General features: G+C 40.4%; 2 protein-coding genes and 1 long non-coding RNA gene across 15 annotated transcripts; 1 reads left to right on the top strand and 2 right to left on the bottom strand.

Annotated features, from left to right (window-relative positions):
• The first annotated feature begins 9,197 nt into the window (after positions 1 to 9,197).
• On the top strand, positions 9,198 to 23,798 carry GDF7 (growth differentiation factor 7). Of its 9 annotated transcripts, none has more exons than XR_002735245.2 (4): positions 10,178 to 10,679; positions 13,491 to 14,448; positions 19,573 to 21,027; positions 22,757 to 23,081. XR_002735245.2 is itself a non-coding variant. In XM_023229967.2 (4 exons), exons 1-4 carry the CDS (start codon positions 10,232 to 10,234, stop codon positions 23,082 to 23,084), a joined length of 1,332 nt encoding a protein of 443 aa, XP_023085735.1. In that variant the 5' UTR covers positions 10,178 to 10,231; the 3' UTR covers positions 23,085 to 23,798. The 9 variants fall into 9 exon arrangements, 4 of the variants coding, with proteins under 4 accessions (XP_023085734.1, XP_023085735.1, XP_023085732.1 ...); XR_002735246.2 differs by having other exon boundaries at positions 22,943 to 23,072; XR_002735247.2 differs by lacking the exon at positions 22,757 to 23,081 and having other exon boundaries at positions 19,573 to 20,649; positions 20,815 to 22,261.
• A 4,329-nt stretch (positions 23,799 to 28,127) lies between these two features.
• On the bottom strand, positions 28,128 to 181,816 carry LDAH (lipid droplet associated hydrolase). Of its 5 annotated transcripts, none has more exons than XM_023230016.1 (7): positions 181,723 to 181,816; positions 162,447 to 162,602; positions 151,466 to 151,609; positions 138,019 to 138,188; positions 99,010 to 99,244; positions 44,957 to 45,039; positions 28,128 to 30,163 (listed from the first exon to the last, which is right to left on the bottom strand). In XM_023230016.1, exons 2-7 carry the CDS (start codon positions 162,598 to 162,600, stop codon positions 29,972 to 29,974), a joined length of 978 nt encoding a protein of 325 aa, XP_023085784.1. In that variant the 5' UTR covers positions 162,601 to 162,602; positions 181,723 to 181,816; the 3' UTR covers positions 28,128 to 29,971. The 5 variants fall into 5 exon arrangements, 4 of the variants coding, with proteins under 4 accessions (XP_023085784.1, XP_023085785.1, XP_023085787.1 ...); XM_023230017.1 differs by having other exon boundaries at positions 181,718 to 181,789; XM_023230018.1 differs by lacking the exon at positions 28,128 to 30,163 and adding an exon at positions 43,876 to 44,020.
• A 27,376-nt stretch (positions 181,817 to 209,192) lies between these two features.
• LOC111554468 lies at positions 209,193 to 211,085 on the bottom strand. The gene is made up of 2 exons (XR_002735257.1): positions 210,899 to 211,085; positions 209,193 to 210,503 (listed from the first exon to the last, which is right to left on the bottom strand). It is a non-coding gene; the product is annotated as an uncharacterized LOC111554468 (long non-coding RNA).
• Positions 211,086 to 249,436: the final 38,351 nt, after the last annotated feature.

Here is a 249,436-nt window from a genome sequence, read left to right as displayed (position 1 = left end):
CGCAGGTGCCACCAGGCAAATCTTGGTCTCCTCGGATTGACATCACCTGGTGCATGCCTGATCAATCTGCACCTTCCCGGGCGTCAGCTGCATTCTCGCACACACGGGAAGAGTTGGTGGTGAAGAACCCGGAAGTGCACCATCCTGCCTCCGTTCGTCCAAACACCCACCTCAAACCTTCAGGGCCTGATCTCGGGGAAATGGTATCTAGTACTCAGTGCACCACAGTCCTGGAAGTGCCTAGTCCACAGGAGTCAGGAAGCTTGGACTGACTATGCAAGCGAGGCTCCGGGATCCTCAGGAATCTCTGCCTGAGGCACAGCAAATGCTTGGACTGACTATGCAAGCGAGGCTCCGGGATCCTCAGGAATCTTTGCCTGAGGCACAGCAAATCCAGCTATTTTGTTTAGATACTGTAGAAAGCCCCAGAACTTGGAAGCACAGAGACTTGATGCATTAGATGGGTTTACATCTGCACTCTACTAAACTGTGCTCAGGAAAGCTGAATCAGGCACATCTTCCCCCACCCGCGCCAGCCCCGATTCATTTTCTTACATCCTCTCATGTGTGAGAAGTGAAAATGCTCTTTCTTGTTTAAGTACATTCATATGATTATGGGTGAGGTTGAGCATCTTTCACCTATTTATTAGTCTCCTGTTTCTTTGTGACTGTCCTGTGTGTTTCCTTTGCACATGAGAAAAAACTCACTCCATTTGTCTTTTTCTTGTAGATTTGTAAGAATGCTTTACATATTAAAGATACTAACCCTTTGTGATAAATGGTGTCCCATTTGTCTTTTAACTAATTTTCCCCTAAGTTATTATTTTGAGAATGTTTCAAAGGCGCAGAAATGTTGAAGGGTTAATAACCACATCTGCGACCCCTTTCCCTAGTCTCACAGGTGGGATTCTGGCTCAGATGGAGACTGGTGATGGGCAGGAAATTTTTTAGGCATTACTTGGGCAGAGAGTGCTGACTTGGGATGCAATCTGCAATCATGACAGAGGCCCCAGCCCTTTGCAGGGGGAGCTCTGGAGCTGGCATGGCCCTGCCAAGTCGTCCTGAATTGGCAGGAGGTGGGGGCGGGCCTTTTACACTCCACATTGACCAGTCACTGGATGTAGGCTACCTGACCTTGGGTGCTACACCTCCCTATCTTCAGAGAGCGTAAGCAGGGCTGCAGGCTGCCAGCTTTCTCAGCAGCTGCAGAGTAAGTAAGCACTTAGTCCCTGAGCACCCCACCCTCAACCCCAGAGGGCAGCTGGGCTGTACACCACAGATACCCTGCACAGCTGTGAACATTCTGCCACCTTTGTTTTACCCTCTCTCTCTTTCTGTTTCTGTGTTTTTTCCTTGAAACATTTAAGAGTTAGTTGTAGATATCATGATCCTTCATTCTGAATACTTCAGCATGTACCTCCTTCAAATGAGAGCATTCTCCTACTGTATTAGTCCGTTTCACACTGCTATAAAGACGTACCCAAGACTGAGTAATTTATAAAGGAAACAGGTTTAATTGACTCACAGTTCAGCATGGCTGGGGAGGCCTCAGGGAACTTACAATCATGGCAGAAGGTGAAAGGGAAGCAAGGAACCTTTTTCACAAGGCAGCAGGAAGAAGTGCCAAGAGAAGGGGGAAAAGTCCCTTACAAAAACATCAGATCTCATGAGAACTCACTCATTATCACGAGAGCAGCATGGGAAAAACTGTCTCATGATTCAGTTACCTCCACCTGGTGTCTCCCTTGACATGTGGGAATGATGAGAATTACAATTCAAGATGAGATTTGGGTGGGGACACAAAGCCTAACCATATCACCTCCATAACCGCGATGCAATGATCATGCTCAGGAAAGTTGACATTGATACAACAGTCTAATATACCATCTGTGTTCCAATTTCTCCATTCGTCCAAACAATGTCTTTACTAACAACTGCTACCCACACCTTCCCATCCCTACATCCCACCCCCAATGAAGACTCTAACTGAAAATCCTGCATTGCATTTAATTATCACATTCTTTTAGACTTCTTTATTCTAAAATGGGCTTTTTCACCTTTCCTGACATTGACATCTTTGAAGAGTTTAGGTCAGTGGTTCAGAATATGCCTCTGTTTGGATTTGTCTAATTGTTTCTCACGGTTACATGCAGATGAACCTTTGGCGCCACACTGAGGAATCAATCACTTTCAAGAGCACGTGATGCCAATTTCCCCCATGATTAATGACGTTAAGTTTCATTATTTGGTTAAGGTCAATTCTGTTTTTAGAATTTTCTTACAAGCATGTTTTAAGATTTTTATGAAGTTCCAACCATCGACATAATTTTTGCTGGTTTCTACAATGAACTCATACTTTGAAAAGCATCCCTTACACAGACCGTATAAATATTTACATATTTTCTCCAAATATGCTTATAATAGTTTCATTTTCTACAATAAAATCTTTGATTCACTAGGAATTCATTTTGGTTTATGTCACAAGAGTCCATCCCCCCTTCTAAATACTTAATCGAACATCTAGCGTCATTCGCTGGTAACTTTTATTAAACAATTCATCCTTTTCCCTCACTGGAATTGTCACTATTTTTCTACATATTTTCAAACATTGTTATTTGTTTCTGGATTCTGTTCTGTTCCCATGATCTGTCAATCCTCCTTCCAGTGCTATATGAAAATTGGTTTATTTTGATATCTGATAATGAAGATCTCCAAGGAGGATTTATTGTTTTACGATGTGAAATGTGAGTAAAAGCAGAAAGAAGAAAGAGAGAGTCCCAAGGAGGTTTGAGGGCTGGGGTGGCAGGGCAGTGACAGGTAGACAGAAACACATCCATCTGTCCATCCGATTGCCTTTGGCTTGGGTGTGAACAATTGAGAATCAGCCCTTTGCCCCACCTCTCTACTCTGCCCACCCCGTATTTCAGTGTATTTCAGTGTAATATACCATGGCGTCTTTCCAAGTCACGCATGTGGATCTAACTCAGTCTCACACTGGGGGAATCATAATTCACTGTAAGGGTGTATTATAATTTTGTCCTTACTAGATTAAATATCATCTATTCCACTTTTCATTATTACCTCAGTTTTAAACCTTGTATGTTTATCTTCACGTGTGCAAGTATAGCTATAAATGAAACCAAATTTCTCCAAGTGAAAAGTGAAAGTGCTGAATCAAAACATTTCCTTCTTTAAAATGTTGATGCTAACAGTTCTTGAAAAATCTTTTTTTTTTTTTTTAAATTTATATAGCCTGTACTTCATGATCCATGTTCTTGAAAAATCTCTACGAACTTACATTCCTGCAAAGGTATATGTAGGTGTGCCCACTTGCCCATTCTTTTGCCAATAATGGGTTTTATATTTTTCAGTTTTGCTAGCTTTAGAGAGGAAAAAAGTGCTATCTCATTATTCTTTTAATTTTGCAGTGATTTGCTAACGACTTTTTGGATGTTGATTCTGTAACCCAATGTTTTTGCTAACTTCCAGATTTGTGTCCCCAGCAATGAGGAGAAGCATTTTGATTAGCATCCTCTAGCTCCTCATTCAAGCCAGGAATGAAGTCTTGGAGGACAGAACCTAGCTGGGCTCTGTTTTAGTTGCCCTAAATTAACACATTATTAAGGATGGATCTGCTACCTAGTGAGGGTGAGAGGGCACATGGGGGAGTCATAGCCTAGGGCCAGGTCCCCAGTTTTGTAGGTGCCCCCTTCTTTGCAGGGCAGCCTCAGAGACTGCCTCCTGCAGACAAATCTCACAGACACCTTTGCTATGTGGACCAGAAGAGCTGAGATAGCCAATCCCGAGACACCAGGATCCGGTCAGCCCTGTGATCCTCCTGGCCAACACTCTGTTTCAGGAACCAGGGGATCACTTGTTCCCAATATTCTCATCCTCAGGGTGAGCTCTCACGTCCTAGACCGTGGACACATCTTCTGGTTCCTCCAACTGTGTTCCTGTCAGCTCCTCTCTTCCCAGGCTGCAGATAATTTGGTTCCCCTAATCATTGTGGGCCTAGAACAGAAACCCTGGGCTCTATCTAAGCAAGACTGGAGGGCTGGGAATTCCAAATTACGGCACAAAGAGTCAGCAGCTTTTTATTCCAAAAGTAGTTTTCTGTTTGTTTGTTTTGTTTTTGTTTTTGTTTTTTTAATCTCATGTGTCCACAAAGGTCTCCAAGAAAACCTACTGGACACACAACTGCAGAACATTCAGAATACTGAAATCCACGGTGAGCAAGTCACAGAGGGGAAATGCTGCTAAGACAGTGACCACACCCACTGAATGGACAAGCTGGATGAACCGGCCTTCCAACTGGTTAAACCGGGACTTACCCAGATAGCACAAAATGCCATTTTTTTTTTTTTTTTTTTTACTGAGGCAGCACTGGGGTAAGGACTTTCCCTACTTGATTTAATCTACTCTTTGGCACACCCGTTATAAGTAGGCAACTCTGTCCCTGTTTAAAGACAAGGAGACAGAAGATGACAGAGATTAATTTAATTAGGGTCACAAAGCTCGAACACAGCAAAAGTGGATTGGAAGCCAGGTCTTTACCATGACCCTATACTGTAGTCTTTTTCCTGAGTCAATGCAAACGTATGGTCCTTGCCACTCGTCCCCCAGGACACCTTACAGCCCCAGGCGAGCTTGCTCACCTGCAGAGGCCCAGAGCACTGGTTCCTGAGCCTCCTCACAGTAGGCAGGAAGTTCAACACTGCACTGCTGTTACAACAAATGACCAGCAGATGGCAGTGTCCACCAGCCCTCCCTGATTTGTCCCAAACCCAAAGGGCTCTGAGATGTCCCTTTTGGAAGGCTTCTGGGAAAGAAGCTACCTTTCTCCCTTCTTCTCTGTTGCCTCTCCTCCCCCTCCCGGTGGCCTGGGGCACAGGGGCAGGCCACGCCCAGCGGCCTGGGGCCAGAGTTGTGGTTGACCCCAGGATGGATGCCAGAGCTGTTGCTCTGAGTAACCTGGGGCCGGGTAGCACCAGTTGAGCCTGGGAAATTCCTCTAGCTTCAGGAAGCCCAGCCCTGGGCATCCTACGGGGCTGAGCCAGAGCCTGTTGGAATCTTCCCACCTCGCTGCCCCAGGTCTTTCTATGGGAGACATTTGCAGCAGATCTCTGGACTGAGAGGAGTCCAGCATCACCAGACCCAGAGAGGGTAGATGGCTCTGCAGGCTGTTGTCATCAACTTCTGTCCTTTGCCTTCCCTGGGAGACCTAACCCAGGGCCCTATCTCCTCACCTCCAAGCTTTTCTCCAGCTGTGAGTCAAAAGGCCCAGAGGCTATGGTGGGTACAGACAGAGGACAGGCCCCTGGCTGGGTCCCAGGCAGTGGACCCATCTCACACTCTCCCTGTCTTTCACTGCAAATCCAGTGGACGTCTGATTGTCAGCCTCACTGCACATCTGGGGTCTAAAGCCAGGAAGGGCAAGGAACTTGCAGTCCAAGGTTATAGGCACGATTTGAATTGAGATCTCTTGACTCTCAGGATGATCAGTTTTATGTTCCAAATTAGTGCGCCCAGCATCCCCAACAGAGGAGAGGGCAGGGGAAAGGCTGACCCTCATTATGTTGCACCCACAGGGTGCCCTAAGCAGAGGTGAGGCAAGATCCTCTGGGCTGCAATGGGGAACAAAGGCCCCTGATCACAGGATAGCAGATGGCTGTGATGCCAAATGACAGGCTACTGATCACGCCCCCTTGTTGGGGACTTGGCTTCTGCATGTGGACAATGTAGAGTAGGTCACCTCTAAGGGATCTTTCAGTTGTCTTGTCATCAGACATCGGGCCAGGTGTCTGGGTGTGGCAGGAGACCCTGGGCAAGGCTGAGTAGGTGACAGCTGGGGCTTGCCCAAGTTCCCATACCTGACAGTCGCCTCAATGTGGCTGTAGCTGGGGGATCCAAGACTAACTCCCTAAGTGGTGTCAGTGTTCCCAGATGACAGGCAAACTCCCCCACAGCAAAGGTACCTTAAGAGATGTGGCTCTCCTAGGAGTAGCAGAGAGGACTTCCTCACAACCAGGTGCAGGAAAGCACAAATAGAATCCCAGAACTTTGGGAGACTGAGCCTGGGCTCAAGAGGATCCTTTGAGGTCACCCTTGCCAACACAGCAAGACCCCGTCTCTACAAAATATGTTTAAAAATTCGCTGGATGTGGTGGCATGTGCTTGTAGTCCCAGCTACTAGGGAGGCTGAGGTAGGAAGATCACTTGAGCCCAGGAATTTGAGTTACCGTGAGCCATGATTCTGCCACTGCACTTCAGCCTGGGCCACAGAGGGAGACCCCATCTCTTAAAAACAAAACAAAACAAACAAAACTTCCTCCCATTCAGAGCTATCAGAGGCTGCCTTGGATAGGGGGTTCCCCACTCTGCAGGCATGCAAGTGCAGCCCAGGAAGCAGTTTGTTATGATTCAGGCATGCATGGCAAGTTGGCTTAAATAATAACCCAAAAGTTGTTTTCAGATCCTTGGGTTCTACGACTGAGTCAGGGATGTGGTGCTGAGAGAAAGTGAAAACAGCTGCTGCAAGGGGTGGAAGAGCAGCAAAGTGCTCTGGGGTGGGGATGTGGGAACTGGGGTGCAGATGTGGGAACTGCCCCTCCTTACCCCCAAGTTGTGAAACATCGCCCCAAGCAGGCTGCTTTTTCCCTCCTTCCTCTGTTGGAGTCAATCTCACCTTCTCTCTCTGAGGAGGACTCAGCTGGAGCCTGGAGGTCTGGGGTTTGGGGGTGATCAGATGGATGAAGAACTAAAGTTAGGGCTTTCAGACCCCAGTTTTCTCCCAACCTCCTCTGACCTTTGCTCCTGATATCTGCCTCTGGGTCTCATCTGCTCTCCAGCGATGGCTGGGGCAACACAGAGGAAGGAGGTTTTCAATCTTAAGGCTCTTAGCGCAGTTAGCATGTGGCACGCAGCTTCAAGGGCTCCAGGCTGTGTGCACTAGCTCTCTCCTGCCCAGCCCATCGACCTAAGATCCCCGCATCCCCCAAGAGGAAGTCCCAACTGGGCGGGCACCTGGAGACCTGGGTCATGGGCAGGTCCTGCTGCTGGTATGACAGACTGTTTTCCATGGCAAGTGTTTTCCGTTTCCAGTTGCAAGCAGTGGCAGGCAAGAGGCCCCTGGGTAACACTTTCATAGTCTTCACCTGGACTGGAGAGGTCCTTTCTTTGCCAAGATTTTTCTAGAAAGCCTGAGAGGAAAGGCAGGCATACTCTGCCTCTCCACGGGGTCTGGGGAGCAAGGCGGCAGAATAAAGCCCCTCACATTCCCATCCCCCACCCCCAAGCCAAGGGTTGAGCAAGGACAGTTGATGACTCCAGGCTCTGCCACTCCCCAGGTGCCATTACGCAAGGTGTTGAATTCTTTAGTTCAACTTTCCTTTTCTATAGAATGGGAAGAATACCCATCTCACAGCACAGAGTAGTTGTGAGAATGAAATGGCATGAGGTGTGTGGAGCAGCAGGCAAGGTGCCTGGCATTCAAGGGATAACAAATGGGCACTATCATTATTTACTGGGAGCAAGGGAGGCAGGCATGGCCCACGCATCCTCTCTGCCTCCTCCTTCTGGGCTCTGCTCCAATGTGTCCTCCGCTGATCACAGAGCCCCCCAGCCCATCACTTTACTCGGAACCACTGGATAGCACACTGGGCATTTATGCGCTTCCTGTTGGCTGTCTCCTGCGTCCATCCTAAAGTTCCATGTGCTTGCCCTGTGCATTGCTCAATCCACAATGCACGAAAGGCTACCTGGCAATGAGTATTTACATCAAAGAAGAAATGAATGGAGGGACGGATAAATAAATGAATGACTATGCCTTCACTATACAGACCAAGAAGCACAGGTGGGAGAAGTGAAGTCCGGGTTGGAGCACACGCAGCGGGAGGACAGTGGCTCCAGCAGCATCAGCCCATCCCGGTTGTGTCCTCCAAAGCCCTCCAGGTGCACAGAAGCTGCTTCTCTCTCTGCCATGATCACCCCTGGCACTGGGAACACACTAGTGGTTGGGGGGCAAGACTATGTCACCTCCTCTGTGCCGGCCTGTTATGCCAGCCACACACAGGATGAGTTGAGAATCCGCTCATTTTGTAGATGAGGAAATTCGGTCTCCAAGAAGCTAAGTGGCCTACTGCCACAAGGATAGCAAGGTGCGGGGATTCCAACCCATCCCTCATTCCTAAGCCCCAACGTGGCAGGGGTACCATGTAATCAACAAATGTTTATTTGTAACTGGCTGTGCCAAGAATGTGCTAGGACCCCTCCGCTCTCTGCTCTACACAGCCGGGTAAACTGAAGCCAAGGCAAGGCGAGCGACTTGCTGTCACCCAGGACTCCCCGCGCGTTTGCACAAATCTTAGCGGCGAGCGCATGGCTGCAGGGGGAAAGGAGCACAAGTAACATAGCAGGACCCAGCATCGCGTCAGGGAGAGACGGGGGGCTGGCAGGGTGGGGGCAGCGGTGTTTGTCACCGAATCTCCAACCCCAGTCCCAAAGGCAGGGTGGACTATCCAAGTTCGGTCATCCCAGATCCCCCAGGTTCCTGCTACGAGAAGTCCCTCAGCGCCGGCAGCGCTGACCCTGGCCTGGGGGTCTGCCCTTCCCGGCAATGTCAGGCCTTTCTCTTTGGCATCCATTGACCTTGGGGTCTGCGAGGACTGAATCTCACTAGGCCTCTCTCTCCCACCCGCAAACGTTCTCGAGTGTTATGCGGCTCAAAGCCCCAAGCTGAGCAGGCGCCGCGTCTCCGCGGTGGCCGAGAGGGCGACGGCTGAGGAGTTCGTTTGGGACGAAGCAGCGGAGTGGGGGAACTGGGGAGCCTGGGCCGCAGTCGGCCCAGGAGCTCCCTAGGCCGGGCCTCTCTGTGGGTCCCAGCGCAGCGCAGCCAGGCGGGCGTCGGGACCCAGGCGGTTTTGGATTCGGCGGGCGACCACGCTTTGAAGCTGATCACCCGCTCAAGGTGATCACGACATGCCCACCCGGTCTAGATTTTGAGTTCTGCAGCAAATGCAATTTTAAAGGAAAAGGACCCGCCTGTCCTCCGGCAGTTCGTTTGGCCCAGGCCTTCGATCTGCTGAAAGTTTCCGATCTAGGGGGGTGTCCAGGCTGCCTCCCTTCTGGCGCGTTCCCCTGAGACTTGGCCTCCGAAACCTGTCCTGCCAGCCGCGGAGCAAAGTGCTCTGCCGCCCGCGCGAGTGCGCCCCGGGGCTTCGCAGCTGCCGGGCGTCCCCCCCTTCTACCCCGGGCCCCGCGCCATCACCGCCGCGAGGGAAGAAGCTTGGAGGCACCATCCCGGGGCTCTGCGCCGTCCGCTCTCCAGGATCCTGGCCTCTCACGGACAAAGCCGGTAGCTGTTTTCCGTTAGCCGCTGCCCTCACCCCGAAGGCGGGCGGAAGGTCGCCAGTTGGACGCACAAACTCTCAGCGCAGTCCCGCGCGAGATCCCCCATCACCTGGGGCTGCCGTCCTCATTCCCAGCTCCTTCTAGAGCTTGGCTCCCGCTGAAGCGCAACGTCCGCGCCCAAACCTTGCTTTTCCGACGGGCCGTCCGCGTCCAGCCGTCTCTTTCCGGCCCGCCCTTTCAGCCCGTCGCCCCCCTTCCTCCCCTACCGGCCTCCTCCCCTGCTTTGACCGCCCGCTGCGATCCTTTGGGGGCTGTGGCTGAGTGGGGAACCGCCGACCCGCGATCCGAAACGCGCCTTTGCGGCCGCCGGGCGCATCCTGTGGCCTCTCTCTGCGCGGCCACCGGGACGCGGCGTGAAGCGGTCTGGAGGGCGAGCCCTTCCGCGGTCCCACCTCTGCCGCCCCGTCCCCGGCACTGGGAACTAGAGCGGGGAGGGGCGGGTGTTTCCCTGTCGGGGAGTAGGTTGGAAGCTAGGCGGGTGCGCGCGGTGCCCCAAGCCTGGAACCAAGGAGTGCGCGTTCGTCTTGGGCGCCGCGCGGGTGGAGGGGGGTCGCCCTGCCGCGGGGAGGGGAGGCGGGGCACCCGGGCGTGTCGGGAGGCTGGGGCCGGTGACACTCGCTTGGTGAGGGTGGGGGCGAAGCGCTGCGGTGGTGGGGGGAGGCTCCGGCCCTGGTCTCCACTCTAGGCCCTGGTGGGGGGCGCAATCGCGGTCGCCGGAGCTTTCAGCAGGGGGCGCTGCTCCGGGCGTTGGGCGGGGGTGGGGTGGGCCAGGAGGGGGGGCCGCGGCTGGCCGCGCACACTTCCCCCACTATTAAACACTATGTTCAAAAGGCGCCGGGGGACTTCCCGGAGCCACGGAGCCCGCGCCGCCCGGCCCACGGAGCCCATGGACCTGAGTGCCGCCGCCGCGCTGTGCCTCTGGCTGCTGAGCGCCTGCCGCCCCCGCGACGGGCTGGAAGCGGCCGCCGTGCTACGAGCGGCGGGGGCTGGGCCGGTCCGGAGCCCGGGGGGCGGCGGCGGCGGCGGTCGGACTCTTGCCCAGGCTGTGGGCGCCGCGGCTGTCCCGGCCGCCGCGGTTTCCCGGGCCCGCGCCCCGCGCCGCGCCGCGGGCTCCGGTTTCAGGAACGGCTCGGTGGTGCCGCACCACTTCATGATGTCGCTTTACCGGAGCCTGGCCGGGAGGGCTCCGGCCGGGGCAGCCGTTCTCTCCGCCTCGGGCCACGGTCGCGCCGACACGATCACCGGCTTCACAGACCAGGCGACCCAAGGTACTTACACCTCTTATGTGCCCGCCCATCCAGTCAGGTCCTGGGCTGAGACCAGCCCCGCAGCCGTGCCGCAGCTCCGTTACATTTGGGGCCGCGGCCCACCCTCAGGTGATAGAAACTTCGCCGAGGCCAACACTCTCCAGCCCGCTGCACCTGGACTGTGGCGAGAGTCGCGGCAGCTCCCGGGGCCCGGTCCCGGAGGGCTGACTGGTCCCTCTCCCAGGTCGCCCTGGCCTTGCATGCCGGCGGGTCACCCTCGAGGAGGCAGGCGGAGGCTAAGATTCGCTTGTTGGGGAAGGGTCTGGAGTGGCCTCCGGCTTGGAGCCCTCGGAGAAGAAAGGAGGGCAAGAGTTGGGTTCCGGGAGTCACACCGAGAGGGGACTGCACAGTGGTGAGGGTGATGGCTGCTTCCTTGCAGCAATTTCTGCAGCTTCCAGCCTCCTGGAGGCCACACAAATTGGGGGAAGCCCAGGGAAAACTAGGGCAGAGGCAGGTATCACACTAAAGTAAATCGTCCTGGAGAGGCTGGTGGCATCACCAGGTATGAGTGCCCTGCTCAGCAGGTTGGTTTGGGTGGTCGTGGCTTGTATGTGTGTGACGTGTGTAGCTATGGGTGCCTGTGTCTGGTGCTGGACCCCTGGGAGAGCCAGAGGTCAAGGATTCTGGTGGTGTGGGGAGGAGAGGCCTGCTGGGGACCCTGCAGGAATGCAGGCCTCTCTTAGACAAGCACCCCACCTTGTTCTGCCCTGGGCCTTCCAAAGGTAGGATGTAGGTGAGGCTGTGGTGTGGCTGCCTCATCTGGATTTTATTAAGCTCCATTGAAATCACTAAAGCAGACAGATAGAGAAAATTTAACTAATTTCAGGCGGAAATGCAAGTAATTTCGGCTTTAATTCTATCCAGCCAGAGACCCAGCATGGAGGGCAGGAGGGAAAGAAAGGTGAATAGGGTTGGGAAGTGAGCGGGTGGGGCTGAGGCAGCCCTGCTTGGGAGCCACTGAGTCAGTATACCTCAGATCCTAGCCTGGGAAGGCAGGCAGAGGCCTTGAAGTGACCAGGTCATCCATCCCCGCCAGCACATACCCAGTGCCTAGCACAGGCTGCTTTATTTTGGGTACCTGGAAATCCTGGTACTCAATCTCCAAATGGCCCTATGGTTCGGTTAGAACTATCAAGGCTTCTCTGAGGGCCTGATGTGGTCCCTGGGCTGGATGCTGGGATACTTATAGGAAGCCCTAGTTCTGGTGCACAGGGACAGGGAATGCTCTAGACTGAAGGGTGCCCTGTAGGCTCCCAGGCTGCAGAAGGGGGTGTGCTAGGCTCTAAGTGGGCACAGGCACTTAAGGTTGAGCTAGTTCTACCATGGTCTCAGACAGGAGATAAATCCTTTCTGGGGAGCTCAGCTTGGCTGGCTGAGCCTGAAAGGCCTCCTCTCCCTCCTCCCTCTTGGGGGAAATGGAGTGGCAGGGCTGGTGAGCAGGGAGAGGCTGAGGATCTGCAGGGAATCTCAGAGAACGTGCTCCTCCTGTGGCCCCAAGTGTGCTTCTCCAGCCTCTCTCTCCACTCTGAGTCTCAACTTGGAGCAGGGATGCTTGAGGTCCCCAGAAGCCATTGACAGGGACAGAACCAGGACCTCAGGGCCTGACGTTCGTGGCTGGTGAGCAAATCCCCAGTGGTGGGGGGAGTCTGCACAGTCTCTCCAAATTTAGGGGCAAAACGAAACCATATGACCTCCTTCAAAGGGAGCTCCTTATCTGCTGCATGGTGGAATTTTGAATTTTTTTTTTTTCTGAGCCCAAAAAGAAAAAAAAAAAAAGAGTGTCCACACTGGAAATAAAACCCCTAAGGCCGAGATAAGTCACTACGGAGGGAAGAATGAGCTCGCGAAGGGACAGACAGGCGGCTCCTGGAAGCGAGACCTCATTCGGGACGCTGCCCTCACTGCAGCAAGGTCATTCGGGGATGCCCCGCACCCCTCCGGGAGGTTCCTTTGCCGCCTTTCCCCCTCTTTCCGAGGCCGCGGGAGCACCGAGAGGAGGTGCGTTTGGGATTGCGGTCGCGAGCAGCAGTGCCCATTGCTGTAAGACCTAAGACCTTGGGCGAGCCTGGCCCCTACCTAGGCCTCAGTTCCCCTTCGGCAGAGCGAGGTTGGACTAAAGGGTTTTTGTGGCCATGCAGACGAATTCTCCTGGACGAATCGCCGATCTCCAGCCTGCATGGGAGACCATGGCCAGCGGGGATGTCCAGGCTGGGTTGGGGGAACAGAGGTACAGGAAGAGTTTTCAGGAGGCAAGAATTTTCCGTTTTCGCACAGCCGGGACTTTCGGCTCTCCTGGGGGATCAGCAGGGCAATAACGATAAGTCTCCTTAAGGCCCAGGACCTCAGGAGTGGGTGCACGACTTCTTTTCACCACCGGAACTCTGATCTCGGATTCTGGCCCCGCAAATCCATGGCTCTGGGTCAGGCCGCGGAACTGTAGCGACCTTCAGTCCTGGTCTTGGGTGTAGGGGTGCGCTCCTGGTCCCGCGGCTCAGGAATATGCAGCGATGTGGGTTGTTGGGGTGATGGAACTTTTGGCTTCCTAAACCAAAGCCCGGTTCCGATAGGCCGGGCGAAGGCGTCCGCTGCTCTGGGCCAGGCTGGCAGCGTTCAGGCTGGGGCAGAGACGCGGGGTTGGGCGCTGGCTCCAACAGGCCTCGCTCCCATATCGAGGGCAGCTGGGCCATTTGCTGTTAGGAGGCCCCGCTCTGACAGTGTGCAGCATTCGCTCTTACTCAGCTCTTTCTCTCTGTCCCTGCCGGTCCCTCGCAGACGAATCTGCAGCCGAAACAGGCCAGAGCTTCCTGTTCGATGTGTCCAGCCTTAACGACGCAGACGAGGTGGTGGGTGCAGAGCTGCGCGTGCTGCGCCGGGGATCTCCAGAGCCGGGCCCAGGCAGCTCGACTTCCCCGCCGCTGCTGCTGCTGTCCACGTGCCCAGGCGCCGCCCGCGCGCCACGCCTGCTGTACTCGCGGGCAGCTGAACCCCAGGTCGGTCAGCGCTGGGAGGTGTTCGACGTGGCGGACGCCATGAGGCGCCACCGTCGTGAACCGCGTCCCCCCCACGCGTTCTGCCTCTTGCTGCGCGCAGTGGCAGGTCCGGTGCGGAGCCCTTTGGCACTGCGGCGTCTGGGCTTCGGCTGGCCGGGCGGAGGGGGCTTTGCGGCAGAGGAGCGCGCGCTGCTAATCGTCTCCTCCCGCACGCAGAGGAAGGAGAGCTTGTTCCGGGAGATGCGCGCCCAGGCCCGCGCGCTCGGGGCCGCTCTGGCGGCACAGCCGCCGCCAGACCCAGGAACCGGCACCGGGTCGCCAAGGACAGTCACTGCCGGCCGCAGACGGAGGAGGACGGCCTTGGCCGGGACGCGGACAGCGCAAGGCAGCGGCGGGGGCGCGGGCCGGGGCCACGGGCGCAGGGGCCGGAGCCGTTGCAGCCGCAAGCCGCTGCACGTGGACTTTAAGGAGCTCGGCTGGGACGACTGGATCATTGCGCCGCTAGACTACGAGGCGTACCACTGCGAGGGCGTTTGCGACTTCCCTCTGCGCTCGCACCTCGAGCCCACCAACCACGCAATCATTCAGACGCTGCTCAACTCCATGGCGCCAGACGCGGCGCCGGCCTCCTGCTGTGTGCCCGCGCGCCTCAGCCCCATCAGCATCCTCTACATCGACGCCGCCAACAATGTCGTCTACAAGCAATACGAGGACATGGTGGTGGAGGCCTGCGGCTGCAGGTAGCGCGCGGGCCGGGGACTGGGCAGCCGCGCGGCCGAGGACCCCCAGCTGATGAGCAGCAGAGGGCCAGCCTGGCACCGAGCGTGGGTGCAAGTCCGATGTGACCCAGCGCCCTCTCGGAGGAGGGAGAGCACACGTTCACACTGACACACACTCGTGCAGTCACACACACATTTACTGGGGACAGCATGTGAAAGCCTTGGGAAGAGATGCCCTGCCGGTACCGAATGTCAGAGCCTTGTGTATTTTGCAAACAGATAACCATGGCGCCTACTGCCCCCATTTGGGGAGAGGAAGGTGTTTGTGCTTATGTTGCAGTAACAGGCACGAACATCAGGTAGAAACGGGTTAGGAAATTGGAAGCTCAGAATGGGAGAACCAAAGGGGTACTCGAGCATGGTTTATTTCACCCCTTTTTGTCTCTGGCCCGATGTGGGGGCATCGCTTCCCTGGGTGGCTGAGCGCTGTGTGGTGCACTCCGTGGTGCACTCCGTGATCCACTGCACGGCTGTAATGCCCTTTCCGAGGGTTTGTGTTGCACGGGGTGGTTTACTCTGGAACTGCTGCAAAAAGCATCTTTTTTTTTTTTTCTTTTTTAACTTTTAAAATTTAACGTGCCCCTGCTTCCTTTTTGAAAGGGAAGTTTTGTCTGAAAGAAGGTGTTGTGGAGCTTCCCAGATTTGTGCAAAGGTCGGTACCGCTCCCCCGCCCGCCTTTTTTTTCAAATCAATTCCAATTGGAAATGTTCTGGAAAGTGGAAAGGGTATTTTTCTTTTTGTGGGGAAGTGAAATGGGGGAGGGGTTTAAACGGCTGAGTCTGATCTAACAGGATATTGGGGTGGGATAGGATCTGCCAAGTTCGGAAGCTCCCCAGCTGGTCAGGGGGAGATGGTACCCATGCTTTGGGTGGCTTAGGAGGAAGTTAGTGCAATGGCCGGGAATGGGGGAGGGGAGCTACTGCTTTTCCTAGAGACCTGCCAGGAGGTTTTCCTAAGAAGCCGGGGAAGAGGCTCTCAGGGCTTGAGAGGCAGGGAGGTGTCCTGGGTCCCACTCCAGCCGAGGACTCCGCCATGCCACGTAGGCGCAAGCTCCCAGGGGCCGACCCGGGCTTGTGCTAGTTATCAAGTAAGTCGGCCTCTGCTTTTTACCTGCATTCGCTGTGTTGTTGCTGTAGTTTTTGGCAGTGTGATAGTAACGGGAAGTGAAGCCACACAAAAGTGCTTTTGTCAGACTTCAACTCACAACCGAGACCTTTAGAGCAGAGGGAAGGTCTGCCGCTTCCCCTCATCAGCTCCTTGGCTTGGCTGCTGTGCCCTTGGAAGGGCAGGGCCTTGGTGTAGGGGAGCAGAGGTGGAAGCCTATCCCCCAGTTCCCATATTTTGCCCGGAAGAGTCTTATCGATGGGAGGATTTTCTAGGCATGTAAAAGTGAGTTCGAACATTCAGCCTTCACTGTTTGGTTTGATTTGTTTATGCCTGGGAATCCTTTGTGGCTTTTTGTCAATAGGCTGGGAGAGGGAAACTAGTTGGACTCCACTTGTCTGGGGTGAGGGCTTCTTAGAATAGCCCCGCAGCCCTCCCAGTGCATCTGTGTGATGTGCAGGACTTTCCCCTTCAGAGTCCTGGGGAGCATTAATTCCACCCTGTGTTGGATGCAGGACAATTCATACACATTTTGATTCTCAGTGATTACACTCTTGAGAGAGAGAAGACAGACTTACGATTTAGATACAGCTAATTTACTTACGGGCCCCACCTGAAGCAATCGGTTTTCATCCTGTAAAATTCTCCCAAAAGAAAAAAAAAAAAGCACGTGTTACTCTTAAAATTAAGATGTCCCCCCTCCTACTATGTGAATTTATATTCCGTGGCTGTATGAGTAGCTGTAAATAACCAGAAAATGAACAGTCTCTTCAGGTTAAAAATTTTAAAAATATCCCAAAGTGGCTGCGCTGGTACAATTCCACCTTATTTTAGTGACTGGGCAAAGATTGTCCCTAAATTTGTGGATTTTGCCAGAGACGCCTCACTCTCGTTTTCTAAACCAAGCTTGTCATAATGAAGAATTATATAAAAAAATAGCACTAAAGTGTTAAAAGTTGTAGTATTAGAAGGTTTAGAAAGGAAGTTAATAACAAAGTGCAGTTAAATGTTATTTTGAAGAAAGTCTAGGGTATTTAATATCTTTGGATAAAAGCAAACATTTTGATAGTTTTTTAGTGACTAGGAAAAACAGTTGGGCAGAATGTCTTTAGCCTGGCCTTTTCATGGTAGGGAAAAGAACTGTCAATTTCCCCTCTTTCTTTCTGATGACCTCCTTCTAATGAGATGTGTTGTGAGTGGTGTGGGAAGTAGGTACCTTCCTGCATCTTGAGTTCAGGTGGCACTGGGGGGAAGGGGTGTTGTCCTTGGACAGTGACCGTTCCTTCCATGGCCCCATACCCTCAGTGTGCTCTTTGTTTACTGGAATAAAAGGAATGCTTCCCAGATTTCTCTGGAGCAGGTGAAGCCCCCAGGGGCCACTCTGCCCAACCCTGTGGCATCTCAGTCCATTCACTAGGTGAATGCAGAGGATCCATTTCACTTTGTAAAAATGACAACAAAGGGCCAACACACGTGGGGCAGACGGCTTTTTGCTGCTAAGATGTGGTTTAACTAGCATTGCCAAGATGTGGAGAAAAGCGTTCTGCCAACACAGTTGGTAGTAGCACCCTGAGCTCTCTGTCTTCTAGGTAGTGGGGGACAGGCCTGGGTGACTGGCATGAACTCAGCTTCTCTGTTGCAACCCCCAGCTGGAATCTCCAGTCACCATGGATGGGAGAACTGACAGGCAGAGAGAAAGCATGTCAAGACTGTGAGTAAAGGCTGTCCCCTCAACCCCAATCTGAGGTCACCAAAGTCTCCCTCCTAAAGTAAACAGAATTTTCCATTTCGTTGGGAGAATTGTGTACTACTAGTTGACATCATTTAAACCATGATTTCCAGGTAGTGAGTAGGATTTGGTATCCCTTAGGGAGCTCAGGGCAGGCCAGCTGGGGCCCAAGGGGGGCTGGTGCTGGGTCTGTCAAACACGAAGATAGTCTGGTCAACTGCTGCTTGAAACCAAGGCTTTCATATTAAGGAGGATCACCCACACTGGCAGGCGGGCATTTCCACTGATGCCCAAACATACTTGCCTTGTTGAATCCTGACTTTCCAAGCAGCTGCGCTGGGTCTTCCAGAGAAGGTGGCAGGCTTTGCCGTCTTAGCTTGGGGAAGTCAGGTTTGAGCTGTGCTAAGTCATTGTATCCATGCTTCCCTTCACTGTACCCTCCTGGCAACAATATGAGGTGTGGATTTTGTGATAGGAGAATCCAGACTCCACGAAGCCCAGGGCAGTCTTTTCTCCCTGGCAGCTCTCATGATGTCGGCAGGAGTGGGCGCCTCACCTTGGGTACTGAAGAGAGTACCGATAATCCCGTGGATGGAACAGGACGGAGCGTAATTCAATCCCTACACATTGTATGTGCTGTCGGCAATTTCATTGAAACTCACAGCAGAAAACAGCTAGGATTTGTAGACTGATTTTCTTCTTAGAGCAGGGAGAAAAATGACGTTCTTTCCAAAAGCAGCTAGTGCAAAGATAAGGTCAGGCTCTTACTGTGCTTGAATCTGGTCTCCAGGAAATCCAGTGGCAGGAAGAGAGTGTCCTGCGGCTGCCTCTGGGTGCACAGAATCACTGGGCCTCGCTGATTCTCGTGAGAACCTGTCATCTCAGGGAGACAGACCTCCCTCTGGCCCTCAGTGGGCCATAGGCCAAGAGGCCTGAGTCAGATCGCGCAGTGAGCTGGAGGGAGCCAGGCTCTGAAAGCGGCAGTCTAGCAGGGGGAGCTTGGGCCTGCGCTTGCCCCTCAGAAAGTGTCTGGATTGGGAAGGGAAGAGAGGAAGCTGCCGAGCGAACCCAACAGCCAAACTTTGGGCGAGTGGAAAGTAACGAGATCCCTCTGGGGGATGGTATATCTGAGCTGCACCAGAGTCAGAGCCCACTGTGGGCTTCCAAGTGCCCAGAGGCAGCTGCTCCCACAGCATGGCCTGTGCCCGCCTCAGGGGAGGCCACCTGGGCCAGGGCACCACAGGGCGTCTCCTGAGAGAGGTCTGAGGCTAGTTACGGGCAGTCACCTCCCTGCTGGAGCTTCGTCTTCTGTCCTGTAAAATGATGCCCTCTCCAGTTCCAAGGTTCTAGGATTTTTACCTTGCCCTAAAACCCACTCAGACAGCTTGAAGGCAGAGCAAATGTGACGGCTCCTGGAGAAGGTCCTTTCCCAATCCCAGTCCCGGAGCCATGTCTTACAGGGTTCGCAGCTCTTGCCTGTGCGTGTGCATGTGTGTGTGTGTGTCCATTTTACTTCTATCCTCAGTAGGTGCCTCATGGATGTGCTCTGAATTCCCCTGGGCTGAGGCAGGTGCGGGGAAGGCCCGCACCTTGAGGGTGGGGTTCAGCTACCCAGAGCCAGGAGCTGGCTGAGGGCACTGCCCACCCAGCTGCAGTTCCTCCTGTGCTCAGTGGGGTGGGTACAGCCACACTCAAGCTGAGACTGTCTGAGAGACCTAGTGCTGGGAAGGGTTCTACCTGCTGCTGGGGCCTCTGCAGGCAGAAGAGGAAAGGCAAGGCTCTGCCTGGTTGGTCACCCAGACAGGGACCTGGGACTGTCCCAGAAGCCCTGGACGAGGCAGGCAGGACTGTCCTAGAATGGACTCCTTGGGTCCCCACCCTCTCCTCACCACCATGCCCATGTCTGGCTCTGACATGGGCTCTGAGGTCCCCTTGCAGCTTCCCAGGAGAGTGACCCTGGGGTAGCATCAGACGAGCTTATCTCTCTCTTCATTTTTATGATCTGGAAAATGGTGGGAGAGGTTAACATAAAGAAGAACCAGAAGGGAGGACCCAAAAAGATGTTTATTTCTAAGTTTTCAGACAGCTTGGCATCTTGTACCTGGAACCTCCTGACCATATAGACTGGAGCAGAGCTGTTTTCTTCCCTCTGTGCTTTTCTGGGCTTTAATCTGTGTGCACAGGTTAGGACATCACAAATAGTAACTCAGAGTGAGGCTGTAGTGAAAAAAGCCTGTTTTTTTTTTTTTCAGGAGGGCCACCGTCCTAGCCTGAGGAGACACCTGGTGGACACAGACTGCAGGGAGAGGGTTGAGAGTTGGCCTAGTGAATCAGAGGGGTGACTGAGGGCCCAGAAGTTGCCACCTGAGCTCTGATCATCATTCATAGGTGCTGTCTGCCCATCACCTGCAGGTACCCACCTTAACCAGAGCTTGACTTGTGGCCTGCAACTTGGCGACAGGCCTTTGGCTGGGCAAAGTTTGGGCTGGTGCTTCATGGTGGCAGGAGCAATTGCAGCAGAGCAACCCAGGATGGGTGGTCAGTGAAAAATGAGTGTGAAGTCACTGAAAAATCAGACTGAGTTTCAAGTTATGCTCACAGTTGCTGAAAAAGCAAAAATATGCCCTTAGAGCAGCAGAGCAGTGTGCGGTGGTCCACTTCCTCCTCCTGTGCAGAGCTCGCAGCCTCTTCTACCATCTGTGCGTGGTGCGCATGTGTCTGCAACAACAGAAAGGGCTGGCTTCTCTCACACATTTCCCTGACAATGGCAGGGGGGCCGCAGCGGTCACAGAAACTTCCGGAGAGACGTGTTTCTGTACAGTCAGGTGAATTTGTTGGCAGGACAGCTTAGTGACGATATAAGAAGTACCGTTTCACTTTTTTTGTCAGATGAACTTCCATTAGTTTAGAAATGCTTCACTCCAGAGAGGGCCACCTGGTAGAAGCTGTATTACAGAAACTTTTAATCCCTTTTCTATGTCAGGGGATGCTGAGGTAAACTGTCTAGAAAAACAAGGAGAAGTTTCTGACTGTCACACCCAGGCCACTTCCGGCAGAGTGGTACAGAGCTGTCAGGGCGTGGCCAGCTGCTTTGCATCTGCATTCCTGTTTTGTTACCTTTTGTGTTGTGGGCCAACAGGAGTGCCACGTAGTGGGGGCTCCCACTGGCCCGGCAGGAGGTGGGCACATAGCTGTCTTCTCTGCAGAATACCTGCCCTGCTCCATCTGACCAGCAGTGGCAACAGCCACACCCACATCTAGCTCCTGCCCAGACCTTTGGCTGCCAGAATCTAGAACCGTGGCTGACCAAAGCGAGACTTCCGAGTAAGGTTAGTTCACAGGTATCCTGCTGAATTAGAAGGAGACAGGAACTAATCCGAAGTACACGGGGCTAAACTTCCCTCAAGGACATTTCCTGAGCTGCAAGATGGGAAGGGACAGCACCGAAGCTGGAGAGCTGGTGCAACTGCGCATACCTCTTCTCTGTTTTTCAGTACTCACAGGTCATCCTGGGGAGATCTCTCATGAGCTCCACGCCCACGCCTGGATTTTTTGGTGAATGAGTCCAAAAAGCAGTGACCTGGTGTGTTGACGGCCTTCCCTTGCCTGCGCCTTTTTAATCTCTGAGTGACTGAGGGGTGCCAAGGCCAGACAATGCACATGTGTCCTGGATCTGCCCCTGGCCTGGGGCAGCAGCTGGGCTTGGGGTGAGTAGGCTGGCTTGAGGAAGGGGATGCCCACGAGCAGGGCTCATTTCCTGGGTCAGGGCCTGTCAGACTCAAAGTCAGCCCTTTAGCATTCTGTTTAAAAAATGATGATGCAGTTCAGTGAGAAAGAAAGCTCAGGATAAAATGTGTTTTCTGGCGGGGAAACACTCAAGTGTTCTAAGCCAGGAACAGAGACTCTCAGGAGAGGAATTCTCTGGCATTCTCTGCCTTGGATAAATCATGGATTAAACATGAGCATCCTTAGAATAATTTTATTTTTGTATTTCACTTTACACTGTAATGCAAACAGCTTTTATGTTTTCTTTGACAAAGAATCATAATTGAGTCACTTTAGGTCTTTTAGCTAGAAGCATTTCACCCTAAATGAAAAGTTAATGCATTTTTTACAAGGATTAACATGCTAACTACAACTTGCCCTTTCAGCAGATGACAATAGGGGTCCTGAAAAGTTTGGATGAAGTCTTTTTCTTTTTGCATACAAATAAAGCAGCAGATCATTTCTCTGAAGGTTGTTGCAGAGCTCCTGTACCAGCTTACAAAATGATGCTGTTTAAGTAGGCCTTGGGTGGGCAGCAGAATTCTGCACATGACGAGTGGCCTGCAGCTTAAAAAGCAAATTTCATCTGATTCCAGTACTGTGATTTTAAGGAAATGGTAAAACTCAAAGTGCTGGTAATGCCATCAAGGCTCAACACGCCATTTCCTCAGCAGCTAAAGACAAAAATAATTATTTTGGTGAGGGGATAGAAGTCCTTTCGCTTTGCAGTGACACCCACTTTTTCTTAGCTTGGCTTGGGAGTAATGAGATTGGGGTGTGGGGGGACATTAAAAACTCCTTTAAGGCAAACTGAAATCTCCTTCGTCAGCATTCTTCCTGCTGGTGTAGCCAGAGCAGAACTCCGAGGCTTGCAGGCTGGGCTGTCTCCTTGCTGCCTGGCCTGGGTGTTTATTTGGGCAACACAAGCTGACATCGTGAGGTGTTGCTGATGCCCAGGCCAGCTAGCAGGGAGCCCTCCCAGGGCTGGTAGAAACCTATGTGTATATATATTCTCAAATTTAAATAGATTGTACATAGTGAAATGTAAATGACATGTAAAACAGCAATCTCTATTTTTCTTATTATATAGCAGTATATATTTGTTAAACATGCTTGTATACTCTTCATTAACCATTTTAATATTTTGTACAGATAAGTTGATTAAATATTTGATTCGTAAAACCGCTCATGACTGGTCTCTAAAGGAAAACATTTTCAGCTTTTGTTACTCAGCCTTTCTGTGTTACTGTAGTCCTCAACTCATTAATAGAATAGCGGCCACCTATTGAGGCATTAGGACTGACTGCATTTTAACAGTGGGAGTGACATAGCAGGCCTGGCTCCACTTGCCTTTGTGCCGATCATTCCCTGCGATCATTCTCCTGTGTTGTCAGATCAGGTGTGAGGCTGGGGCCCTCTGGCATGGGGGGGCCGCACCCTGGGACTTGGTGACTGGTATGAAACTGCATAGGATGCTGCTGCACACAGCCTCACATGGCATGAAGTCACTGCACAGCAAGGTAAAAAACATCAAGCCTGGGTTCAGGAAAGGAGGCCAATGCAGTGGAAAACATTTTCTCTTTGGGAGATGAGCACGATAATGTGTAGAGTGAGCGCTGTCATTCCAAATGCAGTTTGGGTGGACAGGTTTTCTGTGTTTATACATCTCAGGCTGCTGCAGGACCTGTCTCACTCCAGAAAGCATGAGCCCTCCCCTCCTGGAGGCTGCACAGTTAAGTCTCTGAAATCCCAAGGCATAAAGTCCCATGGAAGCCGCTTCCTCTGCAAGACCAATTACATACTTCACAGAACCCAATAAGGTCCTACAGCAAATCTGACAGGGCTTTTTTTGCCTAGTACTCTTCGAGACAAGTACAAAAGCCTGTGCGCGGTGACACCACGAAGGATGCAGCAGGACAGGATCAACTACACAGCGTCTGTTGCTATCCCAGCTCTTGCACCTGACTTTTGCCTACAGATGAAGGAGAAATCTATTTAATGTGTTCCTTAAATATTTCTGGGAGAAGACTAATGACAGAGCAGCAATTGCAGGAAGTTGACAGGGACTTGGTCTTATTAGTGACTTGTTACCAGGATTACCTCTTGTGGGATATGGAGCCTGCTGGAGTGACCCACCTTTTCGTCAGTGATGGCAGCCCATGTCCATAGTGAATCCAATAGCCCACAGTTTGTTAATGCAGGTCCCTATGGTCATGTGACTTTCTGGTGAAAGATCAAGAAAGCGTGCTTTCTTTTCACTACTCCATTTCATATTACTAAATAAAGGAGTCTCTTTCTTTGGAAGAAAAATTGTGTTCCCCTTTCAACTAACTCATTTGGCAGGTAAAATAAATGTGTAAGTTCTACGACCGTGTCATTGAAAACTGGAAGGTCTTGTCATGCTTTGCTTATAAGCATCTTTGGTCCATTTTTCATTTTCTTATTTTTCAGTCTCCATTTGACCTACCACAGCATTCTGTGGTTAGAGTACACATTCAGTAGAGGAGTAGTTACAGAGAGAAAGGAAAGTCGGGGGTGGCATTTAAACTTTTATCTAATTTCCCAGACACTTATAAGAGCATATCTAAAAGGCCTGTCCATGACTAATGGTAAAGGCAGCTAAGACTGACTTCTCCATTCCTTCCCTGGTCCTGTCAGGTCCTGGATCTGCCTCTGATGCCTGCTCATTTCCAAGCAGGCCAAGGCAAAGATGCCTCCAACTGCTGTTCCATTGATGGTGGTGCCCAACGTGGTCATGGATGCATGTGTTCTTGTGCCCTAGGAACCCTGTGACCCATCTGCTCAGAAGGGACAATGATCTGGGGAGAAACTTGTCCACTGCCATGTGCCACCAGCATGCAGCCCTATAGGCTGTGGGTGTCTGCCGAGTCCTAATCACATGCAGGTGCGCAGCCCTTTGCAGTGGCCAGTAGGAGGAAGCCCAGATGTTCTGCAGAGCCTGAGCTGGGTGGATTTGCAGAGGCAGGATTCTAGTCCCTCTGTGAGGGAGGGAGACCCTGCAGGTGCACCGCGCCCCCTGGCTGTAATGGGCGCCCAGTCACAGGGTCACATTCTCATCCCAGGGAAGAGGAATTTTCCCATAGACTTACGCAGCAAGGAAATCTGTCCCTGTGTGGGGAGGTCAGCACAGGCCCCTTTGCCAGAATGTTTGAGGAATGCAACACAAAATGAAAATGCTCGATTATCCCAGAGCACAGTCATGTGTATTGTTGCTGTAATTCCCACTTGGAGTGCTGTGCGGAGTTAGTGCTCAACAAATAATAAACTACATATTTGGTGGTTGCTAATACCCAAACTCCAGAGGTTTTCTAATTGTAGAAGAATGGAAGTAACAGTTACAGCCATATCAGACAAGATGAATGGGACACAAGGGATAGTGGCCTTGCTTCCTTGCAGTCCCCCAGTGCCAGACACAAACAGTCTGCAAGGATTCAGACATCCTTGAATCTATCTGACCCAGTTGTGCACAGCTCTGCTGGGGAAACACTTAAGGGATAAAAGAGCAAGTGTGCGTGTCTGCATCCCACTGATGTGTCAGTTTTAAGATGAAGAGGCCCTGAGATGTGACTTCCTGGTAGTCTGATCCAATGTGAGAATTGCACTTTTTCATAGCTTGCCTATTAGGCATGGTAGAAACTTTTTATTAATTTAGATAACAAAATTTATAGACTACCTTGAATAGCAGGATATGCCATTCAGGAGGGAAGGGCCCTCATGACTCAGACACTTCCCATTAGGACCCATATTCGATATGCCCTGACAGTACAGAGGTGACTAGGACAGAAGGCCATCTTCTAGGACTCTCCTGAGGGAAGGGGTGTTGGTGGAGGCGGGGAGGAGCAGACTTCAGAGACACAATTCCTGCAGCAGTGATAAGTCATTCAGTAGACACAGGCCAGGCCAGGGGTCATGAAGGCTGGCAGGGCGTGGGAGGGTGGGAAGGACTGCTCTGGGAGGCAGGAACAGTTGGTATTTTGGGCCATGTCTCATGGGGTGGGGTAGAGGATGGGTGTTATCAAAGCTGGAGCAGTGATTCCTGCACAGAGGAGCCCACAGGAAGCTCCCGTGCCTGGCATGAGACCAGGTGGCTATGGAAGAGTTGCAGAGGTGCCAGCCATGTGACTGCAGCCACAGCACTGACTCCCAGGATGTGGGCTTGCTTTTTCTCAATCCACTGCCTTATGCATTTTTTTGCCCTCTGAAAACTGGTCTCTGTTTCAGCTTTCATTCTTTTAAAGCTACTCATTTATTACCAACTATCTACTCTTCACTTCCTCTGTCAATCGGGTCCTCATTTGCCCTTTGCGTGGCTCTCCTTCCCGGCTCTCCACTTTTGCTAGGCTTGCCCACTGTGGCCTCCAGGAGGCAGCATGATGCAGTGGAAAGAGGGGATGAAGTGGTGGCTCTGGAGTAGAGGCCTGAATTGGAATATGGCTTAGTTCATTTTCTGTTGCTATAATGGAATATCAGAGCCTGGGTAATTTATAAAGAAGAGATTTATTTCTTATAGTTCTGGAGGCTGGAAAGTCCAAGATTGAGGGGCTGGCATCTGGTGAGGACCTTTGTGCTGCATCCTCCCTGGCAGAAGGTGGAAGGGCAAGAGAGCATGAGAGAACAAGAGATCAAACTCGCAGCCTAATATCGTGCCTTTTTATCACTGGCATTAAACCATTCAGGAGGGAAGGGCCCTCATGACTCAGACACTTCCCATTAGAACCCACCTCCCAGCAGTTGCCCTGGGGATTACGTTTCTAACACATGAACTTTGGAGGACACATGCAACTATAGCAGAATCCCAGCTCTCATCTACTAGCTGTGAGGTCCCTAGCAAGGCACCTTAGTGGTAATCTGTATAATGGGCATAGTCAGAACATCACAGGATTGGGAGGCCTAAGTGAGACACTGTAAAGGTGTAGGGGTGAGCAGCGGACTCCTTATCTCGATTAGCTCTCATCCATTCCAAACCACCTATCCAAGTTCTACCTGTCCTTCTAGGACTAGGGGCAACCTTGTCCTCTTCTCTTTTCCAAGAGCTTTCTCTTTATAGAACCGTAGAACCACCCAGAGCTTTCTCTGTCCCTCACTCATGCTCTGAGGATGCTCACCTAGCATCACACTCAGTGACACCAGTCTTACTATAGAGATGCTTTCAGCCTGGTGGGAGGGACCAGACCCATGTCCTACAGATGCTCCTCACCTGGGCCAATGTGATCACTTACCCATGTCTGTATGGGGCACAGGCAGGAATTTCAATCCTCTTAAAAAAAGTGATTAGAAGAACACTCATATGAGCTTTGCTGTCCTCAGCATTCTTGCAGAAGAGTTTCATTCAAGGTCCTACAGATGTATTTGTTCACAGAGCACACTCAGCCCCAGCTTCCAACCTCTCCTTAAGGCCCCATCCCCAAGGGAAGGAGCAGCCCAAATATATCCTTGCCTCTCCTCTTCTGCAAGAGAAGGCCAGGGACAGAGAGATGTCTCATGCCATCTAAGAAATGCTTTGCTTCCCACATCTTTTCTAAATCAACTGTTAGAACATCCTGGGCTGTGTGCAGGGAGGCCTACATGGGCTGAGGCCAGAAAGCTGAGCCAGGTGAGCAAGAGTTATCCCTGCGTAAGAGCCAAAATGCTGACTGCTGGAATCATGTTACAAGCCTGGTGAAACAGTGCAGGGACTGAGATACCACAGGGTCCTCTGCTATACTAAAGAGAAGAGAAACGAAAGGAAAAAGGGAAAAACACATTTGCTCTCCTCCTTTCGGTACCATTTTATAGAGCATCTACCATATGCCAGGCAACGTACTAAATGCTATATGCATGACCTCATTTTATCTCCCTTAAAAATAAATGAGGAGGAGGGAAGTGAAGTCTTATGTCACAAACCTAACAAATGACAGATCTGGGATTTGAACCCAGGTCTTCATTTACTGCATACAAGAGGAAATAGCCTTTCTGGAAAAGAAGCAATGAGACACCGATGCAGGAGATAGCATGATGGGATTTTAAAAATAATTATTTTTACAAATTCTAAAACATCTCAAACTTCCAAAAAATGTGCAAACACAAAGAACATTATTTTCCCCTCAACCATCTAACAGTAAACAGACATGATGCCCCTCACCCCCAGATACTAGCGTGTCTCCAGTACAAACAAGGACACTCTCTTACTTCTCCCCAGTAAAACCACTGAAATCAGAAAATTAACAGTGGCATCTTATTCCCAGCTAATCTTCAGACCTCATTCAAGTTGCGCAAATTGTCCCAACAATGTCTTTTATAACAAAAACATCCAATTCAGAATCAGATGTTGTGTCCAATTGTCACGTCTCTTTAGTCTCCTTTAATCTGAAATTGGGTTTTTTTTTGCTCTTTTTAAAAAATTATTTTAGACACAGAGGTCTTATTTCTTACACAGGCTGGTCTCAAACTCCTAGCCTCAAGCGATCTTCCCAGCTTGTCCTCCCATAGTGCTGGGATCACAGGTGTGAGCTACGGCACCCAGCCTGGTTTTGTTTTAAATATAATGTAGGATGAAGAAAAATCAAGTCTTTGGTGGTCCCTGTCTCTCCAAAGGTTGAGTGGAGAAGCGTATGGTGAGAGGCTCTTTGTGGCCATGGATATCAGGCCACACAAGCCACAGAGGGCTTGTGGAGATTCTGATGGCTCAGAACAGACTAGGAACAAACATGGGCATGGTCAAGGCTCAATCGCTGAGCACTAGGTAACTCTGCAGGAAGTTAAAACTTTCACAAAGACCATCCATGTGGTTGACTGGGACATACAGCCAGAGCTGCTTCTGGAAAATGGATTTTATCTACTGTTTGTCCATGTTAGTCTAATCCCTAATGAAATAGAATGAACTTCAGTCTCTTGAAATCTGATTCTTCCACCTATGAAAAAAGCAATGAGAAAGGTGGCTTTTCATTTTAAAAGAGAGACTTTGAGCTGAGTCTAACTCAGGAGAACTGCTCAAATTGTACCCTCTCTTCCCCAACCCAGAGATCAGGCCAGATGAGATCAGAAATGCTGGTAAAACATTTATTTCAAAAATTAATTTGGTGTTCAGATGACAAATACAAATTAAGAACCAGTATCTTTCTTAGGCTCTAAAAACCAGAAATAAGACATAATTTCATACATGCAAACTTTTGAAATATGGAGTAATGTTTAAAATAACAGCTAAAAGAAAAGCTCTGGATGTTACTCTTTATTCTGGTAGGTATGATTTACCCAGTATTGTTTATGTGCCTTGATTTAGTATTAGTGAGTATCGCCTGTATGCAAGGCACTCAGAGCCACGATTCCTAGTTTCTAATATCCAATTTCTAGGCCTCTCATGCAGATGCCAATAAAGGCTTTGTGTACAGCCCTGTGCTTATGGCCTGTGTATCTATTAGCTCTTCCCCTTGGGCTAATAGCACTCCTTGTCTACAGCTTGGCTTTTACCCTCTGAGAAGTTACTTGCTGTGATGTAGAAGCTATGCCAAAGCACAGTAACTCATTCAGCACTTAGCAGTAAGTTGGCAGCAAATCAGAGCTGAATCTTTCATTAGGGGGCTTTAGGTTTTGAGGGGAGGGACATCTCATTGTCCTTAGGGAATGATAATGCCATGAGGGATTTCCTCTAGGAGAAAAAGGAATATTTCTGATACATCATCAACTGTCACTGCAGTATGTGTTTCTCCAGATTGAGTCAATTTAGGGGAGGCAGCAATATTGTCAGCCCACTCTAGGCCAGGGAACATGTGTCTTCTCTGCCAGACCTCAATGTGTCTAGAGAAGGTGAATTCACATAACTTAATGGCTGGGTTTGGTTCATTAACAAAATTTCTTTCCAACAAGTGAAGTTAATGCAGAAATGGAGAACTAATGTATGGTAATGCTTTACTCAGCAGTTTAAAAGATGCTTTTAAAAATTATTCACTAGAAGATTTCCAGAAGAAAAGAATCATTAAGTAGCTAAGAACTCTATCCTTGATGGCTAGCACACTATTTGGCTCATTGATGGTCTTTAATAGAGTTTTAGTACAAGAATTACAGAAGGAGCAACTGTATGTTGGCACATCCAGACCTGCTTCGGGACAGCCCAGTGCCTCACCATCCTGGCTCTGGAGAGGAGCCTGCAGGGAGCTTATAACCTGGCAGGCTAAGGCTCACCATAGAACTTGCTGGTTGTCTTGTGGCAGGAGGCACAGTTGGGGTCCTTCAACAACTCTTTATCTGGTTAGCTGACCACAGTAATGTCTGGTGAACTTTATTCTCTGTCTAGTGCAGGTACATTAGACGTCACACTGATGATCTCAGCCAAGATCTATGCTAAGTTAGTCTGGGCTCATCTTCATCTTCTGTCTTAAAGGAGACCCAGGTTCACTTCCTGCTCCTGGAACGTGAGTGTATCCTTGTCATAATCACATACAATTCACATGTCTAACTATACTCTTAACATTCACTGGTTTCTTTTACAATTTCTAGTAGGTATTTCATAATTTCCTCCAGAAGGGCCTATTCTACAATGTAATTCAATTAAAATCAAGTACATGTAGGTTTTTTTTTTTCATCTGCAAAGATCTCGCCTACCAAAATAAACCATATGGTGCCACTGGGCATCTCGTGCAAACATGAGACTCTGTGTAGATCACTGTGTTCCCTGAGTCTTGGAAAATGTATGGTTAAACCTATGGAATGATTCATCAACTGTGTTTACTTCAGCCTGTAACGTGGCAAGCTGAGAGATGGTTTGTAAGACAAGGGTTCTCACTTTCTTCATTTCTAGTATCAGTCTTCAAAATTAAACATTTACCTACTAAGTCTAGTACACCGACTGCCTCCATGTACTGGCAGTGGGGGCTTGTTCCTCAGGCCAGTTTACATTTTGGACAGGTCATCCTTTAGGGAGTCAGCAATCATGTTTGCCACTTCCTGGTTAAAACGGATGATGAAAGCATGAGGTATGTTTTTCTCACAGAGTCGAATGTCACCTTTTGGAAAATCCCTCTTAATGTCTTCATAGTATTCTTTTGGACACCAAGGATCTATAGTACCATAATAAAATGTAAGCTGAAAGACAAGACAAAAACATTTTATTAGAAAACACATTCCCTTCCCGACACAGATATGACACCAGCAGCCAGCAGTGCTCTGAGGACAGCACCTGTGCCTGGCCCTGGGAGCTAGTCCCTAAGCTCTCTCCAGAGTGTGGCTCTCTCAAGGTAGCAAGGCTTCACAATGTACAGGAGTGCACTTAGAGACTTTGGTGGGAAGATACCCATGCTGGGACACTCTTGTGTGATAGATCCCTCATAATTCACTGAAAGGACTTACCACGGAAGTTTTGTGTACTGAGGTTGGGATGGACACTGGAATGAAGGCTGGTGAGGATGACGAAGAGAGTTATTGAGACACAGTCACCGAATGACTAATGACCAGTTAATAAACTTAGTTGTTTCCAAATAGCCACATGGTAGTCATATGGGATATATTTGTTGAATGAATACAAACATGGATCAGATAGACTCAGGCTTTCCAATGTAGCTGATGAAATGTGATCAGAATCCTAAGAAAAGGTTCTATACAGCCTGTATGTTGATTCAGTGGGGAAGTGCAATAATCATACTTTAGTTGACAGCAAGCAGCTGAATGGAGACAGAGCCTCCTCTGTGGCATTACTAAGACCCTGAATGGATATGTACCTAAACCTGCTTGTGGTATGTGTGTATACATTGCTCTAGGCTGCTTGTTTCACTGAAAAACTGCTATGTTCTAGTTCTGTTAGTTCTAAAAATAAAGGCAAAAAAGCAACATCTTATATTCAGAAGGATAGATAGTGGCAATTTCTACAAAAACCAAGAACTAAATCTTAAAGATCCTTTGACCTCTGTTATCACTGAAAGAAAGAGTTGTGCCCAGCTCCAGCTCCTAATTGGCCAGCTGTAGTCACTTGCAGCTTCCCTAACATACCAAATGTGCTCCCTCACTCACTGAATTGCTTACTCATTCCTTGGATCAGCAAATACACATGGAACACCTACTTTGTATTAGGAACCTGGAAAATAGAGATAAGACAGTCTTGGGGGAGGGGAGAAGGGGACCCCATGTACACAAAACAATTTGAGAGCTCAGGTGAGGCGCAGCTGGTCAGAAGTAGCGGGCAGGAAAGATTCCCCAGAGTTGATGCCAGAGTTGAGTCTTCAAGCTGGGGAAGCACACTGTGGGGAGAAGATCAAGCAAACCAAAGCTTTGAAGAGCATGGCATGTGTGGGGAACTGGAATTCCACATGGCTGGAATACAGGGTGGTGGGAGATAAGACTGGAGAGGCGGAGAGGGATGAGGTCATGGACAGCATCTTCTACGCACGCCAAGGAGGTTGCACTTTATCCTGAAGTCCACAAGCAAAAAGACTGCACAATGAGGTGACATGCTCGGGTCCCTGTGTCAGGAAAACCACTCTGGCCACAATAGGAAGAGGGATTGGAGGGGATCAAGTGGTGGGGGAGGAGGGTGCGGGGAAACAGGCGTTATTGCTTACTGGATAGTTTTAGTGTATCAATTATTAAATCCATGACCTGAATATGGGACAGATGAGACTGATCTTACAAAAACAATGGCCTTTATTACAGTAACATGATGCCTTAACCAATATTTATTTATTTATTTATTTATTTTTGAGGCGGAGTCTTGCTCTGTCACCCGGGCTGGAGTGCAGTGGCCGGATCTCAGCTCACTGCAAGCTCCGCCTCCCGGCTTTACGCCATTCTCCTGCCTCAGCCTCCAGAGTAGCTGGGACTACAGGCGCCCGCCACCTCGCCCAGCTAGTTTTTTTGTATTTTTAGTAGAGACAGGGTTTCACCATGTTAGCCAGGATGGTCTCGATCTCCTGACCTCGTGATCCGCCCGTCTCGGCCTCCCAAAGTGCTGGGATTACAGGCTTGAGCCACCGCGCCCGGCCTTTAACCAATATTTAAAGAGAAAGTTAGTTAAAAACACTTTATAGAGGAAAAAATTTACTCCAGAGAGTAAATTATGAACAAGTAAACCTCAAGTAGCAGACTTACTGTGAATTGCTTCATGGAGGTTTCTTTTTTTTTTAAATTATATTTCAAATTCTGGGATACATGTGCAAAGCGTGCAGGTTTGTTGCATAGGTATACACGTGCCATGGTGGTTTGCTGTACCCATCAACCTGTCATCTACATTAGGTATTTCTCCTAATGGTATCCCTCCCCTAGCCCCCTAACCCCCGACAGGCCCTGGTATGTGATGTTCCCCTCCCTGTGTTCATGTGTTCTCATTGTTCAACTCCCACTTATGAGTGAGAACATGCCATGTTTGGTTTTCTGTTCCTGTGTTAGTTTGCTGAAAATGATGCCTTCCAGCTTCATCCATGTCCCTGCAAAGGCCATGAACTCATCCTTTTTTATGACTGCACAGTATCACAGTATTCCAGCTTCATGGAGGTTTTCTTGGTTGTTACCTGGGGTTCCAGTTTTGCACGCTGCAGAGAGCCTGCAACTTAAGAGATTTATCACTTAGTTCACTCTTCACACTCTCCTACTTTCCCTTACTCCAACCATTTCCGGGCATTCCAAAGCCCCTAAAGCCAAAATTCATTTTGCTATGGTTCTTAGCAGAGTAAGAACTTCTTTTGTTTCCTGGAGAATGTGAGAGCCTAGCAGTTGCCTGGTTCTTCCTCCTGGTCTCAGCTCTTTCTACAGCTCTAAAATGCTGCAACCTCACAAACAGTGGGAGACTATTCTGTCCAGTACTAGAAAAACAAGTTTCCCAGGATCTCTCAGCAACTACCCTACTATAGCTTTGCCTTGAAATACTGTCAAGAGTACAAACTATTTGCAGGTATTAATTATCTACCAATAGTGCTGATAACATTAGGCTCTCTCTAAGCTACTCCCTACACTTACCACCAGCAATCTTTTCTATTGTATTCAGGAAATAGGATAAGGAACAGTCGCTATGCAGTTACTCAGCACTTCCTCAGAACAGGGAACACTGCTAAGAAATATGGAAAGTCAGACTTGGGTTCACGCCCATCAGGTCTGTTCCTCTGCTCCAGGGCATGCTCTCGCCTCAAAATCTCTGGACCTTGAGACAGCTACTCTAGGACCCTCACTCCAGTACAAGCTACAGTGTGAAGTCCTATGATAATGGCAGTCAGCTTAAAGGAAAGCCAGATAGAAAAGACCTCATCTAATACAGTCTCCTCGACAAGAAGAGCGTCAATGTACGCACCACTGTTGCTTTCTGCCTGACATTTCAGACTGTTTCCATGAAGAACGTACCATTTACTTTTCTGTGATGCAATTACAACTTGAAATGCTTCCAATGAGAAGTCCAGCTTGATGAGCCCTCAGCACTGAGCAAACACCATCCCCGTGCATGTAGTTAAAGCAGTGATTTGAGCAGGGGTGATCAACATGGATTAAGGGACCTGACACCTACCTTGGGGTATCAAGAGACAAATATGTCCAAGTAATTATGGGGCACATGTCCAAGGCATGTGCTGGGAACCTCAACAAAGAGTGGTGTCAGCGTTCAAGACAGCAGAACAGTGAGGAGTCTAGACCTCCCGTATGTTTATCTGATTTTATTTCTCAATTCTCTACAATTGTTAACCATTTGAAGTGGGCCCCATTTGGTTAAATGCCCAACTGATGATGGTGGGCTCACATTTTTTAAAATTTTGTTTTCTTTTACTAGTTCTTTTTCGGGCTATATTCTCTAAAGGGCTTCCTATGAAAGTCTTGGCTTACAAGTAAAACACGTGGTTATCTAATGCCTTTACGTACACTGGCTTGAGATACTTCCTTTTCCCTATAAATTATAAATCACAGGCAATAGATCTGACCAGAGGACTCTGCACCTGTAGCCCTGAACAGGAAAATGAGAAAGTATGGAGTGTGTGGTGGCACTGGCGGGGGATGGGGAAGGAGGGGTGAAGTAGTAAGAAAGAGAAACAACTGGACACCAAAAACATAGTGGTTAACAGTGCATACTCTTATTTAATGGTATGTAAAAATGAATCGCAATGCAACATGATGAACCGATGGGCTGAGAGCAATGGCCAGGCTCTGTGCTAAGTAAGCACTTTATATGTATTATCTTGTTGTATCCTCACAACAATACTCTAAGGAAAGTATTGTATCCATATTTTACAGAAAAGGAAACTGAGGCTTAGCAAGATTAACCAGCTTATTTCAAGCAATTCTGCATTGAAGAGCTGGGCTACAAATCCATAGACAACATTCCTAACCTGTACCTTTTGCTACTATTTACAATTCCAATAAATAGACCCACGTTATAAAAACACAAAACCTGACAACTGACAGGTCTTAAACTGGATATGAAAACTAACAGAGTGTGAGAGTTGTCAACAGGAGCTAACCCAGCCATCTTTATTTTTATTTACTTATTTATTTTGAGGCAGTCTTACTCTGGGCCCAGCCTAGAGTGCAGTGGTGTGATCTCAGCTCACTGGAGCCTTGATCTCCTGAGCTCAAGTGACCCTCACACCTCAGCTTCCAGGGTAGCTGGAACCACAAGTGCATGCCACCATGCTCAGCTAATTTTTAAATTTTTTTTTGTAAAGACGAGATCTCCCTGTGCTTCCCAGGCTGGTCTCCAACTCCTGGGCTCAAGTGATCCACCCACCTCAGCCTCACAAAGTACTTACATTACAGGCATGAGCCACAGCACCCAGCCTTCCCAACTAGCTACCTTTATTGAAAGCCTTCTCACAGTCTATGTAGCTCTTCTGAGGCACTGTGTGTCATGGGGGTGATAACCGCTGTGAAAGTACTGGAATTGTTAACAAAGAATCACAGGCAATCAGCAGGATGTTTACATTCAAAGGTTTAGAAGAAAATAAATTATTTCCTGTAGTGTATTTCTCCTTAGCACTTGTTTTGGTACTCATGAGAGTTGATAAAAAGTATACATCATTGTGATAGAAACTTTTCTGTTTCCAAATTGTCATGTTAAGTAACCCCTTGTATTCTATTAAGCACAAAATGTAACTTTTTCAGTTCTAAATTTTGATTCCCCAGAACCACGCTTTAGCTTTTCCTCCTGTGTTTTCTGCAGGAAAGTGGATTTATGGTTACTATGGTCTCTTTGCTCATAGATGAACTTCCCTTTAACTCTTTAGTGTGTGCCTAAGGAGACATGTCCCTCCTAAAATATCCCTGCAGATTGCTGCAGCTTGTCCCCACATTTGTCCTTTCTCCTCTGTGTTTTCTCTTCCACTTTTTGTGGGGTCTACAAACGGGTACTTCTGGACAGTGAATTGCTGAAGCTGATAGATTAAAATGAGTTCCACCAAAAATGACTCTGAATCCAACCCATATCTGGTACTGGGCTAAGTGGCTGACATTCAGAAGTGTGTAAGATGGTCTCTGCCCTGGAGCAGCTCACAGACTAGGTGAGAGAACAGGCCTGTATAAACTGGCTCTCAAACACAACAGGCAGACAGAGGTATGGACAAAGCCCTACGGGACCCCAAAGCATGAAAACCCAAATTCTGCCCTGAGGGAGTGAACGTGAACAAAGCTTTGTTTTAGTATACATTTGGAGTTGTGAGCTTTTATGCATTACTAATAGAGGACTTATAGTACGAACAAAGAAATATTAGAAAGCATCTTATGATTTAGCTAATAACTAACAAAACTCACTTTCAGTGACATAGCAACACCTTAAAATAATAAAAATTTTAAAAGCTACAAATAAAAATATCTATCTGAATTATTTCTGTCTATTCAATAGGACAGTAGGACTACAGGCATTACAGGAATAAAAGTGCTAAATGAAAGTTTTGCATATATATATTTGCATATATATTTGTTTTGCATATATATTTATATATAGAAATATATATATATATATATTTGTTGTTGTTAACCCTATGGATAAACTGAATTTTAGAAGCTCTTTAAATCATAATTCATCACAAAGTCTAGTTTGGTACAAACGAGATCTCATCAATACAACTTGAAATGCTTCCAATGAGAAATTCAGTTTGATGAGCCCTTGGCACAGACTACTTTGGGTAGTCAATTTGTGGGCTGCCTGTTTTGTAATACAGTGCAGGCCTGAGCAGGGTGGTAAATGGCATTTCTGGGGGTGTCACATTGAGAGTGAAAGGGCTTCTCATAATGTCTTTATATCACAGTGTGGTAAAGTAATTTTATTTATATTATTCTAAAGTAATTTATGAAACTACTCAAGCTCCTTATGCAGCCAGAAGAGCGTAGTGCAGTGAGTGCAGTGTTAAGACTGTACGGGTCCCTGAGCCGTATCCACCTGGACTGGAATCTTGGTTCTGCCATTTACTGGTGCTGTGATCCTGGAGCAGTTACTTAGCCTCCCTGTGCCTGTTTACTCATCTGTAAAGTAAGACAGAACTAGTTACCAGTGGGCTAGTTCTGAGGACCGGAAAACAAAGTATATCAAGTGCTTTACACATAGTGGGAACTCTTAAAGGCTGCTGCTTTACAGGTGAGGACAAAGGGAGCTCCTTGACACAGACTGGGCAATAGTGGGGTGGGGTGGCGTGGGAGCTGTGCCCTGATCAAGGAAAAAGAATCCACATGACCTTAAATTAGCCTTTGAGAAAAGATATTCCATTCTGATAAGTTGTTTTGGACATAGTCAGGCTCAGAAAATATATAAGTATTTTATTTTTTACAATCTAAAGCAAAGTTGTTTTACCATATACTTACTCATTTTCTAAAAAATGTATATGTCGTATTCCCCAGACACGATTGCAGAGAAAGACAGATGGGGTAGAAGGTAAGTCACCAACCAAATAAACTGAAGCACATCCCTATCGGCAAGCCACTACTAACAGTCAGCTCTTGGAGTGGATTCTCTGCTTCTACTTACTTTTATAATAAAACCTGCTTTTCCTCATAAAGGAGACCTAGAGCCTAAGCTATAGTGCCCTTTGGCTATCCTTGGTTGAGCATCTTCTAAATGAAGGAAGACACTGACATTCTGGGAGTTACTTTTCTTCCTGGTGGGCTCACAGGGTGAGCCTGTGGGTTCCTGCAGCAGTGAAGGCAATGCCCACCACTTTTCTGAGCAATGCAAGGCTTTCTGTTAGCACTTCATAAACAGCTGTATCTCCCTGGCAGCTTACACTGCACAGCAGGGCAACCAGGAAGCCAGCACCAGAGACAGTGACCAAAGAGGAGTGACGCAGATGCTCAGAGAGATCTATCTTCTCGGCCTTTCTTCCAGAGGTCTAAGAAAAAGATGTCATTCCTGCTTTCTCCAGGTTTTCTTTCCTTCTTTGAAATAATTTCCACTAGAACAGGTTTTTTGCTTGTTTCATTGTTTGTGAAAAAAGCAAAAGGTCAGATATAAAGCAGTTGGTTGCATACCAAGGGATCAAATTAGTACCTACACATAGAGGCCCCCTACTTCTCAGCCAGGGCCCCCTACCCGCCTTTATCTTCTGTTTTCATCCCCTTGCAGCTTTCCCGGGCTCAGGATATAAACTGTTAGGTCCTCCAATGCATGCCCATTTCTGGGGAGAGTCCAGACAGTCTGGATGACAGCAGCAGGTGTCTACCTCTCCCCTCCCTTCAGAGTCAAAGACATGTAAGCCCCAATCTTGCAATGTTAAAGGAAACCAGTTCTGTGATATAAGCATCTCCTTTCAGTTACTTAAAAATCTTATCCCTGTTGGGAACACAGGCAGTTGCAAAGTGTCAACATTTCACTGCAGTCTTTCTGAGCCCCTGTTTTTAGGAACTTGCAGAACTGCTAAAGAAAGGGAGATGGTTTAGGGACTTCATTTTTTCCAGTTACCTTGTTTCCTCTCTTCCGTTTATTCCTAACTGGCTCAATTACCATTTGTGAGAAAATGAGAACGGAAATCTCCAAAGATTTTTAAAAAGCGGCTGAGGATGGAGCTGAAAACACAAATGCTTCCGGCCCACGAACCCTGCTTCTCTCTGAGGGGAGCAGCAGGAATGGGAGCGCCAAAGGAGGAGGAGTAGGTCCCATGGGGCACTGTGTGGCTCACTCTCCAATAGCTGGAACAACCATCTGTGTATACAGTGGTGTGCAGAGCAGCATTCTCCTTTCTGTGTGGCTAACATGTAAAGGGCCAGGATCCTCTCCCTCCCACATAGAAACCACGAGGCCATTGAGTGACTGGCTTGTCTCTTTCTCATGTGAGACTGCAGTGAGACGCTAATCCAGGACCTCTGCTTTCCTCTGGCGAGGCCCTCTGGCAAAGTAAGAGGCCCTGGGCGCCAGTCTCCTCCTGTGTTTCTGTCTTTCCCTGGATCTGTGCCCCAAGAATGGGGCAGATATACTGGAATGGTTTTACTCAACTAACTGAGAGAAAGGCCAAGTCCAGTTCATCAGACTTCTCTGGACTAGAATAATGGGCCCAAGTCTTGGTAAAAATCAAGTACTATTGTGTTTTCCCTCATTATGGTTCCTATACAACAGCTCCTTGAGGCATCTTATGCGGAGTGGTGGCTGTTAGTTAGAATGGCATTGGGCATTCTGGGGTCTCTTGGCCACATACTCAGCATCACTAACACCTTTCCTTAACACAATGAAAATATCTGAAAAGGAGATGTGAGAGGAGGAACAGTTAGGCAAATAATATTTTTAAAGTACTCAGAAGCATAACTAGGCTATACCTAACTTTGTAATAGTAATAAAAACATTTATTGAATGCTTAGTACATTCCAGATACTCTTTTTTTTTTTTTTTTTGAGACGGAGTCTCACTCTGTCGCCCACACAGTGGCATGATCTCGGCTCACTGCAACCTCCGCCTCCCAGGTTCAAGCAATTCTTCTGCCTCAGCCTCCCGAGTAGCTGGGACTATAAGCATGCACCACCATGCTTGGCTAATATTTGTATTTTTAGCAGAGATGGGGTTTCACCATGTTGGCCAGGCTGGTCTCGAACTCCTGACCTCATGATCCACCCACCTCGGCCTCCCAAAGTGCTGGGATTATAGGTGTGAGCCACTGTGCCCAGCATGGATACTCTTATAAGGTCTGAATTACAAGGTATGAATTATAGCATATTTTTGGAATAACTGTATGAGGCTAGATACTATTATTAAAGCATTTTATTGATGAACAAAGGAGGCACAGTGAGGTCCAGTAACTTACGCAGGGTCATGAGCAAGGGTGGATTTGGTGTTTGAAGCTCGGCTGAGACTCTGGGAGCCTGGCTCTCCAGCACGTTTGCCTCCCCTCAGTCACCAGGCTCCACTGGAGAACCCCAGGGTGTGTTAACAGAATTGCCCAAATAAAGCTTTCAAGGTCAAAATACTGAGATAAAAACAAACCTATCTCTTTTCAGGATGATTAGGACATTCTGCACAGGCTTCAAATTAAACAGGCAGAACTAACACAATCCATTTCAGAACACCGAGGCTTGGCGGAAAGGCAGTCCTGGTGAGCCGGTCCAGGGAGCACTTCCTATGCTGCACCCGGCAGGACGTGTGCATGTCAGAAGGATTTGCATGCCCCAATCTGCAAACAACTGCACAAGGTTTGCTCCCAAAGGCAACACACACCTCTGGGCTAAGGCAGTCTAAGAAGAATGGGGAGAGAGCAATAGCAGAGGAGTTCCTGTTCTTGAGGACATTTGCCCCTTTCCCAAGCCACACTGTAGGCCTGGCCTGGCCCTCTGGGGACAGGGGCAGCACCACCTTGCAGGCAGCCCCTCCACCACTGCCTAACTTCATCTGAAAGCTGCACTCCATGTGTTCTCTTTGGAACAATTTCAGATTCCTACTTACTGATAGTGATGCTCAGATTCAGTCTGGCAGTAGCACACACCAGCTGTTTCCATAAGCCTGGGCCAAACGTGGTCATGGCAGTTTAGAATTTCCCCCCTAAGTGAGTTTGAAATGAAAACTTCAAGTTTATAAACCAAACATGAGTTCAGTTTTCAATGAATGAGACATGCATCCCTTATGGCTTAGAACAGTGACAGAACAAGGGAGTGCTGACCTCTTATTTGCCTCCAACACACCAGGTGCCTCATAAAACAGAGAATACTCCAGAGGCTTCCAGACAAACTGGGACTGGGGTGGCGAAAATGCACAGTTGATTCTCTTCCTTTGGTTTATTTCATCCTGGTTCTCATTCCCACCCTTGTTACCTCCCCTCCCATCCTATGCATTCATTGGCTCCTTGTCTTCCTCCCAACCCTTAAGCTGGGTTCCCCAACGATCAATCATTAGAAGTCCTCTCTCCTTATTCTGTATAATTTCTTTAGGCTGCTATTACCCATGTTCTTGGCTCTAACTACAGCCTCATCACTCCCCAATCGAAAGTTAGCCCCAAATACCTTCTAAGCTTTATACCCATACATCCAGGGCCTGCCAGACACGGATCCACTTGCACGTCCCACTGGCATCTCAAACACAAGTACTAAAATGAACCACTTGTTCAGCCATCTCCCATAACTTGCTGCTGCTTCTCCTCCCATATTCCCTATCTTATTACCAAGTCCGATACAGAGAAATAATCTTAGATTCCTCCTCTTCATTCCCCGATATCCTGTGAGTACTCAGTACCTTTGATTCTATCTCCTAAATCTTTCCATCCTCAATCTCAATGCCTTAGTTCTTATAAAAGCCTTGTAAACAGGCTCCCCAACTCATATTTCATCCTTTTCCAGTATTATACCACACATTTCCCCTCAAAATAATCCCTCTCATTTGTTAGTCTCACTAGGGCTAACTGATATGAACTGGTGCCCCTGAACTGGCTGTTCATAGTTGGCATACATTCTGATTGGTCAATGCCTATATCACATGGTTGTCAAATGTTTTGACTGTCGCCCTGTTACCCCCATGCTTAGATCCTTCTATAGCTCCCCAAAACAGTCTCTTTAGTGTGGCATATCATGACTTCTTGTTCTCAGGCCAGTGCCTAAGCCACAACATCGTGCTACCTAACCCTTTCTAGCTTCTCTAATGCAGGGCTTCTTTGCTTGTGGTGTACAGGTGCAGGGGTTTGCAGGAGGGGTTATGTGAACCTGGGAAACATTTACATGTTTAGTTTTGTTAATCTCTAACCAAAATTTAGTATTTCTTTCAATTATGAATACAGACAACAAGCCATAATATTAGTAATGCCTATATTTTGTCATGTATAAAAATGATAAGTATTTTCAAATCACACTAACTTGCTCAAGGTAACTAAAAACTTATTTATACTCATCATTACAAATTTTAAAAAGTAATTCTGACTGCTATTATATCTCATTATCCAACAACTTCTTTCTTTTGTAATCTTGTATATTTTATGCACTTAAGAACATCATTGTGAGTAGAATCCAAAAACTTTATGAGAGAGCGAAAGAGATGCATGGCACAAAAAAGATTTAGAATCCACACTCTAATTAATGGCTTCCCCAACCATCCATCTCTCTAGCACATATTTATTAACTGTTTACCAGGTATGAATTATGCTAGGCCCTAGGGGATGTAAAGATGAAGAAGACACAGTTCCTTACCTCAAAGTGGGGAAAGGTGAAGGTTGATTGTTTAAAAACTGTGTGATAAATGCAATACAACTTTACATAGGGAGTGACATCTAACCAAAACCAAGGACTGGGAAGGCCTCTTGGGGATGACACTGGACAAACAGGATTTAGTTAAATGACAAAATAACCTATAGGCTGGGCTCAGTGGCTCATGTCCGTAATCCCAGCACCTTGGAAGCCCGAGGTGGGTGAATCACAAGGTCAGGAGTTTGAGACCAGCCTGACCAACATGGTGAAACCCTGTCTCTAGTAAAAATACAAAAAATTAGCTGGGTGTGGTGGCAGGCACCTGTAATCCCAGCTACCTGGGAGGCTGAGGCAAGAGAATTGCTTGAACCTGGTAAGTGGAGGTTGCAGTGAGCCGAGATCATGCCACTGCACTCTAGTCTGGGTGACAGTGTGAGACTCTGTCTCAAAAAAACAAAAAAAGGAAAAAGAAATAACCTATGATGCCATAAACCATGGTATACTCCTTTGGAAACAACTATGAGTCTGTTATATTTGCTCCAGGAAAGAAAAATTATTTTAATAAAATAAATTACTTTATGACCAATACTGTGTATAAAGTCACTGGACCTCAGAAGGAGGATAATCAGCCCAACAGATCTTTTAGAGCTAAAAATGCCCATTTTCCTCAAGCATATAAAAAGCTCTCTTCTTGTGTCAAATGGAGATCCAGTGGTAGAAAATTTGGATTTAGAACCAAAGCCTGCAGATTATGGTATGATAGTTCTCTTGGGGAGGAGAAAGAAGTAGAAAACTGTCTGCATGATACAGTAGAAAGCTTATTCTTAGACTAACTTTCCTATGACATTCTGGCTGGATGGCACAAAGATGTATTTTTCAGAACTATTTTTAGTTGAATACTGAGATATAGGAAATGATTTTTCAACAAATGTGTGGCTCGACGACTATTCACACTGGACAGTCCTGGATAGTTCTGCAGTTTCTGAACGCCTTTGTTTGGGTGGAAATGGGAAAGAATATCCTTGATTAAGACACCTAAATATTTCTAATCCTGGACATTGGTTTTAGTTTGACTAGTTATTGGGGATGTTTGGAAGGCAGGAGGCAATGCCCATTATCGTCCTAGAACTATGTGCACTTTTAAGTTTCCTTATTTTCTCAAGCAGATTGGGACATATGTTGATTCAACTTCTACCAATATTAAATTACAGCATGTTTCCTCTTTTTATTACAGAAACAAAATTTGCAATAAACTTCCTGTCTCTCTGTACCTAGTTTCACTTAGGAGCTGTAATTGTATTATTCTAGTGGAGAGCTTGAATTTTGCTGGTAGAAAGGATAATGAATTAACTGCAAGGTAGTTTTGCATGATTAAATGAAACAATGCTTTGTTTCCCCATATTCTACAAGTACATTTAACGCTTTCTCAAAAACAAAACTATTGCCTGGAGTTGAAAAAGTTTATTCCTATGACTGTGTGTTAATACTAACCTTGAAATGTCTACCATCTACCATTATACCCCCATATTTCCCCATACAATTTCAGTAAACTTACAGTCCTGACATAATTACCATGAACAGTCCTCTATCTGGGAATGATTACACTTGCATATGGATTTCACTTAGGACAGGAATAAGTTAGCACCTTTCTTTGACCTTTTTCTGAGCACAACACACAAGCTGAATCCAGAAATGATGAGTATTTTATAGCAGCTGGCTTCCACAGGTGGTAAGGCAGGCTCTGATACATGATGGGTCTAGTCGTTCAGCAAGTGTGAATTTTGGAAGTGAGCATCTGCCAGTCTTATTATTAACTGAGAGTTGAGCTGTTTTTATGAACTCCCAACCTGGAAGAACTTAAATGCATTTTTGAAACAGATTCACTTATAGTTTAAATGAAAAATAAAATACTGTTTTTCTTGTATTTTCACATCGCTCAATGACTGGAAGTAGCTGAAAGCTCTGGAGAGAGGGCCCCCCTGAAGCCGCAGCACACTCTCTTCGGCTAGTGAGGGCTTCCTTCTGGTTTCCAAATTTCAATCTCTAGCCAATTGCTATTTTAGAAATATGATGACTACTACGGCCATGAGACAAAAACACATTGGCATGTTCAAAAGTCCTCTACAGGTGAATATTTTAAATATTCTAAAAAAAAATTTTAAGAACATACACATTTCTTGTTTTAAGATAACTGTATTGGGAGGTTATGGAATTAAGAATTAACAAGGTAGAAAATTTAAGTCAAATGTATCAAGGTTTATAAAAGACATTCTAAGTCCAGTGGGTTATCTCGTATTTCACTTGTAGATTGCTCCTGAGTCCTGTGAGAGTTTGCCACTCAGCAGGGATCATTTCAGCAGGTATCATAGTTTTTAGCACCAATTGTAAAGTTCAAGGTTAGTGCTGTCCAACAGAAGTATAAAGAAAGGTACATATGCAATTTTAGAATTTCCTAGTTACAATGTTTAAAAAAGTATAAAGGAATGGGTGAAATTATTTTTAATAATATGTTTTACTTAATCCACTATATCTAAGGTAGTATCATTTCAACAGGTAATCAATATAAAATTAATGAAATATTTTGCTTTTGGGGGAACTAAACTTTTGAAATCCAATGTGTGTTTTACACTTATGGCACATCTCAATTAAGGCTAGCCACAAATAACCACACGTGGCTAGTGGCTATGGTATTACTACAGCTCTGTCCTACTCAGAATGGACAGCCAGACAAATGATGCCACAGGAGCACCACAGTCATTCAAATTCTAGGGTGACCTTAGACATATACTAAACCCTAGTCTTATAGTTTCAGAGACTGGTGCTTCCAAATGTGTGTGTGCAAGATTCTAGTATTTGCAGAATAACTCCCAAATGCTGAATATTTCACAAAACTGGTCTTAGGATCAGAGCAGGACATTCCTACTCTAATACATTAGAGAATAAGAAAGGCTCACTAGTCATGAGGTCATACAACATACAACGTATTTTCTACTGTTTCATTTATATTCCAACATAATTCATTTATTCTATAAATATTATGGAGTTTTCTCAGTAGAAGGCCTAGAGAGGCTAAAATGCATTGACAAAACAGAAAAGTATTGATTCTAAAATTAATTCAACAAAAACAGGTGATAAAAAATATTTAAGTTACTATGTAATCAGCTTTACTAGTCTCTACGCAACCTTCAAGGATAATTTCAATTTTAACTGGAAGTAGAACTCTATGTCATTCTACAAACCCTTAAAGTCTTACAGATTCTAGTTCTAGTCCTTTGCCCTCAGTAAATATATCTGCCCATCTACTTCTTATCTATCCCCTTACAGCACTAAAGTGATTACCTTACTTAAGTGCTCCTTTATGGTTTCGTCATCTCTCTTCACCACCTCCATCATTTCTTGGCCCCCAAGGTAGGCGGCATTAGCTACATTTAAAAAATAAAAAGTCAAACGTTTAGAATATATAGAACAAACACAAATTTCAAGTTAATTTTAGTAAATACATGTTCCTCCTTTCTTTTGTCACGTGCTATCTGATGAGAGATACAGGTGAGGCCAACAGAGGAATGTGAGTCAGGCAACACGCACACAGTCTCTGGAAACAAGAGCATTTCATTTAAAAGAACCTTCTTCCAACCTCATCTGGCTTCTCCATAGCAAAAGTTTAACAGTTCCGCAGCCCAGTGTCAGATACCACAGCAGATGATGTGTGCAATTGTACCAGATCAATATGTGCTATTTCGATTTAAGGCTTAGAAGCACAAATTGTTACCAATAAATCATGTATGCCAAGAAAATGCAAACAGTTACTAACATGAAAATATCCTGGCTTTTTTTTTTTTTTTAAAGGCAACAAAAGGATTATTTATTTTTAAAAATACGTTTAAAGATCTCTAGGAGTTTTCAATAAGGGTTAGTCCCATTATACTGGCTGCAAAATAAGCAAAGTGATGCTCACTTTCAAGATGTCAAATACCTAGGAAAGAGGAAGAAAGTCAGAGATAACATGAATGTATGTGGCTTTCTTGTACTGGTAAGAATATTTGCATTCAATGCTTTGTACCTTCAATTCCATTTTGACTGGGATTATTATTGTTATCTTGCTTTCTTTTTTTGTCAGCATCTCTCCTTCCCTTCATTTTCAATCTTTTGTCATTTTGTTTCAAGTATGTCTCTTGAAATCATGTAAGCGAACTTCTTTAAAAATGTAATTTGAAAGTCTCTGTTTCTTAAATAGAGGGACTAAACATATTCACATATATTGAGATCAAAGCTATTTGGTCTGACTCCAGTCATCTTGCTTTATATATCCTGTGCTTTCTTGTTATTTCTGACTCTTATCTTTAGTGTGAATGATGAATTTTCCTCCCCACCCAGGATTTAACAAATTTCTTTTAACAATCTGAAAGTATAAATTTCATTTTTATTTATCTAGTGGTAAGCCTTACCTAAGAACTGCAAACTTACCTTTTATTTTCTCTTGCTGTCTGGAATTACTCATCTAAACAAGGCATGACCTTAGCATACCTGCACTTTCCCCATGCCTTCCTCCCATCCTGCCTCCATCCCTGTGGCTTCAACCATCTGTAATTTTAGTTCCAGATTATTATTATTATTTTTTGAGACAGAGTTTCGCTCTTTATTGCCCGGGCTGGAGTGCAATGGCACGATCTTGGCTCACTGCAACCTCTGCCTCCCGGGTTCAAGCAATTCTCCTGCCTCAGCCTCCAGAGTAGCTGGGATTACAGGCATATGCCACCATGCTCAGCTAATTTTGTATTTTTAGTAGAGACAGGGTTTCGCCATGTTGGTCAGGCTGGTCTTGAACTCCTGACCTCAGATGATCTGCCCGCCTTGGCCTCTCAAAGTGCTGGGATTACAGATGTGAGCCACCATGCCCAATCCCCAGATTATCAATTTTTACATTTTGCCTCTACTTTCCTTGTTTAAAGTTTTATCAAGGTAACACACACACATATATAGTTTCATATCAAATATCACAGAAATGGTTCTAGTGCAAAACCATAGTTCCCTTTTCCATCATTTCCCATTTCTAGACCCGTTTCCTAGAGGAAGCCTCTCTTAACTCTTTTAGCTGTCCTTCCACCAGTTATCTTCAAACATCTAAACACTTATGATCATCTTGCCATTTCTTGATAACTTATTCATTACCCTTGCTGAGTTGCTGTGAGAGATGAGGATTTAGCTCACTTTTACAGCCCTACCATTCCTTCCTGCCATCTTCTCAACATGTTTATATCTTATTTTGAATTATTCTATTCTTACTTAAATAATATACTTACACTTTGACTTCTAAATATTGTTCACTGCTGAGCCAAGTGGTATCTAGAACGACGCTTCCATTTTTACAAGTCTCTGTCCTCCAATATTTGTTTTTGTTACAGTTACCTTTTTTTCCCCCTAACTCTACTCAATATTTTTCTGAGTCAATTCTTCCTGGAGACCTCCTTTCCAGGACCCTTAGACCTTCTGCTCTAACCTGCACCACTATCGACTTAGAATTTCCCTTCCCTGCCTTCTTGGGTTGTTCCCATTGTTTTCTAAGTCCCCGTTAATTAACTCATTCATTTGTTTGTTCATTCAAAGATGACTGAACACCTACTTACTTTATGCCAGGCATTATTTTAGGTGCCAGAGATGGAGCAACAAACAAGGCAGAAAAGCTATTCTTGAGATACAGCTTTTGGGATAATAGGTGATAGATGGTGAGAAAGTGCTATGGAGAAAAATAAAATCAGCTTAGGAGATAAGTCTGTGCAGTGACAGAGGTGGCCTATTTTATGTAAAGTTCACTGAAAAGACCTTCCTGATAAGGGCGTGCGTGAACAGAGAAGAACTTGAATGAAATGAGAAAATGGACCATGCAGATACTTGGGTTAGCAGCACTCTAGATAGAGAATAGGGTAGGAGATGCTCCCTTAAATACAGCCATGATGTAATCCTAAAAAGTAGCACTTTAATCATTCTTGTCTGTCTGTGATATTAGCATGAATACATATAGGAGTAAATATTCTGCATTTTCTTGGCCTAATCTCCTAAATCAGGACAGGATATTTAGTCGCAGTTATACACTAAGAAGCTGGACTTTAAGACTCTAAGTCCTGGTTCCAAAACCAGAGCTGTCTTTGTTTTACTGTATTTCGGGGAATTTATAAGGACCAAGTAAATTAAAAAAACAGAGATTTGATTAATATATTATGGCCTATTCACTAAATTAATTATTCTATAACCTATTATCCTACAGAATAATGTCAAATACATATTTAAAAATAATAGTAACTGACAAAAAGCAAACCAAGAAATAGCACAGTATGATCCCACTATTGTAAAGATACATGTGTATGGTACAGATTTATTTGAAAAGATAAATAATAAAATAATAACACACTATCTCTGGTTCATGGAATCCCAGGTGATCTGCTTGTTCTTTCTTCCCTCTCACTTCCCTGCCTCCCTTTCAATAGGTTATAGTTTCTTTCTTTGTACATCATTTTGTCTCTCCTAGAATTATTTATTGCTTTTGACTTTCTTTTTTCATGGGTAGACAATGAAAATTCTCTACTTTCTTCAAAAATGCATCACATTTTATTCCCAAATGTGCAAACACATCCAATAATTCATTTATTCTGTCCCTCCCCCTACAGAGCCTTCCATTGTTTTGATCCAATCTTGGACGGGTCGCTCTCCAGGCCTGCTGCATAGCTGTCATCCTTGGACTTCTCTTTGCCACTTCTCTGGACTGAATTCCCTGTTTTATGGATTCTGTTCATGACTTTCTCATTCTTGGTTTACTCCCTTACTTTACTGAAGCACATTTTCCAGTAACTAATAAAAAGATACACAGGAATTTTTATAAATGTTTACATGTCTAATTTTTGTTTCTTTTCCCACATGAATAGCATAGTTTGGCTGTATATAGAATTTTAAGCTGAAAGGGGCTTACCCTCCAATTTATTATCTTCCAGCATCCAAGGTTAATGATTTTAATTTTAGTTTCTTGGAATGTGACTACTTCCCTTTGCCCTGCCCCTATCCCATCTCCTTATCCTCAAACTCAGCTCTCTTAGCTCTGGAATCCTGAAGTTTCACAGGAATATGCCCTAATACAAGTCTTCTGTTCGGTAATTAGACTGGAAATCCAGTGGGCCCACTCACTGTTTGGACTTAGCAACTTTCTTTCTGGAAATTTTTCTTTTATTATTTCTTTGATAATGTCTTCCCCTGTTTTCTCCATCCCCTCTTTCTGGAACTCCTACTAGTAGGATATTGGATCTCTTAGATTAATCCTCTAAGTCATTTTTCTTCTATAGCCCTTCTCTTTTTCAATATTACTTTCTAAGAGATTTCAATTTTCTCTTCTGTGTTGAATTCTCTATTGAGTTTTTATTTTGGCTGTCAAAATTTCAATTTCCAAGAACATTTTTCTTGTTCTCTTTCCTTTTTTACAGCATTCTGTTTTTTGTTTTACAGATGTTATATCATCTTTCTGAGATTACATGGCTGTTTTATAATAGAGGTTTTTTTTTTTTTCTTTTTCTTGTCATTTTATTATTCATTTCCTGACCTCCCCTTCCCACAGCCTGTTTTTCTGGTTTGATCTCTTATGTTGAGGAAATGTCTGATACACTTGCATTGTATAAAGCCATGTGCTCTAAAAGTTATGTCTGATGACCTCATCTGTATTTGTTAGCTGTGAACTCATGAAGAAAGGCTGTCATGCCAATTTGAAAAGTTTTCAATTAAGATACTTGTCAGAGGAAGGGCCATGTTTTCCTATTAGGATATTTGTTTTCTATTTTATTTTTGATAAACTGGGCTTCTATATCCCATTATTTCCCCTACAAATATAAGAGCTATTAAGTTCAGGAAAATAATTTCTTCATGCTTCCTCCTTTAGCCTTGACTTTTCAGGATCCTTTGTCCCTGGACATGAGATACCCTGTTTGCTTATGGGTAGAAGAATGTTTTTCCTTTTAGATGCAGTCAGAATGACCTGCTTCTTTCCGGTTACAGCAGCCCCTGATAAATAGCCACACACTTACCAGCTTTCCTGTGTAATGTAGCTATTACTGAGTGTAATATGAACAGGCTAGCCCCAGCTAGGATTCTAATTTCTTGACACAGTGTTTCAAAGACACTTTATTTGCAGTGTAGCCAAGATTGGTGGACAAGACTTATTTCCCCACACTCCCTGCAGACAGAGCAGGTTTGAGTTCTCTCTTATTGCCATGAGGCTGAGTACTATGCCCCAAGGAGTGAAAGCACAAGTGCCTTCTTGTACATGACAGAAGAACCCCAAGCGGCAGGCCTCATTATGTGCAAGAATGACTCATGTGGTCCATGTTGCCTTAGTTGGATGTTTCTCATTGTAATTCAGAGCACCTGAAATTCAACACAGAACATTCTGATCATCAATAAAGCATTATTCTGTAATTGTAAAGAGTAGATTTACCTTTCCAGATTCCTTTACAGAGATTTCAGTTGTAAATTATGTTCATAATCAAGGTATCTCAATTTCTGTTTCTTTTGTATATATATTAATTATAACAGAAACACAAAATGTCCATAGAACAACACAATCCTACTTAGTCCTTCTATAAAAATGCCATTATATGGCCATACTGCCCAAGGTACTTTATAGATTAAATGCCATCCCCATTAAGCTACCAATGACTTTCTTCACAGAATTGGAAAAGACTACTTTAAAGTTCATATGGAACCAAAAAACAGGCCGCATTGCCAAGACAATCCTAAGCAAAAAGAACAAAGCTGGAGGCATCACACTGACTTCAAACTATACTACAAGGCTACAGTAACCAAAATAGCATGGTACTGGTACCAAAACAGATATATAGACCAATGGAACGGAACAGAGCCCTCAGAAATAATACCACACATCTACAACCATCTGATCTTTGACAAACCTGACAAAAATAAGAAACGGGGAAAGGATTCCCTATTTAATTAATGGTGCTGGGAAAACTGGCTAGCCATAAGTAGAAAGTTAAAACTGGATCCTTTCCTTACACCTTATACAAAAATTAATTCAAGATGGAGTAGAGACTTAAATGTTAGACCTAAAACCATAAAAACCCTAGAAGAAAACCTAGGCAATACCATTCAGGACATAGGCATGGGCAAGGACTTCATGTCTAAAACAATAAAAGCAATGGCAACAAAAGTCAAAATTGACAAATGGGATCTAATTAAACTAAAGAGCTTCTGCACAGCAAAAGAAACTACGATCAGAGTGAACAGGCAACCTACAGAAGGGGAGAAAATTTTTGCAATCTACTCATCTGACAAAGGGCTCATATCCAGAACCTACAAAGAACTCAAACAAATTTACAAGAAAAAAACAAACAACCCCATCAAAAAGTGGGCAAAGGATATGAACAGACACGTCTCAAAAGAAGACATTTATGCAGCCAACAGACACATGAAAAAATGCTCATCATCACTGTCCATCAGAGAAATGCAAATCAAAACCACAATGAGATACCGTTTCACACCAGTTAGAATGGCGATCATTAAAAAGTCAGGAAACAATAGGTGCTGGAGAGGATGTGGAGAAATAGGAATACTTTTACACTGTTGGTGGGACTGTAAACTAGTTTAACCACTGTGGAAGACAGTGTGGATATTCCTCAAGGATCTAGAACTAGAAATACCATTTGAGCCAGCCATCCCATTACTGGGTATATACCCAAAGGATTACAAATCATGCTGCTATAAAGACACATGCACACGTATGTTTATTGTGGCACTATTCACAATAGCAAAGATAGCAAAGACTTGGAACAAACCCAAATGTCCATCAATGATAGACTGGATTAAGAAAATGTGGCACATACACACCATGGAATACTATGCAACCATGAAAAAGGATGAGTTCATGTCCTTTGTAGGGACATGAATGCAGCTGGAAACCATCATTCTCAGCAAACTATCGCAAAAGCAGAAAACCAATCAACTCATGTTCTCACTCATAGGTGGGAATTGAACAATGAGAACACTTGGACACAGGAAGGGGAACATCACACACTGGGGCCTGTTGTGGGGTCGGGGGAGGGAGGAGGGATAGCATTAGGAGATATACCTAATGTAAATGACGAGTTAATGGCTGCAGCACACCAACATGCCACATGTATAAATATGTAACAAACCTGCACGTTGTGCACATGTACCCTAGAACATAAAGTATAATTTTAAAAAATGCCATTATAGACAGTCTAGAACTACAAAGGTTGCAGAAGTTCAACTCTAGGCCACTTGTGTTGAATTTGTTACTTGTTTCACCATGGAAACAATACTGATGAGATGACAATCTTGCCTGGGTTCTTTAAAGGGACCTAGCTAAATGAATTTGGTTTGTAGGAGTGTAAGATGCACAGGAATGATGTGGTGATGCCTGAGAATGAAATGCTAGGTTAGGGCCAGATCATGAAGGACTGTGAATGTCAGAATTATGAGTCTGCTGCAAATTTTTCCTCGGGCACTGGTGACCTACTGAGAGTTTTTGAGTAGGAAAATGAAAACTAATCTGTGATTCAGGAATATCATTTTAGTAACAGATACCAAGATAACTACCAGCAGAGCAAGGCTAGAGGCAGATGGCTAGTTAAAATACTATTATATTGTCTAGTGGGGAGAGAATGAGGCTTAAAGTGCTTATAGTACGAACAAGAATAAATTACCGAAGACATAATTTTTCCTAGTACAAACATGTGCTCTGTATATAAAACACAGAAATTATATGAATAGAAGAAATGATTAGCAAGAGCTTAGTGAAAAATAATCAATATTGCTATTTTGATCACTTCCTTTAAATCTTTAAAATTTTATTGTTAAGTCTTAGTTTTCACATAGTTATACTGCATACAAAATTTAAAATTTTGCCTCTGAGCACATTCTAGAGTAGTGCTATGCAACATAATTTTCTGTGATGGTGGAAATGTTCCTTGTGCTGTCCAACCAAAACAATGGCCCATGGAGAGATGTACCTCTTGAACACCTGAAATGTGGCCAGGACGATAAGGAACTGAAATTTCAATTTTATTTAATTCATTTACATTTAAATAGCCACATATGGCTAATGTCTACCTTATTGAACAGTGAAGTTCTACAGCTAAAAATAAGGCAGACCTTACAGAGCTAATGGATTAGATACTAGGAGAAAGTGAAGGAATGAAAAATGAATATTAGTGAGGGCTTAGGAGAAAAAAAAGTTTGGGGAACACCATGAGGAAAATACAGATTTTATGGAAAGAGAAATTCTCGTTTTCTTTATACCTCCCATTAGCCTTCTCTACAAAATCTGATCCCAACCTATGCTGAAGCTTGGCTCCATTTAAAGACTGCATGCTTTCCAGTGAATGTGAGCTACTTATCCTCTAAACACACATAAAATTTGCATCCTCAACCATTTTGTTCATGGCATTCTGTCTACTTGAAGTCTTCCCACCCATCCTTTGTCTTAGCTTAGATGCTCTGTCTTCTCTCTACCTTGCTCTAACACTCCAATCTGTTAATAAAGACTGCTGAATTATCAATATAGAAGCCAAACCTGTTTACTGTTATTGGCTCCCAAAAATCTCAACTGAATTTTAATTTCAAATGTAAATGATCTTCCATAGTTCTACTTCTGAACAAGATGGAGTAAGAGGGACTGGATTTATCCTCCTACCTAAAATCCCGCAACAACTGAAAAAAAAAAAAAAAGACAAAATACATGAAGAAAAAAGTTTTCAAGACACTGGGTATTGGGCAACAAAAAGACAGCAATCCCTGATAAACGAATGAGAGGAATCTTATGACTGTCTCAGTTTATAATCTGAAAAGTTGTCAGTCTACAGTGCAAGAAGGAGAAGTACAAGCAGAGCTTGGTAATCTCCCTGAGTTGATAAGTGCATTAATCGTATTTTATTTTCTTCATTTTATGATGCTTTGACATCTTGGAGGCCTTGCTTGTCAGGGAGAGGCTGCCCCTCCCATGACTAGCTAATTCTTAGAGATAGCAAATGATTCCCTGGTGAACATTTCTTTCATATGCAAACAACCAATCCAAAGGCCATATCCACCAACCAACTCCTTTAGAAAACTCCCACACAAGCCAAATACTCTAAATCACTCTAAATCCTGCTGGAAATCATTTCGGAACCAGACACAAGACATCCAGGAACTACCCCTATAGCTCAAAGCCCACCAAAATTTTTCATACCAGCCAATCCTAACTAAACCTGCTCAGCTGCCTAACCTGCCTCATCCCTTCCTTTCCATGGTGACCACAATGAAGGCTCTGGGCCATGCTCTCCTCTGCTCCTTCTGCCTCCTTCCCCAACCGGGTGCTTTCCATGAGGCCCTGCCTAGTGTGGAATGCCCTCTCCTCTCAAGAATTGTTAAGTAACTCTTCTTTCAAAGGCAGTTGTCTCCATGCTTGTCATGTTAACATACCTGATAAAAAGAATGCATTTGTAATTAAGGAGATAGAGGTGATAGTTTGGGGAGGCTACTGCAGTGGTTTTTGGCAGGGCAGAGTTGTAGAAGGAGAAATCTGTAGTGAGTGAGAGAAAGCTCCAGAGATCTGCAGAGGGGACTCCCTGAATTTCAGCTAGGTACTGATCAGCTCAATTGTATGAGAAACTTTGAGAAGCTGGGGGAAGGAATCATCTGAAAGAATTAGAGGGAATAATCCCTGAATGACAATAGTTACTGTTTCTACCAGTCCAACACAGAACCTCATAACTAACCATGCGTCAACTAGAACAGCACCAGTACTGGGCCACACAGCAGGAGGTGAGCAGCAAGCAAGCAAGTGAGGCTTTATCTGTATATACAGGCATTCCCCTTTGCTTACATTACTGCCTAAGCTCCGCCTCCTGTCAGATCACTGGCAGCATTAGATTCTCAGAGGAACGCGAACCATATTGTGAACTGCGCATGCAAGGGATCTAGGTTGTGTGCTCCTGATAATAATCTAATGCCTGACCATCTGTCACTGTCTCCCATCACCCTCAGATGGGATTGTCCAGCAGGAGGAAAAGAAGCTCTGGGCTCCCTCCCGCTTTTCTACATTATGGTGAGTTGTATAATTATTTCATTATATATTAAAATTTAATAACAATGGAAATAAAGTACACAATAAATATAATGTGTTTGAATCATCCCCAAACCATTCCCCCAGCCTGGTCCAGGAAAAAAGTGTCTTCCACAAATCTGGTCCCTGGTTCCAAAAAGGTTGGGGACTGCTAACTAGAGAACTCAGAGAAGTTTTTGCCTTGGTGGTGGAGTAAAATTAGCCCTAAACCAAATGCCACTCTGGTACCATCTAACAGCTTAGAAGCAAGACCAGAAAGTATCAAACCGTCTCCAAATAACAAAACTGTGTCCCATAACACAGCTCAATAATATTCATAGAAATACAAAAATATCCAGCATCCGACAAGGTAAAATTCAGAATGTAAGCTATCCAATAAAAAATTATCACGCATGCGATGCAAGAAAATACAACCCAAATGAGGAGAAAAACTGATCAGTCAAAACTGATGCAGAAATGACAAAGATAATAAAATTAATAAACATTCAACAACTGGAACTTGGACAAGTGGATATACATATGCAAAAGAAGGAAGCTGGATCACTACCTCACATGACATAGAAAATAAATTCAGAATGGATCATAGCCCTAAATGTAACAACTAAATCTATAAAACTCTCAGTAGGAAAGAGAAATAAATCTTCGTGACCTTAGATTACAGAATGGTTTGTAACTATGACACCAAAAGCACAAGTGACAAAAAAATAAGTAAAATAAATTGGACTTCATCAAAACTAACACCTTTTGCGCTTTAAAGGACACCATCAAGAAAGTAAAAAAGACAATCTACAGAATGGGAAAAGATCATATGTCAGATAAAGATCTCTAGCCATAATATATAAAGAACTCTTACAAATCAATAATAAAGACCATCTGATTGAAAATGGGCAAAGGATTGCAATGGACATTTCTAAATATATTCTAAAGAAGATATATAGATTGAGTATACCTAATGTAAAAACACAAAATCTGAAATCTTCCAAAATTCAACTTTTTGAGTGCCAACATGACGCTACAAGGGAAAATTTCACACGTGACTTTATGTAATGGGTTGCAGTCAAAACTTTTTTCATGCACAAAATTAAAAATATTGTGCAAAGTTACCTTCAGGCTATGTCTATGAGGTGTATATAAAATATAAGGAAATTCTGTGTTTAGACTTGGGTCCCATTCCCAAAATATCTCAGTATGTGTATGCAAATATTTCCAAATCCAAAAAAAATCCCAAATCCTAAACACTTCTGTTCCCAAGCATTTCAGATAAGGGATATTCAATCTGTACAAATAGCCAATAAGCTTGTGAAAAGATGTTCAACATCATTAGTCATCAAGGAAATATAATCAAAACCACAACGAGATACTACTTCACTAGGATGGCTATAATAAAAAAGACAAACAATAACCAGTGTTAAGATGTGGAGAAACTGTAACTCTCATATCTTGTTGGTAGAATTATAAATTGGTACAGGAACTTTGGAAAACTGTTTGGCAGTTCCCTAAAATGTTAAATATAGAGTTACCATATACCCAGCAATTCCACCTGTAGACAAGAGAATTAGAAACATAAGCCAACAAAAAACTTGTACATGAATGTTTACAGCAATATTATTCATAATAGCCAAAAAGTGCAAACCATCTGAATGTCCATCAATTGATGAATGGAAAGACAAAACATGGTAAAGTCATGCAATGAAATATTATTCATCTATAAAAAGTAATGAAGCACTGACACATGCTAAAACATGAATAAACCCTGAAAATGTGCTAAGTGAAAGAAGCGTCACAACCCAACATATCAAACTTTGTGGGACAGGGCCAAAGCAGTAGTTAAAGAGAAATTTATAACACTAAAAACTTATATTACAAAATCAATTATTTCAGTTTCCATTGCAAGAAACTAGAAAAAGAAGAGCAATTAACTCTGAAGTAGGCAGGAAGTAAAGTTCACACCAGAAATTAATGAAATTGAAGCCAATAAAATAATCAAGAAAATAAATGGAACTAAAAGCTGGTTCTTCAATAAGACAATAAAATTGATAAGTCTTTAGCCAGACTGATCAGAGAAAAAAATGTGAGAAGACAAAAGATATTAAGATATCACCAGAGTGGGAGGAGGAAGGGAAGCAGAAGAACTATTGGGTACTAGGCTTTGCACTTGGGTGACTAAATAAGACATACAACAAACCCCTGTGGCACAAGTTTACCTGTATAACAAACTTGCACATGTACCCCCAAACCTAAAATAAAAGTTAAACAAAAGTAAAATTATATGTTTTTTTCTCCTAAAAAAAAAAAAAGATATTACCAATATCAGGAAAGAGAGAGGTGACATCTCTACAGATTCCAGATATCAAAAGGATAATCACATAATTTTGTGAACAACTTTATGTCATGAATGTAGACACCTTGGACAAAATGGACAAAGTCTGCACAAAGACAAAAATGTTAAACTTACTCAAAAAGAAATAGATACCCTGAATAGTCTTACATATATTAAAGAAACGGAATTTGTAATTTAAAATCTCTTCACAAAGAAAACCCCAGGCCAAGATGATTTCATTGGTCAATTCAATGAACAATTAAGGAAGAAATATTGATTCTACATAAACTCTTCCCAGAAATGACTATATATATGACTATTTACATATAGTCATATATATATATATATATGACTATTTGGTTTTTGGTACAGGTAGCACTTCAAAACAGTGGTAAAAAGATGGTTTGTAGGAAGCAGAATTCTAAGATGTCTCTCAAATATCTGACCCTGTGAATATGAAGTATTACTCCTATGATTAGTTCATGTTATCTGGCAGAGTTGACTTTAAGAAGGGAGGATTATCCTGGTGGGCCCAGCCTAACCTATTCACACGTGTGCTTTAAAATCTGAGTTTTCTCTGGCTGGTTGCAGAAAGGAAGTCAGAGATTTGGAGCACTAGACGGATTAAATGCACCATAGTAGGCATGAAGACGGAGCTCACATGGAAAGGACCTGAGCGGCCTTTAAAGAGGGGAGAAGTGGTTAGTTCCAAGATGGCGGAATAGGAACAGCATCGGTCTGCAGCTCCCAGTGTGACTGACGCAGAAGACGGGTGATTTCTGCATTTCCAACTAAGGTACCTGGTTCATCTCATTGGGACTGGTTGGACAGTGGATGCAGCCCATGGAGGGTGAGCCAAAGCAGGGCAGGGCATTGCCTTACCCAGGAAGTGCAAGGGGTTGGGAGATTTCCCTTTCCTAGCCAAGAGAAGCTGTGACAGACTGTACCTAGAAAAATGGGACACTCTCACTCAAATACTGCACTTTTCCAATGGTCTCAGCAAACTGCACACCAGGAGATTATATCCTGTGCCTGGCTCAGCAGGACCGACACCCACAGAGCCTTTCTCACTGCTAGTGCAGCAGTTTGAGATTAACCTGCAAGGCAGCAGCCCAGCAGGGGGAGGGGCATGGGCCATTGCAGAGGCTTGAGTAGGTAAACAAAGCAGCTGGGAAGCTCGAACTGGGAGGAGCCCACCACAGCACCTCAAGGCTTGCTGCCTCTATAGACTCCACCTTTGGGGGCAGGGCATAGCTGAACAAAAGGCAGCAGAAACTTCTGCAGACTTAAACGTCCTTGTCTGACAGCTCCAAAGAGAGCAGTGGTTCTCCCAGCATGGTGTTTGAGCTCTGAGAATGGACAAACTGCCTCCTCAAGTGGGTGCCTGACCCCTGTGTAGCCTAACTGGGAGACACCTCCCAGTAGGGGTTGACAGACATCTCATAAAGGCATGTGCCCCTCTGGAACAAAGCTTCCAGAGGAAGGATCAGACAGCAATATTTGCTGTTCTGCAGCCTCCACTGGTGATACCCAAGCAAACAGGGTCTGGAGTGGACCTCCAACAAACTCCAACAGACCTGCAGCTGAGGGACATGATTGTCAGAAGGAAAACTAATAAATAGAAAGGAATAGTATCAACATCAACCAAAAGGACATCCACACCAAAACACCATCTGTAGGTCACCAACATCAAAGACCAAAGGTAGATAAAACCACAAAGATGGGGAGAAACCAGAGCAGAAAAGCTGAAAATTCTAAAAACCAGAGCACCTCTTCTACTCCAAAGGATCGTAGCTTCTCGCCAGCAATGGAACAAAGCTGGACAGAGAATGACTTTGATGAGTTGGCAGAAGTAGGCTTCAGAAGGTCAGTGATAACAAACTTCTCTGAGCTAAAGAAGGATGTTTGAACCCATCGCAAGGAAGCTAAAAACCTTGAAAAAATATTAGATGAATGGCTAACTAGAATAAACAGTGTAGAGAAGACCTTAAATGACCTGATGGAGCTGAAAACCATGGCACAAGAACTATATGACGCATGCACAAGCTTCAACAGCCAATTCGATCAAGTGGAAGAAAGGGTATCGGTGACTGAAGATCAAATTAATGAAATAAAGTGAGAAGAGAAGTTTAGAGAAAAAGAGTAAAAAGAAATGAACAAAGCCTCCAAGAAATATGGGACTATGTGAAAAGACCAAATCTATGTTTGATTGGTATACCTGAAAGAGACGGGGAGAATGAAAACAAGTTGGTAAACACTCTTCAGGATATTACCCAGGAGAACTTTCCCAACCTAGCAAGGCAGGCCAACATTCAAATTCAGGAAATACAGAGAACACCACAAAGATACTCCTTGAGAAGAGCAACCCCAACACACATAATTGTCAGATTCACCAAGGTTGAAATGAAGGGAAAAATGTTAAGGGCAGCCAGAGAGAAAGGTCGGGTTACCCACAAAGGGAAGCCCATCAGACTAATGGTGGATCTCTCGGCAGAAACTCTACAAGCAGAAGAGAGTAGGGGCCAATATTCAACATTCTTAAAGAAAAGAATTTTTAACCCAGAATTTCATATCCAGCCAAACTAAGCTTCATAAGTGAAGGAGAAATAAAATCCTTTACAGACAAGCAAATGCTGAGAGATGTTGTCCACCAGGCCTGCCTTACAAGAGATACTGAAGGAAGCAATAAACATGGAAAAGAACAACCAGTAACAGTCACTGCAAAAACATGCCAAATTGTAAAGACCATCAATGCTAGGAAGAAAGTGCATTAAGTAATGGGCAAAATAACCAGCTAACATCATAATGACAGGATCAAATTCCAACATAACAATATTAACCTTAAATGTAAATGGACTAAATGCCCCAATTAAAAGACAAAGACAGGCAAATTGGATACAGTCAAGACCCACAAGTGTGCTGTATTCAGGAGACGCATCTCACGTGCAGAAACACACATAGGCTCAAAATAAAGGGATGGAGGAAGATCTACCAAGCAAATGGAAAGCAAAAAACAGCAGGGGTTGCAATCCTAGTCTCTGATAAAACAGACTTTAAACCAACAAAGATCAAAAGAGACAAAGAAGGCCATTACAAAATGGTAAAGGAATCAATTCAACAAGAAGAGCTAACTATCCTACATACATATGCACCCAATACAGGAGCACCCAGATTCATACAGTAAGTCCCTAGAGACCTGCAAAGAGACTTAGACTCCCACACAATAAAAATGGGAGACTTTAACACCCCACTGTCAATATTAGACAAATCAATGAGCCAGAAAGTTAACAAGGATATCCAGTACTTGAACTCAGTTCTGCACCACACTGACCTAACAGACATCTACAGAACTCTCCACCCCAAATCAACAGAATATACAATCTTCTCAGCACCACATGGCACTTATTCCAAAACTGACCACACAGTTGGAAGTAAAGCACTCCTCAGCAAATGTAAAAGAACAGAAATCACAACAAACTGTCTCTCAGACCACAGTGCAATCAAATTAGAACTCAGGATTAAGAAACTCACTCAAAATCACACAACTGCATGGAAACTGAACAACCTGCTCCTGAATGACTACTCGGTAAATAACAAAATGAAGAGAGAAATAAAGATGTTCTTTGAAACCAACGAGAACAAAGATAGAATGTACCAGGATCTCTGGGATACATTTAAAGCAGTGCGTAGAGGGAAATTTATAACATTAAATGTCCACAACAGAAAGTAGGAAAGATCTAAAATTGACACCCTAACATCACAATTAAAAGAACTAGAGAAGCAAGAGCAAACACATTCAAAAGCTAGCAGAAGGCAAGAAATAACTACGATCAGAGCAGAACTGAAGAAGGCAGAGACACAAAAACCCTTCAAAAAATCAATGAATCTAGGAGTTGGATTTTAGAAAAGATAAACAAAATTGATAGACCGCTAGCAAGACTAGTAAAGAAGAAAAGAGAGAAGAATCAAATAGACGCAATAAAAAATGATAAAGGGGATATCACCACCTATCGAACAGAAATACAAACTACCATCAGAGAATACTATAAACACCTCTACACAAATAAACTAGAAAATCTAGAAGAAATGGATAAATTCCTGGACACATATACCCTCCCAAGACTAAATCAGGAAGAAGAAGAATCTCTGAATAAACCAATAACAGGCTCTGAAATTGAGGCAATAATTAGTAGCCTACCAACCAAAAAAAGTCCAGGACCAGATGGATTCACTGCCGAATTCTGCCAGAGGTAAAAAGAGGAGCTGCTACCATTCCTTCTGAAACTATTCCAATAAATAGAGAAAGAGGGAATCCTCCCTAACTCATTTTATAAGGCCAGCATCATCCTGATACCACAGCCTGGCAGAGACACAACAAAAAAAAATTTTAGAGCAATATCCCTGATGAATATCGATGCGAAAATCCTCAATAAAATACTGGCAAACCAAACCCAGCAGCACATCAAAGAGCTTATCCACCACAATCAAGTTGGCTTCATCCCTGGGATGCAAGGCTGGTTCAGCATATCCAAATCAATAAACATAATCCATTGCATAAACAGAAACAATGACAAAACCACATGATTATCTGAATAGATGTAGAAAAGGCCTTTGACAAAATTCAACAGTCTTTCATGCTAAAAACTCTCAATAAAGTAGGTATTGATGGAACGTATCTCAAAATAATAAGAGCTACTTATGACAAACCCATAGTCAATATCACACTGAATGGGCAAAAACTGGAAGCATTCCCTTTGCAAACCAGCACAAGACAGGGATGCCCTCTCTCACCACTCCTATTCAACATAGTGTTGGAAGTTCTGGCCAGGGCAATAAGGCAGGAGAAAGAAATAAAGTGTATTCAGTTAGGAAAAGAGGAAGTCAAATTGTCCCTGTTTGCAGATGACATGATTGTATATTTAGAAAACCCCATTTTCTCAGCCCAAAATCTCCTTAAGTTGAGAAGCAACTTGAGCAAGGTTTCAGGATACAAAATCAATGTGCAAAACTCACATGCATTCCTATACACCAATAACAGACAGAGAGTCAAATCATGAGTGAACTCCCATTTGCAATTGCTACAAAGAGAATAAAATACCTAGGAACCCAACTTAAAAGGGATGTGAAGGACCTCTTCAATGAGAACTACAAACCACTGCTCAATGAAATAAAAGGACACAAACAAATGGAAGAACGAATTCCATGCTCATGGATAGGAAGAATCAGTATCATGAAAATGCCCATAATGCCCAAGGTAATTTATAGATTCAATGCCATCCCCATCAAGCTACCAATGACTTTCTTCACAGAATTGGAAAAGACTACTTTAAAGTTCATATGGAACCAAAAAAGAGCCCACATTGCCAAAACAATCCTAAGCAAGAAGAACAAAGCTGGAAGCATCACACTACCTGACCTCAAACAATACTATAAGGCTACAGGAACCAAAACAGCATGGTACTGGTACCAAAACAGATATATAGACCAATGGAACAGAACAGAGTCCTCAGAAATAATACCACACATCTACAATCATCTGATCTTTGACAAACCTGACAAAAACAAGAAATGGGGAAAGGATTCCCTATTTAATGAGTGGTGCTGGGAAAACTGGCTAGCCATAAGTAGAAAGCTGAAACTGGATCCCTTCCTTATACCTTATACAAAAATTAATTCAAGATGGATTAAAGACTTAAATGTTAGACCTGAAACCATAAAAACCCTAGAAGAAAACTTAGGCAATACCATTCAGGACACAGACATGGGCAAGGACTTCATGACTAAAACACCAAAAGCAATGGCAACAAAAGCCAAAATTGACAAATGGGATCTAATTAAACTAAAGAGTTTCCACACAGCAAGAGAGTGAACAGGCAACCTACAGAATGAGAGAAAATCTTTGCAATCTACCCATCTGACAAAGGGCTAATATCCAGAATCTACAAAGAACTTAAACAAATTAAAAAAAAAAAAAATGCCATCAAAAAGTGGGCAAAGGATATGGACAGACACTTCTCAAAAGAAGACATTTATGCAGCCAAAAGACACATAAAAAGATGTTCATCATCACTGGTCATCAGAGAAAAGGAAATAAAAACCACAATGAGATACCATCTCACACTAGTTAGAATGATGATCATTAAAAAGTCAGGAAACAACAGATGCTGGAGAGTATGTGGAGAAACAGGAACACTTTTACACTGTTGGTGGGAGTGTAAATTAATTCAACCATTGTGGAAGACAGTGTGGCGATTCCTCAAGGATCTAGAACTAGAAATACCATTTGACCCAGCAATGCCATTACTAGGTATATAGCCAAATGATTATACATCATGCTGCTATAAAGACACATGCACACGTATGTTTATTGTGGCACTATTCACAGTAGCAAAGACTTGGAGCGAATCCAAATGTCCATCAATGATAGACTGGATTAAGAAAATGTGGCACATATACACCATAGAATACTATGCAGTCATAAAAAAGGATGAATTAATGTCCTTTGTAGGGACATGGATGAAGCTGGAAACCATCATTCTGAGTAAACTATTACAAGGAAAGAAAACCAAACACCACATGTTCTCACTCACAAGTGGGAAACGAACAATGAGAACACCTGCAGCCAGGCAGGGAGGGGAACATCACACACTGGGGCCTGTCGTGGGTTGGGGGCTGGAGGAGGGGTAGCATTAGGAGAAATTCCCAATGTAAATGACAAGTTATTGGGTGCAGCAAACCAACATGACACATGTATACCTGTGTAACAAACCTGCATGTTGTGTACATGTACCCTAGAACTTAAAATATATATATAGTAGAGAAGCACCCTTGCTGACAGCCAGCAAGAAAACAGGGATCTCAGTCTAAAGCCACACCAAATGGATGTCCTGCCAATAATCTGAGCAAGTTCAGAAGTGGATTTTTTTTCCCAGAGCCTCCAGATAAGAAGAGCCTGGCTGACAACTTGATTTCAGCATGAACTTCTTACCTACATACTGTGAGTTAATAAAAGGGTGTTGTTTTTAGATACTAAGCTTGTGTTGATTTTTTACACAGCAATAAAAAATTAATAAATGGTCTTTTCACTAAATGATGATGCATCAACTGGATATTCCTATGGAGAAGGAAACACAAACTTGATTTCTACCTTCATCTTTCCATAAAAATCAATTTTAGGTGGGCTGTAGATCACAATGTAAAAGGTGAAAGAATTAAATTTCTAGAAGATAATACAGGAGAATATTTCACGATTCTGTGGTAGGAAAAGATTCCTCTAGTGGGACACTACAACACTATCCACAAAAGATTGTTAAATTACATTAAAATTAGAATTTTTTTTCCAGCAAAAAGACCATATTAAGAGAGTAAAGAGACAATCTACAGAGTGGAAGAAGATATGTGCCATATGTCAAAGGTACTGGCATCTGGAATTTATCTTAAAACTTCTACAAACCAGTAAGAAAAAGGCTGGCAACCAAACATTAAGATGGGCAATAGACAAGACAGAAATATCAGAAGTTAGTCAAATTATGAAAGGGTACTCACCCTCATGGAAATGTAAATTTAAAAATCTGAAACTCTTCCAATATGATATATGCTGGAGTGCCAAATGGACTCATAGACAAATTGACTACCATGAGAACAGACTAATCTTTGATTTATATGCTTTTCTGCCTCTATAAAATAAAACATTATCTAATTTAAAAGTAAATTCTTTTATTATTTTTTGTGACATCAGAAATTCAAACTGTAGGGGGAGAAGGGAGTTAATGTGTACATTTTTCTAAATTTGTTTCTTTTCTCTTGTTTTTGTGACCAAAGTTAGGTTGCTATCAGTGTGTGTGTGTGTGTGTGTGTGTGTGTGTTTGAGACAAGGTCTCACTCTCTCACCCAAGCTGGAGTGCAGTGGTACAATCACAGATCACTGCAGCCTTGACCTGCTGGGCTCCAGCGATCTTCCCACCTTTGCCTTCAATTAGCTGGGACTACAGGAGTATTTACAAAAACATTAGATTAGCTGGCTAATCTCAGTTATAAATAACTTCTTATAACCATAAAATCTTTTTGTAAGCATCATAGTAACCCAAAGCAAAAACCTGAAATATAATAAAAATCAAAAGCAATGAATTAAATCACACTACCAGTGAAAATCACAACCATAAATGAAGAGAGTAAGAAAGGAAGAGAGGCTTACAAAACCACAAGAAAACAAGTAAAATGATAGTACTAAGTCCTTAACTATCAATAATAACATTGAATGTAAATCAACTGAATTCTCCAATTAAGACATAGAATGGCTGAATGGATTTAAAAACAAGACCCAACTATATGCTGCCTACAAGAAACTTATCTCACCTATAAAGATACCCATAGAATAAAAGTGAAGAGATGGAAAAAGATACCAAATGGAACTTTAAAAAGAGTAGGAGTAGCTACATTTATAGCACATAAAATAGACTTTAAGTCAAAAACTATAAAAAGAGATGAAGAAGGCCATTATATAATGATAAAGGCATCAATTCAGCAAGAGGATATTACATTAATAAATATGTATGTACCTAACACAAGAACACTCAAATATACAAAACAAATATTAATAGACATAAAGGGAGAGGTAGACTGCAATACAGTAATAGTAAGGGACTTCAACACCTCACTTTTGGCAATAGATAGATTATCCAGGCAGAAAATTAACAAAGAAACATTGCAGTTAAACTACACTCTAGACCAAATGGACCTAACAGACATTTACTAGCATTTCATCCAACTACTGCAGAACACACATTTTTCTCATCAGTGCATGGAACATTCTCCAGCATAGGGCATATGTTAGGTCACCAAAAAGTCTCAACAAATTTAAAAGAATAGAAATCATATTAAGTATCTTTTCTGACCACAATGGAATAAAACTAGAATATTTGCAGAGGAACTTTGAAAACTGTACAAATACACGGAAATTAAACAACATGCTCCCAAATGACCAATGGGTCAATGAAGAAATTATGAGAGAAAAATTTTAAAAACTCTTAAAACAAATGAAAATGGAAACACAATATACCAGAACTTATGGGATACAGCAAAAGTAGTACTAAGACGGGAGTTTATAGCAATTAATGCCTATGTCGAAAAAATACGAAGACTTCAAATAAATAACCTAATGATACACTTCAAGGAACTAGAAAAGCAAGAACAAACCAAACCTAAAATTTGTAGAATAAAAGAAATAATAAAGATCAGAACGGAAATAAATAAAATGGAGACTAAAAAACCACAAAAGATCAATAAAATGAAAAGGCTTTTTTTTTTTTTTTTTTTAAAGATAGACAATACCAACACACTGGAAAACCCAAATAAATAAAATCAAAGACAAAAAAGAAAACATTACAACTGGTACCACAAAAATAGAAAGGATCACTAGAGACTACTATGAACAGCTACATGCCAACGAATTGGAAAACCTACAAGTAATGGATAAATTCCTGGAAAAATACAATCTACTAAAATTGAAACATAAAGAAACAGAAAAACAGACAAATAATGAGTAAGAAGATCTAAGTAACAATAAGAAGTCTCCCATGAAAGAAAAGCACAGGACCTGATGGAAACACTGCTGAATTCTGCCAAACATCTGAGGAAGAACTAATACCAATTCTACTCAAACTACTTTAAGAAAATTGAAGAGGAGGGAATATTTCCAAACTCATTCTATGAGGTCAGCATAACCATGATACCAAGACCAGACAAGAACATAACAGAAAAATACAGGCCAATATACCTGATGAATATAAATGCAAAAACCCTCAACAAAATACTAGCAAACTGAATTCAATAACACATTAAAAAGATCACCATGATCATGTAGAATTCATACTAGGGAGGCAAGGATGGTTCAGCATACACAAATCAATAAACATGATACATCACATCAATAGAATCAAGAACAGAAACCATATGATTGTTTCAATACATGCTGGAAAAATGTTTGATAAAATTCAACATCCCTCCATAATAAAAACTCTCAACAAACTGAGTATAGAAAGAACATACCTCAATACCATAAGGGCAATATATGACAGACTCACAGCTAATATCACACTGAACAGTGAACAAAGTATTTCCACTAACATCTAACAAGACAAGAATGCCCATTTTCACCACTTCAACTCAACATAGTATTAGAAATCCTAGATAGAGCAATTAGGCAAGAGAAAGAAACAAAGAGTATCCAACTTGGAAAGGAAGAAGTCAAATTAACCTTGTTTGCAGATGACATGATCTTATATTTAGCAAAACCTAAAGACTCCATCAAAAAACTCTCAGAACTGATAAAGTCAGTAAAGTTGCAGGATACAAAATCAACATACAAAAATCAGCAGTGTTTATATATGTTTACAGTGATCAATCTAAAAAAGTAATCAAGAAGGCAATCCTATTTACAATAGCTACTAAAAAATACCTAGGAATAAACTTAACAAAATAAGTGAATTTAATAAAAGAAGTTTTTCTTTATAAGGAAAACTATAAAACACCGATGAAAGAAATTGAAAGGACACACACAAAAATGAAAAGATATCCCATGCTCATGGATTGGAAGGGTTAATATTGTTGAAATGTCTATGTCACCCAAAGCAATCTACAGATTCAGTGAAATCGCTATCAAAATACTAATGACATGCTTCACAGAAATGGAAAAAACAATCCTAAAATTTGTATGGAATCCCAAAAGATGCCGAATTGCTAAGGAATCCCAAGGAGAAAAACAAAAACAAACAAACAAACAAAAACAAAGCTGGAAGCATCATACTACCTGACTTTAAATCATGCTACAAAGCTACAGTAATTAAATCAACATGATACTGGCATAAAAGTAGACAAAAGACGAATGGAATGGAATAGAGAACTCAGAAATAAATCCATATACTTACAGCCAACTTGTTTTCAACAAAGGCACTAAGAACACACATTGGGGAAAGGATAGTCTCTCTAATAAACATTATTGAAACTACATATCCATATGCAGAAAAATGAAGCTACATCAATCCTATCTTTTACCATTATACAAAAATCAACTCAAATGGACTAAAGACTTAAATAAGACATGAAACTACTACAAGAAAACATTAGGGGGAATGCTACAGGACATTGGTCTGGGAAAAGATTTTTTTTCAGGTAAGACCTCAAAAACACAGGCAACAAAAGCAAAACATAGACAAATGGGATTACACCAAGCTAAAAAGCTGCACATAGAAAAGGAAACAATCAACAAAGTGAAGAAACAGTCTGCAGCATGGGAGAAAATATTTGCAAAGTATCCATCTGACAAGGGATTAATAACCAGAATATTTCAGGAACTCAAACAACTCAATAGCATGATGACAAATAATCTGAATAAAACATGGACCAAAGACCTGAATAGACATTTCTCAAAGGAAGACATACAAATGGTCAATAAGTACATAACAAATGCCCAGCATCACTATCAGGAAAATGCAAATCAAAACCAAGACTACAAATTAAGTTCACGGGATACTCCTCAGGTGATGGGTGGACCAAAATCTCACAAATCACCACTAAAGAACTTACTCATGTAACCAAATACCACCTGTTCCCCAAAACCTATGGAAATAAAACATTAAAAACAAACAAACAAAAAACCCACAATTAGGTATCATCTCAGCCCGGTTAGAGTGGCTATTAAGAAAACGACAGGCTGGGCGCGGTGGCTCAAGCCTGTAATCCCAGCACTTTGGGAGGCCGAGACGGGTGGATCACGAGGTCAGGAGATTGAGACCATCCTGGCTAACACGGTGAAACCCCGTCTCTACTAAAAATACATAAATTAGCCGGGTGAGGTGGCGGGTGCCTGTAGTCGCACCTACTCGGGAGGCTGAGGCAGGAGAATGGCGTAAACCCGGGAGGCGGAGCTTGCAGTGAGCTGAGATCAGGCCACTGCACTCCAGCCGGGACGACAGAGCGAGACTCCACCTCAAACAAAAAAAAAAAAAAAAAAAGAAAACGACAAAAAAATATCAAACGTTGGTGAGGATACAGAGAAAGGGGCATACGTGTAAACTGCTGGGAATGAAAAGTAGTACAGCCATCATGGAAAACAGTAGAGTTTCCTCAAAAAACTAAAACTAGAACTACCACATAGTTCAGCAGTCCCACTGGTGGGTATATATCGAAAAGAAAGGAAATCAGTGTATCAAAGAGATATCTGCATTTCCACATTTATTTCAGTGCTGTTCACAGTACCCAAGATACTAATGAATCTAAGTGCCCATCAAACAGGTGAATGGATAAAGAAAATGTGGTATATACACATAATGGAATATTATTCAGCCATAAAAAGAATGAAATCCTGTCACATGCAGCAAAATGGATCAGATTGGAGGTTACTATGTTAAGTGAAAACCAGGCACAGAAAGACAAATATTGCATGTTTTCATTCCTATGTGGGAGCTAAAAAGTGAATCTTATGGCTGGTCGCGGTGGCTCACGCCTGTAATTCCAGCACTTTGGGAGGCCAAGGTGGGTGGATCCCCTGAGGTCAGGAGTTCGAGACCAGCCTGGCCAACATGGTGAAACCCCGTCTCTACTAAAAATGCAAAAATTAGCTGAGCATGGTGGTGTGCACCTGCAGTCCTGGCTACTGGTGGGGGAGGAGGCCAGAGAGGAGAATTGCTTAAACTTGGGAGGCAAGGTTTGCAGTGAGACAAGACTGCACTACTACACTCCTGCCTGGGCAACAGAATGAGACTCAGTCTCAAAAAAAAAAAAAAAAAAAAAAAAAAGAAGTGAATCTCACAGAGGTAGACAGTAGAATGGTCACTACCAGAGGCTTGGAAAAGAAGCGGGGTGGAACAGATGAAGAGAAATTGGTTAAGGGGTACAAAAATAGAATCAGATATAAGAAATAAGTTCCTGTATTTGATAATGCAGTGGGAAAATTATAGTTAACAATAATTTATTGTATATTTTAAAATAGCCAGAAGAGAAGAATTGTAATGTTCTGAAAACAAAGATAAATATTTGAAGTGATGGATACCCCATTTACCCTGATCTGATCATAACACAGTGTATACAGGTATTCAAATGTCACATGTACTCTAAAATATGTACAACTATTATGTAATCAATGAAAAAGAACCATCTCAAAATGTTTTTTAAAAAACCTTCATACAATCAGATGGCACTATATACCTATTAGATTGACCAAAATTATAAAACATAGCAAAAATGAAAAATACAGACAATACCAACTATTGGTGAGCAAATGAAGCAACATAAACTCATATATTGCTGGTGGGAGTACACACTGGTACAACCACTTTGGAAACCATTTGGTCTTCTGAAGCTAAACATATGCATACCATATGAACTCTGCATTTCCTCTCTGGATGGACCCAAGAGAAATAGGTGCATAAGTTCACTGAAAGGCAAGCATAAAAATGCTCTTGACAGTATGATTTTTAGTAGTACCACATTGGAAACAACCCAAGTAATCATCAATCATGATAACTGATTAAATAAATACACTGTAGTGCATTCATCCAGTGGAAAAGTATTTAGTAATACAAATGAAATAATTAAAGCTGCATGCAACATCACATATACAATATTGACTGAGAGAAGTCAGACACAAACAAGTATACATTACATAATTTCAGTTATGTAAAGTCCAAAACCAGGTACATCTAGATGTTAGTAGTAGTTACATTTGGGAAAATGGAGTAAGTGAGATGGGCAGAAGCATAAGGGAGTCTTCGGAGACTCGGGCAATGGTGAATCTTTTTTTTTTTTTTTTTTGAGACAGAGTCTTGCTCTGTCGCCCAGGCTGGAGTGCAGTGGTGTGATCTCGGCTCAGTGCAAGCTCCGCCTCCCAGGTTCATGCCATTCTCCTGCCTCAGTCTCCCGAGTAGCTGGCACTACAGGAGCCCGCCACCACGCCCAGCTAATTTTTTGTATTTTTAGTAGAGACGGGGTTTCACCGTGTTAGCCAAGATGGTCTCGATCTCCTGACCTCATGATCCACCCGCCTCGGCCTCCCAAAGTGTTGGGATTACAGGCATGAGCCACCGCACTTGGCCGGGCAATGGTGATTCTTGAGTGGATGGCAGTTAATAGAAGTTTGTTTTGTGATAATTCATGAAGGGATACATTTATGTTTTAAGTACTTTTTTGTCATTCTTAAATTTAAAAAAACTTAAAAACTCAAATAATTTGTAAGGAGTCCTATTTTCTGAAAGTAAATTTTTCATCAGGGAATATACTCCATCCCACCTTTATTCCTACCCTTATTTATTTCTTGGTAATTTCCTATCTAAGTATACTTTTTTCTTTTCTTTTTAATAGAACACCAGCTTCTTTTCCAGTAATTGCTCCAAGGAAGCCATCTTTGTCATTCCTCAGAAATGCTCATAATACAACATAGTGGTCAGAAATAATAATACCAAATAGAAGTGTAATTTCCTAAGTGGAAAACACATTTCTCTTGGCAATGACTGTCAACAGCATTCCTGGAAATCCAGCAGAACTCAGAGTTTCAAGCACTACAGTGAAGGAAATGTCTAGTAGCACTAGTAATGGAAACAAAAACATGAAGGGAAGAGAATGATTTGGAAGAATGTTAATTCTTTACTTTTGCTCCATTATAAATCTAAATACAGGTATAAAAAAGACTCATTGAAGAGTCTAATGTTATTTACTAACATTATTTTCTAAGATTTGCTTAGTGTCCAAATATTATTACAGAACTTTAACTCAGGCTGGCTAAAAGGTTTGAAATAGCCGAGTGAGAGCTCAAGCTGGAAGACCAAGAGGGCATTCATCTCACATGTCAAATGTTATCACCCAATTCTCCAAGTACACATAATCCATAACAGAAGGCTGCCTTCTAATTGCCTATCCTGGTGCCATTTTGTCTGTCTGGAAAAATCCCAACTCATCTTCAAGTCCAAATTCATTCATCTCCTCTATTACTTACCTAGGTATTAATAGAATTGATCTCTCCTTTCTCATTACCATCCATACCTTGTATCTGATTTATGATAGCCCTTACTATGACATACTAAAATTCTTCGTATTTTTTCTCTCCTACCCCACTGTAAGTAACTTAAGGGCAGGAACTATATTTCATTCATTATTCTCTCCAGTGCTTATCTGAACAGTTAGCTCATGGCAGGTATCAGTAAGGAAGGGTTGTTAAATGAAATAAATGGGAAGAGACTGAGAGAGAAGGTTACTTAGTAGTGTTTTGGAAAGTGGGGTGGGGAGGAAGTGGTCCAAGAGCTGACATCATGATGGAGGCCAGAACTAGAGGCTGAAGCACACTGACACTGGTAAGCCAAGTTGGCAGGTCCTGGTATAAAAGTGAGATGAATAATTGAAGGCCAGAGTACAAGTCTAACAGCTCCTGTTGGGACTAGCCAGAAAGTAGGCTACGTGCACACTAGTCATAACAGCCAGAGACAAGGTAGAGGCAATTTAAACCACAACTAATGATAAAATGAAAGGTGATGCATAAATAGTTTTCTAAGGTAGAACTGCAAGGTGGCAAGCCAAGTTGTCCTGCTGTTTGGGTGGTACGTGGCCTAGTATATGATTCACATTAGAATGCCCCAGTTTGTTTGGCTTTGCCATTATTGAGGAGAGAGACTTGCTGGTACTGAAGCAAGGGGAATTACAGGAGGCGGGCATGGTTTGATTAGGACAGGTGAATATGGGAGGTAGGAAATCAACCATTGTGGGTGTATATACTGCAATATATATGTGAGTTTTACTCTTGGTCTATGGTGACTGAGATACTACTTCTAGTCACTTTGATCTTATTTAAAAGGTCTACAGATTCTACATGTCCAAAATATACCACCATATTTACAAGGAAAAATCAGTTTCTTAAGAGTACTCACGAAAAGGTTTGACAGATTAGGAAAAGGCTTTGATAGATTCACCTCTATGATGGGGGATGGCTGAGAAGAATAGTCTTTAGTAAGCCCATTAACACTGGTGAAATGCCAAACATTTAAAAACTTCCTTTAAAATAAAAAATACAATAATCTTGAGAGCTGAGATGAGCTCTACTGTGGATAGGTACTTATTTAGACAAGATTTGAAGAAGACCTGTCACAATTAAGAAATAAACGGTAGACCTCATTGTGAGCTTATCATGCCAAGGGTTACAACGCCTGAAGGCATTCTGCAGGAGCATGGCAACGATGGATTTTAGTTATGGTGAACTGACTGTCTTACCTCAATGTTTGGTAGGTGGCCTATTCTGTGATTAAGTCGATGGATGTTGAATCTCAAGACCATCTTGCAGTTGGGATGTAGTAGATACAATGTAACTACCTAAAAGCCAACAAAAATTTTCATTTCCCTTGATTGCCTCTACTGAGACATGGGGAAATCAAAACATATGGCTTTTCTCTATTTCTTATAGTAAGGGATATTTTGACTACTAATCTAAAAATTCCTGGGGGGGCACATTCTCTTTTTAAATAAGCCAAAGCCTAATCAGGAGTAGGCCTTTTGCCTTTCTTTCCTTTCCCTTTCTTTCTCGCTGAATGTTAGACATGAGTCCTAGAGATGCAGGAGCCATGATGTGACCATGAAATGATGACCACAAGGATAAAGATTTATGTGATATGCAAAGGACAACAAGAGTAGAAACATAGGATCCATGTCCCTGATGGAACTGTTGAGATGTTATTTACCTCTGGACTGCCTATGCCTGGATTTCTTGGCACATGAGAAAAATAGATGCCTATCTAGTTTAGGCCACTGTAATTTGGTTTTCTGTTATCTATAGTCAAACTGAATCCCAGATGATAAAAGTGAATAGAAATAGGGCCTTTGAATATTCTGGATGTTTTTGGTCACAGCACATGGGTTGATGTGCTTAACTGTCTATCAGGTTCTGGTATTTGAGTGGGGGAGAAAGTGGCATCTGCACATACCCAGGGCTTGCCTGAGAGGAGGCAGGGTAGGAGCTGACTGAAAAAGAGCCTTTCTCAGGAAAGCCCCTCCTAGCACATCTTCTGACTATTCCTGAGGCTGGCAAGATGTGCTGAGTGTAGGGAAGTTAGGAAGGTTCAAGCCAAGCAGGGCTGTGTGGGAGCAAAATTTAGGGTTGAGGACAGGCTGCGAGACTAGAAGATTCTGGAGACATGAGCAACCCACATGCCAACAGAGCTGTAGGCAGAGTAAGGCTGGACACTCAGAAAGGCTACACCAGCAGGTTTGTCAAAAGGTTAAGTAGGACCTGATAGTCTCAGAAACCCAGATGAAGCCTTCTTACAAGGGAAAATTCTTCAGCAGTTATTTATTTATTTCCAGGTTGTTTTCCACCTTTCCAATGGTGCCAAGTTGTAACAAAGTGAAAATAAGACCTAAAAAAATAATTCTCCCATCCTAAACTTTCTGCATAATTTGGAGAAATGTTTACTAGTCAACATAGTTAATTATTATGTGTTTCTCTGTAAGCCAGGACTTTGGTCATTACGATAGTCAATTTAGTCTACAAACAGATAATCTTTCCTAAGTAGCACTGAGTTCACCAAAATGAAAAACAACTGGAGGTGTTGTATGATTTAAAAAAATAATGCAACTTTTTAGACTGGCATTAATTTTTAAATACAAAATTTCTTTAGAAAAAATAATAAGATATTCATTGGGCTATTTACTTCTAAACCAGAGATTGTATCCTAATATCACACTAATCACCTCTTGTTCTAAATCCTAATACTGACCGAAAAACAAAACAAAACAAAAAAACAAAAACAAAAACAAACAAAAAAAACTTTTCTGTCATTCCTGAATTTTAGGTTATACTTGCATGAATCACCAAAAGCTACAATTGGGGCCAGGCATGACAGCTCACCCTGTAATCTCAGCACTGTGGGAAGCCAAGGCAGGAGAAATGCTTGAGGCCTGGAGTTTGAGACTAGCTTGGCCAACATAGCAAGACCCTGTCTCTAACATAAATAAATAAATAAAAGCCCCAGTTGGGTTTTATAAATGGATTTTAATAAGCTGTTCAGAGAGAACAGGTAACATGAGAGTCTGGTTTTGTCTTATTCAAAAATTATTCTGGGATTGAGTTAAAAATATTCTAGAAGAAATTTGTGATTCTTTAGTGATGCATATGCTTATGTTGTCATCTTATTTAATAGTTGATTTTATATCTTAAAAGTTAATTCCATATTAAGGAAAGAAAAAATTATGAAAATTTATTTTACAAGAATATATTCAACAAAGTAATGTAATCTACAAGAAATTCCCTATGTCTCTGTGCTATGTTTTTCTAGTTAGGTAACTGAAAGGAATTAAAATATCAATTTGGCCTAACTAATGAAAAGACCCTAGAATATTTTTCAAAGTTAATTATTTTGACCTGTTACTCTGCTGAACTAAGACATATTTTCTTTTAGCTTTGATCAGAAAATCAATTTAGGTGTCTCAGTGAAAAGCCTATTTTTCATGAAGTGGAAGAACATCTAAAGAAAATACAGAGTAGCAAACATTCCAGAATTAAAACTGAAGAAAAAAATCCACATATGTTCTTTAAAAACAACATTTAATACAACCTAGTTAACAAAATGACATTGATGAACACGGTGGTAAAGTTTATAATGTATGCTAACTGATGTATGGCTACTCTTCTCTGAATGCTGGATAGGAAATGACATTTCACTCACTCATGCTGGAGAAGAACGCTAATGCCACAGAACTCAAGCCTACAGGAAAGGATGTGCCATCTTTGCCAAAAGGGCAGCAGGATTTGAAATATTTCAATATTTTGGTTCCTAGAATTTTTCAGAGCTTACAACAACAACAACAAAAATGTGTGTATAAACTAAAGGATACAGAAAACCAGTTTCTATCTAGATAGGGCAGGATTTATTATCCACTGCTTGGACTAGCAAACTTCCTCCATTTGTTTCCGTAAGATTTCTACTGAAGCACAGACATTACATAATGTGCAAACACTGCAAAGCCTCCTAAAAGGCATGCTGGCAGGTTAAAAGGTCGTCGTCTGGATGACAGTCAAGCCACAGAGAAACAGGTCTGTGGGGGCCAGGGGGAAATATCCAGCTGGACCAGATTCTCAGCTGGGAATGATCTCTGACCTGATCTTCTTTTCCCTTGATAACCCCTCTTTTCATGTAACCACGAAAATTATGCCGATTCAAGTAGCTGGTATGAACATTAGTTATGTCCACTATTTATGCAGCGTAAACTCTAGCAGAGCCCACTAATTATCTCCCAAAGTTAGGGTCTTCTGTTGAGTGTTGCTCTCTCTCTGTTCAAACCTTCTATTTGTGGGAAGCAAGGTACTAGGAATCACCAAAGTGATGGTGAGGGCAAGCCTGGGCGAAGGCAGTTTCTGTGAGGGTTATTGCAAGAGGAGGCAGGGGTGGCACTGCAGATCTAGAGGGAAGAGGCTGGCTAGGATATCTGAGATGCTTCGTTAATGATCAGCCTAGTCACTACTAGGAAGTGAACTATGAATTCAAGTAGGGAATGAACCAATAACCCAAAGAAGAAAGAAGACACATAAACTATTGCCTCATTTTCCTTTACCTGAAGTTACACAGACGGGGTAGGTTATGGGGGGGAAAAAAAATCAGAGACTATTGAAGTAGTGGTTATTTGGCTATTAGAAGGCCAGATTAGAGCTAAGGGATTAAAAGATCAGAAAAGGAAAGGATGTGAGAAATAGGAGGGCTGTGCTCCAGAAGTTTGTTTGCTAGTTTGTTATTTAGAACAGAGATGAAGAAATGTAGCTGAATGTTCAGTCTGATTTACAAAATGTATTTCATATATCAGGGTTGTGTGAGAAAGGAAGCTCAGGGTTCCTCAAGCAACAATGTAGTATAAAGCTCTGGTTGCCTTGGATTGAGGAGGGAAATATGGCTTATGCCTAAACTGTCCTGCTCCCTGCTGCCTAAACTTGGGTCTCCTGGAAGATGCAGCAGGAGGTCAATTACTGCAACTAAAAGGAAGAGTCCTTTCTTTCAAGTGCAGCTTTTGGAGCCTACTTTTCCTGAAGTGTATATAACTCTGATGCAGAAAAAGTGGAAAAATACCTTTACATAATGTCCTGTTTTAATTAAAAACATTAAACATTTGATTATAATGTTTATATTATGTATTCACTAAATATACCGTTGAGAATAATTTGTCATAGCTACTTTTCATATATAAATTTAAAAAATATATAAAATTTATATCCCATGTCCTGATTTGGATTTAGAAAATATTTCTAAAGAGGCATAAGTACAGCTGCATATCTAATGGTGTCCTCAGCCCTGGGGCTCTGGGTCCTCAACCTTCTCAATGTCTCAAGGACAAAAGGCTCCTAATTCACGCAGTCAGGATGAGGGCAATACCTATCCCAGGAAGGAAAGTGGTATCCCTAGCTGGAAAATGCTTTTGGTTTTTAATTCAGCTTTTATTTTACGATAGTTGTAGATTTACATGCAGGTGTAAGAAATAATATAGAGAAATCCATGTATTTTTTACCCAGTTTCTCCCATGGTAATATCTTACAAAACCACAGCATAATATTACAGCCAGGATATGTATATATATATATTTTTAAAGAGACAGGGTCTTCCTCTGTTGCCCAGGCTGAAGTGTAGTGGTGCAATCACAGCTCACTGTAACCTTGAACTCCTAGGCTCAAGTGATTCTCCTACCTCAACCTTCCAAGTAGCCAGGACTACAGGTGTGTGCCCACCATGCCTAGCTAATTTTTTTTTTTTTTTTGAGATGGAGTCTCGCTCTGTCGCCCAGGCTGGAGTGCAGTGGCGTGATCTCGGCTCACTGCAACCTCTGCCTTCCAGGCTCGCGCCATTCTCCTGCCTCAGCCTCCCGAGCAGCTGGGACTACAGGCGCCCGCCACCATGCCCGGCTAATTTTTTTGTATTTTTAGTAGAGACGGGGTTTCACTGTGTTCGCCAGGAATGGTCTTGATCTCCTGACCTCGTGATCCGCCTGCCTTGGCCTCCCAAAGTGCTGGGATTACAGGCGTGAGCCACCGCACCCGGCTGAAATTTTTATCTTTAATTTTTAACCCCTGGCAACCACTAATCTGTTCTTCATTTCTATAATGTTATCATTTCAAGAATGCTATATAAATGGAATCATACAGTACGTAATCCTTAAGGGTTGCTTTTTTTTTTTCACTGAGCATAGTTCTCTGGAGATGGACACAGGTTGCCGTGTATATTAAAAGTCTGTTCCTTTTTATTATCAAGTAGAATTCCATGGTATAGGTTTATCACAGTTTGTTTAATAATTTACCTATGGAAAATACCTCTGGGTTGTTTCCAGTTTTTGGCGATTATGAATAAAACTACAATAAACATTCATATATTTAGGTTTTTCTGTGACACCAGTTTTCATATATCAGGGATGAATGCTGAGGAGTGTAACTGCTGGGTCATAGGGTAGTTGCATGTTTAGGTTTTTAACTGTCAAACTGCTTTCCAGAGTGGGTGTACCATTTTACATTGTCAGCAGTAATGTATGAGTGATCCAGTTTCTCTGCATCCTTACCAGCATTTGAGGTTGCTATTTTTTTTTATTTTAGCCATTCTGATAGGTGTGTAATGATATCTCACTGTGATCACACTCAGCTAGTCTTTGCCTAGTCCCAGATCCTGATCCTGAATATTTTCTCCCTTTTTTCTAAAAGGATTGTAGTTTTACAATTTATATTTAAATTCATGACTCATTTAGAGTTAACTTTTTTATAAGGTGTAAGGTTTAGAGTTTAGGTCAAGGTTCATTTCCTTTCCTTCCTTTCTTTCTTCTTCTTTTTCCTTTTCTTTTGGCCTAAGGAGAGCCAAGTGCTCCAGCAAAATTGTTGAAATGGCAATTCCTCTTTTATCAAATTGCTTTTGCCCCTTGTTAAAAATCAGTTGGGCACATCTGTGTGGGTCTATTTCTAGGTTCTCTTCTCTGTCCTATTGATCTATGTATTAATCCCTTTAGCAATATCACAAAGTTTTGATTACTATAGCTACATAATAAATCTTGCAACCAGACAGACTCACTCCTTCCACTTTATTCTTTTACAAAACTGTTTTAGTAATTCTTATTCCTTTGCCTTTCCAAATATATTTCAGAATAATCATGTCAAGAGCTACAAAAAAATCTTACTTGGATTTTGACAGCAACTATGTTTAATACGTGTATCAATTTAGGAAGAATTGACATCTGATATGGTTTGGATTTGTGTCCTCACCCAAATCTCATGTCCTCAATGTAATCCCCAATGTTGGAGGTGGGACCTGGTGAGAGGTAACTGAATCATGGGGATGGTTTCTCATGATTTAACACCATCCCCCTTGGTGCTGTTATAGCAATAATGACTGAGTTATCTCAAGATCTGGTTGTTTAAAGTGTGTAGAACCTCCCCCACCACTGTCTCTCAGTCCTGCTCCTGCCATGTTAGACACCTGCTCCTGGTTTGCCTTCTGCCATGAGTAAAAGCTACTTGAGGCCTCTGCAGAAGTGGATGCTGACATGCTTCCTGTACAGCCTGTGGAACTGTGAGCCAATTAAGCCTCTTTATAAATTACCCAGTGTGAGAGTGCATTAATACATGTTTACTACGTTGAGTCTTCCAATCCATGAACATGGTATGTCTCTCCATTTACTTAGGTCTTCTTTTGTTTCTTTATTAATAGGCATCATTTTCAGCATATAATTCTGTATATGTTTTTCTAAATTTATGCTTAACCATTTAGTTTTTTTGACTGGCTATAAATGGTATTATATTTTAAATTTTGGTTTCTATTGCTAGTGTATGCAAATAATATTGACTTTTGTGCTTATCTTGTATCCTGTGACATTGTTGAACTTGTAGTAATTCTCAAAGTTTGTTTTTGGTAGATTCCTTGGGATTGTCATTTTTTTTCTTTTCTTTTCTTTTTTTTTAAAAATCATTTGATAAATTTTTATTCCCTGGCAGAGCCACAGAACCATCCTTGGGATTTTCTCTACAGACAATCATGCCATCTACAAACAAGAGATTAATTTCTTCTCTTCTGATCTGTATATCTTTTATTTCCTTGCCTTGCCTTACTGGACTGACTAGAACTTCCAGCACTATGTTGAATAAGAGTGCTGAGAGCAGACATCTTTGTCTTGTTTCTAGTCTTAGAAGAAGAGCATTCAAAATATTTTTTTTTCTGCATCAGTTGATAGAATCATATGGTTTATCTTCTTTAGCCTGTTAATATGCTAGATTATATTAATGGATTTTTGAATACAATACTAGCCTTGCATCCCTGGAATAAATCACATTTGGTAATAGAATAGTATATAATTCTTTTTATATATTGCTGAATTCTATTTGCTAAGCTTTTATTAGAGATGTTTGTCTCTATACTCATAGGGGATACTGGCCTGTAGTTTCTTCTTTTTTTGTATTATTTTTCTCTGGTTTTGATATTAGAGAATACTAGCTTCAAAAAGTGAATTGGGATGTGTTCCCTCCTATTTTCTATTTAAAAAATAGGTAGAATTGTGTGAATATTTCTTTAAACATTTGGCATAATTCTCCAGTGAAATCATCTGGGCCTCTAAATGTCTTTTTTGGAAGTTTTAAAATTACAAATTGAATTTCCTTCCAAGTTATAGGGTTCTTGAAATGATCGATTTCATCTAGGATGAGTTGTGGTAGTGTATTGACATTTGAAGAATTGGTTTATTTCATCCCAGTTGTCAAATTTATATGTGTAGAGTTGTTCACAGTAGCCTTTACTACCCTTTTGATGTGTGCAGGCTCTATAGTGGATATTTTCTATTTCATTTCTGATATTGGCAATTTGTGTCTTCACCTGTTTTTTCTTTGTCAGTCTTGCTAGGGGTTTGTCAATTTTATTACTCTTTCAAAGTAGCCACGTTCTTATTTCATTGACTTTCTCTATTGTTTTTGTTTTCAACTTTTTTGGTAGAGACAGGGTCTCACTATATTGCCTAGGCTGGTCTCGAACTCCTGGCCTTAAGCAAACCTCCTGCCTCAGCCTACCAAAGTGCTGGCATTCGAGATGTGAGCAACTGCTCCTAACCCTAATTTCTATTCTTGTTATTTCTTTCCTTTTCATCCTTTTGGGATTATTTTGCTCTTCTTTTTCTAGGTTCTTGAGGTTGAAGCTTAGGTTACTAGGACTTTTCTCCTTTTCTAATGTAATCATTTCTCACAACAGCATACATTTTTGTCTCATCACTGTTTTAGCTGTGTCCCACAAATTTTAATATGCTGTATTTTCATTTTAATTCAGTTTTATTACTTTTTTTTTTTTTTTTTTGAGCTGCTTTCACTCTGTCACCCAGGCTGGAGTTCAGTGGCATGATCATAGCTTACTGCAGCCGTGGTCTCCTGGGCTCAAGTGATCCTTCCATCTTAGCTTGCCCAAGAAACTGAGATTACAGGCCTATACCTCCATCCCTGGCTAATTTTTCTTCTTTCTTTTTTTTTTTTTTGAGACAGGATCTCACTTGGTCACCCAAGTTGGAGTGCAGTGGCACGATCTCGGCTCACTTCAGCCTTGACTTCCCAGGTTCGAGGGATCCTCCTACCTCAGCCCCCAAGTAGCTAGGACCTGTTACAAGTGTGCGCCACCATGCCCAGCTAATTTTTGTATTTTTAGTAGAGATGGGGTTTCATCATGTTGCCCCGGCTGGTCTTGAACTCCTGGACTCCAGTGATCTGCCCACTTTGGCCTCTCAAAGTGTTGGGATTACATGCATGAGCCACAGTGACTGGACAATTTTTAAATTTTTTATAGAGACAGGGTCTCACTGTGTTGCCCTGGCGGGTCTAGAACTCCTGGGCTCAAGCGATCCTCCCACCTCAGACTCCCAAAGTGCTAGGATTACAATAGTAAGCCATAGTTTTATTATTTACATGTAGTATTATTTGAATTTCTTTGTAATTTCCATTTTTTAACTCATGAGTTGTTTAGAAGTATGTGGTTTACTTTCCAAGTATTTAAAGATCTAACTTTTGTTATTCTGTTGTTGATTTCTAGTTTGATTCCATTGTGGTCACTGAACATGCTCTGTATGGTTTCAATGATATTAACACGTTGATATCAATTCTGTTTTGGGTGGAGTGTTCTACAAATGCCTATTAGGTAATTTTCTTTGCACTGAAATCTACTTTATCTGATATTAATAAAGCTATTCCTGGTTTCCTTTGCTTATAAATGTTTGCATAATATATCTTTTCCCATCCTTTTGCTTTCAACCTACTTATATTGTTATATTTAAACTAAGATTTTTGAGGACAGCATATAATTGAGTCATGTTCTCTCATCTACCCTGCTAATTTCTTTTAATTGTATATTTAGATCATTTACATTCAATATAATCATGGACGATCATTTTATTATTTGTTTTCTGTTTGTTCTCTGCCATGTCTATGAGTTCTTTTTCTGGCCTTCCAATCAATGTGTTTCTAAATATAGAATTCCATCTTGATCTATCCATGGTGACTTTGAGTATCTGCTTTGAATAGCATTTGAAATGGCTGTTCTAGGTACTACATTACATATATACATGACTTATTACCATCTACCTGTGGTTACATCTTACAGTTCAAGTAAAGTGTAGAAACCTTACTTGCCATTATGTCCTTGTGCCCTCCCCCATTTATAAAATCGTTGCCCTAAATATTTCCTCTGTGTACATTTAGAACCATAAGATATGGTGCTATAATTTTTGCTTTAACTGTTAAACATAATTTAGAAATCTCAAGAGAAGAAAGTTGCATTTGTCCACATTTTAACTTATTCACTGTTCTTTCTTTTTGATGTTCCCAGATTCCCTCTTTTATCATTTCCTCTCTGTTGAGAGAACTTCCTGCAGTTATTCTTTCAGGATAGATCTAATGGTGACAAGTTCTTTTAGTTTTTCAACATTTGAGAATGCTAAATTTCCCCTTCTTTCCTGAAAGATACTTTTGCTAGATATAGAATTTTGGATTGATAGTTATTTTTGTTTTGCATTTTGTCATTTTCCTTTGGGTCTCCATGGATTCTGATGAAAAACTAGCTGTCCTTCAAACAGACTTTCTTCCATGAATAATGCATCGCTTTGCTCTTCTGGCTGCTTTCAAGAGATTTTCTTTGTTTTAGTTTTCAAAAGCTTGGTTATGATGTGTTTTAGTGTAGATTTCTTTGGGTTTATTCTGTTTTAAGTTCATTCAGCTTCTTGAATCTGTAAATTCATATCTTTTGCAAAATTTGGGGGTTTTTAACCACTATTTGTTTGAATACTTTTTCAGAACTACTCTCTATTTCTAGGACTGGTGTTATCACAAATGTTAGATCTTCTTCTTTTTTTTTGAAACAGAGCCTTGCTCTGTCGCCCAGGCTGGAGTGCAGTGGCGTGCGATCTCAGCTCACTGCAAGCTCCTCCTCCCAGGTTCATGCCATTCTCCTGCCTCAGCCTCCCAAGTAGCTGGGATTACAGGCACCCGCCACCATGCCCGGTTAATTTTTTTTTTTTTTGATTTTAAGTAGAGACGGGGTTTCATCATGTTAGCCAGGATGGTCTTGATCTCCTGACCTTGTGATCCACCTGCCTCAACCTCCCAAAGTGCTGGGATTACAGGCATTAAAATGTTGGATCTTTCGTTGTAATCCAACAGGTCCCTGAGGTTCTGTTCCTTTTTTTCCCCTTTTCAGTCTATTTTCTCTCTGTTGGGTAATTCCTATTGATCTAATCTCACATTCACTGATTCTTTCCTCTGTCCCCTCATTTTATTGTTGGGTCTATCCATTGAGATTTTAAATTTGTTCTAAAATTTCCATTCAGTTTTTTTTTTCAATCTTCTCTTTCCTAAGATTGTCTATCTTCTCATGAGTTTCAAACATGTTTATTAATTGATCATTAAATAATTTTTATAATGGCTGCTTTAAAGTCAGTGTCAGATAATTCCAGTATCTCTGTCATTTTGGTGTTGGCATTGATTTTTTTTTTTTCCAGTCAAGTTGAGATTTTGTTAGACAAGTGATTTTCAACTACAACATGGACAGTTTGAGTAGTATGTTATGAGATTCTATATTTTATTTAAACGTTATGTTTTAGATGGTTTTTTCATTATGGCCAGGTACGGTAGACTCTAAGTTACCCATCTGACTTCTGTTGATAAGGGAGGAGACCACCCCTTATATTGTCTTAGGCCCAATTTCTGCCTCCAAAGAAAGAAAAAGTAAAAACTAAAAGGCAGAAATGAAATCCACAAGCAGACAGCCTAGTCCCACACCATGGGCCTGGTAGTTAAAGATCGACCCCTAACCTAATTGGTTATGTTATCTATGGATTACAGACATTGTATAGAAAAGCACTGTGAAAATCCCTATCCTGTTTTGTTCTGATCTAATTACTGGTGCATGCAGCCCCCAGTCACGTACCCACCCCCTGCTTGCTCAATCGATCACAACCCTCTCACGCACACCCGCTTAGAGTTGTGAGCCCTTAAAAGGGACAGGAATTGCTCAATCGGGGAGCTCAGCTCGTGAGACAGGAGTCTTGCAGATGCACCCGGCCGAATAAACCCCTTCCTTCTTTAACTCAGTGTCTGAGGAGTTTTGTCTGCAGCTTGTCCTGTCACATTTCTTGATTCCCTGATTGGGAAGCGAGGTGAATGGCAGATGGTTGAGACAGCTCCCTAGGTGGCTTAAGCCTGCCCTGTGGAACATCCCTGCAGGGGACTCTGACCAGCCCGAGCGACGTGGATCCTGAGAGCACTCCCGGGTAGGCATTTGCCCTGGTGGGACGCCTCGCCAGAGCAGTGTGTGGCAGGCCCCCGTGGAGGATCAACGCAGTGGCTGCACACCGGGAAGGAACGGGCACTTGGAGTCTGGACATCTAAAACTTGGTAAGACTAGTCTTTGAAACTTGCCCACTCTATTTGAGTGGAAGCGTGGCCTGATCACCCACGGCGTGCCTTTATCGGCACTTTGGTTTTGGTTTTGACTTGGTTTGAATTGCTTGACAGGACCAGTCTTGGGAACTTGCCCACTCCATTTGAGTGGAAGCGTGGCCTGATCACCTATGGTGTGCCTGTACTGGCACTTTGGTTTTTGTTTTTGACTTGACTTGGATTGCTTGATACTTTGGTTTTGTTTTTGACCTGGCTTAGATTTCTGGATATTTTGATTTTGGTTTGGTGCTAACGGCAAAAGTGTGTGTGTGCCCTTTTTACCCGTTCTTTGTTCTGTGGTGTGCGTGTGTTGTCAGCGTGGTGCTTTGTCTCGAAGAAGCAGAGGTCAGGCACAAATAAGCCCACCCTACTGGGAACTATGTTGAAAAAATTTCAAAAAAGAATTTAAAGGAGACTATGGAGTACTGTGACACTAGGAAAACTTAAAACTTTGTGTAAGATAGACTGGCCAGCATTAGAGGTAGGTTGGCCATTGGAAGGAAGCCTGGACAGGTCCCTTGTTTCAAAGGTATGGCACAAGGTAACCTGTAAGTCAGGGAACCCAGACCAGTTCCCATATATAGAAACTTGGTTACAGCTGGTTTTAGACCCCCATCCCCAACACACGGTGGTTGAGATAACAGCAGCATAAGTGGCTGGCAGAGGTAAGGAAAGACAAGCAGAGAGAGAGAAAGGAAAGAGACAGAGAGGAAAAGAGGCAAAGAGAGAGAGGAAGAGACAGACAAAGAGGGAGTCAAGGAGAGAGAGAGAGAAAGAAAGAAAGAAAGAGAGAGGCAGAGAGAGAGAGAGAAGAGACAGAGGTAAAAGGAAAGTTAAAGAGAGAGACAAAGTCAAAGAGAGAAAGAAAGAGATATACAAGTAGTTAAGAAAAAAAAGTGCACCCTATTCCTTTAAAAGCCAAGGTAAATTTAAAACCTATAATTGATAATTGAAGGTATTCTCTGTAACCCTGTAACACCCCAATACCACTTTGTTGTCAGTGTAAACAAGGGTGTATCCCGAAAGCACTGAGGCCTTCCAATCAAACATTCTTAACCCAGTAACCCACGGATCGCCCAAATGCATTCAATCCATAGTGGCAACTGCTTTGCTAACAACAACAACAACAACAAAGTAAAAAAAAAAAAAAAACTTTCAGAGGAAACCTCATTGTGAGCACACCTCATCAGTTCAGAAGTATCCTAAGGAAAAAAAAAAAAAAAAAAAAAGGAAAAAAAAGCCGGGCGGTAGAATTTAAATAAAAAGAGTATTATATGGTAAATTCTTGTCCTGAAATAAATTAACTGGTTGTTTAAAGAAAGAAATATTTGTAGTAAGTCAGAAAGTTGAGGCATGTTGAAGAACTGTCTGCAAAAGTCATGAAACAGAAAAATGTTACAAAAAAGAATTTATGCAAAAAATATTGTATAATTTAAAAGTAACTAGGCCTCCTGAATGTAAAACTACTGAAAAAAAAAAAGTTTATGTGCAAGGTGTATAAGAAAACTAAAATATACCTTTGGTGAAAGGATTATAAGGAGGCATAAGAATGTACATTTTTACCTACATTGAAAAGTTAAAAAAAATATTGTTTTGAAAGTTTAAGCAAGTTTTAAAATGTTAATTGTAAAGAAAATTTTGTGTGTAAACATATTAGCTAAAGTTAAAGAAGTATCATCCAGTTTTTCTATGAACTGGACATTAAAGTAAAAGCATAACAGGTTTTTCTTAAAGCACCAACCTGCTCTTTAACAAAAATCATAAAAGTTTAAAAAGAGTCTATAAAATCTTACCTTATGGTCAAACATTAAAAATTAGATAAATATCTCTACAAGGTTTTATTAAAATTAGGTTTAACATTAATAACACACGAATATAAAGATAAAATTTAGTTTATCTGGTATAAAAATCATACGAGAAGCATTGTTAAATATAAAATAGTATTTGGCTTTCTTTAGTTTAAAAACCAATAAAAATAGGTGCTAAAGGAAAATTCTCAGTAAAAAGGCGCTAAGGACTATAAAGTCCACTGCCAAGGTCCCCACATTTAAAACAAAAGGTCAGTTTCTTAAAAATTATATACTTGGTTTATCTTCCACATTCCTTTCTCTCAAAAACTAAAAGTCTTTTAGCACATGTACCACCCCTAGAATTTCTGGTAAACCAGCACCAGCCTGAAGATCATGTTCTCATCAAAGGGTGGAAATAAGAAAAACTTGAGCCAACCTGGGAAGGACCCTACCTTGTGCTGCTAACCACCAAGACTGCTGTTCTTACAGAAAAAAAAAAAAAAAGAAAAAAGAATGGACTCATCACACCCAAGTCAAGAAAGTGCCACCCCCTCCAGAGTCGTGGGCCATAGTCCCGGGGGAAACCCTACCAAATTAAAGCTAAGAAAAATTTAACTCTTTTCATCTATTCTATTACTCTTTTTTCTTTCCTCGTTCTATTGCTGACCATCTAGTTATTAACATAACCAAGTCAATTTTGCCTCAAACTATTGCATTTAATGCTTGCCTTGTTAGTATCTATGAGGACTTGCCAAGTCAAAGACAGCTTTCTACTTCAGAAAAGTACTTCTGTCCCTTCTGACTCCCCTCAGACTGGGCATTAGTAAACTAGGACCATTTAATCCAGGGAGATTTCAATAAAGACCCCAGTGCCAACCAGGAGTCTTGCCCCCCAATATAGAGCTTACATGCCATAGTTGGTCCAATGTTCTGTGGACCACTAAAGAGCAAGGATGGACTGCCCCAACCAGTTTCTGTAATTTCCTAAAACCATACATTCATTTTACTAGAAGATCATAGAAGTTAAAGACTTAAAACAAACTTTAGCAATTAAGACAGGATACCAAGATGCAAATGCATGGTTAAAATAAATCAAATATTCCATCTGCATGTTAAACAAAAGCAATTGTTATGCTTGTGCACATGGCAGGCCAGAGGCCCAGACTGTCCCCTTTCCACTAAGGTGGTCCTCCAGTCAACCAGGTGTGGGCTGCATGGTAGCTGTTTTCTAGGATTCTACAGGCTGGAGTAATAAGTCGTGCCAAGCTCTCTCTGCCATATCCCAAAGTCTGGCACCCTGCAGGTCAGCCCCCAAGGGCCATCCAGCTTCTGTCCCCCAACACTAAGTTCACTTCGTGTCTCTCACGACAGGGAGGAAACTTAGTATCCCTTGGAGACCTGAAAAGATGCAGTGAGCTTAAGAATTTTCAAGAGCTTATCAATCAGTCAGCCCTTGTTCACCCCTGAGCGGATGTGTGGTGGTATTGTGGTGGACCTTTACTGGGCACTCTGCCGAATAAGTGGAGTGGCACTTGTACTTTAGTCCAATTGGCTATCCCTTTCACCCTGGCATTTCATCAACCAGAAGGAAAAAAAATAAGACATCGTAAAGCGAGAGAAGCCCCTTATAAGTCTTTCGACTCTCACGTCTATTTAGACGCAACTGGAGTCCCACGAGGAATACCAGATCAATCTAAAGCTTGAAATCAAATAGCTGCAGGATTTGAGTCAATATTTGAGTAGGTGACAGTTAATAAAAATGTAGATTAGATACACTACATCTATTACAACCAACAGAAATAAGCTTTTCATGAGTTAAAAGAAAAACTCATGTCGGTCCCAGCCCTGAGGCTACCTGACCTGACAAAACTCTTTACACTCTACGTGTCAGAAAGAGAAAAAATGGCAGTTGGAGTTTTAACCCAGACTGTGGGGCCCTGGCCAAGGCCAGTGGCCTATCTCTCAAAACAACTAGATAGGATTTCCAAAGGCTGGCCCCCAGGTCTAACGGCCCTAGCAGCAACGGCCCTGTTAGCACAAGCAGCAAATAAACTAACACTTAGACAAAACCTGAATATAAAGGCCCCCCATGCTGTGGTAACTTTAATGACTATCAAAGGACATCATCAGTTAACAAATGCTAGATTAACCAAGTACCAAAGCTTGCTATGTGAAAATCCCCACATAACCACTGAAGTTTGCAACACCCTAAACCCCACCACCTTGCTCCCGGTATCAGAAAGCCCAGTTAAACATAACTGTGTAGAGGTGTTGGACTCAGTTTATTCTAGCAGGCCCAACCTCCGAAACCATCCTGAAATATCAGTAGACTGTGAGCATTACATGGACAGGAGCAGCTTCGCCAACCCCTGCAAAGCGACTCTGAAGACGAAGACAAACCCTGCTCCAGTCACACCCAGAAGCTGACTGGTTCATGCACAGCCGAAGCATGAGAAAACTCATTGCGGGACTCATTTTCCTTAAAATTGGGACTTTTATAGTAAGGACTTCAACTGACCTTCCTCAGACTGAGGACTGTTCCCAGTGTATACATCAAGTCACTGAGGTAGGACAAAAGTTTGCTATGGTCCTATTATTTTACGGTTATTTTAAGTGTACTGGAACTCTAAAAAGAACTTGTTTGTACAATGTTATTCTATACAGGGTATGTAGCCCATGAAATGATCAACCTGATTTGTGTTATGCCCCATCTGAGCCTCCTATGACCAGAGTTTTTTAAAAATAAGATTAAGGACTGAGGACTGGTGGAGGCTCATAAATGATACGAGTAAAGTGTTAGCCAAAACAGAAGAAAAAGAGGTGCCCAAACAAGTTACCTTAAAATTTGATGCCTGTGCTATCATTAATAGTAATAAGTTAGGAATAAGGTGTAGTTCTCTTAATTAGAAAAGAGGCTATATGGCAGAAAATAAGTACATCTGTCATAAATTAGGACTGTGTGGAAACAAATGTAAATACTGGTCTTGTGTCATTTAGGCCACTTAGATTTAAAAAAAAAAATGAAAAGGATCCAGTCCACCTTCAGAAAGGAAAAAATGACCCTTCCTGTACTAAAGGACAATGTAACCCCTTAGAGCTAGTAATAACCAATCCCCTTGATCCTCGCTGGAAAAAAGAGGAGCGTGTGACCTTAGGAATCGATGGGGCTGGACTGAATCCTCAAGTAAATATCTTGGTTCGAGGAGAAGTTTATAAACGTTTTCCTGAGCCAGTGTTTCAAACTTTCTATGATGAACTAAATGTGCCAGTACCAGAAATTCCAGGAAAAACAAGAAATTTGTTTTTGCAATTAGCTGAGCATGGAGCCCAGTCTCTCAATGTCACTTCATGTTATGTATGTGGAGGAACTGTAATAGGAGATCAGTGGCCATGGGAAGCCCGATAATGAGTACTTACAGATCCAGTTCCTGATGAATTCCCAGCTCAAAAGAATCACCCTGATAATTTCTGGGTCCTAAAAGCCTCAATTATTGGACAATATTGCATAGCTAGAGAAGGAAAAGAATTCACTCACCCCGTAGGACGACTTAGTTGTCTGGGACAGAAACTGTATAATGGTACCACAGAAACAGTCACTTGGTGGAGTTCAGATCACACAGAGAGAAATCCATTTAGCAAATTCCCAAAGTTGCAAACTGTGTGGACCCACCCGGAGTCCCACCAGGACTGGACAGCCCCCACTAGATTATACTAGATATGTAGGCATAGAGCTTATGCCAAATTACCTGACCAGTAGGCAGGTAGTTGTGTTATTGACACTATTAAACCATCTTTCTTCCTACTGCCCATAAAAACAGGCAAACTCCTAGGCTTCCCTGTCTATGCTTCCCACGAAAAGAGAAGCATAGCTATAGGAAATTGAAAAAATGATAAATGGCCCTCTGAGAGAAGCATACAATATTATAGGCCTGCTACTTAGGCACAAGACGGCTCGTGAGGATACCAGACCCCCATTTACATGATCAACCAAATCATATGGTTACAAGCTGTCTTAAAAATAATCACTAATAAAACTGGCAGAGCCTTGACTATTCTGGCCTGGCAAGAAGATCACATGAGAAATGCTATCTATCAAAATAGATTAGCTCTTGACTACTTGCTAGCAGCTGAAGGAGAGGTCTGTAGAAATTTAACCTTACTCATTGCTGCCTACACATAGATAATCAAGGGCAAGTAGTTGAAGACATAGTTAGAGATATGACAAAATTGGCACATGTGCCCATGCAAGTGTGGCATGGATTTGATCCTGGGGTCATGTTTAGAAAATGGTTCCCAGTGCTAGGAGGATTTAAAACTTTTATAATAAGAGTTATAATAGTAATAGGAACCTGCTTACTGCTCCCTTGTTTGCTATCTGTACTTCTTCAAACGATAAAAAGCTTCATTGCTACCTTAGTTCACCAAAATGCTTCAGCACAAGTGTACTATATGAATCACTATCGATGTCTTACAGGAAGACATACGTAGTAAAAATGAAAGTGAGAACTCCCACTATTGAGTGAGAGTCTCAAAGGCGGGGAGTAAAGGAGGAGACCATCCCTCATATTGTCTTAGGCCCAATTTCTGCCTCCAAAGAAAGAAAAAGTAAAAACTAAAAGGCAGAAATGAAATCCACAAGCAGACAGCCCAGTCCCACACCCTAGGCCTGGTAGTTAAAGATCGACCCCTGACCTAATCGGTTGTTATCTATAGATTACAGACATTGTATAGAAAAGCACTGTGAAAATCCCTATCCTGTTTTGTTCCGATCTAATTACCGGTACATGCAGCCCCCAGTCACGTACCCCCTGCTTGCTCAATCGATCACGACCCTCTCATGCTCACCCCCTTAGAGCTGTGAGCTCTTAAAATGGACAGGAATTGCTCACTCGGGGAGCTCGGCTCTTGAAACAGGAGTCTTGCCGATGCCGCTGGCGGAATAAACACCCTCCTTCTTTAACTCAGTGTCTGAGGAGTTTTGTCTGAGGCTCGTCCTGCTACGTTGACACCCAAGGGGTGAAGGGGCTCCTTATAGCTGCTGGGTAGGGAAAGCAATTCTGACTCTGTACTAGGCTTCCACTGTTACCATCTTGGCTGGGACAAGTGGGAGTCCCTTGCTACTTCTCCCACATGACCCTTACTGATAACATGGGGGTAGTGGCGATGGTAGACCCATTACTGCAGGGCAGTGATTAAAGTCTTCGCTCTCTACTCAGCCTCTTCTGGGACAGTACCTGAGAGCAGGGAAAGAGAGGGGGTGCTTCATTACTGCTGGGGAGAGGGTAAAGTCCACTCAATCTCTGCAAGCATGGCTGGAGATGGCTGGAGTAGAGTAGAGCAGTTACTGTCTAAAGGTTTCTTTTAGAAAGTATTAAAGACCAGAGGCCAGTTGCAGTGACTCGTGCCTATAATCCCAGCATTTTGGAAGGGCAAGGTGGGTGGATCACCTGAGGTTAGGAGTTTGAGACCAGCCTGGCCAATATGGTGAAACCCCCTCTCTACTAAAAATACAAAAATTTGCTGGGAGTTGTGGCGGGCACCTGTAGTTCCAGCTACTTGGGAGGCTGAGGCAGGAGAACTGCTTGAACCCAGGAGGCGGAGGTTGCAGTGAGCCGAGATTGAGCCACTGCACCCCAGCCTGGGTGGCAGAGTGAGACTCTGTCTCAAAAAATATATAATAATAATAAAGAAAGAAAGTACTGAAGACCAGAATATACTGCCGCAAAATGACTGTAGGGGACCCAAAATATACCATCCCTAAAGATGCCTCTTGGGCAAAAAGATTATTTTAAACTGAGTATTTTGAGAAACTGGAGACACAGGAGAAGCTCTAAAAATGGAGAAGTTCCCTTCTTAAAGGGAAATTCACATCTATAAAGGACATTTCCATTTGAATGGGTGTTTTCCTCTCTGTACCATGAAGGATGACTCTAAATCACCAGGGATTCTATTATCAATGCAAAGGGCACCAACCTAAATCTGCATAAGAAACTTTTGTCTTGTATATAGTGCTTTTCTTGGTTACCTCCCATTACTGACTTCTTTTCTTTGTTTTAGTTGGAAGTATTTAGTATTTAAGTCTGAACTCAGAAGCCACCTCTTTGAGATTTATTCATTTCTCTGGGTATCTCCCATGTACATATGAAATATAATGTTAATAAATTTATATATATTTTTTGTTAATCTGTCTTTTGTATACAAGGTAGGGAGAAGACTATTTTTTCATACTCTATGAAACACTGCTCCTTTCCTGGTCTTTGGGCTAGAGACAATAGGCTTTTGTTGGGGCCTTTAAAAGTCTCTACCTTTGGTGTTTCTGGGTTGCTGGCTCCACACCTAGGATATATGTGATAAAAAGAAAACCTAGGGAACTCACCACTGTGTTTATTGCTTGGGTCCCGAAGTCCCTACATAGCCTGCTTTCTATTCTCTACCTTGTATAGTCTTCTTAATGTTGTTTTATAGATAATATCCAGGGTTTTTTGTACTTAGCAGGAGAAATAGTGGAAAGTCCATTTACTCTATCTTCCTGGAAGCAGAAATCCCAGGAGGAAAATGGAATCTGTAACTAAAGAATGCTTTATAAAATCCATTCTACAACACAAAAAGAAAATGGCAAAGAGCAACAAGGGGCTAGGAGGGACAAACAAACCTGTAAAGAGAAGTAAAATGATCTTATCAAAGTATATGTGGAGAATTTTACATATATTTGCCAGAATTTCAAATGTTGATTCCATTGGGTCTCAAGTAATTTCCAAAGGTAGACTGGCTCTAACTCTTGATGTAATCAACATCTGAAAATCAATGAGGGGAAGTAATTAAAAGGAAGCCACAGAGTGACTCTAGGACAGAACCAAAATGAGAGTTGAGGGTTTCTGACTTCTTGTCAGTATCATTTTCACCAGTAGGCATCTGTTCCATAATATTGTCAGAGGCCTTTGAACCAGAGAGACTTCATTTTGAGTGTGGGGTAGGAAAATGAGGCTGAAACTTGCTGGACTGTATTCTCAGAAAGTAAGGCATTCCGAGCCTCTAGATGTTTAAAGTTAAGGGAACAAATTAATAATGTTTACTAAAACAGACTCAGACTTGGGAATGTCCAGATATCCTGATATCTGGAGAACAAAGGCATTCCTAATTTTGCTTCAAAGATAGTAATATCGATTCTTGGGCTGGGTGCGGTGGCTCACGCCTGTAATCCCAGCACTTTGGGAGGCTGAGATGGGTGGATCACGAGGTCAGTGTTTGGACGAACGGAGGCAAGATGGTGCACTTCCGGGTTCTTCTTAACCACCAACTCTTCCCGCGCGCGCGAAAATGCAGCCGGCGCCCAGGGAGGGTGCAGACCAACTGGGCATGTGTCAGGTGACGTCAATCTGAAGAGACCAAGATTTACCTGGTCGCACCTGTGGAACGCCCCTGACACGCCCATGCCCCACCTATTGCCCTCCCACTCCTAGAAAAGCCGCTCTCCGCCATTGAGCCACGCAGCCTTCTCACAGCCCGGCGGACTTCCCAGTTTCTCATTGCTGTCGGAACTGTCGGAACTCCGTCCGAGAGCTTGGGGGAGGGGAACTCTGCCGGCCTTCTTTGCCGGAGGCCGACAGACTTCTTCTCCACACCTTGGGTTACTAAAATAAACTTGCAGTTTTGCGCCTGACCTTTGCCTACTTGCTGGTTCTTTTGCTCGCTCTGGTGGTCTTAGAAAAACAAGACAGGTGGTGCCAAACCCGGGAGGAGACCCCTCCTCAGGGCCCCCAGGGTCCGGGGAGCCTCCTCCTCCTCGTTCCACGCCGCGGACGGACCAGGACCTGAGACCCGCTTCGCTCACTCTCACGGCCTCTCTGGGGTAAGTGCCCTTGTCTCCTCTTTACCACCCTCGGCCAAAATCCTGCGCAGGTCCGAGGTCCATTTTGAGCCACCAAGTGGCTTGGGAGAGCCTTGCAGGACGGAGACGTCCGCCTGAAGGTACTCTCCACTTTGGCTCCATGAGCCTCCAGTCTGTCTCTGCTGGTTCCAAAGGACGCTTTGAAGCCAGGCAGAGATCCACTTCCATTTCCATTGTGTCCATTGTGTGTCGGTAAAGAGGAAACAAATGGGAAACCCCCCCAGTCCAAATTTCCAAAGAGCACCCCCTTAGGGTGCCTCCTAGCCAATTTAAAAACCTTACAGCTTGAACAAGAACTTAGGAGGAAGCGGTTAATTTTCCTTTCCACTGTGGCGTGATCGATCTCAGCAATTTCTGCCAGCGGCTAGGCAAGTGGTCCGAAATTAATTTACATACAAGGCTTTTGGGCCTTGGGCTCTCATCCCTATACTCCTTCTCTCCACCCCCTCCCTTCTTGCCCAGACTCCTCCATCCTCCTCCTCATCTACTAGTAATCCACTCGGTCCCGTGCCTCCTTCGGGGCCCCCAACTGGCTGTCTTGAGTCCCCTATCTCTGCCCCACACCCTCCTACAGTGTTAGCGCCTTTGCGAGAGGTGGCTGGGGCGGAGGGGGTAGTCAGAGTACATGTCCCTTTTTCATTGGCCGATCTTTCCAAAATTGAGAAGCGTTTAGGTGATTTCTCAGCTAATCCTACCATATACATAAAGGAATTTAGACACCTTTGTCAGGCCTATGACTTAACTTGGCATGACCTCCAGGTTATCCTAACCTCTACCCTAAACTGACTGAGGTTCTAACCCAGTATACCCGGTTAGATCCGGCCTCCCCCACAGGGGCCACCATTTTGGCGTCTTATTTCATTTCTCAATCAGCTCCTGGCATTCGTAAAACCTTCAAAAGGTAGAGGATGGTCCTCAGACACCAATACAAGACCTAGTTAAATTAGCCCTTAAGGTCTATAACTCCAGAGAGGAGATGGCAGGCTTGCCTTGAATAGGAGTTACAGCTCCTAGCAGCGGCTTTCGGCTTTACAGCCCAGTCATAACCCCAGGCCAGAGAGCACATACCCCACAGACTCCAAAGCTACAAAAGGAGCCTGCCTGCTATAAGTGCGGCAAGGCAGGACACTATGCCAACAGGTGTCCGCAAGGTCCCCGAGCCCCAACGCAGCCTTGCTATAAGTGCAAGGCATCGGGACATTAGGCCAGTGAATGTCCTAACCCTCATCCACCAGCAACCCCCTGCCCTGCTTGCCAGCAGGGAAGAAACTGGAAGTCTGATTGCCCCACCCTGAGAACAGGTGCCGCGCCTCTACGTGACCCCCTTTCCCAGGATCCTGGGAGCTCCTTCCAGCTCCTACATCTGGACGATGACAACTGAAGGTGCCGAGACTCGGGGACCCCCATCACCCTCGCTGAGCCGCGGGTAACTCTCCTGGTAGCTGGTAAGACAATTTTTTAATCAACAGCGAGGCTACCTATTCTGTTTTGCCGTCCTTCTCTGGACCTAGCCTTCCATCCAATATCTCTGTAGTAGGAGTAAGTGGAAAGCCATCCACTCCACGAAAAACTCCAATCCTTAATTGCTGCCTGGCCAACAAGTACTTTGCGCACTCATTCCTCATTCCCAACTAAAAAGGGCCCCTACTGAAAGCAATCAGTGGAAATCAGTTTGGCTTTCCCCCACTCGCCTCAAACTTACTAAATTTTCTTAACTATCTCATACTCCCCAACCTTGCCAGGACTATCCTTCTGGGTTTTGCCCATATTCCAACAAATGCTTCCATTCCTCATTCCTATACTAATACTGTGCCTTATTTTATTTTTCATCCGTGCGTCCAAATACCAACCATGGGCCCTGACCTTAACGACTCCCCTTAACAGCAGGAAGTAGCCAGACAGACCACGGCGCCCCTTTATCACTATTATCAATAAAAGGTTGGACTGTTTGGACGAACGGAGGCAAGATGGTGCACTTCCGGGTTCTTCTTAACCACCAACTCTTCCCGCGCGCGCGAAAATGCAGCCGGCGCCCAGGGAGGGTGCAGACCAACTGGGCATGCGCCAGGTGACGTCAATCTGAAGAGACCAAGATTTACCTGGTCGCACCTGCAGAACGCCCCTGACACGCCCATGCCCCACCTATTGCCCTCCCACTCCTAGAAAAGCCGCTCTCCGCCATTGAGCCACGCGGCCTTCTTGCAGCCCGACTCCTGTCGGGATGTCGGGACTGTGGGAAGTCCGTCCGAGAGCCCCACGGGGGGACTCTGCCGGCCTCCTTCCCCGGAGGCCGACAGACTTCTCCCGCACACCTTAGGTTACCAAAATAAACGTGCAGTTTTGCTGTTACACTTGCCTACCCGCTGGTTCTTTTGCGCCCGCTCGGCTGGTCTTAGAAAAACAAGACAGTCAGGAGTTTGAGACCGGCCTGGCCAGCATGGTGAAACTCTGTCTCTAAAAAAAATACAAAAATTAGCTGGGCACAGTGGTGCTTGCCTGTAGTCCTAGCTACTCGGGAGGCTGAGGCAGGAGAATCACTTGAACCTGGCAAGTGGAGGTTGCAGTAAGCCGAGATCATGCCACTGCACTCCAGCCTGGGTGACAGAGTGAGACTCCATCTCGAAATAATAATAATAATAATAATATCGATTCTTGCAAAATATAGTAATTAAGAAAATTAATCCTTTATCACAAACTTGTAGCAGAACACATCTCCCTATATATACAAGCATTGTACCTGAGGTGGGTACATCCCTCCTCTTATTTTCAGGAGTATCCTACTCTGTCTATGGAGGAGCTATTCTTTCACCACTTTACTCACTTAATAAACTTGCTTTTGCTTTGCACTGCAGACTCACCCTGAATTCTTTCTTGCATGAGATCCAAGAACCCTCTCTTAGGGTGTGGATCGGGACCCCTTTCCTGTAACAATATGGTGGAGAGATGAGGAGATGGACCAAAAGGTCTTTAAGGGATATTTCCAACTTCAACCTCTGGCAATTTCCATGACTGTCCTTAGCCCTTGCTTCCCCTCTTCCTATCTCATCTTTTTTAACCACTATGCTAAGGCTATATTAAGGAGTGGAAATTGGGGGGAAAATGGAAGGGGGAAAAAATCTATCAATAGGATAAATATACTGAATTTTGTATTTGTGAGGACTGCTTCTTGTTACATATTTAGAAAAATACCTCCCATATGAACTGCAGCTGTACAACTGAACAGGCAGGGCTGTTACCTTGTTTCTAGTTCATTAGGCATGTGACCTTATGGCATTCTTAATACAGCTGAGCATGGAAAACTTTATTCAGGAGGCCTGCTGTTATCATTAACTAGGGCAACAGCAGCAGCTATGGTGAAAGGAAATGCAATACAGCGGCAGAATGCCTGGGCTTCAACACTACATACTAGTTGTATAACTTTGGGCAATCATGTAACCACTTTGTACCTCAGTTGCTTCATTTAAAAGGGGGACAATAGCAATACTAAACCTTATTAGTTCTTTTGAGGATCACAGGTAAAAGCTTAGAAAGTGCCATTAGCTACTGCTGCAACTAATTGTTACATCATTCATTGGAGGTCTGTTATAAATAAAATACCAGATAGAAGCTTTGCATATTTTATCACATTTAACACTAGAATAACATTTGAAGTATGGGGTATTGTTATCCCCACCTTATAGATTAAGAAACTAGGACTACTTTATTATGAAAGTCATTTATAAATATAGTATAAAATAGTATGATCTAAAACGATAAATTATATTTTAAAACAACTTTTGAAGCCAAAAAGTAGTCACAAAAACATTTCCTAGCATATTCATAAAATACAATCAGCAAAGCACCCAGTATTAAAATACATTACCATGACAACTATTTATTACTTCTATGATTTAAATTCTCCCAAAACATTTAAACAAGGAAAATAAAAACAACCTGTTAACTCTATAAGAGAATTAGGCTTTGTGTCCTTCTGCTGTTTTTTGTAAAGTACTCCCACTGAGCTAACAGGCATACCCAGGATTCCTGTAGGGACTCCGTATATACTATGTACTATGTGCAGAAGAAGTGTTTCTCACCATCCTGCAGCTAGAGTGAAGAATCAGAAACGTATGATAAAATTAAAACGATGAGGCTTTTCTGTCTAATTTCTCATGTAAAAATTCCCTCATTCTATTTCTAATTTTATTTATTTCTAGTTTTAAACTTTCGGAAGAGAAAAATAAAAAACTAGTAAATAATTCCTTGCTTGATATTTGTCCACTGTCAGAGAGTATTGTGTAAACACTTTGCAATACAAGAATAAACATATACATTTTAAAATCTGTGCTTACCAAGGCAGAATGGTTCTAATACATTCAATGGCGAAAATTCATTCTCCAGGTTCATTAATTGAAGGCACCTTCTGATTAGCAAGGACTTGATTTTCTCAGGACACAGTTTCAATAATAAGTAGCCAGTAACATAGAGAACATATCGAAACTGGCACAAAAGTGGAGTGGCAATTCTGCCATTGGGTGACTCAGACATTCGTTCAATTGTTGGAAACAGCAGAAAGGCGCGAATTACCTACAATAAAGAAGCATGCTTTGATGAGAGTTTTTCTTAAGGGATAGGTCCATTACTTATTGTTTCTTCTGTACAGTATTGACAAATGACTGGGTTTTAGAATGACTAGAGATCTGTTCAGACTGAGAAGAACCACCACTCACCACCTTCTCACCCCATAACTAGGCAAAATCACAGCTCACTGCAACCTTGACGTCCTGAGTGCAAGTGATCCTCCCACCTCGGCCTCCCAAGTAACTGGGACTACAGGTGTGCCCACGCCTGGTTCATTTTTTGTATTTTTATAGAGACAGGGTCTCCCTATGTTGCCCAGGCTGGTCTTGAACTCCTGGGATCAAATAATCCCCCTGCCTTGGCCTCCCAAAGTGCTGGGATTACACACATGACCCACCAAATCCAGGCCCCCTCATTTCTAAAAAGAAATGCTAAAAAATATTCTATCATCTGAATGTACCATAGTGTATTTATTCATTCACCTACTGAAGGAAATACTGGTTGCTTGTAAGTCTTGGCAATTATGAATAAAGCTGCTAAAAATGTCCGTGTGCACTAAGTTTTCAACTTCTTTGGGTAGATATCTAAGAGCACAATTGCTGGAACACATGGTAAGAATATGTTTAGTTTTGTGTGAAATCACCAAATTGTCTTCCAGGTGGTTGGACTATTTTGATTCCCACCAGTAATGAATGAGAGGTGCTCCATATCCTGCTGTTTCTATATCCTTTTCAGTATTTATTGTCAGTGTTCTGAATTTTGGCCATTCTAACAGGTATGGCGTTATCTCATTGTCTTTTTAATTTACATTTCCTTGATGCCATATGATGTGGAACATCTTCTCATGTTTATTTGTCATCTGTATATCTTCTTTGGTGAGGTGTCTGTTAAGGTTTTTGACCCATTTTTAAATAGGTTTTATATTTTTCTTATTTTGAGTTTTCTGAGTTCCTTGTATATTTTGGATTTGTCTTTTATCAGATGTGTCTTTTCAAATATTTTCTCTCAGTCTATGACTTATCTTTTTATTCTCTTGACCCTGCTTTCTGTAGAAGCTTTTAATTTTAATGAAGTTCAGCTTATCTGTTATTTCTTTCATTGATTGTACCTTTGGTTTGTATCTAAAAAGTCATCATATCCAAGGTCATCTAGGTTTTCTCCTATGTTATCTTCTAGTCACTTTATAGTTGTGTTTCATATTTAGATCTATAATCCATTTTGAGTTAGTTTTTGTGATAAGTATAAGGTCTCTGTCTAGATTCATTTTCTTGCACGTGGATGTTCAGTTGTTCCAGTATCATTTTAAAGACTGTTTTTGCTATACTTACTATGCTGTGCAATATGTCCCAAAGGAAAAAACTGTATTCCTCCTAATTGAGGCTTTGTACCCTCTGACCATCCCCTCCTCCTTCTCCCACTGCCCACCACCCCAGACTCTAGTAAGCACCATTCTACTCCCTGCTCTGTAAGTTCTATTGTTTCAGATTCCACATATAAGTGAGGACATGTGGTATTTGTCTTCCTGTGTCTGGTTTATTTCACTTAACATAATATTCTCCAGCTCCATCTACACTGTTGCACATGACAAAACTTCTTTTTAAGGCTGAGCAGTATTCCATTGTGCACACACACATTTTCTTTATCCATTCATCTGCTGATGGACACTTAGGTTGATCCTGTTAACTTTGCTATTGTGAAGGGTGTTCCAATGGACATGGAGTACATGCATCTCTGATATATTAATTTTATTTTATGGCATGATCCTGGCTCATTGCAGCATCTCATAAATTTTGATAAGTTCTGTTTTCATTTTCATTTAGTTCAAAATTATTTCTTAATTTATCTTGAAATTTCTTTTCTAATCCATGTTTAATCTCCATGTATTTTGGGACTTTCCAGTTATCTTTCCTTTATTGGTTTCTAAATTCCACTGTGGTCTGAGAGCAGGCATTATATAATTTCTATTCTAAATTTGTTCATGTGTGCTTGACGGACCATAATGTGGTCTATCTTGGTGAATGTTCCATGTGATCTTGAGAAGAATGTGTATTCTGCTCTCGTTGGATGAAGTAGTCTATAGATGTCAATTATACAAGTTGATTGATGGTGTTGTTGGATTCAACTATGTCTTTACCCATTTACTGCCTGCTGGATCTGTCCATTTCTGATAAAGGGGTGTTAAAATCTCCAACTATGATAGTGGATGCATGTATTTATGCTCATAGTTCTATCAGTTTTTGCCTCACATAGTTTTATGCTTTGCTGCTAGGCACATGCATGTAAAGGACTGTTATGTCTTCTTGGAGGACTGACCTCTTTATCATTATGTAATGACCTTTTTTATCCTGGATAACTTTCTTTGCTTTGAAAGTCTGCCTTGTCTGAAATGTAGCTACTCCTGTTTTCTTTTGATTAGTGTTAGCTTGGTATATTTTTCTCCATCCATTTACTTTTCATCTACATGTATCTTTATATTTAAAGTGGGCTTCTTCTAAACAACATATAGTTGAATCTTGTTTTTTTGATCCACTCTAACAATCTTTTAATTAGTGCTTTTCTTTTCTTTTTCTTTTCTTTTTTTTTTTTTTGAGACAGGATCTCACTCTGTCACTGCAGCCTTGACCTCCCAGGCTCGAGGAGATCCTCCCACCTCAGCCTTCTGAGTAGCTGGGACTACAGGCACACACCACCATGCCTGGCTAATTTTTCAAATTTTTTGTAGAGATGGTCTCTCTCCCTATGTTGCGCAGGCTGGTCTTGAACTCCTGGGCCCAAGTGATCTTCCTTCCTCAGCCTCCCAAAGTGCTGGGATTATAGGTGGGAGCCACCACGCCAGGTCTATTTGGTGCATTTAGACCACTGATGTTTAAAGTGATTATTGGTAGTTAAATTAATATCAACTATATTTGTCATTATTTTCTCTGTTGTTCTTGTTCCTATTTTCACCTTCCACATATTTTCTGCCTTTTGTGGTTTTAACTGAGCATTTTATATGATTCAATTTTCTCTCCTTTCTTGGCATGTCAGTTATACTTAAAAAACAAAAACAAAAACAAAAACAAACTTCCAGTGATTGCCCTAGGGTTTGCAATATCCATTTACAACTAGTCCAAGTTCACTTTTAAATAACACTACACCACTTTACAAGTAGTGTATCTTACAAAAACAATATAATCCTAAGTCTTCCCTCCTGCTCTTTGTGTTGTTGCATTCATTTCACTTATATGTAGGCATATATATAACATATAAACATACATAATCGAAAGCACTGTTGCTATTATTATTTTGAACAAACTTATCAGTTAGATAAATTAAGAATAAGAAAAATAAACATTTTTATCTTTGTTTATTTCCTCTTTGATGCTCTTCTTTTCTTTATGAAGATCTGAGTTTCAAGCCCCTATTATTTTCTTTCTGAGTCTCCTGGATCTGAAATTTGATATTTGACATTAATTTAAGAAATATCTCTGTCATTAATGTTTGAAATATTTCTTGTTTCTTTCTCTCTTTCTTTTCCATCTAGTATTCCCCTTACGCATATGTTTCACCTTTTGTAGTTGTCCCGCAGTCCATATTCTTTTTTTTTTTTTTTTCTTTTCCCAGCCTTTTTCTTTGCTTTTCAGTTTTGGGGGTTTATGTTGAGATATTCTTAGGCTCAGAGACTCTTTCTGCAGCCACTTTCAATCTACTGATAAGCCTATCAAAGGCATTCTTTATTTTACAGTGTTTTTACTCTCTAGTATTTCTCTTTGCTTTCTCCTTAGGATTTCCATCTCTCTTCTTACATTGTCTACCTATTCTTGAATGATGCCTTCTTTATCTGTTATAGCCATTAGTATATTAATCATAGTGGACTTAAATTCCTCATCTGATAATTCCAGAATCCCTACCTGTCTGGGTCTGAAGCTTGCTCTATTCTCCTCAGATTGTTTTTCTTTTCTTTCTTTCATTTTTTTTTTTTTTTTTTTGCCTTTTGGTATGCCTAGTAATTTTTTCTTGGTAGTTGGACATGATGTACCAGGTAAAAGGAACTTCTGTAAATCAGGTTTTAGTAATGCAGTAGTTAGGTGGGGGAAAGGGGAGGAGAGACATTCCATCATCCTATGATTAAGTCTCAGTCTTTTAGTAAGCATATGCCTCTGGTCTACAAACTTCTAAGTGTTTCCTCAGTATTCTTCTCCCCTCTTTGGCAGGACAGGATGGCTAGAGTTGTCTGGAGTTTAGTATTTCCCTTCTCTGATGCAGAAGGTTAGAGCTGACAAGAGTTAGGTATTTCCCTTCCCTTGGGTCAGGCTCTAATAATACCCCAGCAGGTCAGGATTTAGCTAACTAATTTCTCCTGGGGGCAGACCTTGTTAAGAAGAGCACAGTGCTCTGGCATATTTCAAAATGGTTCATTTCATCCCCCCCCCTGCCAGAAGCACATAGGGATTTTTCTGCAATATTTACTTGAAGAATCTAATTTAGCTCATGTAGGTAAGTCTAACAAAATAGTAGGGTTTCCCCATGAGTGGGTCCCCCTGGAGTTTTAAACTTTCAGAGTTGTTCATACTGAACCTCCTATAATTCATCAATTACAGCTCAGGTTTTTCTACCAAGGCACTGCTTCCTGTGGGGGTTTCTATTTGTGACTGCATGCTCTAGTAACTTGTGGCTCTCGGTATTTGCCAGTCTGTCTCTCTAGTCTTTTGGGGACAGTGGGTTTCCCTGTGTCCTCCCCTATCCTGGGTCCAATAAGGTTGATTTATCAGTATGCTCAGCTTTTTACTTATTAGAGTTGGAAGAGCAACTTCTAAGCTCCCTACATGTGGAACTGGAAACCAGAAGTCCTATTAACATTTTTGTATATGTCTTTTGGTGCATGTATGCATGTTTTCTGTTGGCTACATCACTTCAAAGTAGAAATACTGGGTCATATAGTAGGCATATATTCATCTTTAGTAGATAATTACAGAGAGTTTTCCAAAGTAGTTCTACCAATGCTCTTGCAACAGTATACAAGGTGTACAAAGATTTCTATTTCTCCATATCCTTGTCAACACTTGTTATATTTTGTTTTTCTAATAGACATCCTTACAGGTGTTAGGTGATACATCATTGTGGTTCTGATTTGCATTTCTCTGATAATTAGTGATGTTGAGCACCTTTTCATATACCTGTTGGTCATTTGTATTTTTTTTTGAAGAAATGTCTATTCAAGTCCTTTGCCCATTTTTAAATTGCTAAGATAGTAGAATAGATTTTAAGTGTTCTTACCACAAAAAAAGATAAGCATGTAAGGTACTGCATAAGTCACTTAGCTTGATTTAGTCATTCCACAATATATGCTTATTTCCGAACACCATATTGTACCAATCTATACACTTTCTATTTGTCAATTAAAAATACATATTAAAAATAAAATATAATTGAGGCTAACAACTAATCAAGTAAATGACTGAGCATAATATGTATATTAATTAGCCATAAGTGATTTATAATGATTATAACAATTTAAGCAATAAATAATAATTGAATCAGATATGTATAATGGTAGTAAGTCACAAGTCCTATGAGGGGGCAGATAAAATAATAAAAGAGGACTAGAAACTGCGAGGGGTGGTGGGATAGCTTTAAATAGGGTGTTTAGGAAAGGCTTTGATGAAAGGTGACATTTGTGCAAAGGCAGTTAGGGAGTAAGCTAAGAGATGATCAGAAAAATAAATTTTGTAGCGAGGGAAGAGCATGTGTAGAGGCCATAGAAAGCTAATGTGGTGTGTTTGAGTAAGAGCCAGGTGAACCATATTGCTGGAGCAGGGTACATGAAGAACAGAGCAGTTCAAGTGTTTATTAAAATGTCCTCAATGATTTAAAGGATATAAATGGCTAATTCAGTTAACACTCAACTAAAATGAGAATGTACCACACAGATTCCATACTGGTTATGTAACTCATAGTACATAAGCAACTTTAGATTGATCAAATCAGCTGGCAGAAACAGGAAACAATCCATTACTTTTATAAATGATCCTTTACTGTGACCCATGTTAAGCAAAACTGCATGTAAGGGAAACTCTAAAAATATATAAGCAACCACAGGGTAATATTTGGTTGATCTATATCAATAACAAATTGAGAATTAAAATGCACTCCGAAATAATGGGAATGGACCAAAACAATAAGGAAGTTCTAATATGTACACTGAATGCATCATTGCCTTATAAAAATATAAGAAGACCAAAGACTTTATCACAACTAATACTTAGTTGATGAGACTGGTTTTCCTCTCTTCCCTTTGGAGAACAATTATTACCTGCTAGGTGAAACTTTTCCTAGATATTATAATGATAATTTCAATGAAATTTATAGTCAAAATTTGATAGGATAAGTCACAGTAATAAAAATTTTTCATTCTTCATATTAGTAAAAAAAAAAAAAATACCGCCTAGGTCAAGGAAGTATGCCTAATTTGATAACACAGCTGTGCGGTGAAGGTTTCCAAATCTGTGTACATGACCAAACATTTTCTTATGTTACTATCTCATTAAAAAAAGAACTCCCATGTTAGCCAATTCATTCTATCCTAAGAAAACATTTTCGCATATTTCACATTCTCTTCTGCTATCTACCAGAATCAACTTTTGATAATGAAGCACAACTGTGTTTTCTTTAACAGTACAGGAAGGTAAATATGCACACTGGGAGTTTTTATACTGGCTACATTTGCGGGGGTTAGAGGAAAGTATTTTGATGCTTATTTTTCTGGAATTTATTATTATTGTTGGTAATCATTTTTCAGAAAAGAAGCTAAGAAACAATTTGAGGTATGGCCACAAGGTAAGCAGTATGGTGCTCAGGTGTGGATTGTGTGCAATCTGTTTCATTAAATAGGCTTAAAAAAAACAGTAAATCTTAAAAATCTTTAAAAGACTTCATCCGTTTATATAGCTTATTACAGATGCATCCATTTTTCTGGGAGACCAGCAGTGATGCCTATGTGTTATGACTAAGTGAAGCTGCAACAAATAGTACTTCAACATCTTCAAAAGAACATTATCACTGCCACTCTGCCTATTTGTTTATTAGTTTAACCCACCTGATGTAGTTATGGCAGGGTGCTTCCCCACTGTACAAGCAGGAAACAAACAAACAAAAAAAATAGCACACAGTTTCTCTTTTTATATGACTGCAACATTTGTAAGGAATGTCTTAGCCAACATGCAACGTCAACCAGACAGCCTTCAAAGATAAACTTTCTAGCTGTCAAAACATAGGTCTAGAAGTAATCCTAGTTTTGTTTATCTCCTCTTAAGGCCATGTGTTCCTCTCCTTAGGATCACACTGGAAACACAAGCCTAGTCAGCTTATTTAATAAGTATGCAGTTTATAAACTGCAAATGCCATTATATTTTAATCAACAGCTTGCTTTTTGAGATTTTCTACTCTGTCTTAAAAACTTTGTATGTCAGAAAGATAAGAATATGCCTTGCAGGGAAGTAGCTGGATTAACAGTAGTAGACACAGCTTACTATTTTCCAGGTGCTATGCTTATGCACTTTATATATATTATTTCATTTAATATACATAAAAACCTTATGAAGTTCCCTCATTCCACTGAAGAGATAACTGGGGTTCATCCAGAAAGTGAAAGAGATATGAATTCAAGCAGGATGACTTCTGAATCCATGCCATTAACGTTTATATATACTATATATTTACATACGAAATAAGTTATTTGTAATTGTTATTGTTTGGAGGCAATTTTCTTAGGGTTGAACCAATTACTACTATTATTGTCAGATATGGGCCAATCTTTACAAGTGTCTCAAATCATTTAGCTCCAGAAATAATTAAACCCATATCCTAAGAAGTAAAGCACGAGATCTTTCAACTACTGATTACTGAAGCAAAATTATGCCATTTTAGTATGTTTCAGTTAAGATGCTACTCAAGAAACTAACCACTTTTGCCATTTTCCATTCATGTGAATTATATTCAGACCTTCTGGGGCAGAGATTTTTCTACACTTTAATTACCTGAATGTGGGGGGAAAAAAAAAAAAAGCAGCCGTTTCATACGTTTGATCTTCATGTCAGGGTTGTTAATTATAAGGAATGTATACATGTATACATATGTAACAAACCTGCACTTTTTAATTTTTTAATTTTTGTATTTTTCTTTTATTATTATACATTAAGTTCTAGGGTACATGTGCACAACAAGCAGGTTTGTTACATAGGTATACATGTGCCATGTTGGTGTGCTGCACCCGTTAACTTGTCATTTACATTAGGTATATCTCCTAATGCTATCCCTCCCCTGGCACCACAACCCACGACAGGTCCCAGTGTGTGATGTTGCCCACCCTGTGTGCAAGTGTTCTCATTGTTCAACTCTCACCTATGAGTGAGAACATGCAGTGTTTAGTTTTCTGTCCTTGTGATAGTTTGCTCATAATGATGGTTTCCAGCTGCATCCATGTCCCAACAAAGGACATGAATTCATCCTATTTTATGGCTGCATAGTATTCCATGGTGTATATGTGCCACATTTTCTTAATCCAGTCTATCATTGATGGATATTTGGGTTGGTTCCAAGTCTTTGCTATTGTGAATAGTGCCGCAATAAACATACGTGTGCATGTGTCTTTATGGCGGCATGATTTATATTCCTTTGGGTATATGGGTAAATATACATTACCTTGGGCAATATAGCCATGTTCACAATATTGATTCTTCCTATCCATGAGCATGGAATGTTCTTCCATTTGTTTGTGTCCTCTTTTATTTCACTGAGCAGTGGTTTGTAGTTCTTGAACAGGTCCTTCACATCCTTTTAAGTTGGATTCCTAGGTCTTTTATTCTCTTTGTAGCAACTGTGAATGGGAGTTCACTCATGATTTGGGTCTCTGTTTGTCTGTTATTGGTGTATAGGAATGTTTGTGATTTTTGCACACTGATTTTGTATCCTGAGACTGCTGAAGTTGCTTATCAGCTTAAGGAGATTTTGGGCTGAGACGATGGGGTTTTCTAAATATACAATCATGTCATCTGCAAACAGGGACAATTTGACTTCCTCTTTTCCTAATTGAATACCTTTTATTTCTTTCTCTTGCCTGATTGCCCTAGCCAGAACTTCCAACACTATGTTGAATAGGAGTGGTGAGAGAGGGCATCCTGTCTTGTGCCAGTTTTCAAAGGGAGGGCTTCCAGTTTTTGCCCATTCAGTATGATATTGGCTGTGGGTTTGTCATAAATAGCTCTTATTATTTTGAGATACATCCCATCAATACCTAGTTTATTGAGAGTTTTTAGCATGAAGGGCTGATGAATCTTGTTGAAGGCCTTTTCTGCATCTATTGAGATAATCATGTGGTTTTTGTACTTCATTCTGTTTATAGGATGGATTATGTTTATTGATTTGCATATGTTGAACCAGCCTTGCATCCTAGGGATGAAGCCAACTTGATTGTGGTGGATAAGCTTTATGATGTGTTGCCAGATTCGGTTTGCCAGTATTTTATTGAGGATTTTTGCATCGATGTTCATCAGGGATATTGGTCTAAAATTCTCTTTTTTTGTTGTGTGTCTGCCAGGCTTTGGTATCAGGATGATGTTGGTCTCATAAAATGAGTTAGGGAAGATTCCCTCTTTTTCTGTTGATTGGAATAGTTTCAGAAGGAATGGTACCAGCTCCTCTTTGTACCTGTGGTAGAATTCAGGTGTGAATCCATCTGGTCTTGGACTTTTTTTGGTTGGTAGGCTATTAATTATTGCCTCAATTTCAGAACCTGTTATTGCTGTATTCAGGGATTCAGCTTCTTCCTGGTTTAGTCTGGGGAGGGTGTATTTCTTCTAGATTTTCTAGTTTATTTGTGTAGAGGGGTTTATAGTATTCTCTGACGGTAGTTTGTATTTCTGTGGGATCGGTGGTGATCCCCTTTATCATTTTTTATTGTGTCTATTTGATTCTTCTCTCTTTTCTTCTTTAGTAGTCTTGCTAGCGGTCTATCAATTTTATTGATCTTTTCAAAAATCAGCTCCTGGATTCACTGATTTTTTGAAGGTTTATTTTTGTGTCTCTATCTCCTTCATTTCTGCTGTGATCTTAGTTATTTCTTGCCTTCTGCTAGATTTTGAATGTGTTTACTCTTGCTTCTCTAGTTCTTTTACTTTTATTTTTATTTTTTTATTATACTTTAAGTTGTAGGGTACATGTGCACAACGTGCAGGTTTGTTACATATGTATACATGTGCCATGTTGGTGTGCTGCACCCATTAACTCGTCATTTACATTAGGTATATCTCCTAATGCTATCCCTCCCCCCTCCCCCCTCCCCACAAAAGGACCCGGTGTGTGATGCTCCCCTTCCTGTGTCCAAGTGATCTCATTGTTCAATTCCCACCTATGAGCGAGAACATGCGATATTTGGTTTTCTGTTCTTGCGATAGTTTGCTGAGAATGATGGTTTCCAGCTGCATCCATGTCCCTACAAAGGACACGAACTCATTCTTTTTTATGGCTGCATAGTATTCCATGGTGTGTATGTGCCACATTTTCTTAATCCAGTCTGTCATTGATGGACATTTGGGTTGATTCCAAGTCTTTGCTATTGTGAATAGTGCCGCAATAAACGTATGTGTGCATGTGTCTTTATACCAGCATGACTTACAATCCTTTGGGTATATCCCCAGTAATGGGATAGCTGGCTCAAATGGTATTTCTAGTTCTAGATCCTTGAGGAATTGCCACACTGTTTTCCACAATGGTTGAACTAGTTTACAGTCCCACCAACAGTGTAAAAGTGTTCCTATTTCTCCACATCCTCTCCAACACCTGTTGTTTCCTGATTTTTTAATGATTGCCATTCTAACTGGTGTGAGATGGTATCTCATTGTGGTTTTGATTTGCATTTCTCTGATGGCGAGTGATGATGAGCATTTTTTCATGTGTCTGTTGGCTGTATGAATGTCTTCTTTTGAGAAATGTCTGTTCATATCCTTTGCCCACTTTTTGATGGGGTTGTTTGTTTTTTTCTTGTATATTTGTTTGAGTTCTTTGTAGATTCTGGAAATTAGCCCTTTGTCAGATGAGTAGATTGCAAAAATTTTCTCCCATTCTGTAGGTTGCCTGTTCACTCTGATGGTAGTTTCTTTTGCTGTGCAGAAGCTCTTTAGTTTAATTAGATCCCATTTGTCAATTTTGGCTTTTGTTGCCATTGCTTTTGGTGTTTTAGACATGAAGTCCTTGCCCATGCCTATGTCCTGAATGGTATTGCCTAGGTTTTCTTCTAGGGTTTTTTATGGTTTTAGGTCTAACATTTAAGTCTTTAATCCATCTTGAATTAATTTTCGTATAAGGAGTAAGGAAGGGATGCAGTTTCAGCTTTCTACTTATGGCTAGCCAATTTTCCCAGCACCATTTATTACATAGGGAATCCTTTCCCCATTTCTTGTTTTTGTCAGGTTTGTCAAAGATTAGATGGCTGTAGATGTGTGGTATTATTTCTGAGGGCTCTGTTCTGTTCCATTGGTCTATATCACTGTTTTGGTACCAGTATCATGCTGTTTTGGTTACTGTAGCCTTGTAGTATAGTTTGAAGTCAGGTAGCGTGATGCCTCCAGCTTTGTTCTTTTTGCTTAGGATTGTCTTGGCAATGCGGGGTCTTTTTTGGTTCCATATGAACTTTAAAGCAGTTTTTTCCAATTCTGTGAAGAAAGTCATTGGTAGCTTGATGGGGATGGCATTTAATCTATAAATTACCTTGGGCAGTATGGCCATTTTCACAATATTGATTCTTCCTATCCATGAGCATGGTATGTTCTTCCGTTGGTTTGTGTCCTCTTCTATTTCACTGAGCAGTGCTTTGTAGTTCTTCTTGAAGAGGTCCTTTACATCCCTTGTAAGTTGGATTCCTAGGTGTTTTATTCTCTTTGAAGCTATTGTGAATGGGAGTTCATTCAAGATTTGGCTCTCTGTTTGTCTGTTACTGATGTATAAGAAAGCTTGTGATTTTTTGCACATTGATTTTGTATCCTGAGACTTTGCTGAAGTTGCTTATCAGCTTAAGGAGATTATGGGCTGAGACAATGGGGTTTTCTAAATATACAATCATGTCATCTGCAAACAGGGACAATTTGACTTCTTCTTTTCCTAACTGAATACCCTTTATTTCTTTCTCTTGCCTGATTGCCCTAGCCAGAACTTCCAACACTATGTTGAATAGGAGTGGTGAGAGAGGGCATCCCCATGCCAGTTTTCAAAGGGAATGATTGTCATGTTCGGGTGTCAATTTTAGATCTTTCCTGTCTTCTCTTGTGGGCATTTAGTGCTATAAATTTCCCTCTACACACTGCTTTAAATGTGTCCCAGAGATTCTGGTATGTTGTTTCTTTGTTCTCATTGGTTTCAAAGAACATTTTTATTGCTCCTGCCTTCATTTTGTTATGTACCCAGTAGTTATTCAGGAGAAGGTTGTTCCGTTTCCATGCAGTTGAGCAGTTTTGAGTGAGTTTCTTAATCCTGAGTTCTAGTTTGATTGTACTGTGGTCTGAGAGACAGCTTGTTATAATAATTTCTGTTTTTTACATTTGCTAAGAAGTGCTTTACTTCCAACTACGTGGTCAATTATGGAATAAGTGTGATGTGCTGAGAAGAATGTATATTCTTTTGATTTGGGGTGGAGAGTTCTGTAGATGTCTATTAGGTCAGCTTGGTGCTGAGCTGAGTTCAATTCCTGGATATCTTTGTTAACTTTCTGTCTCGTTGATCTGTCTAATGTTGACAGTGGGGTGTTAAAGTCTCCCATTATTATTGTGTGGGAGTCTAAGTCTCTTTGTAGGTCTCTAAGGACTTGCTTCATGAATCTGGTTGCTCCTGTACTGGGTGCACATGTATGCAGGATAGTTAGCTCTTCTTGTTGAATTGATCCCTTTACCATTATGTAATGGCCTTGTCTCTTTTGATCTTTGTTGGTTTAAAGTCTGTTTTATCAGAGACTAGGATTGCAACCCCTGCTTTTTTTGGTTTTCCATTTGTTTTGTAGATCTTCCTCCATCTCTTTATTTTGAGCCTATGTGTGTCTCTGTGTGTGAGATGGGTCTCCTGAATACAGCACACTGATGGGTCTTGACTCTTTATCCAATTTGCCTGTCTGTGTCTTTTAATTGGAGCATTTAGCCCATTTACTTTTAAGGTTAATATGGTTATGTGTGAATCTGATCCTGTCATTATGATGTTAGCTGGTTATTTTGCTCTTTAGTTGATGTAGTTTCTTCCTAGCATCTATGGTCTTTATGATTTGGCATGTTTTTGCAGTGGCTGTTACTGGTTGTTCCTTTCCATGTTTAGTGCTTCCTTCAGGATCTCTTGTAAGGCAGGCCTGGTGTTGACAAATTCTCTCAGCATTTGCTTGTCTGTGAAGGATTTTATTTCTCCTTCACTTATGAAGCTTAGTTTGGCTGGATATGAAATTCTGGGTTAAAAATTCTTTTCTTTAAGAATGTTGAATATTGGCCCCCAGTCTCTTCTGGCTTGTAGAGTTGCTGCTGAGAGATCTGCTGTTAGTCTAATGGGCTTCCTGTTGTGGGTATGCTGAACTTTCTCTCTGGCTGCCCTTAATGTTTTTTACTTCATTTCAACTTTGGTGAATCTGACAATTATGTGTCTTGGGGTTGCTCTTCTCGAGGAATATCTTTGTGGTGTTCTCTGTATTTCCTGAATTTGAATGTTGGCCTGCCTCACTATGTTGGGGAAGTTCTCCTGGATAATATCCTGAAGAGTGTTTTCCAACTTGCTTCCATTCTCCCTGTGACTTTCAGGTACACCAATCAGATATAGATTTGGTCTTTTCACATAGTCCTGTATTTCTTGGAGGCTTTGTTCATTTCTTTTACTCTTTTTTCTCTAAACTTCTCTTCTCACTTCATTTCATTCATTTGCTCTTCAATCACTGATACCCTTTCTTTCACTTGATCAAATCGGCTACGGAAGCTTGTGCATGCGTCCTGTAGTTCTCTTGCCATGGTTTTCAGCTCCATCAGGTCATTTAAGGTCTTCTCCACACTGTTTATTCTAGTTAGCCATTCGTCTAATTTTTTTTAAGGTTTTAGTTTCTTTGCAATTGGTTCAAATATCCTCCTCTAGCTCGGACAAGTTTGTTATTACTGATCGTCTGAAGCCTTATTCTCTCAACTCGTCAAAGTCATTCTCTGTCCAGCTTTGTTCCATTGCTGGTGAGGACCTGTGATCCTCTGGCGTTGAAGAGGCACTCTGATATTTAGAATTTTCAGCTTTTCTTCTCTGGTTTCTCCCCATCTTTGTGGTTTCATCTACCTTTGGTCTTTGCTGATGGTGATGTACAGATGGGGTTTTGGTGTGGATGTCCTTTCTGTTAGTTAGTTTTCCTTCTAACAGTCAGGACCCTCAGATGCAGGTCTGTTGGAGTTTGCTGGAGGTCCACTCCAGACACCATTTGCCTGGGTATCACCAGCAGAAGCTGCAGAACAGCAAATATTGTAGAACGGCAAATGTTGCTGCCTGATCCTTCCTCTGGAAGCTTCATCTTAGAGAGGCAACCAGCTGTATGAGGTGTCAGTTGGCCCCCACTGGGATGTGTCTCCCAGTTAGGCTACTCAGGGGTTAGGGACCCACTTGAGGAGGCAGTCTGTCCATTCTCAGATCTCAAACTCTATGGTGGGAGAACTACTACTCTCTTCAGAGCTGTCAGACAGGGACGTTTAAGTCTGCAGAAGTTTCTGCTGCCTTTTGTTCAGCTATGCCCTGCCCCTAGAGGTGGAGTCTACAGAGGTAGGCCAACCTTCTTCAGTTGTGGTGGGCTCCACTCAGTTTGAGCTTCCAGGCTGCTTTGTTTACCTACTCAAGCCTCAGCAATGGCGGACACCCCTCCCACCGCCTTGCTGCCACCTTGCAGTTCGATCTCAGACTGCTGTGCTAGCAGTAAGTGAGGCTCTGTGGGCATGGGACCCTCTGAGGCAGGCATGGGATATAATCTCCTGGTGTGCCGTTTGCTAAGGCCATTGAAAAAGCACAGTATTAGGGTGGGAGTGTCCCTATTTTCCAGGTACCCTCTGTCATGGCTTCTCTTGCTAGGAAAGGGAATTCCCCGACCCCTTGTGCTTCCCGGGTGAGGCGATGCCTTACCCTGCTCCGTGGGCTTCACCCACTGTCTGACAAGCCCTAGTGAGATGAGCCCGGTACCTCAGTTGGAAATGCAGAAATCACCCATCTTCTGCATTGCTCATGATGGGAACTGCAGACTGCAGCTGTTCCTATTTGGCCATCTTCCTCCTTTTTTTTTTTTTTTTAATGTATTTAATTCTATAAGATAAGGTCTTGCTCTGTTGCCCAGGCTGGAGTGCAGTGGCATGATCATAGCTCATAGCATCTTCAACCTCCTGGGCTCAAGTGATCCTCCTGTCTCAGCCTCCTAAGTAGCTAGAACTACAGGCATGTGCCACCACACCAGGCTAATTTTTGTATTTTTTGTAGAGACAGGGTCTCATTATGTTGCCAAGGCTGGTCTTGAACTCCTGACTTCAAGAAATTTTCCACTTTGGCTTCCCAAAGTGCTGGGATTACAGGCTTGAGCCACTGTGCCTGGTAAAGAAGGAAGTATTGAAAAAAAAATTTATACTTCAATTAAAAAAAAAATCAATGAAAATGTCAGAAGATTGAGTGGAAAGAAATTCTGCTGAAAGCAGAGAGATAAGCAGGTGGAAAGAATATCAGACACCCAATCCAGGAAAACTAATGTCCTATTAAATGAATTATAGAAAGAAAAGACAGGAAAGGAGGGAAGGGAACATGATAGAAATAATGCATGAAAGTTTCCGCCAAACTGAACAAGACAGATACACGTCTTCATACTGACGTAGCTATCAAGTGTCAATGGCAATGTGTTAGTTTCCAGCAGCTGCTGTAACAAATTGCTACAAATGGGTGGCTTCAAATAACAAAAATTTACTCTCTGGCAGTTTTGGAGGCCAAATCAGTATCACTGGGCTGAAACAAAGATGCCCTGGCTGCACTGTGTCAAGAAGCTCCAGGGGAGAATCCACTCCTAGATTCTTGCAGCTTCTCATGGCTGCTGATACTCCTTGACTTATGGCCTCATCATGCCCAAAGAGTCTCACTTTCTGATAACTCAGAAATTCACCAAGTTGATAGTTACAGCTACATGATTTGAGCTTGGCCTCACTCATTCTAAGCTGTATTCTTTGTAGAGAAAACAACAACAACAACAACAACAACCACCAGGCACCTTCAATGTGAAACTCATAAACACTCACATGCATCAGGTCAATCTGGTTCTCCACCTTAAACTCTAGTTTCACTGTACAGTAATAGCCCATGTTTCCAGCATAATAATGTGAGAAGCTAATAAGGGCATGCCACTGTCTGCTACTTCTCTGTGTCTATCATTTCTCTGACACATGTATAAATTAATAAAAGCTCCAATTTTATATTTTCTTATCTTTTTTTTAACAAAAGAAACATTTTCATCTTCACTTTATTTTTTTTAACCAATTATTTAAAATGTGAAATCCAAACTTGTAGTAGGTTGACTTGGCTCCTGTCTCCCTTTTCTAATTATAGTCAGATCCGGTATAATTGTTCAAATACAGGTGACTGGAATAATCTCCATGGAAATATAACTATCACTGGCTGATGGGATACATTTTCAAAAAGTACACATCTATATGTAGCTCTCTGGATTTTACAATATACAAAATAAATTCAAGAAGTTGACTTAATGGCAGGTTTTACTTCTTTATTTGTTGGTGGGTATAAGGGTGTATTTAATGTTTCCTCTGGACCACAGGATACAGAAGAAGAGTGTGGGGAGGGCAAATGCAATGAAAGTTTCCCTGTCTTATTACTTCACACCTTAGTCACTTTGCTTCAGTCACACTGGCCTTGCTGTTTCTCAAACAGGCATACTCGTGGCCTCAAAGCCTTTGTAATAACTATCCTGCTGTTTAGAACCCTTGTACCCTAGATAGCCATGTGGCTAACTCTACCTCCAGCAGGTCACTTCTATGATGCCTAATAAACATCTTGCTTAAAATTGCAGTTACAATAGGAGCCAGACTTAAGTGGCTCCCAGTGGCCAAATATGGAACAATTTTATCACCAAAATCAATACAGTAATGAATCATATACCTTTAATACATCCAAAATTCATAAGTCCATGCTGATAAATACATACATACATACAAATTATACATACATAAAAAGGAAGGTTCTTGCTTATAATAGAATATTGAGTTCTAATGGGTTTATGTGGAGAAAGTACTACAGTTAGAAAATCTCCATAAAGATTGAATCAGGCAAGGATAAACAATCGATGTTGAATCTAGGAGAAAATTTTGTTGAAGAGCAGGACATTGACATGAAAAAAAAAGTGCCTCCCCACAGACTGTTTATTCTTGGCTAAGAAAAAGTAAAGTATGCAGGCCAGGCGCAGTGGCTCACACCTGTAATCCTAGCACTTTGGGAGGCTGAGGCAGGCAGATGGCCTGAGCTCAGGGGTTTGAAACCAGCCTGGGCAACACGGTGAAACCCCGCTTCTACTAAAAAAATACAAAAAAATTAGCCAGGCATGGCAGTGGCACCTGTAGTTCCAGATACTTGGCAGGCTGAGGCAGGAGAATTGCTTAAACCCGGGAGGCAGAGTTTGCAGTGAGCCAAGATCGCACTACTGCACTCTAGCCTGGGCGACAGAGCAAGATTCCATCTCCAAAAATAAAAGGAAAAGAAAAAGTAAAGTATGCAGTGGAGAAATTTTGGATAACATCTTGATTAGGTGATTGGAATTAGTATCACCAATGAAGAACAGCTGGATGTCATGTGCCTACAGGTGACCTACTCTGAGAAGGACATAGCATCACCTATGAGGTATTATTTTATAGTTAAGAATGCAAAACCTCAATCTAGTCAAAAGAAAACATAAGACAAACACAAATTAAGGATACTATCTTTTTAAAAAGGAATTATATTCTTCAAAATGTCAGTTTTATGAAAAAACAAAGGAATACTCTTGAGATGTTTCATACTAAAGGAGAATAAAGAAACATGAGAATTCAAGGTAATATCTAATTCTCCAGACCATAGTGGAGAGGGGAAAATGCTATCAAGGACATTAGTGGGCCAAATGACAAAATGGGAATATGCAAGGTAGATTAAAGTATTACATCAATATTACATTTACTGACATTGATAACCGTTCTGTGGTTAAGAGAATATTCTTATTCTTAAGAATATCTTAAGGAGGTCTTTAGGGATAAGGGGCAATAATATGTTCAATTTACCCTCAAATGGTTCAAGAAGAAATATTGTGTGTTTGTGTGTGTGTGTGTGGGGGGGAGCAAATAAAGCAAATGAGGTAAAATATTAACAACAGGTAAATCTGGTAAAAGTGTATCTTGTGTTGTTGCACTATTCTTAGTCTCACAACTCTTCTGTAAGTTTGAAATTATTTCCAAATAAAAAGTTTTAAAAATCACTTGTAGTCCACCACTGCCCTCTATCCCCCAGCCATGGTGCTTCCAATCCCCTTTATCTTGCTCCACTCTTTTTATCAAGGCAGTAGCACCATATAACATATTAATTTACTCATTTTTATGCTCATTACTATCTCTCCTTAGTAAACTGTAAATTCAGCATAAGCAGAATTTGTTTTTTGTTTCTTTTCCTAATTTGTTCCCAGATGGATTCAAGACCATGACAGGTGCCAGTAAAACAGTGCAGGGCACAGAGCAGACTCGATGAATGAAAGGCTGGCTGAGAGGCAGCCAGTCCCCAGGGACACCTGCCTCATCCAATATCCTCAAGCAACTCCTCCACAACCCCATCATGGCCTGGAGGTTTATTCTGTGTAGAAATAGAGGAAACAGGCTCCTGACTTGGAGACACAGGACATAGAAAAAGGCAGGGGAAAAGGAATATCATAAAAATGATATAAGTGAAAGCCAAAACACTAAATGCTAAGACATTCTCACATGCAAACTCCAGCTCCTTGGGCTGTTTGCTTCACAATGCTGTGTGTTAGATAAGTGGTTTGAAAATGTTTTTCTGAAGAGACTTAATGGCTCCAGAAAAAATATGTACACTGGAGAATACCACACCAAAAAACTTGGATACCTGTCCAATTACCCTGTAGTATAGCTGACCAGCTGACCAAACCCACACCCATACAAAACCTCCTGATAGTTTTGGTGCCTCGTTCTTTTTTTCTTTTTTTTTTTTTTTGAGACAGAGTCTCACTCTGTCACCCAGGCTACAGTGCAATGGTGCAATCTTGGCTCCCTGCACCCTCCTCTGCCTCCCGGGTTTGAGCAGTTCTCCTGTCTCAGCCTCCCGAGCAGCTGGGACTACAGGTGCGTGCCACCATGCTTGGCTAATTTTTGTATTTTTAGTAGAGACAGGGTTTCACCATATTGGTCAGGCTGGTCTCGAACTCCTGACCTCAGGTGATCCACCCACCTCAGCCTTCCAAAGTGCTGGGATTACAGAAGTGAGCTACCGTGCCCAGCCTGGTGCCTCATTCTTAAATATGAATGGATAATGAATAAGTAGCAGACATTTGAGGAAAGCTTCACTTACAAGAGACAGATCAATATGTTTTAAAAAGCATGAAGAAAGGAACTCAGAATAAATACAGACAATGCAAGAGCCCAAAAACTCTAAAAAATGTGTTTTCCTGAGAGAGACCCATGAAACAAAAATAAAAATAAAAAAAAATTTTTTTATAGGAAGAAAAGAACAAGAAATTCCTTAGAAACTATTTGCATAGACACCAAAATCAAAAGTTTAATTAGATGAATTGGAAGATAAAGTTGGGAAAATAGCCCATATTTGCCATTGTAAAAAACTAAAAATCCAAAAAAATGGATAATGGAAAAGAAAATAAATCAAGAAAATCTTTTCTGAAAGTATAACACATCAATAATGAGAAAACAAGAAGACAAAAAAAATACAAGAGTTTTCATTGTGTAAGTATGCCAGTTTCTGGATTAAAAAGGATAAATACTCCAAGGAATATCATCATAAAATATAATACCGAGAATAAAGTGAATATTCTAAAACTTTCCAGAAGAAGAAAACAGTTCACAAAAATAATTAAAAACTTGAAATGACATATTTCTCAATAGCAGAGCTGGAAGATCTTAAAGCTCAGCACCAGCTGCTAATGGTGTTGATGGGAGGTGAAGATGGCAGGCTATCTTGCTGGAGAGCAATCTTCTTGCCAAGAACAATTAGAAATGTTGGGAAAAATTTTTTAAGTCCCCTTGAAGGCATCAGAGGCAGAGGAGATTTGAAGGTTAAAATGTTAGGGAAAAAGGAACTTCAGAGAGGAGTGCTGAAGTAGCTTTTCTTTATTATTTGCTGATTTGCAAGCAGTAGCTAAGAAGCCAAGAAGCTGAAGAGAGTTTCTGAAAAATCTTGTGGGCTTGAGGGAAAAACTTGGGAGTTCTTTTTTTTTTTTTTTTTTATACTTTAAGTTCTAGGGTACATGTGCATAACGTGCAGGTTTGTTACATATGTATACATGTGCCATGTTGGTGTGCTGCACCCATCAACTCGTCAGCACCCATCAATTCATCATTTATATCAGGTATAACTCCCCAATGCAATCCCTCCCCCCTCCCCCCTCCCCATGATAGGCCCCAGTGTGTGATGTTCCCCTTCCCGAGTCCAAGTGAGCTCATTGTTCAGTTCCCACCTATGAGTGAGAACATGCGGTGTTTGGTTTTCTCTTCTTGTGATAGTTTGCTAAGAATGATGGTTTCCAGCTGCATCCATGTCCCTACAAAGGATGCAAACTCATCCTTTTTTATGGCTGCATAGTATTCCATGGTGTATATGTGCCACATTTTCTTAATCCAGTCTGTCACTGATGGACATTTGGGTTGATTCCAAGTCTTTGCTATTGTGAATAGTGCCGCAATAAACATACGTGTGCATGTGTCTTTGTAGTAGCATAATTTATAATCCTTTGGGTATATACCCAGTAGTGGGATGGCTGGGTCATATGGTACATCTAGTTCTAGATCCTTGAGGAATTGCCATACTGTTTTCCATAATGGTTGAACTAGCTTACAATCCCACCAACAGTGTAAAAGTGTTCCTATTCTCCACATTCTCTCCAACACCTGTTGTTTCCTGATTTTTTAATGATTGCCATTCTAACTGGTGTGAGATGGTATCTCATGCCCATTAAAGAGAAGGCACTCTAGGCTTTCAGTGGAAACTATTAAAGGACTATACCCTAGAAGTAACAATGAACTGGAAATAGGCCAGCCCCTCCAAAGATAACTTTGATTCAGCCCAATTCCCAATGGCATCAAAGTGACCTACCCTAAGTATAACTGCAGAAACAAAGGTAAATCCTCCCTGGAGGAAGAAAAGATTCTAATATTGTTTTAATAATTTTTCACATATAATGTCAGGCATTCAGTTTAAAAAATACTTACCAAGTTGTGATGGTCAATTTTACATGTCAGCTTGACTGGGCCACAGGGTGCCCAGATATTTGGTCAAACAATTTGGATGTGTGAGGGTGTTTCTGGCTGATTAACATTTGAACGGTACACTGAGTAAAGCATATTGCCCTCCCTACTGTGAGTGAGCCTCATCCAATCAGTTGAAGGTCTGAATAGAACCAAAAGGTTTAATAAAAGAGAATTCTGTCTGCCTGACCACCTTCAAGCTGGGACTTTTTTTTTTTTTTCCTGTCTTCAGACTCAAACTGAAACATCAGCTCTTCCCGGGTCTTAAGCCTGCCAGCCTTTGGACTGGAATTAAACCATCAGAAATTCTGGCTCTCAAACCTTTGGGCTGAAACTAGAATTACATCATTGGCTTTCCTAGGTCTGCAGTTTGCTGACTACAGATCTTGGGATTTGTCAACCTCCATAAACATGTGAGCCAATTCCTTATAATAAACCTCTTTCCATGTACATACATCCCATTGGTTCTGTTTCTCTGGCAAACCTGGACTAATACACAAGCATATGGATAGACAAGATAATATAACCAAAGCAAAGAAGGAAAAAGCAGAAGTAGGAATGCAACCACATGAGACTTAGATGTTGGAATTATCAGACACAATCTTTATTTTCATGTCAAATATATGATCTCTGAACTTCTATAAAAGTAATGATACTTTTAAAAATTGTTGATGGTAGAAAGGAGAATAAAGTCAGACAGGGAGTTTAAAATAACTGTATGATCAAGATATTAAATGACAAGATGGAGATTTGCAGGAATTAGTAATTATAACAATAAAACGGAAATTTTATAGGCAAAAAATAGAATAACTAAAATTAAAGATGTAACAGATGAGTTTAAAGGTGCTTATACATAGCTCAAGTGAGGATTAGTGAAGTAGAATGTTAAGTCAGAAGAAATATCTAGAATGAGGCAGGGAGACAAACGAAAGAATTACCGTATGTAGATTATGCTCTAGTTAAAAGGAAAGCTGAAAAAACTAACAGGAAAAATCAAAGACATATGCAATGCCTGTAATACAGGGTGGAATATAGAAGAATTATGAGAAAAAGTGTTACCAAGGGAAGGACAGAGTAAAAATGACTGGGATCAGGAAAGAGTTCACACAGGAGCTCATGTTTGAGATGATTTTCCAGAAGAACAGAGGGCATCAATTAGATGGTGTAGGACAAAGCAGAAAGGAAGTAGCTCAACAAAGGCACACAGATAGGAAAATATATATCTAGACAATGAGAAATTATAAAGTCAGGATGGAGCCCTAAGTGCAGGGACTGTAAGGCAAACACAGAAACTATTAATAGAAGTAAACAAGGGCCTTAAGAAGAACCCTCCTGGTACCCAGATAACCAGAATATGTCCCTAAGTTTTTATGAAATCTCTTCGGAAAAAATGTCAATTGACATTAATATAATATTACTGAAGCTCTCAGAGACTTTCTCCTTTGTAAGAGGGTGTAAGAAGCTCCTAAGCGTCTTCCTGAGGGTAGTAGATTATGAAAGCGGAAAGGCTGAATCTCTAACACTCAATTTGGCTTTTTGCAGAAGCTCCCATAACAACACTACTGAGGGGAGAAATTATTTGTTGAAATGGAGTTTCTAGACTGTGTCTTCATTCATGCATGCTCCCTCTGGTCTCTATATAACTGATCCGGGAAAATGATTTACTGTCTGGTTTCCTAGGGAGAGGTTCGCAGTATGACGCTGGCTTCTGTCTTTTATGTATCAATACACCTTCCTGATACCTGACAATCTTACTTCTTCCCAAACAAACACAATTAGTCTGAAATGGCCTGGAATGTGAGATCTCAAAGCAAGCACATTTTATTCTTGTGAAGCATCTTTCATTTAGTGCCTAGCTTTCATTTCATTTAGTGCCTGCTAGGCTTTTTCCATTTCAGGAAATTTTTTGTGGCCTACATTGCATATTGTTCACAGATTTTCCATACAAGCAAGAAGTGAGCGTAAAACAACCTCATACATTCTGGTTAACTGTATTAGAGAGCTTTTTCCTTTCTTAAAGATCACAATCATACTTCTCATGTCCACAAACAGACCTAGAAAGAAGCTTCTATCTGAACTAAACAAAAGCCAAAAAGAGGCATTTCACAGAATGTTGTTCATCTGTTTCCACTCCCCTCCCTGTTATGTCTTCTCTGATAGTTACAGTCTGTCTACTGAGGCTCTATGAATGTGCTCTTCTATGAACAAGGCTTCAGTGTGGCCAGGTACAAGCGATATTTTTCAGACCTATATCCACCCAAATGCAACGAAATTCACAAAAGTGTCACCTCTGCCTTAGCATGGGCCACTCTCTTATACCGCAGGGCCTGGGCCTCTCAATATCCTACCACTATTAACCTCTTGGTCAGATGAGATTTGAATATGGCCATACTTTCAAATAAGATCTGCTTCAACCTAGAATAGGATGAATGATGCTAATCCCAACCTGTGATTTTGTTAATACATCAAATAATAATCACCAGGCAAGCTATCAAAAGGCACACTTATCAACAACCCAAATTATTTTTTTTGAGGTGGGAAGAGAAGTAATGTTAATAAAAAAATTGCAAGGAAGGCCAAAAATCTAGGTAATTGAATGGAGTAGGAAGAGTGGGTAAGATAGCATAAAAGCAGGGAAAAGTGGCAGAGGAAAAAGCTAGGCTAGCTGCTACTGCTACAAGGCTGATACTAACTTTGGGCCACTACTGGTCTTAGAGGTGGGTTTCCCTGCAAAGAAAACAAGGAGTTGATATTACCCTTTTACTTTCCTCTTGATTTGTTTTCTATTGCTATGTAATAAATTACTAAAACTTTGTAGCTTAAAACAATACAAACTTAATATTGCACAGTTTCTGCACACCAGGAGTCCAGGCCTAGCTTAGCTGGGTTCTCTGCTTAGCATCTTATCAGGCTGCAATCAAGGTGTCAGCTAGGGCTGCAGTCTCATCTGAAGCTTGACTGGGGAAGGATACAAATCACTAAGGTTGTGGACAGGATTCAGTTCTTTGTAGTATAGGATCAAGGATTTCAGTTTTTTTGTTGGATGTTGGCTGAAGGCTGCTTTCAGCTTCTAGTGGCCCCTTGCAACTCCTTGCCATAGAGGCCGCTCAACATAGACGACCCACAACATGGCAGTTTGCTTTTAAAGCCAGCATGGGAGAGAGACTTCTGCAAGACAGGCCCCACAATCTTAGGTATGTAAATCACATACACATAATCATGTGCTTCCTGTCTGTCACCTTTATCATATTTTGTTGGTTAGATGCAAGTCATCAGTCATATCCACTTATGAAGGGGATTACGTGTAGGAACGAACATTAGGAGGTAAGGATCATGGGGTGCCACCCACCCTAAAGTCTGTCCACCACACCCCTAAGCTATTTCCTTTCACATACAGCAGTATTTCGCACAAACATTTATACTGTCCAATTTAAGAAATCTTCAACTATTCTGAGATAATAATATTCTTCAATTCTATCTTATAGAAGCTGATTTAGTATTGCTCCTTTGGATGCATATAGCTGCTACCTCTTGCTGCTGATCTGTACTCTGTCACTGTCAAACAAGACAATTGTTTCCTTAAGGTCAATGCAGTGGTTAATCTATATGAACAGAAGAAGTCAGTGGCACTTATGAACCAAGTGAGGATTTTACCAGTAGAAGCTGCTGATGTAACTTTCATATAGTTTAATTTAATTAAATGAAAAAAAATGGATGTCTTCCTTTTGGGATGTGTAAAACCCTATGGTAGAACTTATAAGGATACAAAGAAGAGAACGAGCCAGCTCTTGCTCTTGTGGCTATAAAAAAAAAATTACACTTAAGCTACAAGCCACAACAGAAAAGCTAATAGGAGACAATATGATTGGCCCAAAAGTAGCAGAAGTTATACTCTATCAGAGCAATCAGCAAAGTTTTCATGCAGGCAGTGACATTTGGCTAACGACTTATTTGTTCTTTCGTCTATTTATAAACCATCTTGTACTCAGAAGGACTTAAGAAGGTTGGTATTTAATATGGGCCTTGTAGGATAATTTGACTGAGCCCTAAGAAGGACTGCACTGAACTTGACAATATACAAAGTGAACATAATTAATACCTATTGGGTACAATGTTCACTATTTGGGTAACTGGTACACTAGAAGCCCAACCCCCCAACCTGCACCATTACATAATATACTCATGTAATAAACATACACATGTACCCTATGAATCTGAAATTAAATTAAATTTAAAAAGAAAGATCTCCCCTGGAACAACTTTCTGCTATAAAGTAACATGAACAATTCACCTTGAAAGAGAAAAAAGAGAAAAATGCATGACCATTAAATGACTATCATAGTGAATAAATATGTGCTATTACAGAAAATTCAAAAAGAAAAAAATAGAAAAAAAAAAAACACCCAAACTCACCACTTAAATACAACCACTAAATTAATTTTATAATTTTATTATCAAGCTTTTCCATGTGTGATTTTTATATAGTTGTATTCACATATTCTCTATGTATTCTGACATCCTTAATATTCTATAATTAACTTTTATGTATTATAATGTCTTTTGCAAATATAATTTTAATGGCTGTACATTCCATACTCTACCTAACCTTGCCTTTAAGGTTAGACATTAGGATGTTTCCAATTTTTTGTTATAATAGATAATATTTTTGCACATGATTTTTTTCTATCTTTGTCTGTTTTCTTAATATACATTCCAAAGAAAAGAATTAGTAGGTTCAAAGGGTATGAATACTTTTTTTTAATGGAAATTATTTTTTTCTGATAATACATGGTCATTACAAAGAAAAGCAGAAACAATGTAGAGTTTTCACTCCAATACAACCTTTACCCCTAACCAACACAGAGAACTACTATAAGCCACCTGGTATTTACCTGTTCAAACTTTCCAAAAATGTATATCGAAGTACACACATACACAACACAACTTTTCTTTTAGACTATGTAATAGTAATAGTTAATTTTGATAACTGTTGAGGTTCATTCATCAAATCAACATAAGTAAATACTACCATACTCAATATAAACAGACATCATTAAGTATACTACTATATACTAATTCATAAAACACTGTATCACACATTGTGGTAGGCACACGCTTTTTGATATATTAGCTAGTTCTTCAGTGAATTATCTGTTCACATACTTTGCATCTTTATTTGAGAACTTGCTGTCCTTTTTATGAATTTCTACAAATAATTTATAGTAAGAAATTAACCTAGGCTAAAAGGATTAGCTAAAGGCCCACATACTACAGACTAGAGACTTCCATCACCAGGGTCATATTTTCAAAACTTGTTACAATGGCACATAAACAACTACTTCAGTGCCCGAAGACACAAAAATATAGACCGTGGATTTGCTGACATGCAGAGGGCTACTGCAAAGCGTCAGATTGAGAACTTACACACCAAAGAGCAGAGCTTCAGTCAACTTCCACTGACAGATCTGATACCATCTTATAACTTAAAATATTTCACAGAAATAAGAAAGAAATTTATAGTCCCATTCCAGTTTTGACCCTAATAATTCAAGGAAATGAGAAAATACATCTTGGTAGTGCTGTTACCCTGAACAAGCTGATATCAGCACATTTACTCAAGGGAGTCTCTGTGCTTACGGACAACATCATAGGTGGAAAGAGCTAGAGCACATTAATACAGAAGATCTTTCCTTCAGAGAATTTGATTCGTATTCCTCCTGCTTCCAAAGGATATGAGAAGACAGAGCTGACATCACAGAAAGACCAAGGACAGATTGAATTGTCCACAGCATTTCAATGCGTTCTGTTCCAAGCTTTTGGAAAGCTTAGGTAGGTGGTTCTCAAACTTAAGCATGTGTCAGAATTACCTGCAGTGCTAGTTAAAGGCTGGTTGGTGAGCCCCACCCCTTGAGAGTGAAGAGGGGCAAGAATTTGCTTTTCTAACAAGATCACAGGTGCTGTTGATACTACTTTGAGACATATTGGCTTATTCAAAATAGTGCCACGTCATCTATTGTATTTTACTTACAACTACAGTACTCCTGGGCCAAGAAGAGGTAGTGATAAAATGTGTTGGGCAGTAAATACATGGCTTTCGCTGGCTAGCAGCCACTTAACTTCATTTGCCCTACCTGTCATTTTAAACACATCTCACTAATTCCCAAGCTATTGACATCTGAGAGGATGGGGGAACTTTTTGATATCTGACAATATATCATGGGTACACAAATATTAAAATGACTCAATATTTAAATCTGAAAAGTGTTCAGAAATTCTCAGATGAAATGCATTAGATAAAGTACTAAGTATTAACATGCATGAAGAATGTTCTATTATAAACCCCTGTTTTCACTTTCTTGCAGCTTTCCAAAAAATTAGCCCTTTGTGGTGAAATTTTCCATGCTTGGTTTCAGCCCAAAGGTGATTTTTTTTTTTTTTTGCAAAGTTTGAGAAAAACATATTAAGTCGTTTTTGAGTTATGAAAAGATGAAAAAAGCCCACACAATTTTTCCACTTTGAAAGCAATTTCAGGATTTAAAAAAATACGCAGATAACTAAAAATGGCTGAAGTTGAAAAGTTGAAACTGTCCATGTGTCTAGTTTTTAGAAAAGTATTCTGGGTAATTCAGAAAAGATAACGTGTGTGTGCGCACAAATATGCAGATACATATATATTTAAATGAATGCATAAGTGATTGGAAAAATAGCATTTCGTCATCTACAATACAAACTTAGAGTAAGAGACTTACTGTTTTCTGAAGTGGAAAATCTTTCACAAATCAGAGTAGTTAGGTGCTGATTGTCTAAGCCTCTGTTTTTCACACAGCAGGATTTATTAATGGGTCACACAGAGGTAATTGTCAAACTACTATGCACTATGTTTGCAGAATCCTCCATTTCCTTCATACGCCTTCTGTTCCCAGCTCAATTTCTAGGACTTTGATTTACTATCTTTTCAGTTTAATTTCTGCCCTTGGCCCAGGCCTCAACAGTCTCTTTATCTCCTATGCTCCAGAGCACTCACACATGCTGTCATTTCTCTCAGTTCTCTCCGAACTCCTCCCAATGCATTCACCTGCTTCCTACTCAAACACTCACTGTGTATTTGAAGAACTCAAATATTAAAAAAGCAAAAATAGAAATCTTAAGTTTAGGCCAAATAGTTTGGTCATCTGTGAAAGCAACTTAGTCTAACCATCTGTAATCATCACCTTTCTAATTAACTCACCTAGAAAACAGATAATGGGAAAGTTAGAAAACAGAATACAGAGTCCCAGCTCTGCTACTTTCTACTAATTGACATATGGGTTGGATACATGACTCCTTGGCACTTCAGTCTCATCTTTAAGATGGGAAAAATCAGACTGTTAAAATACCTTGTTACATGTGAACATGTTTTATAAATTTCAAATGAATGTTAGGTATAATCACTGTTAGTAATGACAATAACATCTATTTTAAAAATTGAGCTAGACTTTTTCTAGATAGAAAAGGAGAACCAAATATGTAATATATGTTCCCCCTACACCCCAGGGAAGGGGGAAACCACTTTTGCAAAGACATAAATATTAAGAAAAATTCCATTTTCCAAGTTTTCAAGTATGTAGACTAAAAGACAAATGGAAGGAAACCTGTTCCAACAAAAGTTCCTATTTGTCTTTCACTTTCGACATCTCTCTGTGCTTGGGCTGTTCCCTTCAGCATATGTTAAATTCTCCCCCACTTACAGGAAAAAAAGTTCACTTGACCGGCTTCTTCCTTAAATTATCATGTGTTCTCTTTCACTGGCCAGTGGAATCACTATCCATTTCTCACCTAACTTCCTGCAACCACCTTGTCCATTATTTCACTAAAAAGTCTGTCTTTAAGGACATCAAGAACCTTTTACTCTAGAAGCCTGAAGCCTTCAACATTTGTTACATTCAACCCTGTTACCTTGTTTAAATTATCTACTGCTATATAACACAGTATCTCTAGACTTATGGTTTAAAATCACAATGATTTTGCTGTCTCACAATTCTGTGGGTCAGGAATTCAAATAGGGCTCAGTTGGATGGTTCTTTTGCTCCATGTGGTGTGGGCTGGGGTCACTCATTTGGCTGCACTCAGTGGTGGATGGGCTGGGCTGGGCTGAGATGGGCTGGAAGACCCTAGAAGGTTTCACTCAGGCCTGGTGCCTCATGATCCTCCTACGTAGTTAGCTTGGGCTTTCTCTCAGCCTCATGGTCTCAGGGCAGTTGACCTTCTTATACAGCAGCTGGCTTCTGAGAGGGAGAAAATAGAAGCTCCCAGTCCTCTTAAGGCCTGGACTTGAAGGTACCAGAAGTACGTTACTTCCACCGTATCTTATTGGTGAAAGTAAGTCACATGCTTGGCCTAAATTTAAAGGGGAAGGGAAACAGGTTTCATTTCTTGAGAGGAATGACAAAAAAAATCTGTGGCCATCCATAATCCTCCATGTATCTACCCCTTTTTTTTGACATTCTTGCTGTGTTCTTAGCTGCTATGGTGTACTCTAGTCCAGAAGAATGGTTTTCAAACTTTTTTTTTTTTTTACCTTAACTCACAGTAAGATATACGTTTGACATTGTAATCTATGTTATCAACACACATACAAAGTGAAACAAAAGTTTCATAATACATGCCTTTACTGCAATATATTTTTATTCTATTCTATTTTACTCAATTTTATTATACATTGTTTAAAAACACTGTTTTATCAGTCACAAACATATGCTTCCATTCTCTGGGGAAGACTGTACTTCACAGCCTCATTGATGGCTGACTTGGTCATATGATTTGCTCTGTCCAATAAAATCTGAGGAGTGAAAATTTTCACTTCCAGGCAGAGGTTTTAAAATGTAGGTGTGGTTCACTATTCACTTTATATCCTCTGCCATGGGACTTGAATATTCCAGATAGAGGCTACTCTATCAATCTGGATTCTGCAGAAAACTTGCATAGACAGATCTTCATAGGGGCAGCCTACCCTCAAAGGATTTGTATCATGAACAAGAAACAAACCTTTGTGTTAAAAGCCACTGACATTGTGTTATTGTAGCACAGTCTACTCTGTCTTGACTGATCCACTGGTTGCAACCCACTGAAGTGATTTTGGGATCCATTAATGGATTGCAGCCAATAGTTTGGAAAATTATTATATCTTCTGCCTCTTTCTGTGACTTCCACCTCTTCCTCCTCCTCATGGCAGCAGTGGGCTGTCCACAGTGGGGAGGCATGGGCGGTGGCAGCAGGAGTGGCTACAGGAGCAGCAATGGCGGTGGTGGGTCCCCTGTGCTCCATGTCCCTGAGGCAGCTGACTGTGACGCCTGCTTTGGGGACTGGCCAGCAGCTCAGGGTTCCTGCGCCTCAGGAGGGGGCTCCGCACAGGGCCGCCCAGAGTTCTGTCACCGGGGTCTGCCCTGCATCAGGGTGACCATCAGGCCTGACACTCCTGGTGGCCAGGCCAGGGCCTGCAATCCACGCCTGGAGGTGCGCACTGGGCAGGGCCACAATCTGGGCAAAGGGGAGCTCCTGACTGCCCCTGAATGCCAGGGTCACTGGGGGAGCTCATGGAGATGTTGCCCTTACCCTGACACCGGCCTAGGCCCAGCAAGTACCTAGAGCCCCTGCCCCAAGCTGTGAGGGGGTGCAGCTGGGCTTCATGCGTCACAGAGTCACGAGAGCCAGAAGCAGGCAGCAGCCCAAGTAAGAGCTGTGGACCCATGCTTCTCTGTGCCCTTGGGGGCCTGGGAAGGCCCCCTTCCTGGCCCTTGAAGGCTTGGAGAGGCCTGCTCCCACTCCCTGGCCTCTCCCTGCTCCTGGCACCCTCTCTGATCTTGGAGTAGGGTTGGGGCCAAGCCTGGGCACTGGCACAGCCCAGCTGGGTGTGCGCACACTTGAGGCAGCACTGACATGCCAGCTCCCTGCCACCTCAGCCCCCTCTGGATTTTGGGTGCTGACAAGCATGAGGGGAAATTGAGGGGGGGTGTTGAGGGTGGCTCGGCACTGGCCTGCAGGTGCCCCTTGGCACAAGCAACCTGGGTGCCATAGATGCTGGCAGGAGGCAGATGGGCCACTGGACAGAATGGGGAGGGTCTCCGATGAGGCCCCACCTGCAGGTCAGGGAGGGTCTGAAGGCTAGAGGCCAGGCTGCCAGTCCCATGGACCAGAGTAGGGGACTTGTGGTGCCCTTTCTGGGCCTACCCATGGCTGCCCATGGACCAATCAGTGCGCACTTCCTCCTCTCTGAGGCCTGTAAAAGCCCTGGGCTCAGCCAGAGCAGAGGACAGAGAGACAATGGGACGACCTGCTGCAGAATGGAGCTACTATCTCTACCAAGAGATTCAGACAAAGGGATGACCTGCCTGCACAGAGGAGCCACCTACTATAGGGCCTCTTCTCTGCTCAGAGCTGCAGGATGGGATGACCAGCTGCAGAGAGGAGCTACCCTTTCTGCTGATAGCTAAACACTTGTCAGGACGACCAGCTGCAGAGAGGAGCTACCCTCTCTGCTAGGAGCTGAACACTCATTGGGCTACATAGAGGAGCTGTCCACTGTGGGTCTTCTCTGAGCTGTTTTATTGCTCAATAAAGCTCCTCTCTGTCTTGCTCACCCTCCACTTGTCTGCAAACCTCATTCTTCCTTGTCGTAGGACAAGAACTTGGGACCCGAAGAGTGGCGAGGCTAAAAGAGCTGCTGTAACACAAACAGAGCCGAAACATGCCCCCTGCTCTCCATGTTGCGAGCAAAGAGAAGGAGAGAAAATCTGCAGCACTTCAGGGAGCCCAGACCTGCGAGCTCCCTGAGTCAGAGCTGTGACTCCCTCTTTGGGGCCCTGTGGTTCCTGGCGTCTCTAAGCTTCTGGGTGCCACTGCATTCCCTGGTGCCACTGGGGAAGCTGCTTACAGTGTGCCTGGTCCAGCTGTGGCCTCACAGAGAGCTGGCACCCATGCTGGCACCTGAAGCTGCCTGCCCCATGGCAGCAGCCAGCATAACTGACTGTGCAGTGGCCGGACCCCACACTCGCTCACACACCCCCCTCATCACTCCATGCCTGACTCTATTCTCCCTTGGAGGCATAGGATCCAGGCCGGCAGCATGAGCTGAGCACAGCCTGTCAGGCAGAGTGGGTGGAACTAGCCCAGTGGGCCCCAGCAAAACTCAGGCAAAGGTGCCACCAACCACATGTTTCTGGCCAGAACAGCAACACCCCAAAAATCCTGTAACACTCCTTTATGGCAAATGAAGTCATTCTGCCGATATACATCTATGACCTCTCTCTTTTCTCAGCAATCTCCCTGGGCAATTTTATCCCTTACACTCTCTTTATTATTTCTTACTTGGACTAGTAAACTTTCCTGTCACCTGGATGTTCACTTTTTATACTGCACTTTTTCTCTCTCCATCTCATTTTCCTTTTCCCTGAGAGATTAATTTACCTGATGCATGACTGCTATCATCAGAGATCCTTCAGTGGCTTTCTGCTGTCCAGAAAATGAGTCCACACTCCCTAGCCCAGCTTTTTGTCCATCTCTATCAATCTCATGTCTGACTGATCCCTCCAGGCACACTCTACTGCAACCCAGTCACACCACCCACTGCCCTCTCCCTGTGCCCAGTGATGAAAACCATTTCTCTTCATGCTGTCCCCCTTGCCTAGAATGCACAGAACCCCCTAGTCACCATATCAAATCCTCTACTTCCAGATATAACTCATCCTTCAGTGGCCCTGAAGCTCGTCTAGGAAGTTTTTTCTGAGCTTCCCAGGTAGAAGACACCTCTCTCCACAAAACATTCAGAGCCTTACAGTACTGCCTCATTTTGCCTTCCATGTCTTGTCACTTGAATCTAGGGACAGGATTCTGACAAAATTTACTATGACAAATGAGTTATTTCCTATTCTTCTCCCTCCCTCCCGATTATCTCAACTGTTAAACACAGCTGACTGACATATGAATGCATCTTACAAGCATGTCTTCCTTTGATAGCAGACATGAAGGCTCAGCAGAATAGTGTAAGTAAACTACAGTTTCAATAATCTCATTGTTGGAGAACACTGAAGCTATTTTTTCCTTAGTATGGATGAGGTATATTCCTGAATCAAAACATACATGATCTAACATGCTATTCTAATTCTCCTAGTATACTTTTGCAAGCTTCTCAGCTGTAGTTATATGTTGAGTCTCTAAAAGTTTGAGTATTTAAAATGCCCCAAAACATTCTTTTTGAGGATCTCAAAAGAAGAGAAAAAACAGCTGAGTGATAACAATGCCCACACATTTAATGCTGTCAGTTTTACTCCTTTATCTATTTAGGACCTGTTCATTCCTACTGAAAAAAAATTATAATGTAGTTATTGGTTTTCTCTGCCTATAGCAAATTAGTAGCAATAAATTAGAAGTAGGGAAGAGAAGAGGTACTTAACACTGAGCGAGGAGATAGAAAAACTAACATAGACATACATGAAACTTTTTTTTTTTAATGAAAAAGCATTATCACCTAAGAAATTTCAGGACACAGGCGCACATTCCTTTTGATTACATTTTATTCTAGTATAACACTATCAAAATAATAGTGTTATTACCGCTGCCCTTAAATCACTAAGAAAAAAATTCCTCTATACTCAATATGCATTGCTGAAGAAGGCAGATAAGTAAGTAATATACTTTAGACAAATTTTTATCCTGTTGGATAAAATAGTCTGGTACTTAAGATAGTGAGTTTAAGTAATCTGGAAATTTCATTCAGAGAGAAAACAGTTTTGCCAACCAGACAAAGGAAACTCTATGTTATTGTACACAGGAAGGCCAAATAATATAAAAAATTAAGTTTGTGAAGGATCTGATATCCCTGGAAGAGGAGAACATGTTATAATTAAAGGTTATATAAATTCTTAGAGGAAAATTAAAGTTATATTAATTGATATTCACCCCAAGACTCAGTGAAGAATCAAGGGCTTTCAACTCAACTCCCAAACTTGAACTTTATGAAAAATATTTACTGGCAAAATCAGGTGACACATTTTTAACATATAGATGGTTGATAAGAGAAAGAAGATTCTAGACAGTGGAGATAAGATTACTACTTTTTTGCTTCTGATTATTCTCCCCCTACGGCAACACACAATCCTGAAATTGCTAGAGCATTCATGGGGTTTCCTACTCCTGGAGCACCAACACAATGAGTCACACGAACCTAGCAGTTGTGTACAGTGCAGGGCACACTGTAATAGCTATAGTCTCTGCTATCATCCACAGGTTGGAGGAGCCATCAATACCTTCTTGGATTCTTTTTATAGTCACAGCTAATATCAGTATGCTCCACCCCAGATTCAGGCAGAGCCAAGGCTGAATCCTGGCAAGGGACCTTTCTCTCACTTCCCATTGATAAAATGAAAGATGGGGCCAGATTGTCTCTAAAGCCTATCTCAGTTCTAAGATCCCATGAACCTAAAAACAATTATGTTTATTATTTTAAGTCATGATAGCTACGATTTAACAGTCTTCCAATTACCTATTTGCTCAAGTTTCTCTTTAAATTCCCTATACTGAGCATTACTTTAAAAATATATGAAGAATATCTCTAATTCTATGTGTGGAATTTGTTTAGATAAATAATTTTAAATACCAGATTTTTTTAAAGCGGCAACTTTTTTTTAGTATATTAAAATACAGGTCAGACAATGTATCTGACATATACAGTAAGTCTCTTAAAATGATTTAAGACCAAGGTGTCTATAATTAGTTATGAAAATATTGCAAAGAGCTGAACCAAAATAAAACTAAATAAGCCAGCTAGCTACTAAACTACACATATGTCCTCAAAATCTTACGAGAGTCAAATATTCCAGTAAAAAATAACAGAAGAGATGGAAACACAAGTTTCTTATTATCACACTTCATATGTTATAAAACATAATAGCTAACTTATTTTTGGCAAAATGATTAAGGATTGTAACATTCTGGCTTACACAAACATATTTGTCAAATGCATCTCAAATGGAGCATGTCATGCTAACTTCAGGCATGCAGGCACTGCAGTGTCTTAGAGTAGCCCAGAGACACTGAAATTTCAACACTTTGGCAGGGATCACACCACCAATATTCACTGACCCAGGTGGTTAATGGGGGCTGGGGATGGGGTAGGGAATTTCAACAATGTAGTTAATTGAAACCAGATAAAGCTTCTGAATAATAATTTAAAAATCATACAGATGTTCACTGCCCCTCCCACCCCCCAAAAGAGGTGACCTTTTGGACAATTTATTGCACACATTATTTTCTAGCCTACGCCCTTTTTAAGAAGATAAAACACTGCTTCACATGTCTTTCTGGAAACTCTATGATCAGTTTGAGTTATGTCTCCACAAATAAAGTAGGTTAAGCTCACGTTTCATCTTTGTTTTCCCTTTTCACCACTATTCCTGCAAAAGCAAGGACACCTGAAGGCAGGACAATAATTAGAAAGTTATGACGCTGAACAAGCTATAAGAAAGCACACTAAACTTGAGATGCATTCTACTTCTTTCCCAACAAACATTGTGAATACGAGCCCAAAAAGAGAGAAGGGTTCAAGACAATGTGTTGAAAAATCGTTTTTAAATACACAAAAGAGAAACCACACATCACATGCAGAATAGATCTGGAGAAAACACAAAAACCATAACAGATCTGTGATTAAGTTAATAATAGCCTGTGATGAGCTCCGAAATGAATATTTTCTTGCCTATGTTTACAGAACAGTAATGCTATTATTTCAAATATGCAAGTATCCTTTTTAATGTTTTTAAAGCATTTAAGACACCGGGAACAACTAACAACAAATAATTATGTCATGTCAGTTTGCTACATTTTATTTGACAGGTACAAGTCACTGCCTATACCAGTAAATAAATGCAGTAATTTGTGTACATCCTATGTCCATGTGCTTGACTGCACAACACACAAGTGAAATCCTAATTTTAGAGTGGTGGGGTACGCAGCTCTGACACAGCTCCCAGTGACCTTCACTTCCTAGTATTCATGCCCTTGTGTAATTATCTCCCCTTGAGTGTGGGCTAGATGTAGTGACTTGATTCTAACAAGAATACAGGAAACGTGATGGGATGTCACTTTGTAACTGGGTTACAGCCTGTGACTTTCATCTGCTAGCAGCCTGTCTCCCTGGCTCTTCTTCCAGGCATGCTCTAATGAAGTAAGCTAGACAGGCTGACATGTTAGAGAAGGTGGCCTCTACCCAACTGCCACCACTGAATGAAGGCCCTCTGTCTAACAACACTCAAGGAATGGGATCCTGTCAAAAACCACATGAGTGAGCCTGGATGCAGATCCATCTCAACTAAAGCCTTCAGATAAGACTGCAGCCCTGGAAGACATTTTGGTTAAAATCTTGGCAGAGACCTTGAAGCAGAGAACCCAGCTAAGCTGTGGCCAGACTTCTGACCAGAAACTATGAGTGAAGAAATGTATATTGTTTTACACTGCTAAGTTTTGGGGCAATTTGATACACAGCAGTAGATACCTAATACAACAGTTAACCTAATGACTGAGACAATGACTCTAGAGTTACTTCCTAATAATAATAATAGCTAATATTTATTTGGAACTTTAAAGTTCCAGATATCATTCTTGATGCTTTATATAATTCCTCACAAAAATCCTTTGAAGAACATATTATTATCCCCATTTTATAAATGAGGAAACTGAGGTTGAGACTCAAAACTGAAGTAGAGACTTAATAACTTGTCTAAGATCAGACAGACTAAAAAAAAAAAAAAAAAGACAATAAATATTGGAACGTAGGTGTCCTGGTTCTAGAGCCAGAACTCACAGCAACTGTACAAGTAGAACCACTAAGAGGCAGGGCTGGACACCATAAAGATGGCAACCACATGACACAGTACGAGAGGAGACTTCAAAGGCACAAAAGACATTAGAAGCTGTGCAAAATGCTAAAAGCAAGAAAAAAGCCTGCATTCTGATTAAGACACCTTATTTAGGGGAAAAAGAAACCAACACAGTAGACAGTAATACAGAGAACAGAGTATAATCTTGAATTTATTGAATTCACACTTAGAAATGAAAAACACATTTTCTTCTACCCAATAATAATTTAAAACCTCCATTTATTATTAAAAACTATAGCAAGGGAGGCTATAGTTGTACATTTCCCAAGGGCAATTATGAGTAAGAAGTAAGCAGGTGAAGCTGGTGAGAAAAGGAGCGAGCGCTTAGTGAGCTCTGAGACCCCACTGAAGATATTTTATCCCATGGAGTGAGAAGCAATCAAAATCCTAGCACAAAGCCGCCATGAAGCGATCATGTCCTATCTTGGCTTCAGATTACTAGGTCTACCAGCACTCCATGCTCCCACACCCCCTGAACTTAAACAAGACAGCAGGTATCACATCTATTGGTTAGACTGTCTCCTCAAGCAGACTCCAGGCTCTCCTACTTCAAAGACTGTCTTAGTCACTGGGATGTCCTCAAAACATAGCACAGGATCTGACATATGGAAAGGGCTTAATATATGTTTGTTGAATAAAGAAGAAATGAATTATCTTGTGAATTGCATCCATTCAGTGAGTTATTTCAATGGTATATGTCAGTGGAAGTACAATGTTTTGTTTGGTTTTATATCTCTTATAGTTCACTTGCTTTCCTGGGCACTTTAAATAGATCTTTGTGTCTCTAGCACCTCACTTAATATCTGGCACATAGTAGTACCCAATAAATATTTGCGAGTATTTGTGAGTATGTGTCTCAAAAAGGCTGCCAAGATACAGAACAGGTAAGGATCTGGACTTTTGACTTAATAAAGATGTAGTGCTCCATAAAGACAGCTGTCTGCCTATCAGTGATGATGATGACACATTTCTTCCTTCTGAAAAAGGCAAGAATATTTACAAAATACCTTCCCACAAAAGACAGATTCTTGTCTAGGTCTTACCTAGTGACTGCTCTTAAATATTTCTTTATAAAAAACAGCAAGTAATGTGTAACATAAGAACTCCAGATAACCCTAGATTCAAAGGCATTCTTTCAGAAACTTCCTATCTCCCTCAGCATTATTCTTTGAAACATTATGAACATACATTCACATAAGTCCATCATAATATGGAGATAAGGATAAAGGCAGCAAGCAAATATCCCTCTCTCTGTTCTATTTATCAACCGAACAAGAGACGAAAGAACATAGGAAAGGTGAGGAGGATTTGTGCAGGCACACAGTCCTGCACCCACAGTCACCTCTGGAGATGTACTTACCGGGAGCTCAGGGACTCGCTTCAGCATCTGAAGAGTGAAATAGCTGCCTATCGAATGGCCAATGAGCACAAGTTTCATGTCCTTTGGCACATGAGTTCTCAGGAAAGCTAGTTTGTGCTCTATTTGTCCATGAAGTCCATAGATGTCCTTAATTTCTTGAGCGTTTGAATCTAAAAGCAAATTATGAGCATGTTTTCATTCAGTAAGTAAAAGTAATCACTGAAAAACCATCAAGAAAAAGATAATAATCATGATAAAAAGCAGTTTCCATTTATCAAAGCCTACAATGTGCCAGTGAAAATATTAGGCATTCATTATATTAACCAATTTTCACAACCATTTTGGGAAGGAAACATTATAACCTTCACCTGATAGGTGAAAATCCCAATGCTCATAGATATTAGGTGACAGATTAACAGTCACAAACTTACTAAGTGGGAGAGGTGAGATTCAAATTCAGGTCTCCAAATCCTCAAAGCCCATGAACTTTCAATAATTCCGTGTATTACTGTTAGCTTAGGCCAGTGGTTCTCAAACTTGAGCATACATCAGAATCCCCTTGAAGTCTTGTTAAAACATATGGCTGGGCTCCACACCCCAGGGTTTGTTTCAGTAGGTCTAGGCTGGGGCCTGAGAAGCTGCATTTCCAAGTTTCCAGGAGATGTTGATGCACTAGGTTCCAGCACCACACACTGAGAACCAGCTGCTTAGGCTAATTTATATTACTAACAGACAACTAAGAAAGTCCATGATATGACTTAATTATTCTAGATAATCTTTATTTATTTAAGGAATCCAGATGGAAAAACTTAAGTCGAAATGTTAAAAACTGTCCCCCTTTTTTTTTCTTTTATGCTTTAAGTTCTAGGGTACATGTGCACAACGTGCAGATTTGTTACATATGTACACATGTGCCATGTTGGTGTGCTGCACCCATTAACTCGTCATTTACATTAGGTATATCTCCTAATGCTATCCCTCCCCTCTACCCCCTCCCCACAATAGGACCCGGTGTGTGATGATCCCCTTCCTGTGTCCAAGTGATCTCATTGTTCAATTCCCACCTATGAGTGAGAACATGCGGTATTTGGTTTTCTGTTCTGGCAATAGTTTGCTGAGAATGATGGTTTCCAGCTGCACCCATGTCCCTACAAAGGACACAAACCCATCCTTTTTTATGGCTGCGTAGTATTCCATGGTGTATATGTGCCACATTTTCTTAATCCAGTCTGTCACTGATGGACATTTGGGTTGATTCCAAGTCTTTGCTACTGTGAATAGTGCTGCAATAAACATACGTGTGCATGTGTCTTTATAGCAGCATGACTTATAATCCTTTGGGTATATCCCCAGTAATGGGATGGCTGGGTCAAATGGAAAACTGTCCCTTTTAAATAACCAGCACAGTCCTGACCTGAAATATCCTCCCTCCCTGTCACACATGAACTACTTTTCTAGGTTCTTCAAGACCTAATTAAAACTTTACCTAGCTAATCCTCAAGAAAAATTAATGAGCTCTCTTCTGTGCTTAATCAGTACCTCTTTTATTATAGCACTTTATCAAACTTGCATATTGTCTGTTTGTATGTTTATTTCCTCTCTTAGGGTGTGAGTTCCTTGAAGGCAAGGTTCATCTTTTCATCTGTGTCCTGTGATTAGTACACAGCAAATGTTATTGTTGAATGCAAATTGGAACTGACTAGATGATCTCTGAGGATGCTGGCCACTCTAATATTCTATGAGTAGAATAGGTTTTCCCTATGAACATATATATAACCCAATGACAGGGTGTAATATTTCAAAATAGCGTAAGATAGTCAACTGCTTCCTAAAATTTGAATGACTGAACACTGACTTTCTTGCTCTTATGACTTGCAAGGCATTGAGGGGAATTATAATCGGTATGGTTCATTCAAAAGGCACCCCAAACTCAGAAAAACTACTCTTCTGTTTTGTTTGTACAGGCTTTTGTTTGTTTGTTTTTAGTGCTTATCTCCCCTTTTAGTCGGAGTCCTGTTTATCCTACAAACTTGAAACAAGCATTATCTCCTCTGAGAGACCTTTTTATGATTCATTATGTGAGGAGTAAAGTGGCTGTCTTTTCAGTTTCCACAACATCCCTGTTTATTTATCTCATGATACTACTCCTAATTCACTCTTAGTTTACAATTCAGGTCTTGCTTACCACTGCTCCCCAAAGTCCAGCATACAGTTATTGAAAAGCTTTTTCTTGACTCAATGAGGCTTACTTCCCTATTTCCATAGTACTATTAATCTCCCAGGTAAAACATGTTATGCTCTCACTCTTTTTCCCAGGTCAGCTTACAATTCATTCTCTACTTAACAAGAAAGTTAAGCAAGAAACAGAACTGGGAAGAGACAGAATCTGGAACCTGACTTTGGTAGGACTTCTAATGGCTCCAAATCCACCTTTTTATGCATGAAATATTATATTTAGGTTTGAATAGTTCATACCCTGCTTCTCTAATCACTCTACCCAAAAGTGATCATATCATTCTTTCATATGAAAACACCACAATAATATTAATATTTGCATCCCAAGTTCTTTTTCAAAATATGCAGCATTTGGAAATATCCAAGTTTTCCTTTTGTTGGGACAGTAGGTGCAGTACAAAGATAAACAGGCTCCGGAGATGAGATAAATCTGGGTTTAAATCTCAGCTCAGCATCTCCCTAACTGTGTGACTTGAGCAAATCCTTTAACCTAGGCTTCAGTTTCCTCATACACAAAATAGAGATAATAATGCTAGCTTCCAATGGCTGTTGTTTAAGTGTCTGGCATAAACAGACAAATAAAAGCTATGACTGCCATCATTTCAATTCCCGTTATTTAAGTCCTCCTTCAAATAATACCAAGAACATTTACATGGTTAGAGCAAAGAGAAAGAAAATGAGCTAAATATTCTAAAATTTCATTGACATCATAAATAAGGTCCTAAAACATTGCATTTCAGATAAACTTTAAAGGACATTATAAATCAGAATATTTCAGAGGTAGATCTGGCTTTACCTCTGGGAACTACTCAGTAGATTTTCAAGAAGAACATACTATGAGTTAGTGTTTGCTGAAGTGGTAAGATTAACGGGGAAAGTACTTTCTAAAAATGAACAATGATTGAAAATTTAAATGTGCTATCTTTTAAAATTTATTTTTATTTTATTTATTTATTTTTGAGATGGAGTCTCACTCTGTTGCCCAGGCTGGAATGCAGTGGCACAATCTCAGCTCACTGCAACCTCTGCCTCCTGGGTTCAAGCAATTCTCATGACTCCCAAGTAGCTAGGATTACAGACGCGCACCAGCAGGCCCAGTGAATTTTTGTAGAGATGAGGTTTCACCATGTTGGCCAGGCTGGTCTCAAATTCTTGACCTTAGGTGATCCACCCCCCTTGGCCTCCCAAAGTGCTGAGATTACAGGTGTAAGCCACCACTCCCAGCCTATCTTTTTTCATGTTACTAATAAATAAAATTCTAGATATTATTTTACTAGCAGAAAATGAAAGGTTAAAAGACTATATACTTGATTACATATTTTCATTCCTATTATTTTAATAGTAATATATTCTGAGAAAATGCTAGTAATTATTAACTTACTCTCCAAAAAATGCAGAAAAAATTACATTCAGTTGTATCAAAGCCAGAAGAATGCTAATATGGAAATCATTTATACCATTCTTTCTATGAGGAAACTGTACTCCAAGTTATAATCAACGAAGCACATTTGGAACATAATCTGTTTCTAAATTGAGAACTGCCTGAGTTGGTGGATGACAATACAATCCACCATATTGTTACCAATAAATGGACCTAAGTATCATATTGATAATTTTCTCTTAGAACCTAAGCCTATTTCTTAGACCCATCTCTATTAGATATCACTTCACAGCTCACCTATCGGTTCTACAGTTTATTTCAAAAGGTATACACAACTTGTTCTGAAATAGTTAGTAGAGAAATTAAATAAAATCAGTACTTCACATTAACTTTTTGTCTAATCGCTCAAATTTGCTGGTCCAGTCATTAAAGTTATTAAGCAGTCATTAAAAGTGCTTTCAATTTTAAATTCTCTTACAGCCTGAGAACACAGATAAATCTCATGATTATTATTTTCTTCATTTTACATGAACTGAATTGACTACTCTGACAGAAAACAGTGACTAATTGGCCCTTAGAATTATTGAAAGTACAGACATAAATAAAATATACTACCTTTGCCTTTCAGGAGATCATAATCTACTAAGAGGAAACAGACATAGATAAAAATGCAATTATTAAATGCCAAAGTTAAGTATCTCAAGCATTTGCTTGAGAAAAGAACAGGGTTTATTGGATCACAATAGAAGGGTAATGGCACTTTGATTCATAAAAAGTACTGTACCTTTTCCCACTCTACCCAAGATAAATAACTAGAAGATATTCTTTATTACATGTATGTTACTATAAATGTATACATTTAACTATGTATCTGAATCCAAGCAAAACAGTTTAAATTTAACTGCCATTCATATATATGGCTATATATTGAATATAAATGTATAAGTTCAACTATTTATTTTCATGCAAACAGCATTTATAGGTCATCTCTGACCACAGAACAGACAAGACTGGAGATTAGCACTACACATGCCTTTGATAGGACTGAGTCTGCACACTGTAACTACATCTCACACCAGAATTTGCTCAGCTACTAAACTCTTCCATCCTGCCCCTAATCATTACTCCAAAGCTGTATCTTAATAACTTTAATTAAACAACTTACATGTAAAAATTCAAAGGCTAAAAATAATATTTCATATTTTAAAGAATTCTTTGATCAAGATGAAAATACAGTTTCCTTGTGATGCATGTTCTTACCCATAAGTGGAAGTTGAACATTGAGAACACATGGTCACAGAGAGGGGAACAACACATACCAGGGCCGTTGTGGGGTACGGGGTGAGGGAAACTTAGAGAACAGGTCAATAGGTAGAGCAAACCACCATGGCACATGTATAACTATGTAGTTAGAAGAAATTAAAAAAAAAACCAGTTTCCTCCTTAGGTAATTTTTTCAAATACATAAAAAATCGTATGTTGTTCACCATGCTACACAAACATATATATATATAAACTAAAAATATAAAAAGATACATGAAGTATTTACTCTAAATTCGTGATAGAACTGGAGATGGGATACAAAGAACAAAACTTTTTCTGTATTGTTTTATTTCACTTATTTTGTTAACAAAAATATTTATGTAATTATGGCAATGTTAACTGTCAACTGTAATAGAATCTTTGATTGTTATATAACTGTGTTTTTCTATGTTTTAAAAAATTTCTCAAAATAAATTAAAAAAAAAAAAGAATGCATTGACGTGCTGTTGTTCCTAGGTATCTTTCTCCCATTTTGTAGGGAAAATCACCATTCATTTCTTTCTCACACGGAATACAGAAGCCCCCAAGGATTTTATGGGTTCGTACTGATTATCAGTGAACTGGCTCAATGAAAACTGTGGTCCCTAATTCTGTATGCTTACGGAGTTCATCGATCCATAAGGCCTTCCTTTCAAAACTGTCCTGAGGTTACTAGGCTGAAGTGAGAGTACACTCTCATCAATCCCCAGCTCCCTCCCGAAGTATTCTGTAAGATCCTTGTATCTAAACACTGATACAACTCTGTTGGCTCTTAAAGTATGCATCACAGTGAGGGGACAGGAGATGATTATTCTATTTAACACTGTTTTCTTATTTAGAAAACAAATTTTAAGATTTGTAAACCCCAAGCATATGTTTTATAAAATAATTTTTAATTATTATTCTCCAAACAGAAGGTGAAAAACACAGTCATCAAATTATGCTTTCCACTTGACTAAAACCAATTATCTGCTAAGGACTTCAACGGTCCTTAGCAGGAAACAGAAGAGAGATTCAGCAAGGAGAGCATAATGTTATAGACTTAGCAAACAATAAAAGCAAAACGCATAAAAAGTGTGTTACTTTCTATTGTAAAGTGCTATTTTGGAAACAGCCACGTTTCCACGGCTGTTACTTGGAAAAAGCTATGAGTTCTGTGGCTACATGTGGTTATAGGGAAAGGTGAAGCATAAGGTTAAAAAGGAAAGTTGGGTCTAGATAAAGTAGGAAACTGAACTTCACACCAAGGAGTTTGGACTCAGTTCTGTGATAATGAGAAGATACCTATAGATTGCCAAGAGAGGAGCGCACAATCTGGTCTGTTACGGATATTAACTGCAATGCTCACTCTCCCTTCTTCTTCTGTCTGTCCTGGCACTCTAACAATTTGCTTGATTCCTAACTTCTTTCTCTTGCTCTGCACTTTGGCTTTTTGCTCTTCTGACCCACAGATTTACCTGCTTTCATTTCTAGGGACTGTGAGCCCTGAGAGTTGATTGACTGGTTGTTCCTGCCTTGGGCTCATCTATCTCACCTCCTTGCTGCCCTGCCACTCCCAGTCCTGGCAAGAGAGAAAGCTCCACTGGGTTTTCTCTCTTTCTTCCTAGTTGGGGGACTGCAGTGAGAGTAGTTTATTGTTTCTTTGGATAAGCATGACTCAAATTCATCGTTAGTTGCAAGATTGTGTAACTATTTTAGGTAATGTTTTTATCTGCTAAAACGAAACCAGCATGATTTCTAGCTTTCTTTTTGTACTTTCTAAACAATGACTTGAAATAGTTGATAATGAATTTCCCATCATGTATGCTGACTCTATAGCAAATCAAATCCAGAAAACAGTTTATACTCCTAACTCCTCAAATTTTCTTTTCACACTTTTTTTCCCCCTCAAATCATCCCCTTCTGACATTGGTGAACATCTGTTCTTCCAATTGTATTCAACTTATGATTGTGCTAATGTGGTCCACTAGAATATTATTTCCAACTGTTCATAATTTTAACATTTGCTAATATGAAGCAAGACATAACTTTCAACATTTGATGTGTGGTTATAGCTTATGCCCTTTTTCTCAATGATTACATATTTTTCACACTATATTTTGCATGCCAGAAAACCAGTACCTTAGGACAATCTTGGACAGCAAATAATGTACCTGTGCTGCCTATCCAAAGCAACTATAGCATACATTTGCAAACGTAATCTCCAATATGTACAACAGATGAGAGCAGACCTGTTCTAGCTGAATGAGGGGCTGGTAAGGCCCAGAGCCCTACTTAGCCTTCACAGAACTTTTGAGTTACTCAGAATATAGAAAGTTACGAACCTAAAAGGTGGAGACTGGCAAGCAATTCTAACCCTTTGTATACCCCTGTAGCATGACAGTTAATAACCCAGTAGGCTGTCAGTAAGTCCTTAATGATAGTGAGTTGCCCCTTCACCCTCTCCAGAAACCACAGCTTCCTTTGGCCCTACGGTGGCCCTTTGGGCTAATGCCTCTAGATGGCACTGTTCTCATTAGGTAGCAAAGAACCCAGGCTCTAATTACTAAGTTATTAACTCAATAGTACACAAGCAGGCCAAACAGAGATAAACATATTCAAAGTAAAGTTATAAATAATAAGATGTCAATTTACAATAACAATTAAAGCTGTTTCCTAAAAATTCAGACACATGACAGATATTTTCTACTGGTTTTCCTCATCAGTGTTTATTGGTGAACATCTAGGGCAGTGGTTCTGAAAATGTGGTCCCAGGACCAGCAGCATCAATATTACCTGGGAACTTGTTAGAAATGCAAATTCTCAGGTCCCACCCCCAGATCTACTGAATCAACAACTCAGAGGGTAGCACCTGTGTTTTAATAAACCCTCCAGGTGATTTTGATGCATGCCAAAGTTTGAGAACACCTGATCAAGGGTGATCCTTCGAATCTGTTTTCAACTTTCAAAGTTGCCATTCATGTTCTCTTCAAATGTTTGCTTCTGTCTTTAGTATGACTTAAGATAGCACACTTGATCATGACCATATCCTTTTAATGTGATGCTGAATTCAGTTTGCTGGTATTCTGTTGAGATTTTTTGCATCTATGTCCCTCAAGGATATTGATCTATACTTTTCCTGTTTTGTCCTTATTCAGCTTTGGTGGTTTAATTTCTTTAACAGATAAGGTCCATTCAGATTATCTATTTTTCCTTGTGTGAGTTTTGGGAGCTTACATCTTTCAATAAATTCGTCCATTTTATCTAAGTTAAGTTTATTATCCTTTTATTATCTAAGGGATCAGCAGCAATGAATCTTTTCTTTCTGAATACTCGTAATTTGTGTCTTCTCTTTTCCCCCCCTTGCTTAGCCTGGCTACAGGTTTATTAATTTTATTAGTCTTTTAAATAACTAGCTTTTGGTTTGTTGATTTTTTCTAATAATTTCTTGTTTTCAACTTCATTGATTTGTGTTCCCATTTTTATCATCTTTTCTTCTCTTTGCTTTAGGTTTAAATTGTTCTTTCTCTAGTGTCCTAAGGCAGAAACTTAGGTAATTGACTTTAGATCTTCCTTCTTTTCTAAAATATGAGTCAATGCTATAAATTTCCTTCTAAGCACTCCAACAATCTGTGTATTTTAATTGGTATATTTAGACCATTCACATTTAAAGTGATTACTGAGGCTGGGCATGGTGGCTCATGCCTGTAATCCCAGCACTTTAGGAGGCCAGGGCAGGTAGATCACTTGAGCCCAGGAGTTCAAGACCAGCCCAGGCAACGTGGCAAAACCCTGTCCCTATAAAAAGATACAAAAGTTAGCCAGGCATGCTGGCACATACTTGTGGTCTCAGTTACTCAGGAGGCTGAGGTGGGATGATCACTTGAGCCTGGGAGTTTCAGGCTACAGTTAGTCTCTATGGCACCACTGTACTCCAGCCCGCATGACAGAGTAAGACTGTGTCGCTAAATAAATAAAGTGATTACTGATACAGCTGAATTAGTATCTATCATATTTATAAATGTTTCTTGTTATACTTGTTCTTTCTTTTTAAAATCTTACTCTCTTCTACATTCCTAGCTTTAATTGAGCATTTAAAATGATCTAACACTCTCTCTTCTTCTCATAATAATGATTCTTATTAAAAAAATTCTTTTTGGCTGGGCACAGTGGCTTATGCCTGTAATCCCAGCACTCTGGGAGGCTGAGGCGGGCAGATCGCTTGAGCCGAGGAGTTCCAAGACCAGCCTGGGCAATATGGTGAAACCCTGTGTTTACTAAAAATCCAAAAATTAGCCAGGTGTGGTGGCGGGCGTCTGTAGTCCCAGCTACTTGGGAGACTGAGGTGGGAGGATCACCTGAGCCTGGCAGGTTGAGGCTGCAGTGGGCCACGATTGCACCAATGTACTCCAGCCTGGGTGACAGAGTGAGACCCTGTCTCCAGTGGTTGGCCTAGAATTTGCCATATATACTAAATCTAAGTTCATCTGAAGTAACACTATACCACTATACTACTTCACCTTTAGTCCAGGTATGTTACAACTGAGTATTCCCAATTCCTCTCTTCCATCCCTTATAACATTACTGACATTCATTTCATTTATCAATGTTGTAATCACTCAACGTACTGTTACTTTTATTACTTTGAATTAACAGCTATCTACCAGATCAATTTAGAATAAGAAAAATAAACTTTTTAAAAACTTTTATTCCTTCTCCCATGCTCTTCTTTATACAGATTTGAATTTCTGATCTCTATCACCTTCCTCTCCCCCAAAGAACTTCTTTTAATATTTCTTGCATAGCATGTCTCCAGCAACTAATTTCCTCAGCTGCTATTGGTCTGAAAAAGGCTTTATTTCTCCTTTACTTTTGAAGGATGATTTCACTAGATAGATAAATCCAGGTAAGTGCTATTTTTCATTCGACACTAAATATTTCACTCCATTCTCCTCTTTGTTGAATGGTTTCTGACAAGAGGTTCCCTGTAATTCTCATCTTTGTTCTTCTATAGGTAAGGCGCTTTTTCCTCTGCCTATTTTCAAGATTTTGTCTTTGGTTTTCTGCAACTTAAGTATGACATATGTAGGTGTAGATCCTAAGTGTTGACCCTGCTTAGTGTGCTCTGAGATTCCTAGACCTGTGTTTTGTCATCTGGCATTAAGTATTTCAACTCTTACCTTCTCCATTTTCTCTTCCTTCTTGATCTGGTATTCCAATTATGCATACGTTACACCTTTTGAAATTGTCCCACAACTCTTGGATGCATTGTACTTTTATAAGTTATTCTTTTTCCTCTTTGCATTTCAGTTAGGAAAGTTTCTATTAACCTATTTTTCCAGTCCACTGATTCTTTCCTCAGCTGCATCCAGCCTGCTGGCGAGTCCCTCAAAGGCATTTTTCATTTTTGTTACAGTGTTTTCTAGTATTTCCTTTTGGTTCTTTCTTAAGAGTTCCCTACTGTCTGCTTGCATTACCCATCTGTTCTTGCATGCTACTTCTTCCATTAGAGTCCTCAACGTAGTAATCATGGTTACTTTAAATTCCTGATCTGATATTTCTAAAACTGGAAAAAGTATATATCTGACTCTGGTTCTGATGCTTGCTTTGTCTCTTTGGATGGTTTTTTTCTTGCCTTTTACAATGCCTTCTAATTTTATTTTTTGCTTAAAGCTGGACATGATATATTGAGTAACAGGAATGAGGTAAATAGATCTTTTATGTGAGGGTATATGTTAATGTGGCTAGAAGCTGGGCTATGCTTTTTTTGTTTTTTAAGACAGGGTCTCACTCTGTTGTCCTGGCTGGAGTGCAGTGGCACTATCTTGGCTCACTGCAACCTCTGCCTCCTGGGTTCAAGCAATTCTCCTGCCTCAACCTCCCGAGTAGCTAGGACTATAGGCTTGTAGCACCATGCCTAGCTAATTTTTGTATTTTTAGTAGAGACAGAGTTTCATCATGTTGGCCAGGTTGGTCAAGCACTCCTCACCTCAAGTGATGTGCCTGCCTTAGCCTCCCAAAGTGCTGGGATTACAGGCATGAGCCACTGCGCCTGGGCAGGGCTATGCTTACTGTTTCCTGTAGCTACAGGTATCAGAAACTTCAGTTTCCTTTAATGTTCTTGCTTTTTTTTCTCTGTTGTCTTTGGTTTTCCCTAAGAACTCCTTCTTAAATAGAGCTTGTGTCTTGTAGCTCCTATAGTTATAATGTACTATTATTAAGGTAGAGGCCTATAGACATGGTGGTAAAATGAGGAGGGAAGCATCCTATAATGTAAAGATTAAACCTCAGTCTTTCAGTGGGCCTGAATGCCTGTGCTGTGATCTTCAAGTGTTTGTCATCTTTTTTTCTTCTCCTGCATGTGAGACAGGAAGGCTAGGGGAAGATGGAGTTGGCTAACTGCCCTTCCCCCAGGTTGGATAAAGTTCTGGAACCCTTTTTCCCTTGGAAAGTAAGTCATGTTATTGAGAATATTCTGGACATACTGCAAAATCTTACTTCTCTTCTACCCTTAACAAAAACCATAGGGGACATTTCTCAAATTTTTCACAAAAGAACCTGATAAGGTTCCTAGAGGTAATACCCATGAAAGTGAGGAAGTCCCCTAAGAATAGGCTTGCAGAAGTTTGTTACTCTTAAAATAGTCTGTACTTTACCCCCAGTAATTCATCAAAATCACCATTTATATATTCTACATCAATGGCACTAGTGTCTTCTGCTTCACATAAGCTGATCTTCATTGTATTTCCTTGTCTCTCTAGATTTCAGGTGACAATTTGTCCTGTGACCTCAATTCTCTGAAAGGTCTAAGAAAAATGAGTTTTAGTTTTGTTCAGCTTTTTTCTTTTCTTTTTTTCTTTCTTTTTTGAGACAGAGTCTCATTCTGTCACCTAGGCTGGAGCGTAGTGGCACAATCTTGGCTCACTGCAACCTCTGCCTCCTAGGTTCAAGCAATTCTCATGTCTCAGTCTCCCGAATAGCTGGGATTACAGGCGAGCACCACCATGCCTGGCTAATTTTTGTACTTTTAGTAGAGGTGCAGTTTTGCCATGTTGGCCAAGCTGGTCTCAAATTCCTGGCCTCACTTGATCCACCTGCCTTGGCCTCCCAAAGTGTTGGGATTACAGGCATGAGCCACCACACTCAGCCTCAGCTTTTTTCTTACTGCAATGAGAGAAGTGACAAATTCCAAGTTCTACATGTCAGAGCTGAAACTGGAAGTCCACTATTTATTTAAAAAACATTCTATGCTAAATATTTTCTTAATGTAAAACATATGCCACCTACAAGTTTTAAACAAGTAATAAGTAAATAAATGTTGAAAAAAATACCCTAAAAATCTAAATGTAACTATTTCACTAACATTTAAGATACACACTTCATCATGATATTGTCATAGGTGGGAAAGCACTAAAAATATGGTCCCTGGTGCTGCTATTCCTAGATGCTTACTTCAGCCTAGAAAATATCTGAGCTATTACACAAAGTATTATTCATTGAAAAATCTCATCTCTTAGTGCCAAGGTGCTAATGTCTGTTAGGCTTTAGGTTGAAAATGTTTAAGCATAATTAAAACAAAACATTATGAAGTTTTAGTATTTCTTTTCAACCTTTAACTTATAGGATGCTGATTTTTTATTTTCTTATTCAGTTTTCCATACTAAATTTTTTAATAAGCACACATAACTTTTTAATCTAAAAATACAATAAAGGAAGGTAATCCGTTTTGAAAATGAATAGAAAATTATACAACATGCTCCCTGCAGCTAAATGGTCAGCTGCAAAATACAAGGTTTTTTGCAGACTCCACAGAGTCTCTCCTAACCCACACTGTGGTTTCTCCTTTGTTTACTCCTTAGGTGTCTACATGATTAGCAGGCCATGGTTTATCACTTAATTATTCTCTAAATATGAGAGAAAAAGCTTCTTTAAAGTAAAGAACATGGTTTATAAAAGGGGTTCCCAACCCGTCTGTGGCCTGTTAGGAACCCGGCCACACAGATGAAGGTGTGCAATGGGCGAGTGAAGCATTATCGCCTGAGCTCTGCCTCCTGTCAGATCAGCGGCAGCATTAGATTCTCATAGGAGTACCCTACTGTGAACTGTGCATGTGAGATCCAGGTTGCACACCTGATAATCTGAGGTGGAACAGTTTCATTCCAAAACCACTCACCCCTCCCCAGTCTGTGGAAAAATTGTCTTCCCCAAAACTGGTTCCCAGGTGCCAAAAAGGTTGGGGACTGCTTTTTTCCCACCATTCCTCCTAGTACAACCCTAGGAAAATAATACATGATCAAAAACCACACAATTGATTACTAATTGGTAAATAAAGAAGACAAGTCATAGATTGTTTTATCTACCCATATTCTTACAGAAAACTACCTAAAGAGTTAAAATGTCTCTAAAAATCCTAAGTTTACCAAAATATGGAACCACAGGCCAAATGCCACAAGCAGGTTTCCACTGGTGTAACTCTTAACCTTAGCAGGCTTGCTAGAAACATGACCCTCCACTCACTGTAAAGGAAAGTAGATATTAAGAAGGACATACCCTCTGATGTTGTAAGAATCTTCTTGTCTTTGGGAGCCAACGCATGCCCAGCATGACTGATAGTCCAAACTGGAAAGCGTCTGTTTGTCAAAGAGTATAAAGCCTTTGCAAATGGCACATAAAAGGCAGAAAAACCTGGATTACCTAAGAAAAGAAACACAGACCTTAGATTAATCAAAGTAATAAATATGTATAAGATGACACGCAGACTAGAAAAGATGGGTCTGTTTCTTTTCACACTTTCCTCTGAATTCTTCAGAGTACTCAAGAGAGATTATCTTCAAACTTCCATTAAAATCACAGCAGTACCCTATTTAAACACCCTTCAGGGTCTTCCAGATAAAGTCATCTGGAAAAAGTCTAAAATTAGTAATACTGCATATAAGGCACTTCAAGATTTGGTCATGCTCAGTTAACAAGGTGCATGAAAACCAGAGAAACAAGCCAGCCAAAATAGTGTAAGAAGCACGCACAGGGAGAGCTTTAAGGAGTCTACTGTTTCCTTGTCACTTATCCCTAATAATACAATTATAAACAGGTGCACAGCTTCATCTTTTGGGGAAACAAACGTCCACAAGTACATGTAGATTTTTCTTATATGTGTACAGAAGGTATTTTTGACATGAGTTTGCTATAAAGAAAGAGAATAAATAAATGATCTTTTTAAAAACATTCAATCTGATATATCTGTAGGGGGAAATTACAACAAAATGGGATTTTCATCTTGTAATCATCATCTATATAAAGTCTTCACAGCTACTAGTCCATTTCCATCAATATCTACTTCTCTGATCAGTTTATCTATTTCTTCATGTTGTTAGGCTTTCTGGTTTCTGCAATTACATGACATGGTTCTGGAGCACTGATGTAAATAACCACTGTCATCCTTGTCAAATTTCACTGATTTCTACTTAATTGTTTACGTCTTTCAGTTTGCTACATAAGCAGTGTAATAAAGTGATTAAGAGCATAGACTCTGGAGCCAGACTACCTGGGTTGGAATCCTGGCTTTGCCACTTAGCAACTGTGTGAGCTTTGACCAAGCTATTTAACCTCTCTGTGCCTTGGTTTCCTCATCCACAAAATGTGTAATAATGGTACTATCTCATTTGAAGAGTAAGTGAATCGATATATGTAAAGCATTGTAACACTGCCTGAAACATAGTATTATATAAATGTTAGGTATTCAAACTTGTACAACAATGTCTAGCTATAATGGTAGTATACAATGGCCTTAGCATCCACATTATTTTGCTTCTGTTGCATTCTGACCTAGTGACCCAAGTTCCAAATTAGCATCCACATTATTTTGCTTCTGTTGCATTCTGACCTAGTGACCCAAGTTCCAAATTCTTTTTTGTGATGGTGCTTTTGGCTTCTTTGTCAAATAGGATGAAAACTTCCTCAAATGCAGAAATATGTTCTTTGGTCAGTTTATTGGCCACTGCATAGCTAAGGAAGAAAGAAGGGAGGAAGGGCATACCAGCACAGGGGCTGTAACATCTATGGAAGTTGTGGGTGGCACTGTTTCATGTTTTATGCATTTAAGTCTTCAGTAAGTTTAGAATATTTTTTGGTATAAAATACTAAGTAGCAATCCAACTTTTTTCCAAGTGACTGGCCAATTGTTCCAAGACCATTTATTATATAATCCATTCTTTCTGCACTGATTTGAAATATCTTCTGACCCAATACTACCTTTTTACATTCGCTTGCTAATTCCTATACCAAATAATTCAGTTTATTTTTCCTTTTCTCCTCTGCAGGCCATACTGTCTTAATTACATTTTTTTTTTTTTGATATGTTAATCGGTAGGGCAAATTCCTTCCCTTTATTTTTCTTTTTCTAAATTTTCTGAGCTGGTCTCATAAACTTTAGGGTTATTTTCAGTAGTTTCAATTTTTAAAAATCTCTTTGGGATTGTGACTAAAATTTCATCTCATTAATATATTAATTTATAAAAATTGTATATTTTTATATTACTGAGTATAACCTTCTAGGAATGTGTTATACCTCATATTCACATGTTTTATGTTGCTCATAGATTTCTTCATATGGCTAGAAAATAATAATAGCTAATATTTTTAGGTGCTATAATTTACTACATGCCAGGCAGTGTTTAGGTGCTTTACATGTATTGTTTAATTATCATATGAGGTAGCACTATCATTACTTCCATTTTATGGATGAGGAAACTGAGTACAGTGAGGTTAAATAACCTAGCCAATATCACATATATGGCAAGTTATAAAAAAAATTTGATGACTGGAAGTATATACAAAAGAAAATCATAATACTGAATGTTTTAAAAACATCAGTAATCTGGTGTAGGATCTTCTGCATTCCTTGTTTTAGTCAGTCTTACAATATCTCTATATAGTAGTTAGCATTTTTCATTAGAAATAATGAATGGATAGCCACTAGAACAAAACTTGGTACATGGTAGGGGCTGCATAAATGGCAGCTATTAATACTACAGCTATTATAACAATTAAAAACTGGTGTAACATTAAGGAGACATCAAAGATAACCCCATGATTTAGATGTAAGTTACAATGACAGGATATATAAAAAACAGTGAGTACTAGACAATGGATACTTAATGCATGAGGGCATTAAAACCTAGATGATGGGTTGATTGGTGCAGCAAACCACCATGGCACATGTATACCTATGTAACAAACCTGCACATTCTGCACATGTATCCCAAAACTTAACGTATTTTTTTTTAATGAGGAAGAATAAATAAATGAATAAAACAAAGTTTTCTCCCTATCTCTGGGTTTAAGTCTGAGTTCTTAAGCTTTCTGATCCACAGTTTTATCATCATCAAGTAAATGATGATGCCAATTACTTATGTTCATTCATTCTATTCAGAATTGCAGCTACTTTTAGCCCTCAATTATTTATTGAGCACTTACTGCATGAAAGTCACTATGTCAGGCAAAAGACAGATGAGGGCCTTTTTGGAATTTATGTACTAATGGGAGAATATACAGCACATAACTAAATAGGTGAGATAATTAAAGAGTGTGAGAACTCCTATAAAAGGAATAAATAGGGTCACATGATAGAGAAGGGAAGAGAACAGAGTGAAAAAAAGGTCTGAGGAGATGACATTTACCCAAGACCCCAAAATGGCAAGAAATAAGCCTTGTGAAAATTTGAGGGAAGAGAATAAATACTAAGGAGGGAGAAGGTCCTCAAGAAATAAAGATCTTAGCTCTTGAAGAAATGGGAGACAGTCCATAATCCTTGGTTCCTCCCTTTGCATCTGATCTATCAGTGTGGCTAAAGCATAACGAGAGATATCAAATCTTGTATGAGATCAGGTTGAAGAGGAAGAAAAATACAACCATGTGATACCTTTTGGGCCATGATAAGTAATTTGGCTTTTAATCTAAGTAACATTAAAAGAGATTGAGCAGGGTTAAGGCATAATTAGATTTAAATTTAAAAAAATTTTTCTATCGTAAAAGAGTAATTAGGAAAAATATGAAAATTTTCATAGCAATACATTTAGCAACTTAGATAAAATAGACAAATTTCTAGAAAGACAGAAACTATCAAAGTTTACTCAAGAGAAACAGATAACCTAAGTAGCCCTAAATTGATTAGATTAATTGGAATTTAAGTTAAAAATCTTCTCACAAAGGAAATCCAGGCCCACACAGCTTCACTGGTGAATTCTATCAAACATTTAAGGAAGAAAAAGGCCTAATCTATACAAACTCTTTCAGAAAATAGAAGAGAAATGTATTAGTCTGTTTTCATGCTGCTGATAAAGACATACCTGAAACTGGGCAATTCACACACAAAAGAGGTTTAATGGACTCACAGTTCCACATGGCTGACGACCCCTCCCAATCATGGTGGAAGGCAAGGAGTAAGTAGCAAGTCACGTCTTACATGGATGGCAGCAGGCAAAAAGAAAGAGTGTGTGCAGGGGAACTCCTCTTTATAAAACCATCAGATTTCATAAGACTTATTCACTATCACAAGAACAGCATGAGAAGGACCTACCCCCATGATTCAATCACCTCCCACTGAGCCCCTCCCACAACACATGGAAATTGTGGGAGTTACAATTCAAGATGAGATTTGGGTGGGGACACAGCTAAACCATATCAAGAAAGAAATATATTCTAACTCATTCTACGAGGCCAGCATCACCCTCATACCAAAACCATATAAAGACACTGCAAAAAGAAAAACAAAAAAGAAAACTACAGACCACTATCCCTTGTGAACAAAGATGGAAAAATTCTAAACAAAATTTTAGCAAACTGAGTCCATCAAAATGTTGAAAGCATAATACATCATGACCAAGTGGGATTTATCACAGGAAGGCTGGATTGGTTTAACATTCAAAAATTAACATTATCCACCACATTAAACAACCATAAAAGAAAAATCATATGATCCTCAACAGATGCAGAAAAAATGGAAGTTTTGTCCTGTCAGAAATATACTTAATATTGTAGCATGTATAACGTACCAAACTTGTAAGTTTAACTTCTTTAAAAGTAACCATCACTTGCTATAGTTCCCTGTATCCAGTGGCACCAAGCAGCACTAGATTGGGCACATGTCACTTACATACAATAAATCCTTTCAAACTGAATGCATAGCAAGTAACATAAAGGTCTAACTCATAACAGACACAGAAGTGGAAAATGCAATGCAAAATGCTTAAATACCATTGCACACAGTACTTCATACTTCACCACTTAAACCTCCTTGTTAAAAAACCACAAAGAAAATTAAAAGGTCCATGTTTATGCAACTAAACAAGATACACACATGGAGGGGTACAGGGGAGATCCAAGTGTAACGATGTTGGAAAACATTCCAATGCAGACATGTAAGTAAAATATTTTATCAAAAGTTTACATCAAAATGTGTTATAAACACACACTTGAACATGCTGAACAGTCAAATCAGTCAAATACCCATGCAATGTATAACAGAAGTTGTAGGGATCATCTCTAGGCCCTGACTGCTAATAAACTCCAACTGTGCAACACTGCAAGTACAGACTTATGCCTTCCAGTTAATTTTGTAGGGAAGGGAATGAAAACTGCCACATATCAAGTTAATATGGCACAGTATCTATATAATAGATTGCCATGTAGACAGACCTATTGGACTCATTCATGGAGACTTATCTGCTGGATCTCCAACCACTGTACTCACAGCAGTCAATACTTCATATGATTCTTTTATCTCCACATGACCTCCTAAGAATTATGATTCCATGTACTCTATGGTGAGTTCTCAATTTGATTCCCTTTGTTCATTTCACTACTTAAAGAAAGTCCTAGGACAATGTTACTTTACAGAAATCCAAGATCTAAAATTCATTGGAAAAAATGAAACTAAATTAAAAGTTCTTCAATCTGATCACTCACTCACCATTATCATTACTAACTTAGAAGTGAAGAATTAATTTTGCTAGCTGCAAAAGCAATGTGATTTAAAATGAAATGTTATGTCAATCTATCATAGATGGACATAACATGGTGTGATAATGGCTTCACAATCCTTGAAATACTGTTATCCTGATTATTCCCACAGTGTAAATAGATTAGCTCCCCAAAAACCTGCCAAAAAAGAAAATACAATTCTAAATCCCACAAATTAATGAGCAAGGCAAACATAAAAGAACACTAGGAAATGAAATGTGATCTGAAAATGTCAAAGCACTATAAACAATGAGACTGTCAAACTACAAATGTTTTATGCTTCCCTCCATCCTCAGTGTCTTCACTGAATGCTCCCTTTATCTCCTGACCTATCTGAAATCTGGCTCTCCCCTGTAATGGGCTGTCTTCCTTCCAATCCTCTTCAGCAGAGACCTCAGTCACTCTTCTCTAACACCACATATAACTCAATCAGAGCAAAGACTTAATGCAACACAGCATTCCTAGCACCTGGGATAAAAGAGTGAGTGAATAAATACTATCCCCAGGTGGGGAAGTGGGTGGGTTGTCTGTCCCACTTACTATTTCACCTCACTATTAGAACAACTTCTTCTCCTTTAAGACTCAAGCCATCCATTTCCATCTATCAACTTTTTAGTCACTCACACATTGCCTGAAAGCCTTGACCCTTAAATGACAGTTTCACTTGTCATGTCATGTCAGGACATTTCAAAATCCAGTTAGACTGACTGAGTCAAAAACTTTGTCCCATCATCATTATTATGATCAAATCCAAAGAACTTCACCTACATTAAACTTAAGCAACTCATTCCCATGACTCCACCCTGGATCAGGTATGCATATCACAGTCCCCTGGAGGGCTTGTTAAAACACTGATTGCCCAACCCCCAGACTTTCTGGTCAGGGATAAGGCCCAGGAACTGCATTTTTAAAGTTCTCAAGCAATACTTCTGATCCTAGAAGAACAACAGGCCTAGATCTTTTAGAACAACAGGCCTAGATCTTTTCATGAGCTAGAAATGATTAGCATTCAAAACATGATCTTAACTGTCAACAGAGAAAACAACGGTCAGGAAGCAGGAGACTTCATTTCCCTCTAATATGCCTTTACACTTCTTCATTTTAGTAACCAATTTCACCTCCTTCTTTCTAACCTTAGAAGGATATCCCCTGTCAAGTTGAAGATAATGTTTCTACTTATTTTCTCTATCCTATGCTATATGCTATTCCAATCTCTGCTCCATCAAACCAGCACTTGCCATGCCTATAATTTCAAACTCTCCTTCACTACTGGAAAAGTACGTGTATTTTTATCTAATAGATGCTGCTGGACTGACTTTCAGAAAGACTGTTACATCCTGGCAGAAGAATAGTTTATTCCCAGAAGTGGTTAAAACAAAGAGAAATTCTGGATCAGGAATCTTAGTCCAGCTGAGAATGGAAGTACCATACTGAGAAGAGGTTGGACTAGGCATAATCAAACACCGAAACTCCCAACACCTCCTTTCCCCTGTTCCTTTCTGAACATTAACAGACAGGTTTCCATTCCTCAAACAGGAGCCTGAAAGACTCCTCCCCAGGAAAACTGAACAATAAAAGAAAGAGCTTTCAGACACTCAAAGTTGGAAATCCCTCAATGAAATGCTGGGTCCTTACTCGATCACCTTAGAATGAAGCCCACCTAGGGTGACCAACCCCTCTGTTTTGCCTGAGACTGTCATGGTTTTAGTACTGAAAGTCTTATGTCCTAGAAAACCTCTTGGTCCTACTAAGCAAGCTAGGATGGCTAATTACCCTAGACACACCTTTGGATAAGCCCCAGCTCTGAGTGCAAAGCTTCCATTTTGTTTTTTATCTTCCTCTTAAACATGAACGGATAGTCAAAGATTGCCAGGCATTTGAGGAAAACTAAAGACTAATGCAAACAAAAAAAAGGAACACAGTGAAAATTCTTACAAATGCAATAAAAAAAAAAAGAAAAGAAAATGATATTGCATCCATTAAACATGAGACTACAAAAAAGAAAAGAAAAACAAAGAGCTATTAGAATGATATGAGTTTCTGGCTTAAAAGGGCCCACCAAAACCCAAGTACATTGTATGAAAAAACACTCACACCAATGTGCTTCACTGATAAATTTCAGAATCTCAGAACAAAGAAAAGGTCTCCAAAATGTGGGTAGAGAAGCTTTACATACAAAAGGCGAAAATCAGAAATGATACCAATACTTCTTATAAGCAGCTCTGAGTGTTGGAAAACAATGATTAATGCCCTCTATTTAACGCCCTCCATTTTCCTCCTATAGAAAAATTATTTCCAACCTAGAGTCTAAGACACTATCCAGCATGCTGTGTTACTTCTCTTGTACCTCTTCTAAGGAAGCTACTAGAAGATGCGCGCTCTACCAAAAACAAGAGAATAAACTAAGAAAGATAAAAATGTGGGATTTGAGAAATGGGGGATCCAAGCCGGGAGATGGTGACAGAAGTCCCCAGGATGGCAACTGTACAGCAGGCCTGGGGAGCAATCAGTCCAGACAGGAGCCAAAGGACAGAGCATTCCGAAAACTGACTGATTACTCAAATGCATTGAAAGGAATTTTTTTTCACTTCTAGAGAATAGTTCTAGGATAAATGAGTGAATAAAGCACAAAAAACTAAGCAAAAAATACAGAACATCATTAACCCAAGGAAAACAAACAAAAATATATAAGAAAGGAAAAGCATGCATAATTCCCTATAGGCTTAGCTATGTATAATATAATACAATATCATATACATAATATAATACATAGTCATAATAATAAAAACACTGAATATTGACCTAACAAAAAACTGCAATGTTCCCATACTAGGAAGATAGAGAAGGAGGGGTATATGACTGTGTATGGAGAAGGGAAAGTATAAGAAAGCTAACCTTTTTCTTTCATGGAAGAAGACAACAGACAATATCTAATATTAAAAACTCAGGGGAATAGCTTGAACCCAGGAGGCGGAGGTTGAAGTGAGCTGAGATCACACCACTGCACTCCAACCTAAAAGAGAGAGACTCCATCTCAAAACAAAACAAAAAACAACTCAAGAAGAAGAAATACAAGTATTTCATTTAGAAATGAGTAAAGGCCAGGCACGGTGGCTCATGCCTATCATCCCAGCACTTTGGGAGGCTGGGGTAGACAGATCACTTGAGGCCAGGAGTTCGAGACATGGCTGGCCAACATGGTGAAGCCTTGTCTCTACTAAAACTACAAAAATTAGCCAGGCACGGTGGCAGGCACCTGTAATCCCAGCTACTCATGAAGCTGATAGAGGAGAATTGCTTGAACCCAGGAGGTGGAGGGTTGCAGTGAGCTGAGATCGTACCACTGCACTCTAGTCTGGGCAAAAGAGTGAGACTCTGTCTCAAAAAATAAATAAATAAATAAAACATAAAACATAAAGGAATGTGGAGTAAGTATCACAGGAATATACCAGTGTTAAAAGTGGTTGCCTCTGAGAACATCTGTTGGAACTAGAAAAGCTGATTTTTTTGGTTATTATTTATTTTTTAAATATATTGATATTTATGTTATATATTCATGGGGTACATGTGATATTTTGTTACCTGTATAGAACATGTAACAATCATGTCTGGGTGTTTTAGTACATTCACTTTGAGTATTTATCATTTCTACGTGTTGAGAAAAGTCCAAGGCTTCTCTTCTAGCTACTTTATACCAATACAATACACTACTGTTAAGTATAGTCAGTCTACTCTCCTGACTATGCCAATTCTGTTGGTATAAATAAGTTCCAACAATAGAACTTATACCTTTCATCTAACTTGTATATTTGTACCTGTTTACCTACCTCTTCATCCCTCCTCCCAGCCCTGCACCCTTCCCAGTCTCTAGTGTCTATCATTCTACTCTTTGTCTTTATGAGATCAATTTTAGGAAAGTTGACTTTAAAGATCATTTAAGCTTTTTTTTTCCTCCTAATGAAGCCAAAAAATATATTCTGCAGCCAAAAGAAAAGAAGCTAAAGAATATTCTGGAAAAGAATAAAAATGAACAAGTTCCAAAAAATATGTAAAAGTATCATAAAACTGCAGCTACTAAAAAACATGAAGAACACATGAAGAAGCAAAAAACATGGAAAGAGACTCCCAGCCACAGGATAATCTACTTTACGATACAGTTAGCATTGCAAGCCAGTAGGAGAAAGGCAGATTATATAATAAATGGTTGTGGACCATGCAATAAGCCATCAAAGGAGAGGGAGAAGAAAACTAGATCCCTTCCTCAGTCCCTGCCCTTAAAATCTAGATGCATCAATTTCAAGATTACAAATGAAACTAAAAACACTAGAAGACATGGCAGAATTGTTTTATAATCTTGGAGTAGGAAAGCCAACTTTCCTTCTTAGAGAGGAAAGTTCCTCTCTAAGAAACTTGTAAAACCCTGAAATCTTAAAGGAAGAGGCTCAGCATTTTGGCCACATAACAATGATACTTTATATACAACCAAATAAACATTGTAAATGATGTCAAAAGACAAACCAGGAAAGATTCTTGTCACGTATGACAGATATAACACAATTTTACAGTTGTGTAAGAATCAACTGAAAAGCAATAAGGAAAACATTGAAAACACAATTGAAAATTGGGCAAGGGTTTCAAACTGGCAATTCACAGAATAAGAATAAACATGTATGTTCAAACTCACAATTTAAAATGCATTTCGAATACCTGCCATTGCTCAAGCATTTGTCCCTAACATTCTATTGACAGTGATCTAGCAAAAGTTACAAGTGACTCAGCTGCCAAACATCAGAATAAATATTCTAATTTTTAATTTTTACTTTTTAAAAATTTTTATGTTTTTAAATATTTTTTTGAGATGGAGTCTCACTCTGTTGCCCAGGCTGGAGTATGGTGGCGTGATCTCGGCTCACTGCAACCTCTGCCCCCCAGATTCAATCAATTCTCCTGCCTCAGCCTCCCAAGTAGCTGGGACTACAGGCATGTGTCACCAGGCCCAGCTAATTTTTTGTTTTTTAGTAGAGACAGGGTTTCACCACGTTAGCCAGGATGGTCTCTCCTGACCTCGTGATCTGCCCATCTTGGCCTCCCAAAGTGCTGGGATTACAGGCATGAGCCACCGCACCCAGCCAAATATTCTATAATAAACATATAATCATGTTGAAATGAGGCAGAAAAAGTTTAGAAAACTGGCAAAAATATTGATAAAGTTTTAAATACTAAGAAATGCTTTAAAAACCACATTGCAAAACTGCATATATAGTATATACTTCCAACTGTGACACAAACCCACACACAAATACACACACACATAACAGACAACATAATGTAAATACATAGAAGAAAAACACAAAGTCCAGCCATCAAAATATTAAGGGTAGTTGTTAACAATGGGTCTAGCGATTTTAATTCCTTCTCCAAGGTTTTCTATATTTACCAAATTCTCTATACTTTAAAATCAGACATAGTTAGGAGTATCTACAAAAAGTCTTCTCATCCAGACTTTTATACTCACCAGGAATAATGAAAATAAGCAGCTTAGGCCTTTTGACACTTTGATCATTAAAGAGGTCAGTCCAAGGCCCACATTTCAGAACCTGGGTTTCGACTCCACCACACAAAATGAATTCCTCATGCACAGGAATTTCTTCCTTGAGTTCTGAGTCCATTTCTAAATAAGGGGAGAAAAGTAGTATAAGAGTCAGTAAAATGTAAAGCCTTGAGCCAAGGACAAAATTCAAGAATAAAAAAGGGCAAATTTCAATATACCTAGAAGGAAATGCCACAAGGACATCTGGGAAACTTTAAGACCATTCAGTGATGCTGGATTATAAGATTGCAAGACAAGCAAAACAAACCACAAGAGTATTTAGAAAGGAGGAGACATATCCTTGGCAAAAGGAAAGACTATAGAGGCGTTTGAGTCAAAACTGTAACTTCCACTTTCCCTCTGCTGGAATTCTCTTTTAGCTCTGTGCATTACCATGAGACATATTCCCCTACCTTCACCTGGTGAGAAAGTGCAGAGGTTCTGGCTTGCCCTTGCATTCTCCCCATAGAAGAGTAAGAGGGACAATGAACTCCCTATGGTCTCTTATTTCCTTGTATTACTCTTCTCTTGTCCCAAATTCTGTGTGTGTGTGGCTGTGTGTGTGTGTGTGTATGTATATATACATATCCATATGTGTGTGTGTGTGTGTGTGTATACATATATATATATATATATATATATATTTTTTTTTTGAGATAGAGTCTCCCTCTGTCGCCCAGGCTGGAGTTCAGTGGCATGATCTTGGCTCACTGCAAACTCTGCCTCCCAGGTTCAAGCAATTCTCCTGTCTCAGCCTCCTGGGTAGCTGGGACTACAGGCATGTTACCACCACACCTGGCTAATTTTTGTATTTTTAGTAGAGATGGGGTTTTGCCGCGTTGGCCAGGCCAGTCTCGAATTCCTGATCTCAGGTAATCCACCCGCCTTGGCCTCCCAAAGTGCTGGGATTACAGGCATGAGCCATCACATCCGGCCCCAATAAGCATATTTTATGTATTAAAGCACTACATTAAATTATGAAATGGATAGGTGGAAAAAAAAACCAGGATATACTATCATGAACCATTTCCTGAGTAATCTGTTATGTGCAAAAATATAGGCCCCAATTATTTCTATCACTCCTCCACCTCTGCCTCTGCCTTCCTCATCTATTGACAGCACCAAATCCCAAACCTTCATTGGTCTTGGTCTTTCTCTTCCCCTCTCCTCCACTCACTCAAAGCACTCCAGAGTTAAGATTCAAAGGGCCCTTCTAGCTTATTCTCCTCTTACCACTTTACATCAACCTTGTACTTTAGTCTTCTCGTCCTTGAATTTCCCTAGTGCCCCTATGCTTTTCTGCTTCTATAACTTTGCTCATATTTAATTCTCCAACCATATTTAATTCTACAACTGCACTTTGTACAGTTGTCAGTTTATTGACGCTCTACTCCAAATTCATCGTTCATTGTCTTATCTGGAAAAGTGGATCTGGGCCTTTAAAATATTTTTCCTTTGCCAGTTGACATGATGCTAAGCTTTGTCAATAGAGTGCACTGGAGAGGCTTTGCAGAAGGAAGAAGTTTTCTCAGCAGGCTTCTGGAGAGCTTATATTTTACCCCTCCACTGTTCCACTGCTGTGAGATTTCTCTATTGCAGTGGTTCACAACTAAAGACAATTTGCCCTCAGAGGACATATGGCAATATTTGGAGCTATTTTCCATTGTCACAACTTGGGGAACTACTGGGATACAGTGAATAGAGGCCAAGGATACTGCTAAATATCCTACAATACACAGGACAGCTCCCCACAACAAATAATTATCCAGCCCTGAAGGTCAATAATGCCAAGGCTGAAAAACAACACTGCTCTAGTACTAGGTGCCTACAGGGGAAAGCTTTCTCCAGCATCTGGCTAGCTGCTATGTGCTTGCTTTCTCCAGCTCTCTACTCAGGCAGCAGCAGCACCATATCCAGGAGCCCCATACCAGGTGGCTACTCCCTATCCCCCCTCCTCAGCCCACATGCACCGGCTTGGCCAGTCAGCCACCTGACCTTTGTTCCATACAGCAACTTGGTATATTGCCTTGCCCCAAGCTGTACACAGCAGTGCTCTAGATTGCTACACAGGGAGGCCTCTCCAACTTACAATTCCTGTGGTATCTAAAGTGGTGCTCCAACTCCTTCTACTCACTAGCCAACCTCAACTCACTTGCACCCCAAGGGTTGTTACTGTGGCCCTGCTGCACTGCCCTGATTCCCTCTGCATGCTCTCCTAACAGTCTTAACTCACCTGCTGACACTGTGTGCTCCAGCTTTGGCTCAGACAACCCAGCAAATTTCTCTACCATCCAGTGGGCTATAGCCACACTTTCAATGAGGTCTGAACCTCATTTCAATTCCGTCCTTCATTGGGTACTTTTCCTCAGCCCTAGGGTACCTTTTAGAGTTCTCTTTATAGAGTGACTTCATAGTTTTTCTCCTATCATACCCTAATAATTCTTTAAGTTAAACTAACAATTTTAGTTACTATGTGGCTTCTGTCTTCTGGTTTGATCCAGACTGATATACCTCTCATGTGTCTGTGCAAATTTTTCTTTATAAATCTTTCCCTCATCATACACAGCTCAAATTCTACTTGTTACATGAAGCCTTCCTTGAGCACCCCAGGTAAATAAGGGAAATCACCTCTTCCTTTAAACTCACAGCATCTGTCTTTATTACAAGGTGGCAGTGGTAAAGGCACACAGCTAAGCTCCACTTGGTAAAATTTGTCATGTCATGTCATGCCACACTTTCCCACAGCACCACAGACAAGCAATTGATGCAAGGGCTATGTGTCCCTTCCCAGATTGAACATCCTAAGGCAAATGCAATGCTGGCTAGGAAGTAGTGAAATGGGAAATTCCATACATTGATGGTAACAATAAAAATGGCTTTGCAAAGCAATCTGGCAGCATGGATCAATACTCATAAAAGGTATAAACTTTGATTCAGTCATTCCATTCTGAAAAAAACCTAAAATATTTTAAGACTGATACATGGAATGCTAATTTTAACAGTGAAAAGCTGAAAAAACTAAATGGTAATTGATAGACGAATGGTTAATTATGATAACTCATTATCAGACACTAAAAAATTACATATATGACTCAATATTAAGGAATAATTAAATAAATTGTAACTCAATATAATGATCAAATATTAAGTTCCATCAAAACTGCTCTAAGTTGGTTATAATTTATGCATTTCTTTTCTAACATTTCTAAAATTTCACTTCTCTAGCCTGATGCTGTATTGCCTCTTCCATTCTCTTTATTCCTTTATTGTTTATTCTGTCAATTTAGTGAATTTAGGAAGAAATAAACATATTTATTCTAACCTCTATGTTAAACCAAAAGTCCCAAACTGATTCTCTTGAGAATACTTAGAAAAATGAAAAATCCTCACTTAGAAAGTGGAGACCACTGTCCATTAAAAATATATGGACTAAATAAAGTATCACTTCATCTTTTCTTATGGACTGACCTTTTACTTCACTAATAAATACCACTGTAGCCCAATCTCCAAAACTACCACAAACTACAGTATATTTATATAAGTTCTGACCTTTATAATGTGTTAGAAACAACATTAGATTTAGCAGTAAACACTGTATTAAATTAGAGCACTGACTGAGAAGACACTGGCCAAACTGAATACCTTCACCAGAAGAGAACTTAAAGTTATTAACTATAAAGTTGTTAAATATATTCAAATCATAAATATCAATACTTAACTTCAAGTAAATGACATCTTGGGAGATTGATTAGCCACAAAATCAATGAGAATTCAAGTAGATACGAAAATCAAGCTCAGTCTATAAACATTGGAAAACAAAAAAGTACAACTCTAACACCTCAAATAAAATACAGCTGAGAAACATGGAATTAAAATGCTGGCTAGCTGCTGTGTAGCTTCCCCTGCAGGCACCTAATTCCATGTATTTATAAAGCATCTTTTATTTTACTTCACTCTCATATTTCTGAATCTCACACACCCATGTAAAAGCAGCAATGGAAAATCTGAGGCACGAGAATTAAAACTCTTTCTTATCTAAGAATCCAAGGTAGTTCAGTTCTTCAAATAAGTGTCAGATTAACAAAGGACAGTATGTTGTAATTATATATTGGTAAAGGATAATGGCACGCCTTCAGCCTCAGCCTATAAGCAATAAGCAATCTTTAATAAAATCAATTTTGGTAAGCAGCAAGACTTGTGCTAGATAAAAACTAAGCATGGATACAATTTGTGCATCTTAGGCAAGACTATTTTCCTAAATATAGGTTTTAATTTGCTTAATGGGCGTCTAGGGTTTTTTTTCCAATTAAATCTCATACAAACCTAGATAATTTGACTAGTATAAATTTTAGAGGTTCAAATGTATAATATTTGTTATAGTATGTATAATATAAACATAAAGTCATGGGCTGATTTATTTACATGTTTAAATATATACTTAATATACATTAAGTGATTCTACGTAAATACTTACAATATTTATTATAAAGTTAGCCATTGAGAACAGTAAGACCATACTAATAAATAAAATATTTGAAAGTGGAGTTATAAATAATACATCTTAATCAGCTTCAGCATACAGTAAAATGTCTGCATTTTACTTTGGCTACTTGGTAAGAATCCTGCTTTATTCATGTAAGAACTGTAGATGATAACAATTTTTTTAAATTTTGTGTTGCAATGTACAAATAGTTTTCAATTAAATGTCCAGTCTTTCAATAAAACTTGAAAAAGAGGTAATAAGATGGTTTTCTTTCAAAGTTAAAGAACCAACAATATCTAATCATAACTTACATTATTTATTACATATGTAAGATGAACAGGAAGCTTCTAAAACTTCCTCAAATGCCAAAAACTTTATACCTAATATTATCAAAAGTAAACAACTTTGTGGACTATGTTATTGTCCCACAATGCCACACAGCAGAACTTCCTCAAATGCCAAAAACTTTAAACATAATAATATCAAATGTGGACAATTTTGTGGACTCTGTTATTGTGCCACAATGACACAGAGCAGAGCATATACTTTGCAAGTGTCTGAACCTTCATTAGTGCTATTCCTAGGCACTAGTATTAAACCTACTTGGAAAATATATGGTGACTGGTCAAGTGCAGGTTTGACTTTTAAAGGCCCAGGGCAGAAATACAAAATTTTTAATTGGTATCAGAACTTTTACTTTGATCATTTTTAAAAATTGGCCTACAAGCCAACATAAACATGCTGGTGATCTGTATATCCCAAATAATCTTCCATTGAGAACAATTAGAAAAGTCAGAAAAACTTTTAAAAAATCTGTTAAAAAAATTCGTAACCACTGAAAGAATTTACAAGACTGTGAAACAAACTAATAAAATATAGAAAATAATTAATATAGAAATAAGCAGAAAGCAGAGAAGCAATAGAGAATAGAAAATATGACACAAAATGCATGAAACGCAGATAAAGATATGAATGCAGGAAAATTCAAAGTTTTGAAATGCATATATTAGAAAACAAGGCTACAAATAAAAGAACCACTTGGCTTAAGGAATTAGAAAAAAAAAACGAATCCAAATAAAGAAAATAGAAAAAAGATAATAATGTAGATATTAATGAAATAGGAAAAAAAGTTTACATTAGAGAGGATTAGCAAACCCAAAAGTTTTTACTTTGAAAACACCTATAAATAAGCAAACCCTTGACTTCTCAAGAAAAGAGATGGCACAATCAATCAATATCAGAAGTGAAACAAGGATATCACTCCAGATTCTACAGACATGAAAAAATAATAAACAAATATTATGAAGAAATGTATGCCAATAAACTTGACATGGACAAATTCCAAAACAAACAAACAAACAAACTGAACCCAGCAGATACAAAAAGAAAAAAGACTAGAAGACTCTTTTTTTTTTTTGAGACAGAGTCTTGCTCTGTCGCCCGGGCTGGAGTGCAGTGGCCGGATCTCAGCTCACTGCAAGTTCCGCCTCCCGGGTTTACGCCATTCTCCTGCCTCAGCCTCCCGAGTAGCTGGGATAGAAGACTCTTAATAGACTTATACCTTAAGACAAAATTCTTGGTCCAGATGAAATTAACACTTAAGGAAGGAATAATACCAATTTTACATAGAGTTGTCCAGAGAATAGAAAAAGAGAGACACCTCCCAACTCTTTTTATGAAATCAGCAATTCTTTGTAATTTTTAGTTTAAAATGTACATTATAATTAAGGTTGAGATAGATGCAAAAACTATTCAGAATATTAGCAGACCAAATCTAGTGCTATATAAAAGGGTAATAGATGACAACCAAACTGTGTATATACCAGAAATGAAAAGTTGTTTAAATATTCAACATTTAATCAGTTTAAGTTACCACATTAACAGGGTAACGAAAACTTATATAATCATCTCAATTGATAGAGAAAATATTTTATAAAATCCAAGAGTCATGAAAAAATTCTTAAAAAGTGAAAAATAAAGAAATCTTTCATAAAATATAAACATGAAATACATATTTTTTCATATAATACAAGTATTAAAAATCTTCAGTAAATGTTTTACTATGGGTAAAATATTGAAACCCTCTCTGAGTTTGGGATCAAGATATGGAGGTCTGCTATCAACACTTCCATACTTGAGGTCTTAGCCAATGCAATAAGAAACCAAAAAAAGATATAAATGTATTTAGATTGGATAGGAAATGTGATTATTCACAAACATGATGATACACATAGAAAATGCAAAAAAATCCTTACATATACTAATTGAATTAATAAGTGAATGCAACATGGTCATTAGCTAAAAGGTCAATATATGAAAATCAAATGTATTTCTATATACCAGCAACAAACAATTTGGAAATAAAATTTTTTAAAAAGAGACCACTTACAACAGCATCAAAAAAATCAAATAGGAATAAATCTAACAAATGATGTGCAAGACCTCTACACAGAAAGCTAAATGGTTTGCTGGATATTACTGAGAGAAATTAAATAATGAGGGGACAAACCATATTCATGAACTGGAAGACTCACTAGTATAAACTCCAAATTAATTCTTAGATTTGTAAAATTCTAATCCAAATCAGGTTTTTTTCCCTTTCCTTTTTTTTTTTTTTAAATGGAAATTGGAAAGCTAATTCTAATATGTATGTGGAAGTGTAAAAAGTCAAGGATAGCCAAGACAAGGCCAGGTGTGGTGGCTCACACCTGTAATCCCAGCACTTTGGGAGGCTGAGGCAGGTGGATCACGAGGTCAGGAGATCAAGACCATCCTGGCTAACACAGTGAAACCCTGTCTCCAATAAAAAGACAAAAAATTAGCTGGGCGTGGTGGCGGACACCTGTAGTCCCAGTCACTCAGGAGGCTGAAGCAGGAGAATCACTTGAACCCAGGAGGTGGAGCTTGCAGTGAGCAGAGATCGTGCTACTGAACTCTGGCCTGGGCGACAGAGCAAGACTCCATCTCAAAATAATAATAATAATAATAGCCAAGACAAGTTTGAAGAACAACCACAAAGTTGGAGGACTTTTTACCCTATACCCAGGTTTAATAAAAACATACCATTATTAAATACAAAGACAGACAAAATAGACAAAACAGTGGACAAGAACAGGGAATCCAGAAACAAATCCAAACATGTATCTTCATGATTTATGACAATGGTGTTCTTGTAGAGGAGTAAGGAAAAGAAGGTCCTTCAAATAAATCATGCTGGTTCAACTGGATATCCATGTGGAAAATAAATGAATCTTGACTCCTTTCTCACATCATAGACAAAATATAGTACTAGGTATATTATAGATCTAAATGTGAAAGGTGAATAATAAAGCTTCCAAAAGATAACATTGGAACATATCTTTATGAGCCTAGGGTGGCCAAAGGTTTCTTAAACAAGGTAATAGTAAACATTAGCCATAAAGGAAAAGACTGCCAGGCGTGGTGGCTCACACCTGTAATCTCAGCACTTTAGGAGGCTGAGGAGGGTGGATTACAAGATCAGGAGATGGAGATCATCCTAGCCAATACCATGAAACCCCATCTCTACTAAAAACACAACAACAACAAAAAAATTAGCTGGGCTTGGTGGCACGTGCCTGTAATCCCAGCTACTCAGGAAGCTGAGGCAGAAGAATTACTTGAACCAGGGAGTTGGAGGTTGCAGTGAGCCAAGATCGCGTCACTGCACTCCAGCCTGGTAGCAGAGTAAGACTTAAGACTTCATCTAAAAGAAAAAGAAAAAAAAAAAAAAGGAAAATACTTTCAAATTCCATCCTCCACTAGAATTAAGAACTTGTATTTAGCAAAAGACACTATTAAGAGAGTCAGAAGGCAAGTCACAGAGTGGGAGAACACTATACATATACACACACACATATATACACATATGTATAGCATTCTGAATACGAGCCTGTTGTTGGGAAACATATATATACACATAGGATATAAAATATAGATTTTTCTCCCAACATGCACATATCCAGAATTTACAAAGAACTTCTACAAATCAGTAAGAGACAACTCAATAGAAAAATGGGCAAAATATTTGAACAGGCACTTCACAAAAGAGACTATCAGATAGCAACTAAACATAAGGGCTTTCTAGAAGAGTAAAAGAATACTGAGACAGAAACTATAAATAAAATACCATTCAGGGAGGAGACCGATTTGCTGGAAATGCACAGGCCAATACTGAAGCTGTCCTACTGTTCACTATGAAGGCCTTGAATGGCAAGCTAAAAAATTAGAAAACCAGTAATTCCACAAACAGTTTTTCCAAGGAACATGTATCACAGCTATTAGTTACCATACTTAAGAAAATAAACTATTCTCAGGAAACATTGGGTGTTCCAGTTACTCTCGCTACTTAAAATATTACTCTAAAACTTAGTGGCTTAAGACAACCATTTACTATGCTTACGGATTCTGTGGGTCAGGAAATCAGAAAGGGCACAACAAAGATAGCCTATCTCTGATCCAAAGTCTGGGGCCTTAGTTGAGAAAACTCAACAACTGGGTGTGACCTGATCACTGGGGGCAGGAGTCATCTGGAAGTATCTTTATTCATATGCCTGGTGACTGATGCTATTGTCACATAGGCTGTTGGCCTGGAACACCTGCATGTGCCTTCTCCATTTGGCCTGCCAATATGGGCTGCTTTAGGCTTCTTCAGAAAATGGTGGCTGGGTTCCAAGAGCAAATGTCTCAAGAGTACCAGATTGAAGTTGTATCACCTTTTATGACCTACCCTCAAAAGTCACACAGCATCACTTCCATGTTAGACAGAAGCCCATCAATATTCAAAGACAGCATGTTCTTTGTACAATATGACCTTGACATTTCTACTGCGAGGGGTCAGTAGAAGAAGTGTCAAAGTCATATTGTAAAAAGAACATGTGGTATGGGAGTTACTATTGTGGCCATCTTTGGAAAACACAATCTGGAAAGTTAAGTTAAACACAAAGGCACGTAAGCTTTACTTCTGAGGAACTTTTTCAAAGCACACCGATAGGAACTGTGAACGTTGAAGTTGGGGACATAGTATACAACAGGGTTCCACAACTCCCAGGCCACGTACTGGAACTGGTTAGGAACCGGGCCACATAGCAGGAGATAAGCGGCAAGCAAGCATTACTGCCTGAGCTCCGCCTCATGTTAGATCAATGGAGGCATTAAATTCTCACAGGAACACAAACCCTATTGTGAACTGTGCATGCAAAGGATCTAGGTTGTGTGCTCCTTATAAGAATCTAATGCCCGATGATCTGAGATGGAACAATTTCATCCCAAAACCATCACCCTCACTCCCCACCATTTGTGGAAAAACTGTCTTCCACAAAATGGGTCCCTGGTGCCAAAAAGGTATACCACCTTCTAAAATCTGATTTGACTATATTTCATTAATAGTGATCCTACTAATCTCTCTCATTAATACCTCATCTCCTTCCTCAGAACAGTTTGGGAAAATGTTGTAGGAAAGAGAATCTGGTGGATTTAAAAGGGAGAGGGACTGGATTAAACTAGTTTTTTTTAAGAGGACTATGAAAGACAGAAAAAACAGAAGATTACACTAGAGTTTGGAAGCTTTCAAAATAATCTTCTTTAGATTGTTTTGATAATAATCGATCAAATGTAGGCAAGAGTGGGAATGAAAAAGGAGCGAATGGGAGTCTAAAGTCTTGGTAATGATATGGAGAACCAGGGATGGGAAAGGGGCAGGGATGACAGATTTTGATGCCAAAGATGAGAGGAATGAAAGCGTTACTCACATACATATAGGGGAAACATAAAAGAAGGGAAATCAGTGGGAAGACAGGAAGCTGGGATTAGTTACAAATGTAGTTTAAGTTTCAAGAAAATAAGGAACAAGGCCAGAAGACAATGTGAGCCACAGAACTAAAGCTCAAGAGAGAACAAAGTAGACATACAGTTTCTCCAGCTGCTTCTTAAAGAACTTCTCTATCTTGGCTTCTATGCCACCTCCCAGTCCTCATTGAGAACCTTTTCCTCCCCTATTCGCTGTTCCCAAAGTTTCTGCCCTGGGTTCACTTCTCTATATGCTCTCCCTTTGAGATTACATCCACTTCGAGAATTAGCCATGTGGGAGAACCCTTTATATCTACTCCTTAAGTTCCTGTCAAGTTTTTCCAGCTATTGAACATTTTTATCTGGATGCCTCATTGATGCATAAAAAATGGCAAATGTCAAAATCATCTTGTTTTAAGTCAACCCTATAAACCCTACATCATGACTTCTCTGCTGCCATATATAGAACCACTATTCTCCCAGTCACCCTAATTCAAAAGCTTCTTTGGCAACTCCTGCTATATTTTGGGAGCAATATCCATAGGTAAGGAAAAAAGACATCAACAAAATAAAAAAGGAACAACTAGAAATAGGCATTAACTAAGACATGTAAAGTAATTAAGCCAGTGAGGAGTGTTTCAAGAAAGTTGCAGGATGGTGACAAAGTTTTAAAAATAGATATTAACAAATGTCCAAGAGCGTAAGAACCAAGGCAACAGTAAGAATAACTGAGAGTGCTTTCTGTAAGCCAGGTACTGTGCTAAGCACTTCACAGATGCTATCTAAATTTAATCCTGATGACGACCCTATGAGATGGGTACTATTATTTCATCCTCCCACCCCAAGAAAATATGTGAGAAAATTGATTGAAAGACATTAAGCAATTTGCCTAAGTCACACAGCTAGTAAGCTGTAAAATGGCAGAGTCAGAATTTGAACCCATAAATGTCTGAAAGATCCAGAGCTCATGTTATTTTTAAAATTTTACTTATATGCATATATATAATTTCACTTATATGGATAAATGAGATACAATGCATGCTGTGATTTTTCTAAACAATTTTTAACCTTTTGCATCATGCCTCCATTCTACCTCTCCTCCTTACTATCCATGTCTCTCCCAAACCCATGTTACTTAGTATAGTCTTCCATATTCTTCTATAATTATACACAAATACATGTTAAGCATTTATGCATTTTTTTCATGAATGAGTTGCCAGTGTTTGACAAATAGTAGCATATTATATACACTTCTATGCATTTTGCTTTCATATTTAATAACATATGGATATCCTGCCAAGTCAGAGTTTATATAAGTAATTCATTTTTAATGGTTCCATAATGTGGATATACCACAATTTATATGACCGTCTCCCTGTTGCCAAGCACTCAATTAGTTCCCAGTTTTTTCAGAACAATGCTGCAATAAGTACCCTTAAATACCTGTGTTCTTACATATATTCATATCTACCAGCGCCTTTGTTTTTACAGGCCAGATTGCCAAGTGTGAAATTGCTGTTTGAATTTTAATAGATGTTGCCAGATTATTATCAAAAAAAGAATGTAATTCTTTTAGTGATGTAGAAAGTTATCTTTCCCTCTACAACCCTGTCATCACTAAGTGATACCACTGTTTGTAAGTCTTACAGTCTTTGGATATAAAATACCTTATTCTTTAATTTGCATTTTACTGACAAGCGTGTTTAAGCATTTTCTCATGTTTGTTAGCTTTTTAGACTATCTTTTCCGTAAATTGTCTCTTCACATCATTTGCCTAGGTTCCAAGTGAGTTATTTATCTTTTTCTTATCAGTCTGTAAGAAAACTTTGTATAATGCAGATGCTAATGCTTTTCTGGGCTTCCATATTTTACATACTGTTTCCCAGATGTTTAATTTTTATTAATCTCTACTTCTAAACCTTTAATCCACTATATAAGGATCCAATTTTATTTTCTTTCAGATGGAAAGCTACTTGTGCTAATACCACTATAATGCAGAAACCATCTTTTTCCCCACTAAATTAACATATATTCTTTTTCATGCATTAACTTTTCATACTTACTGAGAAAGAGCTTTTTAATCACAATGTTATACTGTCAGTGAGCCTGACAATGGGGGGGTGGTCTATGGTTTATTTTTAATTATATCGTAGGGATAGGAATCAAACTGATAAACCTCAGCAGTCAATATAACCTAAATCTCAAGTATGGTCACGGAAAGTTACCCATTCTACTTAATTTTTGTTTTTTCTTAGATTTACCTCATTTGTCAACTATGTAAAATCTTCAGTATTCTTCAAGGGAAAAGAAGGAAAGGAGAAAGAACTTTTTGTTTTTTTATTTATTTTTATTATTTATTTTGAGATAGGATCTCACTTTGTCACCCAGGCTGGAATACAGGGGCACAATCTTGGCTCACTGCAGCCTCAACCTTCTGGGCTGAAGCGATACTCTGGCCTCCACCCGACAAGTAGCTGAGACTACAGGCACACACCACCATGCCTGGCTAACTGTTTGTATTTTTGGTAGAGAAGGGGTTTCACCATGTTGCCTAGGCTGGAAGAAAGAGCTTTTTAAATCTGAAACTATATGACAACTTTAAAAGTTTTAATGAAGTAAATATAAATGTTTCACTCCATCTTCATTCCTGGTTCCTTTTCTCTAGAGTTTCAAAATTCCTACTTTACCTGTCAGCAAGATACTACAGACGATTTTCAATTTGCCAATGCCTAAATTCTCTTCTTTATTTCCTTCCCCATTTCCCTTTTATTACGGCCTCTAACAAGGAATTACCTGAGATAGAGAGAAAAAAAATTATATACGTTCATGCTTCATCTGCTAATTACAGAGTTAACTTTGCAAAGAAGGTTTAAAATCTTGAGTAACATTAGTTCATATATACAAATAACCTAAAACTGTTACTAGTTTTTCCAAGAAATTCCATGTATATTGAAAGTAGCTCTCCTTGAAAGATGAAATGTTTTAAAAAGAATCAAAAATAATTATAAAATTGAAAAAATACTAATTAAAATTAAAAACTTCCTGGATGGGCTCAATAGTAGAGTGGAATTGACAGAGAACAGGATCAGTGAACTTGAAAACAGATCAATAGAATTTACTCAGTCTGATCAGAGAAAAACAGACAAAGAAACAAGAAGGGCATCAGGGACTTGTAGGACAATAACAAATGACCTAACATTCATCCAATCACAGTTTCAGAGGAAGAAAAGAAAGTATGGTGCTGAAAAAAATAATTAAAGATATAATAGCTGAAAACTTCTCAATTTGACAAAAGACATAAATCTACAGAGTCAACAAGCTGAGAAAACCTTAAGTAGGAAAAAATAAAAATACAAGATACATCATAAGTCAAAGTTTAGAGAACTAAAAACAAAGAAAAAAATCTCCAAAGCAGCCAGAGAGAAATGGCACATTACCTTTAAGGGGAACAATAATTTGAATGCCATCAGATTTCTCATCAGAAATCATGGAAGACAGAAAGAAATGACACATTTTTCAAATATTAAAGTAAAAGAACTGTCAAGGCCAAATTCCATATAGGTGAAAACCACCCTTCAGGAACAAAGGGGAACAACATTCTCAGATGATGGAAACTAATTTGTCACTAACAGACATATCTTTAGGAAGTTCTAAAAGAAGTTCCTCAAACAAAAAGGAAATGATGTATCAATAAGGTTTAATTTGAGTAAAGGAAGAACACTGGAATGGGTAATAGTCATGGTAAATATAAAATGAACTATTCTTCATCTCATGAGTTTCTTAAATCATATTTGATAGTTGAAGTAAATGTTATAACAACATTTGATGTGGTGTTCAAGGTGTATAGAGAAAATACAACTATTAAATTTTAAAAAGGGGGCCAGGCGCGGTGGCTCGCGCCTGTAATCCCAGCACTTTGGGAGGCTGAGACGGGCGGATCACGAGGTCAGGAGATCGAGATCATCCTGACTAACACGGTGAAACCCCATCTCTACTAAAAATACAAAAATTAGCCAGGCGTGGTGGCAGGCGCCTGTAGTCCCAGCTACACAGGAGGCTGAGGCAGGAGAATGGCGTGAACCTGGGAGGCAGAGCTTGCAGTGAGTGGAGATCGCGCCACCGCACTCCAGCCTGGGTGACAGAGCGAGACTCCATCTCAAAAAAAAAAAAAAAAAAAAAAAAAACATATTTTAAAAAGGGAAAAGGAAAAAGGACCTTTATGGAAGTAAGGTCTCTACACTTCAACCGGCAAAAGGCAATAAAATTATCCCTTGTGATAAGTTGTTACATCTATTGTTATACCTAAAGCACAATAAAAAAGGTTAACTTAGCCAGATACTCAAAAACACTATAAACACGTCAAATAGAATTCTGAAAATATTCAAGAAACCTACAGAAAGAGAAGAGGAACAAATATGAAAAACAGGAAATAAACAGAAAACAAGTAACAAAATGCCTGGCTTAAGCCCTACCATATCAATTACTTTTAAGTGTAAATGATATAACTATACTAGCTAAAAGACAGAGTTTGGCAGAGTAGTTTCCTTTTTTTTAAAGGACCCAAGCATATAGTGTCTACAAGAAATTCACTAAAACATAATGACATTGGTAGGTTGAAAATAGAAGTATGGAAAAGATATGCCATGCTAACTACTCTTTTTTAAGTAGTAATGGCTACACTACCATCAGATAAAGTAGACTCCAGAGCAAAGAAAATTACTGTACAAAGATACAATGATTAATTCATCAAGAAAACATCTTAAATGTATATGCACCAAACAACAGATATTTAAAATACATGAAGCCAAAACCAACAGAGCTAAAAGGAAAAACAGAGACATTTGTAATTATAGTTGGGATCTTCAGCAACAAAAATAACTATTAGACAATCAGGAAGACACAGAAGAACAGAACAACACCATCAATGAACAGGACATAACTGACATGTATAGAACACTGCAACCAACAATAGCAGAATACACATGCTTTTCAAGCACACATGGAACATCCACCAAGATACACCATACCCTCAGTCATAAAACAAACTTAAAAATTAAAAATTACACAGCTTATGTTTTCTGATCATTGTGGAAAAAACTAGAAATCAACAACAGAAAAACAATGGGTAAATCACCAAAAACTTGGAAACTAAACGACACTCCCAAATATTTTCATGGGTCAAGCAAACTTCTAAGGAAAAATTTAAAATATATAGAACTGAATGGAAATGAAAATACAAGACAGCAAAATTTGTGAGATACAACTAAAGCAATGCCAAGAGGGAAATTAGAGCAATAAATGCTTACATTAAAAACAAAGAAAGATCTTAAACTAATAATCACAGCACTAGACAAGGAGAAGCAAAATAATCCTAAAGTGAGAAGGAAGAAAATAATAAAAGTAAGAGCAGAAATCAATGACATTAAAAATAGAAAAATAGACAAAGATGAAATAAAGAGCTAGTTCTCTGAAAAAGGTCACTGTAATCAGCAAATCACCACTGAAAAAGATAAAACTACACAAATTACTAATACAGCAGCAATAATGAAACAAGAGTTATCACTAAAAACCATGTAGAATACTATTACTCTATCAAAGACTGGCAAAGGCAGTACAAAACAAACAAGCAAAAAACTACAACACATCTCTCGTACCTACACCTTAACCTCTCATACCTCTCTACCTATACCTTAACAAAATATTAGCAAATAGAATATGGAAATATACAATTATATACTATAACCAAGTGAGATTTATACCAGTTATGTTCAACATTTTAAAATCAATGTAATTCACATCAACAAGCTAAAGAAGTATGAATTCACTAAACATACACTTACGATACGCTTTAGTAATTGTACTCTTGGGCATTTATCCCAGAAGGGGAAAAATGTATGTTCACTCAAAAACCTTCACACAAAAAGTTCATAGAAGCTCTATTTATAATAGCGTGACCCAAATGTCCTTCAATGAATGAATGGTTAAACAAACTGCAGCATAGCCATCCCATGGACTACTACTCAGCAATAAAGGAATGCATGATACACACATTTGGATGGATCTCAAAAAGTTACATATGGTATGAGTCCATCTACACAATATCTTTGAAATAACAAAATTATAGAGATAGAGCAGTGGTTGTCACAGGTTAGGGATGGAGCTGGGACAAGATAGTTTGACTATAAGGAGGCAGCATCAGGGGGCCTTGTGGTGATGGAATAATTCTTTATCTTGATTATGGTAGTTATAAGAAGCTACACACAGACTGGTGTACACACACAAATGAGTCCTTATAAAGTTGGTGAAATGGAAATACACTCTGTGAATTGTATCAATGCCAATTTCCCAGTTTTAACATTGTGCCACAGTTATCCAAGATGTTACCATCTAGGGAGGCAGGCTTAAGGGTACACAGGGACTTCCCCCCCCTCCCCCCCCCCCCGTAAAGTTTTTTGCAACTTCCTGTGACTATGTAATTATCTCAAAACAAAAAGGTTTTTAAAAAAGTTACTAATAATTATACATGTATTTAATTGCAATTGGTATAATAAGTGGTATGAAAGGGGAAAATTGGGATCTTAGCACATAGCCCTATATAAACTTGAAAACATACAGGTGAAAGTCAACATATAAACAGATGATGCATAAACAGAATTTTTTTTACAGTCTGCTGTAACTATGGGTATCCATCTCATCTTTCTCCAGAATAACATGTAAGAACAAATAATTGTTTTCTATATCCTGACTTGATCACCACCTAGCCCCTTGCAATAAACCACTTTTTTTTTAAACTTCTTTTCATTTGCAAATTATATTCTCTTCCTTTCTCATCAGACCTTAAGGAGACATAAAAAGCAGGCAATTAATAGAACAAGAAATTAAAGGTCAAAGATGTTTACATTTTTTGTTCAAGGACATAAGCATTTAAATGGTAAAATAAATTCTACAGTCCTCTGATACCTATTCCAATATTTCCCAGTCACATATAGCTTTGAAATATTATATAACACTAAAGAATCCAAAAAACAAACTGCAAAATATTGTAGGAGAAAGTCCAAGTGGTAACGACTATATGTTATACCAAGATTCTGTGTAGTTGTCTTTGCTCCTGCTTGATGTGGTTGCGACATGAGCAATTTCACAATTCTTTTTTTAATGACTTTTACATTTCACCTACTTTTGCTATATTTGCTATCTGAATGACTGCACACTAACCCCAGTGAGAATCTTCTTAAATCTGTGCAAGTGGGCCAGAAAATCAAGCTTAAATGAAGATAAAATCCATGACTACTGCTGAGGACATATTAAAAACTAAAGCACACATTACACTCAAGATGAACTTGCTGAATTATCTTTAATGGAAAAAGGCAATTTGTTTTGCACAACTCCTTTGCTATGTCTAAGGTGGCAACTATGACATCAAACTTTCTTGTAATCACACACACACACTTTTTAAATGTGCCAGAGAGCAGCTTTCAGCTTCTGGACATCAATTAATGCCAAGAATTTCATAAGTGTACAAACTACTTACCTATATTAAATACACTCATTAGAAATAATATACTAATTTCCCTTTGGTTGAAGTATACTTAAAGCGACTTCAGAATTAAGTGCTTAATCTTAAATATATCATGGTAATACTACAAGGGAGAAAATGCTGAAAGCAGAGCAACATTTTAACAAAGAAAAAGTCCTCCAGTCTGAAGGCATTAAGTTATCAAAAAGCAAAATATTAAAATGCAAAATTTTAGATGGGCACCATTGTGTTGCCTTGATTGTGCCCTAGAATGCTACATGATGGAAAGAGGGGCCTTAGCAGGTTTCCAAGCCTTTCACCTTTAGGTGGAAAAATGGGAAAACACACAACAGAGACACTCCTACTTATAGTTTCAGAAAGAAGTTTAATTAAAAAACAGCTTTTGAGAATAAACATTCTGGAGATGCTTCTAAATCTTCTGGGTTTCTTTTGGTTGTATCTCTTTCTCCAAACAGATTTGTTCTTTCAACTAAAGGACTATCAACTCTTTTTTTTTTTTTGAGACAGTCTCACTCTGTGGCCCAGGCTAGAGTGCAGTGGCGCGATCTCGGCTCACTGCAAGCTCCACCTCCCGGGTTCATGCCATTCTCCTGCCTCAGCCTCCCTAGTAGCTGGGACTACAGGCGCCCGCCACCACGCCCGGCTATTTTTTTTTTTTTTAGTAGAGATGGGGTTTCACCGTGTTAGCCAGGATGGTCTCGATCTCCTGACCTCGTGATCCGCCTGCCTCGGGGTCCCCAAGTGCTGGGATTACAGGCGTGAGAGCCATCGCGCCCGGCCAGGACTATCAGCGTCTTGTGTTTGGTACACAGGTTCAAAGCAGTTGTCCGATAACTACTTGCGAGGGAAGGCACGAATTAATTAATCAAGGAATAAAGTGCTCCAATCTGCATCCTGTCTTGCGTAGGGAAGAAAATCAAACTAAGACCCAAGGGTGAGAGTTTACGGTAAAGGTCTTTACCGTGAATAAAAGGCGGCCTGAGCACTAAACGCTGGGGACAAAGAACACTCACGGCCCAGAGTTTGACCCCTCCTAGCCACTTCTTCCCGGCCGGTTGCCCAACCTTTTGGCCTCTACTCCTCCACGGGGGAGCCGTAAGATTCCCTCACAGGTGGGCTGCACTTAGGGGTTCAAATGCTGCATTCCCGCGCTCGGGTGAGCGACTGCCCGGCCTGCAGCTCAAGGGACTCCCAGGCCAAGTGGCTCCTAACTAGCGAGCTGTAGGAACAGTATTATTTTCGCTGCTACGGGCCATCTGGCCCAGGGCAACAGGGGCTCTGCGAGGAACCACAGAGAACAGGCGACAGATCCCGCGTGCCTGCCCACCCGTCCTTCCTTTGGGCAGTAACCCTGAGCTCGGGAAGCTTTACCTCACCTGTCCGCCTGGAAGGCGGCCGGCTCTCTCTGATGGTCCTGGGAAGGCGGCACAAGACCGGAAGTGCTCCCTTCCGGTGACGTCACAGTACCGCGCCGCGAGTCAATCCTGGAAGCCGATGTCAGCGGGACGCGCGGCGCACAAGCTGTCTGGGAGATTTCTGTTTGTGGCTTGGAGCCGGTGGTCCAGATTCAGAGAGACCTCTTGGAGGGTGTTGGGGTTTTCCTTTCTTTTTCTTTTGAATTTTATCCGCCTTTTATTTTCTGTCATCCTTGATATACTTAGGGCTTCCCTTTCCTTCTCTCTCATTTGTTCCATGTCTGCCCCTCTTTTCTCCCTCTTCCCATTTCCCTCTTTCTTCATTACTAGTTGCATATCTTCCCCACATACACAGCAAAGTTGATTCTCATTTGATCATGTTCATAAGCATGATCAATAAAGTATTTTTTAATTAAGGTGTTGCCAAATTTAAGAAAATTCAGAAAATAATATTAAGTATAGAGTTGATTTGGGCTCAGTGCTTGAGAATGGCCACTCAGGAGCTTAGATTCAAGTTGCCTTGAATATACACTCCAATTAGCAAGCAGTCAGAGTAGGTTTTTAAGGAAAGGAGAGGAGGCAGATCTTAACTTGTTTACCAAGAATTTATATTTTAAAAACTTAAGCTATTGACTGGCTATGCTTTCTTCCATGTATCACAAATTCCAGGAACATAAAGATAATGGGTGAAGCAGCTGGTAAAGAACAAAATGCCTTTAACAATTGCCCTTAGACGTGGGATGGCGTGATGGAAGCCAGTATTCACGTCTGTCCAGGCCTAATAAATTTTGCATACCTTACATAGCTCAGACAGCTCTGAGCTATTTTTCTTAGTATGTACATTTTTTAGACATGTTGTACACAATAATCTACAGTACAATGAAAGCATAACTTTTATATGCACTGGGAAACCAAAAACATTGTGTGAACTGCTTTATTGTGATGTTTGTTTTATTGTGGTAGTATGGAACTGAACCCCCAATATCTTCAGGGTATACTTGGATTTAAAAAAGAGATTTATTTAGCTCATGGTTCTGCACATTGGAAAGCTCAAGGGGCATAGCGTGAGCATCTGCTCAAGTCCTGATTAGAGTTTTTTGTGCAGTATCACAACATGGTAGAAGGTCAAAGGGGAAGCTGTTACATGTGAAAAGGGACCAAACAGGAGGTGGAAGCTCACTGTATAACAACCCACTCTCTCAGGGACTCTCTCTTTTCCAATCTCTTAAGAGCTGTTATCAAACCAAATGGGTTCAATCGCCCTGTGCAGCAAGACCAAACACTGACATCAGGATTTTAGTGAAAGAAAGTGAGGCATTTATTTTAGGGTCCCAAGCAAGGAGAATTGGTCAGGTCGTGCTTAAGACTTGAACTCCCCAATTGTTTATAGGCAAGGGTTTTTAAAGGCAGGGGTGTCAGAGATTATAGGCAAAGTCATAAATCAATATATGGAGGTTATATATTGGCTTAACCTAAAAATGCAGTGAGGTAGGATGCAGGACTTGGACACCAGACCAAATTGAGGACTAGCTACAACAGGGCCAGGGAGGAAGCAGCTTTCCATATTAATGCCCCTTCCATGGCAACAACCTGACAACCAAGAGGTTACCACCCTTTTCCTAGAAATTTCTGCATAATCCACCCCTTAATTTGCCTGTAATTAAAAGTGACTATAAATATGACAGAAGAACTGCCTTTGAGATGCTTCTCTGGACCCACTGCCTATGGAGTGGCCCTGCTCGGCAAGGAGCAGTATCTCTGCTGCTTCTGGACACTACTACTTCAATAAAAGTTGCTATTTAACACCACCAGCTCACCCTTGAATTCTTTCTTGGCGAAGCCAAGAACTCTACTGGGCAAATTCCCAATTTGAGGCTTGCCTGCCATGCATTGGCAGGGCATCTCAAAGCGGGGGGGCCCACAGGTGATAGGCGAAATTTAAAGATTTTCTGACTTGTGATTGTTAAGAAGGTGAAACTGTCTAAAAATTTGACATCAGCAGAAAAGGATGTTACCTTGGGCTCATGGGCATGGCCTCCTTTAGGCTCATCAAGAAGAAATTTAGAACGAAGAATAGTAGTCAGAGTTTAGTCTTCAGCTCTCCCTTATTTGAGGCCTGTGTGCCAGTGGGTCCATTTAGTGGGGATCAGGGTTTCTGAAAAACAACTTGGGACATACGTTAAGATGTTACCTTTAGTTTTTATAGGGAATAAAATATCCTATAATGTTAATTTTTTGGCTATTGTTTTAAGCTATTATTATCTTCTTGCTTTTAAGTTTTTTGTTTGTTTTGTTTTTGTTTTTGTTTTTTAGGACTAGCTAGATATCTGGAATTTTCTTTAAGGAAGCCAAGTTTTTTTTATTTTAATCTTTTGGTGGAGGGTGCCCCACAAGACCTTAAGAGGGGTCTCTGCTCTGTGTCAGAACAAGAACTGACTTTGGCAAGAACAGCAACGATCTCTTCATGAGGGATCCACCCCATGACCCAAACACCTCCCTCTAGGCCCCACTTCTCAACATCACCACATTGGGGATCAAATTTCAGCATGAGATTTCTTGGGGACAAACTATATCCAAACCACAGCAACACATACTGTGATAAGAAATAAACCTTTGTTGCTTAAGGCTCTGGAGGTTGTTGCTGTTGTTTCTTAACACAGTGCAACACGGCCTGTCCAGATTGATGCAGAGGGACAGCCACGCAGAGATTCTTTTTTCTCCCTCTGTTGATTTTAATTCCTAATACCCAGGGGAGAATTTCTGATTGGCTCAGCTCAGGTCTTGTCCTAGTCCATTTTCTGTTGCTTATAGTAGAATACCAGAAACTGGCTAATTTATAAAGAAAAAAAATATTTCTTACAGTTATGGAGGCTAAGAAGTCCCAGATCGAGGGGCTATACCTGGTGAAAGCAGACGGAGACTCTCTGAAGAGTCTTGAGGCAGCACGGGGCCTCACTTGTCCATGGGGCTGAGTGTGCTAGCTCAGGTTTCTCTTTCTCTTCTTGTAAAGCCACCAGTTCCCCTCACAGGATACCCATTAATCTAATTCAGTAACTTATTGATCCATTAATCTATGAATGAATTAATCTATCCGTGAGGGCAGAGCCCTCATGATTTAATCACACCATAAAGGTCCTATCTTTTAATATTCCCCATTGGGGAATAAATTTTAACATGACCTCATAAATATATACACCTACTATGTAGCCACAAAAATAAAAAACAAAACAAATATTTAAAATAGGAAGAAATAAATTTCAACATGAATGCTATGGTTTGGATATGGTTTATTTGGCCCCCACCAAGTCTCAGATTCAAATGTGGTCCCCAGTGTTGGAGATGGGGCCTGGTGGGTAGTGTCTGGGTTGTGGGTTGTGGGTGTGGATCCTTCATAATGGCTTGGTGCCATGCTCCCAGGAGTGAATGAGTTCTTACTCTGTTAGTTCCAATGAGAGCTGGCTGTTAAAAAGAGCCTGGCACCTCCTCCCTTCTCTCTCTTGCTTTCTACTGATGTGCAGTCTCTACATACCAGTTTTCCTTCATTTTCCACCATAAGTAGAAGCAGTCTGAGGTCCTCACCAGATGCAGATGCCAGTACCATGCTTCTGGTACAGCCTACAGAGGTATGAGCCAAACAAACCTATTTTCTTTATAAATTGCATAACCTCAGGTATTCCTTTATAGCAACACAAACAGACTACAATAATGAGTTTTGGGGGGGGACAAATATTCAGATCCAGTACCAATTTTCTGTCTTAGCCCCTTTTCTGTTGCTTGTAATAGAATACCTAAAACTGGGAAATTTATAAGTTTTATTTCATTTCATTTTCATTTTTCACTGTAACCTTGAACTCCTGGACTCAAGCTACCTTCCTGCCTCAGCCTCCTGAAGAGCTGGGACTATGGCATGTGCCATTATGCCTGGCTAATTTTTATATATTTATATCAGTCTGCAGTGGTATATATACATACACACACACACACACACACACACACACACACATTTAGAGATGAAGTCTTGCCATGTTGCCTAGGTGTGAGTTAGTGTGTCTGGCCTGAAACTGGGTAATTTATTTTAAAAACAAATTTATTGGGCCAGGCATATTGGCTCACTCCTGTAATCCCAGTTCTTTGGGAGGCCGAGGTAGGTGGATCGCGAGGTCAGGAGATCAAGACAATCCTGGCTAACACGGTGAAACCCCATCTCTACTAAAAATACAAAAACAAAGTTAGCCGGGCATGGTGGCTCGCACCTGTAGTCCCAGCTACTGGGGAGGCTGAGGCAGGAGAATGGCGTGAGCCCAGGAGGTGGAGCTTGCAGTAAGCCGAGATGGTGCCACTGCACTCCAGCCTGGGTGACACAGCGAGACTCCATCTCAAAAATAAATAAATAAATAAATATAAAAACAAATTTATTTCTTATAGTTCCAGAGGCTGAGAAGGCGAAGATCAAGAGAATGAATCTGGTGAGAGCCTTCTCGCCTGTTCCACTCCTTTGATAACCCATTAATCTATTAGCCCATTAATTTCTTAGTCCATGAATGGACTAATCCATTCATAACGGCAGATCCCTCATGATCCAGTCACCAACATAGCAGGTCTGGTATTCAGCAATCATCCAGTAGTCAATGGCAAGTGCTTGCGGTCATATTGACTTTTTCCGTAAGTAAGAGGATCATAGTGAATGGGGCAGACATTCCACAAAGATGTCTACTGTAATCACAAATGGCCATAAAGTCAGACCACTGTACACTGATTTAAAAACAGTAAATGAAAAGCTATCATCTCTTGCATAAAAATTTTAGACTCTCATTACTCATCCATTTTTTATTGACTATCTGTTACATTCCAAACACTCTTCCAGGCTGGGAATACAAAGGCAACTCAAAGAGAAATGTCATTGTTCTCACAGACAATAAACAAACTAAATAAATTAATATATAATGACAGTACAAGGGGAATTAAAAGGCAAGGTTAGAAACATAGAGCAAGGAGTGCATTAGTTATCTCTCTATCCAATTGCACCAAAATATATCAGCTTAAAACATAAAACATTTATTATCTTATACAATTTCAAAGGGTCAGGACACAAGTAGCAGCCTAGCTGAGAGGTTCTAGCCAAATCTTTCATGAAGTTCCTGTTAAGCCAGTTGCTCAGGGTTACAGCATCTCAAGCCTTGACTGGGGCTGAAGAAGCAAGACTAGATTATTTGGTTGTTGGCAGGTCACACTTCCTCACTGGCTCTATGCCACAGTTCTTCACCATGAGGACCTCTCCACAGTGCTGTTTGAAATATAGCAGCTTTCTTCCACCAGAGGAAGAGATAGAGAATACAGAGAGAGCCCCCAAGATGAAAGCCATAGTCTTTTATAACCTAATCTTAGAATTGGCATACTGCATCATTCCCTCAGTGAAATGAATCACTTATCACTTCTATATGCTATTTATGTAGATATGTGAATTCTAAAAGGCTGGGGCCATTGGGGGTCATTTTGGAGATGTGCTGCCACAGTGGTGCATTACTTTATACTGTGCAGGGAGGAAAAATTCTGTCTTAGGTAATGTTGAGAAGAAAGCCGCATGAAACTAGGAAATAAATGTGGGATAAGGAGACTGGGAGAATCCTTAAATACTCTAATCTTACATGCCTCTTGCTTTCATTCTGAACTCAAGGCTCATATTTTCTAAATTATCATAAGATAATCATATGCTCCCTTGATACTCTCTCTGGAGTATTATTTTGAATTGTTATTTAATACCTACATGGAATTTTAAAGTATTTTATTCATTTATTTATTTTTGTTTTTTATTTTTTGAGGCGGAGTCTCACTTCTGTTTCCCAGGCTGGAGAGCAGTAGTGCGATCACAGCTGACTGCGGCTTTGACCTCCTGGGCTCAAGTGATCCTCCCACCTTAGCTTCTTGAGTAGCTGGGACTACAGGCACACACCACTACACCCAGATAATTTGTTCTATCTTTAGTATAGATAGGGTTTTGCACTGTGGCCCAGGTTGGTCTCAAACTCCTGGGCTCAACTTGGCCGCCCCCTCAGCCGCCCAAAGTGCTGGGATTACAGGTATGAACCACCACACCTGGCTGGAATTTTTAAGCATTTTAAAGTTTTCTTTAAAACTGTAAATTTTAGGAAATGCTGCTAATTTTAGGAGTAAAAACCATGCAGTTAAATTAGTTGCTCTAATTCATTATTGATTTATATTCAACTCAAAATACTGGTTTATTATTATAATTGTTATTCCTAATACTAAATAAATCTATCGAAATCTGATATAGATCTTAGTGTAAGGCACTGATAGCGTTTGGCTCTGACTTCCCACTCAAATCTCATTTTGAATTGTAATCTCCACGTGTCGAGGGAGGGACGTGGTGGGAGGTGATTGGATCATGGGGGTGGCTTCCCCCACGCTGTTTTCCTGATAGTGAGTGAGTTCTTACAAGATCTGATGCTTTCAAGGGGTTTGGCAGTTTCCCCTGTCCTCTCTCTCTCTCTCATTCCTGCCTCTCCACCGTGATTGTAAGTTTCCTGAGGCCTCCACAGCCATGTGAAACTGTGAGTCAATTAAACCCCTTTCCTTCATAAATTACCCAGTCTCTGGTAGTATTTTTATAGCAGTGTGAGAATGGACTAATACAGGCACATAGAGAAATGTGTAATACTGTATGGTGTATTTGGTTGGATAGCAAAGCTGAGCATAGTTCCAGCTAAGAAATGGAATAGAAAGTGACATTTTGACTGATAGTATGGCATTTGAATAAACAAAACTGAAGCAATGGGTGACATGGTGGACATTTTTTTTTCTGTTGGTTAGTTACCTATTCCCACCCTACCTCTCCTTTTTTTTTTTTTTTTTTTTTTTTGAGACAATGTCTCTTTCTATCATCCAGGCTGGAGTGCCGTGGCATAATCATGGCTCACTGAAGTCTCCAATTCTTGGGCTCAAGGAATCCTCCCACCTCAGACTTCTGAATAACTAGGACTACAGGTGCAAGCAACCAAGGCTGGATAATTTTTTTTCTCTTAGAGATAAGGTCTCACTATGTTTCCCAGGTTGATCTCAAACTCTTGGGCTCAAACAGTCCTCCTGTCTTGACCTCCCAAAGTGTTGGGATTACAGGTGTCAGCCACTGCACCTGGCCCTCTTATTCCTTTCTAATAATACTTATTTTTTCTTCCAAGAAGCTCATGTGTTTAGCTCTGGGACAGCCCTTGATTGGCTTAATCAGTTATCATATTCCCCTTCCCTGGATTTACTCACTAGTTCCTGGCTTGATCTATAACCTAAGCCCGTTCTGTCAGGGTGAAGCGTGGGATGTCACAAAAGTTGTGTTCTTTGTCTTTCCAGATAATGTGCTGTATGAATATGATGCCTAAAATTGCTCCAGACATTGATGTAAAGTTATGCATGCAAACTTTATTTGCAACCATGATGCAAAGTTAAAATAGGGAGAAGTAAGACATGGAGAGAATCACAGAGAAGTGGAGGCGGGGTTCTGATCATCTGCTACTCTCTGGACATTCCAGTTGTGTGAGCCAAGAAAGCCCTATTTTTAAGTCAGTTTCAGTTGTGTTGTGTTATTTCCAGCAGAGAGCCTCCTGATACATCCTTACCTACTCCAGGGGTATCTGAGGACTCATTATAAAAGCCATGAAGGGCTGACTGCCCGTTTCATTTGGTTTAGCAGTGGCCACAAAAAGATGCAATGAAGGGTTTCCTGATTATTTAACTTCATAATTGGGTGATAGGAAATAAGTTATGGAAAGGAAGCTCCACAATGTAAATTGAGACATATAAAATAGGCTAATTATGAAATGTCAAGGTATGTGCAAATGACCAGAAGGAGAGACTTCTGTCAAATAATAATATCTGCTGCATATCAAGTTCTGTGACTTGACAGTGAAATGGCAAAATGGTTTTCAAGGGTCTAGAAGGGGCAAAGAAGTTTGAGGGCAAGTTGAGGATGATGGTCTCAGACATAAACGGCCCCTCTTTGCCCAATCCATATGGACTCATGTCTGAGTCCTGTGGAGAGAAAGCTCTAGCAGCAAGAAGAAAGAAATAATTTTTCCTCACAGTCTAGGAGAGATTTTGGGATCCCAAGGCAATCCTTTGTGACAGGAACCACTGTGACAGGTTTTGGTACCAAGGAATATAGCAGAAGGGAGAAAGCTGCCTCTTGTAGAACAGAGAAATCCAGTAAAGTGTTCTGCAAACATGAAATAATTTCAGAGGTCTATCAACCACCAACCACGTGCAGCACTTACAGGGAGGGAATTACAGTGGAGATAGTACAGAACCTTTTGGCATTTCATGAGCAATTTCATTGAGAAGAAAGAGAGGAAAAATGCTGCATTCCTCATATGTCTGAGATCAACTATGCAGAGACCCCTGAAGGAAACTCCTAGGAACTGCCACAATTGCTGGAGAACATTATTGGGGGTGAGGGATTAGTCAGGGACACTTCATAGCAAGGCTGATGATGTCACAATAACAGAGAAATGGTAATATTCCAGAGAAATGGGTAATATTCAGATCTTCATGGTAGGAGAGAATAATCTGGTGGATATTAGAATGCTAGAAGGACCTGTGCTCATTAATCAAAAATGTTCGCCTCCTCCTTATTATTCCATTCTACAGAAAGTGGAGACTCCTGGTTTAGACATCTGTTGAATTAGTATGTGTGGTTGATGATTTATATGAAAGGCAGAAAGAGGAAGAAAAAGGAAAGAAAGAACAAAGAGATGAGAGAAAAAAATAAAGACCTTTTTTCAAAGTATAGAAGACAAAGATTTCTCTTCAATGTATACTTTAGAGATCAGACCACGAGTCACAAATGTTAATGAATTTTGAATTATGGTTTCCCACTGGCTCTAATATTGAATTTTCTTATTTATACATTTATAAATAGGGATAATTATAAATGCTTTAAAACATGATTATTTAATGCAGCCCTCTATAAAATGGTACTGGCATACCCTGAGATCCACATTAATTCTTTTTTCAAACACATTGGGTCAGAAAACAGATCACATAATGATTCATCTTAAGCATAAATTAAAAATCAAAATCCATTCTTTTTTAAATTTATAAATGTGTATTATTTTAGTCTTTAAAAACCTGCACAGAATAGAGATAATAGCTAAAAATTGACAAAGTCATATTTAACTCCCATATTATAGCTAAGCTGTTCCTCCTGGTATTTAATTATGCTAAGACTCAAAGAGATAGATGGTCCTGAAAGCCAGCACACTTGAGCTGTGAGACTTGGAGATTCTTGTTGGCAGACTATTCATTGATAGTACTGCCTTCATACATGCACTTGGCTTGTAAAATGAATAAGAAAACTTGGCAAACACCAACATTTAGATGTTCCTGCTATCAAAAATTATATACCATATATGTATATACTCACATACATTTGTATATATGTGTTTTTATATATTATAGAGAGAAATTAAAATCATATTTTTAAGATTTCCAAGGTAATTCACCATTTAGTATAACTGCAACACCAAATGTTTTGTATTAATCCATGATATGAGCCATTAGCCCTCCTCAATGAAACCACATCATAAAGAAGCTTTTAGTGGCAGGACAAGGTAGGGTGAGGATAAGAAAAATATGGGAGATGTAGTTCAGCTATCTCTATAAATTAAAAACAAAGTAGAGATTTGTAGGACTAGCTGCAGATGAATATCCCTTTAGAGTACAGTATGTTCCCATTTTATTGGATTCCTTGGGAACTTATTGTCAATTCAACAAAGCTTTTGTGGGTTAATAATGCTGTTATAGGACTTTTCACAAATCATTCCTTTTTATTTTTTAATGGAGACTTTATATTCCCCAGTAAAATGAGAATGGAATTTTTCATAGACAAAACACTTTTCCATACCATCCACCTATCTAACTGTGGTAGACTGAGTAATGACACCCCAAAGATGTCCATGTCTTAATCCCTAGAACTTGTGATGCTACCTTATGTGACAAAAAAGATTCTGCAGATGTGATTAAGAAGTGTTAAGGATCTTGAAAAGGCGAGGTTATCCAAGATAGAATTTCTAAGTTGGCGTAATATAACTAGAAGGGTTTGTGAAAGAGGGACACAGGAGAGGCAGAATCAGAGATGATACTGTGATGTTGGAAGCATGGTGAGAGAAGAAGATGTGGTGGTGGAGGCAGCTGTCAGTCAAAGAGAGGGATTGGAAAATTCTATGTTGCTGGCTGGAAGGTGGAGGAAGGGGTCACAGACCAAGGAATGCAGGCAGCCAGTTGCTGAAAAAAGCAAGGAAGTGAATGTTCCTCTAGAACTTCCAGAAGGAACACAGGCCCATCAACATCTTGATTTTAACCCATTAAAACCATTTTTGAAGTTCTGACCTCCAGAGCTGTCTGTAAGATAATACATTAGTGTTGTTTTAAGGACTAAATTTGTGATAATTTGTTGCAGCAACTATAGGAAACTAATAAATCAACTAAATGAAGGCTCAGACCATTTCTGTTTTGGAAACAAATGAATGATATTAGCTAGAGAATCCCAAGCTTCAGAGCACTAGCTGTTGCCAAAATACTATTATGGTTTCTGTGTTACACTTTTGCTTTCTTGAATTTAGATACCTTTAAAGTGGTCTCACGTTTGCCTGCCTTTTCACAGTCAGTTTGTAATCACCAAAATATAGGCACACTGTAGCACAGGGTTCAAATCCATTCTTAGATTCCATTTTCATTCATGGTTTGCTTTAGAATTCTTAGCTGAAATTCACGGAGTTAAACTAAAATCTTTTTAAAATGTGGATTTCTAATATTATTAAAATTTTGGAGTCATTCCTTTTGTGTAACATCAGGGAAATGGGGAAGCACATTCATTCCCTTCCCTCCCTCCCCCCTCCCCTGCCCTTCCCCTTCTCCTCCCCTCCCCTTCCCCTCCCCTTCTTCTTCCCCTCCCCATCTCCCTCCCTCCCTCTCACCTTCCTTCCCTCCTTCCCTCCCTTCCCTCCCTCCCTTCCTTCTTTCCTTCCTTCCTTCCTTCCATCCTTCCTTCCATCCTTCCTTCCATCCTTCCTCTTCTTTCTTTTCCCAAGATGGTGAGGTTGATATATCAGCTTCAAAGAGTGTCTGTGGCGATTGAGTAGGTACATTAACTTTTTGGCGGCCCATGTGTGGATGTGGCTCTCTTCCTGTTTGGAGAATGCCCCCATGTAATGAGTCCTATAACATCCTAAGCATTGTGCTAGGCTTGGTTTGAGAAAACTGCTTCTAGTCAAGAAGGTATTAGCCCATGTAAAACTGTGCTCACTCTATTGACCAGCTCATCATAAAGAACTATATTGAAGAGCACACTTGTAAAAGTCAGAAGAATGACAGTCCAGCAAACTATAAATGGCTAAGAAGGGCTTTTGACTGGGGCCGGGCATGGTGGCTCACGCCTGTGATCCCAGTACTTTGGGAGGCCGAGGTGGGCGGATCACGAGGTCAAGAGATTGAGACCATCCTGAATAACATGGTGACACCCCGTCTCTACTAAAATACAAAAAACTAGCCGGGCGTGGTGGCAGGCACCTGTAGTCCTAGCTACTGGGGAGGCTGAGGCAGGAGAATGCGGGAACCCAGGAGGCAGAGGTTGCAGTGAGCAGAGATCATGCCACTGCACTCCAGCCTGGGCGACAGAGTGAGACTCCGTCTCAAAAAAACAAAAAGAAAAAGAAGGGCTTTTGACTGAAGAGCATTCTTGAACTCTGCCTTGAAAGACAGTATTTGCATAAAGGGGAGAAAATTGCATTTTAGATGAAGAGATTAATTTAATGAATACATAAAATAGTCTGAAAAAGCATGAGCCAGTGAAGAAAACTGGACTTGTCCCAACTCTGTACAACCATGACTAATAACACTTTTATCTCAAATGTTTTTATTAGGATTGTGCACAGTTTCTGCCACAGAATTGCCCTGAGCTCTGTTTTGTCTGTTTCAATATTCTTTTCCAAACCTCTGTACCCTTACACAGCCTATGCTGTCTGCCTAGGATATTATTCTTTTCCATGATTACCCTACCCCTTTTAGCCCAGAAAGTTCCTACACATATTTTAATCCTCAAATATCACTGTCCTAAGTTTCCTTAGCAGACTTAGGCTCTTGGAATCTCAAGATAATTTACTTATTACATCTGCAGTACATTCACATCACTATTTTTTGTTTGTTTGCTGGAATATTTAAAAGCAAAATTCAGATATCATATTATTTTAACTTTAGATACATCAGTATGAATCTTAAACAGATAAGGACTTTAAAAAGTAGGACAACAATACCATTGCCACACTTCACAAAATTAACAATAACTCTGATACCTTCTAATATTCAGTAGATATTCAACCTCTTAAAAACGGATTTGGCTGACTGCATCCTCATGGTTCCAATCTGAAGTTTCCAGGGCACAATAAGTGTTTACATTTTACTAAGGGAGTACCTTGACGTTGTCATTTAATCTCATTGCAGAAGCTCTGATAGGTTATTTGAGACAACACAGCAAGGACAAAATTTAAAATGAACAACAAAATGGGGAATAAAATTCCAGTCTTGAGCACAGGATGACCTTGGATTTATCAAATATGTGTTCTAAGCCAGTTCATAGCCTTCAGGGGGCAATAGCCGTCTTGCCCATCAGCAGTTCCTGAAGGACACCCAAAGGACAGTTCTTGGTGTGGTGTCTGTGGAGGGTAGGGGCAGGACTCTCCTGAGGAGTCTGTCTCTTGACAGATATAGACCATAGGGTAATGGTTAAAACAAGCTTTTTAAAAAGAAAGAAAAAAAAGAACTAACAAGTTGGACTATATTTTCCATTCTCAGTGTTTCTTTTTTTGTTTTCTGGAGATTGATTATCACTCTGTACTGGGCTAGAGTGCAGTGGCTTGATCATATCTCACTGTATAGCCTCTAACTCCTGGACTCAAGAGATCCTTCCACCTCAGCCCCTTAAGTTGCTGAGACTACAGGTATGCACCAATACACCCAGATAATTTCTAACTTTTTTGTAGAGACAGGATCTCACTGTTTTCTGGGCTGGTCTCAAACTCCTGCCTTAGCCTCCCAAGATGCTGGGATTACAGGTGTGAAACAGTACACCTGATCTCCAATGTTTCTTTCTATGGTGAGTGACTTCAGTTAGTGGAACAATCTTGGCTTCAATCCCTTCCTTACCCTGCCCCAGGGAAAATGGAGTGACTTGTCTGATATCTAAAGTTTGGAAGAATAACTGCGACTGCTTAAATAATCTGTTGTCTTCTTAGAGCTAGCTTCTCCCAGGGAGTGGAAGGTCTTCATTTACCCAGGATCTAAGAATAACCTGGGAAAGTCTCCAACCCAGGAGAACATTGTCTGTGACTGCCTAGGTAAGTCTGTCTAATTCTGAGGTTTTCTTTGCAGGCCCTTTTGACTCTCATTCTAGCTATGGACCGTAATATAACTTTTATCAGAAATAAAGGGACATTTTGGTCTCCAGATGCTTTCTTCCTAGGCTGATGATTCAGTTTTTTTTCTTTTGTTTTTTTTTTTCGGAACTCAGGAATGAAGGGTACTTATTTTGGGGGCCCCTAAAAAATATAAAAATCATAAAATGTTATTTTAATATGGCTCTATATTCTATTTGCTAATATTTTATATAGGCTTTTATACTGATATTTTAAAGTATGATATATTTGTGGCTTTCTTTTAGGATTTTTGTTACTAATATTATACTAGCTTCATATAAATAATTTAGAAGTTTCCCTTCTTTTATATTCTATGCTTTCAAAAAATTTAAATAATATTGGGATTATTGGAAGTTTATATTTTCTTAAAAATCACCCTTTTAATTCAGGTTCTCAAATTTATTTGCTTAGAGTTGAACAAAATAGTTGTTTTTGAATCTTTCAATTTTTAAATATATTTGTGGTTACTCCATTAGCATTTCCAACTTTTGTGCTTTTGTGATGTCACCTATTTCCCCACTTGATAAGATTAAATAATGATTTGTGTTTGTATACATTATTATTTTAAAAATTGTTTTTAATGTTTGTGAGACAAAGTCTCACTCTGTCACCAGGCTGAAGTACAGTGGCATAATCTCGGCTCACTGCAAACTCTGCCTCCTGGGTTCAAGCAATTCTCCTGCCTCAGCCTCCCAAGTAGCTGGGATTACAGGCACGCACCACCACACCCAGCTAAGTTTTGTGTTTTTAGTAGAGACAGGGTTTCACCATGTTGGCCAGGATGGTCTCAATCTCTTGACCTCATCATCTGCCCACCTTGGCCTCCCAAAGTGCTAGGATTACAGGCGTGTGCCCGGCCATATTTGTGTATTTTTAAGATTTTCATAGAAACAGTTTTTGAATTTACATATTAGTTCTATAAGCTTCTCTTATTAAATTTAATACTGACTTTTTAAAAAATGTATGATTCTTCTCTTTACCTTTCCTTGGGATTCCTTTTTTCTAACCTGGGTCCTATTTGTAAATATAAATCTTCCAGCGGTGAATGTTCCTTTGGGCTTTGCTTTGATTATATCCCATTTTCGGATGTACTGACGAGTAAACAGTCATTTGATAAGCAAGCACATTTGTTCAGTTGAGTGATCGTTGTCCTGTGGAGATAATTGGGTGATCTGTGCTTTGGATAACTATGTTTTCAGGAAGTCTTTTAAACAATAAAATTACTCCCAGTAATTTTCTGCCCTTCCCAGTGAGACATTGTATTTTGTGCACCATTGACATCAAGCTTGGCCTTGTGGCTTGTTATAGACAATGGAATGTTAACAGATGGTCCATTGTGGGATTCTGCCATTGTGGAATTCTGCCATTCCTCTTTTCTCTCTGCCTCAAGATCAGCATGTCCCAGATTGGGGTGTTCCTTTGTCTTGGGTCCCAGAATGAAGAAGATGAAGATGCAGAGTAGAGGTGCAGCCAACCTGGGAAGAACATGTAATGGGAGCAATAAATAAATCTTTGTTGTTGTAAATTGTTGAGATTTCGGGATTTTTTTTGCTAGCAAAAGCTAGCAAAAGTGCCTAATACAGGACGTATCAAATATATAGGTATATATCCTTTGTATGTACCTTTAAATATTGTATTATATATAGCATACAACATATAATAAATGATGTACATCTAAATATGATATAGTAACATCTTTTGAACAAATAATGTGTAAGTACCTTTTATGCAACTGGAAACACAATTTTTGTTATTTAAATTATTATTTTAAAGATTTATAGCTGTGCCTTTGCTATATGCAAAATCTGCTATTTGTTATATGACAAATTTTGCAGACAGTCATGATTCATTTGATGTCAAGTCTTTGGTCAAAAAAATTTCTCTATTACAGCTCTGTTTCTTTGAGGAAATCCCATTGCTGTATACCCATCAGCTTTGGGACATAGTTCTAGAAATTCATTAATATAAAAAAAGACATTTTTTTCTGGTTTGACATTTTCAAATTCTAATTTTATCAGTCCTTAAAACAGATAAAAATAACTGGTAAGGAGAATGACATCATATATCTTTATAAATATCTCTCAAAAATAATAAATATTTTGAGGATGTGGAGAAAAGGAAAGGCTAATACACTGTTCATGGGAATGAAAATTAGTACAGCCTCTATGGAAAGCAGTATGGAGATTTCTCAAAGAACTAAAAATAGAACTACCATTCAACCCAGCAATCTCAGTACTGGGCATCTACCCAAAAGAAAAGAAATCAATATATCAAAAAGATATCTGCACCCATATGTTTATTGATACACTGCAAAATAGCAAAGATATGGAATCAACCTAAGTTACATCAACAGATGAATGGATAAAGAAAATGTGGTATATATACACAATGGAATACTATGCAGGCATAAAAATGAAATCATGTCATTTGCAGCAACACTGATGAAATTGGATTTCATTAGCATAAGTGAAACAAGACAGACATAGAAAGACAAATACTGCATATTATCACTCATAATTGGGTGCTAAAAATTTGTTCACATTGTTGTAAATAGTGGAATGATAGATAATAGAGACTTGGAAGAGTCCAAAGGTGAGAAAAGGGAGGATGATGAAGAGTTGGTTAATGGATATAATGTATGTTATTTAAGTGATGGATACCCTAAAAGTGCTGACTTGACCACTACACAATCTATGCACATAACAAACTTGCACATATACCGCATACATTTGTACAAAAAAAAGGAAAAGAAAAATAAGTGTTGTTTCAGTGTCACTGATCATTACATAAATGCAAATGAAAACTACCACGATTTACTTCTACCTGAGCTAGTTGTTTTATGTGAAAAACTACAATGAGATAGCATCTAAACCCAATTAAAATGAATCTTATTCAAAAGATAGGCAATAACAAATGCTGGCAAGGATGTGGAGAAAAGGAAACCCTCATACAATCTTGGTGGGAATGTAAATAAATTAGTGCAAACACTACAGAGAATAGTTTGGAGGTTCCTTAAAAAACTAAAAATAGAACTACCATGTAAGCCAGCAATCCCAATGCTAGGTATATACCCAAAAGGAAGGAAATCAGTATATTGAAGAGATCCCTGCCCTCCTATGTTTATTTCTGTACTATTCACAATAGCCAATATTTGGAAGCAACCTAAGTGTCCATCTACAGACAATTGAATAAAGAAAATGTGGTACCATATACACAATGGGGTACTATTCAGCAGTACAAAGAATGAGATCCTGTCATTTGCAACATTATGGATGGAACTGGAGGTCATTATGTTAAGTGAAATAAGCCAGGCACAGGAAGGCAAACTTTGCATGTTCTCACTTCCTTGTGGGAGCTAAAAATTAAAACAATTGAACTTATGGAGATAGAGAGTAAAAGGATGGTTACCAGAGTCTGAGGAAGGTAGTAGCTGGTGGATGGAGGAGGGAGGAAGAAGGTTGGTAAATGAGTACAAAAATATAAATAGATAGAATAAATAAGTTCTAGTATTTAATAGCACAACAGGGTGTCTACAGTCAACAATAATGTATTGTACACTTAAAAATGACTAAAAGAGTATAATTGGATTGCTTGTAACAAAGAAATAATGAATGTTTGTAATGATGGACCCCACTTACCATGATATGATTGTTACACATTATATGCCTGTATCAAAATAGCTCATGTACCCCATAAATATATACACCTACTATATGCCCACGAAAGTCAAAGATAAATAATTTTTTAAAATAAAATAAGATAACTTTTAAAAATAAAAATTTCTACCAAGCTTTTTTTTTTTTTTAAGTGTTTCTTACAGAGGAGAAAGATAGTTTCCAAGACCTAATAGGTATACAAACAGTATGAGATATAAATATAATTTTAAAAATTCTTCTAAATAGGGAAAAAAACTAACTTTTCTTGAAAACGTAGTTAAGAAGTTAAAGATTCCAAAGTGAGCATTATATTTTTTACATCAAAGATTGAGTTGTGCCTTTGATTTAACAAGTACTCATGTAATGTTATAATTGTTTTCACATTTCTCATAGATAGATCTAAGCAAAAATATATCAAATGCCAAAACTATCTGAAAACAGTGTTTTTTGTTTAATGCCACCTGCATTACATTGCCATTATTTTACACGGGGAAACTGGCATAAGTGAAAATTCGGTGAATGCTCTAATTTTGTTCTTTTAAACCCCAATTCTCTATCTGTTAGTACAAATCTGAGATTTGTTTCTAATCTCGGAAGAGTCAAATATGCCTAGAAAAAAATAATCTATAGGGGAACTGCAACTATGGATCATATGATTTACATTATTAGTACTTTCCGTGTAATAATTCTACACATTGTTACCATTAGCAACATGATTTCAATCATGAATATCACCAAGTTCAGAAGAAATAATTTCTGAATTGTCTCTATTAGACCATGATCAAGAGGAAAAAATACAAGACTGAGGTTTTCTTTAGTGTTGTATCTGACATTTTTAAGTAGACTCATTTTCTGTGGTTTCATGTGACCTATTACATTTGTCACTGGATGGCAAGGAGGCCTGTCTCTCATTAGCACTTCCGGTAGTACTTGAGAAAAATACCCCACAAGAAAAAAGATTCCATTTCCTTCCCCCCTGGATTTGGAGGCACTTGATTTTTTGCGAATTTCAGGGAATATCATCTCTAATTTTAGTTGAATACTCCTCACCATATGATGTTACAAGATATAACTAATATGCTACCCGCCTAGAAATATGTTTCTCTTTGATCCTAAAAATTGCTTTTGATTAAAAAATTGGCTGTCCATTAAGTTAAGGGTGAGATAGGATTTAAGTGTGTGTGGGCGGGCAGGGGTAGAAGACTGATCTACAAAAGACAGAACAAAAGAATAGATCAGAGTTAAATTGTTACTTTTTAAAATCCATCTCTTAATCTTTTCCCTTTTTTAGTTTATTCAAGCCCCAGTGTTTACCGTTAGACCTCTGCAGATTTGGAGTGTGTCTAAACTGGGTTTGTTTGGTGTGTGTGTGTGTGTGTGTGTGTGTGTGTGTGTGTTCTATTTCCAAGAGAGTCCCAGTTATTTGCCTTGCTCCTCTTTCCTATTTCTGTCACCACCAGAGATGTTCTTAGCATCTATTAGTGGCTCTCTATTGGGGCGACCCATTTGGGATGAGACAGAATTCCCCTTGCATCTTTCACTGATAGACGCATCCTAGAGTAGGTGGTGAAAGATCTTTTAGTTGTAAAAATCAGACAGTGTCAGTCTCATGCTGAAAATTGCTAATCAGCTCCCTCTTATCTGCAAGATGAAACACGTGCTTCTCTCTCCAGCTTATGAGATCTCCATCATCTGGTCCTAATCTCCCCTTCTGGTCTTATCTCCCTCCTTCAAGAGTCTAAACTACCTAGAGTTTCCCTACAAGCTACATTCTGACCTCTCTGTCTTTACCACACTCTATTTGTGTGGCCAGGGATGTTCTTTGTGAACTCAGGAGGCTAATTAGTTCTTTTGTTTTAGCTCAAATGATCCCTTTTCAGTGAGTCCTTTTCTGCCTGTCCCAGGCACCCTCCTGTGTTCTCACTGTACTTTGTATACACTTGCTGAGGCAGAGACGGCAAATTGACAGACAATCCAACATCCATTCTCCCCTCTTTCCCCACTAAAATATTCCTGCTACTATCTGGAGTGCCAGTGTGCCCAATTTCCAACCTTCTTATGTCTAAGCATCCAAGTTCTGACCAACAAAATCCAAATAGACGCTGAACGGGACTTCTGAGAAACCTCAAAAGGAGGACAGATATCTGGCTCTGACTCTTTTTGTCTTTCTGCCTCCCCTTTTTTCACACTGCCTGGAATGTGGATATGTTGGCTGGAGCTCTACCATCCAAATTAGTTACTATTTGTAGCTATGAATAATGGATGCCCTTGTAAATTTGATCTGCATTACAGGTGGTGGGGCAGAAAGAACAATCCCAAGACTGACACTATGAGGCTGCCATACCAGCCCTGGACTATGTACCTTGGAGCTTCTTTCACTTGAGGGATAGAGGTTTATTAATTTTGTTTATCCTACCCTTATTTTGGTTTTCTCTTACATGTACCAACTCTAATCTTGGCTAATACGTCTCAATTAGAGCAATTACCCCAGTGTATAAGTTGGTCCATTTTTGTTTTTTGAGGGAGGGTCTGGCTCTGCTGCCCAGGCTGGAGTGCAGTGGCAAGATCTTAGCTCACTGCAACTTCTACCCGCTGGGCTAAAGCCATCCTCCCACCTTAGCCTCCCAGGTAGCTGGGACTACAGGCACATACCACCATGCCCAGTTAATTTTTGTATTTTTTTGTGGGGCAGTAGAGACAGGGTTTTGATAGGTTGCCAAGCTGTTCTCAAAATCCTGAGTTCAACTGATCTGCCTGCCTCAGCCTCTCAAAGTACTGAGATTACAGGTGTGAGCCACCATGCCCATAGGTCCATTTTCTTATATATATTTCTCACTGTATTATTTCATTACAAGAGTGCTGGGGTTGCTGTGTTTTCTTCTAATATAATATGGCTATCATGCTGAGTCCTCCTAGGGCATGACTCTTGAACTGGTGGTTTGGGAGTGGGGAAGTGAGGATAGGGTCTTCCAAATGGCCATTCCTGGTATCTTTCATCTCAACAAGAGGCAAGGTCTTCAGATAGGACCAGAACACTATAAGGTGGGCCTAACTTGATTGGGCGTTTCTTAATCTCTCTGAGCCTGAGTTTTGAGGATTCTGTGTTTCACTAAAGACACTTTTAGGTGAGACATGCTCAAGACTGCCTTTTTATCCCTAGAGACAGATAGAGGCCTAATCTGAGTGGGATCAGTGTGGTGAATCACAAAGTAAGAATAAGTCATAGCTTATAAGCCAGTTTATTCTACATATGTGCAACCTACTCTGTGTATTTCCATTTAAATAATTCAGCTTTATCGAACTGCTGTTTGGGAGAGCCAAGGCAAGGGCTTGTGTTCACCTTGGGTGTGAGAGTATTCAGAATCCTTCTGAAGTCAGCATAATGGTAGCAGTGGGAATCAACCAGGGACCACAAGAGTAAGGGAAACTCAAGAGGAAAGAATATGTCGAAGGCCAGTAATCCCTTGTACCAAGAGTGCCTGTGTCCAGCACAAGATCCTCCATTAATGAATGTTGACTTTCCCTTTAATCATGAACATGTGTAATCATTCTGAAAGAACATGTAGAAATCATTTAGTCCAACCCTCCCATTTTACAGATGAGGAACCAAGATCCATTGAGTTTACATGAACTTTTCCATATCAGTAGCAGAACAAAATCAATTTTCAATGAAATAAAAGAAATTTTAAAAATTATGCATTTGTGCATTTTTATGGAGAAGACATTGTTTGTTGTTTTAAAATCAAATTTACAAGGACATCCATAATTCATAGCTACAAATAGTAACTATGGCTGGGATTGGCAGTTGTCATCACAACTTCACCTGTTTTTCCAAGCCCTTGAGGATGAAATTCAAACAAGAAAGCCCCCAGTTCCACCTCCCAACCAGTTTTCTACTGAAGAAAAGTACCTTTTGTTCTCCTTTCTTCTTTGATGTTCCCCTTGCTTGTACTTAAGGCTCTGAAGGAAAAATGCCTTTACAAAAGTAGATACTTAGTTCAGAGGCATATGCCTCTGATCCAACCTGCATAAAGATGAAAGTTTGTTTTCATCACGATTGCCTGCTTTGAAAGACCTAGTGTTCTTTCATCGGTTTGGATATTTTTGTTTGTTCTTCACAAGTATTTGCTCAATTCAAACTAACAATTTGAACTTGGATACTAGCTCATCCACTATGATTTCTGACCTGTGTGGACTCTGAATATTATGTTTGTTTCCAAAGTAATTTTCTAAAGTTTGTTATTTGATATTTTATGCATAACATTTTCTTCATTCAAAGTAATTAACCAACTTAATACAATTTCAAAATGCCAACATCACTGGTGAGTGACTGAATGAGTAAATGAATGAATGAACAGCATCTTAAAAAGGAAGCATTTGCTCTAAATGTAGCTGCAGATGGAGGCCACTAAGTTGTGTGTTAGTGGTGTCTCACAGCTGCTCCATGCTTTTGACATCACATGTGAAGCATGATGTTTCTGGTGTGTTCTTATGGCCCTTCTCTTCCAAGTGAAGTAGGCATTCCACATTCCCTGCAGCAAAGGAGGAAACAGAACAAAACAGAAAGAAGGCAATCCTTGCTTTTGTGTCTGAAAACTCCAAGCCTCAGTGAAAGGGGAGGAAATAAAATGACTAGGTTATGGATTTAGAAGACTATATGGGTAAGAGAGAAATTTAGGAAAGTTCCTTGGGCTGGGAGGGCTGACAGAGAATGGGAGAAGATCCAGCTAACTAGGGAGGAGTGTGGTGGAACCGGGACAGATCATGGGGAAAGAAAAGGAGATGGCACTGGAGAGCATTTTGTGTCCCACTCGAGTAAAGAGCCAAGAATATTCACTCCCCATGAATCATAAAGGAGTTAAGCCAGTGCACCCAGGTGTCTGGTCTCCCTTGGAATATTCCCTGGGTTAAAGAGCTATGCTACTTTTCTTGGGTTTAGCTGCCTAATGAGAAGTTTCCTGGGCAGTGGTCAGCATGCCATCTATGTTCCTCAGCAGGAGTACTGCTGACATTCCTCAGAGCTTTTGATTGGCTTCTACTGAACCTACTCTGTGTGGGACAACCTCTCACTTGATATCTTAAGACAGCCATAATCCCTCCAAAGTGGAAGCAGCATCCTGATCTGGAAGTCTGGTGGTGAGTGTGAGTCAAAGTCTTACGACCTTAGGTTTAGGTTGAATGGAACACAATGAGCTCAAAAATCTCCACCACATCTCGGGCTGTGGTAAAGCATGTCTTGGTGCTCTGATTGTGTTGGGAAGTTCTTATGGAGTTGCAAATAGGAATCAGGGTTATTGTTTGCAGTCACAGAAAGGTCCTAGAATCAAGGGGTTGAACATGAAGCTGCCATAAGTTGGTGGGGGTTCACCTGTGCCCATCCATGGCACATTAGTTGGGCATCAGTTTTTTCAGCTTTAACTCTGCCACCTTTTCCCCATTCTGTAGCCATAGCCCATCCAACTAGAGACCACTCCTGCTTACTTTTCCCCCATAAGTAATGTTCCCCATTAGGATCATCAGTAAAAATCATCCAAGACATGGAAATGGGCAAAAGAGATTAATGTATCTCCTATCAGTGGAGGCCTGGGTTTTATCACTTATACACTAGGGGAATTGACTGATTGTAAACAGGTGTGCTCCTTTGACTGCCTTTTCATCAACCTTCTGTGGGAGTAGAAGTTAACCTGTAATGCATATGATCACTGTCCATAGCAATGCAAATTAATTTTGTTTTGTAGAGATAAAATTGATTTCTGTATTGTAAAAAAGAGGAGAATACCTCACTGAGCTTTAGAAGATTAATCAGTTTTATATCTATTAGCAAATCGATTTAAACATTCTAAAGGTATTTCAGCTATATGAATTCCATGTATACTTATATATATGGAACATTTTGTAAAAATTTTTTATCGCTCTAAATAGCCATAACATTAGATGTAAATGGAAAGGAATTTGTGCCGCCATGTACCAATTTTTTAAAATCATAGGACATTTATGTTCAAATGGCTTTTATCCTTTTTGGTTTAGTATTATGGAACAAGGTATACTTGTAAATCTAACTAAGTAATTTGCCTAGATTCATGTGTACAGAGAGGCTGGACATTACCGAATGTTGATGAAACTAGCATTATTATGAGAGCAGACTAAATATCTCTTCCTTTTTCTAATGATTCTGCCTGAGATGAGCCCTATAAATCACATTAAACATTTTTATTAGTATAGAATAAGGCAAGGGCCATCCAGGATTAAAAAAAGTAGTATAAGAAAAGTATTGGAGGTTATGAGCATTGGAATGATCAAAAGTGAAGAAACACTACTGCTTGGTCAGAAAATTCTAAGGGGGAGAGGTGGAAGATAAGGCTGGATAAGTTGAATGAAGGCCTTTGAAATTTGTCCTACAGGAAATTGAGGAGATATTGGTAATTCTGGAGTAGGAATTTAAACATACATGGCTTAGGAAGAGCACTATGACACTAATGTGTCAGAAAGATTGGATTTGGAGGTGGTTGGCTAGGGAAGGGGGCCAAATTAAAGACAATCTTGGAAGTGGAAAAAGGATAAGGAAGTTTTGAAAGGTTTAGTGACCTCTCTGGGCTCTTGGTTCTGCTGTCCGAGCCACTCTTCCTTTTCCATAAGAAATGGCTCATACTTAAAACTGAGTAGTTTTCTTTTCTTTTTTCTCCCTTCTCCCCACAAGCTGATTAGTTTTCTGAGACTGTTAGCTGCCCATTGTAGTTTGGGAATTCAAAAAAAGGCCTCTTTTCATTTTGTGCCATCCCTTGTTTTCAGTGTAAATTGATAAAATTCCTTTGAAAATGTTGTGAGCTTTTTGTGTTTCAATGTATAATCCTCTCCATTAGGCAAACGTCACACTCGAAAATCTCTAGATAAGCCCCTCTCTTTCGTAGGCTTTGGAAGACTACACTGGGACAATGCTTGCAAGATTCTTAGAAGCCCTGTGTTGCATTTGCGTTGTTTGTTTTCACACTCTTTTAAAAACATTTTATTTGGAAATACTTTCAAACTTACAAAAAGTTGCAAAAAATAAAAATAGTACAAGGTACACCCTGTATAAACTTCACTCACTCAGACTTGCCTTTTATATTAATTTCCTAGGGTTGCTATAACAAATTACCACAAATTGGGGAGCTTAAAACAACATAAATTTTTTCTCTCACAATTGTCTAGGCTAGATGTCCAAAATCAAGGTGTTGTTGGGGCCATGCTGTTTCTGAAGACTCCAAAGGAAAATCTGCTCTGTGCTCTCTTAGTTTCTGATGTTGCCAGCAATTCTTGGGATTCCTTGGCTTGTGGTCATCTCTCTGATCTCTACCTCCTTCATCACATGTTCTTGTATGTCTTTTCACATTATCCTCCCTCTGTGTATGTCCGTCTCCGTGTCTCCTCTTCTTTCCTTATAAGGATACCAGTCATATTGCATTAAGAGTCCACTCTAGCTGGGTGTGGTCACCCACACATGTAATCCTAGCACTCTTTGGAGGCCAAGGTGGGAGGATCTCTTGAGCCAGGAGATTTTTTCCCTAATTCTGTGAAGAATGCAATTGGTAGCTTGATAGGAATAGCATTTAATCTGTAAATTGCTTTGGGCAGTATGGTCATTGTGACAATATTGATTTTTCCTATCCATGAGTATGGAATGTTTTTCCATTTGTTTGTGTTATCTCTGAGGAAGTGTTTTGTAATTCTTATTATAGAGGTCTTTCACCTTCTTGGTTAACTGTATTCCCGGGTATTTTATTCTTTTTGTGGTTATTAGGAATGGGATTGCATTCTTGATTTGTTTCTCAACTTGGATGTTGTTGGTTTACAGGAATGCTACTGATTTTTGTACGTTAATTTTGCATCCTGAAACTTTGCTGAATTTGTGTATCAGATCAAGGAGCTTATGGGCAGAGACTGTTGAGTTTTCTAGCTATAGAATTATATCATCTGCAAACAGAGATACTTTGACTTCCTCTTTTCCAATTTGGCTGCCTCTTATTCCTTTCACTTGCCTGATTCCTCTGTCTAGGATTCCTAGTAGTGTGTTGAATAGGGGTGGTGAAAGACGGCATCCTTGTCTTGTTCCAGTTTTCAAGAGGAAGGCTTCCAGTTTTTGTCCATTCAGTATGATGTTGGCTGCTCCATTCCTATTCTTATTAACTTAATTTTATTTTTATATTTGAAGAATGATGACATTCTTTCAAAAGTCAAGGAAGTTTCATTCTCTTTCTTCCCATTTACACTCCATTTTTCCTACCTCTAACTGGTTACTATTTTCTGGTTAATCCACCTTGTATTTCTTTTTTGTAATGATAAGTAGTTATATGTACCTTTTCTTATTTTCCTTTCATCCTTTCACAAAACTATATAGCATACTATATATAGTCTTATATGTATCTACTCCAGATATAAGTATATGCTGGTATAATCTAGGCATACTATATGTACTCCTTAGCACTTTGCTTTTTTAAGTTATTGTTTCCTAAAAGTCACTCCATAACATTTCATAGATATCATCCTTATTCCTTTTTCATAGCTGCACAGTACTGTGTTGTGTGTATGCAACTAATCTCCTATGCTTCGACATGTAGGTAGTTTCCAACAGTTTTCAATTATAAATTAAAATGATTTCAATGATTATACCCTTGGTAGTTACCAAGGGTAGCATTGTGCATATAAATTTCTGTATCATTAGAGATATGTCCCCTAGGTAAATTTCTAGCAAAGGTATTTCTGAGTTGAAGAAAAAGTACACATGCAGTTTTGTTAGAACTTGCCAAATTCCCCTCCATACGGGATCTATCCCATTTTGCAGATCCACCAGCAAAGTACAAAACGTCCTGTTTCCCACAGTCTTACCAACAGAGTGTATGTCACATTTTTGAATGTTTGCCAATCTATTGAGTAAGAAACGGTATCTCGGTATAGTTTTAATTTGCATTTCTCTTACTATGAGTGAGGGTAAACATCCTTTCTTATGGTTTAAGGTCATTTTCATAGCTCTGTGAATTGTCTGTGTTTTGCTCATTTTTCTAAGACTTTTTGGTCCTTTTTTTGCTCTCAACTTTTGAACTTTTTTTAAAGCTAGAGATATTAGTCCTTTATCTCTGATGCTTTTTACAAATATTTTTTCCTACTTTTATTGCCTTTGAATTTCAGGTCATAGTTAGAAAAGCTTTCCCTACACTGAAGTTAAAGTGAAAGTCACCCATGTTTTCTTCTCGTACTTATGTGATTTTCTTTAGCCAACTTTGGTATTCACTTAATTCCCAAGGTGTTTTTGTTTGTGTTTTCCTCTGAAGATCTCTGGCTTTTTTGTTAGTTCAGCTATTCATTTTGAAAAAGTCATGGGTGTTGATAAATGTGTTAATTAATTTGATTGTGGTAATTATTACACAATGTATACATATATCAAATCATTATGTTGTACACCTTGGAAAGATTCAATCTTTGTCAATTAAATAGTTTTTAATAAAAATTATGCAAAATAAAATAAAATGAGCTTGGAAATAAAGTATTTTGTCTAGCTGCTTCAGTGGTATTTATAGGGAGAATCACTCAGGGTATTGAGTCTGTCTTGCTGCTGGAAATATAAACAAGCTAATCTTTTCTCTGTAGCCCTAGAAGAAGATCATATAGTTTAGCCATCCAATTCTTAAACCCATATTCTTACAACAACATGCTAATCCTTTTAGAAATGTGCTTTTGGATCATCATACTATTTTATTTTAAAGCTATTACCATTACACTATAATAGGTAAATTACACTTAACTCACTAGCATTGCTAAAACCAGGTTCATAAAGTGGTAAGGATTATTCTTGAAGAGGTATGGATTAGCTGCCTTACAAATTTACTTATAACACCAGCAGGTTGCTTTTCTCTCCCATCTTTTATTTTTCTTGTTGATTTTTTGAGTGAACCATTATATGTAAAATCAGATTTATCAAAGAAAAAAATTAATTTTATGTTGTGGAATGGCACATGATAACTTTTCTAAAAGATGCTTTCTGTATTTGCTTGAAATAAAATATAGATTTAGATTAAATACCTAAATATAGATTACTTAGCTGAATATGTATGTTTTAGAGGAAAGACTTCAAGCAAAAGCAAGGTTAATTTGAAAACATGGTACTTGAATTCTTTATGTGACTAGCAAAATATTAAGGCAATTCAAACTTTTCTCAAGATGAGAACCCAAACACAAGCATGCTATTCAGGAACAGTGATATTAGTTTAACAGAGAAATGAAATTCAAATAATCTTAATAATTAATTAGAAATTTTAAATAGTCCTTATCAATGCACAAATGTACTTTATTAAGAGGGTATTAACCATTATAAGATACCCACATGGCTTTCTCTGTTCTTTAGACTTGATAAAGCATGATAGCTCATACTGTACACATGGCTTTTTTATAGCCAAAAAAGTGCCAGAGTTTCACATAGTAGCATTTCCATTTGTCAACAATATTATAGATAAAAATGAAACTCAGATCTTTAGAAAATCCCTCTTTCTAGTCCCAATATCTGTTCCTGGACTTGATCTAGGGCAGTTGTTATTTCTGGCACTTGGAGCTTTTGAAGTCAGTTCCACAGATATTGCTCTGAGCAGGTCTATACATAAGTGCAGAGATTTTATGCAGGCTCTATCCAAGGAAACTTTAGTTTTCAATCAGTTGATTTTGGGTTCCCTACCCTCCAAACTTCACTGTAAATTCTTGTATCTTCTGGATTTGGCAAAATGTTTTAGATGAACTGTTGGTTAAAGGAAAAAGCTGGTGGTTTACCAGACAAAACATAATCTCCACTGCCAAAGATACATTTTGAAAATCATTGTAATTTTTAATAATTAAGTATGAAACTCTGAAAACATATCTTGCTTAAAATTTTTTTTCCCACAAAATCCTCCTAGAATTCATGTTGTATAAGACGTACTCCTTCTTGATTTCCTAGTTTCTAGCTACTTCCAAGTGTCTCTGTAGCTGGAACCTTGCAGAGTGTTTGCTTAATAAATATTTGTGGACTGAAAGAAGAATCAGATTATAATAGACAGTGTATGAGGACATGGCAAATCTCTTAGATCTAAAATGGTTCAGATGATGGTCTGATACTATATAATTTATAATTTAAGTAAATTATAATATGGAGCTATAGCCATGTAAGTCTTTAGTTCTCAGGTGAGAAAGTTATTGTCTTGATAGTTGGCTGTGGATATGGTAGGGCACATATGCAGCAGCACCAGGTTATTATTAAATTAATCTAAGAATGTGAAATATTTGAGGGCCAAGGCTATGGATAATATCAAAGGAAACTAAGTATACTGAAACTACATGATGTCTGATATGAAATATCTATAGAAAATTGGGAACTTCCTTCCTTTGCTCTGGCTCATGGTGGCTTTTAGGCTGCATTCACCTAAAAGCCATTCCTGTCTGAAACTCACAACAATCTTATGGGGCAGGAGGCTCAGAATGTCCGTCTTTTTGAGGGGTGAAGAATTTTAACCTCAGGAGGGTTTGTTGACCTTCTAAGGTTTTCCAGCATTATTGGCAGGTTTTGGACTGAAACACAGACTTCGAGACTCTTCATCAAGTGCTCTTTCTCATTCTAACATCAAGAGAAAAGAAAACAAAGCATAAGAAGAAAGAAAAAGAAAAAAGTTTAATTTCACAGGTTGTTACAAATGACAGGCTCATATATTAAAAAGTTGTTTAAAATGTAATAAACATGGTGAACTTTGTAATAGATTTCCTGGGAAAAGTTTCTAACAGTTCAATGCATTTACACATGTCAGTCTTCAAGATCCAGCCCTTCTCAGGTCTTTGGAGGCAGAAGAGGATAAAGAGAACACACCTGGGCCTAAAGCTCCCTGTTCAGGCATATTTCCATGTTTGATTCCAATGTCTGCACTAGCAGCCAGAACAGTCTTCCCAAAACACAAACCCAATCATGCCACAATCATTTAAATCCTTCTGGTATTCTGCCCCAGCTTCATCTCCCACCTTTCAAACAGTCCACACTGAAGCTCTTTTATGTTTCTTCATCTTTGCTTATGTGGCCCCTTCTACCTGGAAAAACAAAGAAGCAAAGGAACAAACCTATTTAGCCTTCAAGGCTCTGTTTCCATATCTTTTCTTCTGTGGAGACTTCCATGATCTTCCACTCTTACCTGTGCTTCTAAGACAGAATTAGGCCCACTCTTCTGAGTGTGTCCACAGAACACAGTGTTTACTTGCAGATTACATCGCAATTGTGATGCAGGTCTATACATAAGTGCAGAAATTTTATGCAGGCTCTATCCAAGGAAACCTTAGTTTTCTATCAGTTGATTTTAGGTTCCCAAAATGTGGGCACACACACATTTGAACTATATTTTGAGCTTCTCGCTGGCTGAGCCTTGTCTTCTTTCCACATGTTGCACAGTGCCAGCTCTTAGAAAATGATGAATTAATAAACTAAAGGAACAATTGCAAAAGTTCCAGACAAACCACAAGGTTTCTGGTTATATGGGAGTTCTCTTTACGGAAGAGAATGTGAAGAGTGTCCCAAGTTCAAAGGAGTTTCATTTTGCTCTGACTTCTTATTTGGTGATTAAACACAAAAACGTTGAGGGCAGGGAAGAGTCCAAAGGAAGGCATGAGAGTTGCGGACGTTGCAAAAGCTGAGGTCACTATAAACCTGGACTTTAAAGTTTTGTAAAGCTTTGGGTGACATTATTTTATTCTCTTAAAGGAGAAACCACAAGTAAAGTGAGTACCTGGCAGATAATTGATGCTCAACATAAATAAGGTCCTATCTCTGCGTACTTGTCTGATGAAATGCAAACTACATTCTCCTTAAACTTATTAATTCCATTACTCAACACAAGTTTATTGAATATACGCTCTCTGCCAGGCCTGTGCTAGGCTCTTTTGCAAGAAGAATGTATGGAAGAGAACAAAGACAAGAGCAAATCCTTGGGAGATGTTTGCTGTCTAGTTCTGTTGTCATCTATACATTCTTCTTGGAAGATCTCACTTATTTTGGGGGTTTCATCTATATGTTAAACACTGACCATTTCATCTCTCTCCCAGATCTCTCACTTGATTTGTATATCCAATGCCAATTAGCCATCTCTACCCACAAATCCAACATGCCGATGGCTGACCCTGTTGTCTTCCTCACAATGCCTGATATTTTCCCCTTATCCCAGGAAATAACATCACCAGTCACTTATACTCCAAACCCTGGAATCACAAACTTCAAGGAATATTTGTTGAGTGTCTCCCTTGGACCTTGCACTAGGAGAGTATTTTGATAAACATTGCCTGATCTTTGTTTATTTTCTTCTTCATACCAGTCCTTCACTCCCACTTTCCCATATCCAGCCTACTTTAATTTGATTTATTTGATTCCTACAAAGTTTCTTTTCCCTCCTCCTCTTCTTCTCCATAGCCACTGTCCTGATTAAAGTTTACAAAACCTCTCACTTTTACCATTGGAATATCTTCCTCTCCTCAATGCTTCTAGAGTATTTTCCGAAGTCTCTGATGGCTCCTCTTTCTTACAGAATGAAGTCCACCCTCAGTTTGCCATCTAGAGTCCTAAATGATCTACTGATGACCCACCTACCTAGCCTTATCCTTCTGTGCCTTTCTCCACCCCAGAACCTTGATCTCCAGCAACATTGATTAACTTATTTTTTTAAAAAAATAGGCCCCAATACTTTCGACTATAGCATCTTGCTTGAGATGTTGATCTCCTTGGAGGGCCTTTTCTCCCTTTGAAATCTTACCTAGCTTTAAAGGTTCAGCTTCATCTCCTGTCTTTCCTGTTTTTCAGTATCTCCTTAGACTATAGTGATGTTTCCTTCCCTTCTACTTCCAGAGGGCTTCCTTTGTATCATGATAGTCAGTCACCCAGGAGAGCTCAATGTGAGTGCTAGAGAAGACAGGCTCTATCTACAGTTCATCCGTCTGGTTCCACTTCTAATTTCAAATGGGACATTATATAACTGATTATAATCCTTATGATCTTAGGTTATTATGTTCTGAATTTGTGAAGAGACAACATCCCAAACCAATGACTCTCCAGGTGCTTTGCTGCTTGATTTAGTTAAAAAGGAAAAAGTTATTTGGAACACATAAATGTCCTGTGAAAAATAAACAAAGCCAAACCTTGTATGAAGTATGGTAGAATCATCGTGGGAGTTTAAAGGAAAAGGGCAGGGAGTGGCTAACTAGGTTAGGGAGGTTTAGCTGGAGAGAATAATAAAATGAAATGACTAGAGCAGTGATAACATCAAGGCAGGTTCTTAAGCAATTTTCATGCCGTTTGTTGGGGTACATTAGGTAACTGTCCTACTTTGTCCCAGCTGGTGTGAAGTGAAATAACTTGGCAAAGATTATTGCACAAAAACATGATGATATAAAGGCAATAGAGGCTGTAGGTAGTGTTAGAACTTCATCTGGAGTTACAGGAGGTTTGATCCAGGGTAAAAATCAACAGACTGAAAAAATATAGGACAAAGAGGACAATTTGATTCTCTCTATAGAATCTATTATTTTCCATATATAGAAAATAGGGCAAAGCAATAACAAAAACTATATTTTCTCATTTATAGTTTACCTCTTGGAATACATAGAAAATCACTTCAAAACTTTGGTTTTCTAGTAAAGCAGCGCACACTAAAGTAACTGACACTTGAAGTCATTCAGACAGTGGAAAATAAAACCATCCACTGAAAACTTGTGGTGCCATTGAAACAAGCAAATATGTTTCACCTGAAGATGCTACTGAGTTATGAGGCTAGGTAATATCTGCTCTGTATAGCTGCTTCTGTCCTGTGTCCCCTGCTACCCTGCCCAGGTAGTCTCTTTCTTCTCTGGCTTCCCACAGTCTCATGGGCATATATCAATTACAACATTTTCCAGACTGCCTTTAATTGTGTTGTTTCTTCTCTAGACTGAGTATTCCTCAGGGATCTTAGGGCCATTTCTCAAATGTTTTTGCATTTCCTCCAACAATGAAATTCCAAGTTTTGTTTTGCCTTTTTATAATTACCTTTACTTAATGAGGAAAGAGGGCAGAACAAGAACTTGGAGGAAAAATGTGAGCTGTTTCAACTGGAGTCCTCCCATGCCAGAAAGGAATGAGACGAAATATAAACATCAAACAAATACAGCTTGATGGTCCATTATAAAGGGATGAGCATCTGCTGAGGATCTTTCTTGGGAAGGAAGAAGCTGACTGTATCATTGTAAGTCAGGGTTTAACGAGGAGGAGCTGTTCAGGACTCAGAACTGCAGCAAATAATACAGCTCTAAAGGCCAGGAGACCAGAGGGGAAATAGAACAATGCCTTCCCCCAAATGGGGTACGGAGTTCCTCTTCTGGGTCACTGGCTGCCTTTTTGTGAAAACAGAAGAGGGCTGTACATGTGAGGAGGAGACGGAGGTGCACTGCAAGAGTCTGCATTCCCCCAGCAGACAGGACCTCTTTACGGAGGAGATGGGGCTTAGCATCTGAAGCCCAGTTTTACATGCAGATACCACCAGCAACCAACCGGGTAACCTGGAGCTCTGAGCCTGTTTCACCATCATTCTAAGGTGGCATGGAAATCTCCCGTGCCTCAGTCTTAGAGGGAAGCTCTGAAAGCTAATGAAGTAAAGGATGGAAAAGTGCTTTGTATTATCATGTCTTACACTCCACAGGAGCTTGTTATGGGCAGCTTTGCCTGAAAGGGGTCTAAACTTATTATCAGTCGTTAACTTTTTGAGTTGTTCCTGAGTGACTCTCTCTGGCAATGGGGTTTAAAGGGAAGATGAAAAGAAGTGAGCCTTGAGGTCCAGTGGTCTGAAGGAGGAGTGAGGGAGGAGAGAAGAGGGAGACACTGCAAAGCACGGTGTGAGAAAGACCGATGGAAAGGGATGGAACATCCTCCCTCAGTTGGCTCCTAAGCTAGCCTTGGCCTGGAGAACCAGGAGATTGAGCCAGAGACACAGCCTGCTCGGCCTGATGTGGGGGCCTCCTCCAGGCACTGGGTCTGGGAGCAAGGACACAACCTGAGGCAATCACGGCCTTTCTCTTCACTGAGGGCTGGAGTCAGGTTCATAAAGAGAGTTGGTGGATGAGGGACTGTGCCAGAGAAAACAGGTGAACAAAACAGAGCCTCACCTGAGACTTCAGGCAGAGAAAAGGAACATAGGAGCATAGATTTCTTTCTGAAACAGGTGTGTGGGTATACATGGCAAAACATGCAGTTGCCCTATTTGGGAAAGACAGTGTACGAAGAAGACCAGTCCTTTCAAGGTCAGCGTTTGTCTTGGAAGCACACTTTATTTTTACCTCTTCAAACAAGCGGCCCTGCCAGGTGCGGTGGCGAGCACTTGCAATCCCATAGCTACTTGGAAGGTTGAAGTGGGAGGATCTCTTGAACTCAGGAGAGTTTGAGACCAGCCCAGGCAACATAGGAAGACTCCATCTCAAAACAAAAAAAGAAAAACAAGCTGTCCTTAAAACAGGATTTCTCAATCTCAGCATTATCGACATTTTTGGGCCAGAAAGTTCTTTCTTGTGGGGTTGTCCTATGCATTGTACAATGTTTAGCAGGACCCCTGGCCTCTACCTATGAGCACCCTCTCCCCACTTGTGACACCCAAAAATGTGTCCGTGTTCAGTGGGAGTATAAAATTGTCCCCAGCTGAGATCTACTGGCTTAAATGTTCTAAAGGAGAAGGTTTCTTTGTTGGTTTGTTCAACTATTTTCTTATCTCAGGTTTTCCTTTCTTCCTCACTGGAGTAAGTTGTTAAATCCTGCTTTACATAATTAATTAATTTGCTCATCCATTTAACCAAGTTTCCTCCTCATTAAGGTGATAATGGTAATAAGAAATGATATTTTGGAGGTTAAAATGAGACAGTGTTTGAGTAAATGGTCGATAAACCGTGTCTTATTTAACTAATTAGAAAGTATAATTAGCACATTTGCAAAATTATTGAAGGAAGCAGTGTAGAGCTCTTAATTGGAACACAGAATTTGGAGTCAGAAACCCTGTTGTCAAGTCTCTGCCCACATGTGTAGGCTATGGCAACTCAAGCCTAGAGCCTTAAGATCCCAATGGGTTTAACATGGTCATGTGGTACATTACTATGGTAATACCATTTTATTTTTCTACTTTCATGAACCTAAGAGCAAAAAGCTGTCACTAGGAAGTTTTCTGTAGTTGTTTGCCTTTGCCAAAATAGTCATCTTATGAATTGCATCAAACACGAGTGGGACTAATTTGTATTGATGAACCCATAGAGACATGTAGGTATGGAAAAAACAAAGAAAATAGTAAAAGAGAGGTAAGAAATCTCCAAAGGAACCAACTTGATGAATTAAATTGATCAGTGAATCCATAACCACTGAATCAATATATGAATAACTGCATAAATTCTTAATAAAAATAGGAAAATAAAACAGAAATACTTTTAACAAGGGACTGAATCAGAAAAACACACGAGAGGCTGAAACTGATCTGCTTCATAGGAGATGTTTTGAAGGTGAAACCTTAAGAGAAAGGTAAGTGAAAGCAGCTTATGGCAAATAGACCATAAGCAAGTTGGCTATATGCAAATTGATTTTAAAGGCATTAATTTTAGGCCCATTGGCTTTAGTTGAGCTGCTTTCTTAGAAAACTGCACTGCTCTGTTGATTCTGAGGTTAGAAGATCAGTTTTTGGAGTATAAAGAAAAAAAAAGTATAGGCAGATACAGGAAAAGTGAAATAAGGCAGACTGAAAGCACAGATTTCTGTCGAGAGACTACATCCTGTAGTTCTGGCAATAGATGAAATGGAGACATGGTTGAGGCTTACCCCCAGCTAAGGTCCCCTTAGCTGAGATACATTCCCACCTTCCCAACCAATCTCTCCACCTGTCTCTCACCAGCTCCTCATCCCACCTTATTTGTTCCTCACAGTATTTGTCATGTCCTGAGTTACATATTTATTTGTCTATTTGCTTATTATCAATCTACTGTACCACCTCAACTGCCTGCAGACACACACACACGCACACTTGTGCACACATACATGCACACACATGTGCAGGAATGTAAAGTCTTTAGTTACGATGTCTTCTGCAGGGCTTTTCCTTATTTGTCAGGATACTTAGGCATTAAAATTATTATTAAATTATTAATATGAATTGTAATTATTTCTTAATGTAAAAACTATTAAATTGTAATCAATATTTGTTTATTTAACCACTGGCTGCTGGGTCTCTTATGCCCTGATCCCCGATCCTTGCAATAGCTTTGTGAAGCATGGATCGTGTCACATCTTCAAGTAACTCACAGGTCTAGCCAGGCAGGTTAAATGTATTCACAGTAAATATTTGTTTGTTCAGAAAGGTTTAGAAACTAACCTAAGATCCCACAGGTAGTAATTAGCTTAGCTGGTATTTAAAGTTGGGTTAACTAAAGTCTTTCCAAAATGCCATAGTGCCCCGAAAGAGCAATGAGCATCAGACAAAGAAAGGTCTTTCTTTCTGTTCTAAAGTATCCTTAAAATTCCAACAGTTTATCTTGTGATCTTTTGGTCTGTTCCATGCTCACGTGCAGATCAGAGTGCTGGAAGATGCTTGGAAGGTCACTTGGTTCAAGTGAGTGACCTGGCCCAGGTGGGAGACACCTATGCAAGGCCACCAGCTCAAAACTCCAGAACCTTTGAGAGATGATGCTAAAGTAGCACTTTCCAGTAGAAATACAATGTAAGTCACAAATCATTAAAGTATTCTAACAGTCACATTAAAAAAGGCCAAATTAATTTTAATAATTTGTTTAACACAATGTATCTAAAATATTATCATGTCACTATCCACTCCATATAAAAATGAGTGATGATATATTTTACAGTAATTCTAACATTAGATTAATTAAAATAAGCCAAAATGTAAAATTCTCTTTCTCCATTGCTCCAGCCACATTTCCAGTGCTTGACAGCTCCGTGTGGCTGGTGATGGCTTTCATGACAAGTGAGATGTCAGAGAAACACTTGGTGCTGGCCTATCAGATGGACGAGCTTCCTCACGGGTCCTTTGTGTAATATCTTCTTGAGGATTTTGGAGTCTCTCCAGCACGCCGCTCTGGGTGAACAGTCTGCTTACCCAATGGCTCTGTGTTCCAACAAACAAGGCAGAAGCTTCATACCTTTCACAATCCTCAAAAATCATGTTGCGCCACTTCTTCTGTACCCTGGTGTTTAAAGCAGATGCAAAGTCACCCAGATTCATAGGGAGAGGCCATAGGCCCCCCCCCACTTTGATGGAAAGAACTATCAAATAATTTGGGGCCATGTTTTAAAACTACCACTTCTCTTTACTGGGTTGATTTGTGTCCTGTAAAATATGTCCAAGTCTTAAATTCTAGTACTATCAATGTGACCTTATTTGGAAATAGGGTCTTTGCAGATCTATTTAAGTTAAAGATCTCAATATGAGATCATCCTGGATTTAGGGTAGGTACTGAATCTAATAACTGGTGGGTTTTTGGAGGGGACGGAGTCTCTATGGCCCAGGCTGGAGTGCAGTGGCACTATCTTGGCTCATTGCCAACCTCCCGGGTTCAAGAGATTTTCATGCCTCAGCTCCTGAGTAGCTGGGACTACAGACATTACATGCATGGACCATCACAAGTAGCTTTTTTTTTTTTTTTTTTTTTTTTTTTTTTTAGTAGAGATAGGGTTTGGTCATGTTGCCCAGGCTGGTCTCAAACTCCTGACTTCAGGTGATCTACCAAGTTGCCCTCCTAAAATACTGGGATTACAGGCATGAGCCACTGCAGTCAGCCAAGATAACTGGTGTTTTTTATTGAAGAAAGAAAGAAAAGGGGCATTTGAGACACGCAGACATAGAAACCTAGGAAAAGCATGTGAAGATGGAGCAGAAACTAGAGTGATATGTCCACAAGCCAAGGAATGCCTGAACCACTGAAGCTGGAAGGAGCGAGGAAGTCTTCTTCCCTAGAGCCTTTGGAGGGAACACGCTCTTGCTGATATCTGAAGTTTGGATGTTTGGCCTCCAGAACTGTAAAAGAATACATTTCTGTTGTTTTAAGTTACCAAGCATGTGGCAATTTGTATAGAAGACAAAAGAAATGAATATACCCTTCAAAGGATTACAGGGTCGTGGGAATGGGTGAGTTTCCTGCTTTTATTTTTTCCAGCCAGTAGAGATTGGGGGGTGCAGGTGGTGCACAGTACATCTCTCTCCTCCATCCTTCTTATGATAATATGGCTGGATACAGCCCTGTCATCCTTGACTGTCCTTGGTGTCAATTTATGTTCAGCAGCACCTCTGCCATCACTCTGCTCATGGAATTCCTATTGCTCCCAGTAAGGACCTGATTTTGCCTCCAAGGATGGGCCGTCCTCTTTGGAGGACTGTTCTCTGTCACCTTTCTCTGAGATGTCCAGACACAAGCACCATCTCTTGTTTTCTCCCATGACCTTGTTTGATCTCCACTGCATTTCTCGTAGACTGGCTCAAGCTTACAGATATTTTCTCTCTTGTTGGAGACAGAGCTTATATGTCAGTCTGATTTTTGTTCTCTTTGTTGCTTTGAGGTGATTTCCAAGACAAGAAGATAGCAACATCTTAACTTTATCTAACATCTAAAACTGGGAGTCCGCATCGTGCCATCCAAAATTTTGATATTCCATAGCAAGGGTTGACAAACTTTTCCTCTCAAGGGCCAGATAGTAATTTTTTTTTTTTTTTTTTTTTTTTTTTTTTTTTTTTTTTTTTTTTTTTGCTGCAACTGCTCAACTCTGCCATCATAATATAAAAGCAGCTGTAAACAACTTACAAACAAATGAACATGGCTGCGTTTTTATAAAACTTTGTTTAAGGACACTGAGTTTTGAATTTCATGTAATTTTTCTGTGTCACAAAATAGTATTCTCCTTTTGATGTTTTTCCCCAAACATCAACACACGTGAAAACCATTCTTTTTTCTTTTTTTCTTTCTGAGACAGGGTTTCACTCTGTCACCCAGGCTGGAGTGCAATGGCACAATTTCTCCTCATGGCAGCCTCGACCTCCCAGGCTCAAGTGATCCTCCTGAATAGCTGGGATTATAGGTGTGTGCCACCATGCCTGGCTAATGTTTTGTACTTTTTGTAGAGACCGAGTTGCTGTCCAGGAGGGTCTCAAACTCCTTGGCTCAAGTGATCCTCCAAAGTCTTAGGATTACAGGTGTGAGCCACTGTGCCTGGCCTAAAAACCATTCTTTTTTTTTTTTCTCCTGAGACAATGTTCAGCTCTGTAACCTAGGCTGGAGTACAGTGGCACAATCTCGGTCACTGCAACCTCCGCCTCCTGGGTTCAAGCAATTCTCCTGCCTCAGACTCCCCCGTAGCTGGGATTACAGGCACCTGCCACCACACCCAGCTAATGTTTGCATTTTTAGTAGAGGCGGGGTTTTACCATGTTGGCCAGGCTGATCTTGACCCCCTGACCTCATGATCCCCCTGCCTTGGCATCCCAAAGTCCTGAGATTACAGGTCTGAGCCACCGCACCCGGTCCTGAAAACCATTCTTAACTCATAATCCATGTAACATTAGCAGTGAGCTGGATTTGGCCCATGGCTACAGTTTGGTAGCCTCTGTCCTGCAGTATTTCCCTCCACCTTTTGAGAGAAGCTCCCCTAGAGGCAGTAGTCAATGTCCCTGGTACATTGTAGGAAGAGCAGGTGGAGGTGGCAGGGTCAGGGTCAGACAGCTGTGGTTGTGGATTCCTCCCACTTGGCCCCTCCTTCCAGGACCCTGAAGACTCTGAGAGGCCTTTGAGTGCATTTGGGGTGATTTGACTCACACTGAGGAGGATGAGTTGAGAAAGGGAGAGGCCAGAAGCATAAAGATGGTTTATGTGGCTACTAATATGGAGGTAGCCAGGTGAGAGACAAAGAAGTCTAAACTAGGATGAGGCCCCAAGAATGGGAGCAGATTTGCGAGATACTCTTCATTGCTGCAAATGCATAAATTATTTACAGTGCTCTCTTCTGGAGTCTTATCATCTTGTTTCACAATTGCCTGAGTCTTTTTTCGTATCACCTATAAAAGTAACCAGAATGCTGGACAGTTAGGCATCAGTAATGCTATGAAGATACCTGGTCTGCTAAGTGTTGGTGTTAAAAAAAAATTACAGATGTGTATGTATACATGATATATATGTATGTATGTGTATATATTATAGATGGATCTATATGTATCTATAAACTATGTGTGTATATACATACACATACCTACATATATACACACACTATCTATATATACACATAAATTTTGCTATTTTAATCATTTTAGATGTACAACTCAGTGACATTAATTACATTCACAATGCTATGCAACCATCACTACTATTTATTTCTTAAACTTTTTCATTGCCCCAAACCAAAACTGTACCCATTGAGCAATAACTGATTTCTCCTGCCCCCAGCCTTGAATAATCTTAAATCTACTTCCAGTCTCTATGAATTTGCCTATTCTAGATATTTCATGTAAGCATAATCATACAACGTTTGTCATTTTGCATCTGGCTGATTTCACCTAGCATAGTGTTGTCAAGATTCATTCATGCGGCAGCATGTATCAGAGCTGCAGTATTTTTATGGCAGAATAACATTTCATTGCATGCACATTTTACATTTTGTTTATGCATTCATCTATTGATAGACACTAGGGTTGTTTTCACCTTTTGCTTATTGTGAATAATGCTACTCTGGACATTGACATACAACTATCTGTTTCAGTCCCCATTTTTAATTCTTTTGCGATATATACCTGTGAGTGGAATTGCTGGATCAGTGGTGGTAATTCTCTGTTTAATTTTCTTCAGGAACCACCAGTTTTCCAGCGTTCTAGCACCATTTTACATTCCCACCAGCAATGAATAAGAGTTTTAGTTTCTCTCCATTCTCACAGGGCTTGTTATATTATTTTTCTTAATGTTATAGCCATCCTAGTAGGGGTGAAGTGGTATCTCATTGTGATTTGGATTTGTGTTTTCCTCATGACTAATGTTGCTGAGCATATTTTCATGTGCTGATTGGCCATTTGTGTATCTTCTTTGGAGAAATGTCTATTCAGGTTCTATGTTCATTTTTTCATTGGTGTGTTTGTCTTCTTATTGTTGAGTTGTAGGAGTTCTTCGTATGTTCCAAAAATTAACCCCTTGTTAGATATATAATTTGTAAATATTTTCTCTCATTCTGTGCATTGTCTTTTCATTCTGTGGATAGTGTCCTTTGATGCACAAAAGTTTTAACTTTTAATGAGGTTCAATATATCTACTTTTCTTTTGTTGCCTGTGTGAGCCTTGGTTTTGATCTTTAGTATGATATTTGTTGATGCTGGATAAGCAGTGTGGGTTTGTGTTGCTGAACATTTAAATCTTTGAGTAACTCTGTTCCTATGGCTAGTCAAGAAAAACCTGTTTTCTGGAGGTGAATCCAGAGTACAGATAGCCGCTCTGGGTGGCAGAGGAAGTCTGCAGAGAGAGCTCAGATGTCTCTTTGGTCTCATCAAGAAATGCTCTTTGGAACCATTATTTGTTTAATCAGAGTCCCAGATAGTCTCAGTTTATCTAGGTGGCTGACCAAATTATAAGAGAAAATTATATTCAGCCTGTTTTAAATCTCTTTGGATATTCCCTCTTACTCTCTGCATTTTACCTTCTCAGAGATACATGTGCCCAAAGAGAATGAAAATGGCTGGTTTCTCTTTTACTCTTCATCAGTTAAATTTAATCTTCTAACCACCTTAACTTCAACTAAAACTACTGCTTTCTGTATCATCAAGAGGGCATCATGTGGATTGTATAACCAGCAATGTCTTGTCAGCTGAATTGTCCTTACTATTCTAATGCCTATGAAATGCATAGCATCACCAGTTATACATACCATTATGGTTAGTTTTTCTTCCCAGATATAAACTTTGTGTTTCTGTTATTTTTCATCTTTTGCTCTTCGGGGATTATAAGTGTGTACCATAAAGCACAGAAATTGTGTGCCTGTATGTAGGGGTGTGTGTGTGTGTGTGTGTGTGTGTGTGTGTGTGTGTGTATGTGTGCATTCAGGAGAAAGCATTTTAACTTTGTAGATGCAGGTGGATTCTCCAAGTAACCCAGCTACCAAAAGACATCTTTCCCCTTTCTGGACTCAAAATACAATTTCTTGCCATGACTAGGAAGCAAAAGCATACACCTAGAGTACATCCAAACACCTATGAAAAGATATGCGGGCCAATTCCAAGTACTCTTACTTTCAGAGTAGATTTAAAGCTGGTAGAAACTGCCAGTCTAGTGACTTAATCAATATAAAAGTTAAAAGGCAAACTTGATAATGATCCTCATGATTTCACTACATTCATATTCCTACACAAGTGACATCAATGTGGAAGAAATGGTCTGAAAGAGCAGAGTTGGGAAAATATTTAAATAAGTCATCAGTCCTGCCACCTCAACACTGTGGCATCTTGACTGAATATTTGGAAGGACAAGAAACAAGTCATAAACCTCTGTACCCTGCACATGAATGACAGCTGACACAAGAAGATACAGGGCAGCCTCACCAAGCCACCACAGCTGCTTCTAAGGGTGTGTTTCCAGCCTCTCTGAGAGGGGGATATATGGAGCCTGAGGAGCCTGTGCAGACATTTATCAACAGGAAGGGAACAGCAAATGGGAAAAGATGGGTACAGGAGTAAAACGCTGCCAACCACAGCTTTGTTCAAGGTGGGGTCTGATGAAGAAAGAGAAAGAAGGAAGAATAGTGCTTTTCTTTCTAGAGTCACCAAGCTAAACATGAATGTGGATGTAAGTAATTGGAGTGGGAGAACGCACAAATTCTGCTCCATACCTCTTCAGTTTTACATGTGTTTAGGAATATCCTGGGGGTTTTGTTAATATGCGGATTCTGACAAAGTTAATCTGGGATGGGATGGAGATGCTGCATTACTCACAAGTTCCCAGGTGATACAATGCTGTCGAACCCCACTTTAGGTATTAAGGCTATAAATGGAAGATCGGGTAGTAAAAGAATGAAGGAGGAAATGAGGGTGCATAGAAGGTTGTAAACCCCAGTACTCTCTGTGCCTTTCATGCCCTGGGACCACTTCCATGGAGGGATACTTTGGATTCTTCCACAACTAAATCTCTTTAAGTGGGATCCATGACAGAATTCCCTCTTACAAGAATGTTAGTGGGGAGGTTCCAAGATGGCTGAATAGGAGCAGCTCTAGTCTACAGCTCCCAGTGTGAGCAATGCAGAAGATGGGTGATTTCTGCATTTCCAGCTGAACTTTGAAGAGAGTAATGGTTCTCCCAGCACAGAGTTTGAGATCTGAGAACAGACAGACTGCCTCCTCAAGTGGGTCCCTGACCCCCGAGTAGACTTAATGGGAGGCACCTCCCAGTAGGGGCCGACTGACACCTCATACAGCCGGGTGCCCTTCTGAGATGAAGCTTCCAGAGGAAGGATCAGGTAGCAACATTTGCCATTCTGCAATACTGGCTGTTCTGCAGCCTCCACTGGTGATACCCAGGCAAACAGCGTTGGGAGTGGACCTCCAGCAAACTCCAACAGACCTGCAGCTGAGGGTTCTGATAGTTAGAAGGAAAACTAACAAACAGAAAGCACATCCACACCAAAACCCCATCTGTACATTACCATCATCAAAGACCAAGGGTAGATAAAACCACAAAGATGGGGAGAAACCAGATCAGAAAAGCTGAAAATTCTAAAACTCAGAGCTCCTCTTCTCCTCCAAAGGAATGCAGCTCCTTGCCAGTAACGGAACAAAGCTGAACAGAGAATGACTTTGACGAGTTGAGAGAGTAAGGCTTCAGATGATCTGTAATAAACTTCTCCAAGCTAAAGGAGGATGTTCGAACCCATTGTAAAGAAGCTAAAAACCTTGAAAAAAGATTAGATGAATGGCTAACTAGAATAAACAGCATAGAGGAGACCTTAAATGACCTGATGGAGCTGAAAACCATGGCATGAAAACTATGTGACACATGCACAAGCTTCAGTAGTCGATTCAATCAAGTGGAAGAAAGGGTATTAGTGATTGAAGATGAAATGAATGAAATGAAATGAGAAGAGAAGTTTAGAAAAAAAAGAGAAAAAAGAAATGAACAAAACCTCCAAGAAATATGGGACTATGTGAAAAGATCAAATCTACATCTGATTGGTGTGCCTGAAAGTGACGAGGAGAATGGAACCAAGTTGGAAAACACTCTTCAGGATATTATCCAGGAGAACTTCTCCAACCTAGCAAGGCAGGCCAACATTCAAATTCAGGAAATACAGAGAATGCCACAAAGATACTCCTCAAGAAGAGCAACTCCAAGACACATAATTGTCAGATTCACCAAAGTTGAAATGAGGGAAAAAATGTTAAGGGCAGCCAGAAAGAAAGGTCGGGTTACCCACAAAGGGAAGCCCATTGGACTAACAGCAGATCTCTCAGCAGAAACTCTACAAGCCAGAAGAGGGTGGAGGCCATTATTCAACATTCTTAAAGAAAAGAATTTTCAATCCAGAATTTCATATCCAGCCAAACTAAGCTTCATAAGAGAAGGAGAAATAAAATCCTCTACAGACAAACAAATGCTGACAGATTTTGTCACCATCACGCCTGCCTTACAAGAGCTCCTGAAGGAAGCACTAAACATGGAAAGGAACAACCAGTACCAGCCACTGCAAAAACATGCCAAATCTTAAAGACCATTGATGCTAGGAAGAAACTGCATCAAGTAATGAGCAAAATAACCAGCTAACATCATAATGACAGGATCAAATTAACACGTAATAATATTAACCTGAAAAGTAAATGGGCTAAATGCTCCAATTAAAAGACACAGACTGGCAAATTGGATAAAGAGTTAAGACCCATCAGTGTGCTGTATTCAGGAGACCCATCTCACGTGCAGAGACGCATATAGGCTCAAAATAAAGGGATGGAGGAAGATCTACCAAGCAAAAGGAAAACAAAAAAAAGCAGGGGTTGCAATCTTAGTCTCTGATAAAACAGACTTTAAACCAACAAAGATCAAAAGAGACAAAGAAGGCCATTACATAATGGTAGAGGGATCAATTCAACAAGAAGACCTGACTATCCTAAATATATATGCACCCAATACAGGAGCACCCAGATTCATAAAGCAAGTCCTTAGAGACCAACAAAGAGACTTAGATTCCCACACAATAATAATGGGAGACTTTAACACCCTACTGTCAACATTAGACAGATCAACAAGATAGAAAGTTGACAAGGATATCCAGGAATTGAACTCAGCTCTGCATCAAGCAGACCTAATAGATGTCTACAGAACTCTCCACCCCAAATCAACAGAATATACATTCTCAGCACCACATCACACTTATTCCAAAATTGACCACATAGTTGGAAGTAAAGCACTCCTCAGCAAATGTAAAAGAACAGAAATTATAACAAACTGTCTCTCAGACCACAGTGCAATCAAACTACAACTCAGGATTAGGAAACTCACTCAAAACTGCTCAACTACATGGAAACGGAACAACCAGCTCCTGAATGACTACTGGGTGCATAACGAAATGAAGGCAGCAATAAAAATGTTCTTTGAAACCAATGAGAACAAAGATACAACATACCAGAATCTCTGGGACACATTTAAAGCAGTGTGTAGAGGGAAATTTATAGCACTAAATGCCCACAAGAGAAAGCAGGAAAGATCTAAAATTGACACCTTAACACCACAATTAAAAGAACTAGAGAAGCAAGAGCAAACACATTCAAAAGCTAGCAGAAGGCAAAAAATAACTAAGATCAGAGCAGAACTGAAGGCGATAGAGACATAAAAAAAACCCTTCCAAAAATCAATGAATCCAGAAGCTGATTTTTTGAAAAGAAAAACAAAATTGTTAGACCGCTAGCAAGGCTAATAAAGAAGAAAAGAGAGAAAAATCAAATAGACACAATAAAAAATGATAAAGGGGATCTCACCACCAATCCCACAGAAATACAAACTACCCTCAGGGAATACTGTAAACACCTCTACACAAATAAACCAGAAAATCTAGAAGAAATGGCTAAATTCCTGGACACTATACCCTCCCAAGACTGAACCAGGAAGAAGTTGAATCCCTGAATAGACCAATAACAGGCTCTGAAATTGAGGCAATAATTAATGGCCTACCAAGCAAAAAAAGTCCAGGACCAGATGATTCACAGCCAAATTCTACCAGAGGTACAAAGAGGAGTTGGGAGCATTCCTTCTGAAACTATTCCAATCAATAGAAAAGGAGGGAATCCTCCCTAACTCATTTTATGAGGCCAGCATCATCCTAATACCAAAGCCTGGCAGAGACACAACAAAAAAAAGAGAATTTTTGGCCAATATCCCTGATTAACATCAATGCGAAAATCCTTCATAAAATACTGACAAACCGAATCCAGCAGCACATTGAAAAGCTTATCCACCAAGATCAAGTTGGCTTCATCCCTGGGATGCAAGGCTGGTTCAACATACACAAATCAATAAACATAATCCAGCATATAAACAGAACCAAAAACAAAAACCACATGATTATCTCAATAGATGCAGAAAAGGCGCTTGACAAAATTCAACAGCCCTTCATGCTAAAAACTCTCAATAAACTAGGTATTGATGGGATGTATCACAAAATAATAAGAGCTATTTATGACAAACCCACAGCCAATATCATCCTGAATGCGCAAAAACTGGAAGCATTCCCTTTGAAAACCGGCACAAGACAGGGATGCCCTCTCTCACCACTCCTATTCCACATAGTGTTGGAAGTTCTGGCCAGGGCAATCAGGCAGGAGAGAGAAATAAAGGGTATTCAATTAGGAAAAGAGGAAGTCAAATTGTCCCTGTTTGCAGATGACATGATTGTATGTTTAGAAAACCCCGTCATCTCAGCCCAAAATCTCCTTAAGCTGATAAGCAACTTCAGCAAAGTCTCAGGATACAAAATCAATGTGCAAAAATCACAAACATTCTTCTACACCAATAACAGACACATAAAGAGCCAAATCATGAGTGAACTTCCATTCACAATTGCTTCAAAGAGAATAAAATACCTAGGAATTCACTTACAAGGGATGTGAAGGACCTCTTCAAGGAGAACTACAAACCACTTCTCTATGAAATAAAAGAGGACACAAACAAATGGAAGAACATTCCATGCTCGTGGATAGGAAGAACGAATATCATGAAAATGGCCATACTGGCCAAGGTCATTTATAAATTCAATGCCATTCCCACCAAGCTACCAATGACTTTCTTCACAGAATTGGAAAAAACTGCTTTAAAGTTCATATGGAACCAAAAAAGAGCCCGCATTGCCAAGACAATCCTAAGCAAAAAGAACAAAGCTGGAGGCATCACACTACCTGACTTCAAACTATACTCCAAGGCTACAGTAACCAAAACAGGATGGTACTGGTACCAAAACAGAGATATAGACCAATGGAACAGAACAGAGCCCTCAGAAATAATACCACACATCTACAATCATCTGATCTTTGACAAACCTGACAAAAACAAGAAATAGAGAAAAGATTCCCTGTTTAAATGGTGCTGGGAAAACTGGCTAGCCATATGTAGAAAGCTGAAACTGGATCCTTTCCTTACACCTTATACAAACATTAATTCAAGATGGATTAAAGACTTAAATATTAGACCGAAAACCATAAAAACCCTAGAAGAAAACCTAGGCAGTGCCATTCAGGACATAGGAATGGTCAAGGAGTTCATGACTGAAACACCAAAATCTATGGCAACAAAAGCCAAAATTGACAAATGGGATCTAATTAAACTAAAGAGCTTCTGCACAGCAAAAGAAACTACCATTAGAGTGAACAGGCAACCTACAGAATGGGAGAAAATTTTTACAATCTACCCATCTGACAAAGGGCTAATATCCAGAATCTACAAAGAACTTAAACAAATTTACAAGAAAAAAATCAAACAACCCCATCAAAAAGTGGGCAAAGGATATGAACAGACACTTCTTAAGAGAAGGCATTTATGCAGCCCACAGACACATGAAAAAATGCTCCTTATCACTGGCCATCAGAGAAATGTAAATCAAAACCACAATGAGATACCATCTCACACCAGTTAGAATGGCGATCATTAAAAAGTCAGGAAACAACAGGTTCTGGAGAGGATGTGGAGAAATAGGAACACTTTTACACTGTTGAGGGGACTGTAAACTAGTTCAACCATTGTGGAAGACAGTGCGGCAATTCCTCAAGGATCTAGAACTAGAAATACCATTTGACCCAGCCATCCCATTACTGGGTATATATCCAAATGATTATAAATCATGCTGCTATAAAGGCACATGCACACGTATTTTTATTGTGGCACTATTCACAATAGCAAAGACTTGGAACCAACCCAAATATCCATCAGTGATAGACTGGATTAATAAAATGTGGCACATATACACCATGGAATACTATGCAGCCATAAAAAAGGATGAGTTCATGTCCTCTGTAGGAACATGGATGAAGCTGGAAACCATCATTCTCAGGGAACTATTGCAAGAACCAAAATCCAAACACCACATGTTCTCACTTAGGTGGGAATTGAACAATGAGAACCCTTGGACACAGGGTGGGGAGCATCATACACTGGGGCCTGTCGTGGGGTGTGGGGAGGGGAAAGGGATAGCATTAGGAGATACACCTAATGTAAATGACGAGTTAATGGGTGCAGCACACCAATATGGCACATGTATACATATGTAACAAACCTGCATGTTGTTCACATGTACACTAGAACTTAAAGTATAATATAAAACAAGAAAAAAAGAATGTTAGAGATTTACTTTTCTCAAATCTGTGTGACAAACAGTGACATAGTGTTGGAGTCTTTCATTCTCCCCATTTTGTGGAGGGAAACACCACGGCTTCATGGTTGTAAAACCTCACATCAGAGATAAGCATTTCTGTTCCAAAGGCCGGAAACAGGAGAGGCTGCATGAAATCTAAGTGGATAACAGCATAGATGAGATATCCCTGGGAATGCCTAGAAATGTCTATATTTTTGGTGAAACTGACAGGAGTTAGAGAAATATGTGGCCCTTCCAGGAACCACATGTGTACCGCTTAGGAGAGTCAGCATTGTGTCTCTTGCCTGCTCCAACAACCCGCAGAGGGAGGTGCCCCATGACTCCTCCTTTTCTCCCTCTCCGGCCACCCCACTGCTGGAGAAGCCAAAAGAGGGCAGCTGTGTGAAAACCAGACTATCCCCTTGCTCCCTTTCTCTTCCTTTACTCTTACACATTCACTGCTTTTAAAACATGTTTTAATGCATATTTTTCTTTTACTGTAAGCTTGTATGTTCCCAACTTTTGCCAAGTATTTCTGCTGTTTTGTGTTTTATTATTGATTTATAAGAGCTCTTTATATATGTACATTAATAGAATTATGATATATGCTATATACTATAATATATAAACTAGAGACACATGGCCTTCAAAGATGCAGATACTACTTCTTCTTCTCTTTGGGCAGTGGTTCTGCAGAGTGTGAGTGTCCTGTGGGTCACAGTGTCCCCCCAGTACTATTGCTGCAAAACAAACCACTCCAAATTAAGTGGTGGGTTGAGAAAAAGTGGAGGTTAAATGGGTACCATCACCAGGTGGATATTCAAATATCTCATCAATGTTTAGAGCCTCATGAAAATTCGATGCATCACATGCCCCATGAACAGTGAGTTCCTCCTTGGTCCTTCCGTCTATTCCAGTCCATGTTTTGCACACGTATGCTCTACTTCTTTCTTGTCTAATATATCCCCCATGACACCTACCTCTATGCTTAGTTTCATCTGTCCTTATTTATTTGTTCCTCTAATATTTTATTGTAGAATTGAATAATCTTTAAAAAAAATCTCAAACATTCATTACTTTTTCCAAGGCAGTTGGCAAAACTTTTGAGATGCAACCTAGGAGGCACACTTGTCCCACATCCGGGAAGAATGAAGTAGGCAGGTGCAACCAAAAGGCTCTTTTCTTACTGAGGTTTCTTTCCCAATCTTGACTGCATCGTGGTTTTGGGCCTCAGAAAGCATGGCAGGAAAAACCAGCAGCGTTCTTTCCTGTCAAGTCTGGGTAAAGTCCACATGTTGGACTGTCAGGAGAGTTTGCACACTCTGGCGGCAAGATGGGGGTCATTCTGGTGCAAGCCTCACTGGAAAGTGTAATTGCTCAGATATTGGAGCACGGCTGTGAAGGACACCAGATTCTTATTGAACACACCTGTACTCTGGAGGATGATGGAGGGGTGGATGGTGCACCCCTTAGTTATGTGCTAATTCTATACAAAGCTGTAACTGCAATTGGGATAAAAATTGGAAATAAGTCCCATCTTCCAACATTTGCAACATTCCCATATAATTAATGGACAAAAGTGAAAACTTTAAATTGACCTCATAAAATGAAAGTAGTTGCTGGAGTAAACTTTATTCCCTCCATTTAATGAGAATCATCAGGCTTTTATTTTACATGGAAAATGGGATCAAAGGCATTAAAGAGCAATTATTTAAAATCAAAACAATGTTTTATTGGGTTTTCATGAATTAAAATAGGTCAAGAACTTTTCAAAGTTCAGAAACAAAGTGAATAAATTTAAGAAGAGAATGTAGCATGGAAGGGAAGAAAGTTAAAATACCAGAAGTTCTATACCTAAATAATAATCTTTATCCTTTTCCAACTCTTATGTTTGATAGAAAAATAGAGATGAATCATTTTCATTAGCTTAGCATATTCTAACGTTCTATTAGCTAAATGAAAATCTTACTATAGTCCCTGGTGGAATAATTTAAGCTAGTATTCTTTATATGGCTCTACATATAATTATCTAACTTCAGAGATTTAACCAAGGTCCAAATCAAACAAAATTTGTTAATTTCATCTTTCAGTAAGACATTGTTCAACTAACATGCAGGTGTACTCTTTGGAAAGAAGCCAACCAGAAAATACTTGAAACTGAGTACAGATAAATTGTCAGAATTTACTAAAGACCATAGGTTATAGCTTTAATTACTTAAAGAGCAATGTATTCAAATATCCAGGAGGGGTTTTAATCTTAGGCAAAATGTTTGAGTAGGTTCCAGTTTACTTTCTCCTTATTCTAGAATTTAAATCATTTTGGGTTTTATTTCCTCCCCAAAGTACCATACTGCTTTTTGAGCCATGCCAATAAATACAAAGTTCTTATTAGTTGAAATATGGGCAAACAAGAAATATTCACTCAATGTCTCGGTATCCTTGATTCATGTCTAAAGTACTGAGGATAAATTATACCCATGCCTCTTTGTTCTGCAAATAGAGTCAAAAATCTCCAAAGATTAGATTTTCTTGCAGAGTTTCCAATAATAATACTTGATTACACAAGGAATTGATGTAGTAATAGTTTCAGATACTAATAATGCTTAGTACTTAAGCATTTGTTGTCTTCAAAGTGCTTAACTGTTTAATCTTCATAAAACCTCTGTGGAGTTGAGAAAGTCAGCAAGCAGTACATTATTCTCACTGCATAATTTTGAACTCTAACCACAGACATGTGTTTGTCTCTTCCTTGGAACCAGCTGGGTTGGACGAATTGTGAAACAGTCTTCCTTCACCACGTTGTCTCACATAAATCATGAAGCTGGCAGAGAGATGCTCTGTTTTTTAAATTGTTATCAGTATTTTATATTATAAACATTAGCTCAATTACCTTAACTTTACAAAATTACCTTAACTTTACAAAAATATCTGGTGAATTCCTTCTGTAACACAAATGAAACATAACTCCAAATCTTCTGCCTTCTAATTCTGGAACACTATATTTGGGATGTCCTTATTAGTTATTACAGAAAGTCCCATTGCTTGAAGGATAGTCTAAAAATAAGTGGAACTTTGAAGACTTAAAAGCATTTCAAGAGAGTAGAAAGATGGTTACGACAGGCTGGGAAGGGTAATGGCAGGGTGAGGAGGAGGTGGGGATGGTTAATGGATACAAAAAAAATAGTTGAAATGAGTGAATAAGGCATGGTATTTGATAGCACAACAGGATGGCATTGGTTGATGATAATTTTATTGTACATTTTAAAATAACTGGGGGAGTATAACGGGATTGTTTGTGGCCCAGAGGATAAATGCTTGAGGGGTTGGTACCCCATCTTCCATGATGTGATTATTATACATTGCATGACTTTATCAAAACATCTCATGTATCCCCATATATATATATATATATATACTATGCACCCACAAAAATTAAAAGTTAAAAAAATTCCAGAAGGAAATAAAAACTAAACAAGAAATGGGAAAAAAAAGGAAAGAAAAGCATGTCACCCTCATACAGATTCAAGAGTTTGGAATTATATGAAAAGCACTTTTTTTTTTTAGATTTAAGAGAGTAATTGAAAGTTACTAGCTGATTTTTAAAAATCCATTTGAGAAAAGAATAATAGAATGCAATTACTGCTCCTAAAACCTGCTACTCTTGACTCTGATCTTAAAGCTCTAGTCGAGGTTTGGTTTAGATAGTTCCAAGAAATAGTTACTACATTAGTCAGGGTAAGTTTTGCTGTGATAACAAATTAATTATGATATCCAGTGGCTTAGCACAGCAGAGGTGTAGCCCTTATGCTACTGTCACATGATACTTAGGTTATCACTTTTCCAGCCATAAACCTCTGTAACTGGTGCAGCCTTTGCCTGAGTTTTGCTCAGGCCCACTGGGCTCATTCTGCCCACTTGGCCTGGCAGGCTGAGTTCGGCTAGCACTACCAGACTGGATCCCATGCCTGCCATGGGCGAGCCAGGCACAGAGTGGCAAGAGGTGTGTGAGCAAGTGAGCATGGGGTCTGGCCACTGTGCACAGCCAAGCATGCCAGCTGTGTCAGAGTGGGCAGCTCCAGACACTGGTACAAGCGCCAGCTGCATGCAAGACTGTGGCTGAACCAGGCCTACCACAAGCAGCTTCCATTGTGGGCACTGGGGAACATGGTGGCCCCCAGAAGCTTGGAGACACCAGGAATCGCAGCACCCCAAAGAGGGTGTCACAGCCCTGGCCTTGGGAGCCCCTAAGTCTGGGGTTCCCAAAGGGCCACGTCTGTTCTCTCCTTGTCATCACCCACAATGTGGTGAGCAGGTGGTGTGTTTCAGCTCTGTTTGTGCTACAGCTCTTTCAGTCTCACCACTTGGCAGGTCCCAAGTTATTGTCCCACATCCAGGAATAATGAAGTAGGCAGACAACTGGAGGGTGAACAAGGTGGAGAGCTTCATTGAGAGACAGACCAGCTCTCAGGAGACCCAAAGAGCATTGCTCCTTTCAGCAGCTGGTAGTCGTGACCTCTGTGAGTTTGGCTGAGTTCTGGATTTTAATAGGCTCAGAAAGGAGGAAGTGTGTGCTGATTGGTCCATGGGTGGCCATGGGTGGGCCTGGAAAAAGGACCATCTTATTGGCTGAACCGTCAGTAATGTAGTCCTTTCTTCAAGCCCCGGACTTCACCTGGAACTGGCAGCCCAACCCCCAGGCTTCAGGCCGTTCCTGATTTGAAGGTGGGGTTTCAGCGGGGACCCATCCCTTTCCATCCAGAAATCTGTCTGCCTTCTATCATCAATATGCCCTCCACGGTGCCCAGGCTGTTCCTGCGGAGGGGCGCCTGCAGGCCCATGCGGAGCTGCCCTCGGCTCCCCCAGCTCCCACCTTTCTCCTGTGCTTGTCAGCGTCCAAAGTCTGGAGGGGGCTGAGGTGGCAGGGGTCTGGCATGTCAATGCAGCCCGGAGCATGTGCACACCTGGCCAGGTCAGGACAGCATCTGGGCTTGACCACAACTGTCCTCCACAGTGGAGTGGGCACTGGGAGCAGGGAGAGGTTTGGAGTGGGAGCAGGCACTTCTGAGCGTGCAGGGGTAGAGAGCGCTTCCTGGGCCCCCAGAGCTCAGGGATTCCCAGAGCCCTGGCAGGGTGGCTGCAGCTGTGCCCAGCAGCGTAGGGCTCCTGCCCTGCCAACTCGATAGGGGGCAGGGCTCCTGCTAGTTCCCGCCCCACCGGTTTGCAAAGCATGCAGCCCCAGCTCCACCTCCCTGACTGCAGCCAGCGTCTTGGCAGTGGCTGCTCCAGACGGGCCACCACTGCCATCACTACCTGTCCCTTGTGGGTCAGCAAAGGGATGGGGTGGGAGAAGGGCTTTTGCTCCAGAGATCCAGTTGATTGATGTTTCACTATCGTGTGTAGCTACATCCACTTAGAACACTCCACATTCACTGAGGCAGAAGAAAGGGGCATAGAGAAATTAGAGCTGCCCTTCTATGGTTGGGTCTGAAAGCAACAATATCATTTTTGACCAGAGTCCATTGGGCAGAAGTAAGCAAGAATAAGAGCAAATGGATCATATGGTGAGCACTGCTACCACAATTACTATGTGATCTTTGTAATATTTTATACACACATGATATTTTACGTATAATATATAACACATTTTTATATAAATTACATTATGTAACATATGGTATTTTATATATTCATAGTACACATTACATGTATATTGACCTTATTCTACGTGTATTTGTTAAAAAAATTGAATGTAGCATAAAAATGTGCATTTCCCATTTAATTTCCATGATCATCACAATGGAGAAATCCCACTGGGAAGTGATTTGCTCTACAAAAAATACGAAGAACAGTAAAGAACTGAGTTTAATGTTTGCTCTGTAGAACACTTTGTCCTCATCACTGTAAGCCTATTTAATGAAGAACTTATCACATATTATTTTCATGCTCAATGAAAACCCACACTGCACACTACACCACTGAGGTAATTCTGACTATGGAGCTTAAGTGATAGTGATGCTGGAGCACAGAGGGGAATGGCCGTGTTCCAGCTGTTCACCATGTTCAATGGAGAGACAAACCCAGATTCACTCACACTCTGACTGCAGCATGCCATTTCACAGGCTCAGAGTCCCACCTCAAGGGGGTTGAACACTAAAGCAATAAACTAAACGTTATGTAATGGTGATGGGGGCTGGGGGAAGTGGGATCTATTTTCAGGTCATTTTAGGGTTTGTCAAACCACTGTATGGAAGCTAAGCTGGACCTCTATAGATGTTAACTGGCCTTTGTCTAGTTTTCAAGTTCACTCTAACTTTTGAGTGTCTTCGACATTTTGCTTCAGGAAACATAATTAAATGCAAGACATCAAAATGAGTAAGTAGGATGATCACATTTTTGAGGATTTATGATATGTTAAGTATATTATTAATAGTATGTGTTTATCACATCATCTTATTTAACGCAGATTTCTCAACAAATATATGAGGTAATAGTAAATCTATTTTATTGAAGAAGAAACTAAGATCCAGATAGTTTAGATAAACTTGACCAAAGTCACAAGGCTGTAAGTTGCAGAAATATGACATGAACTCACATACACTTATTAACCAAATGGATGGAATGGTCTAATATGGTGGAATCCAGTTAGATTTGACTCCATCCTTACCACTCAGTGTCACAAAACTTCCTTAAGTGCACGTGCTTGGGGAATCCTGTTGCCTCTCTTCACTCATGACCTGTCAAATAGGCTTAGATCTCAGAGAAACCCTCAAGAGTGTTCCTTTTTTTTTTTTTTTCCTTTTTAAGTGGAGACAGAATCTCACTATGTTGCCCGGGTTGGTCTTGAACTTGGCTCAAGCGATCCTCCCACCTTGGCCTCCCAAAATGCTGGGATTGCAACACCTGGCCATAATTATTTCTTTATTCTTGAAGGAAATGCAAATTAGAGGCTAGATATTCTCCAAAGACATAGCTCATTGTTCTTAGCATCTTCATGTAATTTGTCTTCATTTTAAATATCTTGCTTGTATTTTTTATTCTTTTGCCACTTCTTCCTTCTGATCTTACATTTCTATACCGTTCATATAGAAGTCTATTCTTCTCATTCCTAAGTCAGATTTTCCCTTAATAAATCAATTTCTATTCCTTTTTGGGATATCAGAATGACATTCGTCTACTTCCAGGATGGGACTAGGTTCTCTTCTCCAGCTTCCCCAGCCTTGTCCACTTCTCCTCTCACAGCATCAGTAAGAGCTCCCAGGATATCAAGAGCTTCTCTGAAAACATGGTGTCCTGGCCCTTGGGTTTTGCCTGGATCCTTCCTCTAGGAAAGATGAGCACAAACTGGGTTAGAAGGACAAGGATCTGTGCAACAGGCTTGATTTCCTCTCTTTTCATTTCTGCAGACTTGGTGATTTCAATCCATCCTCTTAAGTATGGACAATGGGAACACCCAACTCCTAAGATAACCAGGGATTGCGGCTGTCCTAGGAGCCATCCTGGAGGAGCATGTAAAAGAGAATTGCAGAATGAAGTAAAGTTGGAAGAACATATACTTTCTAACCAGGGCTCTCTGGGTTGGAATCCAGATTCTAAGAGACACTCATCACAGCCTCTGGAAATTTAGAGTTGAAAGTGGTCTTTAAATGCCTTCTGGAGATCATTATGAAGTCCAAGGAATGTTGCCTATGAGCAGTGTCAAGGCCTTTATCCTGTCTGAGTTCCCAATCCACCACTCTACCACCACATACCCCCAGTTCTCTTCCTGCTGTGATCTGAATGTTTATGTCTCCTCAGTATTCCTATGTTGAAACCTAGCTTCCAAGGTGATTGCTTTAGGAGGTGGGGACTTTGGGAGGTGATTAGGTCATACGCACAAAGCTCTCATGAATGGGATCGGTACCTTTAGGAAAGAGACCTCAGAGAGCTTAGGTAACCCCTGCCATTTTCTGAGACCACAGCAAGAAGGCACCATCTGCGAACCAGAAAATGGATCCTCACCAGATGCTGAATCTGCCAGCACCTTGATCTTGGACTTCAGCTTCCAGAACTGTAAGAAATAAATTTTTGTTGTTTATAAGCTGCCCAGTTTACAGTATTTTATTATAGCAGCCCAATGGGATGAAGACACTGCCTATCAGAGAACTGAAACTCATTCATAGTGTGAATATCATTTCTAATAGAGTAAAATTTTACTCAGAATAAAATCCTTCAGAGGCCTTGTGTTTTAAGCAGGTGCATGTGAGAATTTGATAAATGTATTTTCTCAAAGAAATAAATGTTTCCAACAGGGAATTATTCCACGAAGAGAGACTTTCAGTACAGCAGGCCTTGTTGGGGTGAGGTGGGTTTGGAGTAGAGCGTCTTTGTTGTCTTGGACTTCCAGCTTCAGAACTCCAGCCACGAAGTGCATCAGTTCTGCCAGAAGCCCCAGGGATACTGCCATAATTCCAAAGAGAAATGCAGGGAGTAGGGTAGGGGCATATAGTGTTCATTTTCCCAGGGGCTTATTTCTGCTGGTCAAACCCAGACCGTGATGATGGGTTTTGCTCTTTGATTTCTTCCCCCTTTGCACCTCTCTTAGGCTAGCACAAATGCCTGTAGCCTGCAAATGATGGTGAGGTTTGCCTTAAGCCAGGCCTGTCCCACTTCCCAACACTAGCCCCTATTTCCTCCATCGGTGCAGGGCCCTTATCCTTCCCTTTTCTCTTGCCTCTTGGGTTTTCTTGTCCCTCAGAGTCTTGCCTGAGGTCTGGGATTTGAATAACGTTGACGTTGAGCAGCGGAGTTTAGGATCCCATGGCTTCAGGCCTGAGAAGCTATGAGAGGCTTCTCCAACCACCTGCCTGCCAGTCTTTCCAATCCTCTGCCATCTGCATCCCAGAAGCGTCTTCTCCACTGTGGGTGGCAAACCACACAGGGTGCCTGAAGGTAGTCAAGTGGGCCTGAGGAAGCCCTCAGACCTCAGCTGGTTTTAATCCTATAAAGCTGAAACTTAATATACGAGGCAGGCTAGATAAAAATGCTTTTATGCTGCATCTATATTCTGTGTTGGACTCCACATCCCATGGGGTTGAATTCAACTACAGTGATAATGGTGATGATAACAGTAATAATAGCAATCATGACAACCATGTGATAATAAAAGAGGAAAAGCAGAAATCAAAGGGAGAATCCTGACACTGGTCTTGCCCAGCCTGATGTGTGTATATTGTCTTTGTTGATTAAACAGGAAGCCCAAGTTATGGGGCCCAGTGACTGCAAGCCTCCTGGTCTCAGCAGCTGTGCTGGATGTGCTGCCAAGGTTGCTCCTGGGATTGTCCTCACACCTGTGTCTGGTGGCCCAGAGCTTAGCCTGGGAGTCCAGTCTGAATTTTGTTGATGACTCTAGCTAAGTCAGCCTGGAGGCTCCTGGAGACACTGGCCTAATGGGTGGAGGAACATTTGTCTAGGTTTTCTCCGGAGGAGACTCTGGCAGCTGGAATCAGGACAATTAATTCACAGCTGAGAGCAAGTGATCAAGAAAAGATAGAAAGACTCACCAGAAAAGACTCACCAGAAGAAGCATTTCCTCATTGCCCTTTGCTACTTGATAAACTCAGTACAAAAAATCAGGGCCTTTTACATATTGGTGAGTGATCACCTTATCCAGCCCCACAGTGGTGGTTTCAGCCTTGTCTGCCCCACCAATCCCCTTACTGTCACAGCCCACTAAGCTCAGAAGCCCAGCCTTCCTTCTCCCCTCTCCTCCATGCTTCAGTGTCTGCATCTCTCCTGCTCCACATCCTCCCCACTTCCCCTCTGATTTCGGAAGATGATGCAAATACAGTTCCTTTCTAAGATCAGTCACTCTACTTTGTCCTTGATTCATTTTCCCCATTTCCCTCTTTCGGACCATCAAGTCCTCTGTCATGTGTGTTTAGCAACTCCCCCTGCCTTGGCCTATGAACTTGCTCAAGTTGCTCCCTCCCTAAAGCAAAATAGAAACTTATGACCAAATCGCTTCCATCTTCTTTCTTTCTAGCCCTCTTCTTTCCCTATGTCCCATCAGTCTCTCTCTGTCTCTTTTTTGACCACTTTCTAGTCTTTTGTGTGTGTGTGTGGTTAAATGTATATAGCATGAAATTTACTATTTTAACCATTTTAGGTGTACATTTCAGCAGCATTAAGAAAATTCCATTGTTGTGCAACCATCACCCCCGCCATTCACTCTCTGTGTTATTCCCTGCAACCAGGCTGCCACCTCTACCACTTCACTAGAACTGCTCTTGTGGAGCTCATCAGCAGCCTCCCAATTTCTCAAGGATTCAGATCTTGCCTAACTGACCTTTTTGTGGCAGCTGACACTTGGTGCCACTGCTCCCTTGTGGAGAGACTGCCTTGTCACCCTTCACTCCTTTAATTCCCCCGCAACCATCTGGCTACATCCACTCTCCGCTGTGAGATCCTTTTCCTCTGCCTTAGATATCACAGCTCCTTGGGAATCTATTTGCATATCCCTGTTCTTCAGTCCACCTGCCAATTGTCCCCTGGTGATTTGGCCTCTGTAGGAAAGGGTATAACAAGACACCCATGCCCTGAGAGTGAATGTCCTGAGCTAGAGGACTACTGCAGTTGAGAGGAATTCCAGAAAACAGTATGCAACCAGCTTCCCCTCTAAGGAGCGTCTCAAGTATTTGTATCCAACAGCTACAGGTAAATGAAGTGTCTGTTGGTAGAGGACCTGAGCAAGTTGGAAGATTTGGTGACTGACAGCACAGATTAGAGATAAATTAATTTTGAAGTTCTTATGAAGCAAAGAAGGAATACCCAACTATGGGCAAAACAGATGGCCTCCCCCATATGTGGGAAAATATATTGTTATCCCATCTTTGCACCATCCTCAAAATGTTCACTCCTATAAGCTGGAGGAGCCTTGGTCTTCTAGCTGTCAGCCTCATTATTTACTATATTAGAAAACGAGGTGTGGGGTGGGGGGAGACACTGTGTTCAGGGAAATTCAGTGTGAGAGTGAGGGCTTTCACCACCTGATACGATTTGGCTGTGTCCCCTCCCAAATTTCATCTTGAATTGTAATCCCCATGATATGGTTTGACTGTGTCCCCATCCAAGTCTCATCTTGAATTCCCACATGTTGTGAGAGGGACCTGGTGGGAGGTTGAGTCATGGGGGCAGGTCTTTCCCATGCTGTTCTTGTGGCAGTGAATAAGTCTCACGAGATCTTATGGCTTTATAGGCAGAGTTTCCCTGCATAAGTTCTCTCTCTCTGCCTGCTACCATCCATGTATGATGTGACTTGCTCCTCCTTGCCTTCAACGTGATTGTGAGGCCTCCCCAGCCACTTGGAACTGTAAGCCCATTAAACCTCTTCCTTTTGTAAATTGCCCAGTCTTGGGTATGTCTTTACCAGCATGTGAAAACAGACTAATACACTACCTAATCCCCACGTGTCATGGCAGGGACCTGGTGGGAGGTAATTGAATGATGGGGGCGGTTTTCCCAAGCTGGTCTCATGATAATGACTTCTCATGAGATCTAATGGTTTTATAAGCATCTGGCATTTCCTTTGCTTGCGCTTATTCTCCCTCCTGCTGCCCTGTGAAGAGGTGCCTTCTGCCATGATTGTAATTTTCCTGAGACCTCCCTAGCCATGCAGAACCATGAGTCAATTAAACCTCTTTTCTTTATAACTTACCCATTCTTGGTATTTCTTCATAGCAGCATGAGAATGGACTAACATACCACCCTGGAGGGGAAAGAAAAGAGGCCTAAGGACAGGCATGGGCAAGTATAGGTGCTGGTGAAAGGCCCCTAGAGACCCACTTGCTTCTTTTCTAAATTGAACAATAAGTGAGATTAACACAGCCATATAGTAACTGAGAATACACAGGCCCTGTCTCACACTGAGTGATCAGAGATCTTTCTAGAATGAGATGGGCCTGGGGAATGAGACGGACTCTCCTGGGGTCGACTGACTCAGGGTTTGGTACTTACAGAACAAGCTACAGCCACCCAGTGCCAGAGCATTGTAGCTACAAGCAGCCAACCCTGGTGGTGACTCTCAGCCTCTTAGGGAAACTTGAGGGTTTAATATAGTTAATTATAAACTGGTGTATGGTCAGGTTCCACAAAGAATAGGAAAATCAAAACTCTGAAAACAGTTAATGATCCACACAAGAGAACACCCTTTAAATTCTCTCTCTCAGCAATTCTTACCCATTTTTTAAGACACAGCTTAAGTGCTTTGACCTCTGTGAGGTCTTCCCATTCCTGGCAGACAGAATTTCACAGCCCTTCCTCTGTGTCCCTGTGTCTGACCTGTGGTCAAATAATATTTCTGTTTCATTTACTGGACTGCACACTCCCTGAGGGCAGCACACCTATTTCTGATGTTTATCGTCATGCCTGGCATACAGAAAGCCCTTAGGAAATTTTGGATAAATTAATCCATGAGTGATGGATGAATGAATGAATGGATGGATGAAAAAATGAAGATTTGAAGTAACTGGTTCTCAGAGCCGGATTGGGAAGTCACTTTCTAATAATGGAAACACATTGCTCTGTGTGTGTGTGTGTGTGTGTGTGTGTGTGTGTGTGTGTGTGTGATGCCTTAGAGGCTTAGGAGCATCAGACGGGTGCCAACCAAGAGACATATAGGGAATTGTGTAGTTGAGACCTCCCAGAATGAGCACACATTATTTCACCAGATGTTCTCTGTGAAATATCAAGATAAAATATTGGGCACTCCATGGTGAGAGTCTTTCCGATGAACAGGCTCAGAAATACCTAACAATTGCGCTGGGTGGGGTGACTTGTGCTTATTTCTTCCCCAAATAGACTGATGGCCTTAAGGAGAACATCTCTGGTAAAAGCATCCTTATAATCCGCTGAACACTACAAAACATTGAGAAGTGAAATATAAGTCTTTGTCAATGATGTGGCCAATATACGTTCATTTGTCCTGGTGAAGACCATTACCCTGTCTGAGGCTGGGCCCAGAATTGCCCCTGTAATATCCCCATAGTACCAGAGGGTCAGAGTGTTGGCCTATGGATTTGAATAAACGCTAGGCCTTTCCATTATTAAACTTGTTTTATACTTAAAACAATAAAACCCTTTCTCATAACCCTTTCAGTGACAGGGAAGTTGGACACTTTTCTGTGTAAAAGAAGGAGGCCCCAGCAGAGAAAAGAAGGCGTTTATATTCTGCATGTGTTGGGGAAGAATGAGAAACACATTGGTGGAGAAAAAGGCAAAGTCTCCACTGAAGTGAATTCCTATCATCCCGACTCTGAGGGTTAAAGGTTTGTCCCAGAGCAGTAGAAAGAAATAGATTCTGGATATCTCAAGCCTGGTGGGCTGCTTAGCACCCTGAGTTGGCAGATCTAGGGCTGGGACATCGTCAACACTTTTGTATTATTTTATTAGGTTGCTGACAAACACATGGAAACAATTCACAGTTGGGCACTGATTACATTTTCCTTCAAAGGCATGCCAGGCCCTGTGTCTCCTGTGAAAAATTATCTTAATTCTTCATTGACATTTAATTCACCCTCATAGTTTCCAAAATTTCTTAATCATGCTTTTCAGGTTTTTTTTTCTCCCCCAACTTTTATTTCAAATTCATGGCAGTACATTTGCAGATTTGTTACATGGGAATATTGTGTGACATTGAGGTTTGGAGTATGGATCCTGTCACCCAGGTAGTGAGCATAGTACCCAATAAGTAGTTTTTAAACCCAGCCCCTTTCCACTATCCTCAAGTAGTCTACAATGTGTATTGTTCTCATATTTATGTCCATATGTGCTCAATGTTTAGCTCCCTCTTATAAGTGAGAGCATGCAATTTTGGTTTTCTGTTCTTGCGTTAATTTGCTTAGGATTATGGCCTTCAGCTTCAACCATGTTGCTGCAAAGGACATTCCTTCTTTTTCATGGCTGTGTAGTATTCCATGATGTATATGTATCACATTTTCTTTATCTACCCTGCCACCGATGGGCAACTGGGTTGACTCATATGGAACAACGAAAAAAAGCCCAAATAGCCAAAGTAATTCTAAGCAAGAAAAACAAAGCCAGAGGCATCACATTAGTCAACTTCAAACTATAGTATATAGCCACAGTAACCAAAACAGCATGATACTATTACAAAAACAGATACATAGACCAATGAAACAGATAGAAAACTCAGAAATAAAGCTGCACACCTACATCTATTTCATCTTTGACAAGATAGATGAAAGCAATGGAAAAAGGACTCCCTATTCAATAAATGGTGCTGGGATCAGTGGCTAGCCATATGCAGAAAATTGAAGCTGGATCCCTATCTTTCACAATCTACAAAAATTAGCTCAAAATGCTTTAATGATTTAAATGTAAGAATGAAACTAAAAATCCTAGAAGAAAAACTAGGAAGTACTCTTCTTTACATCAGCCCTTGGCAAATAATTTATTGCTAAGTCCTCAAAAGCAACTGCCACAAAAACAAAAATTGACAAGTTCGACCTAATTAAAGAACTTCTGCACAGCAAAAGAAACCATCAACAGAGTAAACAGACAACATACAGGATGGGAGAAAATATTTGAAAACCTGTCCTAGGACAAGTTAAAACCAGTTGTTTCTGTTTTAAAAGTTGTCGGAGGCCGGGCGCGGTGGCTCAAGCCTGTAATCCCAGCACTTTGGGAGGCCGAGATGGGCGGATCACGAGGTCAGGAGATCGAGACCATCCTGGCTAACACGGTGAAACCCCGTCTCTACTAAAAAATACAAAAAACTAGCCAGGCGAGGTGGCGGGCGCCTGTAGTCCCAGCTACTTGGGAGGCTGAGGCAGGAGAATGGCGTAAACCCGGGAGGCGGAGCTTGCAGTGAGCTGAGATCCGGCCACCGCATTCCAGCCGGGGCGACAGAGCAAGACTCCGTCTCAAAAAAAAAAAAAAAAAAGTTGTCGGAACATGTAGTCCAAGCTATCAACATCTTGATCTTGCAACAGAGTTATGGCAATAACCTTAAGTGGTCTTCCTGTTTTTACTGTCTCTCTCTCTCCTGGTGTCTATTTGAACACATAGCCAGAGTGATTCTGTTAAAACCTAAGATAGGTCTTGTCAACTCTGCACAAAATCCTCTAATGTATTCATTTAAAGAACATTTGTTGGCTATTTTGTGCTAGGCATTATTCCAAGTGCTGTTTTAATGGGGGAAGGTAGACAATAAAGAAAAGAAGTACTAAACTATATAGGATATATAAATACATACAATATATTATGTATGGCAAGGGGAGGACACATTGAAAGGTGAAATTAGAGTAGGTAGAAAGGAAGCCAGAAGGATATCTAAGGATGGTGATTCCAAAAGAGGAAAGAGCAAGTGAAAAGGCCATAAAATATAGTATGTCTTTTTTTTTTTTTTGAGATATAATTGACATGTCATAAAGTCTACAAATTAGTGGTTTCTAGTATATTCACAAAGTCACCACTACCTAATTTCAGGATATTTTCTTCATTCCACAAAAAAACCCTGTATCCGCATCACTCATACTAGTCAAAAAGCAGAAATGATCCACGTGTCTATCAACTAATGAACAGATAAATAAAATGTGGTATGTTCATGCAATGGAATGTTATTTGGCAATAAGAAGAAAGGAAGTACTAATACATGCTACAACATGGATGAACATTGAAGATATTACACGGAGTTAAAGAAGCCAGTCAGAAAGGACCACATATTGTATGATTTTATTTATATAAAATGTCCAGAAGAGGCAAATCCATAAAGACAGAACATAGACTAGTGGTTACCTAGGACTATAAAGGAAGGGGAATTGGGTGGTGATGGCTAACGGGTGTAGTGTTTCTTTTCAGAATATTAAGATGTTCTAAAATTGATCATAGTGATGGATGCACAACTCTGAAATATATACTAAAAACCGTTGAATTGTACACTTCAGGTGAATTGTATAAAATGTGAATGATTATATCTTTTTTTTTTTTTTTAAGACAGAGCCTCATTCAGTCACTCAGGCTGGAGTGCAGTGGCTAGATCTTGGCTCACTGCAACCTCTGCCTCCTGAATTCAAGCAATTCTCATGCCTCAGCCTCCGGTGTAGCTGGAATTACAGGTACGCGCTACCACACCAAGCTAATTTTTGTATTTTTAGTAGAGACGTAGTTTCACCATGTTGGCCAGGCTGGTGTGGAATTCCTGACCTCAAAGGATCTACCCGCCACAGCCTCTCAAAGTGCTAGGATTACAGGTGTGAGCCACCACCCCAGGCCTTATTATTGATTCTTATCTCAATAAAGGTATATCTTTATATCTCAAAAAATATATAATCATTATCTCAATAAAGATATTTTTAAAATATTTTAAAAAATATTTTAATAAAAGAAACTCCATGCCATTGTTAGTCACTCTCCATTCTCTCACCTTCTCCCAGTCCCTGGCAACCACTAATGTACTTTCAAAAACAAATATTTTAATTTTGATAAAGTCCAATTTATTTATATTTTCTTTGGTTTCTTCTGCATTAGGTATCATATCTAAGAAACCACTGACTAATCCAAGGTCATGAAGATTTATACCTGTATTTCCTTTGAAAAGTTTTAGAGTTTTCACTCTTAAATTTAGGTCTTTAATACATTTTGAGCTAATTTTCGTATATGTGTGAAGCAGGGGTATGAATTCATTCTTTTATATGTGGATATCCACTTGACCAAATACCATTTGTTGAAAAGATTGTCAGGCATTCTTGTCTTAAATTAATTACTGGTAGAATATATGAGTTTATTTCTGGATTCTTCATTCTATTTGATTTTTCTCTCTACATATCCCAATGTCAATTCTACTTGGTCGTGATTACTATAGCTTGGTAGTAGGTTTTGATATAGTGAATTGTGAGTCATCTAACTTTGTTCTTATTTTCCAAAGATTGTGCTGGTTATTCTGAGTCCCTCGCATTTCCATATGAATTTTAGAATCTGTCAATTTCTGCAAAAAATTCAGCTGGAGTTTTGATAGAGATTGCTTTGCATCTGTAGATCAATTTGGGGAGTACAGCTGCCTTAACAATATCAAATCTTCTTTCTAGGAACAGAGGATATCTCCTCAATTATTTAGGTCTTTAATTTCTTTTAATGATGTTTTCAGTGTGCAAATCCTGCACATCTTTGTTATTTTATTCTTTTTGATGCTTTTAAAATGGAATTGTTTTCTTAATTTACTTTTGGATTGTTCATTGGTACTGTAGAAATACACTTGATTTTTGGTATGCTGTATTTTATATTTTGTGTATTGATTTTATATCTTTCAACCTTTTGAACCTGCTTATTAGTTCTGATAGTTCATGTGTGTGCATATGTGTGTGTGTGTGTATTATTATATTCAGTACCATCTACAAATATAAATGTTTTCTCTCCTTTTTTTCAAATATGGATGCTTTTTATTTCATTTTCTTTCCTAATTGTCCTGATGTGAGGTACAATCCTGAATATAAGTGATAAGCAAGGGCATCATTTTCTCATTTCTGATCTTCAGGGGAAAGTTTTTATTCTTTCATCATTAAGTATAAAGTTAGCCCTAGGTTTCTTTTCTCTTTTTTTTTTTTTTGTGGATGTACTTTAACAGGTTGAAAAAGTTTATGTGTATTCTTAGTTTGTTGAGTGTTTTTTTATTATGAAAGGGCTTTAGATTTTGCAAATGAGATGATTATGCATTTTTGTCCTTTACTATATCAACATGGTGTATTGTACTGTTGAATTTTCATATGTTGAACCAATGTTTCATTCCTGGGATAAAACTCACTTGGTCTTTTTTACATGTTACTAGATTTGGTCTTCTAGTATTTTGTTGAGGCTATTTGAATCTATATTCATGAGAGATTTTTGTCTGTAGTTTTCTTGTGATGTCTTTGGTTGGTATCAGTGAAATACTGACCTCATAGAATGAATTGGGAAGCTCTTCTTCCTCTTCTGTGTTTTGAAAAAATTTGTGAAGGATTGGTATTAATTCTTCTTTAAATGTTTGGTAGAATTCAACACTGAAGACATCTGATTCTGGGTTTTTCTTTGAGGAAAGTGCCTTGATTACCTATTCAAACTATTTTTCACAGGACTGTCAGATTTTCTATTTTTTTCTTGAGATTTCAGTAGTTTGTGTCTTTCTATGAATTTTTCTATTTTATCTAGGTTATCCAATTTGCTGTGATACAATTGTTTGTAATATTCCCTTATATTTACTTTTACTTCCGTAAAGCATTTCATTCCTGAGTTTAGTAATTTGAGTCTTCTGCCTTTGTTTTTATTGGTCAGACTTTTTTGTTGTGTTGTGTTTATATTTTCACACATCTCAAAGTATTTTATAATTTCCTTTGTAATTTCTAATTTGTTTTGTTGGTTACTTAGGAGTGTGTTTAATTTTCATATATGTGTGAACTCACTACGTTTTCTCTTTCGTTGATTATAATTTCATTCCATATAGTGAAAAAAATACTTTTTATTATTTTAATCATTTAAAAATGATTGAGACTTGTTTTGTGGTTTAATATATGATCTGTCTTTAAGTATATTCCGTGAGCACTTGAGAAGAACATGTATTCTGCTGTTGAGTGAAGTTCTCTATAGATACCTGTTAAATCTAGTTGGTTAATAGTGCTGTTCAGGTCTTATCAGTCATGTATATTTTTGATGTTTTGATATGCTATCTAGTTGCTCTTTTCCTTATTAAAGTGGGATGTGGAGGTCTCAAAATATTATTTTTAAATGGTTTATTTACCTCTTTATTTCTGTCAGTTTTTGCTTCATGTCTTATGGGGCTTCATTGTTAGATATTTATTAACATTGTCTGTTTATCATTGTAAATATTCTTACTTATCTTTATTAACATTTTTTTTGCCTTAAACTCTCTGGTCTTATACTCTAGTTACCTTTGGCATTTTAAAAATTCTTTAATTTTCAACCTATTTTCATTTTTGAATCCAAAGTGTAACTCTTGATAGGACTAGTATTGAATCTGTAAATCACTTTGGGCAGTGTGGTCATCTTAAAGATATTGATTCTTCCAATGTATAAAGATGGGATGTTTTTCCATTTATTTGCATCATCTTTGATTTCTTTCAGCAGTGTTTTGTAGTTCTTCTTGTAGAGATCATTCACTTCCTTGATTAGCTGTATCTCTACGTATTTTATTTTCTTTGTGGCTTTTGTAAATGAAACTGTGTTCTTGTTTGACTCTCAGCTTGGATATTATTGGTGTATAGAAATGCTACTGATTTTTGAACATTGATTTTATATCCTGAAAGCTTTCTAAAATTATTTATCAGTTCTAGTCACGCTACTCAACTTCAAATTTTACTATAAGGCTACAGTAACCAAAATAGCATGGTAAACACACAGATGAACGGAATAGAATACAGAACCTAGAAGCAAAGCTGCTCATCTACAATCATCCTATCTTTGACAAAGCTGACAAAAACAAGCAATGGGGAAAGGACTCCCTATTCAATAAATGGTGCTGGGATAAATGGGTAGCCATATGCAGAAGAATGAAACTATATGTTTACCTTTCATCATATTAAAATTTTAACTCAAAATCTGTTAAAGATTTACATGAAAGACTTCAAACTATAAATATTCCAGAAGGAAACCTAGGAAATAGCCTTCTTGACATTGGCCCTGGC

The sequence above is a fragment of the Piliocolobus tephrosceles genome, chromosome 15, assembly GCF_002776525.5.
Source record: "Piliocolobus tephrosceles isolate RC106 chromosome 15, ASM277652v3, whole genome shotgun sequence".
In the NCBI taxonomy this organism is placed as follows: Eukaryota; Metazoa; Chordata; class Mammalia; order Primates; family Cercopithecidae; genus Piliocolobus; species Piliocolobus tephrosceles.
This window is presented reverse-complemented; position numbering and strand designations above follow the sequence as displayed.

What these genes read in the sequence shown, in the direction of transcription:
- GDF7 (XM_023229964.2), top strand. Translation starts at nt 10,232, where the DNA reads ATGTTCAAAAGGCGCCGGGGGACTTCCCGGAGCCACGGAGCCCGCGCC. An exon ending in CACAGACCAGGCGACCCAAG is followed by an intron (nt 10,680 to 13,490) that starts GTACTTACACCT and finishes GGTCCCTCGCAG; the next exon opens with ACGAATCTGCAGCCGAAACA. An exon ending in GTGGAGGCCTGCGGCTGCAG is followed by an intron (nt 14,449 to 22,942) that starts GTAGCGCGCGGG and finishes TTTTTTGCCTAG; the next exon opens with TACTCTTCGAGACAAGTACA.
- LDAH (XM_023230016.1), bottom strand. Translation starts at nt 162,600, where the DNA reads ATGGACTCAGAACTCAAGGAAGAAATTCCTGTGCATGAGGAATTCATT. An exon ending in GCTTATTTTCATTATTCCTG is followed by an intron (nt 151,610 to 162,446) that starts GTGAGTATAAAA and finishes TTCTTTTCTTAG; the next exon opens with GTAATCCAGGTTTTTCTGCC. An exon ending in TAAAGGAGCACTTAAGTAAG is followed by an intron (nt 30,164 to 44,956) that starts GTAATCACTTTA and finishes CTTGTCTTTCAG; the next exon opens with CTTACATTTTATTATGGTAC.